At 40.1% G+C, this 229,006-nt stretch overlaps 10 protein-coding genes and 3 long non-coding RNA genes across 18 annotated transcripts; 6 read left to right on the forward strand and 7 right to left on the reverse strand.

Moving 5' to 3' along the window:
• Positions 1–25,700: 25,700 nt before the first annotated feature.
• On the forward strand, positions 25,701–73,046 carry LOC117344564 (laminin subunit gamma-1-like). Of its 2 annotated transcripts, XM_033907360.1 has the most exons (27): positions 25,701–26,201; positions 33,128–33,429; positions 45,102–45,232; positions 46,535–46,710; positions 48,794–48,982; positions 50,672–50,789; positions 51,078–51,194; positions 52,603–52,739; positions 53,781–53,903; positions 54,059–54,361; positions 54,585–54,812; positions 55,192–55,377; positions 55,803–55,932; positions 58,642–58,754; positions 58,965–59,111; positions 60,576–60,728; positions 61,438–61,575; positions 61,870–62,061; positions 62,468–62,777; positions 63,311–63,448; positions 65,060–65,237; positions 65,554–65,676; positions 65,979–66,093; positions 68,024–68,223; positions 69,095–69,253; positions 69,597–69,696; positions 70,273–73,046. In XM_033907360.1, exons 1-27 carry the CDS (start codon positions 25,769–25,771, stop codon positions 70,536–70,538), a joined length of 4,905 nt encoding a protein of 1,634 aa, XP_033763251.1. In that variant the 5' UTR covers positions 25,701–25,768; the 3' UTR covers positions 70,539–73,046. The 2 variants fall into 2 exon arrangements, with proteins under 2 accessions (XP_033763251.1, XP_033763256.1); XM_033907365.1 differs by lacking the exons at positions 68,024–68,223; positions 69,095–69,253; positions 69,597–69,696; positions 70,273–73,046 and adding an exon at positions 66,453–66,637.
• Positions 73,047–78,926: 5,880 nt separating this feature from the next.
• LOC117344579 (dipeptidyl peptidase 2-like) lies at positions 78,927–156,783 on the forward strand. Its single transcript, XM_033907373.1, has 12 exons — positions 78,927–79,131; positions 87,468–87,607; positions 146,223–146,389; positions 150,251–150,386; positions 151,520–151,604; positions 152,376–152,542; positions 152,757–152,817; positions 152,921–153,036; positions 154,578–154,734; positions 155,120–155,184; positions 156,314–156,384; positions 156,544–156,783. Exons 1-12 carry the CDS (start codon positions 78,963–78,965, stop codon positions 156,662–156,664), a joined length of 1,455 nt encoding a protein of 484 aa, XP_033763264.1. The 5' UTR covers positions 78,927–78,962; the 3' UTR covers positions 156,665–156,783.
• Positions 90,974–106,198, forward strand: LOC117344607. The gene is made up of 2 exons (XR_004536225.1): positions 90,974–92,446; positions 103,751–106,198. It is a non-coding gene; the product is annotated as an uncharacterized LOC117344607 (long non-coding RNA).
• LOC117344586 (probable G-protein coupled receptor 21) lies at positions 107,011–121,981 on the forward strand. The gene is made up of 2 exons (XM_033907386.1): positions 107,011–109,829; positions 118,383–121,981. Exon 2 carries the CDS (start codon positions 119,732–119,734, stop codon positions 120,668–120,670), a length of 939 nt encoding a protein of 312 aa, XP_033763277.1. The 5' UTR covers positions 107,011–109,829; positions 118,383–119,731; the 3' UTR covers positions 120,671–121,981.
• On the reverse strand, positions 124,240–124,974 carry LOC117344599. 2 transcript variants are annotated; one of them, XR_004536224.1, is made up of 3 exons: positions 124,880–124,974; positions 124,551–124,836; positions 124,240–124,344 (listed from the first exon to the last, which is right to left on the reverse strand). It is a non-coding gene; the product is annotated as an uncharacterized LOC117344599 (long non-coding RNA). The 2 variants fall into 2 exon arrangements; XR_004536222.1 differs by lacking the exon at positions 124,880–124,974 and having other exon boundaries at positions 124,551–124,719; positions 124,760–124,862.
• LOC117344592 lies at positions 124,335–125,589 on the forward strand. Of its 2 annotated transcripts, none has more exons than XR_004536221.1 (2): positions 124,335–124,480; positions 124,862–125,589. It is a non-coding gene; the product is annotated as an uncharacterized LOC117344592 (long non-coding RNA). The 2 variants fall into 2 exon arrangements; XR_004536220.1 differs by lacking the exon at positions 124,335–124,480 and adding an exon at positions 124,743–124,815.
• Positions 156,784–157,152: 369 nt separating the features above from the next.
• On the reverse strand, positions 157,153–185,608 carry LOC117344612 (protein O-mannosyltransferase 1-like). The gene is made up of 19 exons (XM_033907430.1): positions 185,567–185,608; positions 184,008–184,124; positions 181,474–181,643; positions 180,834–180,937; positions 180,554–180,604; positions 179,608–179,754; positions 176,707–176,815; positions 176,293–176,358; positions 174,974–175,067; positions 174,660–174,815; positions 173,754–173,986; positions 173,283–173,375; positions 169,062–169,158; positions 168,592–168,684; positions 167,734–167,848; positions 165,063–165,280; positions 164,434–164,560; positions 163,901–164,078; positions 157,153–159,622 (listed from the first exon to the last, which is right to left on the reverse strand). The coding sequence occupies exons 2-19, from the start codon at positions 184,068–184,070 to the stop codon at positions 159,445–159,447; spliced, it is 2,292 nt and encodes a 763-aa protein (XP_033763321.1). The 5' UTR covers positions 184,071–184,124; positions 185,567–185,608; the 3' UTR covers positions 157,153–159,444.
• A 13,542-nt stretch (positions 185,609–199,150) lies between these two features.
• On the forward strand, positions 199,151–209,349 carry LOC117344620. 3 transcript variants are annotated; one of them, XM_033907457.1, is made up of 4 exons: positions 199,151–199,377; positions 203,305–203,436; positions 208,131–208,236; positions 208,385–209,349. In XM_033907457.1, the coding sequence occupies exons 3-4, from the start codon at positions 208,161–208,163 to the stop codon at positions 209,320–209,322; spliced, it is 1,014 nt and encodes a 337-aa protein (XP_033763348.1). In that variant the 5' UTR covers positions 199,151–199,377; positions 203,305–203,436; positions 208,131–208,160; the 3' UTR covers positions 209,323–209,349. The 3 variants fall into 3 exon arrangements, with proteins under 3 accessions (XP_033763348.1, XP_033763341.1, XP_033763333.1); XM_033907450.1 differs by lacking the exon at positions 203,305–203,436; XM_033907442.1 differs by lacking the exon at positions 199,151–199,377 and having other exon boundaries at positions 203,137–203,436.
• LOC117340401 (extensin-like) lies at positions 204,359–205,103 on the reverse strand. The gene is made up of 2 exons (XM_033902165.1): positions 204,692–205,103; positions 204,359–204,402 (listed from the first exon to the last, which is right to left on the reverse strand). Exons 1-2 carry the CDS (start codon positions 205,101–205,103, stop codon positions 204,359–204,361), a joined length of 456 nt encoding a protein of 151 aa, XP_033758056.1.
• LOC117340409 (extensin-like) lies at positions 205,289–205,738 on the reverse strand. Its single transcript, XM_033902174.1, has one exon. It carries the CDS (start codon positions 205,736–205,738, stop codon positions 205,289–205,291), a length of 450 nt encoding a protein of 149 aa, XP_033758065.1.
• On the reverse strand, positions 205,890–206,210 carry LOC117340419 (homeobox protein ESX1-like). The gene has a single exon (XM_033902183.1). The coding sequence runs from the start codon at positions 206,208–206,210 to the stop codon at positions 205,890–205,892; it is 321 nt and encodes a 106-aa protein (XP_033758074.1).
• A 611-nt stretch (positions 209,350–209,960) lies between the features above and the next one.
• Positions 209,961–211,421, reverse strand: LOC117340428. Its single transcript, XM_033902192.1, has one exon. It carries the CDS (start codon positions 211,419–211,421, stop codon positions 209,961–209,963), a length of 1,461 nt encoding a protein of 486 aa, XP_033758083.1.
• A 1,925-nt stretch (positions 211,422–213,346) lies between these two features.
• On the reverse strand, positions 213,347–225,536 carry LOC117344635 (fibrinogen C domain-containing protein 1-B-like). Its single transcript, XM_033907464.1, has 5 exons — positions 225,207–225,536; positions 220,507–220,649; positions 217,056–217,152; positions 215,021–215,185; positions 213,347–214,499 (listed from the first exon to the last, which is right to left on the reverse strand). The coding sequence occupies exons 1-5, from the start codon at positions 225,457–225,459 to the stop codon at positions 214,252–214,254; spliced, it is 906 nt and encodes a 301-aa protein (XP_033763355.1). The 5' UTR covers positions 225,460–225,536; the 3' UTR covers positions 213,347–214,251.
• Between the last annotated feature and the right edge of the window lie 3,470 nt (positions 225,537–229,006).

The raw sequence follows: 229,006 nt of genomic DNA on the forward strand, positions 1-229,006 counted from the left end.
GTCTTTAACATAGCAACGTTTATTTAGAGAGTTTCATGACATCGCAACACCCAAGGTCACACGAGGACGGGTATTAAGGGGACACCAACAGCCAAGGTCACACGAGGACGGGTTTTAAGGGGACACCAACAACCAGGGTCACACGAGGACGGGTTTTAAGGGGACACCAACAGCCAAGGTCACACGAGGACGGGTTTTAAGGGGACACCAACAGCCAGGGTCACACGAGGACGGGTTTTAAGGGGACACCAACAGCCAAGGTCACACGAGGACGGGTTTAAGGGGACACCAACAGCCAAGGTCACATGAGGACGGGTTTTAAGGGGACACCAACAGCCAAGGTCACATGAGGACGGGTATTAAGGAGACACCAACAACCAGGGTCACACGAGGACGTGTTTTAAGGGGACACCAACAACCAGGGTCACACGAGGACGGGTTTTAAGGGGACACCAACAACCAGGGTCACACGAGGACGGGTTTTAAGGGGACACCAACAACCAGGGTCACACGAGGACGGGTTTTAAGGGGACACCAACAACCAGGGTCACACGAGGACGGGTTTTAAGGAGACACCAACAGCCAAGGTCACACGAGGACGGGTGTCAAGGAGACACCAACAACCAGGGTCACACGAGGACGGGTTTTAAGGAGACACCAACAGCCAAGGTCACACGAGGACGGGTTTTAAGGGGACACCAACAGCCAAGGTCACACGAGGACGGGTTTCAAGGAGACACCAACAGCCAGGGTCACACGAGGACGTGTTTTAAGGAGACACCAAACAACCTAGGTCATAGGGGGACGGGTTTCAAGCAGACACCGACAGCCAGATTCACATGAGGACGGGTTTCAAGAACATAGCAACAGCCAGGGTCATATGAGGACGTGCTACCAGGAGACATCAACAATCAGGGTCACACGAGGACGCGTTTCAAGGAGACACTTACAGTCAGGTTCATATGAGGACGGGTGTCAAGGAGACACCAACAGCCAGGATTATATGAGCACGGGTTTCAAGAAGACACCAACCGCCAGGGTCATATGAGGACGGGTTTCAAGAAGACACCAACAGCCAGGGTCACATGAGGACGCGTTTCAAGACGACACCAACCGCCTGGGTCACATCAGGACGCGTTTCAAGAAGACACCAACCGCAAGGGTCATATAAGCACGGGTTTCAAGAAGACACCAACCGCCACGGTCATATGAGCACGGGTTTCAAGAAGACACCAACAGCCAGGGTCACATGAGGACGCGTTTCAAGACGACACTAACCGCCAGGGTCACACGAGGACGGGTTTCAGTAAGACAGAAAATAAGAGAAAAGACAAGAAAGAATGGATACCATCTGAGTAACGTCATTGTTCTTATCAATTTATTACCAAAGCATGCCTAATCCTTATAACTGCACAGAAAACTAGCCTTTTGAATGGCAATCAAACCAGATCGCCGTCGTTGTTTCAGTCAAGAACATATTTAGCATGTGTAGCATTAATACTGAAAACAATAAGAACACTGTATTGAACTCATAAGGTAAACAACCTAAAGCACAACACAGCTAAATGACTCTGGACATTACAAAGAACATGTTACTTCAAGTAGATGTTGACATGTTCCTGATAATTTATTGATGAAGGTTTACAGGCTTGGAAGAAAGCATATTCATCCAAATGAAAGGGAAATATTTATATGAATGTATCCAAAGTCCAGCCGCACTTTTTTGTACTTCTAGGGAGTTGGAAACGAACCGCCCATGTCTCTGTCACACGACGGTGGTGTGACAATTGAATAGACGCAGGTATGATGAAACACATTTGTTACATTAAAGAGTTTCGGATGACTTATATCAACTAGTTTTTACGCAAGACTGTATGTTTTATTATATGTATTAATGATATACCGTCACTAGTAAATATATATGTGTTAATAATATACTGTCACTAGTAACTATATATGTGTTAATGATATACTGTCACTTGCAAATATCCAATTGATATTTCACAACTGTGTATAAGCTGATTCTAACCGGGAGTATACTCTTTCAAAAGAGAAACAAAACATTTTGTTATAAGACTGATATATGTACCTCTATAATTATTGATATTGCTTTTATTGGACGACGGATATTGATAGCTCTGCCAATCATGTACCATTGTGGACTAAGAATGTTGACAGTCAATGTAATTATTGAGAGTCGTGTAACTATGGACAGTCGGTGTAACTATGGACAGTCAGTGTAACTATGGACAGTCGGTGTAACTATGGACAGTCGGTGTAACTATGGAATGTCTGTGTAACTATGGACAGTCAGTGTAACTATGGACAGTCTGTGTAACTATGGACTGTATGTGTATCTATGGACAGTCTGTGTAACTATGGAATGTCTGTGTAACTATGGACAGTCTGTGTAACTATGGACAGTCGGTGTAACTATGGACTGTCTGTGTATCTATGGAAAGTCGGTGTAACTATGGACAGTCGGCATAACTTTGGACCTTCCAATGATTAGGGACGATGGAACTCGATAGCTCTGACAAGCATGTACCATTGTGACCTAACAATGTTGACAGTCTGTAACCATGGCCAATCTGTGTAACTATGGACTGTCTGTGTATTATATTGTGACCTAACAATGTTGACAGTCAGTGTAACTATGGACCGACCAATGGTTACGTATCACGTAATAGTTCGATAATGTAATAGACTTCGTGTTGTAAACTTATTAGATATGTTAAATGGCAAATTAACATAACACGTAGACCAGAACTATCGGTGTATCTGTAAACAGTCTGTACAGCAATACTTTATAGCAATGAAATCCAACCGTTAATTTACTGACTAAATAATCAATTGCACCAAAATTTCGAGCTCGACACAGGCAAAAAGGATATTTCTATATGGACAACACTATAAATCTTAAAAGGAAATAAATAAGAAAATCAGCATTAATCCATCATTCTTACCTGTTGTGTCAGTTTCGATAGGAAACAATCACCTCATTATTTTAATGACTAGGTACTTTTCCATACAATCATCACCTCAAGCACACACACACACAGTCACATGCAGGCATAGTATGAATTCCCATAACCACTTAAAGTAACTACCAGTAAACGATATCAAAATGTATTTTAAAAAAATCAGTTATTATCTAACGGTGGTTATAAGGTGTAATAATCATGTATCAGTTAATGCAGGTGGATAGGTGTGAAAATAAAATGTCGGTAAATACAGGTGGTCAAGTGAGAAAATCATGTATCAGTTAAGACAGGTGGTCAAGTGAGAAAATCGTGTGTCAGTAAAATACAGGTGGTCAAGTGAGAAAATCGTGTGTCAGTAAAATACAGGTGGTCAAGTGAGAAAATCGTGTCAGTAAAATACAGGTGGTCAAATGAGAAAATCGTGTGTCAGTAAAACACAGGTGGTCAAGTGAGAAAATCGTGTGTCTGTAAAATACAGGTGGTCAAGTGAGAAAATCGTGTGTCAGTAAAACACAGGTGGTCAAGTGAGAAAATCGTGTGTCTGTAAAATACAGGTGGTCAAGTGAGAAAATCGTGTGTCAGTGAAAATACAGGTGGTCAAATGAGAAAATCGTTGTGTCTGTAAAATTACAGGTGGTCAAGTGAGAAATCGTGTGTCAGTAAATACAGGTGGTCAAATGAGAAATCGTTGTATCAATAAATGCAGGTGTTAGTAAGTGTGAACATCCTTTATCAGCAAATGCAGGTGGACAATGATAACAGCAATACCTCATTACCCCTTCATCGTGATATAAACAATGACACACAATTACTTACAAGTGTACGTCGCTGACTCCAAAACAACCTCAATGATAATGCGCTGTATCAAGGAGAACAGTGCCAGACGATCTGGGGTCTCTCAACTGAGTTCTGGGACCTGGTGTCCTTGGCGATACTCAGTACCATACCTGTCGCTCTGTTATTGGTTAGGAATCGGTCATGTGCTCCGTATAATCATGTCTATATATAACGACACTGTATTGTATACTTGGTATTTCCACCACTCACACACACACACACAAATCGCTAGGTTATAAGCAATCAAAACTGCATTGAAATGTGCAGACATAAACTGGTAGGTGTACTAGTAGTATATGTGTAAGTAACACCCCGTGTGACATTGTATTGCTTATGAATAATATAACTGTCAGGGGTTCCTCTAGCCACAAAACCTCGACATTTTGACGAATATAGCCTTAATATTTCGCACTAAATATACTGTGCCTAATCGTCGTTGTCAATAAAATTTCTTATATTGAAATTAAATGCAATGTCGTCTTTAACATAGCAACGTTTATTTAGAGAGTTTCATGACATCGCAACACCCAAGGTCACACGAGGACGGGTTTTAAGGGGACACCAACAGCCAAGGTCACACGAGGACGGGTATTAAGGAGACACCAAACAGCCAAGGTCACTTGCATGAGGACTAGCGTCGGGGAGACACCAACAGCCAGGGTCACATGTGGACGGGTTTCAAGAAGACACCAACAGGCAGGGTCATACGGGGACGGGTTTCAAGGAGACACCAACAGCCAGAGTCACATGAGGACCGGTTTCTTGGAGACACCAACAGCCAAGGTCAAACGAGGACGGGTTTTAAGGAGACACCAACAGCCAAAGTTACATGAGGGCGGATTTCAAGGAGACACCAACAGTCAGGGTGATATTGGGACGGGCTTTAAGGAGACAGCAACAGTCAGGGTCACATCAGGATGGGTTTCAAGGAGACATTAATGGTCAGGGTGATATTTGGACGGGCTTTAATTAGACACCAACAGTCAGGCTCATTATTATGAGGACGGGTTTTTCATACCAACAAACAGGGTCATGTTGGGGCGGGCTTTTAGGAAGCATCATATATTAGGGTCATATAAGGTCCGTTTTCAAGGAGACAGAAAAAGCAATGGTCAAATCGGGACGGCTTTCAAAGATACACAAATAACCAGTCATATGCAGACAGCTGTCAATGAGACATCATTAACCATTGTAAGTCACATTTGACTGGCTTCAAGAAAAAAAACGAACAGCCAGGTAATCTGAGGTTGATGCATGGATGGGTTCACAGGTTCATATGAGGACGAGAGTCTAGGGAAATGCACCTGTCAGGGTCATATGAGGATGAGAGTCTAGGGAACTCCACCTGTCAGGGTCATATGAGGATGGGAGTCTAGGGAAATCCACTTGCCAGGGTCCCATGAGGACATGAGTCTAGGGAACCCCACCAGCCAGGGTCATATGAAGACATTATTTATTCTAATGTCTAGAGTTTAATACAACAGGAAGTTTTAATCAAATGCATTTTTGAGACTTTCTAGAAATGATCCGTTGTTACTTTATTTCTTATTTTCGGTGTCGATATGAGTGAATGTAATTTAGTCTTTATGTAACAAGAAACGTGGTGACCATCTGTTTCAGTTTTGTATCTCGATCTTAACAACATAACGACTGACGAATTCTGAGCATCTAAGCAGTATGATCAAGGAGATTATACTTTTATTTTTTTTTTATATTTTTGTGTATTTTACATTTACGGGTGGCAACACTCCTCTCAATGTGTGGGGAGATGCGGCGTTTGTTCGCCCAGCTGATCTATAAACACGGTCTTATTCCCAATATCTCTATTTCTTTGTCAGGCGTCGAAGACAAAGTTTGGTTTGGAGCTCAGTTTCGAGAGATGCTGGTTGATGCAGCCATTAGGATTAGGCTTTGATTGATGATATGTCCTTTCATCCCGTTGTCGCCACCTCATTTTTCATTTGGAAAACATTTCTCTGAAAGACATAGATAACACGACAAGTCTTGTCGATGTAGAGAAAGTGGTAACAGAACGCTTCATCTTTTTTCTTTTTCATGATTCATCCTAAAATTTTAGGCATAAATTTCACGGTTCAGATGAATACATAGTAAATGAATGACATACCCGGTCGTATCAGTGAATTCTAAAGAGGAGGAAAATAGGAATTCATATAATTTTAATTAGGATTTGCCTTCCTTACGCGATTCCTATATTTTTCAAAAACATCACTCTGACTCAATCTTATTATCTTGACAATAATCAAACACTGATGATGACAGTCCCACAAATAATCAAACACTGATGATGACAGTCTCCACACATATAATCAAACACTAATGATGACAGTCCCCAACAAATAATCAAACACTGATGATGACAGTCCCCCACAAATAATCAAATTAGGATGATGACAGTCTCCACACAATAATCAAACACTGATGATGACAGTCCCCTACAAATAATCAAACACTGATGATGACAGTCCCCCACAAATAATCAAACACTGATGATGACAGTCCCCCACAAATAATCAAACACTGATGATGACAGTCCCCCACAAATAATCAAACACTGATGATGACAGTCCCCCACAAATAATCAAACACTGATGATGACAGTCCCCCACAAATAATCAAACACTGATGATGACAGTCCCCCACAAATAATCAAACACTGATGATGACAGTCCCCCACAAATAATCAAACACTGATGATGACAGTCCCCACAAATAATCAAACACTGATGATGACAGTCCCCCACAAATAATCAAACACTGATGATGACAGTCCCCACAAATAATCAAACACTGATGATGACAGTCCCCACAAATAATCAAACACTGATGATGACAGTCCCCCACAAATAATCAAACACTGATGATGACAGTCCCCACAAATAATCAAACACTGATGATGACAGTCCCCCACAAATAATCAAACACTGATGATGACAGTCCCCACAAATAATCAAACACTGATGATGACAGTCCCCCACAAATAATCAAACACTGATGATGACAGTCCCCCACAAATAATCAAACACTGATGATGACAGTCCCCCACAAATAATCAAACACTGATGATGACAGTCCCCACAAATAATCAAACACTGATGATGACAGTCCCCCACAAATAATCAAACACTGATGATGACAGTCCCCCACAAATAATCAAACACTGATGATGACAGTCCCCCACAAATAATCAAACACTGATGATGACAGTCCCCCACAAATAATCAAACACTGATGATGACAGTCCCCACAAATAATCAAACACTGATGATGACAGTCCCCCACAAATAATCAAACACTGATGATGACAGTCCCCCACAAATAATCAAACACTGATGATGACAGTCCCCCACAAATAATCAAACACTGATGATGACAGTCCCCACAAATAATCAAACACTGATGATGACAGTCCCCCACAAATAATCAAACACTGATGATGACAGTCCCCCACAAATAATCAAACACTGATGATGACAGTCCCCCACAAATAATCAAACACTGATGATGACAGTCCCCCACAAATAATCAAACACTGATGATGACAGTCCCCCACAAATAATCAAACACTGATGATGACAGTCCCCACAAATAATCAAACACTGATGATGACAGTCCCCACAAATAATCAAACACTGATGATGACAGTCCCCACAAATAATCAAACACTGATGATGACAGTCCCCCACAAATAATCAAACACTGATGATGACAGTCCCCACAAATAATCAAACACTGATGATGACAGTCCCCCACAAATAATCAAACACTGATGATGACAGTCCCCACAAATAATCAAACACTGATGATGACAGTCCCCCACAAATAATCAAACACTGATGATGACAGTCCCCCACAAATAATCAAACACTGATGATGACAGTCCCCCACAAATAATCAAACACTGATGATGACAGTCCCCACAAATAATCAAACACTGATGATGACAGTCCCCCACAAATAATCAAACACTGATGATGACAGTCCCCCACAAATAATCAAACACTGATGATGACAGTCCCCACAAATAATCAAACACTGATGATGACAGTCCCCCACAAATAATCAAACACTGATGATGACAGTCCCCCACAAATAATCAAACACTGATGATGACAGTCCCCCACAAATAATCAAACACTGATGATGACAGTCCCCCACAAATAATCAAACACTGATGATGACAGTCCCCCACAAATAATCAAACACTGATGATGACAGTCCCCCACAAATAATCAAACACTGATGATGACAGTCCCCACAAATAATCAAACACTGATGATGACAGTCCCCCACAAATAATCAAACACTGATGATGACAGTCCCCCACAAATAATCAAACACTGATGATGACAGTCCCCACAAATAATCAAACACTGATGATGACAGTCCCCCACAAATAATCAAACACTGATGATGACAGTCCCCCACAAATAATCAAACACTGATGATGACAGTCCCCCACAAATAATCAAACACTGATGATGACAGTCCCCACAAATAATCAAACACTGATGATGACAGTCCCCCACAAATAATCAAACACTGATGATGACAGTCCCCACAAATAATCAAACACTGATGATGACAGTCCCCACAAATAATCAAACACTGATGATGACAGTCCCCACAAATAATCAAACACTGATGATGACAGTCCCCACAAATAATCAAACACTGATGATGACAGTCCCCCACAAATAATCAAACACTGATGATGACAGTCCCCCACAAATAATCAAACACTGATGATGACAGTCCCCACAAATAATCAAACACTGATGATGACAGTCCCCCACAAATAATCAAACACTGATGATGACAGTCCCCACAAATAATCAAACACTGATGATGACAGTCCCCCACAAATAATCAAACACTGATGATGACAGTCCCCCACAAATAATCAAACACTGATGATGACAGTCCCCCACAAATAATCAAACACTGATGATGACAGTCCCCCACAAATAATCAAACACTGATGATGACAGTCCCCCACAAATAATCAAACACTGATGATGACAGTCCCCACAAATAATCAAACACTGATGATGACAGTCCCCCACAAATAATCAAACACTGATGATGACAGTCCCCCACAAATAATCAAACACTGATGATGACAGTCCCCCACAAATAATCAAACACTGATGATGACAGTCCCCCACAAATAATCAAACACTGATGATGACAGTCCCCCACAAATAATCAAACACTGATGATGACAGTCCCCCACAAATAATCAAACACTGATGATGACAGTCCCCCACAAATAATCAAACACTGATGATGACAGTCCCTCCACAAATAATCAAACACTGATGATGACAGTCCCCACAAATAATCAAACACTGATGATGACAGTCCCCCACAAATAATCAAACACTGATGATGACAGTCCCCCCACAAATAATCAAACACTGATGATGACAGTCCCCCACAAATAATCAAACACTGATGATGACAGTCCCCCACAAATAATCAAACACTGATGATGACAGTCCCCACAAATAATCAAACCCTGATGATGACAGTCCCCACAAATAATCAAACACTGATGATGACAGTCCCCCACAAATAATCAAACACTGATGATGACAGTCCCCACAAATAATCAAACACTGATGATGACAGTCCCCCACAAATAATCAAACACTGATGATGACAGTCCCCCACAAATAATCAAACACTGATGATGACAGTCCCCCACAAATAATCAAACACTGATGATGACAGTCCCCCACAAATAATCAAACACTGATGATGACAGTCCCCCACAAATAATCAAACACTGATGATGACAGTCCCCACAAATAATCAAACACTGATGATGACAGTCCCCCACAAATAATCAAACACTGATGATGACAGTCCCCCACAAATAATCAAACACTGATGATGACAGTCCCCCACAAATAATCAAACACTGATGATGACAGTCCCCACAAATAATCAAACACTGATGATGACAGTCCCCACAAATAATCAAACACTGATGATGACAGTCCCCCACAAATAATCAAACACTGATGATGACAGTCCCCCACAAATAATCAAACACTGATGATGACAGTCCCCCACAAATAATCAAACACTGATGATGACAGTCCCCACAAATAATCAAACACTGATGATGACAGTCCCCCACAAATAATCAAACACTGATGATGACAGTCCCCCACAAATAATCAAACACTGATGATGACAGTCCCCCACAAATAATCAAACACTGATGATGACAGTCCCCCACAAATAATCAAACACTGATGATGACAGTCCCCCACAAATAATCAAACACTGATGATGACAGTCCCCACAAATAATCAAACACTGATGATGACAGTCCCCCACAAATAATCAAACACTGATGATGACAGTCCCCCACAAATAATCAAACACTGATGATGACAGTCCCCCACAAATAATCAAACACTGATGATGACAGTCCCCACAAATAATCAAACACTGATGATGACAGTCCCCACAAATAATCAAACACTGATGATGACAGTCCCCCACAAATAATCAAACACTGATGATGACAGTCCCCCACAAATAATCAAACACTGATGATGACAGTCCCCACAAATAATCAAACACTGATGATGACAGTCCCCCACAAATAATCAAACACTGATGATGACAGTCCCCCACAAATAATCAAACACTGATGATGACAGTCCCCCACAAATAATCAAACACTGATGATGACAGTCCCCCACAAATAATCAAACACTGATGATGACAGTCCCCCACAAATAATCAAACACTGATGATGACAGTCCCCCACAAATAATCAAACACTGATGATGACAGTCCCCCACAAATAATCAAACACTGATGATGACAGTCCCCCACAAATAATCAAACACTGATGATGACAGTCCCCCACAAATAATCAAACACTGATGATGACAGTCCCCTACAAATAATCAAACACTGATGATGACAGTCCCCCACAAATAATCAAACACTGATGATGACAGTCCCCACAAATAATCAAACACTGATGATGACAGTCCCCCACAAATAATCAAACACTGATGATGACAGTCCCCCACAAATAATCAAACACTGATGATGACAGTCCCCACAAATAATCAAACACTGATGATGACAGTCCCCCACAAATAATCAAACACTGATGATGACAGTCCCCCACAAATAATCAAACACTGATGATGACAGTCCCCCACAAATAATCAAACACTGATGATGACAGTCCCCACAAATAATCAAACACTGATGATGACAGTCCCCACAAATAATCAAACACTGATGATGACAGTCCCCCACAAATAATCAAACACTGATGATGACAGTCCCCACAAATAATCAAACACTGATGATGACAGTCCCCCACAAATAATCAAACACTGATGATGACAGTCCCCCACAAATAATCAAACACTGATGATGACAGTCCCCCACAAATAATCAAACACTGATGATGACAGTCCCCCACAAATAATCAAACACTGATGATGACAGTCCCCCACAAATAATCAAACACTGATGATGACAGTCCCCCACAAATAATCAAACACTGATGATGACAGTCCCCACAAATAATCAAACACTGATGATGACAGTCCCCACAAATAATCAAACACTGATGATGACAGTCCCCCACAAATAATCAAACACTGATGATGACAGTCCCCCACAAATAATCAAACACTGATGATGACAGTCCCCACAAATAATCAAACACTGATGATGACAGTCCCCACAAATAATCAAACACTGATGATGACAGTCCCCCACAAATAATCAAACACTGATGATGACAGTCCCCACAAATAATCAAACACTGATGATGACAGTCCCCCACAAATAATCAAACACTGATGATGACAGTCTCCACAAATAATCAAACACTGATGATGACAGTCCCCCACAAATAATCAAACACTGATGATGACAGTCCCCCACAAATAATCAAACACTGATGATGACAGTCCCCACAAATAATCAAACACTGATGATGACAGTCCCCACAAATAATCAAACACTGATGATGACAGTCCCCCCACAAATAATCAAACACTGATGATGACAGTCCCCACAAATAATCAAACACTGATGATGACAGTCCCCCACAAATAATCAAACACTGATGATGACAGTCCCCCACAAATAATCAAACACTGATGATGACAGTCCCCCACAAATAATCAAACACTGATGATGACAGTCCCCCACAAATAATCAAACACTGATGATGACAGTCCCCACAAATAATCAAACACTGATGATGACAGTCCCCCACAAATAATCAAACACTGATGATGACAGTCCCCCACAAATAATCAAACACTGATGATGACAGTCCCCACAAATAATCAAACACTGATGATGACAGTCCCCCACAAATAATCAAACACTGATGATGACAGTCCCCACAAATAATCAAACACTGATGATGACAGTCCCCACAAATAATCAAACACTGATGATGACAGTCCCCCACAAATAATCAAACACTGATGATGACAGTCCCCCACAAATAATCAAACACTGATGATGACAGTCCCCACAAATAATCAAACACTGATGATGACAGTCCCCCACAAATAATCAAACACTGATGATGACAGTCCCCCACAAATAATCAAACACTGATGATGACAGTCCCCACAAATAATCAAACACTGATGATGACAGTCCCCACAAATAATCAAACACTGATGATGACAGTCCCCACAAATAATCAAACACTGATGATGACAGTCCCCACAAATAATCAAACACTGATGATGACAGTCCCCCACAAATAATCAAACACTGATGATGACAGTCCCCCACAAATATCAAACACTGATGATGACAGTCCCCCACAAATAATCAAACACTGATGATGACAGTCCCCACAAATAATCAAACACTGATGATGACAGTCCCCACAAATAATCAAACACTGATGATGACAGTCCCCACAAATAATCAAACACTGATGATGACAGTCCCCCACAAATAATCAAACACTGATGATGACAGTCCCCCACAAATAATCAAACACTGATGATGACAGTCCCCACAAATAATCAAACACTGATGATGACAGTCCCCCACAAATAATCAAACACTGATGATGACAGTCCCCCACAAATAATCAAACACTGATGATGACAGTCCCCCACAAATAATCAAACACTGATGATGACAGTCCCCCACAAATAATCAAACACTGATGATGACAGTCCCCACAAATAATCAAACACTGATGATGACAGTCCCCCACAAATAATCAAACACTGATGATGACAGTCCCCCACAAATAATCAAACACTGATGATGACAGTCCCCACAAATAATCAAACACTGATGATGACAGTCCCCCACAAATAATCAAACACTGATGATGACAGTCCCCCACAAATAATCAAACACTGATGATGACAGTCCCCCACAAATAATCAAACACTGATGATGACAGTCCCCACAAATAATCAAACACTGATGATGACAGTCCCCCACAAATAATCAAACACTGATGATGACAGTCCCCCACAAATAATCAAACACTGATGATGACAGTCCCCCACAAATAATCAAACACTGATGATGACAGTCCCCACAAATAATCAAACACTGATGATGACAGTCCCCCACAAATAATCAAACACTGATGATGACAGTCCCCTACAAATAATCAAACACTGATGATGACAGTCCCCCACAAATAATCAAACACTGATGATGACAGTCCCCACAAATAATCAAACACTGATGATGACAGTCCCCCACAAATAATCAAACACTGATGATGACAGTCCCCACAAATAATCAAACACTGATGATGACAGTCCCCCACAAATAATCAAACACTGATGATGACAGTCCCCCACAAATAATCAAACACTGATGATGACAGTCCCCCACAAATAATCAAACACTGATGATGACAGTCCCCCACAAATAATCAAACACTGATGATGACAGTCCCCCACAAATAATCAAACACTGATGATGACAGTCCCCCACAAATAATCAAACACTGATGATGACAGTCCCCCACAAATAATCAAACACTGATGATGACAGTCCCCACAAATAATCAAACACTGATGATGACAGTCCCCCACAAATAATCAAACACTGATGATGACAGTCCCCCACAAATAATCAAACACTGATGATGACAGTCCCCACAAATAATCAAACACTGATGATGACAGTCCCCCACAAATAATCAAACACTGATGATGACAGTCCCCCACAAATAATCAAACACTGATGATGACAGTCCCCCACAAATAATCAAACACTGATGATGACAGTCCCCACAAATAATCAAACACTGATGATGACAGTCCCCCACAAATAATCAAACACTGATGATGACAGTCCCCCACAAATAATCAAACACTGATGATGACAGTCCCCCACAAATAATCAAACACTGATGATGACAGTCCCCCACAAATAATCAAACACTGATGATGACAGTCCCCACAAATAATCAAACACTGATGATGACAGTCCCCCACAAATAATCAAACACTGATGATGACAGTCCCCCACAAATAATCAAACACTGATGATGACAGTCCCCACAAATAATCAAACTCTGATGATGACAGTCCCTACAAATAATCAAACACTGATGATGACAGTCCCCCACAAATAATCAAACACTGATGATGACAGTCCCCCACAAATAATCAAACACTGATGATGACAGTCCCCACAAATAATCAAACACTGATGATGACAGTCCCCACAAATAATCAAACACTGATGATGACAGTCCCCCACAAATAATCAAACACTGATGATGACAGTCCCCCACAAATAATCAAACACTGATGATGACAGTCCCCCACAAATAATCAAACACTGATGATGACAGTCCCCCACAAATAATCAAACACTGATGATGACAGTCCCCCACAAATAATCAAACACTGATGATGACAGTCCCCACAAATAATCAAACACTGATGATGACAGTCCCCACAAATAATCAAACACTGATGATGACAGTCCCCCACAAATAATCAAACACTGATGATGACAGTCCCCCACAAATAATCAAACACTGATGATGACAGTCCCCACAAATAATCAAACACTGATGATGACAGTCCCCACAAATAATCAAACACTGATGATGACAGTCCCCCACAAATAATCAAACACTGATGATGACAGTCCCCCACAAATAATCAAACACTGATGATGACAGTCCCCCACAAATAATCAAACACTGATGATGACAGTCCCCACAAATAATCAAACACTGATGATGACAGTCCCCCACAAATAATCAAACACTGATGATGACAGTCCCCACAAATAATCAAACACTGATGATGACAGTCCCCCACAAATAATCAAACACTGATGATGACAGTCCCCCACAAATAATCAAACACTGATGATGACAGTCCCCCACAAATAATCAAACACTGATGATGACAGTCCCCACAAATAATCAAACACTGATGATGACAGTCCCCACAAATAATCAAACACTGATGATGACAGTCCCCCACAAATAATCAAACACTGATGATGACAGTCCCCCACAAATAATCAAACACTGATGATGACAGTCCCCCACAAATAATCAAACACTGATGATGACAGTCCCCCACAAATAATCAAACACTGATGATGACAGTCCCCACAAATAATCAAACACTGATGATGACAGTCCCCCACAAATAATCAAACACTGATGATGACAGTCCCCCACAAATAATCAAACACTGATGATGACAGTCCCCCACAAATAATCAAACACTGATGATGACAGTCCCCCACAAATAATCAAACACTGATGATGACAGTCCCCCACAAATAATCAAACACTGATGATGACAGTCCCCACAAATAATCAAACACTGATGATGACAGTCCCCACAAATAATCAAACACTGATGATGACAGTCCCCACAAATAATCAAACACTGATGATGACAGTCCCCACAAATAATCAAACACTGATGATGACAGTCCTCCCACAAATAATCAAACACTGATGATGACAGTCCCCCACAAATAATCAAACACTGATGATGACAGTCCCCCACAAATAATCAAACACTGATGATGACAGTCCCCCACAAATAATCAAACACTGATGATGACAGTCCCCACAAATAATCAAACACTGATGATGACAGTCCCCCACAAATAATCAAACACTGATGATGACAGTCCCCCACAAATAATCAAACACTGATGATGACAGTCCCCCACAAATAATCAAACACTGATGATGACAGTCTCCACAAATAATCAAACACTGATGATGACAGTCCCCCACAAATAATCAAACACTGATGATGACAGTCCCCCACAAATAATCAAACACTGATGATGACAGTCCCCCACAAATAATCAAACACTGATGATGACAGTCCCCCACAAATAATCAAACACTGATGATGACAGTCCCCCACAAATAATCAAACACTGATGATGACAGTCCCCCACAAATAATCAAACACTGATGATGACAGTCCCCCACAAATAATCAAACACTGATGATGACAGTCCCCACAAATAATCAAACACTGATGATGACAGTCCCCACAAATAATCAAACACTGATGATGACAGTCCCCCACAAATAATCAAACACTGATGATGACAGTCCCCCACAAATAATCAAACACTGATGATGACAGTCCCCACAAATAATCAAACACTGATGATGACAGTCCCCCACAAATAATCAAACACTGATGATGACAGTCCCCCACAAATAATCAAACACTGATGATGACAGTCCCCACAAATAATCAAACACTGATGATGACAGTCCCCACAAATAATCAAACACTGATGATGACAGTCCCCCACAAATAATCAAACACTGATGATGACAGTCCCCCACAAATAATCAAACACTGATGATGACAGTCCCCCACAAATAATCAAACACTGATGATGACAGTCCCCCACAAATAATCAAACACTGATGATGACAGTCCCCCACAAATAATCAAACACTGATGATGACAGTCCCCACAAATAATCAAACACTGATGATGACAGTCCCCCACAAATAATCAAACACTGATGATGACAGTCCCCCACAAATAATCAAACACTGATGATGACAGTCCCCACAAATAATCAAACACTGATGATGACAGTCCCCCACAAATAATCAAACACTGATGATGACAGTCCCCCACAAATAATCAAACACTGATGATGACAGTCCCCCACAAATAATCAAACACTGATGATGACAGTCCCCACAAATAATCAAACACTGATGATGACAGTCCCCCACAAATAATCAAACACTGATGATGACAGTCCCCACAAATAATCAAACACTGATGATGACAGTCCCCCACAAATAATCAAACACTGATGATGACAGTCCCCACAAATAATCAAACACTGATGATGACAGTCCCCCACAAATAATCAAACACTGATGATGACAGTCCCCACAAATAATCAAACACTGATGATGACAGTCCCCCACAAATAATCAAACACTGATGATGACAGTCCCCCACAAATAATCAAACACTGATGATGACAGTCCCCACAAATAATCAAACACTGATGATGACAGTCCCCCACAAATAATCAAACACTGATGATGACAGTCCCCACAAATAATCAAACACTGATGATGACAGTCCCCACAAATAATCAAACACTGATGATGACAGTCCCCCACAAATAATCAAACACTGATGATGACAGTCCCCCACAAATAATCAAACACTGATGATGACAGTCCCCCACAAATAATCAAACACTGATGATGACAGTCCCCCACAAATAATCAAACACTGATGATGACAGTCCCCCACAAATAATCAAACACTGATGATGACAGTCCCCCACAAATAATCAAACACTGATGATGACAGTCCCCACAAATAATCAAACACTGATGATGACAGTCCCCCACAAATAATCAAACACTGATGATGACAGTCCCCCACAAATAATCAAACACTGATGATGACAGTCCCCCACAAATAATCAAACACTGATGATGACAGTCCCCCACAAATAATCAAACACTGATGATGACAGTCCCCCACAAATAATCAAACACTGATGATGACAGTCCCCCACAAATAATCAAACACTGATGATGACAGTCCCCCACAAATAATCAAACACTGATGATGACAGTCCCCACAAATAATCAAACACTGATGATGACAGTCCCCCACAAATAATCAAACACTGATGATGACAGTCCCCCACAAATAATCAAACACTGATGATGACAGTCCCCCACAAATAATCAAACACTGATGATGACAGTCCCCACAAATAATCAAACACTGATGATGACAGTCCCCCACAAATAATCAAACACTGATGATGACAGTCCCCCACAAATAATCAAACACTGATGATGACAGTCCCCACAAATAATCAAACACTGATGATGACAGTCCCCCACAAATAATCAAACACTGATGATGACAGTCCCCACAAATAATCAAACACTGATGATGACAGTCCCCACAAATAATCAAACACTGATGATGACAGTCCCCCACAAATAATCAAACACTGATGATGACAGTCCCCCAACAAATAATCAAACACTGATGATGACAGTCCCCCACAAATAATCAAACACTGATGATGACAGTCCCCACAAATAATCAAACACTGATGATGACAGTCCCCACAAATAATCAAACACTGATGATGACAGTCCCCCACAAATAATCAAACACTGATGATGACAGTCCCCCACAAATAATCAAACACTGATGATGACAGTCCCCCACAAATAATCAAACACTGATGATGACAGTCCCCCACAAATAATCAAACACTGATGATGACAGTCCCCACAAATAATCAAACACTGATGATGACAGTCCCCCACAAATAATCAAACACTGATGATGACAGTCCCCACAAATAATCAAACACTGATGATGACAGTCCCCACAAATAATCAAACACTGATGATGACAGTCCCCCACAAATAATCAAACACTGATGATGACAGTCCCCCACAAATAATCAAACACTGATGATGACAGTCCCCCACAAATAATCAAACACTGATGATGACAGTCCCCCACAAATAATCAAACACTGATGATGACAGTCCCCCACAAATAATCAAACACTGATGATGACAGTCCCCACAAATAATCAAACACTGATGATGACAGTCCCCACAAATAATCAAACACTGATGATGACAGTCCCCTACAAATAATCAAACACTGATGATGACAGTCCCCCACAAATAATCAAACACTGATGATGACAGTCCCCACAAATAATCAAACACTGATGATGACAGTCCCCCACAAATAATGCAAACACTGATGATGACAGTCCCCCACAAATAATCAAACACTGATGATGACAGTCCCCCACAAATAATCAAACACTGATGATGACAGTCCCCACAAATAATCAAACACTGATGATGACAGTCCCCCACAAATAATCAAACACTGATGATGACAGTCCCCCACAAATAATCAAACACTGATGATGACAGTCCCCCACAAATAATCAAACACTGATGATGACAGTCCCCACAAATAATCTAACACTGATGATGACATTCCCCCAGAAATAATCTAACACTGATGATGACATTCCCCCACAAATAATCAAACACTGATGATGACAGTCCCCCACAAATAATCTAACACTGATGATGACAGTCCCCCACAAATAATCAAACACTGATGATGACAGTCCCCACAAATAGTCAACTTACAAAACTGAAGTATGGTGCGGTGTACGATAAGTTTTCCGATACAAGGGGAATAACTCCTATCAGTGACGAGACATAGAAGGTCTAAGTATCTGTAGGATGTCCCTGACTTTACAACCGAGCCATGGAAACTTTACAAGGAACCCTGGAAGGTCTAGACAGCTGTGTGATGTCCCTAACTTTACAACCGAGCCCTGGAAGGTCTAGACAGCTGTGTGATATCCCCAACATCACTGACGACCCCTAGAAGGTCTAGACAGCTGTACATAACTGGACTCGAGATGTTATTAACGAGGTGTAGAATCTTGACAAGTTAATGCAAAATTACAGTATTTTCTTAATGAAGCATATAAAAAAATCTAAAGCTGCGTTTACTAAGCATTCAATAGGATCTAGGGAGGGAAATGAATTTTACTTCGCTACCCAGCATACTCCCACTGGTACCTAATATACTCCCATGGGTACCTATCATTCTCCCACGGTACCTATCGTACTCCCTTGGTACCTATCGTAATCCCACGGGTACCTATCATACTCCCACGGGTACTTATCAAACTCTCACGGGTACCTATCAAACTCTCACGGGTACCTATCGTAATCCCACGGGTACCTATCATACTCCCACGGGTACTTATCAAACTCTCACGGGTACCTATCAAACTCTCACGGGTACCTATCGTATTACCATGGGTACCTATCATACTCCCACGGTACCTATCGTAATCCCACGGGTACCTATCATACTCCCACGGGTACTTATCAAACTCTCACGGGTACCTATGAAACTCTCACGGGTACCTATCGTACAACAATGGGTACCTATTAAACTCCCACGGGTACCTATCATACTCACGGGTACCTATCATACTCCCACGGGTACCTATCATACTCCCATGGGTACCTATCATACTCTTACGGGTACCTATCATTCTCCCACGGTACCTATCATACTCCCACGGGTACCTATCATACTCTTACGGGTACCAATCATACTCTCACGGGTACCTATCATTCTCCCACGGTACCTATCATACTCCCATGGGTACCTATCATACTCCCACGGGTACCTATCATACTCCCACGGGTACCTATCATACTCCCACGGGTACCTATCATACTCCCACGGGTACCTATCATACTCCCACGGTACCTATCATGCTCCCACGGGTACCTATCATACTCCCACGGGTACCTATCGTACACCCATGGGTACCTATCATACTCCCACGGTACCTATCATACTCTCACGGGTACCTATCATACTCTCACGGGTACCTATCATACTCCCACGGGTACCTATCGTACACCCACGGGTACCTATCATACTCCCACGGGTACCTATCAAACTCTCACGGGTACCTATCATACTCCCATGGGTACCTATCATACTCCCACGGGTACCTATCATACTCCCATGGGTACCTATCATACTCCCACAGGTACCTATCATACTCCCATGGTACCTATAATACTCCCACGGGTACCTATCAAACTCTCACGGGTACCTATCATACTCCCACGGTACCTATCAAACTCTCACGGGTACCTATCATACTCCCACTGGTACCTATCAAACTCTCACGGGTACCTATCATACTCCCACGGGTACCTATCAAACTCTCACGGGTACCTATCATACTCCAACGGTACATATCAAACTCTCACGGGTACCTAACATACTTCCACGGGTACCTATCAAACTCTCACGGGTACCTATCATACTCCCATGGGTACCTATCATACTCCCATGGGTACCTATCATACTCCCACGGTACCTATCACACTCCCACGGGTACCTTTCAAACTCCCACGGTACCTATCAAACTCTCACGGGTACCTATCATACTCCCATGGGTACCTATCATACTCCCACGGTACCTATCACACTCCCACGGGTACCTATCAAACTCCCGCGGTACCTATCAAACTCCCACGGGTACCTATCATACTCCCACGGGTACCTATCAAACTCTCACGGGTATCTATCATACTCCCATGGTACCTATCATACTCCCACGGGTACCTATCGTACACCCATTGGTACCTATTATACTCCCATGGGTACCTATCAAACTCTCACGGGTACCTATCATACTCCCACGGGTACCTATCCTACTCCCACGGGTACCTATCATACTCCCATGGGTACCTATCATACTCTCATGGGTACGTATCATACTCTCACGGGTACCTATCAAACTCTCACGGGTACCTATCATACTCCCACGGGTACCTATCATACTCCCACGGGTACCTATCATACTCCCACGGGTACCTATCATACTCCCACGGGTACCTATCATACTCCCACGGGTACCTATCATACTCCCACGGGTACCTATCATACTCTCACGGGTACCTATCATACTCCCACGGGTACCTATCATACTCCCACGGGTACCTATCATACTCCCACGGGTACCTATCATACTCTCACGGGTACCTATCATACTCTCACGGGTACCTATCATACTCCCACGGTACCTATCAAACTCTCACGGGTACCTATCATACTCCCACGGGTACCTATCATACTCCCATGGGTACCTATCATACTCCCACGGGTACCTATCATACTCCCACGGGTACCTATCATACTCTCACGGGTACCTATCAAACTCCCACGGGTACCTATTGTACTCCCACGGGTACCTATCAAACTCTCACTGGTACCTATCATACTCCCACGGGTACCTATCATACTCCCATGGGGACCTATCATACTCCCACACGTACCAATCATACTCCCACGGGTACCTATCGTATTCCCATGGGTACCTATCATACTCCCACGGGTACCTATCATACTCTCACGGGTACCTATCATACTCCCATGGGTACCTATCATACTCCCATGGGTACCTATCATACTCCCACGGGTACCTATCATACTCCCACGGGACCTATCATTCTCCCACGGGTACCTATCATACTCCCACGGGTACCTATCGTACACCCACGGGTACCTATCATTCTCCCACGGGTACCTATCATACTCCCATGGGACCTATCATTCTCCCACGGGTACCTATCATACTCCCATGGGTACCTATCATACTCCCACGGGCACCTATTATACTCTCACGGGTACCTGTTATACTCCCACGGGTACCTATCATTCTCCCAGGGGAACCTATCAAACGCCCACTGGTACCTAGACATGCTATCAAAACCTCTTTGAACCTGATCAAATACCCCTCCATAATGTTTTCACGTCCCTTTATGGCGGAATGTATCTTTCTTTCATCAATATGGGTCAACCTGGGTCACTATCCGTGTTGGTCCATATCAGAGACAATATGGTTCAACCCTGGTCACTCTCCGTGGTCACATCGGAGACAATATGGTTCAACCCGGGTCACTCTCTTCGTGGTCATATCAGAGACAATATGGGTCAACCTGGGTCACTCTCCGTGGTCATATCAGAGACAATATGTGTCAACCTGGGTCACTCTCTCCGTGGTCATATCAGAGACAATATGGGTCAACCCGGGTCACTCTCCGTGTTGGTCATATCAGAGACAATATGGGTCAACCTGGGTCACTCTCCGTGGTCATATCAGAGACAATATGGGTCAACCTGGGTCACTCTCCGTGGTCATATCAGAGACAATATGGGTCAACCCGGGTCACTCTCCGTGGTCATATCAGAGACAATATGGGTCAACCTGGGTCACTCTCCGTGGTCATATCAGAGACAATATGGGTCAACCTGGGTCACTCTCCGTGGTCATATCAGAGACAATATGGGTCAACCTGGGTCACTCTCCGTGTTGATCATATCAGAGACAATATGTGTCAACCCGGGTCACCCTCCGTGTTGGTCATATCAGAGACAATATGGGTCAACCCGGGTCACCCTCCGTGTTGGTCACATCAGAGACAATATGTGATATCTCCCCGATAAACAAAATTTATACGCTATTGTCATCTAACGAACCACAGCTTTTGCGCAATATCAACCTCAAGTCTTTTTAATTAAGGAAAGTAGATTTGCAATGTGTTTCAATCTTTAGTTTAAACAATATTTATTTATATTCAAGACAAGTGTACATATACATTGCAAATTATACATTGGTGAGGGATTTAGAAACAAGCTTAAAGCTTATATTAATCCTTTTCCCTCTTAGGTTCGGCATATTGGTGATTAGTATGGTGGTACAAATACTGTTTCATAATAAACAGAAAATAATTATTTTGAAAAAAAGGTAAATTATGGTGAAAAGTGATGAACAGTGGTGGAATACAAATAAATCTATGTTATAGCAATCTAATTGGAGAATGAAATACTTGGATATATAATTATGTAAATTATTTATGTTAATTAATGATGTCGATGGGGATGTGGATAAATTACGATGAAGCTAAGTAGTTCATAAATATTTAGTCGAACCTTTTGGAGTATAATATAAAATTATGTACAGCTTCAATTATTATTTCATTTTCTTCATTTGACAAGTCTGGGTTTCCTGATAATAGAATATCAGTATTCAGATCAAAATTTAAACTAAATACAAACTGATTACGCTGATTAATAAATTTTTCACACATGAATAAAAAGTGAAAATTATCTTCAATATATCCACATGAACAGGAAGGGCTATCCGTTAGATTTCTGTTAAATAAATGTTCTTTCAAGTTACTGCAATTTAAACGAAGTCTAGTATGTAGTATTTGTAAGTTACGTGTGCCAAAATTTCTATAACATGGTGGGGTTTTAATGTCTTTATTTAGGTATTTTTTTAGGATAATCAGAGAGGGGTTGTTTCTGATGTCTGCCGGTATAGAATTCCAAAGTTCGATTGTTGAAGGTAAAAAGGATGTTTTATAATAATTTGATTTAGAATGAACAGTTAATAATTGATTGCCTTGTCTGGTTCTGTAATCATGCAAATCTGAATGTTGAGAAGGAACAAGTGAGCAGAGATATTCTGGTGTTATTTTGTGAAACATTTTGTGAAACTGAATAATTTTATGTTTTTTCCTTCTATCCGATAATTTTTCCCAGCATAGATCGTTGTATAATAATTGTATATTCACAAGTTTAGTGGCCCGGGCCCCGTTACTATTCTACCGGCCTCTATTTGAACATGTTCTAGTCTCTCAATTAAATATAGTGGTAAAGAATCCCAGACGACATCCGCATATTCTAAGATTGGCCGTATAAAAGATGTATATAGAGTTTGTAAAGAGTGTCTGTCGAGAGAGAATTTTAATTTCCTGAGTATTCCTAGACGCTTGGAAGTTTTACCTAGAATATAATTAATGTGCTCAGTCCAGCTAAAATCAGCAGAAAGATATACACCAAGATGTTTATGAGAGGTTACGTTTAATACAACTGTATTGTTCATTAATACTGGAGGATGGTTTGGCCTGTTTAATTTTTTACTGACTAATAAAGACTCTGTTTTAGTAGGATTAAAGGTAACCAGCCAATTGTTAGCCCAATTATCTATTTTCGCTAAATCGTTGTTTATCAACTGATTTGTTATTATGGGATTATCTATCATCATATAAAGAGTGGTGTCGTCCGCAAACAGCTTAATTGTGCTGCTAATGTCGTTTCAATCTTTAAAATGTATGTTTATTCAATGATATCTAATATACATCCCTGATATATCATATTTGTTTGTTTGTCTAGTTGGTTACATCGTTTACAGGTCGCTCCATGATGTCTTCTATTTGGATGTAAAATGGAATAAAGTTGAATTTGTGAAATATTTATAGTCTCTGGTCTCGTTACCGCTAACCATGAAGACCTTGACCAATTACAGTATTAAAATATCATGTATATTATGCATAAAATATTTCCAGGAAATATAGGTTATACTGCAAAAGTTCACGAATAGACTGATTATTTTATAAATATTTACAACAGATAAATTTCCCATAGGCCAAGCAAATACAAAACGTTCCCGTCGGTAGCTGACCTAGTAATTTTTATTTTTTTCGTGACTGCATTTCGTCGTCTGATGCCAAAACCTTTATCCGCCTTCCATACACCAGAACAAAAGATTTAGTTTAACATAGGCCTGTCAGATCTACATACCAGTAGGCCTGTATGGATCTGATACACACACTGGCCAAGTGTCTAATTTAATTCATAATTCCCGGGTAAAACTTTGTACCCATAATGCATCACTAACTTTGTGAAGTTGTGTGAGTGATGGCGGACAGAGCTCGAGCTGTGAAATCGCTCTCGGCAAGTTCGCGGAGTTGTGGCTCACTGTGGACCATGGGCATGATGGTGAGACCCGTACTTATTGTTTTATGTGTTGGGATAATGACCCATGTCGCTTTGGGGGACGAAGGACTAGATTTAGACGAGATAGAACGTGCTAATGTTGCCGCAGGCAGTCGTGATTGTTACGATGCAAAAGGAAAACCCCAGCGATGTATGCCGGAATTCGTAAACGCTGCTTACAATTTAGATGTGGAAGCTACCAACACGTGTGGTGTCACCCGCCCCATAGAATATTGTCTTCAAACGGGTGCTACTCGAGTACGGAAATCGTGTCACGAATGTAACAATGCGGACCCCAGACTCCGTCACCCACCCCACTTCATGACTGACTTCAGCAACAACCAAAACTGGACATGGTGGCAGTCAGAAACGATGTTACAGGGCATGCAGTACCCCAACGTGGTAAACCTGACTCTGGATCTCAGTACGTATATCGGATAGTTTTGTCTGAATAGTAATATAATGTCTGCCCACCCTTCAGCTGACCGTGAGCGTCATATACCCATTTCCTTTGTAGAGACCTAGCCTACCCCCAAGGCAGTTTTATTAAGCCTACTGTATATGCACCCATGTCTGAAGCCAGTTCTTTATTTCGACTGCTATCTATGTCCATCATGGCTAGTCCGGATTTGTCTTATCTGAAGATAGCACTGTAAATCCCTAGTACTAGGGGTCCTGTTCTTTCTGAATATGATAACTGCAACATTAATTAGTCTTTCCACACCTAAATTTCTTCTAACATTGATGGTTTTCCACAATATTTGTTGAAAATTTACAAGAATAATCTTAATTGAATAGGTCAGTCTACATTATGTCATTTTAGGCAAGGGGAAGTCTTCTTGCTGAGTATTTGAATCATCAAACATTTTTTATCTGAAATTGACAACTCATATTCAGTTTTGCTGTTGTTTTGGCTGTTTAACTTTACAGTTAGGATTGATAGAAACATGACAGATAATATTTATGTTCTAGTTATGGTTGAGATTTCATTGAAAATGTTTGAAGTCAGAGATGTAACATAAATCTGATAAATGAAGATCTAATTATATTTCGGAAGACACTATGTATGTTGATTACTGTAGACTGAAATATAGTCTTCAAGATTGAAGATGTATGAAACATATATATTATAACATATATAGATCGTATGTATTATTTTACCAACTGGTTTGAACCGTTTCTTCTCTGGAAGATGATCACTTTGGAAAATATTAATAATATTTTTTCAAGTTCATATATATCCAATTTTGTCTGGGTCTGAACAGCTGGTCAAAAACATAAAGCTCAACTATAAGTCGAAATGGTATGAAATAATGATAAAAAAAAAATATTGGATTGGTATTAATGTAGTCATGGCCACAGTTAAACAGACCCTATGTTCATCAATTTTGAAATGGCTTTTTTCCAGCATTGCAAGGCATAATATTCCAAATGGATCATGTATATACTATAGCATACCCTATCAACATATTTCTTTTAATCAATCAACGTGTGAAAAGCTGCATGGTGAGAACACTAGTACTGATTAAAAGAAAATGGTTAGCCCATTTACTGTATCTGTTTCAAAGTCCTGTTTTCAAGATTTCTGTAAGGCATTTTTATGTGGGTTACCATCAAGAAGAGCAAGATCTTACCCTGGAACTCTTATATAACCTGAACTTTACCAGTGTGTCTAGTCAACGCAGTGAATCTAAATTGACAGAACTATATTTGTGTGTCTTTGAACTCTTAATCCAGAATAGTTTTCATGCGTGCACATGTCTGCATATGACATATACATGCTTAATTTCCAAATAACACATTTGTGAACTGCAATCATTTACATTGTGATTTTGTGCTGTTGGCTTGTAAGATTTTGTAGGGCATTACTTTTCTCTACAGTGAATCATATCTTTCGTATCTTTCTGCTCGATTAGAGCCTTCTAGGTGTTGGGAATTGGAGAAGAGGTCCAAGTTTTGACAGAAGTTGAGAAGCTGAGAGACAGCTTAAATTTATACCATAATTAGGGGAATGTTTACAATTACCAGGGCCATCTGTGTGCTGTCAAGTTAGAGGGCATGAATGGGTTGGTTAGGTACAATTATATATAATAGAACAGGTGTGTGCACATGGTAACAGTTCCTACATGTGATTCTCCTCACCATGTTCCCCACCACTACTGGAGTATAACCTATAGATGATTTTAATACTGTGCTTTTTTCTGACATTACAGGAAATTCAACTTCTAATGTATGTACGATTTAACATTTATGGACGACACTGGCATGGATTACATGTCCTATAGATCTATAATATACCAGCACTGTCTCTTAAACTTAATTACTGTCTTAAAAGAATAAGATATATATTCTGATTCATAGAAAATAAGTAAATCTTGAAAAAGCATATATATATTTGAAAAAAAATTATTGTTCCAGAATTTCGTTTAGATACACCATATAGCATATAAGGGTCATTCCAGAGTTTTATATAAGATGCTGCCCATAGTTCAGCTACTGTTTATTTTGTTCCTTTAAATTTATCATTGACATATATTTTCACATACAACTTTATGGCATTAAGTAGACTTTATATTAGATATCACTCATATAAAAACACACCAAATGTAACCTCAATTGTTTTAAGTGCAAGTCCATGAAAAAGAATATTTTGGATATTTAGTAATACAATAATATATGTACATTTATATTAGGATCAATCAAATGTAAAATATTAATGTAATAAATAAGAATGTAGACAAAAAATATACCATTTCTATATGGATAATTTATTGTATCTGGGACCTTTTCAGTATAATGTAATTAATATGATGGACATCTATAGTTATAATTCATACATTTATAGTAAGATGAATAAACCTGAAACTTCTGGGTTAGATTTTACCTGAAACTGGTAGGTTAAGTTTCCTGTAATCCAGAATTTGTGAATGTTGTAACATAAAACTTTACTTATTAGCCATTTATATGTAGGTCAGGTCTGTACTGGAACTGCTGATAGACATCTTGGAGGGCTCTCTGGTGTATTATTATACTAGTCCAACAATAGAACGTGTATCCCAGTAATCTTGGGAGAAATTCATGCTCTTATAATATAAGGTGTATGTATAACTTAGATTCACCTCAGATTTAATGGAATATGAGTAACATAATATTAATAATGATGAATCAGCATAGATGTTGTGTTTCTTTCACAAAATCTCCATAGTATTGAATTAAAATCTAAATTATAATGATTCAATCTGTTACATATTTATTGAAACCACTTAAACAGTAAGCATTGATAGCTAGTTAAGTACTCTAAAATTTCATGAAGATATATATAATATTGTATAATATTTGTAAACAAAAGGTTGAAGTTATAGCCACCTGACCTGTCATTACCTAGGACAACACCCAGTGTGTTTATAATAAGGTCAGCCGACCAGGTCATGTATATATATATATATATATATGTCCCACTGACACAGTGTACATGTACCTCACACTTACAGGTGTAAGGTGTGGTCTTTCACATGTATATAATCCTGGTGTTGTATAGTGGGAGATGATTGGGTGAGGCAATGGACACTATCACAATGTTGAATGATAAGTACTGACCAGAGATCTAGACTACATATAGGTCAACACTATAGAACATCTTTATTACCTTGTAGGTGTGGTTTGGGATGGGTAGGCTTTAATACCTAGTAGAGAACACAAACCTGGTTGATTGGTATTTGTTGTGGAATTATATTGTAATTATAGGAGTTATCGCCTGATTTAAGTATGAAGAGTATTAAGTAGAGATAGTAAATTACAAAACACCAGATCATCACATTCAAGAATCAACATTATCAGCTCTTGATTTGATTTTTTCTAGATCATTACATTAAAGTTAAACTAGATATATTTTTCTTGCTCCTGTAAGAAGACTGGCCTACATTTTAGATTACTAAACCTGGTAAAACAGGTGGGTATACAGCAGATTTACTACAGAGCCCAGACTGTATGTAAATGACCGGAATATCAGGTGATGGATCAGATGATTTTTCTCCCACACTACTAATGGGGGTGTTTATACATGTCTCGGCCCACCAGAAAACACAACTACACCAGTGTAGTAGGCCAGATAAGTTGGTCATTCATGCCCACTACCATTCACTGAAACACCATGGCCAGTTTCCACTGACAGACTGGGCACTTACCACAACTGACAAAGGTCATGTTGAAATGTCTGATGATAATTGTAACAGTACTATTCTGTAGATATGTCCAGTACGTATACTACAAACATGATAATTGTAACAGTACTATTCTGTAGATATGTCCAGTACTACAAACATAAAGGTAGTTTACAACTATTTAGTAATTGCCATCATAGATACATCTGTAGATATGTCCAGTATATGAATAAGGAACAGATAAGAGGAAGCTGACATTTAATTGTAGCGATAGGTATATGGGTAGACCACCAGTATGGACAGAGAGCTGAGGAAGATCAGAACCTGTAATAATGTATTGCCTGGTACACTGGATGCTGATGTAGTCTAGCTATAGCCCTTTATAGACATATTTCTCCCAACATCAACATGTACATACACTGCTCTATAAATTGAACTGACCCCTGTAACTGCCATTGTATTCACTATATACAGTAAACTTTAGGGTGGCCAGCATATATAGATAAACCCAGACCAGCAATTCTTTTATGTTTATATTCTACCTGACATATTTGATTTTAAAGGTATAATATAAAGAGAAATTGGAAGAAAGAGCTATTTATATGGAAATGAAATCAGATTGAAATATGCCTTGAGCATTTAGTGTCCACAGTAGGTCACTCTATAAAAGGTGTTACCTATATTATATATGTGATGCCTGGTGGGGGATATGGCTTCATATATATATATATTGGCTTGTCATTGTAACCCTCAAGCTCTTGTACCTTGTCTACATGAGGAAGGAACATTATATAGTGATAAAGGGATAGGTGATAAAAAGAACATTGAATTTAAGTGAAACATGGAACTCCTCTTTGAATATCTATTTATTTTATGAGAATTAATAAAAAATGTGAAATTTATGATAAATCTTGAATAAACAAACACACAAACTGACAAAGGAAAAACCTTACGATTATGTTGACAGGTGTACATACGAGGTACCACATTCACCTGTGTAATTACTACAGACTACAACAGGTGTGTTCATTTTAAATGTCCTCGTACCAGATCAGGCGATGTGTCACCATATACTATGTATGATCGTGTGATTGTGGTAAGTCGGCCGATTCATCAGCTTTAAGCCATTAATGCCATTATGTCAGAACATTAATTAAAATGTTAGTCTTGTTTACAACAGAAGTAAGTGTTTAAATTTTCAGATTTTTTTTTTTCATTTTATTGATTAAATGTAAATGAATGCAATTATTATAAGTTTGTGAATTAAAAAAAAATGTGTATTTAAAATAATATAAATTGAGTACATATATATAGGATCTTATTTCAGCAAATGACTACATTTTACAATAAGTATAGGTATATATTCTTTCATTTCCTGCATCTCCAGATTGTCTACAAGAGAGTTAATTACATATATACACAATGAAAATTAAGATGATAGAGGCCCAGCTGTAGGCACTGACCAAGTAGATCTATAAATATAACTAGGCTTATATATATAGCTGATTATGAGTGTGACCAGTCCAGGAGTTCCAGTCTGCCTCTCCCAAGAGTTTGAGGATACTGGCAGCCAGGCAGCAGCCTAATCCTTTATGTAAATACTCACCACACATACTGATGGCTACAGCTGCCGTCTGTGTACATGTACAATTATATCTGTTTTTGAAGAAGGTGTGGTCATTTCTGGGTAGACCATGGCCAGGCTATTACTAAACATGTAGTATGTCTTGCTACTGTACATGTATCTGTAAGATTCTGGATTTAGGAATGAGATCAATTCAAATGAAATAAATTGTTATTATGGTCTTAAATAATACTCCTTGTTGTAGTAGCCTAGTAGGTGATTAATTTCTTACGGACTGTACCACACTGACACAATTGTAGGTGTGTGGAAGATATCCATCCACATGTACAGGACTGTACACTGACACGATTATAGGTGTGGAATATCCATCCACATGTACAGGACTGTACACTGACACAATTATAGGTGTGTGGAATATCCATCCACATGTACAAGACTGTACACTGACACACTTATAGGTGTGGAATAACTATCCACATGTACAGGACTGTACACTGACACACTTATAGGTGTGTGGAATATCCAACCACATGTACAGGACTGTACACTGACACAATTATAAGTGTGTGGAATATCCATCCACATGTACAGGACTGTACACTGACACAATTATAGGTGTGTGGAATATCCATCCACATGTACAACCGTACATGTATATGGTACATTGTCAGCTTGTCACAGCTCTGATGGTATATGTCAGACTTGGGCACTGGTTCAAGTGTTGGAAGTGAGGAAATCAGAGACATGGATCCAGAGTGGTTTGAGATCTAGGTAGACATGGAGTGGTTTAAGATCTAGGTAGACATGGAGTGGTTTAAGATCTAGGTAGACATGAGTGGTTTAGACATTGAGTGGTTTAGACATGGAGTGGTTTAGACATGGGAGTGTATGTGTTTTCAGATAACACTGGACACATGAAGCTAACATATATATATGTATGCTAAAAATTGAACAAGACTCTTATTACTATTGCTTATAATTATATAACTATTGTTTATATGTAGTGTTAATAAAACATTTGTTCTATTTTACCTTTCATACATTAATGTATAATCTGCTATATGCATTAAAATTAAAAACATCTTTACAGAATTAAAGTTTTACATTAGAGATGATCATGATATTACAGGTCTGTGGGGTATACTGTAATCATTGACTTTATCTCATTTATACCTAATATGTTACCTGGCTATTGTGACTCCCATACCCTCAGTATTACTGCTATAACACCTGGATGGACCAGTGCCAAGGTGCACCTTTGTAATAGATTGTTGTGTCTGGTGTTGTTAATGTTATGATAAATGTATAAAAAGCTTACACATTAGCATAATATTATTGCATCATAAAATCTAATGACCTAATTAATTATGAACAGGTAAACTGAGAACCTATTTCCATTATGGTTTTAATCAATATAATGTGTATTTATATATAGAAAGGTTATGTATGAGAATGCCATGTATATATGAGAATATCTTTCCAAGGTCAGGGTCAGTATTTCTCAGACATTGACACTGTTGTATATAGGAGCTGGGACATTCCTGTCTTATAAAACATTTTCTAGCTTTTGTTTTTGAACGTGTTTTGTTTGTATTTTCTTTACAGAAAAAGCCTACGATATCACCTATGTGAGGCTGCGTTTCCACTCCCCACGTCCAGAGAGTTTTGCAATTTACAAGCGTACCTCTAAGGACAGTGACTGGATCCCATACCAGTTTTATAGTGCATCCTGTCGCAGTACATACAACCTACCACGCAAGGCTGTGATCACGTATGAGAATGAGGACCAGGCCATTTGTACCGATTATTACAGTGACATTTCCCCCCTCACCAGGGCCAGTGTCCCTTTCAGTACATTGGAGGGCAGGCCAGGTGCTTTTGAGTTCGAAGAAAGTCCAAAATTGCAGGTAAATGATATGAATCATTTCTGATTGTTGATACGAATCATTTCTGATTGTTAGAAGACAAGTAATTTAGGGTCTTGATCGCATACATCTGGAACACTTGTTATCTTGTCCTGTAATTAAATCATCTGCAGTGATCTGTGATATTTGTGGTGAAATACAGCTGAAGTACACAAGTTCCTCAACAAACAAAAACCAAAGAGATTGATAAACTTTTCCTGTGTCCATCAATGTAATCCAGGAGTAATGGTAAAATCTAGAGCGACTTGTGCAAGTCTAAAGTTATAACTTTTTAATCTAAATTAAACACAGCAAACCAGGTTGAATGGCAAGATTCATGGAACTTGTGTAAGTCTCGAGTTTTGATCAGGGTTCTTGGCCTGAGATCACATTACTGTCATTAGAGGCATAGACACCCAAGGTCAGATCTGAATAAACCTACTGGTCCATCAATAAATCTATTTATAGTAAATGTTGAACATTTCTCTAGATCTCGCTTAACTACTGTATATATATAGCCACTTTGGTAAGTGCAATCGTACACAGAGATTGTTAGGAAATAACATGCATGATATGTATGTTGACATAGAAAAAATTGTGTCTTAATTGATCTCCCACTTAGCAGGATTAAATAAGGATGGAGGATTTGCTTGCACAGCTGTAGTACATTCGCTACAGATGATATCACAGTTGGTAAGGTTTATAAGAGTGTTAATATAAGGTACACAAAGCACATTGTCATATCAAGTAATACTGATATCACTAATCTGATGAACAAAGATATTGGTATCAGCAGTGTGATATGTCATGGTATTATAATGCTTTGAGGTTTGTACTTTAGACCAGATTTGTACAATATTACAGGTATATATTATAATATTCTTTATTCATGTTTTCTAGTCAGTGAATGTATGCATATGGTTGGCATTGTTAATAGACTATCCCTGATTCCAGTGATTTGACCAATCGTTTAAACCTACTGCGATACTGCTGAATGTTTCAAACACAGATTTTAGACCTGCTGGTACATCTATGAGCTGTGTGTTGGTACTACACAGTACTTATAACAGTTCTGTGTGGATACTTCAGACCACAGCTGCATCGAATTAATGAAAAATGGGGAACACCTTCAGATAGAACAGAGCCACTTCCTCTATTGTGAAATATTTTGAAGATTTATAAGTGACCCAGAATACAGAGTAACACATAGATGACTGTAGATAGAGCCTGGGAGTCTGGTGTCTGTCAGTCTCTGTGGGGAGTCGGCCCAGTCCAGCTGTATACAGTTAATATGCTTCACACAAAGTTGGAGGAGACTCTAGTGTATGCTATTTGGTCAGCTTCCTGTTGATTGACCACAGATCTAATGGTACCTAGCCAGTACTGGTACTCACACTGTGATACAGGGCCCCTCTGGTAAAATACAGGTCTTCTACAGTCTGGTACTGACACTCTGATACAGGCTCCTCTGTGGTAAAATACAGAGCTCTTTGTGGTTAAAGTCTCTGCTGTTTGTATACACACACTTTCACCCTGGATGAGCTGTTAAGGAGGGTTGAAGTGGGACTTGACATGCTTTAGATATCAAACAAACCTGGTCCTGGGGAGAACTAGTTGACCTCACTTCAGTGACCGATGTAGGGGGAGATAGGGGAGTATGTGGTGGGCTGGCTAACACCTGTTATGTAGACCAGGTGACCGGCCAGGAAGATGCATTTAACCATTTAACAAGTACATTTTGTATTAATATCTGGTATTTCCAAAGTTTAAATTAAAAAATAAATCTTACTGTTGATATGTGCCCAATGTGTGCCAAACTGTCTGACCACCTGAACATGTGACATGTCTGGTTAAAATCTGTTAGGTATGGTATCATGAAGTTTTGTAAGACAAAGGAGGAAAAGACTTTTTTTTTTCCCCGTCTGGAAACCCTTAAAAAAAGTTTTGCACCCTGTCATGCTCATACCATGTGAAATTAGGTATAGATTATTAAGTGTACATGTGAACTACTTTATGTACATGTAAATGGGTTCAGGTCATTGAACTCTAAGGTTCCATATGCTTATATATATATAATTACAGGTCTCGGTTAACTGGTAGGCTACATAGTATGGTTCCTGAGTGAGGGACCAGGGCAGGGGAAACAATGTCAGCATCACTGGGCTTTGTGCAAGTTTGGGTTCAAAAGTACAAAGGAGAAAAATGGTGGTGCAAATAACGTAAAAAAAAAAAAAATGTAAAAATTTGGCGAACATTTTTCACATGCTAATCGGGTAAATGTAACCAATATTTACTTGACCACAGACTAAATCTACTGACCCTTTGCATTCAGACCGGGGTTTTTTCTTGCATTGATATTCTGTAATCTAGCATGAACTCGGTGGTCCTACAGCTCTTGGTTAACTGGTTGGCTGGTACATGGTATTGTCCCAGGGTAAGGGACTCGCATTGACATTCTCTAATTTGGTATTATGTTGATTAGAAGATTTCTTGGTTTCATAGATAGTCTTTACCCATTTTCATCTTTCATCAAATCCATGTTAATTTTCCTGCTCTAGATCAAATACATGTCAATGCAAAATGTAAGTTTGGCAAAATTTTACACTTGGTTATTGAATAAAATCATCAAATTTCAACAGAAATGTGAATTAGCACTCATTAACCCTTTAAGCCCTGATGATGCATTAATGCATCACCGGGCCGGGGCCGAATGATGCATTAATGCATCACCGTGCCGGGGCCGAATGATGCATTAATGCATCACGGAAGTAGATTTTTTTCTGCATTTTTTGAAGTGATGATACAGCGACGTAAATAATCATAACTCATCCTTACGTGAATAAGATTATGTTTAACAATAAATAATGAAACTGACAATACGCAATACGACTTAAAATGCCTAAATCTTACGTATAACGTACTTGTTTTAAACTTCTGCTCACAAGAACTTCCGGTCTGACGGGAGCAAGTAAACGACCGATTCCCGGAAAAATATTACTAAACCACTGTTTTATCCCGTGTAATAAAGCTGAGCTTATTAATGATGATTTGCCATATGTATTAATAATTGACTTTTTATACACTTGGTCAACATGTTGATGAATTTAAAACACTGAAACTAAGATACGTATGGTAATATGTATGAATCAATAGTGCATCACGTCACCGGCGCGGAAAATAAACAGTGTCTGCCACCTCGCTAGCTGTTATGATTGGATCTCTACCGTTTTTCAAAAACATCGTTCCAAAACTACATGTGTGGTTTTATATGCGTATTTCATTGTGTTTCTGTTGATAATTTATATAAAAACAAGCTAATAATTCGGATTGTAACAACCACAACAGACTGACTGAGTAATCTAATTTTAGTAACACAGATCATGATCACATGACCAAATTATATCCAAGATGGCTGTGTAAGACGTGTGAGTAAAGTCGATTGAAACAAATTCGTGTTTTTGTTTAATTTTGCGATTTTTTTAGAGATTTTGAACGTGTCATTTACATCAATTTTACATTCTCGTTACTTGTCAGATGATTATATTAACCAATAAAGTAGCGATCCTTGTTGTCATGGTAGTTATTATGCGTTCTATCAAAATCTGAAAAATGTCTTCGGAAACTGAAAGTTCAGATGGCGAGAACTTCGACGGATTTGATCCCGAAGAAGCTCAAGACGCGGAAAATAACTTCTTGGCGATGTTGAGACACCAAGGCATTAGGGATGATGCTGTTAGCGATGTTAGCGAGGTGGAAACAGATGTGGATGATGCAGAAGTAGAGCTTGGTCCCGGCGGAGCGGCAGACGATCAAGACGAATGGCACGCCGGCTTTGACTATTTTGAGAGAGGACTGCCACACATTTTTACACCAAGGAGAAACACAGGACCCACAAGGTCCATGCCACCAGACAAGGAGCCAATAGATTTCCTGGCATTGTTTTTAGATCAGGTTTTGATTGATCTACTGTTAGAGGAGACCGGACGGTATGCCCAACAGCAGATTGACACAAATCCGGAACAGAACAAACAACCCTGGAAGGATGTTAGTGCTGCTGAAATGAAAGCTTTCCTGGGTCTTTGTATGGCAATGGGTGTGACAAGGAAACCTTCAGTAAAACTTTATTGGTCAACTGATTCATACTCAGAAACACCCCTCTTTGCTAGGACCATGACGAGGGATCGGTTTAGCCAGATTCTCAGGTACTTACACTTTGCTGACAATGACTTAGAACAGGAGCGGAATAGCCCAACCTATGATCCCCTGTTTAAGATCAGGACACTGGTTTCTCACCTGAACGAGAACTTTGTACAGGAATATGTTCTACGCAGGCGTGTGACAGTTGACGAGTGTATGGTTCCGTTTAAAGGAAAAGTACACTTCAAACAGTACATGAGGCTCAAACCCCAAAAATGGGGTGTGAAAGTGTGGGTGTTGGCCGAGTCAGACTGTAGCTATGTCAGCTATATTGATATTTATCCAGGTAAATATATATGATCATGAAATAACTACTTGCATTACAATATTCTGGTAGTTTTGCCCCTACTTGTATTATATTCATACAGAGTTGTACTAAATGTGAATATCTGAAAAACTTCATAAAATATCCATAAAGGTTGAATTGTAATGCTGTCTCTATCACAGCTCTAGTGGGAAATCCCTATTGGTATTACATAATGACATTTTCTGTTGTGTTAATAACAAATTTGATTGTAGGAAGATACCATCATGCAGAAGGAGCTCTAGCCAGCAGAGTTGTAAAGAAATGCTTACAAGGGGCTGGTATTCAGGGTCAAGGCTACCATGTATACATGGATAACTTTTATACATCCCCTGACTTGCTCTCATCTCTTTTCAATGAGAAAACCTATGCCTGTGGTACGGTAAGGTCCAACCGCCGTGGTTTACCAAGGGATATCATGCAGAAAAGGCCAGATGGTATTGTACAAAGGGGTGATATGGCCTTCAGGCAAAACGGCCCACTTGTAGCTGTTGTGTGGAAAGACAAAAAATGTGTCACTGCACTCTCCACCATTCATGACGAAACTGCCACAGAGGTGCAACGGATTATCAAGCAAGAAGATGGTACCTTTGCCAGGGAAAATGTACCTTGCCCAAAACTGATTGCAGACTACACTTCTCATATGGGTGGTGTAGACAAGGCGGATCAATACCTTCAGTATTATTCATTTAACCACAAAACAAGGAAATGGACAGTGAAGGTGTTCTTTCGTCTGCTGGAGATAATGAAGCTGAATGCTTATCAGCTGTTTCTTCAAAGTCCTCACCACCTTCCCGGACAAGGAAAGCAGCAGCTCTCATTCCTGCAGTTCACCCAAAGCATCATAAAGGGACTGGTGGGTGGATTCACCTCTGGTGCCAGGAAAGGAAGACCATCTCTGCTGCCCTTGGCTGATCGCCTTACACAGCGCCATCTACCTGGGACACTACCATCTCGGTCATGGTGTCATGTTTGTTATATGCGTTGCAAGAGTGGACAGCAGGATAAGGCTAGTCAAACAAAATTTGGTTGCACAGACTGCAGAAAACATCTTTGCCTCCCCACATGCTTCTCTGTGTACCATTCACAAGCGAAATATTTTTAGGAATGATAGCCCTGAAAACTGTCTTGTGGAACATTTGATATTTCTGGCGGTGCTAAGTCGCGTGGGTCACTTAGTTGCCAAAAGAATATCACAAATGTAATTATGAAAATCATTTTGTGGAACATTTTATATTTCTGACAGCACATTTTCCTTGAGCTGCTGAGTTGCCAACAAGGAATATAAAAATTAACCTCATTATGAAAAAAAAAAAGTTTCTGCAACATAGTATCAAAATATTTAAAAAAAAAAAAAAAAAAAAATGTTGCACTTGGGAAAAAAAATGGAAAAAAAAAAAAAGAAAAAAGGCTGGCCTTTCATGCTTGCATGTGACTACCCTCCCATGGTGCAAGCGTTTAGCACTAAAGTCACTGTGTTGTTCATTGTGTTATTTTCTTTCCTTTTCTCCCCGTTTATTTTGAATATTGTCATAGTTGTTTCAAACAGTGTTTTGCTTCCTAAATTCTCTTTGCGGTGAGAGTTATCCTTCTTGAAGTTGGAACTGCGCGCGTCAAAATGGCGGCTAACAACCAAAATCGAGAATTTGCCGTTAGTAATGCATGGCTACCGCCTACTGTTCAAGCAGTTCAGTACGGTTTCCAAATACACATTTCAATCGCTAAATGTGTCAATCTCTTTAAGTATAATGGATTACTTGTTTCTATGACGAATGCATCTTTTGATCGCGCTTCAAAACGAAAGTACACATTCCCAGATTTGGTCTCGTGTTCTCCGCTTGAATTATACGCAAGACAGGCAAGTCACAGATATATTTTTCTTTCATGACCGCATTTTGTTCACATTTTAGATCGGTAATATATCCTCGATAATCATATTTACTGATATGCGTCTGTATCCTCAATTCTGCAACGCATTTCTGTCAAAAACGTGCTTTTAAAAATAATGTCAAATTGTACCGTCAATAATCGTAAATTAATTCAGGCCAGGAAAGGTCGCGTGCATATTTTCTCAGGGCCTGAATACCCATCATGCAATTTATTCAGTGACGAAAGTGTTAACAGTAAAATCTAAAAAAAAAAAGTACTTGTAAGGTGAAAATATGTGTTTAAAAATGATATAATATCCATGTGAATTAATGTGCCCGACTCAAACAATCTAACAAACATTGTTATCAGTGCTAATGCCAATCTTGGAGGGCAGGGAGGGGGTAGAATCACACATGTACATTGTGTGGCTCGGCAGAAAACTGAATATTTTACATAAAGATATCAACATTGTTTTCATGATGATGTCACAGTTTGTACACATAGCTAAACCTTGTGGTGTGCTAGACATACCATCAAACACACAAGGGGTGTGAGAAAGTTAGTGTGTGCTTGTTGATGGGTTGTGACAGACAGTATTTTATGGTGCTGCTGTTGTGGCTGGTCTGTCTGGAGATTGGCTCTGTAGTATGTAGACATCAGTCGAGGTACATGGTAACACCACGATATTACAGGTGTACCTGATGTCAGAGACAACATTCCAGGATCCCCACCAACATCTGATTAATACTCTGGGTAAAGTTCTTCCTGTACTGACTAAAACACCAATAATGATATATATAACATAGAAACACATTTAACAAGCAATTTATAAACAGATAATTTAATGCAAAAGAAAAATTAAAACCAAATTCACTTGATCTTGTTATCCTTATTGGATATATGTACCCTAGATGAGCTCCGTATACCTCCAACTTGTACTGATACAGGTCAAAAGATTCTTGTTTTTAAAACAATCTTCACATGATTACAGTAAACAATTTTTTTGCACAAAATTCAATGTGGGAATCTGTCACCACAAAATTATCTATAAATACAAGGTATATTTAATATCCTGCGTTATTGATAAAAGATGTTTTGTTTATGAAGCAAAGTGCATAACAATTGACATATTTGTACAGGCTTTGCTTTACAGGACTGTGATGGCATTTGTCGGCATGAGAATAACATTTTAAATGTGACGAGAGCCTGACATTATCAGGAGACCTCTGGCATTTTGAGTGAGAATACTCGACTCCATTGTTGTCACTGAGGATGTCCCTCCACGTTGTGATGTATATGTAAAACACATGTACACAGAGACCTGGAAAGCTACTGGGAAAATCGGGCACTACATTCAGTAGCTGTAAAAATGTTTTGATAACTTTGAAATAGCAGTTATATTTGGTGTATACAGGGTTATAGGGTAAAAAGACAAAGCCGAAGATTACATCATAAAAACAGTACATCGGTACACAATACAAAAAGTTTCCATTACAACAAATGTAATCCGACCATCAACTGTAAATGATGCAAACCTTTGTAATGGCTGGTGACAGACATCATATATATATATAGTTAATATTTGATGAATAAATCTGTGATAAAAAGCACTGATGATATTTGATGAGAATTATTATAGGGAATTTTGGTTGATGAGAATTATTATAGGGAATTTTGGTTAGTGGTAAGTATATGTTTAAAAAAAAAAAAAATGGTTAAAAAAAATAGGATCGAAGATCTAAGCAAAAACATGGTATATTTTGATAGATATGACATACAAAGTGTAATTAAAAAATGTGTGAAACTTCATTTAACCTTGAATATTTGGAGAAAAATTTGAAGTTTGTCTGTTGAAACTCGGTAGGTAATTTATGATCAGTACAACAAAAGTCAAATGATACTCTGCCTGCATTAATGTGAACTTGAACCGACCCAATAGCTTTACATGCACACCTAGTGAGTGTGAGGCAAAATCTTATCAAAAACCATGAGGTCTCTGTGATCATAGCATGCGATAGAGGACCAAATTGTTTGGACTTTTTGACAATTTCGTTGTTGACAAAGCTCCCTTGCTGTCATATGCCTATTTAATTTTCTGTTTAAATACATTAGACACCCAGGAGGTAGAACAGAATATAATAATTATCTCAAAACTGAGTACCCTTTCCAACATTCCTGTGTTTCATATACATTAAGTAGAGGAGAAATCACAATAATATCATGAACACTTCTGTATCTGAAGAAACACAGTGTCATATGTATTTCTCAATTTAAGGTTTTACTAGATTATTTGTTATTTCTTAGAAATCATAAGTCAAGTGAAAATATTTATCCCTAATTTCAGGACAAGCACTGATCATATTTGTATAAAGCACATTTTAGTGTAAATTATACACATTGTAATTATATATAACCTCTCAGAGGTTAATCTAGCCCATTTTTACTACCGAAATAAGGTAGTATTCCCCACTGATGTTGTTTTCCCCAATGAATAAAAACAAATTCCCCAACAAGAAAAAATGTTATAAAACAGGGGAAAATTCTCCAAAACAGGGGATCTCCCCCAAATTTTGATGAAATATGTAAGAATTATAGCAAATAATAGCTGTCAAATGTTAAAATTTCAAGAATAATTCAAGACTCTATGGCCCCTTCATTTCCCCTAAATTTTATAATAGGTAGTATTCCCCAAATCCTAGATTAGCCCCTGCCTCTGAATTTATGCATGATGAACATGTCTAAGTGGCAATTTTAGGTCAACCCTTGGCTTCTGGTATATCATCATGCATAATTACAAAATCAGCTTCAATTTTAATTCGACTGAAAAATGTCATCAATTTCCTGTCAATTAGATAATGTTATTGAAAATGAAATACTGTAAAGCATATTTTTTATTCAATTATTAAACCTGAGAGTCTTTCCCCTGGAAACTGGGCATCTTTTTTACACATCAATATCTTAGATTCTATGACTTTAATGTTTGGTGAGAAAATAAAAAGCACTAATGATATTTGATGAGATTATATAGGGCACTTGGGTGGTGGTAAGTATGTGACAAATCTGGTAATGTAAGGTGATCATGAGAATATTTGGCAAAAACATGTGCCAAATAATATAATCGAAACAATACTATGTGGTGACGACACAGTGTGACAGATTCAGTCTGTGGTAGGATTGTAGGCTGTTGTATAAAGTTGTTATAGTTTTTTATGCCTGATTAAGTACATATACTGGTACTTGTAACTCCTATGTAAACCTTGACAATGAACACCCTCACAGATGTTTGAGATTGCTTGTCTGAATTGACAGCAGCAATGAGCCTGCTGTCAGCTGATTTAAAATCACTGATGAGATATACACAGCCACCAAGGTTTAATCAGTAAAACAGACTAGTGTTTAGATTTTAGAGGTACAGTGTGTATTCTGGGTGACCATCAGTAAGAAATAGTTCCTCAATATCAGTGTAAAATCTCTGACTCAGCAGTTAATTAAGTACCACGGAAGTTCCACTACTGTGGACTTCACACTCAGGAGTAGAGATTTGACCTTGGAGATGACCCCCCCCCCCCTCCCCTCCTTACTCCATCCCTGTACTAGAGATATATTGTCCAGTTCTTGTGGGGATCCTTTATCATATTTATATACATATGTATTATATACTGAATATGTTTTAGTTAGATTTGGAGGGAGAATTAATTGGTTAAAAAGAATTCGAAGAATTCTTGATTCCTAAAAATCAATCAGTCTTATATACACGGGCATTATAAATACTTAAAAGAGCTCCAGAAATAGGTAAATAATTAGAATTTCATCTTAGTACAGTGTCATTAATTCTAACCAGTATATCCTCTTCTTCATACCAGAACACAGTAGCGAATATAGTTAGGGGTCAGCTCAAAGGTTAAACTGCTGTTCTGTTCAACAACCAAGGAGCAGTGGTTTTGACCTTTGAGCTGACCCCCAATAAGCCAAGATGCAGGCAACATGTGGCTTCAATTAAATCCTGATTATCTCTGACAGGATGTGTCAGCTTGATCCCCCTGGGAAGTTGGGGGAGGGAACTGTCCTAAAGACCCAGATCTCTGGGCAGTCCACACAAGGGTAGTGACCAGACCCAGATCTCTAGGGAGTCCACACAAGGGTAGCTATAGTGACCAGACCCAGATCTCTAGGGAGTCCCCACAAGGGTAGTGACCAGACCCAGATCTCTGGGGAGTCCCCACAAGGGTAGTGACCAGACCCAGATCTCTAGGGAGTCCCCACAAGGGTAGCTATAGTGACCAGACCCAGATCTCTAGGGAGTCCCCACAAGGGTAGTGACCAGACCCAGATCTCTAGGGAGTCCCCTCAAGGGTAGTGACCAGACCCAGATCTCTAGGGAGTCCCCACAAGGGTAGTGACCAGACCCAGATCTCTAGGGAGTCCCCACAAGGGTAGCTATAGTGACCAGACCCAGATCTCTAGGGAGTCCCCACAAGGGTAGCTATAGTGACCAGACCCAGATCTCTAGGGAGTCCCCACATGGGTAGCTATAGTGACCAGACCCAGATCTCTAGGGAGTCCCCACAAGGGTAGTGACCAGACCCAGATCTCTAGGGAGAGTCCCCACAAGTGTAGCTATAGTGACCAGACCCAGATCTCTAGGGAGTCCACACAAGGGTAGTGACCAGAGCCAGATCTCTAGGGAGAGTCCCCACAAGGGTAGCTATAGTGACCAGACCCAGATCTCTAGGGAGTCCACACAAGGGTAGTGACCAGACCCAGATCTCTAGGGAGTCCACACAAGGGTAGCTATAGTGACCAGACCCAGATCTCTAGGGAGTCCACACAAGGGTAGTGACCAGACCCAGATATCTAGGGAGTCCACACAAGGGTAGTGACCAGACCCAGATCTCTAGGGAGTCCCCACAAGGGTAGTGACCAGACCCAATCTAGTCTATGATACATTTTGTTGTTGGTTATCAAGGGTTAGATGATTAAGTATTGTATATGTATATAATCCATTTTTATGATAATTGTCTGGGTGCAACTAAAGCCCATTTCCAACTTTGAAACAAATATTTTCATGAACATTTCTTGTACTCTTTTACCTTTCACTAATTTGAAAACATATTTAATACTGACCAAGCCTCGCATGTAAATATGACATTAAAATGTCAGTTGTGCAAATAAAAAAAAGCTATTGTTATTTCTTTGTCTCTACCTGACATTGGTTAAGCAATCATTTGCAGTTGGTATTTGTGAAAAAATTAAATAAATTGTTGACGGACTGGTTTATATATTAGACATTTGTTATAAATTGTAGGAATGGGTAACAGCCTCAGACATCAGGATCGTGTTGACACGGATGAACACCTTTGGAGATGAAGTGTTTGGTGATCCCCAGGTCCTCAAGTCCTACTTCTATGCAATCTCGGACTTAGCTGTTGGTGCCAGGTTTGTGTTTAGTGGTACACTATACGTATATATACAGTCAGTGTTTTACCATATCATACCATCTATAGTAAACTGTGTGCTGTTGGTGCCAGGTTTGTGTTTAGTGGTACACTATACATATATATACAGTCAGTGTTTTACCATATCATACCATCTATAGTAAACTGTGTGCTGTTGGTGCCAGGTTTGTGTTTAGTGGTACACAATACGTATATATACAGTCAGTGTTTTACCATATCATACCATCTATAGTAAACTGTGTGCTGTTGGTGCCAGGTTTGTGTTTAGTGGTACACTATACATATATATACAGTCAGTGGTTTACCATATCATACCATCTATAGTAAACTGTGTGATATCAGTCTAAACAATAAATATCTGATCACTATGTCCTGGCTACTATGTGACCTCTAACCTGTGAACTGGTTATATATTATTTATAACTGTGGTGTCCTAGTGACCTCTGACCTGTGAACTGGTTATGACCACTGACGAGTGAATTGGTTACTGTGTTAACATTGTCAATGTGACCTCCGACCTGTGAACTGTTTACTGTGTTAACATTGTCAATGTGACCTCCGACCTGTGAACTGGTTACTGTGTTAACATTATCAATGTGACCTCCGACCTGTGAACTGGTTGCTGTGTTAACATTGTCAATGTGACCTCCGACCTGTGAACTGGTTACTGTGTTAACATTGTCAATGTGACCTCCGACCTGTGAACTGGTTACTGTGTTAACATTGTCAATGTGACCTCCGACCTGTGTACTGACCTTTGTTTTTGTGTCGCCTATGACTGGTGTCAGAAAGGTGACACATATGCATTGCTTTTCCGACAGCGTCAACAATGTTATGGTGTTGTGTTTAGCTCTGTTTCTGACAAATTTGGGCCAACAAAACCTCAACTATGGATATAGCATAGGTAGTAGAGCCTACTGCACTGAAATATTTCATTGATTTCTGCATAAAATCTCAAATTTCTGGACTTTGGTAAAAAATCACCATTAAGGTTTTGTGCAACCAAACTTGGGTTATAGGTGTATCGTAGAATGTATAGCTGAATGCATTACACTCTTTGCTTACATTTTTATGATATTTGTTGGTTTTTTTTGGTAAGAACCTCAAATTTCTGGAAGAACATCAACAAATTTCATTAGTCTCTTAAAATATATCCTTGAGTACCCATGTAAACTGCTTATGATATTGACAAAGCAGGACAGGGACACATATGATTACGTGTAGTTCTTGTGATAACCTATAGTTTGATTATCTGATTTATCTTTAATGACGTGTGTTCTAGGTGTAAGTGTAATGGCCATGCCAGTGCCTGTAACAAGGTGGAAGTAGATGGAGATATTCAGCTTGTCTGTGACTGTCACCACAATACCACCGGTCCTAACTGTGACCAGTGTCTACCAACCCACAATGATCGACCCTGGGGAAGGGCCACTGAGCTAAATGCACACGAATGTCTCCGTAAGTACAAACAACACATAATGTCACTTTCTCTTTTGTCCTCGGTTTTCTTCTGATCTAACAACTTTGGACACTTCATAGTTATAATAAAGAAATGTTGACTATTTGATGTTCACTGCTGAATTTTTGATGAAATTGTAATTGATATAAGTGGATATCATTGTAGAAAATCACATAACTTCTTCCTCAGAGTTTGTATTTGTTTGCATTTATTATTATGTATGTATACTCACACAACTAACTCCCAGATATTGTTTGCAGGATGAATTGTACCATATATTTTATATTTGTTCATTACTGCAAACTCCTACTTCCCAATGACTAAATGGAATGGCCAAACTTTATTTTTGAATTGCTGAAAAATGGCTAAACGGCTTCTTTTTGGATCTCACTAATGAATATCAACAACAGTTGGATGCAGAAAAGGAGAAGTGTCAGAAGATGGAATAAAAGAATATAATTATGACACTTTTGATTATCACCTTTTTTTTTCTTTAGATATACAGTCAAACCTCGATGATTCGAACTTCGTTGATTCGAATTTCTCGCTGTATCGAACTTTTTGCTTGGTCCCGAATTTCCTTACTATATAACGCTACTAACGAACCTATGCATGATTCAAATTTTTATAAATCGAAGTTTTCGATGTATCGAACTTTTTTCATGGCCCGTTAGCTATGATGTCAAAGGTAATTGACATCTCATGATTCGAACAAAAGTTTACCTGTACTGACCACTGGACAGGTGTTGGTCGTGACCCCCGCGGCAAGATTTCACACTTCTCCCCTAGATGCCCTGACTGACAATAGGGATAACGATAGCGTGTGTTGTCACTCCCGATCATGGGGTTAATTAATAATCAGACCAAATTGATAGATAAAAGGGGTATTTAGAAGCCATGACATTTAATCACTCCGGTAGTCGTCTCTGATAATCTTCGCCGCCATTGAAATCAGCGGTCGGTGAGTAAATTTTACGGAACTATAAAACAAGCGGACCAATTTTACAAGCGGACCAATTTTAAACACAAACAATTAGCGATGTCTTCACTCATAAGTGTCACATTGCAAACTTATACATAAATATCCAAGTAAATCGATTATTTGTCATTCAATCATGCATTCTCCAACCGATCGGCATTCCGTATTTTATATGCATAACGTAACCGCACGTGTCTTTAGCAGAAAAGCCTAACGACTTACGTAAGTGTGCATTGTACTTATTTTGCTTTATCTGTTAAACGCGATATAAGTGTTTTGTAACCGATACATAGTTTGTTTAATTAATAAAATGCTTAGGTATAATTAATGAAAAGTATTTTTATTTTGTTGTGTTTGAGGTATAAATTAACTTTTGAGCCTGACAGGCGACGATCATCACGAAGACACCGAGGACATGTAACGTTAACATATATGGTCATTATCAAGAAAACATCGATCTATTGTCAACCATGAATAATTCGAAGTCCCGCTGTTTCGAAGTTTTTCTGTTAGTCCCTTGAACTTCGAAACATCGAAGTTTGACTGTAATTAAAACTTTTCAGATTTTGTATAAGTGAAATAAAATACACCAAACGATTTTCTAGAGTTACTGATTATAAAAAGGGTAGACATATAGTCTTGTGCTCATTCTTGTTCTTTGCCATGAGATTCAACAGGCTGTTGTAGACTAGGGAAACTTCCGATCTTGTTTCAGTTAAACGGTCAGTAGCTACGACTATGAATTTGTGTATTGTTATCTGGTAATGACGTGTTTTTGTGGTTCTGTATTGTACATGCTTACTGGATTGTAGATCAGGTAAGTGAAGCCCTCGAAGATTTTTCTGAATCAAGAGACATATTGGGAGTGTACAAAATAAATCTAGTATGATTCTAATGCACCAACATACAAAACATGACACTGTGGATCTGGTTTGAGATCTGTTAAATAGATACTAACTTTCTCCACAGTAACTTCTATTCATCTGATGGCTTCATGTGAATCTGTAATAAAAGGCCATTGAAACAGAATAAACAAAATCAATAATGCTATCATAAGATTAAGTATTAAGAAAAAGAATGAAACATTTTTTGTACCCATTCAGGCTGTGACTGCAATGGCAAGGCTGATGGTTGTTACTTTGATGCCGACTTGTTTGCCCGAACTGGGCATGGTGGTTATTGTATTGACTGTCGTGACAATACTGATGGACCAAAGTGTGAGAGATGTAAAGACAACCATTACCGACGTCCAGAGGACAACATGTGTACAGCCTGTAACTGTAACCCTGTAGGTAAGTACAGAAACAGTACAGAAACATGTACACTGCAACCCTGTAACCCTGTAGGTAAGTACAGAGACATGTACCCTGTAACCCTGTAGGTAAGTACAGAAACATGTACCCTGTAACCCTGTAGGTAAGTACAGAGACATGTACCCTGTAACCCTGTAGGTAAGTACAGAAACATGAACCCTGTAACCCTAGGTAAGTACAGAAACATGTACTCTGTAACCCTGTAGGTAAGTAGAGACATGTATCCCGTAACCCTGTAGGTAAGTACAGAGACATGTACCCTGTAACCCTGTAGGTAAGTACAGAAACATGTACCCGTAACCCTGTAAGTAAGTACAGAGACATGTACCCTGTAACCCTGTAGGTAAGTACAGAGACATGTACCCTGTAACCCTGTAGGTAAGTAGAGACATGTACCCTGTAACCCTAGGTTAGTACAGAGACATGTACCCTGTAACCCTGTAGGTAAGTACAGAAACATGTACCCTGTAACCCTGTAGGTAAGTAGAGACATGTACCCTGTAACCCTAGGTAAGTACAGAAACATGTACCCTGTAACCCTGTAGGTACGTACAGAGACTTGTACCTGTAACCCTAGGTAAGTACAGAAACATGTACCCTGTAACCCTAGGTAAGTACAGAGACATGTACCCTGTAACCCTGTAGGGAAGTACAGAAACATGTACCCTGTAACCCTGTAGGGAAGTACAGAAACATGTACCCTGTAACCCTGTAGGTAAGTAGAGACATGTACCCTGTAACCCTAGGTAAGTACAGAAACATGTACCCTGTAACCCTGTAGGTACGTACAGAGACTTGTACCTGTAACCCTAGGTAAGTACAGAAACATGTACCCTGTAACCCTAGGTAAGTACAGAGACATGTACCCTGTAACCCTGTAGGGAAGTACAGAAACATGTACCCTGTAACCCTGTAGGGAAGTACAGAAACATGTACCCTGTAACCCTGTAGGTAAGTACAGAGACATGTACCCTGTAACCCTGTAGGGAAGTACAGAAACATGTACCCTGTAACCCTGTAGGGAAGTACAGAAACATGTACCCTGTAACCCTGTAGGTAAGTAGAGACATGTACCCTGTAATCCTGTAGGTAAGTACAGAGACATGTACCCTGTAACCCTAGGTAAGTACAGAGACATGTACCCTGTAACCCTGTAGGTAAGTACAGAGACATGTACCCTGTAACCCTAGGTAAGTACAGAGACATGTACCCTGTAACCCTGTAGGTAAGTAGAGACATGTACCCTGTAACCCTAGGTAAGTACAGAGGCAGTACAGAGACATGTACCCTGTAACCCTAGGTAAGTACAGAGACAGTACAGAGACATGTACCCTGTAACCCTGTAGATTTGTACATGTACAGATGATGTGTGTACACTTTATAACTGTAACCCTGTAGATATGTACAGATGATGTGTGTACACTCTATAACTGTAACCCTGTAGATATGTACAGACGACGTATGTACACTCTATAACTGTAACCCTGTAGATATGTACAGACAATGTGTGTACACTCTATAACTGTAACCCTGTAGATATGTACAGACAATGTGTGTACACTCTATAACTGTAACTCTGTATTTAATTACAGAGCTACATGTGTACATCATGTAATCCTCATTCAGTATCAAAGTTAAGTTTTAATAATATAACCACTTGTATTACAGGATCTGAAGACCTCCAGTGTGACAGTATTGGCCGGTGTCAGTGTAAGCCTGGGGTGACCGGTGATAAGTGTGACCGCTGCGAGGTTGGACATTATGACTTTGGCCAGTATGGCTGCAAGTAAGTTAATTTTCATTTACCATGTACCATATATTTAATTTTTGTTAGGAATATGATATGTAATGTTATTGTTAACTGTTGTATGTAGGTTACAATGGTACACACATATTCCAGTAAAATATTTTATTTCATATGTAAATTGTTTACATGAAGCAATGTGCCCATTAATAATGATTAAAGTACATACCCCAGTAAATTTTGTGTTTATATGTTTTCATCTAGTAGCTAATGTTAAGTCGACAAACTTGTAACTAAGTTTGATGATAGCTGATATGTTTGTACCTATAGGCCATGTGGCTGTAACGTGGCAGGCAGCCTGGTTGTGGTGAACAACTTCCCTACCTGTAATCCCCTGGACGGTAACTGTCAGTGTAAGGAACTGGTGGAGGGCCGCACCTGTGACAGGTATGTAACTATTATCACACCTGTGAGACTTCTGAGACAACTATGTAACTATATTCTCACTTGTGAGACACCTGAGACAACTATGTAGATATACTCTCACCTGTGAGACACCTGAGACAACTCTGTAACTGTATTCACACCTGTGAGACTTCAGAGACAACTATGTAACTATACTCACACCTGTGAGACACCTGAGACAACTATGTAGATATACTCTCACCTGTGAGACTTCTGAGACAACTATGTAACTATACTCACACCTTCGAGACTTCTGAGACAACTATGTAACTATACTCACACCTGTGAGACTTCTGAGACAACTATGTAACTATACTCACACCTTCGAGACTTCTGAGACAACTATGTAACTGTACTCACACCTGTGAGACTTCTGAGACAACTATGTAACTGTACTCACACCTTCGAGACTTCTGAGACAACTATGTAACTATATTCACACCTGTGAGACACCTGAGACAACTCTGTAACTGTACTCACACCTGTGAGACTTCAGAGACAACTATGTAACTGTACTCACACCTGTGAGACACCTGAGACAACTCTGTAACTGTACTCACACCTTCGAGACTTCTGAGACAACTATGTAACTGTACTCACACCTGTGAGACACCTGAGACAACTCTGTAACTATACTCACACTTGTGAGACTTCTGAGACAACTATGTAACTATACTCACACCTGTGAGACACCTGAGACAACTATGTAACTATACTCACACCTGTGATACACCTGAGACAACTATGTAGATATACTCTCACCTGTGAGACACCTGAGACAACTATGTAACTATACTCACACCTGTGAGACACCTGAGACAACTATGTAACTATACTCACACCTGTGAGACTTCTGAGACAACTATGTAGATATACTCTCACCTGTGAGACACCTGAGACAACTATGTAACTATACTCACACCTGTGAGACACCTGAGACAACTATGTAACTATACTCTCACCTGTGAGACTTCTGAGACAACTATGTAACTATACTCACACCTGTGAGACACCTGAGACAACTATGTAACTATACTCACACCTGTGAGACACCTGAGACAACTATGTAACTATACTCACACCTTCAAGACTTCTGAGACAACTATGTAACTATACTCACACCTTCGAGACTTCTGAGACAAATATGTAACTATATTCACACCTGTGAGACTTCTGAGACAAATATGTAACTATATTCACACCTGTGAGACTTCTGAGACAACTCTGTAACTATACTCACACCTGTGAGACTTCAGAGACAACTATGTATACTCCTATCAGGAAGATTACTGAGACAGACACACCTATAACATGTATGTGACTAAATAAACATATGACTGTTACTTTTGTCTGTGTTAGAATTCTCTCATGCAGTCTTCATATTTTACAGGTGTAAAGTGGGATATTTTAACCTGAACACAGACAATGAGTTTGGATGTACTTCCTGTTTTTGTTACGGCCATTCAGAGGGATGTTCCAGTGCTGCAGGCTACTATGCTAGGAGTATCACATCAGACTTTGAGACAGGTAAGTCCTCAACACACACAGTTTAGGCCTTGGTAAGTCAGTAAGTGTTCCAGTAGCTGTTGTGCTTCTGTTGTACATGACAAAATCATTGAATATGTTTTCTGTAACTGAGTATAGTGATTGATAAAATGATGCTTTTATCAAAAATACCATTAAGTTTTAAGCTCACCTACCTGAAGGGCAAGTGAACTTAGCTGTAGTGTTCAGTCTGTTGTATGTCCAGCATCAAATTGTCCCTTTTAATCAATGACCAAATCCAAAGAGATCAATATTGGGTCTGTAGCATACTGGCTAAGATCAATTGACAAGGGGAAAGTAGTCTGGGTTGCAAGAGGCCACAGACCCCCTGGTGGAGGTCCCAGGGGTGCGAAAACCCCACTGGTCTAAAATGATTTTAAGCTTTTCAGCACTGTGTGATCAGCTTTTTGAAGAGTGTGAGCTTCTTTTCAAAAAGAGTTGATTACTAAAATTCATTTCTATAAACTTTTTATACCAAAACAAGAAAATTGAAATATTATTAAATAATTTCTTTTCAAATAAGGGAAATTCAAAGATAAAAACTGTAGTATTCATATAAAATAGGGGAAGTTTATAAGAATCAGAGGGGAACATTCTGTAGGAGGAGACTTTTAGGAGCAAGGGGGAAACTACCCAATACTGTTTGTAAAACAACCCTAGATAGCTTTTAGATCCCTGACTGGAATGAAGGGCTACCAAGTTTGTTCAAATAAAAGACTTTGACTGACTTCTAAGGTTACAAGGGTCAAATGTGCTTAAATCTTCTTCTCAATAACCAAAAGACCCATACACCAGATATTGGGTCTGTAGCATTTTCAAATAAATTACCATGACTTAGGTCACAGGGGTCAAATGTTAAATTTTATTTAAAATTGCATTAAATGTAAGTGAGCAATAAAGTCCAGTCAAAAATTCAATAAGTAAGTTATCTGAAACTATATAGAATATGTTTGGCCAAATAAAGAGATTGCCAGGGTCTTTTTGTTACATTAGGTTAATGTGATCTTTACATTGTATTTACAGGCAGACAAAGGTGGACAGCAGGAGACCGTGCCAACAATGTCATAGAAACATCTTACGATGGCTTCCTACAGAATATTGGTGTATCATCTGATGACGACCAGCCCATCTACTTCCTCGCTCCTGGTAATCTCATAATACACATCTAAAACTGAGAACTCCTTAATAGCATCACATCTCTTACATCCCCAATAGCAATGTAACATTTTCTGAACTTTCATTTTCCTGAAATGCTCATAATAAAAAGATTTTAATTTTATCATTTTGGTTGCCTTGAACAGCCCGTTATCTTGGAGACCATAGATTCAGCTACAACCAATACCTGACCTTTGACCTACGTATTGGCCAGGACCGTCCACGACCTCTTGCTGTGGATATTGTACTAGAAGGATCCGGCCAGCGAATCTCCACCGCTATCTACACACAGTCCAACCCTATGCCTGGCCTTCAAAGCCAGACATACACATTCCGGCTCCATCAACACCCTAACTACCAATGGACCCCACGTCTCCAGCCTAGAGATTTCATTGCAATCCTTGCCAACCTCACTGCCATCAAAATTCGTGCCACATATAGTGACGGAGGTATGTCATCTCCTTCATGCTTGAGCAGACAATAAAGCAATTATTCACTATAATATTGTTTGCATCGATACCTTATAGGGAAAATCTACTTTACTTTGTCTTTTCCTGTATTCCTGAGAGAATGATATATTCATTAGTTACCACTTGTTGGCTGTGTGAATGGTTAATTTACAACTCTAAGATAGGCTTTTACTCTATATATGATGTCTGCTTTGTTATAAAGGTGTTGGTTTCCTGGACAATGTTCGTCTGGACACTGCCAGTCTGGGGTCGAACGGAGGGGAGTCAGCCCCCTGGGTGGAGCAGTGTACCTGTCCTGAGGGATATGTAGGCCAGTTCTGTGAGTCCTGTGCAGCTGGCTTCATGAGATCACCAGCATATGGAGGCCCCTTCTCCAGCTGTGTCCCCTGTCAATGTAACAGCCACTCTGAGAGCTGTGCTCCAGACTCGGGTACGTATAACAAATGGTGTCCCCTATTTTGTGATTACATTTCAGAAAGCTATGTATGATGGAGGAATCTGAGAAAAGGCCAGTCAATAAACTTTAATGATACATAGCCTTCAGTTTGTTGTTGTTGATGTACAAAAAAAAAAGGAAAAAAACCCAACTAATTTTTATCTCCTTTATGACCAGACTCCGTGGTATTGATTATTGTCATCAGTAAGTGGTGAATGTGACACAAGTTACTGTAACAATTCACATTCTGTCATATATTGTCCTTCTATGGAAGTGCTCATATTTACCCAACACCTTATCAGAATTCCAAAACTTGCTGGCGCTATCTTTAATATAATAATGTGTGACTTAAACAAGGACTGTATGTTTCTAGGCCGATGTAGATGTGAACACAACACAGAGGGACAGAACTGTGAGATGTGTATTAAAGGTTACTATGGTAACCCTCGCCAGGGTACGCCCGACGACTGTCAGGTGTGTCCATGTCCTAATGGAGGAGCCTGTGAGCAGCTGCCCGGGGGAGATGTTGTTTGTATGGAGTGTGAAGACGGACATGGAGGTAAAACTGAGCATTATTATCATATTAATGTAGGCCATGTTGGCATGTTATAGTATAGACATAACCAGTGACTTCTGTATAGGAAAAGATTCCTTTAACAATGACACCAATTCTCAGTCATGTTTTTGTTTGATACTGGGATATGAAATATTAATATGTAGCTATGGCAACTGTAAGTATTTCAAATGGTACGTCTAATTGATGATGTTTTTTTTACCAGGTAACCTGTGTCATGTTTGTTTTTTACCAGGTAACCTGTGTCATGTTTGTTTTTACCAGGTAACCTGTGTCATGTTTGTTTTTACCAGGTAACCTGTGTCATGTTTGTTTTTACCAGGTAACCTGTGTCATGTTTGTTTTTACCAGGTAACCTGTGTCATGTTTGTTTTTACCAGGTAACCTGTGTCATGTTTGTTTTTTACCAGGTAACCTGTGTGATATTTGTTTGGATGGTTACTATGGTGATCCGGCTGGTTTGAATGGCTTGGCACGCCCCTGTGAGAAGTGTTTCTGCAATGAGAATGTGGACACCAATGCTGTGGGAAACTGTGATAGGTAAGACAGTGATTCAGTAATACCTGTTGTTATGTAAACTGTGATAGGTAAGACAGTGATTCAGTAATACCTGTTGTTATGTAAACTGTAATAGGTAAGACAGTGATTCAGTAATACCTGTTTTATATGTAAACTGTAATAGGTAAGACAGTGATTCAGTAATACCTGTTGTTATGTAAACTGTAATAGGTAAGACAGTGATTCAGTAATACCTGTTTTATGTAAACTGTAATAGGTAAGACAGTGATTCAGTAATACCTGTTATATGTAAACTGTAATAGGTAAGACAGTGATTCAGTAATACCTGTTATATGTAAACTGTGATAGGTAAGACAGTGATTCAGTAATACCTGTTTATATGTAAACTGTGATAGGTAAGACAGTGATTCAGTAATACCTGTTTATATGTAAACTGTGATAGGTGAGACAGTGATTCAGTAATACCTGTTGTTATGTAAACTGTAATAGGTAAGACAGTGATTCAGTAATACCTGTTTATATATAAACTGTGATAGGTAAGAGAGTGATTCAGTAATACCTGTTCTATGTAAACTGTGATAGGTAAGACAGTGATTCAGTAATACCTGTTTATATGTAAACTGTGATAGGTAAGACAGTGATTCAGTAATACCTGTTGTTATGTAAACTGTGATAGGTAAGACAGTGATTCAGTAATACCTGTTGTTATGTAAACTGTGATAGGTAAGACAGTGATTCAGTAATACCTGTTTATATATAAACTGTGATAGGTAAGACAGTGATTCAGTAATACCTGTTTATATGTAAACTGTGATAGGTAAGACAGTGATTCAGTAATACCTGTTTTATGTAAACTGTGATAGGTAAGACAGTGATTCAGTAATACCTGTTTTATGTAAACTGTGATAGGTAAGACAGTGATTCAGTAATACCTGTTTATATGTAAACTGTAATAGGTAAGACAGTGATTCAGTAATACCTGTTTATATGTAAACTGTGATAGGTAAGACAGTGATTCAGTAATACCTGTTTTATGTAAACAGTGATAAGTAAGAGAGTGATTCAGTAATACCTGTTTTATGTAAACTGTGATAGGTAAGACAGTGATTCAGTAATACCTGTTTTATGTAAACTGTGATAGGTAAGACAGTGATTCAGTAATACCTGTTGTTATATAAACTGTGATAGGTGAGACAGTGATTCAGTAATACCTGTTTTATGTAAACTGTGATAGGTAAGACAGTGATTCAGTAATACCTGTTTTATGTAAACTGTAATAGGTAAGACAGTGATTCAGTAATACCTGTTTATATGTAAACTGTGATAGGTAAGACAGTGATTCAGTAATACCTGTTGTTATGTAAACTGTGATAGGTAAGACAGTTATTCAGTAATACCTGTTTATATGTAAACTGCGATAGGTAAGACAGTGATTCAGTAATACCTGTTGTTATGTAAACTGCGATAGGTAAGACAGTGATTCAGTAATACCTATTGTTATGTAAACTGCGATAGGTAAGACAGTGATTCAGTAATACCTATTGTTATGTAAACTGTGATAGGTAAGACAGTGATTCAGTAATACCTATTTTATGTTAACTGTGATAGGTAAGACAGTGATTCAGTAATACCTGTTTTATGTTAACTGTGATAGGTAAGACAGTGATTCAGTAATACCTGTTTATATGTAAACTGTGATAGGTAAGACAGTGATTCAGTAATACATGTTTATATGTAAACTGTGATAGGTAAGACAATGATTCAGTAATACCTGTTTATATATAAACTGTGATAGGTAAGACAGTGATTCAGTAATACCTGTTTATATATAAACTGTGATAGGTAAGACAGTGATTCAGTAATACCTGTTTATATGTAAACTGTGATAGGTAAGACAGTGATTCAGTAATACCTGTTTTATGTAAACTGTGATAGGTAAGACAGTGATTCAGTAATACCTGTTGTTATGTAAACGGTGATAGGTAAGACAGTGATTCAGTAATACCTGTTGTTATGTAAACGGTGATAGGTAAGACAGTGATTCAGTAATACCTGTTTTATGTAAACTGTGATAGGTAAGACAGTGATTCAGTAATACCTGTTTTATGTTAACGGTGATAGGTAAGACAGTGATTCAGTAATACATGTTTATATGTAAACTGTGATAGGTAAGACAGTGATTCAGTAATACCTGTTGTTATGTAAACTGTGATAGGTAAGACAGTGATTCAGTAATACCTGATTTATGTAAATGATGTAGGTCTTTCTTTGGTATTAAGAGAATAGGAATACTTGGATACAGTAAGCAGAACAAGATAGAATATATCTAGTAAATTAAGTATTGTTATAGTACAACTGGAGAAAGATTGTCTGTATTTAGTATTGACCTGTGTTTGTCAGATGGATGATAGCTGATTTGATAGCCGATGCTCTATGTTGTGAGACATCTTGAGATTGTCTGTATTGACCTGTGTTTGTCAGACGGATGATAGCCGATAATGTTATATGACGACTGGAGATTGTCTGTATTTAGTATTGACTTGTGTTTGTCAGATGGATGATAGACGATAACGTTATAGGACAACTTGAGATTGTCTATATTTAATATTGACCTGTGTTTGTCAGATGGATGATAGCCAATGGTCTATGTTATAGGACAACTTGAGATTGTCTATATTTAGTATTGACCTGTGTTTTACGGTGATTGATTGTAAATGCTTTGTGTTATAGGACGTCCGGAGAATGTCTTAAGTGTATCTATAACACCGCTGGATTTAGCTGTGAAAAGTGTCTGCCCAGTTACTACGGAGATGCACTTGCTGAAGAGAAGGGTGATTGTCAAGGTAAGTGATCTCAGGTTTGGATATTTATGTGGTTTGAATGGAGAGAGAATCCCTTTCATGGACAACCTTTCATGGACAATTTCTCTGAGGAACTGTTCATCAATAACAGAATATTTAGGGATTCAAAATATATTCTTGACCAAACAAAAGGGTTTAAAATCGATATGAAAAGTAAAATTCATAATGAAGTCCTGCTGTTTGTTTTTTCAGCCTGCAACTGTTACCCACCAGGCACTCTGAACACAGGGGGACTATTGTGTGACCCCACCAATGGACAGTGTCCCTGTCTGCCCCACGTTGTTGGACGCAAGTGTGATGCCTGTGAGGCTGGCTTCTGGAACTTGGACAGTGGAGCAGGTAAGTTTGTATAACATACCTGCCTTACCTGTATGACAGTGAAGCGGGTAAGTCTGTATTACATACCTGCCTTACCTGTACGACAGTGGAGTGGGTAAGTCTGTATTACATACCTGCCTTACCTGTACGACAGTGGAGCGGTTAAGTTTGTATTACATACCTGCCTTACCTGTACGACAGTGGAGCGGGTAAGTCTGTATTACATACCTGCCTTACCTGTACGACAGTGGAATGGGTAAGTTTGTATTACATACCTACCTTACCTGTACGACAGTGGAGCAGGTAAGTTTGTATTACATACCTACCATACCTGTATGACAGTGAAGCGGGTAAGTTTGTATTACATACCTGCCTTACCTGTACGACAGTGGAGCGGGTAGGTTTGTATTACATACCTGCCTTGCCTGTACGACAGTGGAGCGGGTAAGTCTGTATTACATACCTGTCTTACCTGTACGACAGTGGAGCGGGTAGGTTTGTATTACATACCTGCCTTACCTGTACGACAGTGGAGCGGGTAAGTTTGTATTACATACCTGCCTTACCTGTACGACAGTGGAGCGGGTAAGTTTGTATTACATACCTGCCTTACCTGTACGACAGTGGAGCGGGTAAGTTTGTATTACATACCTGCCTTACCTGTACGACAGTGGAGCGGGTAAGTTTGTATTACATACCTGCCTTACCTGTACGACAGTGGAGAAGGTAAGTCTATTACATACCTGCCTTACCTGTACGACAGTGGAGCGGGTAATTCTGTATTACATACCTGCCTTACCTGTACGACAGTGGAGCGGGTAAGTTTGTATTACATACCTGTCTTACCTGTACGACAGTGGAGCGGGTAAGTTTGTATTACATACCTGCCTTACCTGTACGACAGTGGAGCGGGTAAGTTTGTATTACATACCTGCCTTACCTGTACGACAGTGGAGCGGGTAAGTCTGTATTACATACCTACCTTACCTATACGACAGTGGAGCGGGTAAGTCTGTATTACATACCTGCCTTACCTGTACGACAGTGGAGCGGGTAAGTCTGTATTACATACCTACCTTACCTGTACGACAGTGGAGTGGGTAAGTTTGTATTACATACCTACCTTACCTGTACGACAGTGGAGTGGGTAAGTCTGTATTACATACCTGCCTTACCTGTACGACAGTGGAGCGGGTAAGTCTGTATTACATACCTACCTTACCTGTACGACAGTGGAGCGGGTAAGTCTGTATTACATACCTGCTTTACCTGTACGACAGTGGAGCGGGTAAGTCTGTATTACATACCTCAAAATGTAATCACAGCACTTCTCGGAGGACAAAGTTTCCATCCATTCTACTAGCTTGATTTTAAGTGCAAAAATAAAATTAGATCTGATAGATAATGCTGTGCCATGAAAAAGGAAACATAACATAAAAATTCCGTGAAGCAGCAGGCAGTGAGATATAAACTGTTGTATTACAGGATGTGAGGCTTGTGACTGTCTACCGATGGGGTCCCTCAACAGTTCATGTGAAGTGGGCGGAGGACAGTGTCAATGTAAGCCTGGAGTGACAGGACGTCGCTGTGACCAGTGTAAACCATTCTACTATGGCTTCTCTGACGCTGGCTGTACAGGTAAGGGGACCAGTTATAAGGCATTATAACGTTATAAACCATTTCAATATGGCTTCTCCGCCTCGTGTTACTTAGGAGAAGTCTCAAGTGAAACCGTCAAGACTAGTGTCATACTATAGGATAGTTGTACTGGTTTGACATTTACACTTCAGACTAACCACATTTATTTTACTGAATAATGTAGTGTAACTTTTAAATCCTGTCCTGATTAAGACTTGATTTGAGTGTGACACCCTGTAATAATCCTGAACTATACCATGCCTGGAGTATGAATGTTTGCCTGTAACTCTGATTTATACATAGCTTTTCTGTATTTTAGCCTGTAACTCTGATTTATACATAGCTTTTCTGTATTTTAGCCTGTTACTGTGATTTATAAATAGCTTTTCTGTATTCTAGCCTGTAACTCTGGCCCTGATTTATAAATAGCTTTTCTGTATTTTAACCTGTTACTCTGGTCCTGATTTATAAATAGCTTTTCTGTATTTTAGCCTGTAACTCTGATTTATACATAGCTTTTCTGTATTTTAGCCTGTCACTGTGATTTATAAATAGCTTTTCTGTATTCTAGCCTGTAACTCTGGCCCTGATTTATAAATAGCTTTTCTGTATTTTAGCCTGTAACTCTGGTCCTGATTTATAAATAGCTTTTCTGTATTTTAGCCTGTAATTCTGGCCCTGAATTATACATAGCTTTTCTGTATTTCAGCCTGTAACTGTGATCCTGAGGGCTCTATCAACCTGCAGTGTGACAATGATGGCAGATGTTCCTGTCAGCCCAACATTGAGGGTCAACACTGTGACCGCTGTATGGAAAATAAGTACAACCTTACAGCTGGCTGTTTAGGTAAGGGACATAACTCTCATCAGAAGGAGCATTAAGACAAACTTCTAGTTCCTGTCAATGTTTTTGGTTATTTTTCAAACTTTGTGGGTTATGCTACTGTCACCGATGTGAAGTAATGCCCGGAAGTTTGGTTATTTGTTGAAGTTCTGATCAATTGTTCATTTAGATTTGCATTGATTATGATTTAAATGTAAGCAAATGGTTCACAGAAGTTCTATTTACTAACACCGATGAAGTGCCCAGTATATATAACATAATTTTCCAGGAGTATATTGAGATTGTATTTTGCCTCAGATTGCCCTGCCTGTTACACCTTGGTCCAAGACCGTGTCAACGCTCACCGTGGGAAACTTGCTGATCTCAACAACCTTATCATCAACATTGGCAACAACCCAAGTGCCTTCAATGACACAGAGTTCCTTAGTTACATGAATCAGGTCAACGACTCCGTCATCATGCTGCTGGACGAGGCAAGGGGAGCAGTCAGTAAGTGTACACAGATATGTACCAGTGTCTAGGGAGGGCTTATTGTGGAGAAAATGGGTATGGGGGAACAGTATACATTTGAGCGTTCGCTGTAACAGGTTACTTTAACTGACAGTGTTAAGAAAATAAAAATGACATTGTACTAATCATACACAGAGTCTTCAATCAGACCTTTCTGTATTAGTACTTACACTACTATAAGATATTCTGTTGATCATTGTACTTAATGTACAAACAGTCTGTGATGAGACCTTACTGTGTCATACTGACACTACTATAAGTTATTCTGTTGATCATTGTACTTAACGTACAAACAGTCTGTGATGAGACCTTTCTGTATCATACTGACACTACTATAAGTTATTCTGTTGATCCTTAGTGTTATTTGTTCCTCTGTTTTCATCAGGTGACAATGGGACTTTAGGACGCCAGTTGTCTGACCTTAAGATGGCTGTTCAAGATGTTCTGGCAAGGGCAGGAATTATCACATCCAACATCTACTCGGCCGAGCAGTCGTCTCAGGACAGTCAGCAGGACGTACAGCAAGCACAGGATGCGATCAGCCGTGCTGAACAAACCCTGCAGGCTGCAGAGACCTACATAGATATGGAGGGTCGCAAGGCACTTCAGCAGGCACAGAATGCCCTCAACCAGTTTGGTCAACAGTCTGCTCAGATGACAGAAATAGCCAACAAGGCTCGCAATGAGTCTATGAAGTAAGATGATCAGCTTAAATGAGAAAAAGGGTAGTAGACAGGGCTCGCAATAAGTCTATGAAGTAAGATGATCAGCTTAAATGAGAAAAAGGGTAGTAGACAGGGCTCGCAATGAGTCTATGAAGTAAGATGATCAGCTTAAACGAGAAAAAGGGTAGTAGACTGTAGGCAATAGAAATCAGTTAGTTAAGGGGAAATTGGTTTTGCCTGCATTCTCTTATATAATCAGATTATAAAATTATGCAAGAAACTGAAGTTGCACCATTGCTCATTTGTACAAAAAATAACAATGTAATAAATGAAAAAAACGTAATTTTAACATCCTATTAAAAACCTAAATAGAGAACAGAATTTCGTTTAGGACCAGTTGTTAGGCTAAACCCTGGAACTTTTGTCAGTGAGGTACTTACCTGTGTATCAGGTAGGATAAGATATTAGAAAATACACCAGTATGTCAGTGAGGTAGGGAAAATAAATGATCATTGAAGAAGCCATATCTAGCTGGTGCTTCAGGTGTTGGTAAATCATTTCAGACAAAAGGAAGAAGCAGAAAGGATTGAAGGTATTGCCAACATGGCTCTCAACATGTCCTACGAAGCCCGTCGTATGGCTGAGGAAATCCTGAGGCAGCCAGACCAGACAAAGGATGATATTCAACGTCTCGCCCAGGAGTAAGTAATATTTCTTATTAATTAGGTATCCCACATCAGATACGAGGGTCCTAGAGTAATTCCAGTGTCCTTTGGTCCGTTCATGGTGTCCATCAGTCTGTCAGTGCTTCATAGTATCCATCGTCCATGCTCTAGTTTCTGGAGATTTATCAGAAGTCGTACATGGTATCGCCAGACTTGACCAGTAATAAACCCTTTCTGGGCTTGGCTTTGTCGCCTTTTTGGGAACTGGCCTACATTCAGTAATAAGCCTCTTCCACGGTTTTGTTCTTGTACTGAAGAAACTTGTAATATGATGTTAATTCAACTGTCGAAAAAATAGGCAAAATAATAATAAAAAATCTTGTCAAAGGATATTATCAACTTGAGTACATATTGTGTTTGTTAATGTTCAATTAAACAACTATCAGGTCAATAGATATGATGGTCGTATCATCCCCTAGCGATTGACGGTGATTGAAAAGCTTAATAACCTGGCTAGTTCATTCATCAATTAATTACTTGCAGAGATGAATAGATCTGTCATTGAACCCTGATTGTGATGGGTCATTTAACACCTGCCGTAATATTCAGTCAAGTTGGGGTGGTAAACTGGGTTGTGTGCCGTGTTTAAACTAACACAGTGTTACAAGCCCTTTGACACCTTGAGTAAGTTACGACAGTCGGAAGACAATCCATGGCTTTTCATAATTTCGCACGAAAATCTGAAACAAATCATCAAGCCTTCTGTACAATGAAAACATACCGTCTAAGCCACTTTAGAAAAACAAAACTCACGGCTCTGAAAACTATTATATCATCACGATCAATAGCATTACTTCCCTTCCACTGTAGATTATACAGCCTCAATATAGCATACCAGACTAAAACGAACTTTGTAATATGAAAATTGATCAAAGTGAAATTTTGCACATTATTACTGATTGGTATTATGTAAATGTTACAAAAAATAATGGAAAACTAGTATAGGTAAACGTCTACTGCATCGCCACTGCTTTTCCATTTTATGCATTCATCTTTTCTTTATGAAATAGTGAGAGAAAAAAAATCTGCTAAAAATATTAATGATTTCAAATAGAAATTACTATAATACAAAGAGAAAAAAGGAATTTGTACATGTATTTGAAAGAGTCAGCATAGATTAATATAACGTCAAAACAATTAATATTAATAAATGCAAGTTGGTACAAAACATTTTGGAACCTGGCCTACATTCGATCATAAACCCGGCCCTCTCCCTTTTAAATCCCTTCATTTCCTACCAGGGATGGGGGGGAGGGGGGGGGGGAGGGGGGGGGGGGGGGGGGGGGGGGGGGGGGCTTAATGCTGGTTGAGTACGGTATGTAACATGCATGAAATATTGGTTTAATGAGTTATCACTGTCGCATTGTCTAAAAGAAGAAAGGTGGCATGAAATCATATTGTGTTCAAAATGTTTATTCAAATTAATAACTGTATTCATATTACAAACGACAAATTAAGACACCTTTTCAATCCAGGACTTGACAACCATGCTATTTTATATAGAAAGCAAAAATTGATTTTACCAGTAGAGAAAATCTAAATTTTTGAAAAAAAATATTTGAATGTTATTTTTGTTGTAACTTGTAGATATGAGGAGACAGACCGCCTGTACAACAGGACAAAACTGTTTGCTGACAATGTAAAAGAGCGTGCCAAGGAAGCTTATGAAGAAGCTCTGGAATTGTATGCTGATGCAACTAAGATCAAACTCCCCAACATTGATGTACCTACTCTCATAGGCAACACCTCTCAGATAAAGGCTGAGGTAAGTCAAAGACGAGAGATATTCTCTCTTGTCAAATTAAACTCTTATAGGCAACATCTCGCGGAATACAGCATCAATTTTATTTTTCAACTTCTCTTCAAGGGATTAATGAATATGAAACAAAACATTTGGGATTTTTCGTCAGAAAATATTTGTTGTGGAAACTTGAGGATACGTACGTAAATCTGGTGATATATTATTTCTGTACCTCCGACAACACGAACAGAAAGTGAACTGATGTTGTGTAAGGCCTCAGTATATACATGTGTTTTCTCAGGTTACTATTGTTGTGTATATTGATGTGTTTGTACTACAGGCCAATGACATTAAGGAGGAGGCAGAACGTCTCATCCAACAGAACAAACAGCTCCTCATGGATGTTGACAGTCAGAAAGTCGAGGCTAATGGCCTTCTTGAGAGTGTGATGGGTAAACAACAGGTAGGTGACAGGTTTTAATGTCTTATTGTAAGCAAAATATATAGAAAAAAAACTACAGCATACTTTCTATTTATGGTTTGATGCTAGATATCATATCACTTTATATGATAATATAAAATCAGTTAACAGGATGATTTAAGGAAAGCCACTCTATAAGGATAAGATCACTGAAAAAAAAACCAGAAGATAATTTGCTGGACAACAAAAATAGTAAATCAATGATTCTAAAGGTGAATCCTAGGTTAAAGTGTGTATTGGAAGCAGAGGCCTAGGCTTCACTTTCCTTGTTTTTTGTGTTACAGAGAATTGACATACTGTTGGCAGAGGTGGACGCAGCTCGAGCCATGGCCAGGGAGGCTGTAGACAAGGCAGAAAAGACACTTCAGGAGGCAAACAACACCTTACAGACACTACTTGGTACATCTAACACTGTATTTATATGTCCTTTCTCTGTCCTTTCTCGGTCCCTGATTTATACTGGAGTATCTTATCTGTAAAACATCTCTAGGAGAAAGTGTGGTCATCAACTCTGTAAAAACAGTATCAATGAATCTCCTGTCTATAGAAAGTGACATCATCATTACAGTCATATTTCCATATTGATGAACCATGTAGACTCCAATAACTATCAGTCATAAGTCACATCACCCCTGTTAATACCTGGACCATAGTCCATAACCTATTATTGTGTACCTATAATGGTGTACTGATAATAAATACCTGTTGTATCTCCAGATTTTGATAAAGACTATAATAAATACCTGTTGTATCTCCAGCTTTTGATAAAGACTTTAATAAATACCTGTTGTATCTCCAGCTTTTGATAAAGACTATAATAAATACCTGTTGTATCTCAGCCATAGATAAAGACTATAATAAATACCTGTTGTATCTCCAGCTTTTGATAAAGACTATAATAAATACCTGTTGTATCTCCAGCTTTTGATAAAGACTTTAATAAATACCTGTTGTATCTCCAGCTTTTGATAAAGACTATAATAAATACCTGTTGTATCTCAGCCTTTGATAAAGACTATAATAAATACCTGTTGTATCTCAGCCATAGATAAAGACTATAATAAATACCTATTGTATCTCCAAACTTTGATAAATTTAAAGACTATAATAAATACCTGTTGTATCTCCAGCTTTTGATAAAGACTATAATAAATACCTGTTGTATCTCCAGATTTTGATAAAGACTATTATAAATACCTGTTGTATCTCCAGCTTTTGATTAAGACTATAATAGATACCTGCTGTATCTCCAGGTTTTGATAAAGACTATAATAAATACCTGTTGTATCTCAGATTTTGATAAAGACTATAATAAATACCTGTTGTATGTCAGCCATAGATAAAGACTATAATAAATACCTGTTGTATCTCCAGCTTTGGATAAAGACTTAAATAAATACCTGTTGTATCTCCAGATTTTGATAAAGACTATAATAAATACCTGTTGTATCTCCAGCTTTTGATTAAGACTATAATAAATACCTGCTGTATCTCCAGGTTTTGATAAAGACTTTAATAAATACCTGTTGTATCCCCAGATTTTGATAAAGACTATAATAAATACCTGTTGTATCCCCAGATTTTGATAAAGACTATAATAAATACCTGTTTTATCTCTGATTTTGATAAAGACTATAATAAATACCTGTTGTATCTCCAGCTTTGGATAAAGACTTTAATAAATACCTGTTGTATCTCCAGATTTTGATAAAGACTATAATAAATACCTGTTGTATCTCAGCCATAGATAAAGACTATAATAAATACCTGTTGTATCTCCAGATTTTGATAAAGACTATAATAAATACCTGTTGTATCTCAGCCATAGATAAAGACTATAATAAATACCTGTTGTATCTCCAGATTTTGATAAAGACTATAATAAATACCTGTTGTATCTCCAGCTATTGATAAAGACTATAATAAATACCTGTTGTATCTCAGACTTTGATAAATTTAAAGACTATAATAAATACCTGTTGTATCTCCAGATTTTGATAAAGACTATAATAAATACCTGTTGTATCTCAGCCATAGATAAAGACTATAATAAATACCTGTTGTATCTCCAGATTTTGATAAAGACTATAATAAATACCTGTTGTATCTCCAGCTATTGATAAAGACTATAATAAATACCTGTTGTATCTCAGACTTTGATAAATTTAAAGACTATAATAAATACCTGTTGTATCTCCAAACTTTGATAAATTTAAAGACTATAATAAACACCTGTTGTATCTCCAGATTTTGATAAAGACTATAATAAATACCTGTTGTATCTCCAGATTTTGATAAAGACTTTAATAAATACCTGTTGTATCTCCAGCTTTTGATAAAGAAGTACAGAACAGTAAGGGAGAGGCAGACGCAGCCCTACAGAAGATCCCACAGATAGAAAATATGATCCAGGAGGCAGAAAATAAAACTAAGGAGGCCAGTGATGCCCTAACTGGGGCCGAGAATGATGCCAATATGGCGCTGGCGCTGGCTAGACAGGCACAGGACACTGCACAGAATGCTTCACAGGTATACTGCCAACACCTATAGCGGTCATTGCCAGCCTAGGGGAAGACTATATTCCAAATTCATTTTACATGGGTTGATAAAAATGTCCCTCATGTATTGAATACTGTTTTGAGACAAGCATTTTTCAATTGGCAATTGATAAGTGAAATCTCCGGTTGTTTCTATATTTGATACTTAAAGTAAAAGTAGAATACTTCTGATTGGTTCTGGTGTCATTTCCAAGAAATATGAAAATGACAGTGCTGGTTGAGATGGCCAAAGTGATGATGAGATGAAACCTAGCTCGTTCTGCAATGGAAATTCTGATAGCAATAAAGAGCAATAAAATAAGTAGTGAATTGAAACTTTGAATATGTAGGAACAAAAATACACTGGATAGTAATTTACTGGAAACATGCAGGTAATCATAATATGGTTTATATAGAACATGACTGTCAACCAGATTCCTGAAACTGACATTTATCATCATCAGTTAAGCATCAAGGAATGCACAAACTATTAATTAAAACAAAGGGGGAAAAAAGCAACAACTAAAGCTGTGTTTCTATTTTCTGCCTTTTTTTTTTTATTTATATACTACTTGCTTTCCTCCATTATTTTGATCCCTCGTGCACAGCATGATGTGTTCTAAAACTAACCATTGATTTTTCCGTGATACTGTGAAGGTTCCTTTTTAGCTGGCTAGTTTTCACATTTTTATTCTATCCCTAAAAATTGTCACAAAACAGATACCTTGAAAAATGTGTAGAGTAAATTATTCCATTTTTTGCCAGAAGTTTAAATGTTTGTTAAAACAATTGATGCGTTAATTCATTTTCCCTATTTGATGATAATTTGCATTTGGAATATACAGTAAATTGTATGCCTACAGGCTGCCAGCAGGATCCGTTCAGAGGCAGATGTGACGAAGGTCCGCGCCATGAATCTCAAGGACGAGGCTGACCGTCTGGCTGGACAGGTGAATACCACCGATGTCAAACTGACCAACCTGGAGAATCAGGCTGATGAGGACTCTAGGCTTATAGGAGAGGTAGGTCAGAGAAATTATAATAATGTAAACATATTGTAACAATTACTAAGGTCAGGATTTTAACAGCTGATGAGCATGATAGGCTGATGTTAATGGAACACAGTCACAGGGCTCACACCAACAAGGTAATGTCAACTTCATTAGAGTGATGATGATTGGAGGAGCATCAGCCAATGAGAACTGTAACTTTTATAATGGTAAAATATTTACCTGATGTATATCCCTGCTCCAAGTTTATTGCTCCTACAGTGAACTTAACAGAATGAGTGATAAAGCTGTTGGTTATAGCTAGTAGTCACCAGTTGTAGGATATGTTAACATATCTACTTGTTTAATGTTTTAGGCATTACAGAAGGCAGCTCAAGCAAAGAATGATGCAAAGAATGTGTCGGAACAGGTGATTGCAGCCCTGGATACTGTAAAGAATATCTCCCTCCTCCTCGGTAAGCACATGTAAAGAATATCTCCCTCCTCCTCGGTAAGCACATGTAAAGAATATCTCCTCCTCCTCGGTAAGCACATGTAAAGAATATCTCCTCCTCCTCGGTAAGCACATGTAAAGAATATCTCCCTCCTCCTCGGTAAGCACACCTGCAATATTTGCAGACCTCGAGACGAATCTCCTATATAATCAACCCAAATGTTGTCTCAGCTTTCCCAGTTTACAGTGATCCCATGAGATTTTCATACATTAAGCGAAAAAGGTTTAAGTTAAGTAAAATTTAGCCATGTACATTTCTTTTGGTTTGTCATTACTATACCCGAGATTTCAATGTTATGTTGTATGGTGAAATGGCGATCTCGACAGAAGGTTTGTTCTGTAATAGGACATCAGTGTTCTTCAGACCCGACTCCGACTCAATTCCATTTCCTGTTTGGATGTTGTGGAGCAAACACCCGTTACTGGTGGCTAAATTGCTGAAATTTAAATAAATCTCTTTTATCAGCATCTGATACTTGCAATGGGTGATGATAATTACAAATCAAATGTCAATGTATTCATCATTCTTGTGTTTCAGTACAACTAGATGATGTGGACATTGCCAAACTTGATGCCCTTCAGACTGCACTTGACAGTGCTGAGCAGGAGCTGATTGATGCTGACCTCGATAATCAATACATGAAACTAGAGAAAGCCAACGATGAAATCAAACGTCTGGTAGCCGAGCATGAGAATGATTACAACATGCTAAAGGAGGATGTGGACAATATAGAACAAATCAAACTCTCCTTGCCAGACGGCTGCTTCAAAAACATTGACATTGAGTCTGCACCTGGCCAGTAATTACAGCAAAGATATTCATAGGACAGAGGTTAGACTGGAGAGGTCAATGGGTTATGGGTCAAATGTGAAAAGTTCAAATGTATGATGGGGAAAAAATCAAATGTCATGGAATCAGTCAACAGTTAAAGAGAGATTGTGGTTAGTGTTGTTGGGCTGAGCTCATTACAAACCACCTCTGTATAAGCCGGTGATACTACCAAATTATCTGTTAGCATTGCCTTGGCTCAGGGAAATATCCTCCATGGTCGAGGAAATATATCTGAGGAATCACATCCTCCTGGAGAGATTTCCTCTGAACCAGGCTCTGTAAGGTCATCAATACTAACTACTCCAGGTAAAGAGCAAATACTCCACAAAACTTACTCATAAGTGACATGTTATTGTTAGATCATACGAGTAGTAATATGTGGATCCTCTCTGTAAGTATCCAGGTATGAAAGCGTGTGATACCTAGGGGATCTGTATCCACACGTCTGTAAGGGGTGTCAGGTTACCTGTGCCCAAGTGAGAAAGTGTGAGTGTTGGTGAGAATGTCTGGATCACACAATGTTGATGTATCCCTGTCTTACCTGTCTGTTGTTGGACATCAAACACAGCAACGAACAAGTGTAACTTAACCTACTATGTAACATTTCCGCAGTACTTAGAATCTCTGGATGACTTCAGTAATATTTAACTATTAAAATATATGGAAATCCATTTTATGAACATTTTGTATGTTGAATTTTTTAAATCAATATGTTTCTTAATCAAGGATGTGAAAATCTGCAAAACTAATGATTATAAGTGATCTGAAGTGTAACATATATTTCATCTGTAATTTCTGTCAGACTTAGGTTGTCATGTTTGCTTTCATTTTCCTAGCATTTATTATGATTAGGTTGTGGCCAGCAGTGACTACAATTTCCCAGTTACTGTAGGTTGTAAGCGATACATTTGTTGGCTGTGTGGAACCTCCTTGATATTACTGTTATTTACTGCATTTACAATTATCCTGTCAACTCAAAAAAATAGTCATGATGGACAGTCTCATTAACTGAAGGGTAGACATGAACAGTCCGATTAACTGTTAAGGGTAGACAGCATTTTGTTTTCATTTTAACAGTACATGTACTCCAAAATATTTGGTGAAAATCAATTTAAACCAACTATGTACATGTACTGTAAGTTGTGAGCCTTCACATGACTTTTTCTGTGTGGAAACTTGACTTAATATTTTGTGGTTCTGCCACATTTCTGTTGTCCTAGTATTTCATATGGTGCTATATAAAACATGTGTACTTGTACACAAACTCATATCTCTATCATTTTTACAGGTTTGATTGTGTGGACACTATTTGTACATTGTACAGGCGATTTCTTACTGATTAGTGAACTTTATCTGTGCACAAACCATGGTTGGATGTCAGACCCTATTTCTTACTGATTAGTGAACTTTATCTGTACACAAACCATGGTTGTATGTCAGACCCTATTTCTTACTGATTAGTGAACATTATCTGTACACAAACCATGGTTGTATGTCAGACCCTATTTCTTACTGATTAGTGAACATTATCTGTACACAAACCATGGTTGTATGTCAGACCCTATTTCTTACTGATTAGTGAACATTATCTGTACACAAACCATGGTTGGATGTCAGACCCTATTTCTTTAATTTTTTTTAAATTACGGTGATATCAAATTACATAATTTTTATTCAAATTATACCAAAGAAAATTGTCATGTTGACAAATTTTATATAAATATATTTATCGTAATATTAGATTTTTAGAAGTTTGTATTAGAACTATGATATGTGTGATATTTTGTATTTTAATCCTGAACAAATATACAGTTGTATTTTATCATGAACATGTCTTGTTTTGTTCAGTGTAAAGGTGATGTGGTAATTTAATTCTGTGTAAAGAACAGGACATGGCTTAATCCATCTATAACACAGTTGTGTATTGGAGGGTAAGCTTTCACAATATAGGGCATCTATGTGGACTGTCTCGCCCTGATGTAAACCTCAGTATACAAATGTACCTAGTGTCTGTAGAGTGGACTGTCTTGTCCTCATGTAAACTTAAGTAGTGTCTGTAGATACCTAAAAAATCACCACCGGTTATCATGATATGATAGAAAAGAAAAGTAATAAATATTTGTCATTTAGAGTGATTTTTGTCAGTTTTACCTTAATATGCATAATTGATTTTTAGAAAATGAATGATTGTTGTTCATGTCTGTTATCATCATTGATTGATGTTTGTAGAAAATGGATAATAAATGATTCTTGTGTTTTTATTGGGAGTGCATGTTCATGTACTTTAGCTTTCTGTTTCTTAGATGTTAGTAAAATGTCATTAAGAATATTCGAATCAAAGGTATCTTTTTGACATTTTATTTGTGCCAAATATTTAAGCCATATTATAAGGTAATTCTGCTAGCTGAGATGCACCTACATTTTACTGAAACTTTAAATGTAACTATTAGTTTTGCAAAATAAAATCTTTATCTTTCGAATTTGATTCACATTTGATTTGGACCAACAATGGACTCAAACAGGATCAAATTTCATCTTTTGAAGTAAATTGTGTGATTCTGAGACAATATAACTTTGATAATGGCGGCATCTTCTGTATGTACCTTTCCAAGTAGAACAGGATAAAAACGACTGGAACATATCATTGAATTATATACACCTTTATATGTTAGGCCAAGTATACAGTAATATATACCAGTGCATTTGTGTACTACAATGTATGTGGTCTATTTATGTACAGTGACATATACTCATTCAGTTGTGTAACAGTACAAGTTGTACTTTAATTTGTATGTACTACAACAAACCGTGTAACATAACTGTGAATACCTACAATATTGTATAACTTTGTATGTACATACTTCTATAATAACATGTTGAACTTTGTGTGTATGTACTATATATAAATGTATAACTTGTTATAACTGTATGTGTGTACATACTATATGTAAATGTATAACTTGTTATAACTGTATGTGTGTACAAACTATATATAAATGTATAACTTGTTATAACTGTATGTGTGTACATACTATATATAAATGTATAACTTGTTATATCTTTGTGTATGTGTGTACATACTACAGTGGAACTTCGTTAACTCGAACTCGGATAACTCGAATACCCCGCTTAACTCGAAGTACCTCGCCGGTCCCGGCCGAATTCTCTCTTTATCTTAGTAAAAAAAAACTCGGATAATTCGAATTCGGATAACTCGAAAAACTCGGATAATACGAAGTAAAAATTTGGTCCCAACAATAAAAATCCTACTTGAAATGTTCGAATAACTCGAAGTATAATTTTCGTCGATCGGTGGCAAACGCCGACATTTTCTAAATTCCGTTTGTAATACTGAACATATCGGCACTACTAACCTACATGCTATTATAAGTGTTTCATAAATTCATAAAAGAAATTGTCGGTTGAATCTTATAACAACAAGTCTTGGTGATAAAAAGTACTGCTTTATTTCCCAAGGCGGTCGCCGATATCAGTACACACGATAGTCAACAACTCATCTAGATCTACCCGTTCGCTCAAGCGGAACTAATCTCTGACATACCGGTAGATCTACCCGGCTGATGTTTTTACAGGTGTAGAAATGACACAGTCACCGGCGCCTATTAAATCTTTAAACTGCTGAAACAATAGCGTAATTACTGCCGAGGTGTTCAGAGTACAACTGTAACGGTCAGTGCTGTCTATTAAATCGGATAAAACGCCAACTCAGTTACAGTAACATTTTATACGCACATGCGCAGCCCAACTTCCGGTGCTAATACACATGGAATGGCGTGGTTATCAATAAAAAGTAAGTAGGCCGATCAAACAGTATTTTATATATGTCCAATAAAAGGTAATAGTTCTGTTGCGTTTTGTATGCAATCTGTGTTAAACTTAAACGGTTATTTGTTTTGACATTAATAACTTGTTATTTTGTCGAATTCCGTTTTATCGTTTACCTTTTGCAAACATGACTTGCACATCAGATCGTTATTGAAATGACTAAGTGAAAGAAACTTTATCGTGACTGTATATCGGCAAAACTACACCAAATAACAAGTGACATAACGAAACATTACATATATATTTACATGTATTGACCAGTCTTCACACTAAACTGATGAGCGACAGAGCGAAGTTATAATGATTATATAATGTTGACAAATATTGACCAAACTTTTCACCAAAAACGATAACTCGCTTAATTCGAACACTCGGATAACTCGAAGTTTTTTCGTGGTCCCGTCGACTTCGAGTTAACGAAGTTCCACTGTATATATAAATGTATAACTTGTTATAACTTTGTGTATGTGTGTACAAACTATATATAAATGTATAACTTGTTATGACTTTGTGTATGTTTGTACAAACTATATATAAATGTATAACTTGTTATGACTTTGTGTATGTGTGTACAAACCATATATGAATGTATAACTTATTATAACTTTGTGTATGTGTGTACATACTATATATAAATGTATAACTTGTTATAACTTTGTGTATATGTGTACAAACTATAAAGCCAATATGTCTCTGTAACCTTGATAAGCTAAATCCTGTGAATGGCCTAAATGTCACTGGGCCATGTTGGTTATCTCCCTTCTTACACCCCCAGACAAGTGTCTTGAGTCCTCCTTTAGTTCAATTTGGAAATAGTTCATTATTTTGTGATTCTAGATAAACCTAGTATGGTCCCAAATCAGCTCTCTATACAGTCTTGTAAAGCCATTATCAATTAAAATTTCCAAGAAAAATAACAGAATTGTCTTGCGTTTTCATTTTGATTGGCAACGGTGGACAGTAGAAGTAAGAGTGGATTGACAGAAACAATCTGGGCGTTAAGTTTTACAACAGTCTGTTGTAATCCAACATTAAGGAAATCAAGATTTTCACCTGCAGATTTATTTGATGACATCAAGAAACCAGGAAAGACATCAAAGCAGCCAGCTAGACAGCAATGAACAAAGTGCTTTACAAGCTAAAATTTTATTATATCGTTCCAAGCCTTTCAGGATGAAACAGTTTCCCAATTTGTTAGCTCATTATTCCTGAATGGTTGAGGTACTTGAGATCTAAATGTATGGTCACCCACACTAACAGCCTATACTACCTAAATGTATGGTCACTCACACTAACAGCCTATACTACACCACTATACTGCAGTTCAAGGTTATATACATGTTAATATTTTAATACATTTAACTACTGTGGCATATACTCCTTCGAAGCCCTTGATCTCAGCGTACACTACATACCAAATATTATCTTAATCAGTATTTAAGATGACCTAGATCACTTGTTAAATACCTGGTAGTCCTGTATCTTGGTATCATGTAACCAAAAAAAATATGGCCCCTTCATCAGAGGGAACTGTTTAAAAGATTCAGCATATTTGACAATCAAGCTCATACGATCCTAAGCTTCATGATCATTTAGAATTTGTGTATATAAAGATATTTTTGAAACTGTTAACTTGAAAAATAGACCCAGGTCATCTGTCTCCCCAAGTATACCAAAGTTGGTACTGAATGCAGGAACTAAGGTTGCCTCTCTGTATTTAACCCATTTATACTTTTGTTGTTGGCTTCTTTCATCAAAGCCTACTATTGGTCAAATTTGAAGGACAGGTTGTTGTAATTTTTAGGTCATTAGACCTGAAGGGTCAGGATGAACTTTAGTATTAGTGCATCAGCCGTCATAGTGCGTCATCCTCCATGCATAAACTTTTCACATTTCAAGCTTCTTCTCAAGTTCCACCAGTGGGACTCGGCTCAAACTTACCAGAAATGATCAAGAGATGGTCTTGACTAAGTGTTGTTATTTTTCGGGTCAGTCCAAAATCCAAGATGACCTCCATGGCAGCCATCTTAATAAACACACTTTAAACAACTTCTCCAGTTCCACTAGTGCCATTGAGCTTGAAATTGGTGAGGATGTTAAGGAAGGGGAGCCAACAAAATGTTCTTTTTCAGCCTTGTGAAAATTTGACATGGCAGCTACTGTTTGTAACATGATTGCCCAATCATGGTTTTCCGGAACAACACCTATTTCAAACTTCTCGAGTTCCATCATTGGGATTCAGCTCAAACTTACCTGAAGTGATCCTGACTAAATGTTGTTATTTTACGCGTCGATACTGAAATCCAAGATGGCAGCCATCTTAAAAACACACTTTAAACTTCTTCTCCAATTCCACTGGTGCCATTGAGCTGGAAATTGGTGAGGATGTTAAGGAAGGGGAGCCAACAAAGTTGTTATTTTTCAGCCTTGAGAAAATTTGACATGGCAGCCGTGATGTCCATTTTGTAACATGATTGCACAATCATGATTTTCCTGAACAATACCTATTTCAAACTTCTACTCAATTTCCACCAGTGGCATCCAGCTCAAACTTGGCTACAATGATCCCTGAGATGATCCCGACCAAGTGTTGTTATTTTTCTGGTTAGTCCGAAATCTATGATGGCCGACATGGCCAACACTACCACTGTACTAGTAGAAAGGTCTTTAGAGTCAGATGATCCATAGGCCTCTTGTTTAACATATTTCATCCCTGTTATCTTAAATATTTTCAAGGAGATTTATTCTAATCCAGGGGATAGTCTGTAAAAAGAAATTCCTTTTACCCATGTTTAAGGTCACAGGGACAGATGTGTTGATCTACCCTCATCATCATGATAATAGCTTAGACAGAGATGAATGCCAAAAGTTTGAGAAAAGAAGTAGTCCATAATCAAGGTCATAGTTAACTAGCTCAAACAACTACTCATTAACTGAAAAGCCTAGAATCATTAAGCTAAATCTGTTTTTTGTCTTGTGTCGAATTTTCCATTTAAGCAACAACTTCTCAATAACAATAACTCATTGACATGGGTCTTGATGATGGCCAATGCTGAGATGATTGACCTTGACCTACTTTGTAGGTCATAGAGGTTGAACGTGTTAAAATCTATACATAACTTTCTCTCAATATTTAGAGACCCAGGGTCATAATATTGGGTCAGTAGCATGCTGGGATGAGGGCCACTAAGTTTATTTAAGTGACTGACCTTGACCTACTTTGGTGAAATGTCTTGAAATCTTTGAATGACTTCTCTATAAACAAGACGTGCAGGTGGATGATATTGGATCAGTAGCATGGTGGTATGAAGGGCTACAAAGTTTGTTCAAATGGCTGACCTTTTGACCTACTTTGAAGGCATTGGCGGACAAATGAGCTTAACTCAATATTTAAAGATCCTGGGTCATGACATTGGGCCAGTAGCATGCTTGGATAATGGACCAGCAAGTTTATTCAAATGACTGACCTACCAAGATTACAAAAACTTAATCTACCAATCATTAAAATCATTCAATCAAATATTTATATTACAATACATATACATGGATGTAGTTCCTCAACACGGGGGCATGGCCTGAAGATCTATAAAAAGCTTTCGAGATTAAATGTTAGAAAATGGTAGTTTACACAGAGAACTATCGAGGTATGGAACTCTCTCCCGTCGAATGTAGTAAATGCAAAATCTGTCGAGGCATTTGAATATGTTAGACGAACATTGGAAAAATCAACCACAGAAATAATCTAATAAAAAATTTGTGTTAAAGAAAAAATCGAACTCGGTGAATGTTTCAGTTTTAATATATTATTTATTACAGAGCTGTCTAGAAGGGATATAATTTCCTGCTTTTGTCAGAATAAAATCTATCATATTTGTCAAATACCATGCTGCAATGAACTTGCAACAAATTTTGTTCAATGACTGACCGTGGCCTATAAATGATAAAATCATGTACAATATGTACACATACTTTTAAGGCCACGTGTATTAAATGTGTTAAATGTTTTAGATGACTTAAAATTCTAATATATTGGGTCCCTTATATGCTGGGATGAAGGACTTTGAAGTTTGCTCAACTGACTGACCTTTGCCTACTTAAAGGTCACAGGAATCAACTGTTTTTAATAAGGTGATTTTATGAATTAAAGATGAGAGCTCTGGCTCAGTAGTATGCTGAGAAGAATGAATACAAACTTCGTTTAGTGAGTACCCTTATATTTGAGTAAAGTGGTAATCAGCTTAGCATTTAACATAAATTGATTTTAAAGATCTAGAAGCAGGTGATCATGAGCAATACAGGCCTATTTGACCTCTTGTTTTGTGTGTTTATATTTAATTGCTAACTGAATAATGTAGCAAAAATAGAACGAAAACATATTTAAAGCAAAAAATATAAATTGTCCATACTGACAGTCGAACCGCCGCTGAGATCAAAGGAAATCAAACTCTGGACTATGAACTTTGGGCGGTACGAGGTACACGAACATCACACCGGAAGTAACCTCGTGTTGAAAACGAAAGTAAAACTAGGACGTGAGGGAAACGACAGAGATGCAGACGATGAAGACGAGTTTAGTTGCTGTGGTTTTGTTGTGTATATTTGGGTTCTCGCTAGGCCTAAAAGGAGACTACCAGGAAAAATTCTTTGATCAGTATATAGACCACTTCAACTTTGCATCTTATGGCGAAAAGACTTACAAACAACGTTATTTGATACAAGGTAATCAGCTAGTGTTGTTAATAAAAATAGCCAAAATCACTCTAAAGTTAACTTTTAAAATAATTCGTCCAAGTCACATTTATTTAGTCATGAAACATCATACAAATGGAAAAATAAAAAGTATTTGCGCATTGGAAAGTACCAAGAATTGATGCAATGCTTCCGATAAGGTAACTGTAATAGGGGAGAAAAATGCATGGCCAGACTGGGGTTCGAACCCGGGACCTCGGAACACTAGCCGGATGCTCAACCAAATGATCGAGCTACCTGGTCGCCAATCAGGCCAATGGCGACCAGGTAGTTCAATTGGTAGAGCATTCGGCTAGTGTTCGGAGGTCCCGGGTTCGAACCCCGGTCTGGCCATACATTTTTCCTCTCTTATTACATATGGCGCCCAACTAAATACCCAAGGAGGTGGTATAGGGTCTCATGTGTGTCTTTGGGGTCGAAGACTTTGTTGAAGGAGGGAGGAATGTAGTGGAACTGGACTGGGATCGAACGTCTGCGACCAGGTAACTCAATTGGTAGAGTATCTGGCTAGTGTTTCAGAGGTCTCTGGTTCGAACTCTAGTCTGGCGGTGCATTTTTCCTCTCCTATTACACATATATGAATAACTGAAACCTTTATTTTCCCCAAAACACTGATTTAGTCCCATTTCAATTATTTATCCCATCTGTAAAGCCGTTCGCTTTCCACTGGTCAGAATTGAACACTGTTGACCCTCCATTTTGTAAGTTACAATGCACCCAACCACCTGAATCTGAATGCAATGGAACGAAAAGTCCAAATATCATTTATTGTTTTTTATTCTTACATAGTTTAAATCAAGAAACTAAGCTTAATATTTCCCAAAGCCTGTTTAATGTAAGAAAACATTTTTTACATATTTATAACCAGTAGACTATATAGAAATTTGATGTCATATTTTTTTCACTACTTTGTGCTTTGATTGGATGATTTGACCAACCTCGACCTACATAGTGTGCAATATGGCATAAAGTGTAAAATTTTGACCAATGTTAAGCAAGGGTTCATACAGATGAAATAGAAAACTGATTTGGGACAAAATGGGTGTTTTGGGGTAGATAAATATCTCATTTATTGATATATATGTAAGGTAGGTTATATGTCAAGCCTGATTTTATTTTATCTTCACCAAAATCTTAGCAACACCAAACGGTGTCAGAGAATTCCACGTTTTCATATAGATATAGTGTCAGGGCCAGAGGAAACTCAGATGGACTGCTCCATACATAATCACTGAACATATTCTGTTTGGTTGAAATGCGAGGAGTGTCATTATCTGTCACATTTTCTGTTTGGTGTAAATGTAATAAGAGTATCATTATCTGTCACATGGATGGACTGTTCTTTAGATAACTAGTAATTATTTTCTGTTTGGTGTAAATGTAATTCGAGTGTCATTATCTGTCACACAGATGGACTGTTCTACAGATAACTGGTTATTATTTTCTGTTTGGTGTAAATGTAATTAAGAGTGTCATTATCATCACTGCTAAAGCATCGCCTTTGTCGGAATATGCTGGACCACCAGTGGTCATTAGATCCAGGGCTTTTTTTATCATATGGCAAACAAAAAACAAAAAAAAAAACTCAAACAAACCAGCTACTGGTGTTTTGGGCCTGTACTGGAGAAGCACCCTCTACTTAAAGAGTTGTCTCCTTTAGGGAATGAAGAATGCACTCATTTAGCCTATAAAATTGTGTAATTATTCAATATTTTTCAGTATTGTCAAAGCCTTGGGTTCAGACAAAATAAGTTGACTGTGATATATTATAACACCAACCTTACATGTAGGTATGGTCAATAGTAATTGTATTCATTACAAGACCTCTTTTTGGGATAAAACCCAGGACTCCTGGCTTAATTACCAGTCTGACCAATTGTGTTAAAGATAATTTCTCCCTAGTTGTATTGGTAGGAAACAGCTAGTATCCTACCAGGTTTAAATGTATATACATGTATTGTCAAAGTTAAGACCAAATTTATCCAAAACCATATGCACTTATTCAGCCCAGATTCGCTGTGCCTTTCTGTCTGTACAGTCAATCACTTTTCGCTGTTCAAAATATCACACGTGAACAGATTCTGACTTTCCTTCTTTTTAGTTCACTTGGTCCGAAGGACCAGGTGAGCTTATGCTACATCGTGAACAATTTAACAAAAACGACTTCTAACCACATTTGACTGGAAAGCATCTGTAAGGATTCAAAAAAGCTACAAATGTTGGACTGAGGGGACTGGGCCAAAAGGGAGCAATTTGGCTATAATTTACTGAAAACAACTTCTTCTCTGGAACTAAGCGATAGATGTTGGTCATATTTGACTGTTTGTATCCCTAGGTGATGAGGATTCAAAAAGCTACAAATTGTGGGGCTGAGAGGTGGTGGCCAGAGGGGAGTAATTTGGCTATATTGCTACGTGTATAAACAACTTTTTCTCTGGAACTAAGCGATTGGTATCGCTCATATTTGAGTGGCCACATCCTTAGGTGGTGGGGATTTAAAAAGCTACAAATTGTTGGGCTTACCCCAGAGGACTGCGGGAAGGGGCCAAAAGGGAGCAATTTGGCTATATTGCTAAAACGATCGACTGTTAAGATCCTGATGCCATAACTATAAGCTATAATGTGCAACGCAGAGCCACAAAACAGATACCCGGATTAAAGGAATTAAGTTATGAGAACAGATTAAGGAAACTAAATTTACCAACGCTGAAGCACAGAAGGTTACGCGGGGACATGATACAGGTATATAAACTAACACACGGGTACTACGACACTTCTGTAACGGAAGGATTCCTCAATGTAAATGTTAACAAAAGAACAAGAAGTCATAGTCTACCAATAGAGAAAGGAACATATAAATTAAATGTAAGGAAATATGCATTTTAAGAAAGAGTGGTCAACCATTGGAACTCTCTGCCAAATGATGTCGACACATCACTGACACTAAAAAACATTTGAAGCCCGACTGGATGAGTACTGGGGACAACCAGAATGCTTTTTCAACCATGAAATAGACAATGATGAACTTATCCACTGTCGGGAAAACATTTGATCTGGATATATAGGCATTTTGCCTGCGTCCATTATTATTATTATTATTATTGCATTGCTGGGCATCAAGAGATAAACACTATCCTGATGTAAAAATAGGCCCTGGGGTCTTTCCCCACCCCTAGGGAGTTAGTTCCTTTGTTATGTCTTTAAAACTGTTGAGATCCTGACCCTGTAACCATACATATGTATATGGCATTGCTGAGCATCAAGAGGTAAAAGCAATCCTGATGCGATAATAAGCCCAGGGGTCTTTCCCCACCTCTAGGTAGACTTCATATCTGGGTTATATCTTTGAAGCAGTTAATATCTCCACCCAATAACCATATTTAGCATTGTTTAAATTCAACAAGTAGAGCTATTAACAAATTGAACATGAACATTATTTTGGTGTTTGGTCAGATCCAACAAGGTGAGTGATACAGGCCCTTTGGACCTCTTGTTTCCAGACAGATTAATTCATTCAAACCTTTCTGATTCACATCTGCATGCCACTTCAAAAGACAAGTTGTTAACTGGATATTACCGACTATTTGAGGGCTAGACTGTTCTGTTTCATCAATACTTTTCATGCTGACATTCCAAACTGACCCCAAGTCCAACCACACAGGAGAACTTGCTGATACTTCACACAAACATTTAAACTGAAATCTCCCATTCCCTATACTAGACAGACGTTTTATGTAGTAGATGTTACTCTAATGCGTCTGAATAAATCATCACAGATACAGAAGTACACAGCCATTCTTCCATGTCACAGGGTCTTTGTTGATATATTAAGCCACTGATATTTTGTCAAAGGATAGTTACCGAATCCAAGAGGAAAGCGATTAATTTCTGTATCTTCCCCCCCCCCCCCCCCCCCCCCCAAAAAAAAAGAAAAAAAAGAAAAGGGAGTAGTATTGGGGTCTGGGAACCAACTGTTATTTATGATGTATCTGATATTTGTAGAGGATACTATTGATAGCCGTAGATAATATATGTATCCAATATTTGTAGATGATACATCTAATGTTTGTAGAGGATAATCTGATGTTTGTAGTTGATACATGTATCTGATGTTTGTAGAGGATACATGTATCTGATGTTTGTAGAAGATACATGTATCTGATGTTTGTAGAGGATAATCTGATGTTTGTAGAAGATACATGTATCTGATGTTTGTAGTTGATACATGTATCTGATGTTTGTAGTTGATACATGTATCTGATGTTTGTAGAGGATACATGTATCTGATGTTTGTAGAAGATACATGTATCTGATGTTTGTAGAGGATAATCTGATGTTTGTAAAGGATAATCTGATGTTTGTAGAGGATACATGTATCTGATGTTTGTAGTTGATACATGTATCTGATGTTTGTAGAGGATACATGTATCTGATGTTTGTAGACGTTACATGTATCTGATGTTTGTAGAGGATACATGTATCTGATGTTTGTAGAGAATACATGTATCTGATGTTTGTAGTTGATACATGTATCTGATGTTTGTAGACATTACATGTATCTGATGTTTTTAGATGTTACATGTATCTGATGTTTGTAGAGGATACATGTATCTGATGTTTGTAGACGTTACATGTATCTGATGTTTTTAGATGTTACATGTATCTGATGTTTGTAGAGGATACATGTATCTGATGTTTGTAGACGTTACATGTATCTGATGTTTGTAGATGTTACATGTATCTGATGTTTGTAGAGGATACATGTATCTGATGTTTGTAGAGGATACATGTATCTGATGTTTGTAGTTGATACATGTATCTGATGTTTGTAGAGGATACGTGTATCTGATGTTTGTAGTTGATACATGTATCTGATGTTTGTAGACGTTACATGTATCTGATGTTTGTAGAGGATACATGTATCTGATGTTTGTAGAGGATACATGTATCTGATGTTTGTAGTTGATACATGTATCTGATGTTTGTAGACGTTACATGTATCTGATGTTTGTAGAGGATACATGTATCTGATGTTTGTAGAGGATACATGTATCTGATGTTTGTAGAGGATACATGTATCTCATGTTTGTAGAGGATACATGTATCTGATGTTTGTAGAGGATACATGTATCTCATGTTTGTAGAGGATACATGTATCTGATGTTTGTAGTTGATACATGTATCTGATGTTTGTAGATGTTACATGTATTTGATGTTTGTAGAGAATACATGTATCTGATGTTTGTAGATGTTACATGTATCTGATGTTTGTAGTTGATACATGTATCTGATGTTTGTAGACGTTACATGTATCTGATGTTTGTAGAGGATACATGTATCTGATGTTTGTAGAGGATAATCTGATGTTTGTAGATGTTACATGTATCTGATGTTTGTAGAGGATACATGTATCTGATGTTTGTAGAGGATAATCTGATGTTTGTAGAGGATACATGTATCTGATGTTTGTAGACGTTACATGTATCTGATGTTTGTATACGTTACATGTATCTGATGTTTGTAGTTGATACATGTATCTGATGTTTGTAGTTGATACATGTATCTGATGTTTGTAGAGGATACGTGTATCTGATGTTTGTAGATGTTACATGTATCTGATGTTTGTAGAGGATACATGTATCTGATGTTTGTAGACGTTACATGTATCTGATGTTTGTAGAGGATACATGTATCTGATGTTTGTAGATGTTACATGTATCTGATGTTTGTAGAGGATACATGTATCTGATGTTTGTAGACGTTACATGTATCTGATGTTTGTAGAGGATACATGTATCTGATGTTTGTAGTTGATACATGTATCTGATGTTTGTAGACGTTACATGTATCTGATGTTTGTAGAGGATACATGTATCTGATGTTTGTAGTTGATACATGTATCTGATGTTTGTAGATGTTACATGTATCTGATGTTTGTAGTTGATACATGTATCTGATGTTTGTAGAGAATACATGTATCTGATGTTTGTAGTTGATACATGTATCTGATGTTTGTAGTTGATACATGTATCTGATGTTTGTAGAGAATACATGTATCTGATGTTTGTAGAGGATACATGTATCTGATGTTTGTAGAGAATACATGTATCTGATGTTTGTAGAGAATACATGTATCTGATGTTTAGTTGATACATGTATCTGATGTTTGTAGAGGATACATGTATCTGATGTTTGTAGACGTTACATACATCTGCTGTTTGTAGAGGATACATGTATCTGATGTTTGTAGACGTTACATGTATCTGATGTTTGTAGAGGATACATGTATCTGATGTTTGTAGAGGATACATGTATCTGATGTTTGTAGAGGATACATGTATCTGATGTTTGTAGAGGATACATGTATCTGATGTTTGTAGTTGATACATGTATCTGATGTTTGTAGAGGATACATGTATCTGATGTTTGTAGAGGATAATCTGATGTTTGTAGTTGATACATGTATCTGATGTTTGTAGTTGATACATGTATCTGATGTTTGTAGAGGATACATGTATCTGATGTTTGTAGAGAATACATGTATCTGATGTTTGTAGAGGATACATGTATCTGATGTTTGTAGTTGATACATGTATCTGATGTTTGTAGACATTACATGTATCTGATGTTTGTAGACATTACATGTATCTGATGTTTGTAGACATTACATGTATCTGATGTTTGTAGATGATACATGTATCTGATGTTTGTAGAGGATACATGTATCTGATGTTTGTAGAGGATACATGTATCTGATGTTTGTAGTTGATACATGTATCTGATGTTTGTAGTTGATACATGTATCTGATGTTTGTAGATGATACATGTATCTGATGTTTGTAGTTGATACATGTATCTGATGTTTGTAGAGGATACATGTATCTGATGTTTGTAGTTGATACATGTATCTGATGTTTGTAGAGGATACATGTATCTGATGTTTGTAGTTGATACATGTATCTGATGTTTGTAGAGGATACATGTATCTGATGTTTGTAGATGATACATGTATCTGATGTTTGTAGTTGATACATGTATCTGATGTTTGTAGACGTTACATGTATCTGATGTTTGTAGACCTTACATGTATCTGATGTTTGTAGAGGATACATGTATCTGATGTTTGTAGAGGATACATGTATCTGATGTTTGTAGACGTTACATGTATCTGATGTTTGTAGACGTTACATGTATCTGATGTTTGTAGACGTTACATGTATCTGATGTTTGTAGACATTACATGTATTTGATGTTTGTAGACGTTACATGTATCTGATGTTTGTAGAGGATACATGTATCTGATGTTTGTAGAGGATACATGTATCTGATGTTTGTAGACGTTACATGTATCTGATGTTTATAGTGGATACATGTATCTGATGTTTGTAGAGGATACATGTATCTGATGTTTGTAGAGGATACATGTATCTGATGTTTGTAGAGATTACATGTATCTGATGTTTGTAGACATTACATGTATCTGATGTTTGTAGAGAATACATGTATCTGATGTTTGTAGATGTTACATGTATCTGATGTTTGTAGTTGATACATGTATCTGATGTTTGTAGACGTTACATGTATCTGATGTTTGTAGACATTACATGTATCTGATGTTTTTAGATGTTACATGTATCTGATGTTTGTAGAGGATACATGTATCTGATGTTTGTAGTTGATACATGTATCTAGACGTTACATGTATCTGATGTTTGTAGTTGATACATGTATCTGATGTTTGTAGAGAATACATGTATCTGATGTTTGTAGAGAATACATGTATCTGATGTTTGTAGATGTTACATGTATCTGATGTTTGTAGTTGATACATGTATCTGATGTTTGTAGAGAATACATGTATCTGATGTTTGTAGAGGATACATGTATCTGATGTTTGTAGAGAATACATGTATCTGATGTTTGTAGAGAATACATGTATCTGATGTTTGTAGAGAATACATGTATCTGATGTTTGTAGATGTTACATGTATCTGATGTTTGTAGTTGATACATGTATCTGATGTTTGTAGAGAATACATGTATCTGATGTTTGTAGAGAATACATGTATCTGATGTTTGTAGATGTTACATGTATCTGATGTTTGTAGAGGATACATGTATCTGATGTTTGTAGTTGATACATGTATCTGATGTTTGTAGACATTACAGGTATCTGATGTTTGTAGACATTACAGGTATCTGATGTTTGTAGACATTACATGTATTTGATGTTTGTAGTTGATACATGTATCTGATGTTTGTAGACGTTACATGTATCTGATGTTTATAGGTTTGATACTTTGTAGATCGTTGGTGGAGACAGGGACATGGACCTATCTTATTGTACACAGGTAATGAAGGCCCCATCAATGCGTTTGCAGACAACACAGGATTCATGTTTGACATTGCCCCAGAATTTGGAGGACTTCTGGTGTTTGCAGAGCATGTAAGTAAAATCTTCTGATATGAGATGCTGTCACATACATTGATCGGAGATCCAGATTGGATGCTTCGTAATCTGGTGACCATGGCTACCTATATTTCATTCGAGTGAACTGATCAGCTAAAGTAACGAGAACCTTCCAAAACCATAACACCAAAAGCCAATTTGCTGTTGACAAACATTTAAGACTTGAGATGATATTGACTGCAGACTTGTTTGGTATTCCAGAAGTCAATAACCCTCTCGGGAATGGCTTCCTTTAGCATATGAAAACCAACTCTTCTCAAACTGTGTGACAAAAAGCAAAAATGGTGACAGGCAACTCTCAGAAAGGACTGCCAGCTCAACATCTTCTCAACATGGCCTTTTGTTAGATAGGGAATCAGTACCTAAATAAGCATAAGATAAGGGATGGAAGTCTCTATTGTTGCTCAAATTTGGTTCAATATTGGTTTCCAGAATAATTGATGATAAAAAGTATTTTATTACAGTGTTTATGTACTGATTTTTGAATGATATTCCTGAAAACCTTGGAATGTTGCTTTGTTGAATTGATGTTTTTGTGATGAAGTTCCTGTTTCCTGGCTCAGACAGCCTGTCCATCATTGTGTTGTTAAGATATTTGCTAAGATCAGCAAAATAAATTGATGCTTGCTCATTGGTCAACAAGTGGTCTGTTGCCTGTCATAGCACATGATTCCGGCCAGACTTGTGGTGTATTTACTGTTAATCTATGGCCTGTAATTTAGCCAGTCACTAGGGAATAAAATCAATGAAAATAGATTAGTCTCTCAGCAAAGTGGCCAAGCTATTTCTTTATCATTGTCCTATGCTTGTGCTGTATAAGACCATGGGCTGGGCCAGTGGAGTGTGAACTTGGCCATTTATCGTGACACAACAGAATGTATGATGCCTGTCCAGTTTTATTGCTAAAGGGAGCCATCAATACAGATGTGTATGGAAAGGATAAGTTTATTCTTATTGGTTAATTAATGGAAAGTAAAAGTGACCTTTGTGAATGTTCTGAATTAAGTAGAGGTCAAACTCACCATACTCTTCCTACTTGTACTTACACTAAGATATCACAGTAACACCAGTATTAGGTCAAACATCAGTAAAATCTTCCTACATACAATCTCGGACATCTCCACTAGTCACTTGATATATATTGATGGCAGTTGATGCCAAAGAGAGGTCAGTCTGAGAGATATTATGGGTAAGGGTGACATATTGGTGGCAGTTGATGCCACATAGCGGTCAGTCAGAGATATTATGGGTAATGGGTGACATATTGGTGGCAGTTGATGCCACAGAGAGGTCAGTCTGAGAGATATTCTGGGTAATGGGTGACATATTGGTGGCAGTTTATGCCACAGAGAGGTCAGTCTGAGAGTGATATTCTGGGTAATGGGTGACATATTGATGGCAGTTGATGCCAAAGAGAGGTCAGTCTGAGAGATATTATGGGTAATGGGTGACATATTGGTGGCAGTTGATGCCACATAGCGGTCAGTCAGAGATATTATGGGTAATGGGTGACATATTGGTGGCAGTTGATGCCACAGAGAGGTCAGTCTGAGAGATATTCTGGGTAATGGGTGACATATTGGTGGCAGTTGATGCCACAGAGAGGTCAGTCTGAGAGATATTCTGGGTAATGGGTGACATATTGGTGGCAGTTGATGCCACAGAGAGGTCAGTCTGAGAGATATTCTGGGTAATGGGTGACATATTGGTGGCATATGCAGTTGATGCCACACAGAAGTCAGTCTGAGAGATATTCTGTGTAATGGGTGACATATTGGTGGCAGTTGATGCCACAGAGAGGTCAGTCTGAGAGATATTCTGGGTAATGGGTGACATATTGGTGGCAGTTGATGCCACACAGAAGTCAGTCTGAGAGATATTCTGGGTAATGGGTGACATATTGGTGGCAGTTGATGCCACATAGAGGTCAGTCTGAGAGATATTCTGGGTAATGGGTGACATATTGGTGGCAGTTGATGCCACATAGAGGTCAGTCTGAGAGATATTCTGGGTAATGGGTGACATATTGGTGGCAGTTGATGCCACAAAGAGGTCAGTCTGAGAGATATTCTGGGTAATGGGTGACATATTGGTGGCAGTTGATGCCACATAGAGGTCAGTCTGAGAGATATTCTGGGTAATGGGTGACATATTGGTGGCAGTTGATGCCACAGAGAGGTCAGTCTTAGAATTATCATAGCTTCCAGATTAAAGGTAATAATGTACTTTATACTAACTGTATGGTATAGCCACAATCTGTACAATGTTGTTATGACCTGGAATGGATGCTACTGATAAAAGACTTCTAAATGGAACGAGTCTGTTTGATGGTTGGTGATTGATAGTTTGATACTTTACAGACCCTGTACTATAACTGATCGGCCAGGGTTTACTACATGGTACTAAGTATCAGATGTATAATTACAAGTGTAACAAGGATGTATATCTGAGGAAGATCACTTGTTAGGTATTACTGAATTATAGCATTGACCTACGACCTTGTCTGTACCGTACAGTACAGTGGGCCAGATATCAGCCTTATCAGATCAACTCACTGCAGCTGCTGTGATAGATCAAAACTTATGATAGCTGTAGAATTCCTCCACTGAGAGATGTTATTGTCCTCCACTGAGGGATGTTATTGTCGTCCACTGAGGGATGTTATTGTCCTCCACTGAGGGATGTTATTGTCCTCCACAGAGGGATGTTATTGTCCTCCACTGAGGTATGTTATTGTCGTCCACTGAGGGATGTTATTGTCCTCCACTGAGGGATGTTATTGTCCTCCACTGAGGGATGTTATTGTCATCCACTGAGGGATGTTATTGTCCTCCACTGAGGGATGTTATTGTCGTCCACTGAGGGATGTTATTGTCGTCCACTGAGGGATGTTATTGTCGTCCACTGAGGTATGTTATTGTCGTCCACTGAGGGATGTTATTGTCCTCCATTGAGGTATGTTATTGTCGTCCACTGAGGGATGTTATTGTCGTCCACTGAGGGATGTTATTGTCGTCCACTGAGGGATGTTATTGTCATCCACAGAGGGATGTTATTGTCCTCCACTGAGGGATGTTATTGTCCTCCACAGAGGGATGTTATTGTCCTCCACAGAGGGATGTTATTGTCCTCCACTGAGGGATGTTATTGTCCTCCACTGAGGGATGTTATTGTCGTCCACTGAGGGATGTTATTGTCGTCCACTGAGGGATGTTATTGTCATCCACAGAGGGATGTTGTTGTCCTCCACTGAGGGATGTTATTGTCCTCCACTGAGGGATGTTATTGTCCTCCACAGAGGGATGTTATTGTCCTCCATAGAGGGATGTTATTGTTGTCCACTGAGGGATGTTATTGTCCTCCACTGAGGGATGTTATTGTCGTCCACAGAGGGATGTTATTGTCGTCCACTGAGGGATGTTATTGTCGTCCACTGAGGGATGTTATTGTCGTCCACTGAGGGATGTTATTGTCGTCCACTGAGGGATGTTATTGTCCTATACTGAGGGATGTTATTGTCGTCCACTGAGGGATGTTATTGTCCTCCACTGAGGGATGGTTATTGTCCTCCACTGAGGGATGTTATTGTCCTCCATTTAGGGATGTTATTGTCGTCCACTGAGGGATGTTATTGTCGTCCACTGAGGGATGTTATTGTCGTCCACTGAGGGATGTTATTGTCGTCCACTGAGGGATGGTTATTGTCCTCCACTGAGGGATGTTATTGTCCTCCATTGAGGGATGTTATTGTCTTCCAATGAGGGATGTTATTGTCCTCCACAGAGGGATGTTATTGTTCTCCACTGAGGGATGTTATTGTCCTCCACTGAGGGATGTTATTGTCGTCCACTGAGGGATGTTATTGTCGTCCACTGAGGGATGTTATTGTCCTCCGCTGAGGGATGGTTATTGTCCTCCACTGAGGGATGGTTATTGTCCTCCACTGAGGGATGTTATTGTCGTCCACTGAGGGATGTTATTGTCGTCCACTGAGGGATGTTATTGTCCTCCACTGAGGGATGTTATTGTCGTCCACTAAGGGATGTTATTGTTCTGTTTTATTGACCAGTGCTACTGTGTCTCCACTCCATATTGACCCCGTTGATGTTGGGACTGGTCTGAAAATCTAATGGGAAGGTACAGAAGGTACAATTTAACACTTTAACAGTACACTTTTCACTACAGCTGTACGATACCTTGCTGTAGGGGAGATAAAAATACCAATAAGATTCCTTACTGTAGGTAGAGATAAATAACTCCCTAGAAAAATCCATAAAAAACTTAAATTTGAGATGTTGAATACATGCCAGAAAAATATTTCTCTCTCTGTAAAGAAGATACAAGTTTCATTTCACTGCTTGTAAACGAGATACACATTTTATTTTAAAATACACATATTTCCCTCCCAGTGTAAACAAGATACCAACTTGATTGACGCCACTGCTATTACTCAGTGCCACTATGGTGGAGTAAGTACCTGATAGTATCCAGCTTTGTAGGATACAGATTGTGGAGATGTTTGCCCTGATGATATAGAGTGGTTTTGAAGGGAAATTCAATATTACATTAATGATTAGTGACAAATACTGATGGCTGCTGTCACTGACACATGTGCATTTTACCTGAGGGGGCTCAAGACTGTTTTACCTGAGGGGGCGTGGTGCTGTTTTACCTGAGGGAGCGTGGTGCTGTTTTACCTGAGGGGTAGTGGGCTTCAGGAACCAAGAAGAAGCTGAAGAATATTAATCATGTTCTGAGGAGAAACAGGAGAAACCTCGATACACAAGTTGGAAACTGACTAGGAAACTTCAGAAGGTGAGTGGATTTACTGTACTTCACTAACTTCATGTAGGAATTTGTTCATAAAACTCTTAGGTGAGAATGAGCTTGAGATTATTTTAAAAACTTTGCTACTAAATCTTTGGAGGGTGAGAGTAAAGAATGGTACTGAGTCTGTATTCTGTAATTTTACTTTAGGGGCTGAGGAGTAGTTAATGATAGGATTTAGTTTGGGAAAAATATTTGATTATATGAATATTTGACCTCCAAACTCTAAATGGGTGTTCAGTCTGGTCTGGGATTTGAACCTTGACCTCCAAACTCTAGATGGATGTTCAGTCTGGTATAGGATTTGAACCCTTGACCTCCAAACTCTAAATGAATATTTAGTCTTGTCTAAGATTTGAACCCTTGACCTCCAAACAAATGATCTGTCTAGTCTGGTCTAGGATTTCAACTTTGACCTCTAAACTCTTGATGTATGTTCAGTCTGTTCTAAGATTTGAACCCCTAACCTCTGGGCTTTAGAAGGATATTTAGCCTGGTAATACTGGTGAGTGATCCTGGTTCACCACAGCAATCAGATAAATGCCAAAGGCATGTTTGGCCTCAGTTTGTGGTGTCCTGACCATCCACTAGTGCGTAAGAACTTTAAAACTCCATTACCCAGTTAATAATAATCAATTAATAATTAACCGGTATAATATTGAATAAGTGAAATTTATCTGTTATGGTCTGGACAATGACTAGAAAATGGGCATGTTTGGGATGATGACAGCTTATGTGATCTTTTTTGAGAAATTGAGTAAATTAGGTTCTATAAGTACCAGAAAATTGATTATAGTTTGTTTGTATGATAAATGACTTGAGTACTTGACAACTGTGTAGCCGTGTGACTAGCCATGGCAGTTTCCTGTCTCTAAAACTACATCAGTGTTATCATTGCCTAGCTCAGTATATTGGTTATGGATTTGACATCAACCAGTCTTTTGTTGTAATTGTTTTGTGGTAATAACGTAACGAAGCCAGATTTATTTTGGACCATCAATAAAATTTCTTTTTAGGTTGAAGTAGTCTGGCTGCTATCAAAATAGCTGTAAAAGTTTGTGTAACATATAATAAATGTTTTCTGTTTTATCAACAACGGCAGTGAGTGCTTCTATATTTAACATATTGTTGTTTTTATAACTATCTCTCTGGAACCAGCATCATGATTCCTATCTCTCCCCTGAATCACAGGACCTGTGTGTCTCCGTGGTATCACAGGACTTGTGTGTCTCCCTGGTATCACAGGACTTGTGTGTCTCCCTGGTATCACAGGACTTGTGTGTCTCTCTGGTATCACAGGACTTGTGTGTCTCCCTGGTATCATAGGACTTGTGTGTCTCCCTGGTATCACAGGACTTGTGTGTCTCCCTGGTATCACAGGACTTGTGTGTCTCTCTGGTATCACAGGACTTGTGTGTCTCCCCTGTATCACATGACTTGTGTGTCTCCCTGGTATCAGGACTTGTGTGTCTCCCTGGTATCAGAGGACTTGTGTGTCTCCCTGGTATCACAGGACTTGTGTGTCTCCCTGGTATTACATGACTTGTGTGTCTCCCTGGTATCACAGGACTTGTGTGTCTCCCTGGTATCAGATTCAGGACTTGTATGTCTCCCTGGTATCACAGGACTTGTGTGTCTCCCTGGTATCACAGGATTTGTGTGTCTCCCTGGTATTACAGGACTTGTGTGTCTCCCTGGTATCACATGACTTGTGTGTCTCCCTGGTATCACATGACTTGTGTGTCTCCCTGGTATCACATGACTTGTGTGTCTCCCTGGTATCACATGACTTGTGTGTCTCCCCTGTATCACAGGACTTGTGTGTCTCCCTGGTATCACAGGACTTGTGTGTCTCCCCTGTATCACAGGACTTGTGTGTCTCCCTGGTATCACAGGACTTGTGTGTCTCCCTGGTATCACAGGACTTGTGTGTCTCCCTGGTATCAAAGGACTTGTGTGTCTCCCCTGTATCACATGACTTGTGTGTCTCCCTTGTATCACATGACTTGTGTGTCTCTCTGGTATCAGGACTTGTGTGTCTCCCTGGTATCAGATTCAGGACGTGTGTGTCTCTCTGGTATCAGGACTTGTGTGTCTCCCTGGTATCACAGGACTTGTGTGTCTCTCTGGTATCACAGGACCTGTGTGTCTCCCTGGTATCACAGGACTTGTGTGTCTCCCTGGTATCACAGGACTTGTGTGTCTCTCTGGTATCAGGACTTGTGTGTCTCCCTGGTATCACATGACTTGTGTGTCTCCCTGGTATCACAGGACTTGTGTGTCTCCACTGTATCACAGGACTTGTGTGTCTCCCTGGTATCACAGGACTTGTATGTCTCCCTGGTATCACAGGACTTGTGTGTCTCCCCTGTATCACAGGACTTGTGTGTCTCCCTGGTATCACATGACTTGTGTGTCTCCCTGGTATCACATGACTTGTGTGTCTCCCCTGGTATCACAGGACTTGTGTGTCTCCCCTGTATCACATGACTTGTGTGTCTCCCCTGTATCACAGGACTTGTGTGTCTCCCTGGTATCACAGGACTTGTGTGTCTCCCTGGTATCACAGGACTTGTGTGTCTCCCTGGTATCAAAGGACTTGTGTGTCTCCCCTGTATCACATGACTTGTGTGTCTCCCTTGTATCACATGACTTGTGTGTCTCTCTGGTATCAGGACTTGTGTGTCTCCCTGGTATCAGATTCAGGACGTGTGTGTCTCTCTGGTATCAGGACTTGTGTGTCTCCCTGGTATCACAGGACTTGTGTGTCTCTCTGGTATCACAGGACCTGTGTGTCTCCCTGGTATCACAGGACTTGTGTGTCTCCCTGGTATCACAGGACTTGTGTGTCTCTCTGGTATCAGGACTTGTGTGTCTCCCTGGTATCACATGACTTGTGTGTCTCCCTGGTATCACAGGACTTGTGTGTCTCCACTGTATCACAGGACTTGTGTGTCTCCCCATTATCACAGGACTTGTGTGTCTCCCTGGTATCACAGGACTTGTATGTCTCACTGGTATCACAGGACTTGTGTGTCTCCCCTGTATCACAGGACTTGTGTGTCTCCCTGGTATCACAGGACTTGTGTGTCTCCCCGGTATCACAGGACTTGTGTGTCTCTCTGGTATCACAGGACTTGTGTGTCTCCCCTGTATCACAGGACTTGTGTGTCTCCCTGGTATCACAGGACTTGTGTGTCTCCCCGGTATCACAGGACTTGTGTGTCTCCCCTGTATCACAGGACTTGTGTGTCTCCCTGGTATAACAGGACTTGTATGTCTCCTTGGTATCACAGGACTTGTGTGTCTCCCTGGTATCACAGGACTTGTGTGTCTCTCTTGTATCACAGGACTTGTGTGTCTCCCTGGTATTACAGGACTTGTGTGTCTCTCTGGTATCACAGGACTTGTGTGTCTCCCCTGTATCACAGGACTTGTGCGTCTCTCTGGTATCACAGGACTTGTGTGTTTCCCTGGTATCACAGGACTTGTATGTCTCCTTGGTATCACAGGACTTGTGCGTCTCTCTGGTATCACAGGACTTGTGTGTTTCCCTGGTATCACAGGACTTGTGTGTCTCCCTGGTATCACAGGACTTGTGTGTCTCCCTGGTATCACAGGACTTGTGTGTCTCCCCTGTATCACAGGACTTGTGTGTCTCCCTGGTATCACAGGACTTGTGCGTCTCTCTGGTATCATAGAACTTGTGTGTTTCCCTGGTATCACATGACTTGTGTGTCTCTCTGGTATCAGGACTTGTTTGTCTCCCTGGTATCACAGGACTTGTGTGTCTCCCTGGTATCACAGGACTTGTGTGTCTCTCTGGAATCGCAGGACTTGTGTGTCTTCCTGGTATCACAGGACTTGTGTGTCTCCCTGGTATTACAGGACTTGTGTGTCTCCCTGGTATCACATGACTTGTGTGTCTCTCTGGTATCACATGACTTGTGTGTCTCCCTGGTATCACATGACTTGTGTGTCTCCCTGGTATCACATGACTTGTGTGTCTCCCTGGTATCACAGGACTTGTGTGTCTCCCTGGTATTACAGGACTTGTGTGTCTTCCTGGTATCAAATTCAGGACTTGTGTGTCTCCCTGGTATCACAGGACTTGTGTGTCTCCCTGGTATCACATGACTTGTGTGTCTCCCTGGTATCACAGGACTTGTGTGTCTCCCCGGTATTACAGGACTTGTGTGTCTTCCCGGTATCAAATTCAGGACTTGTGTGTCTCCCTGGTATCACAGGACTTGTGTGTCTCCCTGGTATCACAGGACTTGTGTGTCTCTCTGGTGTCACAGGACTTGTGTGTCTCCCTGGTATCACAGGATTTGTGTGTCTCCCTGGTATCACAGGACTTGTGTGTCTCCCTGGTATCACAGGACTTGTGTGTCTCCCTGGTATCATAGGACTTGTGTGTCTCCCTGGTATCACAGGACTTGTGTGTCTCCCTGGTATCACAAGAGCCATGTGTCTCTCCAGTATCACAAGAATCGTGTGTCTTTCCAGTTTTAAAGTTCTTGTGTGTCTCATCTTTATCATGGTGTCTCCAAGGAACACATTCAGCCTTTATTACAGAAAGAGTCCCCAGGTGGTCTTTAAATCTTAGTGATCAGTGGTTTACACATTACACACCATAACACTAGCTGGGTTGACTGACGAGAGCTCAGTGGAGGATCTATAATGGTCGTGCTGACCTGTTGCAGGTGTTACTTCCCCTAATCACTCCAGAAGTTTCATTAACACTCTAATGAGGAATTGCCTGGTGACTGCCAACATTAATGATTCCCGGAAATGAATTTTCTACAATACTTTCAGAATTATTGTTTCTCTTCAACTTTGTAATTTTGAATGCGATCACGTTGTGGTTAATCTCCTGTTAATTTGTTCGAAGTGGTTGACATTTGGTTCTGTCTTTGTGTAGATTTCTGAATCCAATTAAAGGAAATGAGGACAGCTATTGTAATCAATCTATTCACACCTGTACAAGTCTCTGACAAACCTCACTTGGTCAATCACAATTTAATAACTACCTAGGTACTGATGAAAACCTCTAATCCTAGTTTGGCACACTAGGTTATGTTTAACATTCAAAATGACTGAATTTTAATTTTGACAATTGAAGTCTGTTACCTTCATTTCTCAGGAATTGCTGAACTGATATTGTGTGCCACATTTGGAATTTGATTAAATAAGATGGAAGCCTGTAAAGTAGATTGACAAACAAGTTTTCATCTTATTATGATTGATATGATTGATGAAAGTCACAATCAAATGTTAATAACTGCTTTCTTTACTTGTTATGCTGTAGTGTGTCTCCCTGGTATCAGAATCAGGACTAGTGTGTCTCCCTGGTATCAGAATCAGGACTAGTGTGTCTCCCTGGTATCAGAATCAGGACTAGTGTGTCTCCCTGGTATCAGAATCAGGACTAGTGTGTCTCCCTGGTATCAGAATCATGACTGATGTGTCCCCTGTATCACAGGACTAAAGTGTCTCCCCTATATCATAGAACTGATGTGTCTCCGCTGTATCACAGGACTGAAGTGTCTCCCTGTATCACATAACTCATGTGTCTCTCCTATATCACAGAACTCATGTGTCTTTATGGTAATTGAAGCATTACAGGATTTTCATTATAGTTTCAAGCACCCACTTAGATGTTTAATCTTTAAGTTTAGATTGTCATCATTATCCTCCAGAATTATAGATTATAAAGACATTTTCAGTTTATTTTTGGACGAATGCTGTGTGGCATATGCCTTTAGGTTGAGCTTAAAAGATTATTATTCTATTTTGATGTTTGAAATTAAACATGGCTGTAATTTCTCTGATAGATGAAAGTCTGACTCCCAAATTTCTATTAGATGCATATTAAAGGTCAATGTCTTGGTACTTCATCATGGAAGCTGACTCAGGTGTTGTGATGTACGTGTCTACCCAGGTGTTGTGATGTACGTGTCTACCAAGGTGTTGTGATGTACGTGTCTACCAAGGTGTTGTGATGTACGTGTCTACCCAGGTGTTGTGATATGTAGACACACAGGTGTTGTGATGTACATGTCTACCCAGTTGTTGTGATATGTCGACACACAAATGATGTGATGTACATGTCTATCCAGGTGTTGTGATGTACGTGTCTACCCAGGTGTTGTGATATGTCGACACACAGGTGTTGTGATGTACGTGTCTATCCAGGTGTTGTGATGTACGTGTCTACCCAGGTGTTGTGATGTACGTGTCTACCCAGGTGTTGTGATATGTAGACACACAGGTGTTGTGATGTACATGTCTACCCAGGTGTTGTGATATGTCGACACACAGATGATGTGATGTACGTGTCTATCCAGGTGTTGTGATGTACATGTCTACCTAGGTGTTGTGATGTACGTGTCTACCTAGGTGTTGTGATGTACGTGTCTACCTAGGTGTTGTGATGTACGTGTCTACCTAGGTGTTGTGATATGTCTACCCAGGAGTTGTGATGTACGTGTCTACCCAGGTGTTGTGATATGTTGACACACAGGTGTTGTGATATGTCGACACACAGGTGTTGTGATATGTCTATCCAGGTGTTGTGATATGTCTACCCAGGTGTTGTGATGTACGTGTCTACCCAGGTGTTGTGATATTTCTATCCAGGTGTTGTGATATGTCTATCCAGGTGTTGTGATATGTCTATCCAGGTGTTGTGATATGTCTACCCAGGTGTTGTGATATGTCTATCCAGGTGTTGTGATATGTCTATCCAGGTGTTGTGATATGTCTATCCAGGTGTTGTGATGTACGTGTCTATCCAGGTGTAGTGATATGTCTACCCAGGTGTTGTGATATGTCTATCCAGGTGTTGTGATATGTCTATCCAGGTGTTGTGATGTACGTGTCTATCCAGGTGTTGTGATATGTCTACCCAGGTGTTGTGATATGTCTATCCAGGTGTTGTGATATGTCGACACACAGGTGTTGTGATATGTCTATCCAGGTGTTGTGATGTACGTGTCTACCCAGGTGTTGTGATATGTCTATCCAGGTGTTGTGATATGTCGACACACAGGTGTTGTGATATGTCTATCCAGGTGTTGTGATGTACGTGTCTACCTAGGTGTTATGATATGTCTACCCAGGTGTTGTGATGTACGTGTCTACCCAGGTGTTGTGATATGTCTATCCAGGTGTTGTAATATGTGGACACAGGTGTTGTGATATGTTGACACAGGTGTTGTGATACAATGACACAGGTGTTGTGATATGTGGACACAGGTGTTGTGATTTAATGACACAGGTGTTGTGATACAATGGCACAGGTGTTGTGATACAATGACACAGGTGTTGTGATACAATGACACAGGTGTTGTGATACAATGACACAGGTGTTGTGATACAATGATACAGGTGTTGTGATACAATGACACAGGTGTGGTGACACAATGACATACGTGATTATAGGATATTTCTGTGATGTCGTTTGTTGACAGCTGATTCAGACATTGTTTCCTTCTGTTTGAAGTTATTCATCCATTCTGTGCTGTGAGGAGAAAATGTTTGTTTAGAGATATTGCTCAATATTTGAACAGTGTAGTTTATTTGAACTATCAGGCCAATCCTGATGACTAACAACAGGTAGGCTGTCATTGTTGTATCTAATAGAGATCACATTCTCATTGATCTAGTGCTGACAGATTACTTTAACATTTATACGTTCAAATTAATCAGACCGTCTGCCATATTCACTACGTACTGGTGACCTTGTATCTGTCTGTCATATGAACAGTTCCTGTGACTTGTACAGTCTACCATATTAACAGTTCCTGTGACTTGTACAGTCTGTCTACCATATTAACAGTTCCTGTGACTTGTACAGTCTGTCATATTAACAGTTCCTGTGACTTGTACAGTCTGTATGTCATATTAACAGTTCCTGTGACTTGTACAGTCTGTCTACCATATTAACAGTTCCTGTGACTTGTACAGTCTGTCTGTCATATTAACAGTTCCTGTGACTTGTACAGTCTGTCTACCATATTAACAGTTCCTGTGACTTGTACAGTCTACCATATTAACAGTTCCTGTGACTTGTACAGTCTGTCATATTAACAGTTCCTGTGACTTGTACAGTCTGTCATATTAACAGTTCCTGTGACTTGTACAGTCTGTCATATTAACAGTTCCTGTGACTTGTACAGTCTGTCATATTAACAGTTCCTGTGACTTGTACAGTCTACCATATTAACAGTTCCTGTGACTTGTACAGTCTGTCATATTAACAGTTCCTGTGACTTGTACAGTCTGTCTGTCATATTAACAGTTCCTGTGACTTGTACAGTCTGTCATATTAACAGTTCCTGTGACTTGTACAGTCTGTCTGTCATATTAACAGTTCCTGTGACTTGTAGTCTGTCTACCATATTAACAGTTCCTGTGACTTGTACAGTCTGTCTGTAATATTAACAGTTCTTGTGACTTGTACAGTCTGTCTACCATATTAACAGTTCCTGTGACTTGTCTACCATATTAACAGTTCCTGTGACTTGTACAGTCTGTCTGTCATATTAACAGTTCCTGTGACTTGTACAGTCTGTCTACCATATTAACAGTTCCTGTGACTTGTACAGTCTGTCTGTCATATTAACAGTTCCTGTGACTTGTAGTCTGTCTACCATATTAACAGTTCCTGTGACTTGTACAGTCTGTCTGTAATATTAACAGTTCTTGTGACTTGTACAGTCTGTCATATTAACAGTTCCTGTGACTTGTACAGTCTGTCTGTAATATTAACAGTTCTTGTGACTTGTACAGTCTGTCATATTAACAGTTCCTGTGACTTGTACAGTCTGTCTGTCATATTAACAGTTCCTGTGACTTGTACAGTCTGTCTACCATATTAACAGTTCCTGTGACTTGTACAGTCTGTCTGTCATATTAACAGTTCCTGTGACTTGTAGTCTGTCTACCATATTAACAGTTCCTGTGACTTGTACAGTCTGTCTGTAATATTAACAGTTCTTGTGACTTGTACAGTCTGTCATATTAACAGTTCCTGTGACTTGTACAGTCTGTCTGTAATATTAACAGTTCTTGTGACTTGTACAGTCTGTCTGTGATATTAACAGTTCCTGTGACTTGTACAGTCTGTCTGTCATATTAACAGTTCCTGTGACTTGTACAGTCTGTCTGTCATATTAACAGTTCCTATGACTTGTACAGTCTATCTGTCATATTAACAGTTCCTGTGACTTGTACAGTCTGTCTACCATATTAACAGTTCCTGTGACTTGTACAGTCTGTCATATTAACAGTTCCTGTGACTTGTACAGTCTGTCTACCATATTAACAGTTCCTGTGACTTGTACAGTCTGTCTACCATATTAACAGTTCCTGTGACTTGTACAGTCTATCTGTCATATTAACAGTTCCTGTGACTTGTACAGTCTGTCTACCATATTAACAGTTCCTGTGACTTGTACAGTCTGTCTACCATATTAACAGTTCCTGTGACTTGTACAGTCTGTCTGTCATATTTACATATCAGTGTGATAGTGTTTTTTGCACCAATTGTATAATATGCACTGTACTATACCCTTCACAGTAAACAATATAACAATGGCCATTCCCCTGATTTCAATGTGGTGCTGATAGGTGTAACAATGGGGGTGTGATTGCCATTACTCTATTGTTACTGCCCTGGAACTTAATTAACACAATCAAAGTTGGAGAGTAATAGTAGGTGTATCATCCCTGTGTTATCATGGCTTGTGCTGGTTGACGTGTGTTGTCATGGCTTGTGTTGGTTGTCTGTGTTGTCATGGCTTGTGCTGGTTGTCTGTGTGTTGTCCTGACTCCTTGTGATGGTTGTCTGTATGTTGTCCTGGGTCCTTGTGTTGGTTGTCGGTGTGTTGTCCTGACTCCTTGTGTTGGTTGTCTGTGTGTTGTCCTGCGTCCTTGTGTTGGTTGTCTGTGTGTTGTCCTGGGTCCTTGTGTTGGTTGTCTGTGTGTTGTCCTGGGTCCTTGTGTTAGTTGTCTTTTTGTTGTCCTGGGTCCTTGTGTTGGTTATCTGTGTGTTGTCCTGGGTCCTTGTGTTGGTTGTCTGTGTGTTGTCCTGGGTCCTTGTGTTGGTTGTCTGTGTGTTGTCCTGGGTCCTTGTGATGGTTGCCTGTATGTTGTCCTGGGTCCTTGTGTTGGTTGTCTGTGTGTTGTCCAGTGGGTCCTTGTGTTGGTTGTCTGTGTTGTCATGGCTCCTTGTGTTGGTTGTCTGTGTTGTCCTGGGTCCTTGTGTTGGTTGTCTGTGTTGTCATGGGTCCTTGTGTTAGTTGTCTGTGTTGTCCTGGGTCCTTGTGTTGGTTGTCTGTGTGTTGTCCTGGGTCCTTGTGTTGGTTGTCTGTGTGTTGCTATGGGTCCTTGTGTTGGTTGTCTGTGTTGTCCTGACTCCTTGTGTTGGTTGTCTGTGTTGTCCTGGGTCCTTGTGTTGGTTGTCTGTGTTGTCATGGGTCCTTGTGTTAGTTGTCTGTGTTGTCATGGGTCCTTGTGTTGGTTGTCTGTGTGTTGTCCTGGGTCCTTGTGTTGGTTGTCTGTGTGTTGCTATGGGTCCTTGTGTTGGTTGTCTGTGTGTTGTCCTGGGTCCTTGTGTTGGTTGTCTGTGTGTTGTCCTGGGTCCTTGTGTTGGTTGTCTGTGTGTTGTCCTGGGTCCTTGTTTTGGTTGTCTGTGTTGTCCTGACTCCTTGTGTTGGTTGTCTGTGTGTTGTCCTGGCTCCTTGTGTTGGTTGTCTGTGTTGTCCTGGCTCCTTGTGTTGGTTGTCTGTGTTGTCATGGGTCCTTGTGTTGGTTGTCTGTGTTGTCATGGGTCCTTGTGTTGGTTGTCTGTGTTGTCCTGACTCCTTGTGTTGGTTGTCTGTGTTGTCCTGACTCCTTGTGTTGGTTGTCTGTGTGTTGTCCTGGCTCCTTGTGTTGGTTGTCTGTGTTGTCCTGGCTCCTTGTGTTGGTTGTCTGTGTTGTCATGGGTCCTTGTGTTGGTTGTCTGTGTTGCTATGGGTCCTTGTGTTGGTTGTCTGTGTTGTCATGGGTCCTTGTGTTGGTTGTCTGTGTTGTCATGGGTCCTTGTGTTGGTTGTCTGTGTTGTCATGGGTCCTTGTGTTGGTTGTCTGTGTTGTCTATGGGTCCTTGTGTTGGTCCATGTGTACTCTCTTGACTCATTATATAGAGATTAGCTAGGAGATGTGATTTAATTATAGACTTGATTACACAGATTACCTGTATTTCCATTTCTCATTCATAGTGTTGTTGTTTCCTGTTTTACAGGTCTTATAGTACATCTCCAGATTTGCTGGCTGTTGACATCACTCCAGAAAATTCTCAGCACTATCAGCCAAGGAAGAGTTTTACTGTATTGCCAAAACCAGCAGTAATTGCTCCTGTCTCTCAGAGTGGCTTTTTGTTATGCAAATCACATAATCGTGATGTAAATTCCTACTGACAAGATTGTTGTAGAATGGGATTGGCATTGCATAGTGGTCTCCACATAGGCACAGTATGGCAGACAACAGTACAGCATTCCTGTAGGCACAATTACAACAGGCGTTAACTCCACTCTTCAATAGGCTCCAGTAACGCCAATCAAACTTATAAGTATTCAAATAGATTTAACAAAGGCAAGTGGTATTACATGTAGCTATACATCCATAGACAACATGCATTTGTCATTGCAGAATGGATGAGAAATAGGTCAACAAAGATCAATTGTCAGGCAAAGAAAGTCCAACATCTCATTCAGACAGTAAGAGTTTTGGTAATATGGATTAATATGGCTGTAGTTTCTAGAGAAGTATTAAGATATTCAGCATCCCAATGTGTCCCTGGAGTGACAGTGTCTTGATAGATAACATCATTCTGACACTTGTTCAGTGCCCTAAGCCTGCCAGCTGTACAATGTCTGTAGTAATGGACCAGATGACTGCCTCATAAACTCATTCTTTACCATGGTCATTTAATTGTAATGATGCCGGCCTAATGTACCTTTTACTGTAGTGTGATCGGACAAACAACAGTGTCATGATAGACAAACAACAGTCAACAGTGTCAAGATAGACAAACAACAGTCTACAGTGTCAGGATAGACAAACACGGTCAACAGTGTCAGGATATACAAACAACAGTCTACAGTGTCAGGATAGACAAACAACAGTCAACAGTGTCAAGATACACAAACAACAGTATACAGTGTCAAGATAGACAAACAACAGTCAACAGTGTCAGGATAGACAAACAACAGTATACAGTGTCAGGATACACAAACAACAGTCTACAGTGTCAGGATACACAAACAACAGTGTCATGATAGACAAACAACAGTCAACATTGTCTAGATACACAAACAACAGTCTACAGTGTCAAGATAGACAAACAACAGTCAACAGTGTCAGGATACACAAACAACAGTCTACAGTGTCAGGATACACAAACAACAGTCTACAGTGTCAGTATAGACAAACAACAGTCAACAGTGTCAGGATAGACAAACAACAGTCTAGAAAAACAGGAATTAGCAAGTTGTGACAAGTAAACAAAACTCTACTGTGTTATGGTAATGGCCCAGTCACAGTGCTAAGTTTCCTGACCGACCTTTGATATTGTTATATGGTAAGAGCCCAGTCACAGTGCTAAGTTTCCTGACCGACCTTTGATACTGTTATATGTTAATGGCCCAGTCACAGTGCTAAGTTTCCTGACCGACCTTTGATACTGTGTTATGGTAAGGGCCCAGTCACAGTGCTAAGTTTCCTGACCGACCTTTGATATTGTTATATGGTAAGAGCCCAGTCACAGTGCTAAGTTTCCTGACCGACCTTTGATACTGTTATATGGTAATGGCCCAGTCACAGTGCTAAGTTTCCTGACCGACCTTTGATACTGTTATATGGTAATGGCCCAGTCACAGTGCTAAGTTTCCTGACCGACCTTTGATACTGTTATATGGTAATGGCCCAGTCACAGTGCTAAGTTTCCTGACCGACCTTTGATACTGTTATATGGTAAGGGCCCAGTCACAATGCTAAGTTTCCTGACCGACCTTTGATACTGTTATATGGTAAGGGCCCAGTCACAGTGCTAAGTTTCCTGACCGACTTTTGATACTGTTATATGGTAATGGCCCAGTCACAGTGCTAAGTTTCCTGACCGACTTTTGATACTGTTATATGGTAATGGCTCAGTCACAATGCTAAGTTTCCTGACCGACCTTTGATACTGTTATATGGTAATGGCCCAGTCACAGTGCTAAGTTTCCTGTGCTAAGTTTCCTGACCGACCTTTGATACTGTTATATGTTAATGGCCCAGTCACAGTGCTAAGTTTCCTGACCGACCTTTGATACTGTGTTATGGTAAGGGCCCAGTCACAGTGCTAAGTTTCCTGACCGACCTTTGATACTGTTATATGGTAATGGCTCAGTCACAGTGCTAAGTTTCCTGACCGACTTTTGATACTGTTATATGGTAATGGCTCAGTCACAGTGCTAAGTTTCCTGACCGACCTTTGATACTGTGTTATGGTAAGGGCCCGTGCTAAGTTTCCTGACCGACTTTTGATACTGTTATATGGTAATGGCTCAGTCACAGTGCTATAACCACTGTGTGATCACCCTAGGTCTGACACAGTCCTATTGATAAGGAACTGATTGATATTTGAACAGTTTATGTATGACATCTGATATGGAATAAAAGTCTGCAAATAAAACTGGATTACTGGAAATCTCTGGTTGTTTCCATAGAAACTAAATCATTGATACGGCTGACAACAAACTGTTCAGGATAAAAAGAGCAAACACTCAATATCTAAAGGATAGACATTTTAACAGAATTCTGTACATAATTTACTATGGAATGAATCGTTTCCATGTCAATGGACATTGTGGAAGGGAAATTTGAGCAGACTTAGGATGTGTTGATGTGCCTATGCAGTTCCAGACATTGCTAAATGAGGCTGGGGAGGATTTATACGATAGGTATCACTGCGGAGATTGCTGCTGATGTATTGAGTATTGAGTACCAATAGCGAGATCAATACTGCTACGACTTATTACTTACACGAGATTTACATCAGGGAAAGGTAGGAAATCCAGTCATTACAAAATATACAAAGATCAGGGGTCACAGTTACAGCAAATCTCTAGTAAAAAAGCAGTGGTCATAATTACAGCAAGCCTCCATTCACAAATCAGTGGTCACAGCTACAGCAAGTCTCCATCAACCAATCAGTTGTCATAGTTACAGCAAGCCTTCAACAAATCAGTGGTCATAGTTACAGAAAGCCTCCATCAACCAACCAGTGGTCATAGTTACAGCAAGTCTCCATCAACCAATAAGTGGTCATAGTTACAGCAAGTCTCCATCAACCAATAAGTGGTCATAGTTACAGCAAGCCTTCAACAAATCAGTGGTCATATTTACAGCAAGCCTCCTTCAACAAATCAGTTGTCATAGTTACAGCAAGCCTCCTTCAACAAATCAGTTGTCATAGTTACAGCAAGCCTCCATCAACCAATAAGTGGTCATAGTTACAGCAAGCCTCCATCAACCAATAAGTGGTCATAGTTACAGCAAGTCTCCATCAACCAATAAGTGGTCATAGTTACAGCAAGCCTCCATCAACCAATAAGTGGTCATAGTTACAGCAAGTCTCCATCAACCAATAAGTGGTCATAGTTACAGCAAGCCTTCAACAAATCAGTGGTCATATTTACAGCAAGCCTCCTTCAACAAATCAGTTGTCATAGTTACAGCAAGCCTCCTTCAACAAATCAGTTGTCATAGTTACAGCAAGCCTCCTTCAACCAATCAGTTGTCATAGTTATAGCAAGCCTCCATCAACAAATCAGTAGTCACTTTTTAAATTTAAGTTGCAGCAAATCTCTTCAGCAGATTTTTTTCCATAGTTAAAACAAAATTCTGTGAAGGATTGATGGTCATTAAATTACAGAGAATGAACGATTTGTGTTGTTACCACATATCACCACAAAGGTGAATTTACAAGTGATAGAATACAGTGAGATTCTGACAAGCTCTTCAGTGGTTATATTTAGCATCAAAGGAATGACTACTTTTATAATGCTGACATTACCATCATAAGGTGATATAAAAGCTCGGTGAAAACGTGTGTGTTATGTTCACCAGTGTAAAGATTACACACACACAGGAACATTTTCAACTGTTACATCAATACATGTATCTCAGGCTACATGGTGCCTCTAAACCATTCATCATAGCCAATTGATGTGTTAGGTCAGGTCTAGCCTGTTAAGCTTCGCTACGTCCACGCCTGGGTAACTGACAGTCCACCCTGTTGTCAACACCTGACTGACAGAGTCCACCCAGTTGTCAACACCTGGGTAACTGACTGAGTCCACCCTGTTGTCAACACCTGGGTAACTGACTGAGTCCACCCTGTTGTCAACACCTGAGTGACTGACAGAGTCCACCCTGTTGTCAACACCTGGGTAACTGACAGAGTCCACCCTGTTGTCAACACCTGACTGACAGAGTCCACCCTGTTGTCAACACCTGTGTAACTGACAGAGTCCACCCTGTTGTCAACACCTGTGTAACTGACTGACAGAGTCCACCCTGTTGTCAACACCTGGGTAACTGACTGAGTCCACCCTGTTGTCAACACCTGGGTAACTGTTAGAGTCCACCCTGTTGTCAACACCTGTGTAACTGACTGACAGAGTCCACCCTGTTGTCAACACCTGGGTAACTGACTGAGTCCACCCTGTTGTCAGCACCTGGGTAACTGTTAGAGTCCACCCTGTTGTCAACACCTGGGTAACTGATAGAGTCCACCCTGTTGTCAACACCTGTGTATCTGACTGACAGAGTCCACCCTGTTGTCAACACCTGGGTAACTGACTGAGTCCACCCTGTTGTCAGCACCTGGGTAACTGTTAGAGTCCACCCTGTTGTCAACACCTGTGTAACTGACTGACTGAGTCCACCCTGTTGTCAGCACCTGGGTAACTGTTAGAGTCCACCCTGTTGTCAACACCTGGGTAACTGATAGAGTCCACCCTGTTGTCAACACCTGGGTAACTGATAGAGTCCACCCTGTTGTCAACACCTGTGTATCTGACTGACAGAGTCCACCCTGTTGTCAACACCTGGGTAACTGACTGAGTCCACCCTGTTGTCAGCACCTGGGTAACTGTTAGAGTCCACCCTGTTGTCAACACCTGTGTAACTGACTGACTGAGTCCACCCTGTTGTCAGCACCTGGGTAACTGTTAGAGTCCACCCTGTTGTCAACACCTGGGTAACTGATAGAGTCCACCCTGTTGTCAACACCTGTGTATCTGACTGACAGAGTCCACCCTGTTGTCAACACCTGGGTAACTGACTGACAGAGTCAACACCTGGGTAACTAACTGAGTCCACCCTGTTGTCAACACCTGGGTAACTGATAGAGTCCACCCTGTTGTCAACACCTGGGTAACTGAGAGAGTCCACCCTGTTGTCAACACCTGGGTAACTGACTGACAGAGTCCACCCTGTTGTCAGCACCTGGGTAACTGTTAGAGTCCACCCTGTTGTCAACACCTGGGTACCTGATAGAGTCCACCCTGTTGTCAACACCTGTGTATCTGACTGACAGAGTCCACCCTGTTGTCAACACCTGGGTAACTGACTGACAGAGTCAACACCTGGGTAACTGACTGAGTCCACCCTGTTGTCAACACCTGGGTAACTGATAGAGTCCTCCCTGTTGTCAACACCTGGGTAACTGAGAGAGTCCACCCTGTTGTCAACACCTGGGTAACTGACTGACAGAGTCCACCCTGTTGTCAACACCTGGGTAACTGACTGATTGAGTATGTAGGGCTCTGTGTTCGTGTCATTGTTATTCCTGCCCCAGGGCTGCAGCAACACTGCTCAATATTTCTGCTTATAATTGAATATTGTGATGAACTACAATTTGTAGGAAGTAGACTTTATGCCTGAAGCGGTCGTTCCATTGGATGCAGCCTTTGTGACATAATCACTTGCTCTGATCAAAGTGAGTTGGATGCACTTGCAGTTAGATGTAGATTTATTTTGACGCTGAGAGAGGAAAATAAAGAGCTTTACTTGTGAGGAGATTTTGAGCTAGTGGATAATTAAGTGAAGTGGACAATACTAATAGTAACTGGTGTGATTATCCAGCAGGGCATATATGGCCTTGACACTTAACAGTGGACACACAGTATGATAAAGGGAGAGCTGCTGTATCTACCACAGACAGCACTGAGTCCCAGCTGATGGTGTATGATAGCTCTACCAGTGAGTACGGTGTGCCAGAGTGCCCAGTAACGGGTTGGACGGGTTGGACGATGTGACCTAGCTCTACTCAGGTATGTATAGGCTGATGATGGTATATTACTGAAGATAAAAGTAGATCAGCTTTGATATTTCAAATATGTTTCTGTTTAACTTCATCTTACTGCAATAATTAGTCCATTTTATCAGAATCAACTTGGCAGCGTATGTGATCAGCACACAGCATATTTTAATGGTCAGTCCAAGGGGTTATTAGCCGACTCTAATAAAATTGATAGGCTGTTCAAATCACCCATTCTTAGTGTTCCGTTGTCTGTCTGTCTTTGGTACATAAACAGTTCTGGTTAATCATCTGTCTACTTACATTTTACATACATGTAGGTACCCCTTGGTCCCTATTTGTGCGTGTTCAGTTTTAAGATAAAAAAACCAAAATGGCAGATGACTTCTTTGATTTTGATGGTGGAAGTTTGTTATCACGATTTCGTGAGAAACATGAGATGGATATTTCTCAAAACTGACATGTAGCTTCCTCATGCTCTAAGTTGTACAGGTTCAATTATCAGACTGATCTGAGAAAAGCAAATGGTTGACAGATAGCGCCTTGAATATAGGAAGGATATTTCTTAAACTTCATATGTGGATTCCCTTTGAACTGAAGACATGTCTGTTGCAGTTGAGACTGGTCTGAAATTCAAAATGGCCACATGGAACCAACTTTGATTTTGCCATTTGAAGATACTCTATATGCATACTCCAAAACTTATTGATTTTTAGGTTCTTTTTTGTTCCTAGTTGTAAAAGTTTAGTTTTTGATAGAAAAAAAAAGAATGAAAAAATACACACCTAGCTTGCCAATAGAACATGTCAGTCAAACAAAGAATTATGGGCTAGGTGTATATTGTCATCTCCCTGATGGTGTATATTGTCATCTCCCTGATGGTGTATGTATATGTTGTCATCTCCATGATGGTGTATATTGTCATCTCCCTGATGGTGTATATTGTCATCTCCCTGATGGTGTAGGTACATGTTGTCATCTCCATGATGGTGTATGTATATGTTGTCATCTCCCTGATGGTGTATGTTGTCATCTCCCTGATGGTGTAGGTACATGTTGTCATCTCCCTGATGGTGTATGTTGTCATCTCCCTGATGGTGTATGTATATGTTGTCATCTCCCTGATGGTGTATGTTGTCATCTCCCTGATGGTGTATGTATATGTTGTCATCTCCCTGATGGTGTATGTATATGTTGTCATCTCCCTGATGGTGTATGTATATGTTGTCATCTCCCTGATGGTGTATGTTGTCATCTCCCTGATGGTGTAGGTACATGTTGTCATCTCCCTGATGGTGTATGTAAATGTTGTCATCTCCCTGATGTTGTAGGTATATGTTGTCATCTCCCTGATGGTGTATGTTGTCATCTCCCTGATGGTGTATGTATATGTTGTCATCTCCCTGATGGTATATGTTGTCATCTCCCTGATGGTGTATGTGTATGTTGTCATCTCCCTGATGGTGTATGTATATGTTGTCATCTCCCTGATGGTGTATGTTGTCATCTCCCTGATGGTGTATGTATATGTTGTCATCTCCCTGATGGTGTATGTATATGTTGTCATCTCCCTGATGGTGTAGGTATATGTTGTCATCTCCCTGATGGTGTAGGTATATGTTGTCATCTCCCTGATGGTGTATGTTGTCATCTCCCTGATGGTGTAGGTATATGTTGTCATCTCCCTGATGGTGTATGTATATATTGTCATCTCCCTGATGGTGTATGTATATGTTGTCATCTCCCTGATGGTGTATGTATATGTTGTCATCTCCATGATGGTGTATGTATATGTTGTCATCTCCCTGATGGTGTAGGTACATGTTGTCATCTCCCTGATGGTGTATATATATGTTGTCATCTCCCTGATGGTGTAGGTATATGTTGTCATCTCCCTGATGGTGTAGGTACATGTTGTCATCTCCCTGATGGTGTATGTTGTCATCTCCCTGATGGTGTATGTACATGTTGTCATCTCCCTGATGGTGTATGTATATGTTGTCATCTCCCTGATTGTGTATGTATATGTTGTCATCTCCCTGATGGTGTAGGTATATGTTGTCATCTCCCTGATGGTGTATGTTGTCATCTCCCTGATGGTGTATGTATATGTTGTCATCTCCCTGATGGTGTATGTATATGTTGTCATCTCCCTGATTGTGTATGTATATGTTGTCATCTCCCTGATGGTGTAGGTATATGTTGTCATCTCCCTGATGGTGTATGTTGTCATCTCCCTGATGGTGTATGTATATGTTGTCATCTCCCTGATGGTGTATGTTGTCATCTCCCTGATGGTGTATGTATAGTTGTCATCTCCCTGATGGTATATGTTGTCATCTCCCTGATGGTGTAGGTATATGTTGTCATCTCCCTGATGGTGTATGTATATGTTGTCATCTCCATGATGGTGTATGTTGTCATCTCCCTGATGGTGTATGTATATGTTGTCATCTCCCTGATTGTGTATGTATATGTTGTCATCTCCCTGATGGTGTATGTATATGTTGTCATCTCCCTGATGGTGTATGTATATGTTGTCATCTCCATGATGGTGTAGGTATATGTTGTCATCTCCCTGATGGTGTATGTATATGTTGTCATCTCCCTGATGGTGTATGTATATGTTGTCATCTCCATGATGGTGTAGGTATATGTTGTCATCTCCCTGATGGTGTATGTTGTCATCTCCCTGATGGTGTATGTATATGTTGTCATCTCCCTGATGGTGTATGTATATGTTGTCATCTCCCAGATGGTGTATGTATATGTTGTCATCTCCCTGATGGTGTATGTATATGTTGTCATCTCCCTGATGGTGTAGGTATATGTTGTCATCTCCCTGATGGTGTAGGTATATGTTGTCATCTCCCTGATGGTGTATGTATATGTTGTCATCTCCCTGATGGTGTAGGTATATGTTGTCATCTCCCTGATGGTGTAGGTATATGTTGTCATCTCCCTGATGGTGTATGTTGTCATCTCCCTGATGGTGTATGTATAGTTGTCATCTCCCTGATGGTGTATATATATGTTGTCATCTCCCTGATGGTGTAGGTATATGTTGTCATCTCCCTGATGGTATATGTATATGTTGTCATCTCCATGATGGTGTATGTTGTCATCTCCCTGATGGTGTAGGTATATGTTGTCATCTCCCTGATGGTGTATGTATATGTTGTCATCTCCCTGATGGTGTATGTATATGTTGTCATCTCCCTGATGGTGTATGTATATGTTGTCATCTCCCTGATGGTGTATGTATATGTTGTCATCTCCCTGATGGTGTAGGTATATGTTGTCATCTCCCTGATGGTGTATGTATATGTTGTCATCTCCCTGATGGTGTATGTATAGTTGTCATCTCCCTGATGGTGTATGTATATGTTGTCATCTCCCTGATGGTGTAGGTATATGTTGTCATCTCCCTGATGGTGTAGGTATATGTTGTCATCTCCCTGATGGTGTATGTATAGTTGTCATCTCCCTGATGGTGTATGTATAGTTGTCATCTCCCTGATGGTGTATGTATATGTTGTCATCTCCCTGATGGTGTATGTATATGTTGTCATCTCCCTGATGGTGTATGTATATGTTGTCATCTCCCTGATGGTGTAGGTATATGTTGTCATCTCCCTGATGGTGTAGGTATATGTTGGCATCTCCCTGATGGTGTAGGTATATGTTGTCATCTCCCTGATGGTGTAGGTATATGTTGTCATCTCCCTGATGGTGTATGTATATTTTGTCATCTCCCTGATGGTGTTTGTATATGTTGTCATCTCCCTGATGGTGTAGGTATATGTTGTCATCTCCCTGATTGTGTATGTATATGTTGTCATCTCCCTGATGGTGTATGTATATGTTGTCATCTCCCTGATGGTGTATGTATATGTTGTCATCTCCCTGATGGTGTAGGTATATGTTGTCATCTCCCTGATGGTGTAGGTATATGTTGTCATCTCCCTGATGGTGTATGTATATGTTGTCATCTCCATGATGGTGTATGTTGTCATCTCCCTGATGGTGTATGTATATGTTGTCATCTCCCTGATGGTGTAGGTATATGTTGTCATCTCCCTGATGGTGTAGGTATATGTTGTCATCTCCCTGATGGTGTATGTATATGTTGTCATCTCCCTGATGGTGTATGTATATGTTGTCATCTCCCTGATGGTGTAGGTATATGTTGTCATCTCCCTGATGGTGTATGTATATTTGTCATCTCCCTGATGGTGTATGTATATGTTGTCATCTCCCTGATGGTGTATGTATATGTTGTCATCTCCCTGATGGTGTATGTATATGTTGTCATCTCCCTGATGGTGTAGGTATATGTTGTCATCTCCCTGATGGTGTAGGTATATGTTGGCATCTCCCTGATGGTGTAGGTATATGTTGTCATCTCCCTGATGGTGTAGGTATATGTTGTCATCTCCCTGATGGTGTATGTATATTTTGTCATCTCCCTGATGGTGTTTGTATATGTTGTCATCTCCCTGATGGTGTAGGTATATGTTGTCATCTCCCTGATGGTGTAGGTATATGTTGTCATCTCCCTGATGGTGTAGGTATATGTTGTCATCTCCCTGATGGTGTATGTATATGTTGTCATCTCCATGATGGTGTATGTTGTCATCTCCCTGATGGTGTATGTATATGTTGTCATCTCCCTGATGGTGTAGGTATATGTTGTCATCTCCCTGATGGTGTATGTTGTCATCTCCCTGATGGTGTAGGTATATGTTGTCATCTCCCTGATGGTGTATGTATATGTTGTCATCTCCCTGATGGTGTAGGTATATGTTGTCATCTCCCTGATGGTGTAGGTATATGTTGTCATCTCCCTGATGGTGTAGGTATATGTTGGCATCTCCCTGATTGTGTATGTATATGTTGTCATCTCCCTGATTGTGTATGTATATGTTGTCATCTCCCTGATGGTGTATGTATATGTTGTCATCTCCCTGATGGTGTAGGTATATGTTGGCATCTCCCTGATTGTGTATGTATATGTTGTCATCTCCCTGATGGTGTAGGTATATGTTGTCATCTCCCTGATGGTGTATGTATATGTTGTCATCTCCCTGATGGTGTAGGTATATATTGTCATCTCCCTGATGGTGTATGTATATGTTGTCATCTCCCTGATGGTATATGTTGTCATCTCCCTGATGGTGTATGTATATGTTGTCATCTCCCTGATGGTGTATGTATATGTTGTCATCTCCCTGATGGTGTAGGTATATGTTGTCATCTCCCTGATGGTGTAGGTATATGTTGGCATCTCCCTGATGGTGTATGTACATGTTGTCATCTCCCTGATGGTGTAGGTATATGTTGTCATCTCCCTGATGGTGTATGTATATGTTGTCATCTCCCTGATGGTGTAGGTATATGTTGTCATCTCCCTGATGGTATATATTGTCATCTCCCTGATGGTGTATGTATATATTGTCTTCTCGATGGTGTATGTACATGTTGTCATCTCCCTAATGGTGTAGGTATATGTTGTCATCTCCCTGATGGTGTATGTATATATTGTCATCTTCCTGATGATGTATGTACATGTTGTCATCTCCCTGATGGTGTAGGTATATGTTGTCATCTCCCTGATGGTATATGTTGTCATCTCCCTGATGGTGTAGGTATATGTTGTCATCTCCCTGATGGTGTATGTATATGTTGTCATCTCCCTGATGGTGTAGGTATATGTTGTCATCTCCCTGATGGTGTAGGTATATGTTGTCATCTCCCTGATGGTGTATGTATATGTTGTCATCTCCCTGATTGTGTATGTATATGTTGTCATCTCCCTGATGGTGTATGTATATGTTGTCATCTCCCTGGTGGTGTATGTATATGTTGTCATCTCCCTGATGGTGTAGGTATATGTTGTCATCTCCCTGATGGTATATGTTGTCATCTCCCTGATGGTGTATGTACATGTTGTCATCTCCCTGATGGTGTATGTATATGTTGTCATCTCCCTGATTGTGTATGTATATGTTGTCATCTCCCTGATGGTGTATGTATATGTTGTCATCTCCATGATGGTGTATGTATATGTTGTCATCTCCCTGATGGTGTATGTTGTCATCTCCCTGATGGTGTAGGTACATGTTGTCATCTCTCTGATGGTGTAGGTATATGTTGTCATCTCCCTGATGGTGTATGTATATGTTGTCATCTCCCTGATGGTGTATGTATATGTTGTCATCTCCCTGATGGTGTAGGTATATGTTGTCATCTCCCTGATGGTGTATGTATATGTTGTCATCTCCATGATGGTGTATGTATATGTTGTCATCTCCCTGATGGTGTATGTTGTCATCTCCCTGATGGTGTAGGTACATGTTGTCATCTCTCTGATGGTGTAGGTATATGTTGTCATCTCCCTGATGGTGTATGTACATGTTGTCATCTCCCTGATGGTATATGTTGTCATCTCCCTGATGGTGTATGTATATGTTGTCATCTCCCTGATGGTGTATGTATATGTTGTCATCTCCCTGATGGTGTAGGTATATGTTGTCATCTCCCTGATGGTGTATGTATATGTTGTCATCTCCCTGATGGTGTATGTATATGTTGTCATCTCCCTGATGGTGTATGTATATGTTGTCATCTCTCTGATGGTGTAGGTATATGTTGTCATCTCCCTGATGGTGTATGTACATGTTGTCATCTCCCTGATGGTATATGTTGTCATCTCCCTGATGGTGTATGTATATGTTGTCATCTCCCTGATGGTGTATGTATATGTTGTCATCTCCCTGATGGTGTAGGTATATGTTGTCATCTCCCTGATGGTGTATGTATATGTTATCATCTCCCTGATTGTGTAGGTACATGTTGTCATCTCCCTGATGGTGTATGTATATGTTGTCATCTCCCTGATGGTGTATGTTGTCATCTCCCTGATGGTGTAGGTATATGTTGTCATCTCCCTGATGGTGTAGGTATATGTTGTCATCTCCCTGATGGTGTAGGTATATGTTGTCATCTCCCTGATGGTGTATGTTGTCATCTCCCTGATGGTGTATGTATATGTTGTCATCTCCCTGATGGTGTAGGTATATGTTGTCATCTCCCTGATGGTGTATGTATATGTTGTCATCTCCCTGATGGTGTATGTTGTCATCTCCCTGATGGTGTAGGTAAATGTTGTCATCTCCCTGATGGTGTATGTATATGTTGTCATCTCCCTGATGGTGTATGTATATGTTGTCATCTCCCTGATGGTGTATGTATATGTTGTCATCTCCCTGATGGTGTATGTATATGTTGTCATCTCCCTGATGGTGTAGGTATATGTTGTCATCTCCCTGATGGTGTAGGTATATGTTGTCATCTCCCTGATGGTGTAGGTATATGTTGTCATCTCCCTGATGGTGTATGTATATGTTGTCATCTCCCTTATGGTGTAGGTATATGTTGTCATCTCCCTGATGGTGTATGTATATGTTGTCATCTCCCTGATGGTGTATGTACATGTTGTCATCTCCCTGATGGTGTATGTTGTCATCTCCCTGATGGTGTAGGTATATGTTGTCATCTCCCTGATGGTGTATGTATATGTTGTCATCTCCCTGATGGTGTATGTATATGTTGTCATCTCCCTGATGGTGTATGTATATGTTGTCATCTCCCTGATGGTGTAGGTATATGTTGTCATCTCCCTGATGGTGTATGTATATGTTGTCATCTCCCTGATGGTGTATGTTGTCATCTCCCTGATGGTATATGTTGTCATCTCCCTGATGGTGTATGTATATGTTGTCATCTCCCTGATGGTATATGTTGTCATCTCCCTGATGGTGTATGTATATGTTGTCATCTCCCTGATGGTGTATGTACATGTTGTCATCTCCCTGATGGTGTATGTATATGTTGTCATCTCCCTGATGGTGTATGTATATGTTGTCATCTCCCTGATGGTGTAGGTATATGTTATCATCTCCCTGATTGTGTAGGTACATGTTGTCATCTCCCTGATGGTGTATGTATATGTTGTCATCTCCCTGATGGTGTATGTTGTCATCTCCCTGATGGTGTATGTATATGTTGCCATCTCCCTGATGGTGTATGTTGTCATCTCCCTGATGGTGTAGGTAAATGTTGTCATCTCCCTGATGGTGTATGTATATGTTGTCATCTCCCTGATGGTGTATGTATATGTTGTCATCTCCCTGATGGTGTATGTATATGTTGTCATCTCCCTGATGGTGTAGGTATATGTTGTCATCTCCCTGATGGTGTATGTATATGTTGTCATCTCCCTGATGGTGTAGGTATATGTTGTCATCTCCCTGATGGTGTATGTATATGTTGTCATCTCCCTGATGGTGTAGGTATATGTTGTCATCTCCCTGATGGTGTAGGTATATATTGTCATCTCCCTGATGGTGTATATTGTCATCTCCCTGATGGTGTATGTATATGTTGTCATCTCCCTGATTGTGTATGTACATGTTGTCATCTCCCTGATGGTGTATAAATATATATATAGTCAATACAGGTTATATCCATTCATTTTTGACAGTGTGTTTCTGTTGTTTTACAGATATCTACATTTTGCTATCTGCTGTAACTGATGTGGAGGACGAGCATATCTGTTGTGGTACCTCCGAGCTGTAGGAAGTCTTATGTAACTTTCCAGTGTGAATGACTCTGACTCACAAAAAGACTGGTATCTTGAGGTATAAGTCTCAGCTCTGAATTACTACTGACTCTCTGTAATACAACTCAGAATGATAATTATCTATGATACCATTCCAGTGTGATTAGGAGTGACCTGTGACTCTGAAAGTGATTTGTTTCAGAGTAAATATTGAACCTCAGTAACAGGTGACTCGTAGATACTAATGAGTTAAAGTGACTCAATAGTGACTCAAAGTGTGGTGGGACACAGTAACTTGTTTGAAGACTAATGATTAATAAGTTCTGTGATTCAGAAGTATACTGAGGCATGGAATTAACAATACCTACCTGGACACATAACAATTGATTCAAAAGTGACATAGATTGCCTGTATACACATGTGTATTGTCGAACAAATGCTGAATTAATTAATTGCCACTAGATGGAACAAAATGTACAAGCTTGTGATCTGTGTATGAGCTTGTGTGATTACGTAGTTTGTATGTTGTGTAGGGGATAGAGTAGGGATGGATGTCGCTATCACCACCAACACACCAGGGGCCTGATCAATAGCCGCTGGGGCAGACCCCAGGACACGCTATCACCACCAACACACCAGGGGCCTGATCAATAGCCGCTGGGGCAGACCCCAGGACACGGGATTAATACTGTGAATCTACCATAACTGACTTACTGACCAGTGTTACCTAGGTGATGATCACGAGTTATTACCTGTGTAGAAGTTGGTGTTTTACCTATGGAGTATACCTTTAACGAGGAATCATCAGCTGATACAGGTACACACCTGTCTACAGAAATCTGGGGCTACAAACATCTGGACCTACACAAATCATTCAACTACATCATTGTGTTGATAATCCTTGGATCATTATGGAGTTTTGTTTAAGAGTATCAAAAAGAGTTAGGTAATTCTAACACTTTGGTCAGAAGCCTCGGTGTTTGAATACAACCTCTGTATTGTAATTTTTAGTTTGACTGGAATTAGCCATACATATTTCAATGTTGAAGCAAAAACTCATTCCATATAAAAGGATAATGAATTAAAATTTTAAAGAAATGGTCAAACTTTTATTAGAGATTTCACTTGAAAATTGGATATTCCTGGTTTTGAGGAAGTCTTAGCCAAAGTTGGTTAACAAAGACAGATTGATGACCTCTCCATGTTCTTGTGATGTGAATTATCTTTGTGATGAGTTTGGTAACCTAGAGGAGCTTAGTTATATATGATAATCTGTAACATAGACACAAATAATGGAGTACTACGCGGAGAGTGTCATCACCATAGTTTATACCATTGCCATAGTGACCTCCAATACTCTAATACTATTGGTTGTGGCATGCACAGAGTCGTTCAGGAACATGAACAAGGTTTATTTCTGTTCTCTGACGTTGGCTGACCTGTGTGTAGGCGTGTTCATCACACCGTTTGCTGTATTCAGTACATTCAGTAAGAACTGGATTTATAACGATGAGAAGTTCTGTCACTTTGAGGCCTACCTACTAGCTGTGTTCTTCATCGCCGGTCTGTATTCCATGTCCTGGATGAGTGTAGACCACTACTTAGCGGTCAGAAAACCTCAGAGACACAAAATCGCAATGACCCCTACGCGGTCTATGTGTTGGATTTTCTTTGCCTGGCTTGGAGCCATTAGTTTTTGTTGTCCTCCTCTTTTTTCGTTTCAGAGAGCGAACTTTTACCAGGAAGTGTTTATCTGTTCTATAGAGGCCGGCCCACACAAGCCCTACTTTGTGACTGCCGGGGTTCTGGTGATGTTTCCAGCCGTGGTAGCTCTCATTGTTACCAATGCGTATATTTTTACACGCCCATTCCAAAAGAAACGTTACATGTTTGAGACTATTTTACCTGACACTGCCTCGCGGCCGGGGAATTACTTTATGAACTTTGTGGTGACCATAATCTTCTGTATTGCATGGTTGCCATGGCTGATGCTACAACTATATGGGGCATTCATTGACCAGTATACGTCGTACCCCCACCGCGTACACTTCTACCTGTTGTGGATAGCTATTGGCAACTCCTGCTATAAGTTTTTTGTGTACCTAGCCATGAGCCAGGAGTTTAGGAAAGGTTTGCGCCAGCTTTGTGGCCACACAGACTGTCATTGTCCAGAGTGTTCAATTGCACACAATATCAGCATCAACTTTATCACTGTCAACAGTCGCAAATAAACATCAAGTTAAACTTGCTGTGTGTGTAGTATGGTGATAATCTGGTTAACAGAACTTTGGGTAACCAGATCTAGTGTCCTATGGAATTCTAGGTATTGAGCAGAATCAAATTGGGCCTTACATGGAGATGGTGGCACCTCACTACTGATGTAGTAAACTTAACACTGTTTCTTCTGTAAATCACTTTATCTCTACAGGAGAAGAATATCTGAATGAATTGGTTAAAGAGTCTACAGGAGAAGAATATCTGAATGAATTGGTTAAGGAGTCTCATTTGTAAAATAAAATAATAGGATATTCCAAATTAAATCTTAATGAAATAATCCCAACAAAAAGAAATGTTCTAAATTAAATCTTCAGGGAATGTTCTTAATAAAATATTAAAGTAGTATCCAAGTTAAATCTTCAGTGTGTGTATCAAATTAGATTTGAACGATTATTCCAAATTCAATTTTCAGTCGATGCAGTGATAAAATGATAATAGGATACTGGTTAAATCTTGTTAATAGTGCAAATAGAATGGAACCTTAATGAATACATGCAATGATATAGTGATTCACAAATGTGGACCAACCACACTATACACCAATCAGAGACTTTGTTACAAATAGCTGTGGAACTACTTGTATAATGCACCAATGAGGTTCTCCGTTACATAGCAGTGGTACACCTACCATGGTCTATAATACTGAACTAATATTTAAGTGGGACTTGGATGAGTGTGGTGAATAGGCTATTTAAGTAATACTGTAATCAAGGGCACTATTATCATAGCGGGCTAGCTGTCATTCTTCAACTCAGATTTCATGGGAATAATATTGACCAATCAAAACTAGTAATACAATACCATGTGATAAAATAGACATAGCTTTGTGTAGAGCTATTCCATTGTATAAAGATGTAATGTGTAACGTGTTTGTGTATATGGGGAAATGTGTGTAATGTTCGAGTATATGGGGAAATGTGTGTAATGTTCGAGTATATCGGGAAATGTGTGTAATGTTCGAGTATATCGGGAAATGTGTGTAATGTTCGAAATGTGTGTAGTGTTCGAGTATATGGGGAAATGTGTGTAATTATTGTGTATATGGGGAAATGTGTGTAGTGTTTGAGTATATCTGGAAATATGTGTAATGTTCGAGTATATGGGGAAATGTGTGTAATGTTCGAGTATATCTGGAAATATGTGTAATGTTCGAGTATATGGGGAAATGTGTGTAATGTTTGTGTACATGAGGTGTGAGGTGTTTTTGTGTTGTGGTATGTGTGAGGTGTGTGTTGGGGTATGTGTGAGGTGTGTGTTGGGGTATGTGTGAGGTGTTTATTGGGGTATGTGTGAGGTGTGTGTTGGGGTATGTGTGAGGTGTGTGTTGTGGTATGTGTGAGGTGTTTTTGTGTTGAGATATGTGAGGTGTGTGTTGGGGTATGTGTGAGGTGTGTGTTGGGGTATGTGTGATGTGTTTTTGTGTTGAGGTATGTGTGAGGTGTTTTTGTGTTGAGGTATGTGTGAGGTGTTAATTGTGGTATATGTGAGGTGTGTGTTGGGGTATGTGTGAGGTGTGTGTTAGGGTATATGTGAGGTGTTTGTTGTGGTATATGTGAGGTGTGTGTTGGGTTTGTGGGTGTTTGTTGGGTGTTTGTGTGTGTGTTATGTGTGGTGTTTTTGGGTGGTGTGTTGAGGTGTGTGTTGGTTGTGTGGCGGTGTGTGTGTGTAGTGTGGGGGCGGGGTTGTTGTGGTGTTTTGTGGGGTGGGTGTTTGTGTTGGGTTTGTGGTGTTTTGTGTTGGGGTTTGTGGGTGTGTGTTGAGTCTGTTGGGTGTTTTTTTTGGTGTTGTGGTTGTGTGGTGTGTGTTGTGGGTGTGGTGGTTGTTGGGTTTGGGTGGTTGTGTGGGTTGTTGGGGTGTGTTGGGGTGTGTGGGTTTTTTTGGTTTGGTGTGTTGGGGTTGTTGGTGTTGTTGGGGTCTGTGGGTGTGTGTTGGGGTTGTTTGGTGTTTGGGGTTTGTGTGCGGTGTGGTTGTGTTGTGGTCTTGTGTGTGTTGGTTGGTTGGGTTGTTGTGTTGGGTGTTTTGGGTTGTGTTTGGTGTGTGTGTGTGGGTTGTGTGGTTTGGGTCATGTGAGGTGTGTGTTGGGGTATATGTGAGGTGTGTGTTGGGGTTGTTGGGTTTGTTGGGTATGGGTGGTTTGGGGTTTGTGGGTGTGTGTTGGGGTTATAGTGTGTGTTGGGTTTGTGGTGGTGTTTGTGTTGGGTTTGTGAGGTGTGTGTTGTGGTATGTGTGCAGGTGTGTGTTGTGGGTATGTGTGAGGTGTGTGTGTTGGGGTATGTGTGAGGTGTGTGTTGGGGTATGTTGGGTGTTTGTGTGTTGGGGTATATGTGAGGTGTGTGTTGGGGTATATATGAGGTGTGTGTTGGGGTATATATGAGGTGTGTGTTGGGGTATATGTGAGGTGTGTGTTGTGGTATGTGTGAGGTGTGTGTTGGGGTATGTGAGGTGTGTGTTGTGGTATGTGTGAGGTGTGTGTGGGGTATGTGTGAGGTGTGTGTTGAGGTATATGTGAGGTGTGTGTTGTGGTATGTGTGAGGTGTGTGTTGAGGTATATGTGAGGTGTGTGTTGAGGTATGTGTGAGGTGTGTGTTGGGGTATGTGTGAGATGTGTGTTGGGGTATGTGTGAGGTGTTTTTGTGTTGGGGTATATGTGAGGTGTGTGTTGTGGTATGTGTGAGGTGTGTGTTGGGGTATGTGTGAGGTGTGTGTTGGGGTATGTGTGAGGTGTGTGTTGGGGTATGTGTGAGGTGTGTGTTGGGGTATGTGTGAGGTGTGTGTTGATGTACTAACTATGGGGCTTATTTATCCCTGTACAGTAGCAGTTCTGTGAAATGTGTCCCGCTTTAGTCAATCCATCTAATTACCAGCCATGTTATAAGGAGGCCACAGCAACCATTTGATAATCAATCACCTGTCCACTACCCGACATGTTAGGTAGATCGGCAGTATAACCTGTCCACTACCTGACATGTTAGGTAGATCGGCAGTATAACCTGTCCACTACCTGACATGTTAGGTAGGAGATCGGCAGTATAACCTGTCCACTACCTGACATGTTAGGTACATCGGCAGTATAACCTGTCCACTACCCGACATGTTAGGTAGGAGATCGGCAGTATAACCTGACCACTACCTGACATGTTAGGTAGATCGGCAGTATAACCTGACCACTACCTGACATGTTAGGTAGATCGGCAGTATAACCTGACCACTACCTGACATGTTAGGTAGATCGGCAGTATAACCTGACCACTACCTGACATGTTAGGTAGATCGGCAGTATAACCTGACCACTACCTGACATGTTAGGTAGGAGATCGGCAGTATAACCTTACCACTACCTGACAAGTTAGGTAGATCGGCAGTATAACCTGTCCACTACCTGACATGTTAGGTAGATCGGCAGTATAACCTGACCACTACCTGACATGTTAGGTAGATCGGCAGTATAACCTGACCACTACCTGACATGTTAGGTAGGAGATCGGCAGTATAACCTTACCACTACCTGACAAGTTAGGTAGATCGGCAGTATAACCTGTCCACTACCCGACATGTTAGGTAGATCGGCAGTATAACCTGTCCACTACCCGACATGTTAGGTAGATCGGCAGTATAACCTGTCCACTACCTACATGTTAGGTAGATTGACAGTATAACCTGACCACTACCTGACATGTTAGGTAGATCGTCAGTACACCTGACCACTACCTGACATGGTAGGTAGGAGATCAGCAGTATAACCTGTCCACTACCTGACATGTTAGGTAGATCGGCAGTATAACCTGACCACTACCTGACATGTTAGGTAGATCGGTAGTATAACCTGTCCACTACCTGACATGTTAGGTAGGAGATCGGTAGTATAACCTGTCCACTACCTGACATGTTAGGTAGATCGGCAGTATAACCTGTCCACTACCTACATGTTAGGTAGGAGATCGGCAGTATAACCTGTCCACTACCTGACATGTTAGGTAGATCGGCAGTATAACCTGTCCACTACCTACATGTTAGGTAGATTGACAGTATAACCTGACCACTACCTGACATGTTAGGTAGGAGATCGGCAGTATAACCTGTCCACTACCCGACATGTTAGGTAGGAGATCGGCAGTATAACCTGACCATTACCTGGCATATGTTAGGTAGATCAGCAGTATAACCTGTCCACTACCTGACATGTTAGGTAGGAGATCGGCAGTATAACCTGTCCACTACCTGACATGTTAGGTAGATCGGCAGTATAACCTGACCATTACCTGACATGTTTGGTAGGAGATCGGCAGTATAACCTGTCCACTACCCGACATGTTAGGTAGATCGGCAGTATAACCTGTCCACTACCCGACATGTTAGGTAGATCGGCAGTATAACCAATCCACTACCCGACATGTTAGGTAGATCGGCAGTATAACCTGTCCACTACCTGACATGTTAGGTAGGAGATCGGCAGTATAACCTGTCCACTACCCGACATGTTAGGTAGATCGGCAGTATAACCTGACCACTACCTGACATGTTAGGTAGGAGATCGGCAGTATAACCTGTCCACTACCTGACATGTTAGGTAGGAGATCGGCAGTATAACCTGTCCACTACCTGACATGTTAGGTAGATCGTCAGTATAACCTGTCCACTACCTGACATGTTAGGTAGGAGATCGGCAGTATAACCTGACCACTACCTGACATGTTAGGTAGATCGGCAGTATAACCTGTCCACTACCTGACATGTTAGGTAGATCGGCAGTTTAACCTATAAAGTTCCACTGTCCACTCCCTGACAGTATTATAGATTCTAAATGTAAGAGCTATGTATATTATATGTATATGTCAATGTTATTGTCTATATATAGATAAATTGTTGAAAGTACTATGAGTGTTTTGTTTTGAATTTTCTTCATTATACACTAGACTAATAACTAATGCCTTGTCCCTGGACTGTCCTCTGTTATGGTGTGACATCCTTTGCCCTCGGACTGTCCTCTGTTGTCATGGTGTGACATCCTTTACCCATTGACTGTCCTCTGTTGTCATGGTGTGACATCCTTTACCCATTGACTGTCCTCTGTTGTCATGGTGTGACATCCTTTGTCCATTGACTGTCCTCTGTTGTCATGGTGTGACATCCTTTGCCCCGGACTGTCCTCTGTTGTCATGGTGTGACATCCTTTACCCATTGACTGTCCTCTGTTGTCATGGTGTGACATCCTTTACCCATTGACTGTCCTCTGTTGTCATGGTGTGACATCCTTTGCCCTCGGACTGTCCTCTGTTGTCATGTTGTGACATCCTTTACCCATTGACTGTCATCTGTTGTCATGGTGTGACATCCTTTACCCATTGACTGTCCTCTGTTGTCATGGTGTGACATCCTTTACCCATTGACTGTCCTCTGTTGTCATGGTGTGACATCCTTTGCCCATTGACTGTCCTCTGTTGTCATGGTGTGACATCCTTTACCCATTGACTGTCATCTGTTGTCATGGTGTGACATCCTTTACCCTGGACTGTCCTCTGTTGTCATGGTGTGACATCCTTTACCCATTGACTGTCCTCTGTTGTCATGGTGTGACATCCTTTGACCCATTGACTGTCCTCTGTTGTCATGTTGTGACATCCTTTACCCATTGACTGTCATCTGTTGTCATGGTGTGACATCCTTTACCCATTGACTGTCCTCTGTTGTCATGGTGTGACATCCTTTACCCATTGACTGTCCTCTGTTGTCATGGTGTGACATCCTTTACCCATTGACTGTCATCTGTTGTCATGGTGTGACATCCTTTGCCCTGGACTGTCCTCTGTTGTCATGGTGTGACGTCCTTTACCCATTGACTGTCCTCTGTTGTCATGGTGTGACATCCTTTACCCATTGACTGTCCTCTGTTGTCATGGTGTGACATCCTTTGTCCATTGACTGTCCTCTGTTGTCATGGTGTGACATCCTTTGCCCCGGACTGTCCTCTGTTGTCATGGTGTGACATCCTTTACCCATTGACTGTCCTCTGTTGTCATGGTGTGACATCCTTTACCCATTGACTGTCATCTGTTGTCATGTTGTGACATCCTTTACCCATTGACTGTCCTCTGTTGTCACAGTGTGACATCCTTTACCCATTGACTATCCTCTGTTGTCATGGTGTGACATCCTTTGACCCATTGACTGTCCTCTGTTGTCATGGTGTGACATCCTTTGCCCATTGACTGTCCTCTGTTGTCATGGTGTGACATCCTTTACCCATTGACTGTCATCTGTTGTCATGGTGTGACATCCTTTGCCCATTGACTGTCCTCTGTTGTGATGGTGTGACATCCTTTGACCCTAGACTGTTCTCTGTTGTCATGGTGTGACATCCTTTACCCATTGACTATCCTCTGTTGTCACAGTGTGACATCCTTTACCCCGGACTGTCCTCTGTTGTCATGGTGTGACATCCTTTGCCCCTGGACTGTCCTCTGTTGTCATGGTGTGACATCCTTTACCCATTGACTGTCCTCTGTTGTCATTGTGTGACATCCTTTACCCCAGACTGTCCTCTGTTGTCATGGTGTGACATCCTTTGCCCTGGACTGTCCTCTGTTGTCATGGTGTGACATCCTTTGCCCCGGACTGTCCTCTGTTGTCATGGTGTGACATCCTTTACCCATTGACTGTCCTCTGTTGTCATGGTGTGACATCCTTTACCCATTGACTGTCCTCTGTTTTCATGGTGTGACATCCTTTGACCCTAGACTGTCCTCTGTTGTCATGGTGTGACATCCTTTACCCATTGACTGTCCTCTGTTGTCATGGTGTGACATCCTTTGACCCATTGACTGTCCTCTGTTGTCATGGTGTGACATCCTTTGACCCTAGACTGTTCTCTGTTGTCATGGTGTGACATCCTTTACCCATTGACTGTCCTCTGTTGTCATGGTGTGACATCCTTTGCCCTGGACTGTCCTCTGTTGTCATGGTGTGACATCCTTTGACCCTAGACTGTTCTCTGTTGTCATGGTGTGACATCCTTTACCCATTGACTGTCCTCTGTTGTCATGGTGTGACATCCTTTGACCCTAGACTGTCCTCTGTTGTCATGGTGTGACATCCTTTACCCATTGACTGTTCTCTGTTGTCATGGTGTGACATCCTTTGACCCATTGACTGTCCTCTGTTGTCATGGTGTGACATCCTTTGACCCTAGACTGTTCTCTGTTGTCATGGTGTGACATCCTTTACCCATTGACTGTCCTCTGTTGTCATGGTGTGACATCCTTTGCCCTGGACTGTCCTCTGTTGTCATGGTGTGACATCCTTTGACCCTAGACTGTTCTCTGTTGTCATGGTGTGACATCCTTTACCCATTGACTGTCCTCTGTTGTCATGGTGTGACATCCTTTGACCCTAGACTGTCCTCTGTTGTCATGGTGTGACATCCTTTACCCATTGACTGTCCTCTGTTGTCATGGTGTGACATCCTTTGACCCTAGACTGTTCTCTGTTGTGATGATGTGAACCCTTTACTCATCGACTGACATCTCAGTGTCCTTTGAAATTTTTCTTGTCAGGGCCAATAGCATAGTACATAAAGGGCTGCAAAGTTAAAACATATGACCTCGATTTCCTTTCAAGGTCAAAGAAATTGAATGTGTTAACTTAAAAATTTCTCAATAACCAAGAACGCTCCGGTCATGATATTTGGCCAGTAAGATAAATGGATGAAGCACTATCAAGTTTGTTCAAATTGATGACTTTCTTTCATGGTCATTAGGGTCAAATGTGTTAATTTTTTCAATAACTTTATCTTGAATGTAATACCAATTAAAAAGATATCCCAGGTTATGGTATATACATGTACTAAGAGGAAAGACAGGGTATTAATTGTGTGTGACCTAAATCAAGTAAAAATAGCTGTATGACTTTAGTCTTTCAAAAACTTCTTCATTAGCTGTCTGACAGGTGAGCGATACTTGGGGCCTCTTGTCAAGTTACAGTATTTGGACCAGTGTGGACGTTTTGCCCCCATAAGCAATAATACCCAGATAAGGCAGTTTTGCAAGATATATTTCTCTCTCGTCTTTATAATTTAAAGTGCAGTTGGTAATATATGTAAAGGTGGTTTAATTTTTAGCTCATCTCTTCGGAGAAGAGGAAGAGCTTATGTTGCCAACCTGGCGTCGACATTGGTTTTTCAAATGTGAAATTTTTGGTGCAAGTGTTGAAAGACATAGTAATTTATGGTAATATGGTCCAATGTGGGGGTTAAACTATCCCCTGCCGGAGTCTCACTAAAAAGAATATTTTTACATTAAACTTTTGGTGCCAGTGTTGAAAGGTATTAATACATCACTTTATGATTGTACTAGGGTGCTGAAATCTGGCAATAGAATCCCTCTGGAGTATGACTGGTCCTTCCTTGAGTGAGCTGAAACTTGCCTGAAATGATCTTGAGATGGTCTTGATCAAGTGTTGTTTTTTTAGGGTCAGTTCAAAATACAAGATGGCCACTATGGCAGCTATCTTGAAAAGCACATTTTAAACTTCTTCTCCAGTTCCACTAGTGCCATTGAGCTGGAGTTTGGTGAGGATGTTAAGGAAGGGGAGCCAACAAAGTGTTGTTATTATTTGGGTCAATCTAAAATCCAAGATGGCCACTATAGCCAACAGTGCCACTACACTTGTGATAGAGAATGTATTCTACAATATTATAAGGGTCTTTAGAGTCAGATGACCGTCATTGCCAATGGGCCTCTTGTTTTTGTTTTTCTACGTGGTAGGTTCATTTCGTACCTCAAATCTTCATTTCTTGGCCCTTACAGCGGGTAGCAGTGACAAATCCCATCTTACTGACTAAAATTAGTTTGTTTTAACGTACATTAAATAAATATCTATATAATATCAAAGGAGTTATGTAGAAATGCATAAGTTAAACATTAAAACATTATATATATATACATTGTTTTACACTACACAAAGTTATACATTGCAATACACTACATAAAATAAAACCTTATATAGTTATACATTGAAAAACTCTACATAAAATTATGCATTGTAATGCTCTTTCTACCACAATACCCTGTGTTATTCAACTCTCAGACCATCAGTTAATCATTACAGCTGTTGATTAACAATCTGTTTATACCACACGTGGTATAAACTCCGTACGCATTTCGATTGGCTAACACGGTGAACTTTGACCCAAGCTGCAATTGTTATTGACGTCATCAATAATCTAATGACGTCACATCATCGGGTCCCGGATGTCACCGGTACACTTTATTTGCATACGCAAAATTATACTTGGCCACGTTTCCCTTTGATTCAAGCCGATGTTATTGTCTAATAATTATAAGTTATTTTTTAAAAGTTGCAAAAAACACTCGCTAAAGCTCGTGTCTTTTGTAACTTTTAAAAAAATAACTTACTCGTGTGAAATAAATTCCATATCCAACAACCACTCGTTGTGTAACCTCTATATATAACGTTTTACATTGCAATACACTACATAAAATTAAAAACTGTTATGCTCTATATAAAGTTTTAGATAATAACATATTACATGAATTTATACATTGTAATAAGTTACCTAATGATATACATTTTAATGCAATACACAAAATTGTACATTTTAATACAGAACAGATACATTGCATAAAGTATTTAATACATTTCACACACTACACACTAATACCTATATTATGATGATACACTACAAAACCGTATACATTGAAATACACTATAATACCCTGCACGGAATCAAGGCATCAGATGATGGTGGCTGTACACATCAATGAAGGCCGATGAGATAATTTGACTGAATGTGTCTGTGTTATGTGATGGTGATAATGTTAGGTATTGAAGCAGTGTTGCCAATAATTGTTGACTAAAGAAATCTGTGGTAAGTGCTGATGGGGTGAATTTTTCTGTATTACCTCAGACCTTCTCGCTACGATATTTATACTCATTATCATCCACACTGTATACTCTCTCCACTATCTTCTCCTCTTTTATCCCATTTATATGAGTGTATTCCTCTCTACACCGACCCCCCACATCACCACACCAACCCCCATATCACCACACCAACCCCCATATCACTACACCAACCCCCACATCACCACACCAACCCCCACATCACCACACCAACCCCCATATCACTACACCAACCCCCACACCACTACCAACCCAACCCCAATATCACCTAACCCACCCCAACCCCTCCCCTAATCACTACCCCCCAACCCCCACATCACCACACCACCCCCACATCACCACAAACAACCCCATATCCTCACCACCCACCCCCCCATCACTACCCAACCCCTATCACCACCCCCCAACCCCATTCCTACACCACCCCCCACATCACTACACCAACCCTCACATCACTACACCAACCCCCACATCACTACACCAACCCTCACATCACTACACCAACCCCCACATCACTACACTGACCCCCATATCACTACACCAACCCCCATATCACTACACCAACCCCCCATCACCCACACCCACCCCCCACACCAAACCACCCCCGATAAACAACGCAGCCCCCAACTACCACACAACCCCCATCACCACACCCCAACCCCTCAGAGCCCCCATACACCCCCCCACCCATCACTACCAACCCCACCAGCACACCCAACCCCCACATCAACATACCGACCCCCACACTACCAACCCCCCCCACCCCCCCACGACAGCCCTACACCAACCCCACACCCCAACACCCCTCACTACCCACACAAACCCCTGATAACAACAGACACCAACCCCATATCACTACACCCAACCCCCATCACCACCACCAACCCCCCATAATCACACACCGACCCCCATACCACACAACAACCCCCATATCACTACACCAACCCCCCCATCACTACACCAACCCCCACATCACTACACCAACCCCCATATCACTACACCAACCCCCATATCACCACACCAACCCCCACATCACTACACCAACCCCCCATATCACCACACCAGCCCCCATATCACTATACAACTCCTATATAACTATAACCCCCATCCCCATACCACTACACATTTAACTCATCTTCTGGTATCTCCCCTCCCAATCCAAATTCAACACTCCTGTTATATATAACAGGTATTTTGATACAGCCTATACACAGTTAATTTAACCCATAAACATCTAGATATTGAACAGTGCAGACCCTGTTAACCCTTCAAATATGTGAATGTGGAACAGCCCTGATATCTTTATTGAGATATATGTAGGGAGCAAATTAAGTAGTAAATAGTAAATATTTTGTTATGACATTGTCAAAGTTGTAGAAATGAAACTTGAGTGTGGAAAAAAAGACTAGAGGTCAAGGTTATTGGGTCAAAGGTCAGTGACAAATGCATGGTTTACATTTCACTATGACACAATGAAAATGTGGACAGAATTAAGCATGAAGTCAAAGGATCACTAGCCAAAGTAATCGGGTTAAAGGTCAGGATGACATGGCTGTCATTTTGGATTTCTGCCCAAATCCAGTATACTTGGTACGGCTCCTGCTTTATGATTATGCGATTCTAAAATTTCTATATGACTAGTGATGAAAGACAAGTTCTTGGACATTTTGCTCAAAGATTCTCGTGGAGAAAACAAACCTAGTGTTTTAAATATATAGACAATATTAAGTTATCTTTAGTTAAATAACAATTATAACATTAGCTATGAGTGATTTCGAGGCATTATGATATACATTGGTTTCCCATGTTACAAGATCATAGTAACCATCATTTAGTCAGATTGTCATGGCTGAGATCTGTCTGAGAAACATCAAAGAGGAATTTATACACAGTTTTTTAATCAAAAAATAATCTATTTACTTGTTTACAGACTTTGAGATTCCTGGTTCTCTTAAACTCTAATGACTTTTAAACACTGATCTATAATTCCCTTACATAAGGAAGCTGGGCTGGCACTTGAGACTAACAGCTGTACACTAAATCTCCTGCCTCATAAATCTTTACCTACATACTTATCATCCAGTTTAGAAAAAGCTTTAAGAAGGGACAAGTATAATTCACATATGGAGATAATTTCATGGAGTTTTCAAGACACTATTCTGAAGTGTTTGGCTTGTAAAAGTTGGGGTTGTTATTTTCTATCTAAATTACGTAAAAATAAAACTGGGGTAGGAATGTACATGAGGACAAGACGAACTTTTGATGTTGTCCTGTTTGTAAGGTAACTGAAGCTGGTAGATAGCAAACTTCATTCTTCTTTAAACATTCTTGTTAACTAACATGTGCATTCTTTTTATACCCCTGCAATGAAGTTAGGGGGAATACTGGAATCAGGTTGTCCATCCGTCCGTCTGTCTGTAGACACATTTTGTCTGGACAACTCCTCCTAAACTGATGGGCCAATTTCAATGAAACTTCACACAAATATAGAGGACCATGTGTAGATGTGCATGCCACTTTTTTTTCTCAAAATTATGGATGCTATGGCATCTGGTCACTGAATTCTGTTTATTGTGAACAACACATATTTCAGACATTCTGATTTCAGAAATATCGGCATGAATGGGTTATCTTAGGTAGCCTCTAATTAACAGTTCCAATTCACCATTGACTGGTGCAGATTGCGGGGGTATTAGTCAGCCATCCTGGCGACAGTTCTAGTTCCCTCAGAGATTAAACAACAATTCAACTGTAAACTTCAGGATTTAACTCCAATACTTGTCACTGGATCTTCATACTTGGGGCACGGGTTCACTCAGGTCTGGTGGTGTGTCATATATCAAAACTAGGTCACTCTGACCTACATATTCACCTTTGACCTACATCAAAGAATCGTTTGTCTGGACTCTATCCTCCTGTACTACATGTCTCTGGAACTTAATACTTGGGGCTCGCGGTTAAAACAGACATAAAAAAAACGTAAGATTAAAAGCTCTGGTACAATTCTAACCAGGAATCATTGTCTAAAACAATTTTGAACTTATTAAAGGACAGACTTCCATAACAGAGTGGTAACCCCCTCACCCAGACAGAACACTGACTACAGTCAATACAGGCAATATGTGGAATCATGTAGGTGGTAAATAACAGAGAGGTAACCCCCTCACCCAGACAGAACACTGACTACAGTCAATACAGGCAATAGGTGGAATAATGTAGGTGGTAAATAACAGAGAGGTAACCCCCTCACCCAGACAGAACACTGACTACAGTCAATACAGGTAATAGGTGGAATCATGTAGGTGGTAAATAACAGAGAGGTAACCCCCTCACCCAGACAGAACACTGACTACAGTCAATACAGGTAATAGGTGGAATCATGTAGGGGTAAATAACAGAGTGGTAACCCCCTCACCCAGACAGAACACTGACTACAGTCAATACAGGTAATATGTGGAATCATGTAGGCAGTAAATAACAGAGAGGTAACCCCCTCACCCAGACAGAACACTGAATACAGTCAATACAGGCAATAGGTGGAATAATGTAGGTGGTAAATAACAGAGAGGTAACCCCCTCACCCAGACAGAACACTGACTACAGTCAATACAGGTAATATGTGGTATCATGTAGGGGTAAATAACAGAGAGGTAACCCCCTCACCCAGACAGAACACTGACTACAGTCAATACAGGTAATATGTGGTATCATGTAGGGGTAAATAACAGAGAGGTAACCCCCTCACCCAGACAGAACACTGAATACAGTCAATACAGGCAATAGGTGGAATCATGTAGGTGGTAAATAACAGAGTGGTAACCCCCTCACCCAGACAGAACACTGACTACAGTCAATACAGGTAATAGGTGGAATCATGTAGGTGGTAAATAACAGAGTGGTAACCCCCTCACCCAGACAGAACACTGACTACAGTCAATACAGGCAATAGGTGGAATCATGTAGGTGCTAAATCAGTTACTAATAACTAGTTGAGGTGGTGTGTCATGTATCAAAAGTAGGTTACCTTTAAAACCTTGACCTTACATTTTGACCTTTAACCTACATCAGTGAAAATGTTTATTTAGGTCTGATCTCCTATATATACTACTTGCTGCTGGGACCTCTTAAGTTTGAAAGTTTCATCTTACTTGTAGGCCTAACATTGGTTAAACCTACTTGTATATTCAAAATGAATTTGAACAGCATTAAATCCTTACCCAAGCTCAAACAAATACCTACTTTTTATCAAGAAGTTATAAAAGCATGGATCACTACAGGTGGGGGGCAAACTCTAAAACCAAGAAACGAACTTGAAATAAGAAAACAATTAATATGGGGAAACAAACACATCAAATTAAACAATAAAGTTATAATTTTCACTAATTGGATTGATTCGGGTATACTTTTAATTGATGATTTATTTGAAAATGGCCTATTCTCTCAAAGAAAGATTCTAGCACATTTGACGAACAAACGAGACTGGATGTCTGAAGTAACCCAATTAATTAAAAAAGGCTACACCAAGAGAATGGGTGAATAAACTCAGACTTACACCATACCCAACTCTGCACTATGTAATTCAATTTGGAATTTTAAATAACACAACCGGTTCAATAATTCCCTTAAACATGTTGAACAATAAAATTGTATATGAAGCATTAAAAATACAAAAATTTGTGAAACCTTTTGTGTATGACTCATGGAATAAAATACTAAACAAAACGATAAAGGAATCAACATGGGCTGGAATCTCAGAATTTGTTTTTAAAAAAATAAAGGATAATAGGATTGTTCAATTCAAATATAAGCTTATCAATCAAATAATCCCTACTCAGTTACAACTCGAGCAATGGAAAATTACAGACAACCATGCCTGCAAACATTGTGGAAAGTGTGAAGACTTGAAACACTACTTCATAGAATGTGCTTACTTAAAATCCTTCTGGAAAAATGTACATTCAGCACTCTCTACATGTAAGATAAACACAAGTAGAATGTTTGAATTTATTGTGACAGGAAATACCATAAACAATCCTGTATATCACACACCTAATATTATTTATACACTAATTGGATACTCAATCTATAGGACCTACCATATTAGTGACTGTAAAACATCAGCAGTCAGTGTCTTAAAAATGTTCAAACAGGACCTTAATAACTACATATGGAAAACAAAATCAACTCAAGAAAAGAAACAACTGAAACAGTTAAGTCACCATCTTAAGTCAGACGAGTGAAAAGAATGTACTGAATCAGTGAATGAATGAGGCATGCATGATGGTAATAATATATTCTATATTATATTGATAATTATTAATTAATTAACTCACCTTGTACATATTGTATCTATTACTATTTTTCCTTTGAACTCATATGCAATTTGTAATACTTACCATACTTTTTCATTGACCAGCTGTTCTGGGTTGACATTCACGCGTAGGTCTATATATATAGCTGTGATCCCTGATCTAGCCCACTGACATGGAGTATGTGTGTTTTCAGACTCGATGAGATTAAATTGCTCGAATTAAAAAAAAAAAAAAAAACTACTTGTGACATAGGTTATCTTACTTGTGACATAGGTTCATCTTACTTGTGACATAGGTTCATCTTACTTGTGACAGGTTCATCTTACTTGTGACATAGGTTATCTTACTTGTGACATAGGTTCATCTTACTTGTGACATAGGTTCATCTTACTTGTGACAGGTTCATCTTACTTGTGACAGGTTCATCTTACTTGTGACATGGGTTCATCTTACTTGTGACATAGGTTCATCTTACTTGTGACAGGTTCATCTTACTTGTGACATAGGTTATCTTACTTGTGACATAGGTTCATCTTACTTGTGACATTGGTTATCTTACTTGTGACATAGGTTCATCTTACTTGTGACATAGGTTCATCTTACTTGTGACATAGGTTCATCTTACTTGTGACATAGGTTCATCTTACTTGCGACATAGTTTATCTTACTTGTGACATAGGTTCATCTTACTTGTGACATAGGTTCATCTTACTTGTGACATAGGTTATCTTACTTGTGACATAGGTTCATCTTACTTGTGACATTGGTTCATCTTACTTGTGACATAGGTTCATCTTACTTGTGACATAGGTTATCTTACTTGTGACATAGGTTCATCTTACTTGTGACATAGGTTCATCTTACTTGTAACATAGATTCATCTTACTTGTGACAGGTTCATCTTACTTGTGACATTGGTTCATCTTACTTGTGACATAGGTTATCTTACTTGTGACATAGGTTCATCTTACTTGTGACATAGGTTCATTTACTTTGAACTTCTGCTATTGCCTGCTAAAATTTATAACACCAAATGCAATTATTGATTTATTGAATACAGTGCATCTGTCAAACAACTAGTGGCTAGAATGAGCTCCTACACCAGTTTATGATTATGTGCATTCCTGCCATATAATTCTCATCAGTGGGGAACTGTAATTTGCCAAATCGTTTGGTAACTGTTGAGATGCAATTGCTGGCAATTGTTACCTTGACTTGTGACCTTGACCATGAATCAAAATGTTGCTGCACATTTTAGAAAATTGTATCAACTACTTAATAAGCAATATTAATACTAAATAATGATACTGAAATTCCAAGATGGGAGCCATATTGTTATATACATCTGAAAAACCCACCAAAGTAACAGATAGAACCCAATAGAGAACTAGGCCATGTACAACATATAAAGAAAAAAATAGATCTATCCTGGGAAATATTGATGAGAGTTTAGACTCTGAAATCCCAAGATGTATACCAGCTAAGATGACCACTAAAATTCCTAAGCCATTTTCTTAATCATTTACTTGCAGTGTGTTTATACATGTATATAAATCTGACTGACTACCACATAATCCCATGGGTTAGGTCTGTTGGAGAAAGATTTCTGAGAAATGGTAGTAACAAACATTGATCCCGATTGGTGTTGAAATACAGTGTATCGTATAGCCTGAAGTTATATACGTACCCTCAACAGATTTCCCCAGAAGTACAAAAGCGACAAATCAAATAGATGTATGTGTTTGTATATCATTACTTTAGTGGCTTCAGAACTTTAGTGATTCACTTAGGAGTTGCATGATATCAGCACATATCTCGCTCGGAGGACATCTAATTGTTTTCTGATTAAATCTGTGTGGAAGCAGGCAACTGATGAGATTTTACTTGGTCCTTTAGGTTTCTCTGTGACTGAATCCAAGGGTAGAAAATGTACAGTTTGGTCAACAATGTACTATTTATAACTATCCTAGATTTCTGAGAAAAATGTGAAAATGCTTTACATACAAAAATATAAGACATCATTGGTACACGATCTCACTGTTAATCTGGACAGTATTTATGAGTGCATAAATGCAACCTAGATCATATGACATGACTGTTACACCATTTTGATCAGTGCCATGGAAATGCTTTACACTGGTTACAGATGAATAAAACATAACGAGGATTCTGATTGAGAACAATTGTGTTATTGTAACATCATTTTGGAGATATGTTGATCTTCGTCATTGCAAGGCTTTGTACTGTATGCCAAATGTGTTGCGAATCAATCACGGGAATGACTTTGATTTATACAGGGAAATTGATGAAAGTAAAGCACATTTTTGTTATAGAAAGTCTGAGTTTAACATATGTAAAGGAATCTTAGATAATTAAACACTTGTTAGATTGTATTTATTGTCCAAAAAGAATGCCGCCATTTCTTTTGTTAAGTAAAGAGGTCAATAAAACCTTTGACCTTGACAGAAAGCACAAGCTATCAGTAAAATATATGGAAATCAGGTGGAACTCTAATCTGTATCTAAATGAGTACACTGTTTGACCTTCTGCCAGTGTTACATTGATAGACAGAAGACTTATTAGGGGGATATATAGATTCCATCATATGTAGGTACATGTATGTGGGATAGGGAAATGGACAGAACCGAGGCTTGCAGAGGTTCTGACCCCAAATTCTGCACCGGAGGGTATTGTGACTTGGGACTGAAATCTGGCTTAGTTTGTGACTTGGTACAGAAATCTGTCTGTCTATGACTGACAATCTTCACACCAATGTCTGTCTGTCTATGACTGACAATCTTCACACCAATGTCTGGCTATGACTGACAATCTTCACACCAATGTCTGTCTATGACTGACAATCTTCACACCAATGTCTGTCTATGACTGACAATCTTCACACCAATGTCTGTCTATGACTGACAATCTTCACACCAATGTCTGTCTATGACTGACAATCTTCACACCAATGTCTGTCTATGACTGACAATCTTCACACCAATGTCTGGGTATGGCTGACAATCTTCACACCAGTGTCTGGCTATGACTGACAATCTTCACACCAATGTCTGTCTATGGCTGACAATCTTCACACCAATGTCTGTCTATGACTGACAATCTTCACACCAATGTCTGTCTATGACTGACAATCTTCCCACCAATGTCTGGCTATGACTGACAATCTTCACACCAATGTCTGTCTATGGCTGACAATCTTCACACCAATGTCTGGCTATGACTGACAATCTTCCCACCAATGTCTGGCTATGACTGACAATCTTCACACCAATGTCTGTCTATGACTGACAATCTTCACACCAATGTCTGTCTATGACTGACAATCTTCCCACCAATGTCTGGCTATGACTGACAATCTTCACACCAATGTCTGGCTATGGCTGACAATCTTCACACCAATGTCTGGCTATGGCTGACAATCTTCACACCAATGTCTGGCTATGGCTGACAATCTTCACACCAATGTCTGGCTATGGCTGACAATCTTCACACCAATGTCTGGCTATGGCTGACAATCTTCACACCAATGTCTGGCTATGGCTGACAATCTTCACACCAATGCCAGGCTGACAAAAACAACCTTTTAATCCTGTAATGGATTTCAGCTTTTGTCTATTGATTTTGTCATGTGGCTGGGCAGGTGTTATAAAATTTATCTCAATCAGGATAATTGAAAGCTAATTTACTATGATGTTATGTATAGAGTAAAGGTGTGGTCACCACATTATTTGTCAAACCTGTCTTAACTATATCTTGTCTTAATGGTTTGAGTGTTGTTTGTATAAGGACTTCAGTATTAAAGCAACTTCTATAATAAAGATCCTTTACAAATATAATGTTGAAATGTTGAATTGTGACCATTTGCTAAGAATTTGTACCAAACCCCTATTGTGAGGTATATATCAATGTGAGCCCCGCTGACAATGTCACACATCCTGACAAGGTCACACATACCAACAAGGTCATATCTCCTCACAAGGTCACACATACCAACATGGTCATATCTCCTCACAAGGTCACACATACCAACAAGGTCATATCTCCTCACAAGGTCACACATACCAACAAGGTCATATCTCCTCACAAGGTCACACTTCCTGACAAGGTCATATCTCCTGACAAGTCACGCATCCTGACAAGGTCACACATACCAACAAGGTCATATCTCCTGACAAGGTCACGCATACTAACAAGGTCATATCTTCTGACAAGTCACACATACCAAAAAGATCACATCTTCTGACTAGGTAACACACGCTGACAAGGTCACGCATACTAACAAGGTCATATCTTCTGATAAGTCACACATACCAAAAAGGTCACATCTCCTGACTAGGTAACACACGCTGACAAGGTCAGGCATACCAACAAGGTCATATCTCCTGACAAGGTCACACATACCAACAAGGTCAAACATCCTGACAAGGTCACACATACCAACAAGGTCATATCTCCTGTAAGTCACACATCCTGACAAGGTCACACATACCAATAAGGTCATATCTCCATTAAGTCAAACCTCCAGACAAGTTAACACCTGACAAGGTCACACCTAGTCAAACATCCTTCTAAGCTCACAACTCTAGCATCCATGCCACTTTTCCAACTTACGGTGTATTATAACTCTGTTCATGGTGTACTCCCTGCTGTATATTGAATTAATTATGAAACGGTAGCAATAGTCATAACTAGTTCACATTGCAGAGTTGTTATGGCTGGTGTATATGTAGGAGGGCTATAAATTATGTACAATTGTTCATTTGTATTCATGAGATTATAATTTGGAATCATTTTTAAATTACACAGTTCCTGGAGGATTCAAATAGGCAATATAATTACATAAGCTTTAGAGGTATTCAAGGATAAATCATGGTATCTGTCTGAGGGGGCTGTCATATGTATTTGACTGTTACCTAGGGTATCTAAGGGGAGCTGTCATTTATATGTGACTATAAACATGGGTATTTGAGGGAGCTGTCATTTATATGTGACTGTTGACTAGGGTATTTGAGGGAGCTGTCATTTATATGTGACAGTTAACTAGGGAATCTGAGGGAGCTGTCATTTATATCTGACTTTTGACTAGGGTATCTGAGGGAGCTGTCATTTATATATGACTATAAACATGGGTATTTGAGGGAGCTGTCATTTATATGTGACTGTTGACTAGGGTATTTGAGGGAGCTGTCATTTATATGTGACAGTTAACTAGGGAATCTGAGGGAGCTGTCATTTATATATGACTATAAACATGGGTATTTGAGGGAGCTGTCATTTATATGTGACTGTTGACTAGGGAATCTGAGGGAGCTGTCATTTATATGTGACAGTTAACTAGGGAATCTGAGGGAGCTGTCATTTATATATGACTATAAACATGGGTATTTGAGGGAGCTGTCATTTATATGTGACAGTTAACTAGGGAATCTGAGGGAGCTGTCATTTATATGTGCCTTTTGACTAGGGTATCTGAGGGAGCTGTCATTTATATGTGCCTGTTGACTAGGGTATCTGAGGGAGCTGTCATTTATATGTGCCTTTTGACTAGGGTATCTGAGTGAGCTGTCATTTATATGTGCCTTTTGACTAGGGTATCTGAGGGAGCTGTCATTTATATGTGACTGTTGACTAGGGTATCTGAGGGAGCTGTCATTTATATGTGACTGTTGACTAGGGTATCTGAGGGAGCTGTCATTTATATGTGCCTTTTGACTAGGGAATCTGAGGGAGCTGTCATTTATATCTGACTGTTAACTAGGGTATCTGAGGGAGCTGTCATTTATATCTGACTGTTAACTAGGGTATCTGAGGGAGCTGTCATTTATATCTGACTGTTAACTAGGGAATCTGAGGGAGCTGTCATTTATATCTGACTGTTGACTAGGGAATCTGAGGGAGCTGTCATTTATATGTGACTGTTAACTAGGGAATCTGAGGGAGCTGTCATTTATATGTGCCTTTTGACTAGGGTATCTGAGGGAGCTGTCATTTATATGTGCCTTTTGACTAGGGTATCTGAGGGAGCTGTCATTTTATGTGTCAGTGCTGACACATATGAATCTCATTGCTCTTGCTGCTTGATTCAAATTTTAGATTGGTGTTGGATTTACAGAAGCCAATTTCATCGAAAATGTTGATTTTCCATTCTCCAAGGAAAAGCCTTTGGATCATGTAAATTTATTTTTTACAATAGAAAATTCATGGAATTTGATAATATATTCATGAGTTTTGTTGGTGGTATTACTGCTAGTGAAGATTAATGCATCTTTTGCATGTAAATTGTAAAAATCTGTACAGAGGTCACATTGTATATCATAACATTGGTCACATAATACAGCATACCATTGGTCAAATGGTACATCATAACATTGGTCACATGGTACATCATAACATTGTCACATGATACATCATAACATTGGTCACATGGTATATCATACCATTGGTCACATGATACATCATACCATTGGTCACATGGTACATCATAACATTGGTCACATGGTACATCATAACATTGTCACATGATACATCATAACATTGGTCACATGGTACATCATAACATTGGTCACATGGTACATCATAACATTGGTCACATGGTACATCATAACATTGGTCACATGGTGCATCATAACATTGGTCACATGGTACATCATAACATTGGTCACATGACATAACATTTGTCACACGATTTAATGTCTGGGTTTTCTATCATAATGAATTTGTGTTTCTTATCCTGGCTGGAACTAGATTATTGAGGCCAATTATACTCACAGCTTTCTGTGTGAACTAATAAGGTTCCAGGGGAAGTCCAGCAATTGGTTCTGTCATATTCTGTGTCATTGTCACACAAGCTAATCAGCTTCACAACCCTGTTGTTTTGAAAATCACCTTGAAAGAGATGCATTGTCAACTCTTATACAGTTGTCTCATAATACTGATTGGGGGAGGGGGGAGGGGGTACAGGGGGCACATAGTCTGATAATACTGATAGGGGGTACAGGGGGGTACTGGGGGCAAATAGTCTCATTATACTGATAGGGGGTACAGGGGGCACATAGTCTCATTATACTGATAGGGGCGGGGGTACAGGAGGGACATAGTCTCATAATACTGATAGGGGGATACAGGGGGGTACTGGGGGCACATAGTCTCATTATACTGATAGGGGGATACAGGGGGGTACTGGGGGCACATAGTCTCATTATACTGATAGGGGAGGGGGTACAGGGGGTACTGGGGGCACATAGTCTCATTATACTGATAGGGGGGAGGGGGCACAGGGGGCACATAGTCTCATAATACTGATAGGGGGAGGGGGCACATAGTCTCATTATACTGATAGAGGGAGAGGGGTACAGGGGGCACATAGTCGCATTATACTGATACAGGGAGGGGGTACAGGGGGCACATAGTCTCATTATACTGATGGGGGAGGGGGTACAGGGGGCACATAGTCTCAGTATACTGATAGGGGAGGGGGTTCAGGGGGCACATAGTCTCATTATACTGATAGGGGGAGGGGGTACAGGGGGCACATAGTCTCATAATACTGATAGAGGGAGGAGGTACAGGGTCACATAGTCTCATTATACTGATAGAGGGAGGGGGTACAGGGGGCACATAGTCTCATTATACTGATAGAGGGAGGGGGTACAGGGGGCACATAGTCTCATAATACTGATAGGGGGGTACAGGGGGCAAATAGTCTCATTATACTGATAGGGGGAGGGGGTACAGGGGGCACATAGTCTCATAATACTGATAGGGGGGTACAGGGGCAAATAGTCTCATTATACTGATAGAGGGAGGGGGTACAGGGGCACATAGTCTCATTATACTGATAGAGGGAGGGGGGTAAAGGGGGCACATAGTCTCATGATACTGATAGGGGAGGGGTACAGGGGGCACATAGTCTCATAATACTGATAGGGGGAGGGGTTACAGGGGGCACATAGTCTCATTATACTGATAGGGGGAGGGGGTACAGGGGGCACATAGTCTCATTAAACTGATAGGGGGAGGGGGTACAGGGGGCACATAGTCTCATTAAACTGATAGGGGAGGGGGTACAAGGGGCACATAGTCTCATTATACTGATAGGGGAGGGGGTACAGGGGGCACATAGTCTCATGATACTGATAGAGAAAGGGGGTACAGGGGGCACATAGTCTCATTATACTGATAGAGGGAGGAGGTACAGGGGGCACATAGTCTCATTATACTGATAGGGGAGGGGGTACAGGGGGCACATAGTCTCATGATACTGATAGAGAAAGGGGCTACAGGGGGCACATAGTCTCATAATACTGATAGAGGGTACAGGGGGCACATAGTCTCATTATACTGATAGGGGGTACAGGGGGCACATAGTCTCATTATTCTGATGGGGGAGGGGGTACAGGGGGCAAATAGTCTCATTATACTGATAGAGGGAGGAGGTACAGGGGGCACATAGTCTCATTATACTGATAGAGAGAGGGGGTACAGGGGACACATAGTCTCATTATACTGATGGGGGAGGGGGTACAAGGGGCACATAGTCTCATAATACTGATAGGGGAGGGGGTACAGGGGGCACATAGTCTCATGATACTGATAGAGAAAGGGGGTACAGGGGGCACATAATCTCATTATACTGATAGAGGGAGGAGGTACAGGGGGCACATAGTCTCATTATACTGATAGGGGAGGGGGTACAGGGGGCACATAGTCTCATGATACTGATAGAGAAAGGGGCTACAGGGGGCACATAGTCTCATAATACTGATAGGGGGTACAGGGGGCACATAGTCTCATTATACTGATAGGGGGTACAGGGGGCACATAGTCTCAGTATACTGATGGGGGAGGGGGTACAGGGGGCAAATAGTCTCATTATACTGATAGAGGGAGGGGGTACAGGGGCACATAGTCTCATTATACTGATAGGGGGAGCGGGTACAGGGGACACATAGTCTCATTATACTGATAGGGGGAGGGGGTACATAGTCTCATTATACTGATAGGGGGAGGGGGTACAGGGGGCACATAGTCTCATTATACTGATAGGGGGAGGGGTTACAGGGGGCACATAGTCTCATTATACTGATAGGGGGAGGCGGTACAGGGGGCACATAGTCTCTTTATACTGATAGGGGGAGGGGGTACATAGTCTCATTATACTGATAGGGGGAGGGGGTACAGGGGGCAAATAGTCTCATTATACTGATAGGGGGAGGGGGGTACAGGGGGCACATAGTCTCATTATACTGATAGAGGGAGGAGGTACAGGGGGCACATAGTCTCATTATACTGATAGGGGAGGGGGTACAGGGGGCACATAGTCTCATTATACTGATAGGGGGAGGGGGTACAGGGGGCACATAGTCTCATTATACTGATAGGGGGAGGGGGTACATAGTCTCATTATACTGATAGAGGGAGGGGTTACAGGGGGCACATAGTCTCATTATACTGATAGGGGGAGGCGGTACAGGGGGCACATAGTCTCATTATACTGATAGGGGGAGGGTTACAGGGGGCACATAGTCTCATTATACTGATAGGGGGAGGGGGTACAGGGGGCACATAGTCTCATTATACTGATAGGGGAGGGGTACAGGGGGCACATAGTCTCATTATACTGATAGAGGGAGGGGGTACAGGGGGTACATAGTCTCATAATACTGATAGGGGGAGGGGGTACAGGGAGCACATAGTCTCATTATACTGATAGAGAGAGGGGGTACAGGGGGCACATAGTCTCATTATACTGATAGGGGAGGGGGTACAGGGGGCACATAGTCTCATTATACTGATAGGAGATACAGGGGGATACAGGGGGCACATAGTCTTGTTTTATGGATAATGGGGGTACTGGGGGGCACATAGTCTCATAATTTGGATAGTGGGGGTACAAGGGGGATATAGTTTCATAATACTGATAGTGGGGGTAGGGGGTGTGTCATTGCCTTGGGGGCAGGGGCAGGGGCAGGGCAGAGTTTGGTGTTGGTAAAATGGTTATAACTGCCTTTGTGATAGGGTTTGGTGTATGTGAGGTGTTGTATCATTGCCCTGGGGCCAGGGTTTTGTGTAAGTGAGGTTGTGGGTGGCAGGAGAATTGTCCACTCTCCCCACACAGTTCCACTGATACTTTGGTAAATCTTCCATTCTCCATTTTATGCTCTCTGATTAGTAAATCCAGTAATCCCTTCCAGCTATACCTAGCTGGTATGATGAAAACCCTGATCCGATATTGATGTCTTGTTGTTATCTATTCCAGCGTTTCTATGGGAAATCCTTTCCATTTGATCCTGAAGTGGCCTTCACCAAGCCCTACATCGGCCTCCTCACTATAGAACAGGCCATGGCAGATTTCGCAATGCTTATAACTCATCTTAAGGTGGAACTCAACTCCACAGATTGTCCTGTCATAGCCTTCGGTGGTAGGTAAGTGTGCAATATAGAGTTTACTTAATTCACTAATCTTGTAAAGTATCTAAAAATAAAGTTAATAGTCTGTCGTCCATTTTGTCTGTCATTTGTCCATCAACATTTAAAGTCAATGGTATGATATGAGGATCTGTCATCTGTCCATCAACTTTTAACTTTTTCTTGAAAACTTATAAGCAACTTGGTGTTGATATTTTGCCTGGAGGATAGAGTGTAATAAAGTTTCCTGTTATTAATGACATTAACCTATTGTCAAGGTCATAGGGGTCACAAATTTAAAGTGCTGTACAGTATACAGGGAAATTTAACCCCCGTCAATATGTTGACCTCACGAATTTAAAGTGCTATACTGTATAAAGTTTCCTGATATAAATGACATTGACTTATGTTCAAGATCATTTAAGAATCTTCTTTTCAAATTCTATAAAACCTAGGACACAGATATTTGGCCAGTACCTTTGATGAGGTGTTATAAAGTGTACTTCTTAAATGACCTTGACCTAATTTAAAGGTCTTAAGGGGTAATATGTTAGAATTCTATCAGATATAACTAACAAAATTAGAAAAGATGAATTTGCCATTATTACCTGACCTAGCCCAGAGGGCCAAGTATTAGCTTATTATGTTGTGTTGCAGTATCTGTTTCCGTTAGTTATCGGTATGTCGTCCATCCCTCATTTGTCTGGGGTTACCTTTTTAGCCTACCATCTGACGATAGTGGGCTATTCCAGTCACCCTACATCAATGGTCCATTGTCCATCTGTCGTCCGTCTGTTGTCCGTCTGTCGTCCGTCTTTCAGTAAACAATCCATTTGTTATCATTATTTCTTTAAAAGTACTGAGTACTGGAAGGATATTCTTCAAACTGTTCCAAGTTGTGCCATTTGAATTTAGATTTTTGATCAGCAAAAACAGAATGGCTGATAGGCAGCCATCTTTGATTTTGAGAATTGGAATTTGTTATCGCTATTTCTGTAAAAGCACTGAAGGGATATTCCTCAAATTTCATGTGTAGATTTCCCTAAAAAGTTGTCTCATGTTGTGTCATTTGAATTCATATTTTTGGTCTGAAAAACAGAATGGCTGACAGGCAGCCATCTTTGATTTTGAGAATTGAAGTTTGTTATCGCTATTTCTGGAAAATTAATGGAGGGATGTTTCTCAAACTTCACATGTTGGTTCCACTTGTTCATGTTATCAGAGGAAAAAGAGTAAGAAGGGAAAGAGAGAAGACCAATCTGACATAGAACCAATAAAGATAATTCAATGGTGGGCACCAAGATCCCTCTGGGATCTCTTCTTCCTTTAAACAACTTGCATAAAATCATGATATTTTGCTGGTAGGCTCCGAACAAAGTCAACTTTGTGAAAAGAAAAGATCCTGACCCATATTCAAGGTCACAGGGTCAACCTTATTAAAATATTCATTCACCTACTGATTAACTAAAAGGCCTTGAAGCCAGATATTTGGCTTGAAGGTTCTTAGAATGCTGCCTGACAAACTTTATGAAAAGAAATGACTTTAACTCATATTGTCAAGGTCACAGGAGTCAAATGTTGAAATATTGAATTTATTCTTATTCTCCTATAATCAAAATACTTAGCTGGAAGGTTTCTCATACCACATAAAGACATCATCTTTACCCATATTCAAGGTAATTACAGAAGTCAGTTTTAAGCAAACAAACAAGTTCTTTTGAATAATTGAAAGACAGAGAAAATCAAAAATTGAATACCTGGTGAGTGATACAGGCCTCTTGAGCCTTTTGTAACTAACCATATGAGCAATTCAGGCCCTGTGAGATTCTTGTAATTATATTGGTACATGTATATAATTCATTGAAGATACAGAGAAATACTAAGTGAGAACATATTAAATTATAGTTTAATATTGTGATGTAGTTATGGAGGGATGCTGAGTGGTCATATATTGTGTTGTAGTTATGGAGGGATGCTGAGTGGGTATATATTGTGTTGTAGTTATGGAGGGGTGATGAGTGGGTATATATTGTGTTGTAGTTATGGAGGGATGCTGAGTGGGTATATATTGTGTTGTAGTAACAGAGGGATGCTGAGTGGGTATATATTATGTTGTAGTTATGGAGGGGTGATGAGTGGGTATATATTGTGTTGTAGTTATGGAGGGATGCTGAGTGGGTATATATTGTGTTGTAGTAACAGAGGGATGCTGAGTGGGTATATATTATGTTGTAGTTATGGAGGGAAGCTGAGTGGGTATATATTGTGTTGTAGTAACAGAGGGATGCTGAGTGGGTATATATTATGTTGTAGTTATGGAGGGATGCTGAGTGGGTATATATTATGTTGTAGTTATGGAGGGATGCTGAGTGGGTATATATTGTGTTGTAGTTATGGAGGGATGCTGAGTGGGTATATATTGTGTTGTAGTAACAGAGGGATGCTGAGTGGGTATATATTATGTTGTAGTTATGGAGGGATGCTGAGTGGGTATATATTATGTTGTAGTTATGGAGGGATGCTGAGTGGGTATTTATTATGTTGTAGTTATGGAGGGGTGCTGAGTGGGTATATATTATGTTGTAGTTATGGAGGGATGCTGAGTGGGTATTTATTATGTTGTAGTTATGGAGGGATGCTGAGTGGGTATATATTATGTTGTAGTAACAGAGGGATGCTGAGTGGGTATTTATTATGTTGTAGTTATGGAGGGGTGCTGAGTGGGTATATATTGTGTTATAGTTATAGAGGGGTGATGAGTGAGTATTTATTATGTTGTAGTTATAGAGGGATGCTGAGTGGGTATATATTGTGTTGTAGTTATAGAGGGATGCTGAGTGGGTATATATTGTGTTGTAGTAACAGAGGGATGCTGAGTGGGTATATATTGTGTTGTAGTTATGGAGGGGTGATGAGTGGGTATATATTGTGTTATAGTTATAGAGGGGTGATGAGTGGGTATTTATTATGTTGTAGTTATGGAGGGTGATGAGTGGGTATATATTGTGTTGTAGTTATGGAGTGGTGATGAGTGGGTATATATTGTGTTGTAGTTATAGAGGGGTGCTGAGTGGGTATATATTGTGTTGTAGTTATAGAGGGGTGCTGAGTGGGTATATATTGTGTTGTAGTTATGGAGGGATGCTGAGTGGGTATATATTGTGTTGTAGTTATGGAGGGAAGCTGAGTGGGTTATTATATATTTGTGTTTTTCGTTATGAGAGGGATGCTGACTGGGTATATATTGTGTTGTTGTTATGGAGGGATGCTGAGTGGGTATATATTGTGTTGTAGTAACAGAGGGATGCTGAGTGGGTATATATTATGTTGTAGTTATGGAGGGAAGCTGAGTGGGTATATATTGTGTTGTAGTTATGTAGGGATGCTGAGTGGGTATATATTATGTTGTAGTTATGGAGGGGTGCTGAGTGGGTATTTATTATGTTGTAGTTATAGAGGGATGCTGAGTGGGTATTTATTATGTTGTAGTTATAGAGGGATGCTGAGTGGGTATATATTGTGTTGTAGTTACGGAGGGATGCTGAGTGGGTATATATTATGTTGTAGTTATGGAGGGGTGCTGAGTGGGTATTTATTATGTTGTAGTTATAGAGGGATGCTGAGTGGGTATTTATTATGTTGTAGTTATGGAGGGGTGCTGAGTTGGTATATATTATGTTGTAGTTATGGAGGGATGCTGAGTGCGTATATATTATGTTGTAGTTATAGAGGGATGCTGAGTTGGTATATATTGTGTTGTAGTTATGGAGGGATGCTGAGTGGGTATTTATTATGTTGTAGTTATAGAGGGATGCTGAGTGGGTATATATTATGTTGTAGTTATGGAGGGGTGATGAGTGGGTATATATTATGTTGTAGTTATGGAGGGATGCTGAGTGCGTATATGAGGTTTAAGTACCCCAACATTGTGGCAGGCAGTATAGCGGCCAGTGCTCCGATCTTTCTGCTTTCTCCGGAACTTGATCGCAGTTTCTTCTTCACTGATGTCACAAAGGTAAGCTGTTAATAACAGAGTAATTAAGCATTGTCCTTCTCTATATTTTGCCATGAATTTGGGAATACAGATGATAGTGTGTCATGTCATTGAGTCTGATGGAATATTCAAAATGGCCACCAGCAGTCATTTTAGATTTTGATGTTGAAGATCATTACCACTTTTTCTTAAGTCAACTATTAAAGCAATCATCTTGAGTTTTTCAGGAGTCTATCATCTTTCACGACTGTGTATACCAGATATTGAACATGATTTGATATTCAAAAGTCTTACTTGCTGCTAATATCGTTGGCTTTTGACACTTAAAGTTAATTTCTCAAGAACTAGGCTACTGTAGAGATCTGAGGGACGTAATCAATAGTTGTCCTAGAGTCTGATTCGACATACAAGATGTTCATCATTAGCTATTTTAAACACTAGTTGTCCTAGTGTCTGATTCGACATACAAGATGTTCATCATTAGCTATTTTAAACACTAGTTGTCCTAGTGTCTGATTCGACATACAAGATGTTCATCATTAGCTATTTTAAACACCCTAGCTGTTACACTATTTTAGTCCATAAATAATGGTGATCTGAGTATCAAACTGATATAGGACAGGTAAGTATTGGTGGTGATACCCGGTACAGGTGATCTGAGTATCAAACTCAGGTACATATTGAAGGTGGTACCAAACTCTTAGAGAATACAGGTGATCTGAGTATCAAACTGGTAAGTATTGATGGTGGTACCCAGTACAGGTGATCTGAGTATCTAACTGGTAAGTATTGATGGTGGTACCCGGTACAGGTGATCTGAGTATCAAACTGGTAAGTATTGATGGTGGTACCCGGTACAGGTGATCTGAGTATATAACTGGTAAGTATTGATGGTGGTACCCGGTACAGGTGATCTGAGTATATAACTGGTAAGTATTGATGGTGGTACCCGGTACAGGTGATCTGAGTATATAACTGGTAAGTATTGATGGTGGTACCCAGTACAGGTGATCTGAGTATCAAACTGGTAAGTATTGATGGTGGTACCCAGTACAGACAATCCTGTTTAGGTTGTCTTGTGTACGGTGTTTACAGTGGTGCGTACTGTTGTCAGATTTGTTGTACCCTGTGTATAATACAGCTTCTCCTTACAGGACTTCGGTAGAATCAGAGATTGTGTAGAGGGCGTCCACCAGGCTTTTATAGAAATGAACATGTTGGCCAGACAAGGTACCACAGGTAAAGTTTCTCCTTAGCTACATACATGTAAAATTGTTTAACTTTCATTGTGAAAACTAAGCTAGACAAAGCGTCCCTAACACAAACAAGGACTCAAAACAGTACCAGTTGACTGTGTAGTAATTTTCGTGCTGTGATGTAATGTCCAGTGTCCGTCTGTCCTGTACCAACTTTTTCCTTAATCAACTTTTTCATAATAACCCAAAGAATCTTGATATTTGGCTGAAAGTTCTTGGGATGAAGCCAGCGATCAAATTTGTTCAAACATTCAAATGATTTCTTATTACCTGAATGGCATAGAATCAAGATAATTGACTGATAGGTTCCCAGGATGAAGTCCAACAAAGTTTGCAAAAAAGAAAAATGATCTTGTCCCATGTTAGAGGTAACAGGGCCCCAAGGTCATATATGCTATGGGTGAAAGGTGCCCATGATGATACATGACAAAGTTTGTGAAAAGAAATTACTTTGACCCATATTCAAGGTCACAGGGGTCAAATCTATTAAAGCATTCAAATTACTTCTTCTGATAAACTGAAAGACCTAAGAAGTTAAAGCATTGAATGAAAGCAGGTGAGTGATGCAAGCCCATTTGGCCTCTTGTTAATTATAGAACCAGTTCTTCTTGTAAATCAGGCTTTATTGGTAATCACAAAATTACTATTAATTAATTGGTTTTTATATTGACAAGATACTTGTTTTTGGATTTTGTCTGGTTCCTAAATCAATGAATTTACTATTTCCAATACTTTGATATCCTCTGTCTGACAGGACTTGAAAAGTTGTCCAAGACTTTTAATTTGTGTAGTCCGTTAACAAGCAATAAAGAATACCAGCACCTCCTTGGTTGGGTGAGAAACGCATTCACAGTTTTAGCCATGATGGATTACCCATACAAGGCCAGCACCTTTGCTGCTCTGCCTGCCTTCCCCGTCAAGGTTAGTACTGTCGATCAGAGCATTGTTCTGATTTTGTTGTCATTGTGCGATATTAATAACTGAAACATGTTTTCATAAAATATTCACACAGTAAGTCTAAGGAGAAGGTCTTATATAATATTTTATAAAAATGATTTCTACTTTTTCTAGTTGCGATATTTATCAGGAATGTATGACTGTCCATTATGATATTAATTGATGTTGGCTGTTTTAGGTGGCATGTGGGCTCATAACTAACAGTACAGAAGCTATCTTTGGACTAGCCAAGGCCGTAGGTAAGTATTTACATTCTGAGTCGCAGTGTTTTCATAATGTTCTTTTGAATCATGTATGTCTCCATTAAGACAATTATATCTACTGATTTCCTTGTTATCACAGATATCCTGTACAACACTGTCCCAGTCAAGTGTCACAACATTTTCCAGGAGTATGTAGAGTGTGCTGATCCTACAGGGTGTGGGGTGGGGCCTGACAGTAGGGCCTGGGACTACCAGGTAAGTTAGAGTGGATTACCAGGTAGGTGGATGGGTGTGGGTATGGACTACCAGGTATTTTGGTCTGGACGAAGACCACCAGGTGAGGTGTGTACAGGGCCCGAGACTACCAGGTAGGTGGGTGTAGGCCTGAGACTACCAGGCAGGTGGGTGTGGGCCAAGGATTAACTGGTTGGTGGGTGTGGGCCTGAGACTACCAGGTAGGTGGGTGTGGGCCTGAGACTACCAGGTAGGTGGGTGTGGGCCTAGGATTAACTGGTAGGTGGGTTGTGAGCCTGAGACTATCAGGTAGCTGGGTGTGGGCTTTAGACTAGCAGGTAGGTGTGTGGGCCCCGAGATTACCAGGTAGGTGGGTGTGGGCCTGAGATTACCAGGTAGGTGGGTGTAGGCCTGAGACTACCAGGTAGGTGGGTGTAGGCCTGAGACTACCAGGTAGGTGGGTGTGGGCCTGAGACTACCAGGTAGGTGTGTGTGGGCCCGAGACTACCAGGTAGGTGGGTGTGGGCCTGAGACTACCAGGTAGGTGGGGGTGGGCCTGAGACTACAAAGTAGGTGGGTGTGGGCCAGAGACTACCAGGTAGGTGGGTGTGGGCCTGGGACTACCAGGTAGGTGTGTGTGGGCCTGAGACTACCAGGTATGTGTATGTGGGCCCGAGACTACCAGGTAGGTGGGTGTGGGCCTGAGACTACCAGGTAGGTGGGTGTGGGCCTGAGACTACCAGGTATGTGTATGTGGGCCCGAGACTACCAGGTAGGTGGGTTTGGGCCTGAGACTACCAGGTAGGTGGATTTGGGCCTGAGACTACCAGGTAGGTGGATTTGGGCCTGAGACTACCAGGTAGGTGGATTTGGGCCTGAGACTACCAGGTAGGTGTGTGGGCCTGAGACTACCAGGTAGGTGATTGTGGGCCTGAGACTACCAGGTAGGTGATTGTGGGCCTGAGACTACCAGGTATGTGTATGTGGGCCCGAGACTACCAGGTAGGTGGGTTTGGGCCTGAGACTACCAGGTAGGTGGATTTGGGCCTGAGACTACCAGGTAGGTGGATTTGGGCCTGAGACTACCAGGTAGGTGGATTTGGGCCTGAGACTACCAGGTAGGTGGATTTGGGCCTGAGACTACCAGGTAGGTGGATTTGGGCCTGAGACTACCAGGTAGGTGGATTTGGGCCTGAGACTACCAGGTAGGTGATTGTGGGCCTGAGACTACCAGGTAGGTGGATTTGGGCCTGAGACTACCAGGTAGGTGGGTGTGGGCCCGAGACTACCAGGTAGGTGTGTGTGGGCCCGAGACTACCAGGTAGGTGTGTGTGGGCCCGAGACTACCAGGTAGGTGGGTGTGGGCCCGAGACTACCAGGTAGGTGTGTGTGGGCCCGAGACTACCAGGTAGGTTGGTTTTTAGTGGGCCATGTACATGTAGTTTAGCCTGTGTTGGTGTTTTTGATATTAACAATTAGACAGTTACCAATCAAATTTCTCATTATTTGAAATGTTTTGAGATTAATTCTTTGTGATGAGGTCAGTGTTTGAATATTGACAGGCCTGTACAGAGGTACATCTACCTGCAGGAAGTAACAACATAACAGACATGTTCCCCGTCATTCCCTTCACCTCACAGATCCGGACGGAGTACTGCCAACAAAAGTGGAACGTCACTCCCAGAGACAGCTGGGCTGCCACACAGTTCTGGGGCAGGGGTACGGCAATCTAGGTTATAAATCGATAGAGTAGGTGTAGGCCATATACTACACGTTTATAATACATACACTCAATTTTACTTCTTTTGATAAAGATCACTTATTACGCTCCTCAAAGATGAGAGTGTAAGTTATATACCAGAGTCAGGGTGTCCATTTCAGTAGATGGAGGTTTAACTTGAGTAGTGCTCTTTTTTACCATGAAACATGGTACACATTGTCGGTGTAGTGCCTGAATTAGAAGTGAACTTGTAATTTATTTTTTTATTTCAAGGATTTCCTGGAGAATTATGTCCCTTTCATGATTTCCTAGCTAATGCTGAACATTTTGTAATTTAGAAACAATTATGTTTGCTACAGTAATAACATGTATTCTTTTTTGTAGATTTAAATACAGCCAGCAACATAGTGTTTTCCAATGGCGATCTTGACCCTTGGAGGAGAGGTGGGGTAGGTGATCAGGTTAATACATATCACTGCTGGAAAGGTAGTGTCAGTAAAGAGTTATGTCCCCTGGTGGAGAGGTAGTGTCAGTAAAGAGTTATGTCCCCTGGTGGAGAGGTAGTGTCAGTAAAGAGTTGTGTCCCCTGATGGAGAGGTAGTGTCAGTAATGAGTTGTGTCCCCTGGTGGAGAGGTAGTGTCAGTAATGAGTTGTGTCCCCTGGTGGAGAGGTAGTGTCAGTAATGAGTTGTGTCCCCTGGTGGAGAGGTAGTGTCAGTAAAGAGTTGTGTCCCCTGATGGAGAGGTAGTGTCAGTAAAGAGTTGTGTCCCCTGGTGGAGAGGTAGTGTCAGTAATGAGTTGTGTCCCCTGGTGGAGAGGTAGTGTCAGTAAAGAGTTATGTCCCTTGATGGAGAGGTAGTGTCAGTAAAGAGTTATGTCCCCTGGTGGAGAGGTAGTGTCAGTAAAGAGTTGTGTCCCCTGATGGAAAGGTAGTGTCAGTAAAGAGTTGTGTCCCCTGGTGGAGAGGTAGTGTATGTAAAGAGTTGTGTCCCCTTGTAGAGAAGTAGTTAGTAATGAGTTGTGTCCCCTTGTAGAGAAGTAGTCAGTAATGAGTTGTGTCCCCTGATGGAGAGGTAGTGTCAGTAAAGAGTTGTGTCCCCTGGTGGAGAGGTAGTGTATGTAAAGAGTTGTGTCCCCTTGTAGAGAAGTAGTTAGTAATGAGTTGTGTCCCCTTGTAGAGAAGTAGTCAGTAATGAGTTGTGTCCCCTTGTAGAGAAGTAGTCAGTAATGAGGTGTGTCCCCTTGTAGAGAAGTAGTCAGTAATGAGTTGTGTCCCCTTGTAGAGAAGTAGTCAGTAATGAGTTATGTCCCCTTGTGGAGAGGTAGTGTCAGTAATGAGTTGTGTCCCCTGGTGGAGAAGTAGTCAGTAAAGAGTTGTGTCCCCTTGTAGAGAAGTAGTCAGTAATGAGTTATGTCCCCTTGTAGAGAAGTAGTCAGTAATGAGTTTTGTCCCCTTGTAGAGAAGTAGTCAGTAATGAGTTATGTCCCCTTGTAGAGAAGTAGTCAGTAATGAGTTGTGTCCCCTGATGTCAGTAAATAGTATTTTTGTATATGACAAATTTTCCACTTTAATTTAGGTATTAACAACGACCAATCCAAACCTAGTTACCCAGCTTGTCATTGGAGGAGCACATCACCTCGACCTCAGGTAAGCCACCAACTCACGCCTAAGCACTCTGACTGAATTTCTCATACAACCATGATCTCAAACGATAAAATACATCTATTGATAACAGGCATTCTCAATAGCATCACTCCAGGCATTGACCCATGTAAATTTAGACAGATCATTTGTGTGATGTTTCAGGGGAGCCAATCCTGCCGACCCACCCAGTGTTCGGGCAGTGAGGGAGGTGGAGAAATCCCAGATACATAAGTGGATAATGGAACATTATACAAAGTCTTCGGCTCACAGCCCAGTACAGTAAATAAGAATACTTCAGAACACTAGATTGAACTAGAGTTCAAAACCTATCATAATACAAATTATATACATTTTGTAAATCATGTTTATCTTTATAAAATAAAATGTATTTTTGTAAGCTTATGTGAATGTTTTTACTGATCTACTGCATATGTATAGCCAGTACTTGTGTCTGTACATTGTTTAAGTTCTAGGAAAATGATCTCTATCAGATTTCCTCGAGCTGAATAGTATCATCAAAATTACCATTCCTTTTCCTATTACGACTACTGGAAGTGTACAGTTTACGGTCATTATTGTCTTCACCAGCTATAAGTAATGCTCTGTTCCGAATGTTTTATCTCTGACTTGTTCTGTGTTGGAAGTAGAGAAATTATAATCTGTTGAATTGAGACTGATCGGACAACAAAATGGCGGACAGACCGCCATTTTGAATTTTGACTTTTTAAAGTCGTTACCACCAGATGGTGTGCCTAAAGATAACCAATTAAAAATGTTATAAAAGTTTTAATGCAAAATAAATAAACAGACTCAAATATCAATATATGAATGACAGTTTCAATGGATTAATATGTTCTACATAATCTTCACACAAGTCAGTGAGTGGCGCCAGTCGTCTCTCCTGTAGGAATACACAAGGCTATGTAAGCCAACTCTTCACACAAGGCTAATAACTCGTCAGCACCACTTCTGACACACACCTAACATACAAATACAACTTTTTAAAAGTATTGATACGATGGAACTATAGTCGTACTATAATAACCTATCGTGTTGATGTGTAGGAACTACGTATAATCGCACAAGAATAACCTACCGTGTTGTCCTTTTTGTCGAATATACAAAGTAGTCGGTCCCATTTGTGCTTTTGTAAGTTAAAAGATTTTATATAATGTAGGTGTTTGAATCGAATAATTTGGCTGTGATCAAGTACAAGCTTAAAATGGTCTAGTGATGTAGTCCTCACCATCAATTCTTCATTGTATGTTGTACATCATTTAAATATTGTTGTATGTACACATGCTATGCACCCCTTTTCAATATTAAGAATATTGACTTGTCTGCATTCGATATGCTAATCAAAGTTCAACAAGACAGATCATTCTGCTCAGACTATAACAATACATTACTACATACTACAACAACAGTTAATTAACTGGAATGTGGAAAGGTGATCTGATCACATTGTTATCTTGATTGGAATTACGGAATAGTTGGACTATCACTCAAAAAGAGATTACAATCTTGACTTATGCATACACTTTACGTATCTTGATTTATGCATAAACTATACATGAAAAATAATTGCTTGGTCAGTGGGCAAACTGACTTTGTCAGAATACTCGTCTTTACACATAATATTGTATAATGGAAAATTTTAAGGCACATTTATATATTTATCTAAATATTGCACTATCAATTAATCAATGACTCGTGACATCATACACCAGTATTGCTAGACAAGATAAGCTATGTATCGACAGTCTCCCACATTGATGGTAAGCTATGTATCGACAGTCTCCCACATTGACGGTATTTCTGGGGCTAAAAATAGATTGTACTGTTGATACTTCCACACATAAAACTGAGAAGTACATTGCGAACAGGAAATTAAAGCAGAACTGTAAATAAACATTGATTGATAAAAAAAGTTATCCAATTACTTTTGCGAGGAAAAGTGTGAAAAAATGAATGAACAATATTCATAATTATGGGTGTAAACTTTGAGAAAAATCTCAGTTTATAAATTAAACATTACAAACAGCTGTACAATATATAAAACAATAAAATGGTTGGAGTTATAAGCGTGTCCAGGTAATACATCACATAAAATCTATTACAGGAGTTTGGAGGACTGCTTGGTTATAGATTAGTTTGATAAGAGTAATAGCTCTTTAAGCCAGATAAATACATTTATTAAGGCGCTTTATTGTGTATCAACTAGTAAATTTGAGTATATATCAGACATTTGTTCTGAGTGAATCCCTCCATGCTTGTTTTAGAGGTTACCTTAAAACAACATCTTTGTTATAGTATTACATATCAGTAATTTAGAGGTCACCTTCAAACAACATCTTTGTTATATATTACATATCAGTAATTTAGAGGTCACCTTCAAACAACATCTTTGTTATATATTACATATCAGTAATTTAGAGGTCACCTTCAAACAACATCTTTGTTATATATTTCATATCAGTAATTTAGAGGTCACCTTCAAACAACATCTTTGTTATATATTACATATCAGTAATTTAGAGGTCACCTTCAAACAATATCTGTGTTATATATTACATATCAGTAACAGAAAAGCACAAACTTCTCAAGCTCCTGGTGTGGTATCACAGTGGAGTGTGGTCAATATCATTCTCAGACAAGTTAGACAACTTATTTGTTATTGGTCGTGTATGTCAATACAAATTTTAAAGCTTGGTGTTATTATGAATATGGCATCCATGATAAATAAAAGATATAGTAAAAAACATATATATACATCAGTACACAATGTGTATTTACTGACAAAGGTAGACTTCTTGGTGAATCTTCACTGACCAGCTAAACTTAAGTATTGAAGTAAACATAAAAAAAATCTGTGACTAGAAACAGTAATATCTAGTTACACTGTAAAAAAAAAATCATGTGATTTGTAAAAGATAACTTTGATACTTAAGTGACTCAAGGTTATAAAAGGTCCTGTGTCATGACTTTGAAACTAAAATGTTCTAAAGAAAGCCCATTCCACAGATGATCCCGGCTGAGTATGGTTTGCCACAGGCTCTTGGATCAAGGATGAGAGTGGATAAGGAAATCCCAGGTGTCCTTCCAAGTAAGACTCTGGATGTCCTCAGGTTTGAGATTGGTGCTTCCATATGAGAACACAGCCAATTTACAGAATGCCCACACCACTGCCGACATCAGACCCAGACAGACACTGAACACCATTGTTGGGGCGTAAACAAATCTGTCAATAAAACATGGGAAATGTTTCTGGTCACACTTCATACTAACAGGTCTCTGATTACAGTATATAAAGCTCAGCAACATCTTTATCTAGAACTATAACATGTTGACATACACCAATACATACCTCAGAAATACGCCCATATACCACAGGACTACACCCATATACCTCAGAACTACACCATATACCTCAGGACTACACCCATATACCTCAGGACTACACCCATATACCACAGGACTACACCCATATACCTCAGAACTCCACCCATATACCTCAGGACTACACCCATATACCTCAGTACTACACCCATATACCTCAGTACTACACCCATATACCTCAGGATACCACCCATATACCTCAGGACTACACCCATATACCTCAGGATTACACCCATATACCTCAGGATTACACCCATATACCTCAGGACTACGCCCATATACCTCAGGACTACACCCATATACCTCAGTACTACACCTACATATATGTATATACCACAGGACTACAACCATATACCACAGGACTACACCCATATACCTCAGGACTACACCCATATACCTCAGGATTACACCCATATACCTCAGGATTACACCCATATACCTCAGCAATCCACCCATACACCTCAGGACTACACCCATATACCTCAGGACTACACCCATATACCTCAGGACTACACCCATATACCTCAGGATTACACTCATATACCTCAGGATTACACCCATATACCTCAGCAATCCACCCATACACCTCAGGACTACACCCATATACCTCAGGACTACACCCATATACCTCAGGACTACACCCATATACCTCAGGATTACACTCATATACCTCAGTACTACACCCATATACCTCAGGATACCACCCATATACCTCAGGACTACACCCATATACCTCAGTACTACACCCATATACCACAGGATTACACCCATACACCTCAGGACTACAACCATATACCTCAGGATTACACCCATATACCACAGGACTACACCCATATACCTCAGCACTACACCCATATACCTCAGTACTACACCCATATACCTCAGGACAACACCCATATACCACAGGACTACACCCATATACCTCAGCACTACACCCATATACCTCAGGACTACAACCATATACCTCAGGACTACACCCATATACCTCAGGACTACACCCATATACCTCAGCACTACGCCCATATACCTCAGGACTACACCCATATACCTCAGGACTACACCCATATACCTCAGCACTACGCCCATATACCTCAGGACTACACCCATACACCTCAGGACTACACCCATATACCTCAGCACTACGCCCATATACCTCAGGACTACACCCATATACCTCAGGACTACACCCATATACCTCAGGACTACACCCATACACCTCAGGACTACACCCATATACCTCAGAACTACAACCATATACCTCAGGACTACACCCATATACCTCAGGACTACACCCATATACCTCAGGACTACACCCATACACCTCAGGATTACACCCATATACCTCAGCAATCCACCCATATACCTCAGGACTACACCCATATACCTCAGGACTACACCCATATACCTCAGAACTACACGCATATACCTCAGAACTACACCCATATACCTCAGGACTACACCCATATACCTCAGAACTACACACATATACCTCAGAACTACACCCATATACCTCAGTACTACACCCATATACCACAGGACTACACCCATATACCTCAGGACTACACCCATACACCTCAGGACTACACCCATATAACTCAGCACTACGCCCATATACCTCAGGACACCAACCATATACCTCAGCACTACACCCATATACCTCAGGGCTACACCCATATACCTCAGGACTACACCCATATACCTCAGGACTACACCCATATACCTCAGGACAACACCCATATACCTCAGGACTATGCCCATATACCTCATGACTACGCCCATATACCTCAGGACTACGCCCATATACCTCAGGATGTCTACACCCATATACCTTTAGGACTACACCCATATACCTCAGGACTACACCCATATACCTCAGGACTACACCCATATACCTCAGGACTACGCCCATACACCTCAGGACTACACCCATATACCTCAGGACTACACCCATATACCACAGCACTACACCCATATACCTCAGTACTACACCCATATACCTCAGAACTACACCCATATACCTCAGGACTACACCCATATACCTCAGGACTACACCCATATACCCCAGGACTACACCCATATACCACAGGACTACACCCATATACCTCAGGACTACACCCATATACCTCAGAACTACACCCATATACCTCAGAACTACACCCATATACCTCAGGACTACACCCATATACCTCAGAACTCCACCCATATACCTCAGGACACCACCCATATACCTCAGCAATCCACCCATATACCATAGGACTACACCCATATACCTCAGGACTACATCCATATACCTCAGAACTACACCAATATACCTCAGGACTACGCCCATATACCTCATGACTACGCCCATATACCTCAGGACTACACCCATATACCTCAGGACTACAACCATACACCTCAGGACTACACCCATACACCTCAGCACTACGCCCATATAGCTCAGGACTACAACCATATACCTCAGAACTACAGCCATACACCTCAGGACTACACCCATACACCTCAGGACTACACCCATATACCTCAGGACTACAACCATATACCTCAGGACACCACCCATATACCTCAGGACTACGCCCATACACCTCAGAACTACAACCATATACATTGTACCTCAGGACTACAACCATATACCTCAGGACTACAAACATATACCTCAGGACTACACCCATATACCATAGGACTACACCCATATACCTCAGGACTACATCCATATACCTCAGAACTACACCAATATACCTCAGAACTACACCCATATACCTCAGGACTACATCCATATACCTCAGGACTACAACCATACACCTCAGGACTACACCCATACACCTCAGCACTACGCCCATATAGCTCAGGACTACAACCATATACCTCAGAACTACAGCCATACACCTCAGGACTACACCCATACACCTCAGGACTACACCCATATACCTCAGGACTACAACCATATACCTCAGGACACCACCCATATACCTCAGGACTACACCCATACACCTCAGGACTACACCCATACACCTCAGGACACCAACCATATACCTCAGGACACCACCCATATAACTCAGCACTACACCCATATACCTCAGTACTACACCTATATAACTCAGCACTACACCCATATACCTCAGCACTACACCCATATAACTCAGCACTACACCCATATACCTCAGGACACCACCCATATACCTCACGACTACACCCATATACCTCACGACTACACCTATATACCTCAGGACTACACCCATATACCTCACGACTACACCCATATACCTCAGGACTACACCCATATACCTCACGACTACACCCATATACCTCAGGACTACACCCATATACCTCAGGACACCACCCATATAACTCAGGACACCACCCATATACCTCCCGACTACACCCATATACCTTAGTACTCCACCCATATACCTCAGGACTACACCCATATACCTCAGGACTACACCCATATACCTCAGTACTACACCCATATACTTCAGCACTACACCCATATACCTCACGACTACACCCATATACCTCAGTACTACACCCATATACTTCAGCACTACACCCATATACCTCACGACTACACCCATATACCTCAGGACACCACCCATATACCTCACGACTACACCCATATACCTTAGTACTCCACCCATATACCTCAGGACTACACCCATATACCTCAGTACTACACCCATATACTTCAGCACTACACCCATATACCTCATGACTACAACCATACACCTCAGGAATACACCCATATACCTCAGGACTACACCCATATACCTCAGGACTACACCCATATACCTCAGGTCACCACCCATATACCTCAGGACTACACCCATATACCTCAGCACTACACCCATATAACTCACGACAACGCCCATATATGTGTTTATCTGAGATATGAGGTAAATTTACAGGTGATATGTTTCTATCTACAAGATAAATTTACCTGTGAAATGTGTTTATGAGGTAAATTTACAAGTGATATGTATTTAGCTACAATTTTTATGACATAAATGAGATAATTTTAACTGTGATGTGCGATTATCTATGAGACAAATTTACCAGTGAGAGATGATATAAATGAGATCATTTTAACTGTGATGTGTGTTTATCTATGAGACAAATTTACCTGTGAGAGATGATATAAATGTGATCCACAACAGCTGCCAAAGACAGAATCTTGTAGATGAGACATGGGAGATAACTGTGCATAAAAAGTGTTCTATCAGTCAGGAAAAATGGAAGGTAGTGACAGAAGTATCCACCGATGAGGAGTTCCCCGATAAACAGGAAATGGTGCCACTCACCTGTAACAGGAAATCATCCATTTTATAACACTTATATTCAATTAACATAACATGTTAATATTAACACAAACAAGAGAATGGCTGATGTGGATGACTTAACATTTCAAATGTTTCAAATGTGATATCACAACACTAGATAGTTATTTTTATAGGGATATCACTAGACCCATCAGGTTACAATATTGTCATTTTCGATTTCATATCAGACTGGAAAAACCTTTTTTACAATAATTGGTAAAATAAATCATAGTTATGTGATATACAGAGCTATACAGGAATTTCCATTTCATGTGAGAGTTTTTTATGTACATTCATTCTTCAACTTTAAAGCCAGAGGCAAAGGTAATAAACTCACTTTCAGTCAAATCAAATATGTCTCGTTGTCTTCTCATGAGGTAGAGAACAAACAGTCCTATGTAGATGAAGAGGGAGAGTGAGGCCGAGTACCAGATGACGGGGTTCCCAAGGAGGTGGATCTGGGCCTGTAATATAGAGCAATATACAAAGATTAGGATCTCAATGAGACAGATGGGTGCAGGTATAGTAACTGGTGACAGGGTTTTGCATAAACCAACAGAACAATACACACACACTGACTTTACATGTTAACCAGGTGACACAGGCACACCATTCTGCTTCTTGGTGAGGAAGGTGTAATTATGTTTGATGTAAGACATTCAGTGGGCCATGTTCTTGGTGAGGAAAGGGACCGCTGGGGCCGAGTGGTTAAGGTGTCCCGACACTTTATCACTAGCCCTCCACCTCTGGGTTGCGAGTTCGAAACCTACGTGGGGCAGTTGCCAGGTACTGACTGTAGGCCGGTGGTTTTTCTCCGGGTACTCCGGCTTTCCTCCACCTCCAAACCTGGCACGTCCTTAAATGACCCTGGCTGTTAATAGGACGTTAAACAAAAACAAACCAAATTCTTGGTGAGGAAGCAGGGTGAGAAAAATATTTTTGAAATCCCTCGTCCCTCATACTTACATTTGATGTAGAGGACATCCAGTAAGCAGTGTTCTTGGTAAGGAAGGGCCAGTCCAGCGGTCCAGAACTATACTTGTGTTCCATGTCTATATCACTCCTAGAGAAGAACATCTTTGTCTGAAGTTCAAAAAACTTGGTCCAAAATGACAGGTGTGTGGGCTTTAGAGGAATCATCTCTGTATTGGCCAACTCACGTGCCTGCTGCTCCTTCTCGGGGTCTGTGTATTAAATCGGTAAATAACTTTTGGTGTTTATATATATCAAGCTGGTAATCACTACTCATATGTGGTGCAACATCAATAACTCACTTGTGGTGTAACATCAGTAACTCACTTGTGGTGTAACGTCAGTAACTCACTTGTGGTGTAACGTCAGTAACTCACTTGTGGTGTAATGTCAGTAACTCACTTGTGGTGTAACGTCAGTAACTCACTTGTGGTGTAACGTCAATAACTCACTTGTGGTGTAACGTCAATAAGTCACTTGTGGTGTAACGTCAATAAGTCACTTGTGGTGTAATGTCAATAACTCACTTGTGGTGTAACGTCAATAACTCACTTGTGGTGTAACGTCAGTAACTCACTTGTGGTGTAACGTCAGTAACTCCCTTGTGGTGTAACGTCAGTAACTCACTTGTGGTGTAATGTCAGTAACTCACTTGTGGTGTAACGTCAGTAACTCACTTGTGGTGTAACGTCAGTAACTCACTTGTGGTGTAACGTCAGAAACTCACTTGTGGTGTAACGTAAATAACTCACTTGTGGTGTAACGTCAGTAACTCACTTGTGGTGTAACATCAGTAACTCACTTGTGGTGTAACATCAGTAACTCACTTGTGTTGTAACGTCAATAACTCACTTGTGGTGTAACGTCAGTAACTCACTTGTGGTGTAACGTCAGTAACTCACTTGTGTTGTAACGTCAATAACTCACTTGTGGTGTAACGTCAGTAACTCACTTGTGGTGTAACGTCAGTAACTCACTTGTGGTGTAACGTCAATAACTCACTTGTGTTGTAACGTCAATAACTCACTTGTGGTGTAACGTCAGTAACTCACTTGTGGTATCATCAATAACTCACTTGTGGTGTAACGTCAGTAACTCACTTGTGGTATAACGTCAATAACTCACTTGTGGTGTAACGTCAATAACTCACTTGTGGTGTAACGTCAATAACTCACTTGTGTTGTAACGCCAATAACTCACTTGTGGTGTAACGTCAGTAACTCACTTGTGGTGTAACGTCAGTAACTCACTTGTGATGTAACGTCAATAACTCACTTGTGGTGTCATCAATAACTCACTTGTGGTGTAACGTCAGTAACTCACTTGTGGTGTAACATCAATAACTCACTTGTGGTGTAACATCAATAACTCACTTGTGGTGTAACGTCAATAACTCACTTGTGTTGTAACGTCAATAACTCACTTGTGGTGTAACGTCAGTAACTCACTTGTGGTGTCATCAATAACTCACTTGTGGTGTAACGTCAGTAACTCACTTGTGGTATAACGTCAATAACTTACTTGTGGTGTAACGTCAATAACTCACTTGTGTTGTAACGCCAATAACTCACTTGTGGTGTAACGTCAGTAACTTACTTGTGATGTAACGTCAATAACTCACTTGTGGTGTCATCAATAACTCACTTGTGGTGTAACGTCAGTAACTCACTTGTGGTGTAACGTCAGTAACTCACTTGTGATGTAACGTCAGTAACTCACTTGTGGTGTCATCAATAACTCACTTGTGGTGTAACGTCAGTAACTCACTTGTGGTGTAACATCAATAACTCACTTGTGGTGTAACATCAATAACTCACTTGTGGTGTAACGTCAATAACTCACTTGTGTTGTAACGTCAGTAACTCACTTGTGGTGTAACGTCAATAACTCACTTATGGTGTAACGTCAGTAACTCACTTGTGGTGTAACGTCAATAACTCACTTGTGTTGTAACGTCAATAACTCACTTGTGGTGTAAAGTCAATAACTCACTTATGGTGTAACGTCAGTAACTCACTTGTGGTGTAACATCAATAACTCACTTGTGTTGTAACGTCAGTAACTCACTTGTGGTGTAACGTCAGTAACTCACTTGTGGTGTAACATTAGTAACTCACTTGTGTTGTAACGTCAGTAACTCACTTGTGGTGTAACGTCAGTAACTCACTTGTGGTGTAACGTCAGTAACTCACTTGTGGTGTAACGTCAGTAACTCACTTGTGGTGTAACGTCAATAACTCACTTGTGTTGTAACGTCAATAACTCACTTGTGGTGTAAAGTCAATAACTCACTTGTGGTGTAAAGTCAATAACTCACTTATGGTGTAACGTCAGTAACTCACTTGTGGTGTAACATCAATAACTCACTTGTGTTGTAACGTCAGTAACTCACTTGTGGTGTAACGTCAGTAACTCACTTGTGGTGTAACATTAGTAACTCACTTGTGTTGTAACGTCAGTAACTCACTTGTGGTGTAACGTCAGTAACTCACTTGTGGTGTAACGTCAGTAACTCACTTGTGGTGTAACGTCAGTAACTCACTTGTGGTGTAACGTCAGTAACTCACTTGTGTTGTAACGTCAGTAACTCACTTGTGTTGTAACGTCAATAACTCACTTGTGATGTAACGTCAGTAACTCACTTGGTGTAACTTCAGTTACTCACTTGTGGTGTAGCGGTGCTCCTCCACATTCCAGACAGTGCCTGGCTGTGCGACCACACGGTCTGTCGCCACCTCTATCTGATGGAACCCCCACTCTGGTAGTTGTTTACCAGTCGCCTGTAAACAACATTGGTACATGGTACAGAGGACTGACAAATACTGACATTCATAATCCTCATTGTTCACCAAATACTGAGGAATTGATTGGCAGAAACAAACATATAAAATATATACAATGATAATAGAATAATGTTAGTGGACATATTGACAGTATAGTATTTCAGGACTAGTCTGGTGTCCATGTGGACAAAGTAATATATTATTCTTATAATTACCGTCATAGCTTGTCGTAGTCTGGTGTCCATGTGGACAAAGTAATATATTATTCTTATAATTATCGTCATAGCTTGTCGTAGTCTGGTGTCCATGTGGACAAAGTAATATATTTTTCTTATAATTACCGTCATAGCTTGTCGTAGTCTGGTGTCCATGTGGACAAAGTAATATATTATTCTTATAATTACTGTCATAGCTTGTCGTAGTCTGGTGTCCATGTGGACAAAGTAATACATGTATATTATTCTTATAATTACCGTCATAGCTTGTCATAGTCTGGTGTCCATGTGGACAAAGTAATATATTATTCTTATAATTACCGTCATAGCTTGTCGAGTGCCCGTGTGGACATAGTAACATATTATCAATAAATTAATAGCTTGTCAAGTGTCAACGTGGGCATAGTAACACATTATTATTACCTTCTTGGCTTGTCGGGTGTCTGTATGGACAAAGTAACATATTATTATTACCTTCATGGCTTGTCGGGTGTCTGTATGGACAAAGTAACATATTATAATTACCTTCATGGCTTGTCGAGTGTCTGTATGGACAAATCTTACATGACTTTTGATTGTCTGCCAGGTGTCTTCATCATGATCACGATTCTCAATTTCCTACAAGGAAGAGAATTTGTTTATACCAAATATGTCGAAAGGAGTGAGAAGTGGAGCAAAACAAGTCAATTTAAGTTAAGGTGGGAGAAATTGAGGAAAACAAGTCAATTATAGTAAAGGTGTGAGAAATGGAAAAAATCAAGTCAATTTAAGCAAAGGTGTGAGAAGTGGATAAAAAAAGGCCATCAATTTTAGTAAAGGTTGGAGGGGGAGCAAAAAAAATCATGTCAATTTAAGTAACAGTGGGGAGGGGCAAAACACAATAGCTGCCAATTTCAGTAAAGGTGGGCAGGAGTGGAGGATTGGGGCAAACATATATTAATTTTAGTAAAGTTGAGGTTGGAGAGTAGAGTGTCATACAGACACACATTCCTTACCACCCTCCAATAGTTCTGTGCTGGCATAGACACATTGTAGTCTATGTAACAGGACACTTCCTGGTTCTGTGGAGTCATAGGGGCAGCAACGTCATGACTGTAATAGATAAATATTAGTGATATTGTATTGTGTGGAGCAACATCATGACTGTAATAGATAAATATTAGCGATATTGTATTGTGTGGAGCAGCAACGTCATGACTGTAATAGATAAATATTAGTAATATTGTATTGTGTGGAGCCGCAACATCATGACTAATAGATAAATATTAGTGATATTGTATTGTGTGGAGCAGCAACGTCATGACAGTAATAGATAAATATTAGTAATATTGTATTGTGTGGAGCAGCAACGTCATGACTGTAATAGATAAATATTAGTGATATTGTATTGTGTGGGGCAGCAACGTCATGACTGTAATAGATAAATATTAGTGATATTGTATTGTGTGGGGCAGCAACGTCATGACTGTAATAGATAAATATTAGTAATATTGTATTGTGTGGGGCGGCAACGTCATGACTGTAATATATAAATATTAGTAATATTGTATTGTGTGGGGCGGCAACGTCATGACTGTAATATATAAATATTAGTAATATTGTATTGTGTGGAGTAGCAACATCACGACTGTAATAGATAAATATTAGCGATATTGTATTGTGTGGAGCAACGTCATGACTGTAATAGATAAATATTAGTGATATTGTATTGTGTGGAGCAGCAATGTCATGACTGTAATAGATAAATATTAGTGATATTGTATTGTGTGGAGCAGCAACGTCATGACTGTAATAGATAAATATTAGTGATATTGTATTGTGTGGAGCAGCAACGTCATGACTGTAATAGATAAATATTAGTGATATTGTATTGTGTGGAGCAGCAACGTCATGACTGTAATAGATAAATATTAGTGATATTGTATTGTGTGGAGCAGCAACGTCATGACTGTAATAGATAAATATTAGCGATGTTGTATTGTGTGGAGCAGCAACGTCATGGCTGTAATAGATAAATATTAGTGATATTGTATTGTGTGGACCAGCAACGTCATGACTGTAATAGATAAATATTAGTGATATTGTATTGTGTGGAGAAGCAACATCATGACTGTAATAGATAAATATTAGTGATATTGTATTGTGTGGAGCAGAAACGTCATGACTGTAATAGATACATATTAGTGATATTGTATTGTGTGGAGCAGCAACGTCATGACTGTAATAGACAAATATTAGTGATATTGTATTATGTGGGGCAGCAACGTCATGACTGTAATAGATAAATATTAGTAATATTGTATTGTGTGGAGCAACGTCATGACTGTAATAGATAAATATTAGTGATATTGTATTGTGTGGAGCAGCAACGTCATGACTGTAATAGACAAATATTAGTGATATTGTATTATGTGGGGCACCAACGTCATGACTGTAATAGATAAATATTAGTAATATTGTATTGTGTGGAGCAGCAACGTCATGACTGTAATAGATAAATATTAACAATATTGTATTGTGTGGAGCAACGTCATGACTGTAATAGATAAATATTAGTGATATTGTATTGTGTGGAGCAACGTCATGACTGTAATAGATAAATATTAGCGATATTGTATTGTGTGGAGCAGCAACGTCATGACTGTAATAGATAAATATTAGCGATATTGTATTGTGTGGAACAGCAACGTCATGACTGTAATAGATAAATATTAGCGATATTGTATTGTGTGGAACAGCAACGTCATGACTGTAATAGATAAATATTAGCGATATTGTATTGTGTGGAGCAGCAACGTCATGACTGTAATAGATAAATATTAGCGATATTGTATTGTGTGGAGCAGCAACGTCATGACTGTAATAGATAAATATTAGTAATATTGTATTGTGTGGAGCAGCAACGTCATGGCTGTAATAGATAAATATTAGTAATATTGTATTGTGTGGAGCAGCAACGTCATGACTGTTATAGATAAATATTAGTGATATTGTATTGTGTGGAGCAGCAACATCATGACTTGTAATAGATAAATATTAGTGATATTGTATTGTGTGGAGCGAACGTCATGACTGTAATAGATAAATATTAGCGATATTGTATTGTGTGGAGCAGCAACGTCATGACTGTAATAGATAAATATTAGTGATATTGTATTGTGTGGAGCAGCAACGTCATGACTGTAATAGATAAATATTAGTGATATTGTATTGTGTGGAGCAACGTCATGACTGTAATAGATAAATATTAGCGATATTGTATTGTGTGGAGCAGCAACGTCATGACTGTAATAGATAAATATTAGTGATATTGTATTGTGTGGAGCAGCAACGTCATGACTGTAATAGATAAATATTAGTGATATTGTATTGTGTGGAGCAACGTCATGACTGTAATAGATAAATATTAGTGATATTGTATTGTGTGGAGCAACGTCATGACTGTAATAGATAAATATTAGTGATATTGTATTGTGTGGAGCAGCAACGTCATGACTGTAATAGATAAATATTAGTGATATTGTATTGTGTGGAGCAGCAACGTCATGACTGTAATAGATAAATATTAGTGATATTGTATTGTGTGGAGAAGCAACATCATGACTGTAATAGATAAATATTAGTGATATTGTATTGTGTGGAGCAGAAACGTCATGACTGTAATAGATACATATTAGTGATATTGTATTGTGTGGACCAGCAATGTCATGACTGTAATAGATAAATATTAGTGATATTGTATTGTGTGGAGCAGCAACGTCATGACTGTAATAGATAAATATTAGTGATATTGTATTGTGTGGAGCAGCAACGTCATGACTGTAATAGATAAATATTAGTGATATTGTATTGTGTGGAGCAACGTCATGGCTGTAATAGATAAATATTAGCGATATTGTATTGTGTGGAGCAACGTCATGACTGTAATAGATAAATATTAGTAATATTGTATTGTGTGGAGCAGCAACGTCATGACTGTAATAGATAAATATTAGTAATATTGTATTGTGTGGAGCAACGTCATGACTGTAATAGATAAATATTAGTGATATTGTATTGTGTGGAGCCGCAACATCATGACTGTAATAGATAAATATTAGTGATATTGTATTGTGTGGAGCAGCTACGTCATGACTGTAATAGATAAATATTAGTGATATTGTATTGTGTGGAGCGAACGTCATGACTGTAATAGATAAATATTAGCGATATTGTATTGTGTGGACCAGCAACGTCATGACTGTAATAGATAAATATTAGCGATATTGTATTGTGTGGAGCAGCAACGTCATGACTGTAATAGATAAATATTAGTGATATTGTATTGTGTGGAGCAGCAACGTCATGACTGTAATAGATAAATATTAGTGATATTGTATTGTGTGGAGCGAACGTCATGACTGTAATAGATAAATATTAGTGATATTGTATTGTGTGGACCAGCAACGTCATGACTGTAATAGATAAATATTAGCGATATTGTATTGTGTGGAGCAGCAACGTCATGACTGTAATAGATAAATATTAGTGATATTGTATTGTGTGGAGCAGCAACGTCATGACTGTAATAGATAAATATTAGTGATATTGTATTGTGTGGAGCGAACGTCATGACTGTAATAGATAAATATTAGTGATATTGTATTGTGTGGAGCGAACGTCATGACTGTAATAGATAAATATTAGTGATATTGTATTGTGTGGGGCAGCAACGTCATGACTGTAATAGATAAATATTAGTAATATTGTATTGTGTGGAGCAGCAACGTCATGACTGTAATAGATAAATATTAGTAATATTGTATTGTGTGGACCAGCAACGTCATGACTGTAATAGATAAACATTAGTAATATTGTATTGCGTGACGTGGGGTAATGCCAATCTACAACATGGATACATATGCTGTACTAGATATTAAACAGTTGTTTCATGCCTTATCAGTCAACATTTAAAACTCTTCCCCTCAGTGTTGGGACCAACAAACTGTTTCTGACTGTTGACAGATAAGACATGAAACAACTATTTTTTACCTGAATAATCCACAAGATTTCACTCATATGCTATTTCATTAGGCTGAGGAATGCTTAAAAAATCTTCAGTAAACTATTACTCCAAAGATGACATTCCTTTGGCCTCAACAGTAAAAAATATTGACCGGTCAACAGTCGAAAATACATAATTTACATTTACATAGAGAGTCGGGTATCAATCTCACCTGTTCAGCGCCCGACTAGTAATCCCGTGGACTAGCTGTACCACGTCGCCATGTTTGACCGCCTGAGGAGGATCATCCGCAACCAAAGACTCCCTATAAATAGATACAGTTACAGTACACAGATCAGGAAGTAGTGAGGCTGACATAATGATACTCAAATGGTCAAAGACAGTGAAGTGGAAATTTTATTGAAGAAAAAGTTAGAACTGTCATTCTAAGAATAACATTCCCTTCACACATGCTAGCACTAATCTACCAAGTTTATGTCAATGGTGGTTTTACTTGCAGTTAAAACCTCCACGATACACCTACCAATGTTCCTATATATCAGACAATGACTATAAATTTTGACCAATCACATGCCACTGTTCTAGATACCATGACAATGGAAATTTTCATTTTTATTAGATTTATTATAGCACACCATTTCACTTACATAGCAACATTTTGCTTCAGAGGGAGGCCACTGACCTGGTTGGGTGTTTGACGATCCACCAGTTGTATACATCCTTGAAGAGGTAACATGTGACCTGTTGTTGATGAGAACTGCCCCGCCCATCGGTGTAACGTACTGGGTATACATGTTGATGAGAATGCAACCAGCAGGGTTTGGCACCGATGACCCCATGTGTTAGTCGCAGTGTGATCTGGGACCCATACGACACATGTAGGGGCTGGCCCTTGGTTAGTGCAGCAAGGCCTCCCTGCAAAATAATTACTTGTTTGTTACTTGCATCTTACAATATGTATCTATAATCTATCGAATCTACTCCCCAACATCTGTATTCAAGTTATTTTAGTTGGACTAGTCCTTTGTATCGGTAACGTCAGCTACTGTAATTTACTTAAGGAATGAAATATATTTTTTCAACATTCATGAGGTTGTAACAACATTGGCTTCTGGACATATTTCAAGAATCACATTTAGCATTGTATCAGTAGACCTACAGCTGTTGTAATTTACTCTCCTGTATCAGTAGACCTACAGCTGTTGTAATTTACTCCCCTGTATCAGTAGACCTACAGCTGTTGTAATTTACTCCCCTGTATCAGTAGAACCACAGCTGTTTTATTTACTCCCCTGTATCAGTAGAGCCACAGCTGTTATAATTTACTCCCCTGTATCAGTAGAACCACAGCTGTTATAATTTACTCTCCTGTATCAGTAGACCTACTGCTGTTGTAATTTACTCCCCTGTATCAGTAGACCTACAGCTGTTGTAATTTACTCCCCTGTATCAGTAGAACCACAGCTGTTTTATTTACTCCCCTGTATCAGTAGAACCACAGCTGTTATAATTTACTCCCATGTATCAGTAGACCTACAGCTATTGTAATTTACTCCCCTGTATCAGCAGTGAGCCATTATAGACCTACCTCGAGACTGGCCTGGAACCCACTTGTCATGACGTTATCATGAGGTCCAGCTTTGGTCAGTGTGGTCAGATGGACATAGAACAGGGACACATATATAAACAGTGGGATGAAGACCAGAGTGAGGATTCTCACAAACAGGTGTTTTACCAGGTCAAACTGTAACAACAACAGAATATTTAGTATAATCCAATCAATTAGTGGAAAAAAATACCTATGTGATTAAAGTAAATGGAGAAAATATGACAGGAAATTATATTTAGAAATATCTGGTTGATTAAAGGTCAAGCCAACTGACCTCTTTTCTGGTCACTTACATCACTCATCCTGATGTCTGCCAACATGTGCCAGTAGTCCTTGACCATCATCGTCACCACAATGAGCGCAGTAAAGAACCCCACATACTTTATACTGAAACACAATCATGATATGGATGAGGATGTTGGTCTCTCATACTGGACAACTGGACATACATCATATACATGGAATGTAGTATATATGTAACAGAATGCATGATGAATCAAATACTAATCAATATCTCCACCAGGGATCGAACCTGGGAACTTTTGGAGGTTCTCTCTAGGTGAGCAGTATACTGCAACTGGTATTCACCAGGGTTACAAATACATAAACCAATCGGAGTGGACAGAAAGACAAACTTGTGGACAAACTCTTAGTGTACACGTACAGGTCACACCTGTGTGACAAACTCACCTTAGTGTACAGGTATAGGCCACACCTGTGTGACAAACTCACATTAGTGTACAGGTACAGGCCACACCTGTGTGACAAACTCACCTTAGTGTACAGGTATAGGCCACACCTGTGTGACAAACTCACCTTAGTGTACACGTACAGGCCACACCTGTGTGACAAACTCACCTTAGTGTACAGGTACAGGCCACACCTGCGTGACAAACTCACCTTAGTGTACAGGTATAGGCCACACATGCGTGACAAACTCACCTTAGTATACAGGTATAGGCCACACCTGTGTGACAAACTCACCTTAGTGTACAGGTACAGGCCACACCTGTGTGACAAACTCACCTTAGTATACAGGTATAGGCCACACCTGTGTGACAAACTCACCTTAGTGTACAGGTATAGGTCACACCTGTGTGACAAACTCACCTTAGTGTACAGGTACAGGCCACACCTGCGTGACAAACTCACCTTAGTGTACAGGTACAGGCCACACATGTGTGACAAACTCACCTTAGTGTACAGGTACAGGCCACACATGTGTGACAAACTCACCTTAGTGTACAGGTACAGGCCACACCTGTGTGACAAACTCACCTTAGTGTACAGGTGCAGGCCACACCTGTGTGACAAACTCACCTTAGTGTACACGTACATGTCACACCTGTGTGACAAACTCACCTTAGTGTACACGTACATGTCACACCAGTGTGACAAACTCACCTTAGTGTACACGTACATGTCATACCTGTGTGACAAACTCACCTTAGTGTACACGTACAGGCCACACCTGTGTGACAAACTCACCTTAGTGTACAGGTATAGGTCACACCTGTGTGACAAACTCACATTAGTGTACATACAGGCCACAAATGTGTGACAAACTCACCTTAGTGTACAGGTATAGGCCACACCGCCGTGACAAACTCACCTTAGTGTACAGGTACAGGCCACACCTGTCAGACACAGCCAGAACCACCACTGCATAGAAAACTCTCTGCAATCAGGAACAGGAATTTCAATTAGTAAGGTTCATCAATATTCACACCAGATTTAAAATTATCTCTACATCATCTAAACATAACTGTTTACAATATCGGCTGGTTAGGTGGCGCAGTGGTACATGTAACACACTCACTTTTCACCTAAGGCTGAGGTTGTATAGGTTTACTTTACTTCACGCACTCCAATTTCCTCCTACAGCAAGACCCCTAACAAGCTTCTATTCTAGCCAACAAAATTGACTAATATCCTTTGACATAACTTGTTTCAAGGTTGTGGGAAAATAAGATTTATAATTTCACTTTTTAATAACTACATCAAGTATATAATAAAGATAACTTACCTGTGAGCAAGGTTTCTGAATTTGAGGAAGCTAAAGATGGAAAGACACAAGAAGAAAACCATCATACCCTCCATCAGCATAAACCTGGACTGGGTCAGAAGAGCATTGTCTGGGGAAACAATAGCATTATCATACTAACATTGTCTGGGGAAACAACAGTATCATCATACTAACATTGTCTGAGGAAACAACAGTATCAATATACTGACATATATTGTCTGGGGAAACAACAGTATCATCATACTAACATTGACTGGGGAAACAACAGTATCAATATACTAACATTGGGGAAACAATAGTATCATCATACTAACATTGTCTGGGGAAACAACAGTATCATCATACTAACATTGTCTGGGGAAACAACAGTATCATCATACTGACATTGTCTGGGGAAACAACAGTATCATCATACTAACATTGTCTGGGGAAACAACAGTATTATCATACTGACATTGTATGGGGAAACAACAGTATCAGCATACTAACATTGTCTGGGGAAGCAACAGTATCATCATACTGACATTGTCTGGGGAAACAACAGTATCATCATACTGACATTGTCTGGGGAAACAACAGTATCATCATACTGACATTGTTTGGGGAAACAACAGTATCATCATACTGACATTGTCTGGGGAAACAACAGTATCATCATACTAACATTGTCTGGGGAAACAACAGTATCATCATACTAACATTGTCTGGGGAAACAACAGTATCATCATACTGACATTGTCTAGAAACAACAGTATCATCATACTGACATTGTCTGGGGAAACAACAGTATCAATATACTGACATTGTCTGGGGAAACAACAGTATCATCATACTAACATTGTCTGGGGAAACAACAGTATCATCATACTGACATTGTCTGGGGAAACAACAGTATCATCATACTAACATTGTCTGGGGAAACAACAGTATCATCATACTAACATTGTCTGGGGAAACAACAGTATCATCATATTGACATTGTCTGGGAAACCAAAAGTATTATCATACTGACATTGTCTGGGGAAACAACAGTATCATCATACTAACATTGTCTGGGGAACAACAGTATCATCATACTAACATTGTCTGGGGAAACAACAGTATCATCATATTGACATTGTCTGGGAAACCAAAAGTATTATCATACTGACATTGTCTGGGGAAACAACAGTATCATCATACTGACATTGTCTGGGGAAACAACAGTATCATCATACTGACATTGTTTGGGGAAACAACAGTATCATCATACTGACATTGTCTGGGGAAACAACAGTATCATCATACTAACATTGTCTGGGGAAACAACAGTATCATCATACTAACATTGTCTGGGGAAACAACAGTATCATCATACTGACATTGTCTAGAAACAACAGTATCATCATACTGACATTGTCTGGGGAAACAACAGTATCAATATACTGACATTGTCTGGGGAAACAACAGTATCATCATACTAACATTGTCTGGGGAAACAACAGTATCATCATACTGACATTGTCTGGGGAAACAACAGTATCATCATACTAACATTGTCTGGGGAAACAACAGTATCATCATACTGACATTGTCTGGGGAAACAACAGTATCATCATACTGACATTGTCTGGGGAAACAACAGTATCATCATATTGACATTGTCTGGGAAACCAAAAGTATTATCATACTGACATTGTCTGGGGAAACAACAGTATCATCATACTGACATTGTCTGGGGAAACAACAGTTTCATCATACTAACATTGTCTGGGGACACAACAGTATCATCATACTGACTTTGTCTAGAAACAACAGTATCATCATACTAACATTGTCTGGGGAAACAACAGTATCATCATACTGACATACTCTGGGGAAACAACAGTATCATCATACTGACATTTTCTGGAGAAACAACAGTATCATCATACTGACATTGTCTGGGGAAACAATAGTATTATCATACTGACATTGTCTGGGGAAACAACAGTATCATCATACTGACATCGTCTGGGGAAACAACAGTATTATCATACTGACATTGTCTGGGGGAACAACAGTTTTATCATACTAACATTGTCTGGGTAAACAACAGTATCATCATACTAACATTGTCTGGGGAAACAACAGTATCATCATACTGACTTTGTCTAGAAACAACAGTATCATCATACTAACATTGTCTGGGGAAACAACAGTATCATCATACTGACATACTCTGGGGAAACAACAGTATCATCATACTGACATTTTCTGGAGAAACAACAGTATCATCATACTGACATTGTCTGGGGAAACAATAGTATTATCATACTGACATTGTCTGGGAAACAACAGTATCATCATACTAACATTGTCTGGGAAACAACAGTATCATCATACTGACATTGTCTGGGGAAATAACAGTATCATCATACTAACATTGTCTGGGAAACAACAGTATCATCATACTAACATTGTCTGGGGAAACAACGTTAACAGTATCATCATACTAACATTGTCTGGGAAACAACAGTATCATCATACTGACATTGTCTGGGGAAACAACAGTATCATCATACTGACATTGTCTGGGGAAACAACAGTACCATCATACTGACATTGTCTGGGGAAACAACAGTACCATCATACTGACATTGTGTGGGGAAACAACAGTTCCATCATACTAACATTGTCTGGGGAACAACAATACAGTGTAACATCTTAGTTATGTGTCTTTTCATTGTCTGTCTGCAGCGTTCTGATCAGAGGAATTTTAAACATCAATTAAATTTATCAGGGAATATAGATAAAGACAAATCTTAAGCCAAAATAATAATATTTTAAGATACAGGTTTTAGATGGTATGTATAATACTATTAGACGGTATGTTTTAGACGGTATGCATTAGATGGTATGCATTAGATGGTGTGTTTTTACCTAGAAGGACACAAGCTCCAGCCAACAATGCCGCCCATCGTGACAGTTTTAATTCCACAGCAATCTGGTACACCAAAGGTACAGCTAAGCTACCGAGGAGAGCCGGTAACAATCTGAGCTGGTATACGGGGAATGTTACTGGGTACTCTGTAATACAAAAGGAATACGTGTTACAGTTACCAAGGTACAGTTACCAAGGAGAGCCGGTAACAATCTGATCTGGTATACGGGGAATGTTACCGAGTACAGTTACCAAGGAGAGCCGGTAACAATCTGAGCTAGTATACGGGGAATGTTACCGGGTACTCTATAATACATGACAATTAATATACTGTAACATATAAGAGTTGAACTGAATTTCAGAGTTTTATAGATCTATGTAAAATAAACACAATTTATATCTAACAATTTACTAAAAAACACCAACAGAGCATATATTTATATTCTATATGTTAGTACCACAGATGTTCAGTAACAGAGCAGAATCAAAAGCATTTAATTCAAAAGATAACATATAGTTCATGTCTTATATTGGTAAAATATCATTCATACCGCACATGTTTGCTGAATTTTCAAATGATTAAAGTTTGAAATTTAATTATCACAAGATCATCCAAATCAGCGAGATCCTCCATAATCGAGAAACAGCAGCCATGACATTTCACGTATGGTCAGAGTGGATTTACAAGGAATTGGCGGAAATGAGAACATAGGTTGACTTTAGGTTTTAAAATAGATGAAATGCATATGTCTGCTTTTGGTTTTAGAAATTCAAATTTGTCTTATTTATACAAAATGTATCTAAAATGCCAGTGCCAGTGTTTCACAGGCTGCCATGCTTAATTACAGCCTGTGTGACCTATATGTGTATGTCTTACCCTGTCGGTCAGAACAAAGGAGACAGGGTTAAGTTATTCCTACTACTACATGTATCTTAACACTTTACCTTCTCCGATCCTACCAAAGTTTGCTTCACCATCAAATCCACAGAATCCACCTAAAGGAAACACAGAAGTATCATGAGGTAATTTTCAGTTAACCCAAACAATTCTATTTTTAACTACATTGTATTCTGACTTCATTTCAGCTGTCATACTTTTCACTGAAATCATTGTAAACAAAACATCTCACTGGTTGTTGAGTCCAAAATGCCAATTAAATGAGCATCAGTCTTACATGTTAAACATATCATGATTATATTTGTATCAACATGTTTATCGACTTACAGACAAGAGCCAGAAGCATCTTCCCAAGTGGTGGATGAACATCAAAGAAAAATACCTTCTTCATGTACAGAGATGCAAACTTGGCGAAGTGTAGCTCATCAAACCTAAATTTGAAAACCAATAAAAACAAAAGAACGTCTTATTGCCAATCCTTGGTATATTGTGTTAACCAAGGTACCACAGGTAGACCAATATCGGCCTACAGTAGATCCAATAGAACAAAAAAAAAAGAGTTTTATTGTCTCATTTATATAAATATACATATACCTGTATATATAGACAGGCCTGGTGCAGTACATATACTTGAAATATCAAAAAAAATGCTTTGCACAGTAAAATAATGCCACTTTTTATTTTCCTTCAGCTAGCCCTGCCCTTTTGAAATCCTCCCTGGCACACAACCATCTTCAGTAAACTTACCATATATATATTCTGTATTTTGGCCCCTGTACATGTTCACAAATCAAATAATCCCCATTCTTTTTTTTTCTTTTTTTTTTGCCAAATCAACAATTTAAGAATACTAAGCTAAAAGTGGTTCACAGAGAAGCCCTCCCCAAAATCTAATACTAAACTTTACACTAGTGGACGGTTTATTTCAGGATAAATAAGATAAACAAAATGTCCTCGGAACACTTACACCACAGATCTAGGTAAGCCTAGCAGCCAGAATCGAGTTGCCATTGCAGCAATGGAAAGCATTAATTGGATGACATCAACCTCAAATTTGATTGAGAAAGGTTTTGCCTGCTCACGTTGTGGGTTCCTTCTGCTTTCATCCAGACTGCTGGGCAGAGGAGAGCCATCACCCTGGTACAAAAATACAAAGAGAGCCATATAACCCTGGTACAAAATACAAAGAGAGTCATATAACCCTGGTACAAAAATACAAAGAGAGTTGTCACCCTGGTACAAAAATAAAAAGAGAGTGCACCATCAACCTAGCTAGTACAAAAATACACAGTGAGCCATCACCCTGGTACATACCATAGTGACCCACCACCCTGGTACATACCACAGTAACCCACCACCCTGGTACATACAACAGTCACCAACCATCCTGGTACATACAACAGTGACACGTCACGCTGGTACATACAACAGTGACACGTCACCCTGGTACATACAACAGTGACCCATCACCCTGGTACATACAACAGTCACCCACCACCCTGGTACATACAACAGTGACTCATCACCCTGTTACATTCAACAGTGACCCATCACCCTGGTACATACCACAGTGACCCACCACCCTGGTACATACAACAGTGACCCACCACCCTGGTACACACAACAGTGACCCATCACCCTGGTACATACAACAGTCACCCACCACCCCGGTACATACAACAGTGACCCATCACCCTGGTACATACAACAGTGACTCACCACCCTGGTACATACAACAGTGACCCATCACCCCGGTAAATACAACAGTGACCCACCACCCTGGTACATACAACAGTGACCCATCACCCTGGTACATACAACAGTGACCCACCACCCTGGTACATACAACAGTGACCCATCACCCTAGTACATACAACAGTGACCCATCACCCTGGTACATACAACAGTGACCCATCACCCTAGTACATACAACAGTGATCCATCACCCTGGTACATACAACAGTGACCCATCACCCTGGTACATACAACAGTGACCCACCACCCTGGTACATACAACAGTCACCCATCACCCTGGTACATACAACAGTCACCCATCACCCTGGTACATACAACAGTCACCCATCACATCACCCTGGTACATACAACAGTCACCCATCACCCTGGTACATACAACAGTCACCCATCACCCTGGTACATACAACAGTCACCCATCACCCTGGTACATACAACAGTCACCCATCACATCACCCTGGTACATACAACAGTCACCCATCACCCTGGTACATACAACAGTCACCCATCACCCTGGTACATACAACAGTCACCCATCACCCTGGTACATACAACAGTCACCCATCACTCTGGTACATACAACAGTCACCCATCACCCCAGTACATACAACAGTCACCCATCACCTTGGTACATACAACAGTCACCCATCACCCTGGTACATACAACAGTCACCCATCACCCTGGTACATACAACAGTCGAGCATCACCCTGGTATATACAACAGTCACCCATCACCCTGGTACATACAACAGTCACCCATCACCCTGGTACATACAACAGTCACCCACCACCCTGGTACAGTACGTATACATACAACAGTGACCCATCACCCTGGTACATACAACAGTGACCCATCACCCTGGTACATACAACAGTGACCCATCACCCTGTTACATACAACAGTGACCCATCACCCTGGTACATACAACAGTGACCAATGCAACCACCCTGGTACATACAACAGTGACCAACCACCCTGGTACATACAACAGTGACCCATCACACCACCCTAGTACATACAACAGTGACCCATCACCCTGGTACATACAACAGTGACCCATCACCCTGGTACATACAATAGTCACCCATCACCCTGGTACATACAACAGTGACCCATCACACCACCCTGGTACATACAACAGTGACCCATCACCCTGGTACATACAACAGTGACCCATCACCCTGGTACATACAACAGTGACCCATCACCCTGGTACATACAACAGTGACCCACCACCCTGGTACATACAACAGTGACCCATCACCCTGGTACATACAACAGTCACCCACCACCCTGGTACAGTACATACAACAGTGACCCATCACCCTGGTACATAAAACAGTGACCCATCACCCTGGTACATACAACAGTGACCCATCACCCTGGTACATACAACAAGAAGTAGGTTGTTACACACTATATATCTGGTAAATTGTCTCACTATGGTGTCATGATAAAGAGTTGGCATTACTAGTAATATTCTGATCGTTTCCAGTTTGAAGTGACTGTCTTAAATATTTACATTTACTTGATACAATAGTTGCCCTCATTATAATACTGCATAACTGCATAATTTATCTCATTTTAAATTGAGTTGTGCCTTTGTAACCCAAAGAAGATTATGTCAACCATATGATACCTTATTTGAGAATCAAATTTTAAATCATTCAAAATCATTTAAGAATATACGTTTTCCTAAATCAATCTGTCTTGTGTAATTATTATATTCTGAATATTTTATTCTCACCTCTACTCTCCGAGGTTCTGGCAGGGTTCGAGGACTAACTCCACCTTGGGACTCACGTTCCATGATGATGTTGTGTATATGATCAGACAGCTAAGTATAGAATGTTAACTGTGGACACTGAAATGAATGACATATACATAGTAAGCTCAATTATAACCAATGTTGTTATATATATTTGGAATTGTTTTAGTGAAGAATGTGTGTGCAATGCTTAATCAAAAAGATATTATGAGATTCTAGTGCTCAGTTACCACAGCTGTACAGGGAGCTTGTTAGTTAATGTTAGAGAGTAAAAGAGTAATTCTTCTCTTATTCATTCATGTTGTCTTTGCCTATTGTATCACCAAATCCAGTAACTATAATCTTTTATGGAAGGAAAATCTTTAACTACAATTCCACAGTACATATGTATATATCAAATTAAACAACATTTTTTCTCCAGAAGACAATGCAACTACGGGTCCAAACACAGGAATGTTTAGCTACTATTAAGTGGAAAAGCATTTCACACTTTTGGGTGACAGTCAAAAAGTGTTAAAAGATTTTCCACAGCAAGATATATACTTCTAGGGATTATATTTATATATATATTTATTGTTATGAATATTATGTTATGCGATATAGGTTGAAGCCATTACAATATGAGAAGAGGTACAATAGACAAAAAAAGTAGGTTGCAAAGCCATGAAGTCTTTTTCTGCTTCTGCTTTCTTTAGAGTTGTATCCGCAAGTGGTGATAGACCATTAATAAATTTGTTGAACTCCAGCTAGATGTGACAACTAGGTCGCCGTTCTGAGTTATTTCCATGAATAACAACTTGTTGTTTTCTGTCTTTTAAGAAATTCTCTATCCATCTTACTACTGTAAGATGTTTACTGAAAGTTTACTTCGAAACTCTAGTGGAAGTATTGCATCAATTTTTGTTACATTCCTGCAGCTTGCAGATAATTTTTATTTTCGTATAATTTGTATGATGTTTCACGGCTAAATAAATGCGACTGGGAAGATTTCTTTTCAAAGTAAGGTTTTAAGTTATTTTGACTATTTTTAGTAAAAAAAAGTTGTACCTAAATTGGCCTATAATAGCTTTACGAAAGTTTGCAAGCTGGTGATTTTCCCCAACTGCAACAACTAAGATATATATAAATAATGTAAATCATAATGTATCATTTCATTAATATACAAAAAAACTTATAAATGTAGAAAAAAATTAATTGTCTATTTCATCAACAAACATACGTGACGGGTAAGCAGAGTCTGCGTTCTTTTCGGGCTCTGCCTTTTTCAAATTAATAATTCATGCGGTTTCGATCGATGTAAAGTACATGTACAGTAACGGTACCGGTACTGTAGATACAGTTAATTATTACTATTAGATCTAGATTCTAGCTGTAAAGTAAACAGGTAAAGTTGTATAGTGTCTAGTGTAATATGTATGAATGTATCATCATAATAGTAGCTGCATATACAGCAGATTTGCTTCAAAGCAGAATTTATTCTACAATATATATATATACTGAAAAAAAACGAGAATCAATGAAAGATAAAAAAAGCCTACCTGGATTCCACATCTGCAACAACATCCGGAAGTCAATATTGGTATACTAAATATTACAAAATAAACCAGGAACGGGAACGGAACAAATCGTATACCGTTGTATCCGGATCGTTTATATTGTACCAGACATGGTATGGTTATTTTACATTACACATTCTTATGACATTTTAACATGTCACTGAAAAGTTTCTTTTCATTTATTAAGTTGTATTTTATGTATATTAATCAATTAGTATACCATTTTTCTTTATACTGTACAGTACTGTATACACTTGAGTATGCTGCTTGACATTGTGTACATGCATTTTTAATCTATAAGATTGTTCTGTGATATTTTGCTAGTTTACATATATACCTTGATAGCCTGCATGCTGTTTATTGATGTAACTTTGTCGGCTTTGTTTGTCGTAATAATACCACCACAGTCCTAATGTTCCTTGTTCCTTGTATGCGACGGTAAACAAATATTCTTGTATCTTGTACCATTAACAGGAAGCTGTTTCATTAGATGTGTTAGTTTAAATAACATGGAATTTCCTGTTTACGCACTGTAATGTAGTAGTAAGTCGGTTGTTAAAGCCATTCAATAACTTGTGTTTGCACTGTTCTAAAAATGTACCAAGAATAAATAAAATCTACTTGACTTAACTTGGCTTCTCATAGAACAGCTACATTTTGAAGGAAAGTCAAATTCTGCAAAATACCAAACTAAGTGTAAATGGGATGCTTACCACTTAAATTCTTTTCAGTAACCTATAATAGCAAACACCAATTCAAGTTCAATTCAAATTGAGATGAAATTCAAAATGGCCGTCAGTAGCCATCTTGAATTTTATAGCCATCGTCCGTACTTTTTTCCTGAAAAGGTTACAGTGATCCTCCTAATATAACACATGATATGATATTTACGTCTCTGCCTATTCTACCACCGGAGACAGAGAGGCGCATACAATGTAAACATTTGAATTATAGACTATCGATCTCGTATATAATGGTCTAAGGGAGACAACTCCATCATATACTTGGCAAAGCTAAGTTATTTTGTCTATACACAGTGATAGTTGAAACACTCTTTCAAGTATTGATACAGTTTTTAGCACCAGATTAACTATTGTTTTAATAGGGTCATTCCCTGTATACAGTGTGCCATTAGATATGTCTCTAAATTTTGACTTAATTTTTTAGTTTGAATAACAAAAACATAATAGAAAGGTGTATTGTCCCTATCATAATTTTGTGTAAACTTTGGACAAAAAGAACAGAAAATAGCCAACAGAAAGTTTTACAAAAATTACAAGAGAAATACAAATAACAAAAACAGGATTTTCAAAAGATGCTGAACAAAAATCATTGTTTTTAAAATATTTAAACTTATGAAACACTTTGTGATCTCTATAAGCTGCACAAACTCTATCGTAGTATTACTATGCTTTACGTGTAATGGCAAGGGGCAAGCCACTTTAATATCTGTGATTGTTGGGTACAAGGTAATAAGACTAAAGACCAGGGGCAAGCCACTTTAATATCTGTGATTGTTGGGTACAAGGTGAAAACAGGGAAGTCACCTTAACGTCTGGGTTGACTTTATAATCCACTTAGTCTAATACAGATAAAAAGGCCTGATTGGTCGGGACTATTATATGTCGGTGTATAAATTACACCTAGATGTGTAAATAGACCGTAATAGTTACACACTTTCTATCTCACACCCGTTTACCCCGACGAGACATTGAAACAATTCAGGTCGCCAGGCCTAGGTGAGAGCAATAAATCTGATGTTAGTCAGAGTGAATTAGGTCCATTAGATACTGCCTTCTAAAAGGAATTTTAATCTAAAACAAACTCCACGTAAAAGTCTTACAACACAGAGATTTACAAAATACATGTTTAATTCAACATAAAGACATTGTACCTGACAACAAGGACCTACCATCTATACCGCGGGTATAAATACAATGTACCTGACAACAAGGACCTACCATATGTACCGCGGGTATAAATACAATGTACCTGACAACAAGGACCTAGGGTATCAATACAATGTACCTGGCAACAAGGACCTACCATCTATACCGCGGGTATAAATACAATGTACCTGACAAACAAGGACCTACCAAATATACCACGGGTATAAATACAATGTAACCGACAACAAGGACCTACCATCTATACCGCGGGTATAAATACAATGTACCTGACAACAAGGACCTACCATCTATACCGCGGGTATCAATACAATGTACCTGACAACAAGGACCTACCATCTATACCGCGGGTATAAATACAATGTACCTGACAACAAGGACCTACCATCTATACCGCGGGTATAAATACAATGTACCTGACAACAAGGACCTACCATCTATACCGCGGGTATCAATACAATGTACCTGACAACAAGGACCTACCATCTATACCGCGGGTATAAATACAATGTACCTGACAAACAAGGACCTACCATCTATACCGCGGGTATAAATACAATGTAACCGACAACAAGGACCTACCATCTATACCGCGGGTATAAATACAATGTACCTGACAACAAGGACCTACCATCTATACCGCGGGTATAAATACAATGTACCTGACAACAAGGACCTACCATCTATACCGCGGGTATAAATACAATGTAACCGACAACAAGGACCTACCATCTATACCGCGGGTATAAATACAATGTACCTGACAACAAGGACCTACCATCTATACCGCGGGTATAAATACAATGTACCTGACAACAAGGACCTACCATCTATACCGCGGGTATAAATACAATGTACCTGACAACAAGGACCTACCATCTATACCGCGGGTATAAATACAATGTAACCGACAACAAGGACCTACCATCTATACCGCGGGTATAAATACAATGTACCTGACAACAAGGACCTACCATCTATACCGCGGGTATAAATACAATGTACCTGACAACAAGGACCTACCATCTATACCGCGGGTATAAATACAATGTACCTGACAACAAGGACCTACCATCTATACCGCGGGTATAAATACAATGTACCTGACAACAAGGACCTACCATCTATACCGCGGATATAAATACAATGTACCTGACAACAAGGACCTACCATCTATACCGCGGGTATAAATACAATGTACCTGACAACAAGGACCTACTATCTATACCGCCGGTATAAATACAATGTACCTGACAACAAGGACCTACCATCTATACCGCCAGTATAAATACAATGTACCTGACAACAAGGACCTACCATCTATACCGCGGGTATAAATACAATGTACCTGACAACAAGGACCTACCATCTATACCGCGGGTATAAATACAATGTACCTGACAACAAGGACCTACAATCTATACCACGGGTATCAATACAATGTACCTGACAACAAGGACCTACCATCTATACCGCGGGTATCAATACAATGTACCTGACAACAAGGATTTACCATCTATACCGCGGGTATAAATACAATGTACCTGACAACAAGGACCTTCCATCTATACCGCGGGTATAAATACAATGTACCTGACAAACAAGGACCTAACATCTATACCGCGGGTATAAATACAATGTACCTGACAACAAGGACCTACCATCTATACCGCGGGTATAAATACAATGTACCCGACAACAAGGACCTACCATCTATACCGCGGGTATAAATACAATGTAACCGACAACAAGGACCTACCATCTATACCGCGGGTATAAATACAATGTAACCGACAACAAGGACCTACCATCTATACCACGGGTATAAATACAATGTACCTGACAACAAGGACCTACCATCTATACCGCGGGTATAAATACAATGTACTGACAAACAAGGACCTACCATCTATACCGCGGGTATAAATACAATGTACCTGACAACAGGGACCTACCATCTATACCGCGGGTATAAATACAATGTACCCGACAACAAGGACCTACCATCTATACCGCCGGTATAAATACAATGTACCCGACAACAAGGACCTACCATCTATACCGCGGGTATAAATACAATGTACCTGAAAACAAGAACCTACCATCTGTACCGCGGGTATAAATACAATGTACCTGACAACAAGGACCTACCATCTATACCGCGGGTATAAATACAATGTAACCGACAACAAGGACCTACCATCTATACCGCGGGTATAAATACAATGTACCTGACAACAAGGACCTACCATCTATACCGCCGGTATAAATACAATGTACCTGACAACAAGGACCTACCATCTATACCGCCGGTATCAATACAATGTACCTGACAACAAGGACCTACCATCTATACCGCCGGTATAAATACAATGTACCTGACAAACAAGGACCTACCATCTATACCGCGGGTATAAATACAATGTAACCAACAACAAGGACCTACCATCTATACCGCCGGTATAAATACAATGTACCTGACAACAAGGACCTACCATCTATACCGCGGGTATAAATACAATGTACCCGACAACAAGGACCTACCATCTATACCGCGGGTATAAATACAATGTACCTGAAAACAAGAACCTACCATCTATATCGCGGGTATAAATACAATGTACCTGACAACAAGGACCTATCATCTATACCGCGGGTATAAATACAATGTAACCGACAACAAGGACCTACCATCTATACCGCGGGTATAAATACAATGTACCTGACAACAAGGACCTACCATCTATACCGCGGGTATAAATACAATGTACCTGACAACAAGGACCTACAATCTATACCACGGGTATAAATACAATGTACCTGACAACAAGGACCTACCATCTATACCGCGGGTATAAATACAATGTACCTGACAACAAGGATCTACCATCTATACCGCGGGTATAAATACAATGTACCTGACAACAAGGACCTTCCATCTATACCGCGGGTATAAATACAATGTACCTGACAAACAAGGACCTAACATCTATACCGCGGGTATAAATACAATGTACCTGACAACAAGGACCTACCATCTATACCGCCGGTATAAATACAATGTAACCGACAACAAGGACCTACCATCTATACCGCGGGTATAAATACAATGTACCCGACAACAAGGACCTACCATCTATACCGCGGGTATAAATACAATGTACCTGAAAACAAGAACCTACCATCTATATCGCGGGTATAAATACAATGTAACCGACAACAAGGACCTACCATCTATACCGCGGGTATAAATACAATGTACCTGACAACAAGGACCTACCATCTATACCGCGGGTATAAATACAATGTACCTGACAACAAGGACCTACAATCTATACCACGGGTATAAATACAATGTGCCTGACAACAAGGACCTACCATCTATACCGCGGGTATAAATACAATGTACTGACAAACAAGGACCTACCATCTATACCGCGGGTATAAATACAATGTACCTGACAACAGGGACCTACCATCTATACCGCGGGTATAAATACAATGTACCTGAAAACAAGAACCTACCATCTGTACCGCGGGTATAAATACAATGTACCTGACAACAAGGACCTACCATCTATACCGCGGGTATAAATACAATGTAACCGACAACAAGGACCTACCATCTATACCGCGGGTATAAATACAATGTACCTGACAACAAGGACCTACCATCTATACCGCCGGTATAAATACAATGTACCTGACAACAAGGACCTACCATCTATACCGCCGGTATAAATACAATGTACCTGACAACAAGGACCTACCATCTATACCGCCTGTATAAATACAATGTACCTGACAACAAGGACCTACCATCTATACCGCCGGTATGAATACAATGTACCTGACAAACAAGGACCTACCATCTATACCGCGGGTATAAATACAATGTAACCAACAACAAGGACCTACCATCTATACCGCCGGTATAAATACAATGTACCTGACAACAAGGACCTACCATCTATACCGCGGGTATAAATACAATGTACCCGACAACAAGGACCTACCATCTATACCGCGGGTATAAATACAATGTACCTGAAAACAAGAACCTACCATCTATATCGCGGGTATAAATACAATGTACCTGACAACAAGGACCTATCATCTATACCGCGGGTATAAATACAATGTAACCGACAACAAGGACCTACCATCTATACCGCGGGTATAAATACAATGTACCTGACAACAAGGACCTACCATCTATACCGCGGGTATAAATACAATGTACCTGACAACAAGGACCTACAATCTATACCACGGGTATAAATACTATGTACCTGACAACAAGGACCTACCATCTATACCGCGGGTATAAATACAATGTACCTGACAACAAGGACCTACCATCTATACCGCGGGTATAAATACAATGTTCCTGACAACAAGGACCTTCCATCTATACCGCGGGTATAAATTCAATGTACCTGACAAACAAGGACCTAACATCTATACCGCGGGTATAAATACAATGTACCTGACAACAAGGACCTACCATCTATACCGCGGGTATAAATACAATGTACCTGAAAACAAGAACCTACCATCTATACCGCGGGTATAAATACAATGTACCTGACAACAAGGACCTACCATCTATACCGCGGGTATAAATACAATGTAACCGACAACAAGGACCTACCATCTATACCGCGGGTATAAATACAATGTACCTGACAACAGGGACCTACCATCTATACCGCGGGTATAAATACAATGTACCCGACAACAAGGACCTACCATCTATACCGCCGGTATAAATACAATGTACCCGACAACAAGGACCTACCATCTATACCGCGGGTATAAATACAATGTACCTGAAAACAAGAACCTACCATCTGTACCGCGGGTATAAATACAATGTACCTGACAACAAGGACCTACCATCTATACCGCGGGTATAAATACAATGTAACCGACAACAAGGACCTACCATCTATACCGCGGGTATAAATACAATGTACCTGACAACAAGGACCTACCATCTATACCGCCGGTATAAATACAATGTACCTGACAACAAGGACCTACCATCTATACCGCCGGTATAAATACAATGTACCTGACAACAAGGACCTACCATCTATACCGCCGGTATAAATACAATGTACCTGACAACAAGGACCTACCATCTATACCGCCGGTATAAATACAATGTACCTGACAAACAAGGACCTACCATCTATACCGCGGGTATAAATACAATGTAACCAACAACAAGGACCTACCATCTATACCGCCGGTATAAATACAATGTACCTGACAACAAGGACCTACCATCTATACCGCGGGTATAAATACAATGTACCCGACAACAAGGACCTACCATCTATACCGCGGGTATAAATACAATGTACCTGAAAACAAGAACCTACCATCTATATCGCGGGTATAAATACAATGTACCTGACAACAAGGACCTATCATCTATACCGCGGGTATAAATACAATGTAACCGACAACAAGGACCTACCATCTATACCGCGGGTATAAATACAATGTACCTGACAACAAGGACCTACCATCTATACCGCGGGTATAAATACAATGTACCTGACAACAAGGACCTACAATCTATACCACGGGTATAAATACAATGTACCTGACAACAAGGACCTACCATCTATACCGCGGGTATAAATACAATGTACCTGACAACAAGGACCTACCATCTATACCGCGGGTATAAATACAATGTTCCTGACAACAAGGACCTTCCATCTATACCGCGGGTATAAATTCAATGTACCTGACAAACAAGGACCTAACATCTATACCGCGGGTATAAATACAATGTACCTGACAACAAGGACCTACCATCTATACCGCGGGTATAAATACAATGTAACCGACAACAAGGACCTACCATCTATACCGCGGGTATAAATACAATGTACCTGACAACAAGGACCTACCATCTATACCGCCGGTATAAATACAATGTACCTGACAACAAGGACCTACCATCTATACCGCCGGTATAAATACAATGTACCTGACAACAAGGACCTACCATCTATACCGCCGGTATAAATACAATGTACCTGACAAACAAGGACCTACCATCTATACCGCGGGTATAAATACAATGTAACCAACAACAAGGACCTACCATCTATACCGCCGGTATAAATACAATGTACCTGAAAACAAGAACCTACCATCTGTACCGCGGGTATAAATACAATGTACCTGACAACAAGGACCTACCATCTATACCGCGGGTATAAATACAATGTAACCGACAACAAGGACCTACCATCTATACCGCGGGTATAAATACAATGTACCTGACAACAAGGACCTACCATCTATACCGCCGGTATAAATACAATGTACCTGACAACAAGGACCTACCATCTATACCGCCGGTATAAATACAATGTACCTGACAAACAAGGACCTACTATCTATACCGCGGGTATAAATACAATGTACCTGACAACAAGGACCTACCATCTATACCGCGGGTATAAATACAATGTACCTGACAACAAGGACCTACCATCTATACCACGGGTATAAATACAATGTACCTGACAACAAGGACCTACCATCTATACCGCGGGTATAAATACAATGTACCTGACAACAAGGACCTACCACCTATACCGCGGGTATAAATACAATGTACCTGACAACAAGGACCTACCATCTATACCGCGGGTATAAATACAATGTACCTGACAACAAGGACCTACCATCTATACCGCGGGTATAAATACAATGTACCCGACAACAAGGACCTACCATCTATACCGCGGGTATAAATACAATGTACCCGACAACAAGGACCTACCATCTATACCGCGGGTATAAATACAATGTACCTGACAACAAGGACCTACCATCTATACCGCGGGTATAAATACAATGTACCCGACAACAAGGACCTACCATCTATACCGCGGGTATAAATACAACGTACCTGACAACAAGGACCTACCATCTATACCGCGGGTATAAATACAATGTACCTGACAACAAGGACCTACCATCTATACCGCGGGTATAAATACAATGTACCCGACAACAAGGACCTACCATCTGTACCGCGGGTATAAATACAATGTAACCGACAACAAGGACCTACCATCTATACCGCGGGTATAAATACAATGTACCTGACAACTAGGACCTACCATCTATACCGCGGGTATAAATACAATGTACCTGACAACATGGACCTACCATCTATACCGCGGGTATAAATACAATGTAACCGACAACAAAGACCTACCATCTATACCGCGGGTATAAATACAAAGTACCTGACAACAAGGACCTAGGGTATAAATACAATGTACCTGACAACAAGGACCTACCATCTATACCGCGGGTATAAATACAATGTACCTGACAAACAAGGACCTACCATCTATACCGCGGGTATAAATACAATGTACCTGACAACATGGACCTACCATCTATACCGCGGGTATAAATACAATGTAACCGACAACAAGGACCTACCATCTATACCGCGGGTATAAATACAATGTACCTGACAACAAGGACCTACCATCTATACCGCGGGTATACATACAATGTAACCGACAACAAGGACCTACCATCTATACCGCGGGTATACATACAATGTAACCGACAACAAGGACCTACCATCTATACCGCGGGTATAAATACAATGTACCTGACAACAAGGACCTACCATCTATACCGCGGGTATAAATACAATGTAACCGACAACAAGGACCTACCATCTATACCGCGGGTATAAATACAATGTACCTGACAGACAAGGACCTACCATCTATACCGCGGGTATACATACAATGTACCTGACAACAAGGACCTACCATCTATACCGCGGGTATAAATACAATGTAACCGACAACAAGGACCTACCATCTATACCGCGGGTATAAATACAACGTACCTGACAACAAGGACCTACCATCTATACCGCGGGTATAAATACAATGTACCTGACAACAAGGACCTACATGTACCATCTATACCGCGGGTATAAATACAATGTACCTGACAACAAGGACCTACCATCTATACCGCGGGTATAAATACAACGTACCTGACAACAAGGACCTACCATCTATACCGCGGGTATAAATACAATGTAACCGACAACAAGGACCTACCATCTGTACTGCGGGTATAAATACAATGTAACCGACAACAAGGACCTACCATCTATACCGCGGGTATAAATACAATGTACCTGACAACAAGGACCTACCATCTATACCGCGGGTATAAATACAATGTAACCGACAACAAGGACCTACCATCTATACCGCGGGTATAAATACAATGTAACCGACAACAAGGACCTACCATCTATACCGCGGGTATAAATACAATGTACCTGACAACAAGGACCTACCATCTATACCGCGGGTATAAATACAATGTACCTGACAACAAGGACCTACCATCTATACCGCGGGTATAAATACAATGTAACCGACAACAAGGACCTACCATCTATACCGCGGGTATAAATACAATGTAACCGACAACAAGGACCTACCATCTATACCGCGGGTATACATACAATGTAACCGACAACAAGGACCTACCATCTATACCGCGGGTATAAATACAACGTACCTGACAACAAGGACCTACCATCTATACCGCGGGTATAAATACAACGTACCTGACAACAAGGACCTACCATCTATACCGCGGGTATAAATACAATGTACCTGACAGCAATGACCTACCATCTATACCGCGGGTATAAATACAATGTACCTGACAACAAGGACCTACCATCTATACCGCGGGTATAAATACAATGTACCTGACAAACAAGGACCTACCATCTATACCGCGGGTATAAATACAATGTACCTGACAACAAGGACCTACAATCTATACAGTTCTCTGGAGGACGAGACTTGACATCCACGCTAGTATCATCGACTAGTTTCTCATGCCTTGCCTTTGTCTGTAAAACGTAAGGGTAATACAGTCGTCATTGTTATGGTCATATTGTGACACATATATATATACTCTGGAATTGATTTAACAGAATATGGGTTTGGAGATTTCAAAAGAGCTTCAAATTAACCTTTTACACCCGTTTCAGTGTAAATATCTCTTTTGTTCGTCCTTTGCCTCCATTTTGTCGAATCCGAGTTAGAATGACACTTTCTAATCTCTTGTAATGACGAATATTTCAGAACATGACTGAAACTAAAGAATTACAAACAGCATCCTAAAATATATAATAATACACTGTATTACAAACAGTATCCCAAAAATATATAGTGATACACTGTATTACAAAGAGTATCCCGAAATATATAATAATACACTGTATTACAAACAGTATCCCAAAATATATAACAATACACTGTATTACAAACAGTATCCCAACATATATAGTAATACACTGTATTACAAACAGTGTCCCGAAATATATAGTGATACACTGTATTACAAACAGTATCCCAAAATATATAGTAATACACTGTATTACAAACAGTATCACAACATATAAAACAATACACTGTATTACAAACAGTGTCCCAAAATATATAATAATACACTGTATTACAAACAGTATCCCAACATATATAGTAATACACTGTATTACAAACAGTATCCCAAAATATATAGTGATACACTGTATTACAAACAGTGTCCCAAAATATATAGTAATACACTGTATTACAAACAGTATCCCAACATATATAGTGATACACTGTATTACAAACAGTATCCCAAACTATATAGTAATACACTGTATTACAAACAGTATCCCAACATATATAATAATACACTGTATTACAAACAGTATCCCAAAATATATAACAATACACTGTATTACAAACAGTATCCCAAAATATAAAACAATACACTGTATTACAAACAGTATCCCAAAATATAAAACAATACACTGTATTACAAACAGTATCCCAAAATATAAAACAATACACTGTATTACAAACAGTATCCCAAAATATAAAACAATACACTGTATTACAAACAGTATCCCAAAATATATAACAATACACTGTATTACAAACAGTATCCCAAAATATAAAACAATACACTGTATTACAAACAGTATCCCAAAATATAAAACAATACACTGTATATTGATTTAGTAGCAGACCTACAGGTACAAACGAGATAAATTAACCAAAACTTTACAGCTTGCTGTAGTGAAATTCGGTAAGATTTCAGTTACCTTAAACATTTAAATGACCCCTGCTAAATACGATATGAATTTAAAGTTGGGTTCATATAAACATAACATTGGATATTGTCACGCGTTTGATAGCAAGGGTGTTTAATACTTTAAACTGAATCAACTTAAACCACAATACTTGTAACCTCCACCGAGAGCTCTTCACGAAACAAGCCCACAATGACAGAGATTCACCTGTGTATTTATCATAAATGATATGTAGATATTGTTATCAGACATGTAATTACAATTTTAGGAGGGATGTGTATTTTGACCGAATCTTGATCTAAACCGGGGCCCACTGTTAAACTACTAGCAATTGTTTTTTTTACAAAACGATATACAGTTGTATATACATTGTACATTATGTCTAAATTCACTTCTCGGACCCTTGTGCTAGCACCCACGGCGACGTGTAACGTGGTGTTTTCGACAGACGCTTGTCACTTCTTTTGAATTTGTTTTGATATGTTACTTTTTACTTCCACATTGGAGTAAGTTACCGGGTATATGTTACTTAGTTTACGGCGGCTTCAATAACTTCGACATAACTACAATAATAGAACTGCACGTGCATGTAATATCAGTTATTTCAAAATCACACAATATGTCCCTTGGGTATTGTTTGTTACTGAGAGACCGACTTACGGTTATTTATGGTAGTCTAGAATGATGGGTAACTGAGGGGTCAGTTTTCTGTTAGTTACGGTAATAAAGTGTTATTGATAACTGAGGGGTCAGTTTCTGTTAATTACGGTAATATAGTGTTATTGATAACTGAGAGACCAGTTTTCTGTTAATTACGGTAATATAGTGTGATCGGTAACTGAGGGACCGGTTCTCTGTTAATTACGGTAATAAAGTGTGATCGGTAACTGAGGGACCGGTTCTCTCTTAATTACGGTAATATAGTGTGATTGGTAACTGAGGGACCGGTTCTCTGTTAATTACGGTAATATAGTGTGATTGGTAACTGAGGGACCGGTTCTCTGTTAATTACGGTAATAAAGTGTGATCGGTAACTGAGGGACCGGTTCTCTGTTAATTACGGTAATATAGTGTGATTAGTAACTGAGGGACTCGCTCTCTGTCAATTACGGTAAAATAGTGTGATTGGTAACTGAGGGACTGGTTCTCTGTCAATTACGGTAATATAGTGTTATTGGTAACTGAGGGACCGGTTCTCTGTTAATTACGGTAATATAGAGTGATTGGTAACTGAGGGACTGGTTCTCTGTCAATTATGGTAATATAGTGTGATTGGTAACTGAGGGACCGGTTCTCTGTTAATTACGGTAATACAATATCATTCGTTTTACGACGATATAATACGGTATTGCTGATTACCGCAGGGCCGGCTTTCTCTATGTCTAAACACGGTAAGTGTCGTATAAATGCCATTTGTGTACTAACACATGTACCGGAAAAATGTATTGACCAGACATATATATATACCTGTGCAAGTGGTGAGTGATCGTGTACCTGTGGTTTACCTGTAAATTCTTATGACTCACCTGAAATCCCATGCCAAAATGTATAAGGTCTGCTGGCTCTAATCAGTTTAAACCTTTCTTCAAACCCTCAATTCGTGGTATTGAGTGCAGAAGTTTAAAGTACTATTTCAGCATGCAGTGTGTGTTACTGTACCGCGGATCAGTGGATGTGTTACTATAACCAGCCAGGAGTCACAGGTATGTTACTAACCCCTCATAGATACACCTTTATATCAGTTACCTCCCTTACCGTTAGAGGTTACCTCGTGACCGGTAACTCTACAGGTAGGCCCTTATTGTAGTAACTGGTTACCTCCCTTACCGTTAGAGGTTACCTCGTGACCGTCATCACTACAGGTAGGCCCTTATTGTAGTAACTGGTTACCTCCCTTACTGTTAGACGTTACCACGTGGCCGTCCCCTCCACAGGTAGGCCCTTATTGTAGTTACTGGTTACCTCCCTTACCGTTAGAGGTTACCTCGTGACCGTCATCACTACAGGTAGGCCCTTATTGTAGTAACTGGTTACCTCCCTTACCGTTAGAGGTTAACACGTGGCCGTCCCCTCCACAGGTAGGCCCTTATTGTAGTTACTGGTTACCTCCATTACCGTTAGAGGTTACCACGTGACCGTCACCTCTACAGGTAGGCCCTTGTTGTAGTTACTGGCTACCTCTCTTACCATAGGTTACCACGCGACCCTTCAGTAGTCATATTTACTTTCCATATAGTCACACGACAATGATTTCTTGTTATCGTAGAGATTTAAGACACAGGGTTTAGACGCTTTCCTATGGAACATAATGCAATGCTTTTTGTCTGATGCCTTATCACTTGCAGTTGAGATATATACATGTTTGGTATCACTGGAAAGATCAGAGACGAGTTCAGGATGGATAAATGCTGAAAGCAACTAACTTGATTTCCTGTCAATAAAATGTGATTTGATATCGGACCCTGGGGTTAAATATTAATGGTTGTGCAACAAAATCCTTACATAAACCATACTGTCACAGGTTATCTCCCTTACTGTCACAGGTTATCTCCCTTACTGTCACAGATTATCTCCCTTATTGCCAATTCTCAAATAGATCTTCCTCTGATTTTGTTGACTTGTACCCTCCCCAATGACTTTTGAAGTGTTCATTGCTGACCAATGCCTGTTATAAAGGCCATAACAAAGGCACCGACCATTTAACTACGGGAGGGTCTGTGATTTTTATCAGGGTCAATTATTGTTTTTTTTTACAAACTCTGTGGAAAATAGTTTTTTTCTGCCTAGAATGAAAGGCAAACTTTTTTGTCAGCAACAACCTTTTTTTCCATATCCGTTATCAAAGTTTAATAACTCTTTATTATTTTTACTTCGGTTTGAACTTTTCAAAGTTTTTTTTTTAATTTTCCAATGGCATTAAGAAAATTTCATTTGTTTTGAAATAAAGTGTTAATATTTGTGATTGCATCAGATACAGATCTAATGCATGTCAAATATCAGCAAAATATCTTAATTGTCCAGGTAGTAAAAGGAGATAATTAAGTATTTTGGTGTGATCAATAAGTTTGATAAAATAAAGCAATACTATATATTATGTATTAACATGTTGAAACAAAACAAGAATTAATACATCACAACCACTTTTATTATGCTATTGTAAGAATGGACTTCACACAATAATTTTGAATATATAATTATGAAGAAATTCAAAAATTATACATGTATTAGATATTAAAAACAATTGCAAAGTCCCCGAAAAAAAGAAGATTTTTTCTTTGTTATCTTAAAGGAGCAAACTTGTTTAGCCTCAATTTACAAACAAACTTTTTTCAAAAAAATCCCAGCCCCCAGACAATATCCTAGGTATGTTAGTGAGACAATGTAGGAAACGTTACACAGTGTCCTAGTGAGACAATGTATATAAATGATACGCACATGGGATTTTAATTGTGTGAGCACAACGACATGTTATGCAACACATACAACTCGAAAATGACCGATACCGGCAGATGGAGTCACACCAGTGGAACTTGTACCAACATTTTACTTGTATGCGTCGCCATTCCTCACATTCACTCTGTCTTAAAATTGTAGCAGTCCCATTTACTGTAATAAAACTTACAATGTAATATAATATCAGCCTCTTACCCGTGTCCTTATACCGTGTGTTACTACCCGTGTCATTACACCGTGTTACTACCCGTGTCCTTACACCGTGTGTTACTACCTGTGTCCTTACACCGTGTGTTACTACCCGTGTCCTTACACTGTGTGTTACTACCCGTGTCCTTACACCGTGTGTTACTACCCGTGTCCTTACACCGTGTGTTACTACCCGTGTCCTTACAATGTGTTACTACCCGTGTCCTTACACCGTGTGTAACTACCCGTGTCATTACACCGTGTGTTACTACCCGTGTCCTTACAATGTGTTACTACCCGTGTCCTTACATCGTGTGTTACTACCCGTGGCCTTACATCGTGTGTTACTATCCGTGTCCTTACACTGTGTATTACTACCCGTGCCCTTACACTGTATTACTACTCGTGTCCTTACACCGTGTGTAACTACCCGTGTCCTTACACCGTGTGTTACTATCCGTGTCCTTACACTGTGTGTTACTACCCGTGTCCTTACACCGTGTGTTACTACCCGTGTCCTTACACCGTGTGTTACTACCCGTGGCCTTACATCGTGTGTTACTACCCGTGGCCTTACATCGTGTTACTACCCGTGTCCTTACACCGTGTGTTACTACTCGTGTCCTTACACCGTGTGTTACTACCCGTGTCCTTACACCGTGTGTTACTACCCGTGTCCCTACACCGTGTGTTACTACCCGTGTCCTTACACTTTGTGTTACTACCCGTGTCCTTACACTGTGTTACTACCCGTGTCCTTACACCGTGTGTTACTACCCGTGTCCTTACACCGTGTGTTACTATCCGTGTCCTTACACCGTGTGTTACTACCCGTGGCCTTACATCGTGTTACTACCCGTGTCCTTACACCGTGTGTTACTACTCGTGTCCTTACACTGTGTTACTACCCGTGTCCTTACACCGTGTGTTACTACCCGTGTCCTTACACCGTGTGTTACTACCCGTGTCCTTACACTGTGTGTTACTACCCTTGTCCTTACACTGTGTGTTACTACCCGTGTCCTTACACCGTGTTACTACCCGTGTCCTTACACTGTGTGTTACTACCCGTGTCCTTACACCGTGTGTTACTACCCTTGTCCTTACACTGTGTTACTACCCGTGTGTTACTACCCGTGTCCTTACACCGTGTGTTACTACCCGTGTCCTTACACCGTGTGTTACTACCCGTGTCCTTAAACCGTGTGTTACTACCCGTGTCCCTACACCGTGTGTTACTACCCTTGTCCTTACACTGTGTGTTACTACCCGTGTCCTTACACCGTGTGTTACTACCCGTGTCCTTACACCGTGTGTTACTACCCGTGTCCTTACACCGTGTGTTACTACCCGTGTCCTTACACCGTGTGTTACTACCCGTGTCCCTACACCGTGTGTTACTACCCGTGTCCTTACACCGTGTGTTACTACCCTTGTCCTTACACCGTGTGTTACTACTCGTGTCCTTACACCGTGTGTTACTACTCGTGTCCTTACACCGTGTGTTACTACCCGTGTCCTTACACCGTGTGTTACTACCCGTGTCCTTACACCGTGTGTTACTTCCCGTGTCATAACACTGTGTTACTACCCGTGTCCTTACACCGTGTGTTACTACCCGTGTCCTTACACCGTGTGTTACTACCCGTGTCCTTACACCGTGTGTTACTACCCGTGTCCTTACACCGTGTGTTACTACCCGTGTCCTATTACCGTGTTACTACCCGTTGATGACGAATGGTTATATCCCCCACTCCCCACCACGGACACCTAGTTCCCTAGGTGTGGTGCTTATCACACCTGTCTGACACGTGTACGCCTGGAATACGAGACAGGTAGATCACAGGTGTGAGGTCATCCCGTTTGTAAACACAAGGTTCTGTGATCGTCTGACTGTCGTAAACTCACTAAAGCATGTTAATTGTATACATTTTTTTAAGTCGTTGACAGTTTGACAGGAAAACTTTACTGGTGTGTATTGACTCTAGGTCATGGTACAGTGGTCATTCACAGACACGGATCATCGGATATGGAGTTAGAATGAGCTTTAATACCAAACGGTAGTACATGTGTTTGTAAGATGTACACAAACTCGGACATAGGTGTCATTGTGTATTAAGGTAAGTTCGATGTGAGAACATGTGTGTGTTTTATTGTCTATAGTAACGTTTCATTGTTTGTTTAGTTTGTATAACTATTTGTTTGATAAAGACCGACATTTATAGGGCTATAATAACGACATTCTGATACAATTGATATGGAGTCACGCTGTCCTCCAACATGACGAAAGTCATAAAGACAACATTAAAATGTTGCTTCCAAAAAGTGGTAACATCGAGATTTTAAACATCAATATCCCTCACATATCGCAAAGTCTTAGTCAGTGACAGTCCCGGAAATACGGAATTATTTATAATTCGTATTATGTAACAACCTAGAAGGTCATTACGCAGACCTGCTAACTAGTTCTATACCTAGGCCAGAAAACGATTACACCACGACTAACATTGTTTTAAAATATTTGCATATTAATTATTGTATAGAATAATATTTGCATGATGTACACAGTAACACAGAGATAGGGGTCGCTCAATAACGCTTTCCATAGGTTTGCTAGTACAATGTAATTTTCCCATTCACAGCCGGAAATTGCTTAATAAATATGTTTTGTCGGTCGTTTAAAATCAATATGAACGATTTTTTGTTGATTGTGGTTACACAACAGTCTACCAGGGATGGTACAACCGACATCATACATACAGGATCTATCACGAGGTTTTACTGCAGTTATAAAAATGACACGAGTTTTATAATTTATCATTTTGTAAGTTTCTAACAAGATAACAAGGACATAAGGTATGTACAATGTAGTGTCATCCTAAGTGGAAACGAATATGAATTAATCAAATAACCGTTTTTTCCCCGAAAGTCTCTTTTAAGTCGAAAATTCAAACGACATTAACCCTTTTCCATAGTAATATTTATAATGACGTCAAACCACAATCAGGAAGCATGTGACGTCATAAGAGATGTTAGACAGCCCTACGCGTACGTGCACATGTACGCGTAGAAGGGTATTCCCCAGACTTTGTGTGCAAGATATCATCAATTTATGTGGTTTTACATCTGCTGCACGTAGCAATAACTTGTAGTGCGGCGATGACAAGGAAGTTCAAACGTGTAGACGATTGAGTTTGAATGACGGATTTTTCTGTAGATTATGTTTTTGATCATCTGTGTTTTCTGACAAAATATTACATCTAGCTTTTTTTTTTGCTTTAGATACAAAATACTGAGAAATCGAGTGTAAAAAGTACCTACATACACGTACATTACGTAAAGACGTTTTACGATGTGTAACCTGCACGCACGTACATGTGTGGGCAACATCTTGTAGGGGTGTGTTGGGACAACATATCGTAGGCGTGGGTTGGGGGCAACATCTTGTAGGGGTGGTTTGGGGGCAACATCTTGTAGGGGTGTGTTGGGACAACATCTTGTAGGGGTGCGTTAGGGCAACATATCGTAGGCGTGGGTTGGGGGCAACATCTTGTAGACGTGGGTTTGGGGAAACATCTTGTAGGGGTGGGTTGGGGCAACATCTTTTAGGGGTGCGTTGGGACAACATATCGTAGGCGTGGGTTGGGGGCAACATCTTGTAGGCGTGGGTTGGGGGCAACATCTTGTAGGGGTGGGTTGGGGCAACATCTTGTAGGGGTGGGTTGGGGGAAACATCTTGTAGGGGTGGGTTGGGGCAACATCTTGTAGGGGTGCGTTGGGACAACATATCGTAGGCGTGGGTTGGGGCAACATCTTGTTGGGGTGTGTTGGGGGCAACATCTTATAGAGGTGTGTTGGGGCAACATCTTGTAGGGATGTGTTGGGGCAACATCTTATAGGGGTGTGTTGGGGGAAACATCTTGTAGGAATAGGTTGGGGACAACATCTAGTAGGGGTGGGTTGGGGCAACATCTAGTAGGGGTGGGTTGGGACAACATCTAGTAGGGGTGGGTTGGGGACAACATCTAGTAGGGGTGTGTTGGGACAACATATCGTAGGCGTGGGTTGGGGGCAACATCTTGTAGGGGTGGGTTGGGGGCAACATCTTGTAGGGGTGTGTTGGGACAACATATCGTAGGCGTGGGTTGGGGCAACATATCGTAGGCGTGGGTTGGGGGCAACATCTTGTAGGCGTGGGTTGGGGGAAACATATTGTAGGGGTGGGTTGGGGCAACATCTTGTAGGGGTGCGTTGGGACAACATATCGTAGGCGTGGGTTGGGGGCAACATCTTGTAGGGGTGTGTTGGGGGCAACATCTTATAGGGGTGTGTTGGGGCAACATCTTGTAGGGGTGTGTTGGGGCAACATCTTATAGGGGTGTGTTGGGGCAACATCTTGTAGGGATAGGTTGGGGACAACATCTAGTAGGGGTGGGTTGGGGGCAACATCTAGTAGGGGTGGTTTGGGGACAACATCTAGTAGGGGTGGGTTGGGGGCAACATCTAGTAGGGGTGGTTTGGGGCAACATCTAGTAGGGGTGGGTTGGGGGAAAATCCTGTGGTGGGTGGGGGGTCAAACATCTTGTAGACGTGGGTTAGGGGCAACATCTAGTAGGGGTGGGTTGGGGACAACATCTAGTAGCGGTGGGTGGGGCAACATCTTTTGTTGGGTTGGGGCAACATCTTGTAGGGGTGAGTTGGGGACAACATCTAGTAGGAGTGGGTTGGGGGCAACATCTTGTAGGGATAGGTTGGGGACAACATCTAGTAGGGGTGGGTTGGGGGCAACATCTAGTAGGGGTGGGTTGGGGACAACATCTAGTAGGGGTGGGTTGGGGACAACATCTAGTAGCGGTGGGTGGGGGAAACATCTTGTGTTGGGTTGGGGCAACATCTTGTAGGGGTGGGTTGGGGACAACATCTAGTAGGGGTGGGTTGGGGGCAACATCTTGTAGGGATAGGTTGGGGACAACATCTAGTAGGGGTGGGTTGGGGGCAACATCTAGTAGGGGTGGGTTTGGGAAACATCTTGTGTTGGGTTGGGGCAACATCTTGTAGGGGTGGGTTAGGGGCAACATCTTGTAGGGATGGGTGGGGCAACATCTTTTAGGGGTGGGTTGGGGGCAACATCTTGTAGGGGTGGGTTGGGGGCAACATCTTGTAGGGATGGGTGGGGCAACATCTAGTAGGGGTGGGTTGGGGGCAACATCTTTAGTGGTGGGTTGAGGGCAACATCTTGTGGTGGGGGCAAAACCTTGTAGGGGTGGGTTTGGGGTAACATCTTGTAGGGGAGGGTTGGGAAAACATCTTGTGGTGGGGTAGGGGCAACATTTTGTAGGGGTGGGTTGGGGGCAACATCTTGTAGAGGTGGATTGGGGACAACATCTTGCAGGGGAGGGTTGGGGCAATATGGGTGGGATGTTGTGGAGTGGGGGTAAAATCTTGTGGGGTGGGGTGGTTAAGGGGTTGGGGCAAGGTATCAACTAAAGATTTACACGGGATCATTGAAGAATTGTTTAAAGAATGATTGCAGGTGTTCCAAAGGTACCAATCTGGAAAATAAATCGAATCATAATACAATAATGTTACGTTCACAAACTGAGGAACTGGGGCAGTGTCAACAAAACTACTAAGGCAATGACCGTCGATAATTATCACGAAATTAATTATTGCTCAATTAGATGTTGGCGAGTATGAAACTTCATCTCAAACCTACCCACCATTAATGTTCTGCCATCATACATTCCCTGTTTGTACGTAACAACAATATGTCCCAGAGACGCTGGAATCGTTGCACATACTTGGTGTCATCATTATTTCATACTTATTGATTACATGCAAAAGGTAACATATGTTTTATGTGACGTAAACGTAACACTAATTTATCGATCTATAATTCACTAAGAGTTACACTGAATTATAGATGACATTATAGCTGTACAGGTATGTACATTGTAAGGCAACACCGGCTTGTATACACACCTGTCCGTATAGGTGTCTGTCCATACCGATGTCCGTTCATATAGGTGTCTGTCCATACTGGTGTCCGTCATTGTAGGTATTAGCCAATACTAGTACCCGTCCGTACATGTGTCAGTCCATACTAGTGTCCGTCCGTACATGTGTCAGCCCATACTAGTACCGTCCGTACATGCGTCAGTCCATACTAGTGTCCGTCCGTACAGGTGTCAGCCCATACTAGTGTCCGTCCGTACAAGTGTCAGTCCATACTAGTGTCCGTCCGTACATGTGTCAGCCCATACTATTACCCGTCCGTACATGTGTCAGCCCATACTATTACCCGTCCGTACATGTGTCAGTCCACACTGGTGATCGTTCTTACTAGTGTCCGTCCTTGCTGATGTCCGTCCATACTGGTGATCGTCCATACAGATATCCGTCCTGGCAGATGTCAATCTATATTGGCGTCAATCTGTATATGTGTATGTCCATGCAAAGGGGCCGCGGTAGCCGAGTGGTTAAGGTGTCCCGACACTTTAACACTAGCCCTCCACCTCTGGGTTGCGAGTTCGAAACCTACGTGGGGCAGTTGCCAGGTACTGACCATAGGCCGGTGTTTTTTCTCCGGGTACTCCGGCTTTCCTCCCCCTCCAAAACCTGGCACGTCCTTAAATGACCCTGGCTGTTAATAGGACGTTAAACAAAAACAAACCAAACAAACAAAGTATGTCCATGCGTGTGTCGGGGTCCGTCTGGTATTTGACACGTTGACACCAACATGCCTACATTTATGTTGGACATGGACGTCGGCAGTGATATACATACTCAATACATTGTCTGAATTCTGTTACAGGGGAGGTAACTCGAAACAAAATGACCTGAAATGATTCCTCACGTCGTTCGACTCATCATATTTGTGTGTGTGACCATGGATCGAACTACTGGGAACCAAAGTCATGGTGAGTTCTACATACAAATACAGCATCCGAGTTATAAGTTTAATATGATCAGTTGTTGAATACGTAACACTGACGATTTACATTTACGATTTAGTCCATCATCATCATTCATGTGACTTTTAATTTTTTTCCTCTCTCTATTTTCCAGAAGGATTCAGCTCGCCTTGTGAAATATTAGACTGTGCAAATAATGGTGTGTGCATGGAGGTAATATCAGGGAACGGAAGTGATTCCATGGCGTCGTGTAAGTGTAGTGAGAGATACACCGGAAGTAGGTGTCAGTACGTCGTGGTCTTAAAGTATCATTTAATAACATCAAATTCAGCCAAGCTGGAAATATCAAGAAAACATTCAAATGACAGCAGACATACCTTTGATAACACACTAGACAATGAATCAAGATTCACAATAATATATTGGACTAACTTCTCGTCGGCTGCGTGTACCATGGCGTCCGGAATTACGTCTGGGCCTGTGACAATAGACAGTCTCGAGCCTGACACGAGGTATACGTTCTGTGCTTTCTCCGGTATGACGGAGTTTTGTCACCATTACAATGTTGATGACGGGATGCCAATTAACTGTGTTCTCATTACAACTTCCGCTCCTAAACAGGATGACGACAGTCCTGTTTATATAGCACCCCTCGTGTTGTCTATACTGTTTGTGATAGGTTTGTGTATACTGCTGGCCGTAATAATCAAAAGGAAGTATATAGAATGTTTATATAAATACAATCCGTGTTTGTCATCAAACACAAAAAGTGACACCACAGTCCTGTACATGGGAGTAGGAGGTAGGCGGAAGGGGAATAACACTAAACATCTGATGCCTTTACCTGAGCGGCCCCCACCGGACATCGTGTTACATCCGCCATCCAGTCCAGGTCGGCCGCCACACAAACTCGCACATTCCACCCGCGGTTACACGTCCACCTTCTCGGCCAGGAACGAGTCGGCAATCCCGCTGACTACGGTCATTGAGTATGGCCCTACCAACGACACGTCCACGCCTTGTACTGGCTATAACGACCATAACTCCGCAGAGACAAGTCTAATCCTCCACCAAATAGACACGGAAAGCTAACTTATATTAAAATACCAACAAACTTGCTTTGTTTGTGACTTTTGTTTATAAATACATGTACATACGATACCGAATATAAAGATTCAGCAATATACATCAGTCCAAAATAATACTTATTATTTACAAATGCATAAATGATATACTAAAATGGATATAATTTCCAAGAAATTGATTATCATAGACAACGGATATAATCATAAAGTACGGATATTATCATGAATTACATATATAATCACAAATTATGGATATTATCATGAATCACAGATATAGTCACAAATTATGGATATTATCATGAATTACAGATATAATCACAAAGTACGGATATTATCATGAATTACATATATAATCACAAATTATGGATATTATCATGAATTACATATATAATCACAAATTATGGATATTATCATGAATTACAGATATAATCACAAATTACGGATATTATCATGAATTACAGATATAATCACAGCACATCAACAGAACAGTCATCACGTCTATCATGAGGGTTCTATCATTTGTCCTTATACTGATTTGTAAAACGAGGTTGCTGCAGCTTTTGTCAGATCATCTACATATCATAAAGGATGTCTGGTATATGTTCATGTCCAGTAATATACAATCATTGCACGTGTCATGATAGATCATCCCTCATCATGCTCCTCCCTGTACTTCAATACCCTGACAGTCCGTCCCACGAGTCCCACCCAGAGCACACCACTCCGCTGTAGGCTGACAGTGTGTGGGGCGGCGTCCCCCGTATACACAGTCCGCAGGAAGTGACCACGCCCTCCGTCTACCTGTAGGACAGAGTGCGTCGCCCAGTCCGCCACGAGGACGTCGCCTCTCGCATCGAAACACACATCGTACGGGTAGCGCAATAATTGGTGGATGTCGCCTCGTCTGTCGATGTCTGGGTAACAGAACCTGACATTGAGGTGTTTATCCATGACCTTGATGTGAGGGCGTTTCCCTCCTGTCCCTGACTTGGATACATACTCGTCGTACACAACGCCGTCATTATCGGCCACTGCGATATCTCCCGTCTGGGGGCAGCAGGCCAGATGGTGTGGCGTCATCGCCGACTGTCTACAGGGAATCTCTCCAGAACTTATTGTTCGTCCGTCCTTTGTGTACAGCCTTACGTCTCCCGCCACGCCCACAACCACCGTGCTGTCCGCCGTGACACACAGAGACATGGGCGACTGGTCAGTCACAATCCTTGTCTCTGGCCTGTCCAGTATCTCACGGATGGTGCAGTCATCCCAGCAGCAGAACCACACCCTCCCCGTCCCGGGACATAGCGCCATCTGACGGACCTTCACCCCACAATGGACACTTTCTTTCACGTGGCCTTGCTGATCCACACGATATATGACGTCATCGGCCCAGTGTGACAACCAGGCCTGTTCATCCCCTATTGCACGGCAAGTACTTGCAGTTGACACATGCTGAAATTGAGACAGAATAGTGCACGTGTTTGTAAGTTGATATTCATGGTCAAGTCCATCCACAGTCAATTTGCCCAACATATGTTGTAGATGGGCGGTAACGAGTGGTTTAATACGAAAGTCTACCATCTTTGTTTTCCCTGGAAAGGACCGACTCTGACAGGTCTTTGCCACCCTCATCACCTCTTCGTTCGTTCCTGAAGTGATCAACTTCTCACAAATTTCTACTCCCGGAGTTCGGCACTCCATATGTTGTGAAGCTTTGTAGGTTTCTAGGAGGGCGGCGTTATGTTTTTCGATCTCTGCACAGACTTTCACTAACCTGTCAATAATGGTGTCAATGGCGCCTTTCATTACCTCCCCTTGTTTTCTGATCCTCTCTACCAATGATCGGAATGTCCGACTGTTCTCCCTCAGTTTCCATTCTGTATCCTCTACGCTGTCCTCTGATTGGTCTGTAAGGGAGAGGCTGTCCAGATACTGACGAATGATCTCACGTTTTCTGGTTAATACTTCGCTGACGTCATGCAGGTTGTGACCTTTGTGTAGGTCGTCCCGACACTCTCGGCAAATCAATTCCTCATCACAGTCCAAACATACGTAGGACATCCCTGCTCCATCATGGCGGGCACATCCAGACTGTGAGGTCGCCATTTTCTTGACAGCTGATTTTAACACTTAAATGAAGATTAATACCGCACGTAATGTGATCCCCGACTTGTGATACAACTGTACCTCTGTTAATGATCAAACACCCCGAATATACATACAATGTATATATAGTACAATAGAGTCAATCTATTGTTTAAAGCCAACACGCGGGACAAGTACCGTCAGCGTATTGTTTTAGTTCACAATGCATATCAAAATATTGACTTATATTTGATATGCCAAGGTAGGTAATCCTATTTTGATGTTTAATATAACAATTCATTTACATCACAGACAAAACCGTGTATAATCGAGGAAAGAATAAGCATGTCGTAAAACACAGCAACCTATCCCCTCCCTCCTCTTAAGGGCCGGACCAATGTCCGCTCCCTCCCCTTTAGGGCCGGATCAATGTCCCCTCCCTCCCCTTAAGGGTCGGACCAATGTCCCCTCCCTCCTCTTAAGGGTCGGACCAATGTCCCCTCCCTCCTCTTTAGGGTCGGATCAATGTCCCCTCCCTCCCCTTAAGGATCAGATCAATGTCCCCTCCCTCCTCTTTAGGATCAGATCAATGTCCCCTCCCTCCTCTTTAGGATCAGATCAATGTCCCCTCCCTCCTCTTTAGGGTCGGATCAATGTCCCCTCCCTCCCCTTAAGGATCGGATCAATGTCCCCTCCCTCCCTTTAGGATCAGATCAATGTCCCTCCCTCCCCTTTAGGGTCGGATCAATGTCCCCTCCCTCCCTTTAGGGTCGGATCAATGTCCCGTCCCTCCCCTTAAGGATCAGACCAATGTCCCCTCCCTCCCCTTTAGGGTCGGACCAATGTCCCCTCCCTTTAGGGTCGGACCAATGTCCCCTCCCTCCCCTTTAGGGCCGGACCAATGTCCCCTCCCTCCCCTTTAGGGCCGGACCAATGTCCCCTCCCTCCCCTTTAGGGTCTGATCAATGTCCCCTCCCTCCCCTTTAGGGCCGGACCAATGTCCCCTCCCTCCCCTTTAGGGTCGGATCAATGCCCCATCCCTCCCCTTTAGGGCCGGATCAATGTCCCCTCCCTCCCCTTAAGGATCAGATCAATGTCCCCTCCCACCCTTTAGGGTCGGATCAATGTCCCCTCCCTCCCCTTTAGGGTCGGACCAATGTCCCCTCCCTCATCTTTAGGGTCGGACCAATGTCCACTCCCTCCCCTTAAGGATCAGATCATTGTCCCCTCCCTCCCTTTTAGGGTCGGATCAATGTCCCCTCCCTCCCCTTAAGGATCAGATCAATGTCCCCTCCCTCCCCTTTAGGGTCAGACCAATGTCCCCTCCCTCCCCTTTAGGGTCAGACCAATGTCCCCTCCCTCCCCTTTAGGGTCAGACCAATGTCCCCTCCCTCCCCTTTAGGGTCGGATCAATGTCCCGTCCCTCCCCTTAAGGATCAGATCAATGTCCCCTCCCTTCCCTTTAGGGTCGGATCAATGTCCCGTCCCTCCCCTTAAGGATCAGACCAATGTCCCCTCCCTTCCCTTTAGGGTCGGATCAATGTCCCGTCCCTCCCCTTAAGGATCAGATCAATGTCCCCTCCCTCCCCTTTAGGGTCGGATCAATGTCCCGTCCCTCCCCTTAAGGATCAGACCAATGTCCCCTCCCTTCCCTTTAGGGTCGGATCAATGTCCCCTCCCTCCCCTTTAGGGTCGGATCAATGTCCCCTCCCTCCCCTTAAGGATCAGATCAATATCCCCTCCCTCCCTTTTAGGGTCGGACCAATGTCCCCTCCCTCCCCTTTAGGGTCGGATCAATGTCCCCTCCCTCCCCTTTAGGGTTGGATCAGTATTGACACTGTTTGTCAGAGGTGGACGTTGTTGTCAGAATGTTGACGATGACTGTATATTGACAAGGTCGGATGCTGCTGGTACGGTTCGCCATGTGATCAATAACACGAGACTACTTTTGTATTACATACATTTTATTGTTATAGTAATTTATCATATTTTTTGAGATTCTATTGTGTTAATGTGTCATGTGACTTCCTCTAGTAAGTGATATAGTGACATAGTGCTAAGTGATTATGACGTCGTATTCTATGGATTCAGAGACACTACTTGTCAAATAATATCTATTCTATCTACATACATGAACAAAATGATATAATCATATAATTTGGGAACTCTTTACAACAGAACTGAGAGTTTACTTTTTGACCGTACATATCACGGAACAAATATCCACAACTTCTCATCCGGGAAAGGATTGAAAAATAAAATACATTATTAAATATTTAAAATAAATAATGAAATCATATTATTAATTAATCAGTTTTGGCTGACATGGATGTTTTGGCCACCTTAAAAGGAAATTATTTGGCGATATCAAGCCACATATTGAAGCTTAAATTGAGACAAATTTCAAAAAGGAAAAATAATAACAATATTTCAAAAAAAGTCAGTAAAGAGAAAGAAAATGAAATCGAAATATACATGTATAGCATGATTAAGTCGACAATAACCAACAATATCTTCATAGGCACATAACACTCTCTGAAAGACCATACAGCTCAAGGGAAGTAACTCAATATATTTGAAAATGAAGAGATGATGACCCTCTTACACCAATATATAACGATGGCTGGTATTGTACGACCCGACACCAGATACACGCTCATCAATCACACACAACTTCAAAATCCAAGGGTTCCACTCTCATAAACTTACATCCTCGGCATCACTGGTAAATCGTCCCGCAGTTCCTTTCATCAGATTTCGTATCCTAAGGGTGAGAGAGAATGCTATGTAGACCCTTCGATGACGTCACACACGTACTTCCATACAACATGCGCCACACACAACACTTTCATCATACAGGCCTAATTTTCATATCTAAATATTTCATAGAATATTTGTAGCCCCTCCAACTGTGCCAGTTAACTCCGTCCGCGAGCGTCTCGTGCTCCCCTTCCAGATACACCCCGTTAGGATTGGCGTTGTGGCAGTTATTGTACCAGAATCCACCCTTGAAGCTCTCCGCGCAGTTACCGGGCGCTCCGTCGTTGTCCAGGTCGAAAGTGGAGAACATCATCCCATTGTGTACCTCCATAGAGTCACCTGTGACGATAAAAACTTAGTGTTAGTGACATGTAACGATAAATAACGATAAACCTTAATGATCAGTCACGTGTAATGATCAGTGATCAGTGTAAGTCACGTGTAATGATCAATGATCAGTGTAAGTCACGTGTAATGATCAATGATCAATGATCAGTGTAAGTCACGTGTAATGAATAAAGCTCACTCAGTGTAAGTCACGTGTAATGATGAATGATCAGTGCAAGACACGTGTAATAATGAATGATCAGTGTAAGTCACGTGTAATGATGAATAATCAGTGTAAGTCACGTGTAATGATGAATGATCAGTGTAAGTCACGTGTAATGATGAATGATCAGTGTAAGTCACGTGTAATGATGAATGATCAGTGTAAGTCACGTGTAACCATTGATGGTCATTGTAAGTCACGTGTAACCATTGATGATAAGATGTACAGGTATATATTATAGTGTAAGATGATGATGATGATGATGATGATGATGATGATGATGATGATGATGATAAAGTACGACTCATACCTGCGTCCCCTGAGTACCCCGCCACACTGAGACGGTACCGCGTGGATCCGTTCCCCACGCGGAATAGTTTGTACTTGGCGTAGCGCCTTTCTCCGTTGAAGTCCTCCATATCTACCCGTAACTCGTACCACCCCTGGGACAGAATCGTGTGAAGGAACTCATTTCCTGTAAACAATATTGTAATATTAACATTCCTGACACACTATGGAATACCTGGACTTATTTCCACATCAACAATACTGAGCTGTCAATGTGAACTTCTAACAGGTTTCGTTTTATAAGTGAAAACAAAGCCCTAAAAGCAGCGGTATATATTCTGTCGTGGCTGGTATACAGAGATTTGTTGACAATGTTCAATTTGCCATGTTGAGGATATGAATGGCGGGTTGCATTTCAAACTTTTAATTGCTGGAAATAAAGTACACGTATAATGCTGCATTGTCCAGGTATATCTATCTCTCTCTATATAATAAAACATAGATACAAAATGTATGTATGTTTGAATAAATAGTCGTCCTCACAAGAAGATACGAGGGCTGATTGATAAGTTGTGAGCCTCATATTGAAGGAGGTACTCAAGGATGATATTTTAAGTGAATAAGTGGATGTATCTTTTCAAATGACACATTAATGAAATTATATTCCAGATTCAACTGCAGTCTTATTATCACCAAAAATGAATCAAACTGTCATAATTTTGTTATCCGTGCTGAAATGCATTAGTTGGTTAAACTATTTCACCAGCAGTTTTACATTATAACCACCAGCATTAAAACTATGCCGTTTATCTTTTTTAAAGATATTTCTTGTCTAGTCCTACTATTCTATATAGGGCCGTGAACCCAAGGACTGATCTCGGGTTAGTTTGTATCGACGAGGTAGCACTCTAAAGTAAACAAGACAGGCGGCTTTTGCCAAATGGACAAAATCGGTTAGGGTTAGAGTGAAAGTCTGTCATTGCCATGGCTGCCATTCACGATTGTGGATTTAGATTGTAGCATGTTGGGGCTGGGGTGAACGGCTATCCAGTTTGTTCAAATGAATGACCTGGACCTGCATTCAAGGTCACAGGGGTCAAATAATCTAAAAACTTTGAGCGACTTCTTTTAAATAACCAATGGGTGAGAGACCTGGTATTGGGCCTGTAGCATGCTTGGGTGAAGGTATGTCAAGTTTGTTAAAATGTTGTGCACCTTGTATTAATAATCTTATACATGTAGTGAAAAAAATCAAAACTCCAAAAAGTATTCATTACCTCACTATATAACGAATCTGACTGAACATCTATTCCATGATTTGTGTGTAGGTTACACCATGCGTATAGAAATTATATCCTCTATATTATCAGATTTAATTTAACGACGAAGTGCATTGATAACTTTACTCTCCGGATGAATATATCGCAAAGTTGCAGTGTTAACATAGATGTTGTAGATACCGGTTCAGTACATCGTAAAAACAGGTGATACCTTTTTCTGGGTGAGAACAGGATTAATTTCGTGACTATAAACTTAACTGGGATAAGATATCGCAGACCTTATTATAATGCACAATTCACAAAGTTAACATGCGATCACACCCAGGTAACTTTTGTCCTAACAACCAGTCCTATGACGGGCTAGCTTCTAGACCGTCTTATTGTCAAGATAGTGTTCTCTGTAAGGAATCCGTGGCTTACTGTATAGACTACGGCCATAGCAGAGAAATAAATAAGAATTCTATGTTCAGGTATCTGGTCAAGTTTAGAGATGACCCCTCAAATATAACTCACTCATACATTCGACAGTTAATGGATTCCTGTTGTAGAAACGAAATCATATAATATGAGTGTTGTGAAGACAATCTTATGACTAGTGCCCTGACGGAGCCTCGAACTCATGATCTACGTTACCTAATAGCCTAGCTAGAAATACCCGCAGCTTATACACTACACCACATCTACATTCTAGCCTACCTACTTGACAATATTACCTACATAATGACCGTTATATATATAAATATAAACACTGTAGTTACAGGGTGTACGTATACTTACCTATCCAAAACTCTTTCTCGGGATCACCAAATCCAAACATGTAATCTTGCCATTTTCTTTTAAACACTTCGGAGCCGTCCATACGTCTCTGGAATGTCTACAAATAACATACGTCATTACAACTAACCACTAAATACCAAGGGAGATAATAACATACGTCATAACAACCAACCACTAAATACCAAGGGAGATAATAACATACGTCATTACAACCAACCACTAAATACCAAGGGAGATAATAACATACGTCATAACAACCAACCACTAAATGACAAGGGAGGTAATAACATACGTCATTACAACCACTAAATGACAAGGGAGATAATAACATACGTCATTACAACAAACCACTAAATACCAAGGGAGATAATAACATACGTCATAACAACCAACCACTAAATACCAAGGGAGATAATAACATACGTCATTACAACAAACCACTAAATGACAAGGGAGATAATAACATACGTCATTACAACCAACCACTAAATGACCAAGGGAGATAATAACATACGTCATTACAACCACTAAATACCAAGGGAGATAATAACATACGTCATAACAACCAACCACTCAATACCAAGGGAGATAATAACATACGTCATAACAACCAACCACTAAATGACAAGGGAGATAATAACATACGTCATTACAACCAACCACTAAATACCAAGGGAGATAATAACATACGTCATAACAACCAACCACTAAATACCAAGGGAGATAATAACATACGTCATAACAACCAACCACTAAATACCAAGGGAGATAATAACATACGTCATAACAACCAACCACTAAATACCAAGGGAGATAATAACATACGTCATAACAACCAACCACTAAATGACAAGGGAGATAATAACATACGTCATTACAACCAACCACTAACTGACAAGGGAGATAATAACATACGTCATTACAACCAACCACTAAATACCAAGGGAGATAATAACATACGTCATTACAACCAACCACTAAATACCAAGGGAGATAATAACATACGTCATAACAACCAACCACTAAATACCAAGGGAGATAATAACATACGTCATAACAACCAACCACTAAAAGACAAGGGAGATAATAACACGTCATAACAACCAACCACTAAATACCAAGGGAGATAACAACATACGTCATTACAACCAACCACTAAATGACAAGGGAGATAATAACATACGTCATTACAACCAACCACTAAATACCAAGGGAGATAATAACATACGTCATAACAACCAACCACTAAATGACAAGGGAGATAATAACATACGTCATTACAACCAACCACTAAATACCAAGGGAGATAATAACATACGTCATAACAACCAACCACTAAATACCAAGGGAGATAATAACATACGTCATTACAACCAACCACTAAATGACAAGGGAGATAATAACATACGTCATTACAACCACTAAATACCAAGGGAGATAATAACATACGTCATAACAACCAACCACTCAATACCAAGGGAGATAATAACATACGTCATAACAACCAACCACTAAATACCAAGGGAGATAATAACATACGTCATTACAACCAACCACTAAATACCAAGGGAGATAATAACATACGTCATAACAACCAACCACTAAATACCAAGGGAGATAATAACATACGTCATTACAACCAACCACTAAATACCAAGGGAGATAATAACATACGTCATAACAACCAACCACTAAATACCAAGGGAGATAATAACATACGTCATAACAACCAACCACTAAATACCAAGGGAGATAATAACATACGTCATAACAACCAACCACTAAATACCAAGGGAGATAATAACATACGTCATTACAACAACTAAATACCAAGGGAGATAATAACATACGTCATACAACCAACCACTAAATACCAAGGGAGATAATAACATACGTCATAACAACCAACCACTAAATACCAAGGGAGATAATAACATACGTCATTACAACCAACCACTAAATACCAAGGGAGATAATAACATACGTCATTACAACCAACCACTAAATACCAAGGGAGATAATAACATACGTCATTACAACCAACCACTAAATACCAAGGTAGATAATAACATACGTCATTACAACCAACCACTAAATACCAAGGGAGATAATAACATACGTCATTACAACCAACCACTAAATGACAAGGGAGATAATAACATACGTCATTACAACCAACCACTAAATACCAAGGGAGATAATAACATACGTCATAACAACCAACCACTAAATGACAAGGGAGATAATAACATACGTCATTACAACCACTAAATACCAAGGGAGATAATAACATACGTCATAACAACCAACCACTAAATACCAAGGGAGATAATAACATACGTCATTACAACCAACCACTCAATACCAAGGGAGATAATAACATACGTCATTACAACCAACCACTAAATACCAAGGGAGATAATAACATACGTCATTACAACCAACCACTAAATACCAAGGGAGATAATAACATACGTCATTACAACCAACCACTAAATGACAAGGGAGATAACAACATACGTCATTACAACCAACCACTAAATGACAAGGGAGATAATAACATACGTCATTACAACTAACCACTAAATGACAAGGGAGATAATAACATACGTCATTACAACCAACCACTCAATACCAAGGGAGATAATAATATACGTCATAACAACAAGCCACTAAATACCAAGGGAGATAATAACATACGTCATAACAACCAACCACTAAATGACAAGGGAGATAATAATATACGTCATTACAACCAACCACTCAATACCAAGGGAGATAATAACATACGTCATTACAACCAACCACTAAATGACAAGGGAGGTAATAACATACGTCATTACAACCAACCACTAAATGACAAGGGAGATAATAATATACGTCATTACAACCAACCACTAAATGACAAGGGAGATAATAATATACGTCATTACAACCAACCACTAAATGACAAGGGAGGTAATAACATACGTTATTACAACCAACCACTAAATAACATGAGTTTAGTCATGTTAGCGAATTTCTACCCTTAGTTCTGATAGAAGTAGCACCAGAATTGGTTCCAATATATAAAAACAACCATATAAAACTCCCTTAAGCGAGCAAAGGAGATCAACTACGAATTTTCGATCACTTTGCAATCATCTAAATAATAAAATATGTTTAAACAAAGCTAAATCGTAAGGCGATACAAGGGAGACAATAAGGCCAGACAAGGGGGAATAGTAAGACAAAAGAAGGCGATTATACAGGTGTTGATTTATTTTGAACGTAAAGCGATATAAGGGAGATAATAAAGCCAAAGAAGGGAGATAATCTGGGTATTCATTCAGTTTGAATATAAAGCGAGACAAGGGCGAGTATAAGGCCAAACAAGGGAGATAATCTTTGAATTGACTGACTCTGAACAAGTAACAGTACCATGGCTTTATATCACTACTTAAAGACTTACCAGCCATCCCCCACCGTCCGTCGTCATGTCACAATGCACCTGTAGTCCCCGCCGTATATCGGACGGATGTACTGTATATAGTCCGTCCGATGTCTGACCAGACTTGTATATGTCATAGCAATCACGTGGTAACTGCTCAGGTGCTGAAAAGCCAAGACAAAAAACAGTGAACACAGATCAACAAAAGCATGAACGGATGTTAGAGAGTTGCTGTTCAAAAAGGACACGGAAACTAAAGAGCTTTGACAGAAAGCATAGACGAAAAGTTTGAACGGAAGTTCGGGAATCTTCACAGAAAGCATGAACGGAAGTTCCCGCGAATTGTGACTGAAAACATGAAAGGTGCTTCAACTCCGACAAACAGTATTTTGTATCAATCAAGAATACGAATAGACTCGTATGCATTCTTCTTCAGCAATAAAAGTTAAAATATAATAATGATAGTAACAGTTGCGTTCCCAAGAAATGCCATTTCGCTCCCGAAATACTGAAAGAAATACTAATTGCGCATGCGCCGTATACAGTAACATAAAGTAGTAATTTAGCGGATCGCGCCAAGACACTTCCAGAAAGAAGAGGCATACATTAGTCCTAGATTATGAAAAAAATGGAAATAGCACAGATTTTGTTGGAGAGGCGAGTTTATAACATATCTACATGTACATTGTAGTTTAACGTTCGGTCTGTTGTTATCTTTACAGAAAACTGTCAGCATATGATGCGACTGAATCAATGGCTAAGATTTCTTTCGTGTATTTATTGCAGATTGAGTATTTATCGTTCACCAGCTTAAATATATTGATAAATCACACTTGTATCAATCCAGCGAAATGGGGCCGAAGGGGTGATTTTTTCGCGACGGATAATATTGAAATGTTTATTTTGTTTTCTATTTACGTTTTGAATTAGAACCTCGGCATTTAGTAGTTATGATAGGCTGCAGACAGTAGTTAACCAGCTGAAGTCCTTTCTTTTGCATGTCAATATCTCCCAGAAAGCACTGCGATCAAGGTCACGTGTATGCAAAGGATATTGTAAGGTAGGGATATTCAAAAGTTCGTAACCTCTTGGCTTCATTACGACAATTTTTGACTATGTCGATTTAATATCATTAATTGTCAAAATAATAACAATCTATTACACTCTGTCGGAGGTGTAGCATGTTGAAGTTCTCAAATCGTGACAGAAAACAGCGAAAGTTCATGAATAAGACAACATAAACGGATATTGAAAAGTCTCCACAGAATTAAAGCTTGAACGGAAGTTTCCGAATCGTGACAGAAAGCATAATGTATTTGCCAGATTTTTACGCAAGGAGAAGTTCATATGAATTGTATCAAGAAGTAGTTTCATTAACAATTGTCTGACGTCACAATAAAGACACGTGACTTTGTTTTGTTTTACTATGGAGAGTAAAATATTGATAAACGGTGCTTGTCAATTAATGTCTGCATTTCGTTCACGAATAACCCTCGGTCATTCAGATCACATCAGATCTTCATTGTTTACGAAATTACACAATGTCTAACGGGTAGCTCCCCAAAACAAATATTGACCGCGAACAATAATCGAGTAAAGTGGCGGGCGGTAGTGGTCGCCGGGATCTGGACATTCTGATGGAGTCAGATAACATCAATGTTACATTAGTGTTTGTAAGGCGACTTGTGCGTGATAAGCCGCACTTCTTTGCCTCACCGTCGATATCTATGGTCAATTAATGAATGCGATTGCTTTGAAATGTATGTAGATTGTTGTGAGAATCATTGATAGCAGGATTTACTGATTCACGTGACCGTCGACCCGCTCAATGGTCACCTCGTGTTCACGTTAAACCAGGTCCGACATGTAGCACATAATTCTGTTATCAGGACACCGGTGATAAAACAAGAGTCTGTTTTACATAATTAACGTGATATCGGGACTCCGAGACTTACTGCGGGACAAAAGCAAATCAAATATACACTGCCAGCATACTTTTATGGGCCGCCTTTCCCCACTTTTGATTGGGACACATGGTCACGTGGAGGTTAATATTTCTATTTGTTACCTGACTCTCTATGTTAATGTAAATTAAGTATTTTCGACTGTTGACCGGTCAATATTTTCGACTGTTAGCAGGTGTGGAACATCCGCACGTCTTTCCGATCGTGATTTGTAAACAGTATCTCTAGCAACGCTCTCTAGATTCGAGGTAAGAAAGGTTTGAATAAATATCTCACTGGGGTATGTTATATCTAAATGAAAACAGGGATTCGGCTACCACATAAAATTTCATAAACGGGTTTGTATGAATTCTTACAGCGTAGTGCAAGGTCAATGGAAGTCAACTTTGGAGTTAGAGTTTACTGAAGAATTTTTAAGCGTTACTCAGCCTAATAAAATAGCATATAACGTTACTCAGCCTAATAAAATAGCATATAACGTTAAGTGAAATCTTGTGGATTATTCAGGTAACAAAACCGATGTTTCATGTCTTATCAGTCAACAGTCAGAACTCTTCCCCGAGGGCGTCATAATTACGGCCGCAGGCCTCGGGAAACAGTTCATCGGGTTGGTCCCAACCCCTCGGGGAAGAGTTTTGACTGTTGACTGATAAGGCATGAAACAACTGTATAATATTAACCTAATGTATATATTTTAGTCAATATTTCGTTTATGACACAATAATAATTGTGACGTCACAGTGCCCCAAGTTAAATTGCTCGTTATCAAGATAAATATAATGCAATTCCACCCTTTTGCAAACAAGTTTGATATCTAATGTAAAAAAAAATAAGGACCTCTGATTCGGTTAATATGGTTTTAAACCGATATGGCAGAATATAAAATATTAACCTCTACAAGGTTGGTAGAACACCATATTAACCTCTACAAGGTTGGTAGAACACCATGTTAACCTCTACAAGGTTGGTGAACACCCTATTAACCTCTACAAGGTTGGTATAGAACACCATATTAACCTCTACAAGGTTGGTGGAACACCATATTAACCTCTACAAGGTTGGTGGAACACCATATTAACCTCTACAAGGTTGGTAGAACACCATATTAACCTCTACAAGGTTGGTAGAACACCATATTAACCTCTACAAGGTTGGTGAACACCATATTAACCTCTACAAGGTTGGTGGAACACCATATTAACCTCTACAAGGTTGGTGGAACACCATATTAACCTCTACAAGGTTGGTGGAACACCATATTAACCTCTACAAGGTTGTGGAAACACCATATCAACCTCTACAAGGTTGGTATCGAACACCATATTAACCTCGCCAAATGTCAATAATTAATTAAAGATAACGGCAACAACTAATGATAATCCCAGCCATTCATAGAAGTCGCAAAGGATGCTGCATACATATATATATCACTCCCACAAAATCGGCCCGATAGAACTCAAGTAAAACGATAAAAACCTCAGCCAATCAGGCGATACGGCGGCCATATTAGATCCCTTAATTAAAATCTATTTTAATTCTATCATCTTAAAACGGTATTTAGCGACGTTCCCTGGCGTCATCACATTCACAAGACATTGCCTCCCTGATAAGTTCACAGTTAGGTTTGGTATTATTTAAAGCCCTATCAACAGCTGTGGCCATTTAAGCGTGTTTTGAGAGGCTGGGGTATGTTTGTGCTTGTCTCCTTACGACAGCGTGGAACTGAAGCCGACTTTATAGTGTTACCTTACTGAAGCATACACTTTTTACGCCTCACTTACAGGGCGTTCACAGAGCAGCGAAAGAACTATATATATATACAGCCCCGTGCTTCTCTGCACCGTGCATTATTATTTACATGAAGATGTTGTCTAGTCCTATATTTAGATCAATTTGAAACCAGTTTATAAAAGGTATTTAAGTTTATAATGACTTGATTCTGTGTCGTTCAATTATCGATGTTTTGTTGCCTATGAATCAACCCATTATGCTATTGGCCATGTTTGGTGGACATAAGAACTCCTTTTATCCAACTACACGTATGAATGCCTTCTAGCTGGCCTGATGTGTACGTTGCTACATTGAAGATATGCCCGACGTACCTTTTAAATATTTAACTACAAAACCAACCGAGCAACGACTCTCTAACACAAATCTCGGCCGGCTAAACTTACAAAAGGAGTGTGGATTCCAAAGTATCGATGATTAGCATATAGTGTGTAGAGTGCCACACCTGTGTACGATTTACCTGTACGTGTGTATACGTACCCATGGTAAGGTACGTAGGATAATAATTATTGACTCACTATAGCGCCACATCAACATACAGATCCTAGAACCTCAGCTACCAGATCCATCCGAAAACGTCTACAGATTTGACTTACGAATTAAAAAGGCATTAAAGCTTCAGATTAACTTTGTGTTTATGACTGTTTGTTAACAATGCCTTCGTGAGGTAACAAGCACTAGTGTGTATGTCCTTCCGTCCGTCAGTCATTCGACGGTTTAAGTTAAAATGTACGTCCATATGAGTCATAAGTATGGCTTGAGACAATGAACGCCACTTTTCTGTTGTTTTATATCTAAGCAGCATCAGTCTGTCGATATAAATTAATTGTGTGTCTATAAAACACTTAGATATATTTACATATATAGTTCTGCCTACATTGTTCATTCGTTAGAAAATGGTCAAATGGCTTCCGTCTGTTTATCCCTACCTTGTACAGCTTGTTTGCTGACTATCAGGGATTGGCCTACCTTCATTGCGAACGGGTTCGGACTGCGGATTCTGGACCGCCGGAGATTTGTCCAGGATGACGACTAGTCTGTGAAGTTCTTTAACCAACTCTGACGTGGGGAACCACACAGCAGCTCCTAGCGCTGCGGCTCCGGCCAACATGGTCAGTAACATCACTAAATTGGAGTGATGGCCCTCGGGGGCGGGGGACTTGGCCGCCATCTTGGCTTCAGAGTCACTTCCTGATTCCACTATAACCTTTGACTCGCCCATGCGTGTGTTGGTGTGGTATGAAGCACCAGTGTACAGTAGATGGGGATGAACACACCAAAACTCATGTGAACGCCTTATACAGTTCTATCAAGTCTATTTATACAACAGGTATAAAATGCCACGTCAGAGTAGTAGATCGAACAAAAGTTTAAATATCAGCTTTAGTATGCGACACATGTGGACAAGTAAGGTAGCAATTATAAACAGTTAAGATAACTAATTGACAAGGAATAGGGGTACCGAGGCGTGACGACAAACACAATTTGTCAACAATGCTAATCTGATGGGATTTGTCACGCCATTAGTGGTTTACGGTGTCTGGACCGCCTACAGTGACCCTACTGGTCACTTTACCTGTGTAAGACAGTGTACCGTATACATCAGGGAAAGTATATAAAATCATTATAGCGTGCATGAAATTCTATACTTCTAAATCATGCCAGAAAAGACTGGGCGATAGAGCATGCATTCGTTAGTCCGTCAGTTGCCTCCTTAGACCGGACGATAGAGCGTGCATTCGTTAGTCCGTCATTAATATCCTTAGACCGGACGATAGAGCGTGCATTCGTTAGTCCGTCATTAATATCCTTAGACCGGACTATAGAGCGTGCATTCGTTAGTCCGTCATTAATATCCTTAGACCGGACGATAGAGCGTGCATTCATTAGTCCGTCATTAATATCCTTAGACCGGACGATAGAGCGTGCATTCGTTAGTCCGTCATTAATATCCTTAGACCGGACGATAGAGCGTGCATTCGTTAGTCCGTCAGTTGCCTCTTTAGACCGGACGATAATATTTAACTCCATAGTTATTTTAATTATTTCCATGTTACATTGTAAGAGTAATTTCCAGACTACATTTGTCTTTGTACACTGACCGGTCTGACCAGAGTAGTAGAAACTGCATTTTATGTTCCTCTATATGCAGTTATGTGTTGTCCTTTATTTACTTGTCTGATTATTGTGTGAGAGTGTCCTTAAACTATTACCTTGGGGATACGGAGCATAGCGTTCATTATTTGGACAATATGCCAAAATTGTAAAAGCACTTTATTTACTTTTGTTTTGTTTGTGTTGATATGAAAATATAGCAAAGGCGGACATCTCCGTGTAGCTTCATGGGAATTCATCTAGTTTTCCCTTTTAAACACATCCTATAACAGTTGGACAACATAACTTTCCACATTACTTTTAAGTAATTACAATGGCCCAAGGTTATAAATCGATCGGCGTCTGAAGTACTCTAGTTATTACAATAACGTATATAAAATGAAATGTGTATTAAACAAAACAAATGTATATGGGGACAGATGGTAGTTAATGGCAGTGTGGAGTATGGTGATCAGAACATCAACCTGATCAGAGTCAGCGATCAATGTGATAACGAGAGTGTCGATAGTATAAACCCGGGGACCAACTGGACCATGGTATTGACGCTCCGGGGACCAACTGGACCATGGTATTGACACTCCAGGGACCAACTGGACCATGGTATTGACACTACGGGGACCATCTGGACCATGGTATTGACACTCCAGGGACCAACTGGACCATGGTATTGACACTCCAGGGACCAACTGGACCATGGTATTGACGCTCCGGGGACCAACTGGACCATGACATTGACACACCGGGGACCAACATGACCATGACATTGACACTCCAGGGACCAACTGGACCATGACATTGACACTAAGGGGACCAACATGACCATGACATTGACACACCGGGGACCAACTGGACCATGGCATTGACACTAAGGGGACCAACTGGACCATGGTATTGACACTACGGGGACCAACTGGACCATGGCATTGACACTCCGGGGACCAACTGGACCATGGTATTGACACTACGGGGACCAACTGGACCATGGCATTGACACACCGGGGACCAACTGGACCATGGTATTGACACTCCAGGGACCAACTGGACCATGGTATTGACACACCGGGGACCAACTGGACCATGGTATTGACACTCCAGGGACCAACTGGACCATGGTATTGACACTCGGGGACCAACTGGACCATGGCATTGATACTACGGGGACCAACTGGACCATGGCATTGAAACTCCAGGGACCAACTGGACCATGGCATTGAAACTCCAGGGACCAACTGGACCATGGCATTGATACTACGGGGACAAACTGGACCATGGCATTGATACTACGGGGACAAACTGGACCATGGTATTGACACTCCAGGGACCAACTGGACCATGGCATTGATACTACGGGGACCAACTGGACCATGGTATTGACACTCGGGGACCAACTGGACCATGGCATTGATACTACGGGGACCAACTGGACCATGGTATTGACACTCCAGGGACCAACTGGACCATGGCATTGACACTACGGGGACCAACTGGACCATGGTATTGACACTCCAGGGACAAACTGGACCATGGCATTGACACTACGGGGACCAACTGGACCATGGTATTGACACTCCGGGGACCAACTGGACCATGGCATTGACACACCAGGGACAAACTGGACCATGGCATTGACACACCGGGGACCAACTGGACCATGGCATTGATACTACGGGGACCAACTGGACCATGGTATTGACACTCGGGGACCAACTGGACCATGGCATTGATACTACGGGGACCAACTGGACCATGGTATTGACACTCCAGGGACCAACTGGACCATGGCATTGATACTACGGGGACCAACTGGACCATGGTATTGACACTCGGGGACCAACTGGACCATGGCATTGATACTACGGGGACCAACTGGACCATGGTATTGACACTCCAGGGACCAACTGGACCATGGCATTGATACTACGGGGACCAACTGGACCATGGTATTGACACTCGGGGACCAACTGGACCATGGCATTGATACTACGGGGACCAACTGGACCATGGTATTGACACTCCAGGGACCAACTGGACCATGGCATTGACACTACGGGGACCAACTGGACCATGGTATTGACACTCCAGGGACAAACTGGACCATGGTATTGACACTCCAGGGACCAACTGGACCATGGCATTGACACTACGGGGACCAACTGGACCATGGTATTGACACTCCGGGGACCAACTGGACCATGGCATTGACACACCAGGGACAAACTGGACCATGCTATTGACACTCCGGGGACCAACTGGACCATGGCATTGATACTCCGGGGACCAACTGGACCATGGTATTGACACACCGGGGACCAATTGGACCATGGTATTGACACTCGGGGACCAACTGGACCATGGCATTGATACTACGGGGACCAACTGGACCATGGTATTGACACACCAGGGACCAATTGGACCATGGTATTGACACTACGGGGACCAACTGGACCATGGTATTGACACTCCAGGGACAAACTGGACCATGGTATTGACACTCGGGGACCAACTGGACCATGGCATTGACACTCCGGGGACCAACTGGACCATGGTATTGACACTACGGGGACCAACTGGACCATGGCATTGATACTACGGGACCAACTGGACCATGGTATTGACACTCGGGGACCAACTGGACCATGGCATTGACACACCAG

The sequence above is a fragment of the Pecten maximus genome, chromosome 2 (genome assembly GCF_902652985.1).
Source record: "Pecten maximus chromosome 2, xPecMax1.1, whole genome shotgun sequence".
Lineage (NCBI taxonomy): Eukaryota > Metazoa > Mollusca > Bivalvia > Pectinida > Pectinidae > Pecten > Pecten maximus.

Excerpts from the sequence above, each read along its gene's own strand:
- LOC117344564 (XM_033907360.1), top strand. The coding sequence starts at position 25,769 with ATGGGCATGATGGTGAGACCCGTACTTATTGTTTTATGTGTTGGGATA. Across the intron at positions 46,711-48,793 it reads AAATGCACACGAATGTCTCC|GCTGTGACTGCAATGGCAAG; the intron begins GTAAGTACAAAC and ends GTACCCATTCAG. Across the intron at positions 51,195-52,602 it reads GAGGGCCGCACCTGTGACAG|GTGTAAAGTGGGATATTTTA; the intron begins GTATGTAACTAT and ends CATATTTTACAG.
- LOC117344579 (XM_033907373.1), top strand. The coding sequence starts at position 78,963 with ATGCAGACGATGAAGACGAGTTTAGTTGCTGTGGTTTTGTTGTGTATA. Across the intron at positions 154,735-155,119 it reads CACACAGTTCTGGGGCAGGG|ATTTAAATACAGCCAGCAAC; the intron begins GTACGGCAATCT and ends TCTTTTTTGTAG. Across the intron at positions 156,385-156,543 it reads GCACATCACCTCGACCTCAG|GGGAGCCAATCCTGCCGACC; the intron begins GTAAGCCACCAA and ends GTGATGTTTCAG.
- LOC117344586 (XM_033907386.1), top strand. The coding sequence starts at position 119,732 with ATGGAGTACTACGCGGAGAGTGTCATCACCATAGTTTATACCATTGCC.
- LOC117344612 (XM_033907430.1), bottom strand. The coding sequence starts at position 184,070 with ATGGAACGTGAGTCCCAAGGTGGAGTTAGTCCTCGAACCCTGCCAGAA. Across the intron at positions 174,816-174,973 it reads CAGACATCAGGATGAGTGAT|TTTGACCTGGTAAAACACCT; the intron begins GTAAGTGACCAG and ends TTGTTGTTACAG. Across the intron at positions 167,849-168,591 it reads ACACTCGACAAGCCATGAAG|GCGACTGGTAAACAACTACC; the intron begins GTAATTATAATA and ends TGTTGTTTACAG.
- LOC117340401 (XM_033902165.1), bottom strand. The coding sequence starts at position 205,103 with ATGTTGTCCCAACGCACCCCTACAAGATGTTGCCCCAACCCACCCCTA. Across the intron at positions 204,403-204,691 it reads ACAAGATGTTGCCCACACAT|TCTGGGGAATACCCTTCTAC; the intron begins GTACGTGCGTGC and ends TTGCACACAAAG.
- LOC117340409 (XM_033902174.1), bottom strand. The coding sequence starts at position 205,738 with ATGTTGTCCCCAACCTATCCCTACAAGATGTTGCCCCAACACACCCCT.
- LOC117340419 (XM_033902183.1), bottom strand. The coding sequence starts at position 206,210 with ATGTTGCCCCAACCCAACACAAGATGTTTCCCCCACCCACCGCTACTA.
- LOC117344620 (XM_033907457.1), top strand. The coding sequence starts at position 208,161 with ATGATTCCTCACGTCGTTCGACTCATCATATTTGTGTGTGTGACCATG. Across the intron at positions 208,237-208,384 it reads TACTGGGAACCAAAGTCATG|AAGGATTCAGCTCGCCTTGT; the intron begins GTGAGTTCTACA and ends TCTATTTTCCAG.
- LOC117340428 (XM_033902192.1), bottom strand. The coding sequence starts at position 211,421 with ATGGCGACCTCACAGTCTGGATGTGCCCGCCATGATGGAGCAGGGATG.
- LOC117344635 (XM_033907464.1), bottom strand. The coding sequence starts at position 225,459 with ATGGGCGAGTCAAAGGTTATAGTGGAATCAGGAAGTGACTCTGAAGCC. Across the intron at positions 220,650-225,206 it reads CGAACCCGTTCGCAATGAAG|CACCTGAGCAGTTACCACGT; the intron begins GTAGGCCAATCC and ends TTGGCTTTTCAG. Across the intron at positions 217,153-220,506 it reads CGGACGGTGGGGGATGGCTG|ACATTCCAGAGACGTATGGA; the intron begins GTAAGTCTTTAA and ends TGTTATTTGTAG.